Source organism: Gymnodraco acuticeps, unplaced genomic scaffold, assembly GCF_902827175.1.
Source record: "Gymnodraco acuticeps unplaced genomic scaffold, fGymAcu1.1, whole genome shotgun sequence".
Taxonomy (NCBI): domain Eukaryota; kingdom Metazoa; phylum Chordata; class Actinopteri; order Perciformes; family Bathydraconidae; genus Gymnodraco; species Gymnodraco acuticeps.
The window spans coordinates 659,712-878,584 of NW_022990346.1; the positions used below are offsets into that span (position 1 = coordinate 659,712).

At 39.8% G+C, this 218,873-nt stretch overlaps 16 protein-coding genes and 3 long non-coding RNA genes across 32 annotated transcripts in view; 11 read left to right on the forward strand and 8 right to left on the reverse strand.

The window, feature by feature from the left end:
• The window catches only part of apof (apolipoprotein F), a 2,780-nt gene extending 1,917 nt beyond the window's left edge, over positions 1-863 (reverse strand). The window contains 2 exon segments of the mRNA XM_034223672.1: positions 1-259; positions 840-863. The exon segment at positions 1-259 is cut by the window's left edge and continues 917 nt beyond it. Of these exon segments, the coding sequence (XP_034079563.1) occupies positions 1-259; positions 840-860 (280 nt within the window). The 5' untranslated portion in view covers positions 861-863.
• Positions 864-16,154: 15,291 nt separating this feature from the next.
• On the reverse strand, positions 16,155-21,019 carry c1galt1b (core 1 synthase, glycoprotein-N-acetylgalactosamine 3-beta-galactosyltransferase, 1b). The gene is made up of 4 exons (XM_034223712.1): positions 20,495-21,019; positions 19,937-20,199; positions 18,756-19,420; positions 16,155-16,961 (listed from the first exon to the last, which is right to left on the reverse strand). The coding sequence occupies exons 2-4, from the start codon at positions 20,154-20,156 to the stop codon at positions 16,650-16,652; spliced, it is 1,197 nt and encodes a 398-aa protein (XP_034079603.1). The 5' UTR covers positions 20,157-20,199; positions 20,495-21,019; the 3' UTR covers positions 16,155-16,649.
• A 754-nt stretch (positions 21,020-21,773) lies between these two features.
• On the reverse strand, positions 21,774-33,984 carry os9 (OS9 endoplasmic reticulum lectin). Of its 2 annotated transcripts, XM_034223710.1 has the most exons (15): positions 33,735-33,984; positions 33,160-33,342; positions 30,562-30,625; positions 30,409-30,485; positions 28,255-28,353; positions 27,400-27,601; positions 26,938-27,093; positions 26,683-26,795; positions 26,272-26,332; positions 25,906-25,988; positions 24,667-24,858; positions 24,330-24,531; positions 23,755-23,922; positions 23,154-23,263; positions 21,774-22,963 (listed from the first exon to the last, which is right to left on the reverse strand). In XM_034223710.1, the coding sequence occupies exons 1-15, from the start codon at positions 33,900-33,902 to the stop codon at positions 22,826-22,828; spliced, it is 2,016 nt and encodes a 671-aa protein (XP_034079601.1). In that variant the 5' UTR covers positions 33,903-33,984; the 3' UTR covers positions 21,774-22,825. The 2 variants fall into 2 exon arrangements, with proteins under 2 accessions (XP_034079601.1, XP_034079602.1); XM_034223711.1 differs by lacking the exon at positions 23,755-23,922.
• Positions 33,985-50,297: 16,313 nt separating this feature from the next.
• Positions 50,298-62,487, forward strand: b4galnt1b (beta-1,4-N-acetyl-galactosaminyl transferase 1b). 2 transcript variants are annotated; one of them, XM_034223729.1, is made up of 12 exons: positions 50,298-50,548; positions 52,611-52,712; positions 54,292-54,514; positions 54,653-54,829; positions 55,503-55,609; positions 56,321-56,358; positions 56,443-56,623; positions 57,815-57,907; positions 58,033-58,220; positions 58,892-59,032; positions 59,160-59,397; positions 60,639-62,487. In XM_034223729.1, the coding sequence occupies exons 2-12, from the start codon at positions 52,709-52,711 to the stop codon at positions 60,854-60,856; spliced, it is 1,608 nt and encodes a 535-aa protein (XP_034079620.1). In that variant the 5' UTR covers positions 50,298-50,548; positions 52,611-52,708; the 3' UTR covers positions 60,857-62,487. The 2 variants fall into 2 exon arrangements, with proteins under 2 accessions (XP_034079620.1, XP_034079621.1); XM_034223730.1 differs by having other exon boundaries at positions 50,339-50,548; positions 52,652-52,712.
• Positions 62,488-64,226: 1,739 nt separating this feature from the next.
• Positions 64,227-98,711, reverse strand: arhgef25b (Rho guanine nucleotide exchange factor (GEF) 25b). Of its 8 annotated transcripts, none has more exons than XM_034223722.1 (17): positions 98,565-98,711; positions 94,974-95,049; positions 79,908-80,227; positions 79,716-79,820; positions 73,383-73,510; positions 72,893-72,959; positions 72,695-72,798; positions 72,466-72,535; positions 70,983-71,072; positions 70,796-70,888; positions 70,502-70,552; positions 68,739-68,816; positions 68,454-68,645; positions 68,197-68,377; positions 67,237-67,442; positions 66,329-66,469; positions 64,227-65,065 (listed from the first exon to the last, which is right to left on the reverse strand). In XM_034223722.1, exons 1-17 carry the CDS (start codon positions 98,607-98,609, stop codon positions 64,979-64,981), a joined length of 2,034 nt encoding a protein of 677 aa, XP_034079613.1. In that variant the 5' UTR covers positions 98,610-98,711; the 3' UTR covers positions 64,227-64,978. The 8 variants fall into 8 exon arrangements, with proteins under 8 accessions (XP_034079613.1, XP_034079616.1, XP_034079612.1 ...); XM_034223725.1 differs by lacking the exon at positions 98,565-98,711 and adding an exon at positions 95,793-96,162 and having other exon boundaries at positions 66,389-66,469; XM_034223721.1 differs by lacking the exon at positions 98,565-98,711 and adding an exon at positions 95,793-96,161 and having other exon boundaries at positions 79,908-80,224.
• On the forward strand, positions 98,635-102,093 carry ankrd33ab (ankyrin repeat domain 33Ab). Its single transcript, XM_034223701.1, has 6 exons — positions 98,635-98,644; positions 98,701-98,843; positions 98,949-99,078; positions 99,670-99,810; positions 101,188-101,948; positions 102,085-102,093. Exons 1-6 carry the CDS (start codon positions 98,635-98,637, stop codon positions 102,091-102,093), a joined length of 1,194 nt encoding a protein of 397 aa, XP_034079592.1.
• A 1,324-nt stretch (positions 102,094-103,417) lies between these two features.
• Positions 103,418-113,969, forward strand: LOC117551054 (activin receptor type-1B-like). Its single transcript, XM_034223731.1, has 9 exons — positions 103,418-103,570; positions 105,504-105,749; positions 106,960-107,226; positions 107,864-108,094; positions 108,238-108,405; positions 109,920-110,076; positions 110,198-110,322; positions 110,441-110,571; positions 111,453-113,969. Exons 1-9 carry the CDS (start codon positions 103,504-103,506, stop codon positions 111,576-111,578), a joined length of 1,518 nt encoding a protein of 505 aa, XP_034079622.1. The 5' UTR covers positions 103,418-103,503; the 3' UTR covers positions 111,579-113,969.
• A 376-nt stretch (positions 113,970-114,345) lies between these two features.
• prkag1 (protein kinase, AMP-activated, gamma 1 non-catalytic subunit) lies at positions 114,346-122,800 on the reverse strand. The gene is made up of 13 exons (XM_034223732.1): positions 122,496-122,800; positions 121,408-121,459; positions 121,210-121,310; positions 121,041-121,122; positions 120,891-120,949; positions 120,296-120,341; positions 120,141-120,195; positions 119,436-119,562; positions 118,056-118,221; positions 117,915-117,952; positions 117,412-117,558; positions 116,942-117,041; positions 114,346-116,551 (listed from the first exon to the last, which is right to left on the reverse strand). Exons 1-13 carry the CDS (start codon positions 122,502-122,504, stop codon positions 116,541-116,543), a joined length of 993 nt encoding a protein of 330 aa, XP_034079623.1. The 5' UTR covers positions 122,505-122,800; the 3' UTR covers positions 114,346-116,540.
• Positions 122,801-123,346: 546 nt separating this feature from the next.
• rhebl1 (Ras homolog, mTORC1 binding like 1) lies at positions 123,347-128,154 on the reverse strand. Its single transcript, XM_034223905.1, has 8 exons — positions 127,737-128,154; positions 126,813-126,884; positions 126,640-126,707; positions 125,923-126,005; positions 125,552-125,608; positions 125,399-125,446; positions 125,122-125,203; positions 123,347-125,000 (listed from the first exon to the last, which is right to left on the reverse strand). Exons 1-8 carry the CDS (start codon positions 127,786-127,788, stop codon positions 124,908-124,910), a joined length of 555 nt encoding a protein of 184 aa, XP_034079796.1. The 5' UTR covers positions 127,789-128,154; the 3' UTR covers positions 123,347-124,907.
• A 1,534-nt stretch (positions 128,155-129,688) lies between these two features.
• LOC117551127 (zinc finger protein Eos-like) lies at positions 129,689-137,970 on the forward strand. Of its 3 annotated transcripts, XM_034223855.1 has the most exons (8): positions 129,689-129,810; positions 130,891-130,948; positions 131,062-131,166; positions 131,475-131,729; positions 132,283-132,450; positions 132,557-132,706; positions 132,994-133,125; positions 133,665-137,970. In XM_034223855.1, the coding sequence occupies exons 2-8, from the start codon at positions 130,909-130,911 to the stop codon at positions 134,504-134,506; spliced, it is 1,692 nt and encodes a 563-aa protein (XP_034079746.1). In that variant the 5' UTR covers positions 129,689-129,810; positions 130,891-130,908; the 3' UTR covers positions 134,507-137,970. The 3 variants fall into 3 exon arrangements, with proteins under 3 accessions (XP_034079746.1, XP_034079747.1, XP_034079748.1); XM_034223856.1 differs by lacking the exon at positions 132,994-133,125; XM_034223857.1 differs by lacking the exon at positions 132,283-132,450.
• A 434-nt stretch (positions 137,971-138,404) lies between these two features.
• LOC117551129 (40S ribosomal protein S26) lies at positions 138,405-140,301 on the reverse strand. Its single transcript, XM_034223858.1, has 4 exons — positions 140,179-140,301; positions 138,945-139,122; positions 138,733-138,863; positions 138,405-138,499 (listed from the first exon to the last, which is right to left on the reverse strand). Exons 1-4 carry the CDS (start codon positions 140,179-140,181, stop codon positions 138,464-138,466), a joined length of 348 nt encoding a protein of 115 aa, XP_034079749.1. The 5' UTR covers positions 140,182-140,301; the 3' UTR covers positions 138,405-138,463.
• A 1,209-nt stretch (positions 140,302-141,510) lies between these two features.
• On the reverse strand, positions 141,511-143,640 carry fkbp11 (FKBP prolyl isomerase 11). The gene is made up of 6 exons (XM_034223836.1): positions 143,315-143,640; positions 143,169-143,231; positions 142,385-142,472; positions 142,222-142,255; positions 142,041-142,111; positions 141,511-141,761 (listed from the first exon to the last, which is right to left on the reverse strand). The coding sequence occupies exons 1-6, from the start codon at positions 143,438-143,440 to the stop codon at positions 141,553-141,555; spliced, it is 591 nt and encodes a 196-aa protein (XP_034079727.1). The 5' UTR covers positions 143,441-143,640; the 3' UTR covers positions 141,511-141,552.
• Positions 143,641-150,035: 6,395 nt separating this feature from the next.
• LOC117551126 (ADP-ribosylation factor 3-like) lies at positions 150,036-154,256 on the forward strand. The gene is made up of 5 exons (XM_034223854.1): positions 150,036-150,123; positions 151,973-152,225; positions 152,327-152,437; positions 152,521-152,645; positions 153,175-154,256. Exons 2-5 carry the CDS (start codon positions 152,078-152,080, stop codon positions 153,334-153,336), a joined length of 546 nt encoding a protein of 181 aa, XP_034079745.1. The 5' UTR covers positions 150,036-150,123; positions 151,973-152,077; the 3' UTR covers positions 153,337-154,256.
• A 4,773-nt stretch (positions 154,257-159,029) lies between these two features.
• Positions 159,030-181,803, forward strand: erbb3a (erb-b2 receptor tyrosine kinase 3a). 2 transcript variants are annotated; one of them, XM_034223889.1, is made up of 29 exons: positions 159,030-159,415; positions 166,202-166,359; positions 167,740-167,926; positions 169,507-169,632; positions 170,107-170,172; positions 170,475-170,593; positions 171,474-171,615; positions 172,059-172,172; positions 172,482-172,599; positions 172,728-172,801; positions 172,889-172,979; positions 173,151-173,165; positions 173,713-173,924; positions 174,739-174,871; positions 175,035-175,128; positions 176,099-176,253; positions 176,338-176,391; positions 176,485-176,626; positions 176,958-177,077; positions 177,168-177,266; positions 177,519-177,704; positions 177,814-177,969; positions 178,136-178,211; positions 178,529-178,675; positions 178,980-179,077; positions 179,216-179,410; positions 179,518-179,586; positions 179,973-180,234; positions 180,614-181,803. In XM_034223889.1, the coding sequence occupies exons 1-29, from the start codon at positions 159,325-159,327 to the stop codon at positions 181,414-181,416; spliced, it is 4,302 nt and encodes a 1,433-aa protein (XP_034079780.1). In that variant the 5' UTR covers positions 159,030-159,324; the 3' UTR covers positions 181,417-181,803. The 2 variants fall into 2 exon arrangements, with proteins under 2 accessions (XP_034079780.1, XP_034079781.1); XM_034223890.1 differs by lacking the exon at positions 166,202-166,359 and having other exon boundaries at positions 159,121-159,415.
• Positions 181,804-182,582: 779 nt separating this feature from the next.
• On the forward strand, positions 182,583-190,662 carry pa2g4a (proliferation-associated 2G4, a). The gene is made up of 13 exons (XM_034223932.1): positions 182,583-182,772; positions 184,036-184,164; positions 184,327-184,432; positions 185,157-185,226; positions 185,337-185,429; positions 186,346-186,409; positions 186,582-186,660; positions 186,793-186,871; positions 186,984-187,117; positions 189,381-189,475; positions 189,565-189,692; positions 189,812-189,865; positions 189,956-190,662. Exons 1-13 carry the CDS (start codon positions 182,691-182,693, stop codon positions 190,016-190,018), a joined length of 1,176 nt encoding a protein of 391 aa, XP_034079823.1. The 5' UTR covers positions 182,583-182,690; the 3' UTR covers positions 190,019-190,662.
• Positions 190,663-191,484: 822 nt separating this feature from the next.
• LOC117551167 lies at positions 191,485-194,495 on the forward strand. The gene is made up of 5 exons (XR_004569753.1): positions 191,485-191,499; positions 192,718-192,826; positions 192,927-192,953; positions 193,436-193,458; positions 194,182-194,495. It is a non-coding gene; the product is annotated as an uncharacterized LOC117551167 (long non-coding RNA).
• A 1,047-nt stretch (positions 194,496-195,542) lies between these two features.
• Positions 195,543-198,624, forward strand: LOC117551168. Its single transcript, XR_004569754.1, has 3 exons — positions 195,543-195,673; positions 196,155-196,177; positions 198,362-198,624. It is a non-coding gene; the product is annotated as an uncharacterized LOC117551168 (long non-coding RNA).
• Positions 198,625-199,737: 1,113 nt separating this feature from the next.
• LOC117551122 lies at positions 199,738-201,391 on the forward strand. Its single transcript, XR_004569751.1, has 3 exons — positions 199,738-199,853; positions 200,335-200,357; positions 201,078-201,391. It is a non-coding gene; the product is annotated as an uncharacterized LOC117551122 (long non-coding RNA).
• Positions 201,392-203,314: 1,923 nt separating this feature from the next.
• crbn (cereblon) lies at positions 203,315-214,244 on the forward strand. Of its 2 annotated transcripts, none has more exons than XM_034223918.1 (11): positions 203,315-203,422; positions 204,007-204,131; positions 204,271-204,473; positions 206,020-206,172; positions 207,688-207,850; positions 208,647-208,709; positions 208,815-208,899; positions 209,034-209,149; positions 210,429-210,493; positions 211,320-211,451; positions 212,882-214,244. In XM_034223918.1, the coding sequence occupies exons 1-11, from the start codon at positions 203,350-203,352 to the stop codon at positions 213,063-213,065; spliced, it is 1,362 nt and encodes a 453-aa protein (XP_034079809.1). In that variant the 5' UTR covers positions 203,315-203,349; the 3' UTR covers positions 213,066-214,244. The 2 variants fall into 2 exon arrangements, with proteins under 2 accessions (XP_034079809.1, XP_034079810.1); XM_034223919.1 differs by having other exon boundaries at positions 206,023-206,172.
• Positions 214,245-218,873: the final 4,629 nt, after the last annotated feature.

Below are 218,873 nucleotides of genomic sequence, written 5' to 3' on the forward strand. Positions count from 1 at the left end.
GTTCGACCTCTAATGCAGGATCATGTTTTTTTGCAGATGGGACATCAAGTTGGGATTCAAGGAGAGATGGATGTTCCTGTTTGGCTGTCTCCTCTCCCGCCTCATTGAAATCTGCTTCTGGAAGAGGAGTGTTTCTAAGTGCCAGAGGAGGAGGGACCCTACACAAAGCCTGTTCATTCAGCAAGAGCTGGATCACAATCAGCCACTTCAACTTTGAGGACATCATGCCAGTCTTGTTACAGATTGTTCTCCTCCAAGGCTACTACATTAAACACAAGAGGGACAAAAAGAAAAACAACCAAATGAGTCATCTTTGTTCTCTTATTTCTGCAATTAAGTGTGTTTGTCTCTTACACTCATGCAGAGATTAACTGGATGTATGCTAGGAGGTTTTGTGGCTGCACCTGTACTACACACAGTACTACATACTACACACTAAGAAAATCTCTCATTATGTAATATTTCTAGTGTAAAAATGATTGTGTATAATTTATGATTTCAGAATTGTAATGCAGTCCTCCTGCAAAAAAATCTCATTAAAAGTGAATTAGTTTATTAGTCTACAAGAAGAGAAATCATAATATCTTTATCAGGAAGATTGATGAAAAACAGTTTTGCTTTATAATTTGTGAGTGAAAATGTTTTCCAGTGTCGAGATTCTCACATTCTGCCATAGTGCAACCACACATTTCAAACACAAATAAAAACGACATTTTAAAATGTTTTAAAACATTCTTTAACAATGCAACACATCCCAACTTGAAGCCTCGACATTGAGTTTGTCTTTTTTTCCCCTGAACAAACGGCAACTAAAAATAGAAATGTTGTTTTATCCAAACCTTCATCATTTTGTATTTCATCTTTGTATCCATTGGCAGCTATGTGTCCAGCACTTACCTTAAAACTCTAGGATGTGGAGTCCAGAGTGCAGCAGCGCAACAAAGATGGTTTCAGCGTGTAGGATGCTTTTAGTTTTTTCCCTTTTCTCTCAAAACATGCATAGCGATGTTCTTTCTCTTTGCCTCCAATGAGAATCTCCTTCTTTACACCTGACATCCCACAGCCCTCCCTCTGTCTCATCTGTCTTTCAGCTCCCTCGTCTCTGCGGCCTCATTGCTCAACAGGGAGATCGGGGCTTGAATATTGATTCACGTGGGGAAAGTCCATGTGTTCTTAAGCAGTTTTGTTTGTCTGCCCTGCTATCTTCTCATCCCTCCCCCAGCGCTCTGCTCTCTCTCAGTCGCTATGTTTTGTTTCTGACCCAAATACTTGAAATACATTTCCCCTCATGCCGTGAGCACATTTATCTCTTACACAGTCAAGACAGGGGAGGAAAACAGGGGGCTATCTGAGGTTAAGACTGACATTTAACTAATAAAATAGGTTTTAAAATATAAACAAAACTCCACTTCATAATGGATGTATTTTTGTTACTGCAGAATTTCTTACTGTCCATACATATATATATTTTTTAAATCTTAACACATAACTTTCCTGTTCTTACTTCCTTTAGAAAAAGGTTTCCTTTATGTTGTGAAGCCCCATTCACTCGCACTAAGACTTGGCTCCCAGAATAGCAGGACTTTACCCTGGAGCAGGCTGTTGCTGTCATGTGAAAAAAGTGTATCTCGAAAAAATTAAGGTTTAAAAAGAGCATATTTTCAGATAATTCTATTTTCTTTCACATTAGCTCAAGAAGTAGGACAATCTTGAACATGAGAACACTCCTAAATCAAATTCCAAAAATGTAGATATGATTTTTTTTGGATAGCAATGATGCATCATTATACATTATAAATATACATCTCTGTTAAAAGTGGATTTGATGATTATATGCACAATAGAATAAACAATGTGAGAGTACAGCAGGCTAATTCAAGAACAAATGCTCATAGGTAGCCAAAAACAAAGACAGCAGCACAGAAACCTGTGTCAGAGGTAACTTAATCCAGGTTATCAGTCGTACCCCCTTAATGCTCTTGCTACTCTGTGAACTGTGGCTACTGATTTTGTTGTTGTTATTGTTGTGATTTTGTGGCTGCTTGCCCATTAGTGGAGGCTTTTTCACAGGCCATAGTCATAGATCTTTTGGTTGTATAATCACTACAACATTTCGTCCTATGTGCAGTATCTCTGACTGGACCGGCAAATACATGAAGCAGAAGTTAGATCTGTTTAAATATTGCCATGTATAGTTCGGTCTGCCCTGACAATGGCTTTAGACACAGGAAGAACAATCTACTGTTATACAAAGATGGATGTCACTGACATCATGTCATGACATTTTTGTAATGGCTTCCTAGGTTTGTCATGTCATGCTGTTCCAAAATGATATACACATTGTAAATCATTCTGCTACCTCAAACTGCTTGAGAAACTGCATAAAGAAACTGAACATTACAACTTCTAAATGGATCAATTCTGTCTTATTATTTAAATTATCTTCTTTTCTTCCCTTGGTTTCTCCAAAATTTGAAATGAAAAAGATCTGACAGCTGGCAGGTGTGTGTTGATGGTTTACACAGTTTTTTCTGTAGGGAACGTTGCAGAAGTGACAATAGTTAACAAATAGGAATGTACTCATTTACTAATAAGAATGATAAAGACGTGCAATGTCCCGCCCTCACAGGTTAAATCAGGGCCGCCCCTGGCCAACTTGGGGCCCCAAGCAACATTGTGAGATGAGGCCCCCCCCCCACAACCGACAGGAGTGAAACATTTTTTTTTGGAAACAAAGTAGGCTGCTTTGCAAATATAATTCCTGTTTATTATTATTATCAACGCAGTTACTTTTTTATACAGTGAGGTAAATGGTTGTGCATGTATGTCGTTCAGTATGCGTTTACAGGTGAATACGTCTGCATTTCCTGCCAAATACTAGCCTCAAAAAGATTACAATATAATTAATGCAAATAAACTACTTCTACTAATAATAATAATCATAATCAATTCAATAATATAAATACTATATTATTATTATTATAATATAGTTGTAATATAGTCAAGACAAAACATGCTTATGACATGCTCAAAAACTGATATTTCTTAAATCTGTATTCTAGTTCCCTCTGTCAGCAATGTATCAACAACTACACACACATTTCTATCAGTATTTCTCTGTGTTGTGGTTGACATGATGATGACTGTTAGGAGTTAAGGGGAGAGGCTGAGCATCACCATGAAATGTGCAAATTGACATACAAATGAATAAAAGGGGGGAAAATGCTCCATGTTTTTTAGGCTGTAAACTTTAACTGTTATGTAAGCCAACTAGACAGACAGTTTATCACGCTTCCTCCTGTACACTAGCAGATAAAAGGCATCACATACTTGAATGAATGTTAAATAAAGAATGCTGGCAATAACTGCATCTCTATTAGCATATGCTCTGCAGAGACTGCCTTCTTCATGTCGTGAATTGCAGCTGATGTTTTAATATGGCAATTGGCAACATGACATTTGACTTATACAACATTAGCAAGTTGTACATTTCCCTAATACAATAACCCACCTTCGAGTGATGCTCTAGTTTCTTCATGTTTTTTTTCTTTCCCTCTTACATACGCCGGACTGAAACTGTCTTTTCGCCGACATCTCTTCACCTGCACTCAGGGCCGCCCCTGGCCAACTTGGGGCCCCAAGCGACATTGTGAGATGAGGCCCCCCCCCCAACCGACAGTTGTTTTTGGAAACAAAGTAGGCTACTTTAAAAATATAATTCCTGTTTATTATTATTATTATCAACAGTTACTTTTTTATACAGTGAGGTAAATGGTAAATGTATGTCGTTCAGTATGCGTTTACAGGTGAATTTTGCATTTCCTGCCAAATACTAGCCTCAAAAAGATTAAAATATAATTAATGCAAATAAACTACTTCTACTAATAATAATAATAATCAATTCAATAATATAAATATATTGTTTTATTATAATATAGTTGTAATATAGTCAAGACAAAACATGCTTATGACATGCTCAAAAACTGATATTTCTTAAATCTGTATTCTAGTTCCCTCTGTCAGCAATGCATCAACAACTACACACACATTTCTATCAGTGTTTCTCTGTGTTGTGGTTGACATGATGATGACTGTTAGGAGTTAAGGGGAGAGGCTGAGCGTCACCATGATGATGACTGCTAGGAGTAAAAGTTTACTTTTTATTCATATATTTTTTCTTTTAATGCTTCTTTTATTATCTTTTACTGTTTTTAAATGCCTTTGTCTGAATGTCTTTCATTTTTGTAAAGCACCTTGAATTGCCTTGTGTTGAAAGGTGCTGTATAAATAAACTTGCCTTGCCTTAAGGGGAGAGGCTGAGTGTCACCATGATGATGACTGTTAGGAGTTAAGGGGAGAGGCTGAGCGTCACCATGAAATGTGCAAATTGACATAAAAATGAATAAAAGGGGAAAAAAATGCTCCATGTTTTTTAGGCTGTAAACTTTAACTGTTATGTAAGCCAACTAGACAGACAGTGTATCACGCTTCCTCCTGTACACTAGCAGATAAAAGGCATCACATACTTGAATGAATGTTAAATAAAGAATGCTGGCAATAACTGCATCTCTATTAGCATATGCTCTGCAGAGACTGCCTTCTTCATGTCGTGAATTGCAGCTGATGTTTTAATATGGCAATTGGCAACATGACATTTGACTTATACAACATTAGCAAGTTGTACATTTCCCTAATACAATAACCCACCTTCGAGTGATGCTCTAGTTTCTTCATGTTTTTTTTCTTTCCCTCTTACATACGCCGGACTGAAACTGTCTTTTCGCCGACAGCTCTTCACCTGCACTCAGGGCCGCCCCTGGCCAACTTGGGGCCCCAAGCGACATTGTGAGATGAGGCCCCCCCCCCAACCGACAGTTGTTTTTGGAAACAAAGTAGGCTACTTTGCAAATATAATTCCTGTTTATTATTATTATTATTATCAACAGTTACTTTTTTATACAGTGAGGTAAATGGTAAATGTATGTCGTTCAGTATGCGTTTACAGGTGAATTTTGCATTTCCTGCCAAATACTAGCCTCAAAAAGATTAAAATATAATTAATGCAAATAAACTACTTCTACTAATAATAATAATAATCAATTCAATAATATAAATATATTGTTTTATTATAATATAGTTGTAATATAGTCAAGACAAAACATGCTTATGACATGCTCAAAAACTGATATTTCTTAAATCTGTATTCTAGTTCCCTCTGTCAGCAATGCATCAACAACTACACACACATTTCTATCAGTGTTTCTCTGTGTTGTGGTTGACATGATGATGACTGTTAGGAGTTAAGGGGAGAGGCTGAGCGTCACCATGATGATGACTGCTAGGAGTAAAAGTTTACTTTTTATTCATATATTTTTTCTTTTAATGTTTCTTTTATTATCTTTTACTGTTTTTAAATGCCTTTGTCTGAATGTCTTTCATTTTTGTAAAGCACCTTGAATTGCCTTGTGTTGAAAGGTGCTGTATAAATAAACTTGCCTTGCCTTAAGGGGAGAGGCTGAGTGTCACCATGATGATGACTGTTAGGAGTTAAGGGGAGAGGCTGAGCGTCACCATGAAATGTGCAAATTGACATAAAAATGAATAAAAGGGGAAAAAAATGCTCCATGTTTTTTAGGCTGTAAACTTTAACTGTTATGTAAGCCAACTAGACAGACAGTGTATCACTCTTCCTCCTGTACATTAGCAGATCAAAGGCATAACATACTTGAATGAATGGTAAATAAAGAATGCTGGAAATAACTGCATCTCCATTAGCCTGTATGCTCTGCAGAGACTGCCTTCTTCATGTTGTGAATTGCAGCTGATGTTTTAAGATGGCAATTGGCAATTTGACTTATACAACATTCGTAAGTTGTACATTTGACTCATACAATAACCCACCTTCGAGTGATGCTCTAGTTTCTTCATGTTTTGTTTTTTGCGCCGGACTGAAACTGTCTTTTCACCGACATCTCTTCACCTGCACTAGTGGCCGTATCAAAGCCGTGATTGGTCAGATGTCGATTCATTGCAACGGTGTCGGGTTACACACGTGCTCCCATTGTCTCACCTCTCACTCTCGCGGGGGGTGCGCGGAGAACTGAGCGGAGAACTGCGCAAAGCAGCTGAGGCCCTCTGGGCGGGGCCCCCTGCGCAAGGCGGGGCCCCATGCAGCCTGCGTGATTGGCCTGTAGGGAGGGGCGGCCCTGCCTGCACTAGTGGCCGTATCAAAGCCGTGATTGGTCAGATGTCGATTCATTGCAACGGTGTCGGGTTACAGACGTGCTCCCCTTGTCACATCTCACTCTCACTCTCGCGGGGGGTGCGCGGAGAACTGAGCGGAGAACTGCGCACAGCAGCTGAGGCCCTCTGGGCGGGGCTCCCTGCGCAAGGCGGGGCCCCATGCAGCCTGCGTGATTGGCCTGTAGGGAGGGGCGGCCCTGGGTGAAATTAACTGACAGAGTTATCAATCAGGAAGTCATATCCACAAATAATCCTCCTGAAATGCAATATATTTGGAAAGTCATGAACTGTTTAAATTAAATTCTCCCTTTAGCCTTCTCAATTTTGAGGGACTGAAATGTATTTAAGCGCACTTACTGAGTTGTTTTTCGTAGCTTTATTTTTACATTATTTGATTAGTAAATATGGTATAGGACAGAAGCTAAAACTCCCCCACATGCATAGTGTGTATTGTCAACATGGACATTAAATCCTTAAAGTGATCATAAAAAGCAAAGTGTGTCTTCAGTTTCCTGAGGTTAAATGTGAGCTCCAGAAGAGCCACTGAGTAAACCCTGTGGTGAGATTGTTCAGTCTCACCAAACATAGTATTTGTACTATGTTGTTACGTTCCCTTGTAGAGCTAGGGGTACCAAGGGAAGTAGCGACACACAAGATAGCCGGACGAGAGAAAAAGGAGAGGAAACTGAATGCTGAAGGAGTTTAAGTGAGGTTTTAATTAGTTAAGAAGTAAGGCGGCTCACCAGCCCAATTACAAAACAAACTTACAGTAAACAACACACAACTATGCTGGGTCTCACACAGAGACATGCTGCACACATGCAGCCAGATGAGAAGGAGAGAGAAAGCAGCAACCTTCCTCCTGTCATATGGAGGCCCGGATTGAGGATTGGGAGCACCTGGGGAGAGGCTGCACCTGGGGACAATCAAGGCTGCACCTGGGGAGTCAGAGGGAGAGAGAGAAAAACACCCACACGACCACACAAACACTACGGCACGTAACATATGTAAACACACACACACACTCTTCTGCAATCTAGGATACTCCCTTACAGTTGTCTCAAGGTAATCCTGTAATTGTTGCCAGGGAGGTTGTAATGTTGAGGTCCAGACCAGAGGTGGGAAGAACTCGAGTATTTCAATGTTTTGCTACTTTGGTGTACTTTTATTCCACTACATTTATTCAGTACCTTTAGTTACTGTGCAGATTAAGATACATAATGGGAAATAAAAACAATACTTAAATAAGACGTTAGTTACACCTGGAGAGAATACTCCAACATACAAAGTAATTCAAACTAGCTGTACCTTTACCAGTTTTGATAAACACATTAATGCATATAATTATAATCCAAAAATATGATCACTGCACCAATCAGCAGAATGACTACTTTTAGTTTTGGTACTTTAAGTATATTTTGATGCCAATACCTTTGTACTTTTACTTGAGTAACATTTTGAATGCAGGACTTTGACTTGTAACAGAGTTCTCTTACACTCTTACTTCTAATTTGACTGACGTACAAGATCTAAGTACTCCTCCCACCTCTGGAGAGAACTGGCAACAGTTTTTCAAGTTTGTCCTGAGTGACGAGCAAAGCATGCATTACAGTCTCCTGTGGTTAAAAGACACGAGTACATACGCGCACACGCACACGCACACACACACACACACACACACACACCCACACACACACACACACACACACACACTTTGGCTCCTCTTATAACCTGTAATAGCCATCTGTCATTATTATAGTCAAGATAAAGCCATGGAAGTGTGTCAATAAACCAAGATGAGTGCAGTGCCATAAAGAGAGGCAGTTTTATCTGTGTCTAAATCCTTCTCACAGGATCTCTTACATGGCCAGGTTAAGTTTGCATTGCTGCTCCCAAAGAACACTACAGCCAAAGCTGGTCTGTAATTGTATTATAAAAAGTCAATGAGGCCATCTTAAATGTAGTGTTTCAGTGTACTTTAAATGGTAACAAAAATGAATGTTGGTAAAGAAAATGACACATGGTCAGATATATGTGTCAGGGGCGGCTGTGGCTCAGTGGATAGAGTGCTAGATTTCGAGCAAGTTCGAGTCCCACTGCAGTCAGCATGTCGTTGTGTCCCTGGGAAAGATACTTCACCCCAAATTGCTCCTGTGGGGATTGCCCACAGTACTGAATGTATGTAAGTCACTTTGGTTACAAGTAACATGTAATGTAATATAGTTGTAGGTCAAGTTACAGTTCTGTGGGACAGGGTGATTTTTTTCTGTTCAAATATGACCTAATAAATTCCAGTGGTTGTGATCAAACTTTTGGAGTATTTGAATGTGGAAGGAGAGGGTCAGCCAGAGGCTTTCTGCTTGTCCTTTCATTGATCCACAGAGCGTGGGAGTTTTCTCGGCTCTCTGCTCTTATTAACCAGTCATTGATGGTGAAGACAGGATGGCAATATCCGCCTGCAGGGCGTACGCTGTTTACACGTCCAGTCCACACACACAGGCACATAATGGTCAATTAATCCAGGGACAAACACACACACACTGTTAGAGATTTAGAGGGATAACTGGTCCGCTTTTCAAATCTCCGCGCGTTCCTATGAAGCTGGTTATAATACAGGAAGGAATCCATATCTACAAAGTAACCGTTAACAATAATCTACTTTAATGGCAATATGACAATGCAATACAATCATTACAATACAACATGATATATTACAGTTATATTGTAATGCTTAAGGAGTAATACCGGCTTACTCCTGCACTCGTTCGCATACTGCAGAGCTACTTTCACCCGAGGGCAGCATGTGAAGAAGAGGCCGAACGCCAGGGATCCTCCGGATATATACCAGAGTAAGAAGGAGGGGTTTGGTGTTAGGTCAGCTGGTCATCTTTTCAGGTCATCTCATTGGGAGACGCAACGCTGGCCAGCAGGAAACCAAACAGGCTCACCTTACAACCAAAGGTCTCAAGGCCTGCATACCTACACCTCCCCCACAGAGCAATAAAACCCTGTTTACTCCAAGCAGCCCAGAATGTTTATAGCCATTTGTAGTCCTTACATTTATGAAAGGATAAAACAGAGAAATCAATATAAAACACAAACACAGGTATTATTTGAACAGTATTCACTTAACTGCTACTATTGATAAGCACCAGAGAAACCCAAGGGACCTCTCTTAATATTACAACCACTGTAGCTTGTTCTAAGTTGAATGCAAATCAGGACATGCTCTCACCTTCCCCCATCTTCCTTTGTCCTCAAAAACACATGTCAACAGGCCCCAAATGCAGCTCACAGTTTTACCCAAATTATTCTCATTTTAAGCTTATCCATAGTTTGATAACATGAATAAATACAAATATAACTCTACAACACACACACACACATACACACACACACACATACACACACACACACACACACACACACACACATACACACACAAAGCCTAATCCGAATGCGTTTACAGGGGAGACACTAAACGTCGACCCAGGGAGTCTGAAAACTCGATACACACACCGAATTGAATCAGTAATAAATCATGAGATAGAGATCAAATTTCCAATTGAACATAAAAACATAAGAACATAAAAACCTCATAAAAACCTCATAATATGGTAATGACAAGAAAACACAGTATTATGACAATAAATACGAAAAGGAAACAGTATGAAAGCTTATAAAGACATTATTTGTAAAATCTAGATGTATAATATTAATTGGCAATTTTACAAGATGAAAGAATTACAGAATGATATAGTTAATATGTTACTATCTATCGTATACTGCACATAATCATTGTTTTGCTTGTTATAACTGTGTGTGTGTGTGTGTGTGTGTGTGTGTGTGTGTGTGTGTGTGTGTGTGTGTGTGTGTGTGTGTGTGTGTGTGTGTGTGTGTGTACATATAGGGGTGGAATGGGGGTTTGGTCGGAGCAATAATTAGATTACAAATGAGCTCAAGTCCTATAATAATTGAGAAAGAAGCTACTGAGCGGTCAGACGTATTTTGAGTCAAAGAGGAAATCACTGCTTTTCCTGTTGGGTCAGATCAAGACTTCCTACACTGCTACCAGGTGAGGATTTCATGTTGTTTTCTTTCATTTGCACTAAATAATTGTGATAAAGGAGCTTAACATTTAGAGATTCAACTATTGTTATGAAGATATACATATTAGAATACTTTTTGATTGAATGCGTTGATCTTATATTTGTCCTATAACACTTGTATAATTTATTGAATTATACAATTTTACCAGAATGTATGGACGCAGTGTTATCAAATGTATGTTTATACAGTTAAATACATATTTTAAATCAGTTGGGGACACCCTTTGATGTTGAGCCTGAATGTGAGTGTAGCCTACAAAAACCTTTTATATTATATAGTGTGCTAATATCTTCTCAATGAAATTCACAATGAGCAGTGACCATTACAAGGCACACAGTGGAAGCAGGCTATCACAACATCCTTCAAATTCATCTCGACGTGTTTGTATTAATGTAAAGTAAATATCTAGTGATAAAAAAGCTAAGACACACTGTTGAACAAACAGGCTGTGCTTGTTACGAGGAGTCATACTGATTGCAAGGAGTTTTAATTATAACATTGGGGGAGAGAGTATAGTATCTGTGAACCTAATAGATACAAATACCATGCAAAATACAACATTATAAACTTTAATTATATAAAAAGCATTAAACTTGTAAAATAAAAGTGTGGACAGAGGAATTCTATTTTGGAGAACCATTGGTAGAATATGTTTTGAATGTGCAGAAAGTTTCAAAAAGTCTCAAAGGAGTAGTGAAGAGTGAATCGTGTCTGTATGCTGACTTAGCAGGGATGTGTACTGAGTAATATGAACACATAAGTCTGAGAGCCTTTTTGCATTATATTCCATTATATTTTCATGTTTTGAATTGTCATAATTAATTACATAACTAAAGAAATGTCCACGATACAAAACCTACACCATGGTAAAAACCTTTAGTTGAGGTTTGTCAGAGAACATTTGTACATACAAAGTGTAGGAAAACTAACTCTCAGCCTAGATTTATGTGCAGCCTTTGGATCTGATTTTCATTTCAGAGTGATGGAGAAATCCCCAAACTGCCGCTGCTCTCTCACCTCGCTGGTTGCTTTAATCGTCCTGGTCTTATTTCCTCTGATGTCTGAATGTAAGGTGGACACCTACACATCACTGAAAGAGGTAAGACGAGATACATTGATACTCACAAAGTACGGTGAGTTATGACCTAATGCTTCATGTAAATGTACTTAACCTTACATTCTGTTTCTTTCACCTGCTCTATTTTATTAAAATGTATCATACTCTGTTTCATTTGAACTATTTTTATTTTTGTATTATTATTATTGTTATCTCATGTCCTTTATATAATATGTTGCACTGTTGGAGGAGCTCGGGACCTAAGATTTTCATTGCCTTAACTACACTGTAGCTACTGTGCACATGATGATAAAACCTTTGAATCTTGAGTCTTGCAATGTTTTGTATTTTAGGCTAAAGACGTGGACTATGGCAGCTTTGTGGGTCTGATGGGGCGGAGAAGTGCTGCTCACCCAAACAGTGAGTTATGTTTAGCAGGAAACACCTCTCTTAGTTTCTCACGGACACTGTATTTATTTTGGCAGGTGACATAAACACCTTGATGCCAACAGTTCACATTATTAACCAGAAGGAAAAATGTGTCTGTAATGACCTCAAACTTTAGCGATTTGAATGAATGTTATATCACCTTTTTTGTTTTACTCCGTATTTTTGTTATGTGTTTAGTTGTCGGTTTTACAACTTTTTGTTGGTCACGACTCTTTTTAAGATGCTATGTATTATTATTATTATTATTATTATTATTATTATAATCATTATTATATTTACCTCATTAATATTATTATAATTGGTCTTTTCCTTATCTAATGCAGGACGCATGGCGCACACTCTCGCTGATCTGGTGAATCACTGGTGAGTGGCACCTGAACATTAGTATCCTGTATATCAGGTTGTTCACTGCTGACAGCACTCTGAATGTATGACTTCTAAGGTGCTGATAACATTTAAATGTAGGGTATAATCCAATCGTATGAGTCTTATTCAAGTTTAAATCAAGGAAATCTACTTTCCTAAATCTCCAACATTATTAAATCATCATGTTCATCACATGGAAGGACTGATCCGAATCTGAAGCCAAAGGAGTCTGCTTCACGGCTGCTGATCTCTGGTCTGCGCTGTGCTACGCTTCCTGGCCAGATTAAACATACACAGTATAAACTCAGTTTCCAGTTTTTAATTCCGTGCCTACAAAGATCAAAGCCAGACACACAAGTTTTAACTGTTGTCCCACACCCTGTCACCGCTGAGTGACGTTCAGGCACTGTTTAGTTTAAAGCAGGGGTCGGTAACCTTTTTGATATCAAGTGCTATTTAAAAAAAAGCAGAGCACACATGTTATAATTATCATGCAGAGTGAGATGAGATCGCAGTCCCTTTGAGAGAGAGAGAGAGAGAGAGAGAGAGAGAGAGAGAGAGAGAGAGAGAGAGAGAGAGAGAGAGAGAGAGAGAGAGAGAGAGAGAGAGAGAGAGAGAGAGAGGTGGCTTGTGTGTGTTTGTGGATGGTAGAGCGACAGTGAGGGAACGTGTGTTTGTACAGAACAGCTAAATAAATGCAACGGCCTCCCAAGCAGAGCTCGCCTCTATCCAGTGGGTTATTGAACCTGAAGCTTGTTGCTTCTGCCCTCCTCGACTACGGTCTGGGAGCCGACAGGAAAGTTCAACACACAGATGGCCAGTCCGCCCCTTTGTAGCATATTATTTCGATGAGAGATCGCCACTGGGCTTTCAACTAAATACCAAATACACAGCCACGCAAAAACTGCGGCATTTGTACAGCTCCTTATGGGTACTGCAATTAGCGAAGTGCTTTCCTCCGTGGTGAAACGATCAGCACTGCACACGGAGGAAAGCGGCAGAAAGTCACCTGTAAAGAGAGCGGGGCTGCGTTGCGTGCATGGCTTCCTTCTGCAGGTAACGGGGAGACGCGCTCTGGCGGCGGTCTCGTTCAGGATCCGAAAATACAATTTAAATATTTGTGCACACTTATTCCACTTATTCCTATTGTGCCACCGCGGACCAATGCTGGCACGCGTGCCAGGGGTTGCCGACCCCTGGTTTAAAGGCTATAAGAGTTATCTGTGTTTGACAAAGAGTGACACATTTCTGTTCTTCGTGTACAAAAGGAAAAGCGTTTCCGTGTTCCAAGGAGTATTTACAGATAAGGAGCGGTAAACAGTTCAACTCTCTACTATAGGCTGAGGTAAGCGCCTGTTTAACACTTTCCATTCAGATAAATGAGAAAAACAAATGTATTGCTGAACCTTTTTCTGATCTCGCTCTCTCTCAGGTGTCAACGCTTTCTGCAGTGCGACATGTAACGCCACCTTGAAAGTCCTATATTAACCATGCAAGAATTCATTTCTACCGTCACTGGAAAATGATCTGAGATGTAATATCATGTAGAGAATATAATACAGAACAAATGTACAATAAAATATGCATTTATTTATAGTGATTAAAGTACCATTGATTGAAAATGATACCGCACACTGATCTCATGTGCTGACACTCTCACAAAATCATTTACACACTAAACTGTGTCGACTCAATTAAGACTCCAATAGCAACATAAATACTTTTCAAATATAAATACAGTAATGTACACCTTTCCCTTGGATACAATTTAGATGTAGTAGATTGTCAAGGACTGAATGTGTTGTATCACTAGCATCAGAAACCAGAGGTGGAGGTTTGGGCACCAATCTCAAATTCTTTTTAAAGGGAGCCATTTTGAATACCATGTTGATTTGGTTTAAACTGGACAGGTCCATTTAAAATAAAGAAAACTGAACATGCTGTGTGCTCATATCCAGAAGGTGTGTAAACAAACAAAAGGCATTTTGATAGGCATTAAATACCTCATACATCTTAATATGTGAAGGACTACACGAAGTTTAAGTGGTTAAAAACACTATTATAAACACTCAAAAGTGCATTTAATTTTCTCATAAATTGACAAGTTGTTCTGTTCGAATCATCGCTGCATCCTGCCTGATTCCTGAAGCCAGTTTCTGTATTTGGTAGTTGCTTTATCACACACCCAATTTAATTAATTGTTTGGTTACAAAGTAGTAAAGAACCTGGTAAAAATAGTGTTAAATATACATAATGTACTAACTAAAAAAAAACAAAGCTGATCCACCCAAAATTGGAAAAGAAATTCACAACATTGATGAAATTAAAACATTAAAATTGTCCCTTCCAAAAAGCGGCGTCATGAACAGTAATCGCTGGCTTGCACAAAGGCCATGCTCATTACATTGGAAGGATTCAGGAAAACTATCGTCCATCTGAAAGCATCACTCTCATCATGGTAAAGTCACAGTGCTGCTGACGGCTCATACAATCCCACATTTACAAGGCACAAGCTGATGAGTCCTTTTGGGGGAGATGAAGGGAACTGTGAAGTGTGTGTGTGTGTGTGTCTGTCTGTCTGTGTATCCACTGACGGCTTCATGGAGCACGGGTAGATAAGCGTGCAACATGGGGTTTCATTCCATAAAAGAAAGACATTTGACAAACTGCTTCCTTGTGCTGTGAAGGAGATCCAATCACCACAGATGGAATTTACGTCAAACTAACACAAGGTCGGGAACAGACACACATCATGAACGTTTACAATCAAATGAACATACAGTTAGAAACAAACAAGAAGCACCCGGATTCGTTACTTCCTTATTACTCATAATGACACCTACATTCTGACCAGCCTGCCTTCAGTCTGACATCATCCCTCTTTGAGAAATCTTTGGCTGGCCTGTTTACATTTCGTCCTGTGGACCATTCATTTAAAACATCATGGTCACATCATGTATGTTAATTAGCCATTGAGAAATAGGAAGTAAACTGCTCATCTGTTGAAGTTAACTTTATGTCTATAGTTTGTGGGGTTTTGGGACGGGTGTCATGTGTTTTCTTGTTCCTTTGCTATAACACTTGAATGCAGCGTGAAACAAGTTTGGGGGGCAACAAATTGTGACTGTTCTGTTCCAAAGAAACTCCTTAACCTAAAGTCAAAACATTTGTTTGAATGATTGTACAAGGTGAGGCACTTGGATTTAAATGTAATTGAATATGTATGACAAAAGCTGTCTTGTTAGCTTAAGACATATAATTGGGTCTCATTGTCTTCGAAGGCAGATAGTTATCAATGAAGTCAAACAACTCCAAACCAATGTCTTGCTGCAGAGAGTGGCAGAACAGGTTGTCTTCCGGGGTTGCAATAGTCAAGGGTAAAACAATAGGCGCATTCACACCGCAGTACTTTTCCCACAAAGGTTCATGAGAACTCTTTAGTTCTCATGAACTAAGTACAGATCGCGTTCACACCGGAATAAGTCCCTGGGGGAGGATTAGGCAAATGAAGCCGCTGACGTCACTTCTTCTTCTTCTTCTGCTTTGGGTTTACTGGCAGGCCGCAAACCACTTCACGGCGTATACTGCCGCCCAAAGTCCCCGGCCGGAAGTCCCCGGAGTTGGGGAAGGCTTCAGTAGAAGCTGCTGGGACTCCCAGGAGCTTCTACTGAAGCCTTCCGAGTAAATCGCCAGAACGCCGACACCTCCTCATCTCCACCGCTCCCATGTTTTATTTTGTGTTGCCATAAGTTAGTCTCTCTGCGTTTCTGCGCTGGGCTAATGCTAATAATGCTAATGCGAGGATAATAAAATGGCGGCTTCACAAAACTTTTTGGGAGTTTGACGGGGCGTGGTTTGCAATCCGCCCAGCCAATCAGACATAGGAACCTTTTTCTCCCACGAAAGTCCCTGCTCTCTAGCGGGGACGGAAAAGGGGGTGAAAAGGTTCTCATGAACTAATTTTAGTTCCGGCTCTTTTTGGTGTGAACGCAACATTTCGGAACTATATCGGAACTAAAGTGGGAAAAGTACTGCGGTGTGAACGCGCCTATTGGGAACAATTTGAATGAACTGGTTTTGTGAAATACTTGGTTCCCATTCCAGGTTCCCGTGGTTTCAAAAAGTGCTTTTTTTCCAAATAAAAGCAGTTTAAAGAAAGCTATTCCAAATTTAAAAAGAAAACCTTAAAAAACACCTAAAAAAACAGAAAACTAAACTAAAAGACATAAATCACCTCGTATCCCTAAGACCAGTCTTTTGTGCACAATTCACATTAGAGCAGTCCATCAGCGACGCATTCGTATGTGGGGACATTTAAAATCTAAATGGACTGTTTTTCTACCTTCGTATTAACCAGAAACATTCAGAACCCACGTCGGCCTACCTGAAAAGATCAGTTCCTTTCATGCACACATTCAAACTGTTATTTTGCTGCTGGAGCAGCAGGAGCGACTTCCACAGCGGCAGGAGGAGGATCTGCATCCTGTTTCTTGTCAGTATCGGACGGATCGCCCCCCTCCACCATTACTTTCTCCCTGGAAATGAGTTCTTCTTTACTTTCTGCAGCACCCAGCAAACTTGACTCTGAAAAACTGTATCCTAGCGGGACAGGGGGCTGGTAACGGTATCTGTAGCCATAGGCACGCAGGTGATATGTGTAGTACTCCATTAAATACATATGTAATGCATTTACATAGTGGAATGACACGGACACATCCGAGCAGCAGTTTGGACCCTGAGGAGGAAACAGAGAATGTGGTTATGAAAGATTATGGAGACAAATCACCACATTTATGAGCGGTGTTACCTGAAGTAAAGTACCTGTCAACACAATTGGTAAATATCACATTGCATATCGTTTCCACACCTTCTTGAACATCAGATGTTCAAGCACTTTTGTTACGCCCCACAAAATGGCCAAATTCCCAGAAATACAAGTACCCTGTATGTCTTGGTATGAGAGACACACCCAAAGTTAATTAATGTTACAACACTGAGAACTTTAAATGATTTCAAAGCCTTGTGGTCAGGGCCGGCCTTCGGCATAGGCAGTATAGGCGAATGCTAAGGGCGCATCAACCCATAGGGGGCGCCGAAAATTGGGGAGAACAAAAAAAAAAAAATTAGAAATAAAAAAAAAATTATTTATTATTTCATAACAACACCATTTCCCAATTTTGGATCAACAAAGTACATCTTATTATCTTATAGTAACAGAACTACGCCTATATTGCGTACAGCGCCCATAAACTACCCCCCCACCAAATCAAGTTGAACTGCCCCAGTAAAAACCATAGGTTTATGTGAAATTGTTCTTTTTTTTAAATAATGGTTTTAGTGTGCAATTATAGGTTTTAATTTTGTATTTGTGTTAATTTAAAAATAAATCTAACTCCCAAAATACGTACACAGCTTCTGTGTGCTTTTATTAACATTGGAATTTACTATGTAAGCGGCCGCGGGGGGAGAGCTTTAGAGAGCTCTCTCCTGAAAGACTGAGCGGCTCTGATAACCTCAGCTCAGTGAGGTTAAGGCACACCTTTATATGATCATTATAGTTATAAAAAAATAAGAGAATAGGTGAAAAACAGGTATAAAATACTATATGACAGTACAAAAAAGTTGTTATTAATAAACAAGAATACAGTTTGAAAGGGGAGTGATTTGTAAAATATCCATAAAGAAAAAGAAAATCTGCTTAGAGTTCTGTTTCATCTGGGTGTTGAGAGATGTATCCATAGATCTCCTAATGTTGCTCTCAAAGTACACCAGATTGATGCTTTTAACTTCAATATTAAAAAAAAAAGTCTTCCCGGGGGTGCATGCCCCCGGACCCCCCTAGAGGAGGTGAGGTCCCCCCCCCCCCCCCACTTAAATCATGTTCAAATGGATAGGAAACTAGATACAGTTACAGTCTTTCTGTTTTGGTGGTCATGCCACAACCGTGCACGCGCGAGTCATAGTAAGTGTAAGTGTCTGCATTTGGGGGGGGGGGGGGGGGGGGGCGCCAGCTAAAATCTTGCCTAGGGCAGCAAATTGGTCAGGGCCGGCCCTGCTTGTGGTGACTGTGTGGCTTTCATTGTTACTGTGGCTCAGACAGTTTGACCACAGAATATGCTAAGGTCAAAACTCTCTATGACAGCATGTTTTATCCAGATATTTCCAGTTAGAGTAAGAACAAAAAAATAAATAATCCTAGTGCTGGACGGTGAATCTCCAAAATGTCATAACACTTCACTTCAAGCAGCCACCTTTCCTCTAAAAGAACTGACAGCAGTAGCAGGAAGAGGGAAAACATAATCTGATCTCAATGTGGACAAACTAGATAAACTGTACACATTAATACAGAGGTGTTAATGTTGTCAGGTTAAGTCATATCCAAATACAATATGGATACAAGAGGGACTCTAATGCCAGATATAAGTGGGGCCAGTATCCTTTCAAACATTAGTAGAACTGAAGTTGCATCATACAAGTATGATACCAGGTAAACAGAAAGGAGAAATTATGCAATGTTTGCTGCACTTGCCTCAGCGATGGGGTAGTAGCAGTAGCTCCAATACCAGAAGCTCTTAGGAAACTTGGCGGTGAGGTGCTGCTCTGGGACAAATGGGTGAAATGTCTCCCTGTGTGACGAGTCTCTGGAGTCCCCTGCCAGCACCCCGACTTTCTCCAAGCACTGCCCCATTGCCAGGTCCTCTACAGGGGTAGTGTGAGTGCACACTTTGCTTTTAAATCCTTCGACATATCGCCGCAGAGCCTCTCTGCTCAACACATAGCCCGCTCCTCCACTCATGTAGCCCTGCTTTGTGTAGGGCTTGAATCTTCGGCCAAAGTAAATTGGCTCTTCTGGCGTGTGGTTCGCAAGAATCCACCGCAGGTTGTCTACAACTACGTAGGTGTCATCATCTGCCTTGAGGAACCAATCCGCCTCGTGGGCATGATGCTCATAGGCATAATGGAAGGCCTTGATCGTTTTCCAGTACAGTTGGTCCCGACCCTCCTTTGTATTTAAGCCCACTGTGGGGAAGTCCGGGTCATCTACAGAGCTCATGAAGATCAAAATATTGCAGTGTCGACTCCACGTGGACTTCACATGACGAGTCTTCTTTTCCAGGTTCGTGGGTCCAGTCATCACCCAGCAAAGAATACGCACCTTTTTGTATAGCTCATCGGCCATGCTGCTGTCCTCACCTAGGAAGGACATATACACATTAATATGCAGTTGGGGAGCTTATTTGTGAGGGGTTCTTATTACTTTAACAAAAATATTGGAGAATTCTGTCAAGATACTTTCAATCTTTAATTTCTATACAATAACAAATGGATATACAAATCAGCTTAGAAGTTTTGCTACAAGTTAAACTAGTATGTTTGTTACAGGAGTGCAGATTAGAGTATTAGTAGACTTTTTTTGATAACTTTAGCTGCTTCCAAAGTGCATAAACAAGAAAAATAGCAGGCCTTGTAAAACATATATTGGGTAAAATACTTTGTAGCTAGACTTTACAATAATATCGTTCTTTACTTTAGAATAATTCAGTTTTGTAATACAGAACAACTGGACAGAATGTACAGAGCAGGCTACTATAGGCATACAGGCTGAGAACAAGGAAGCTCAAACCTGATAAAGTGAGTCAATATGGTTTGGCTAAAAAAAAAAAAAAAGTCGTTGCATTATTGTACACATACAACGTCCATGTGGCGTACCTGTATGATGAGGGTGTTTCAGGTTGAAAAGAGCAGACCTCTCCTTCTTCCATACTTTCGTATCTTCGTCATTTAACTGTTGCTGGTTGTCAAGGAATTTATCAGATTGCTGTGTTGACAACGTTTTCTCCAACCACACCTGCCGCAGAAACACGTACAGAGTGAGGGTTCCCACCGCGAAACCCGCGCAGAAGGACAGTCTGGACCCGATGGCCTTCATGCTGCACCGGTGTCTCTCTGTCAGTCGTTCAACTCGGCAGGTGCTGGGTGAGATAATGATGGAGAAAGACTTATACACGTCACGAGTTTCACTACAATGGCCCAACGTTGGTGACAAGTATCAGGCGCCACTCCCACTTGTATTATTTGTACAACTTTTGTCCTTGAGACTGCCATGTGAATATCCAAATGTCTGTGTTCTCGTGTTTGTAAAGAACTATCTTTTTGTTTCCTCATATTCAGCTCCTCTTGTGCTGTTACCTGAATATTCTGTATATATTGTCAAGACATGTTCGACAGACAAACTTAAAAGAAACAAACAGTTAAAAAGAAACTCACCAGTGGTATTGCAGACACCATAGCAGCTGGGTGATCTCGCAGTTACTTCATTTCAACAGGAAACATCAACTTTGAAAAGCGAAAACTCAGCCAGGTTTTGCCTTGACGTTTTTGTATCTCTCTCCGCTCAGCTAGCCACACCAAAATGCTGCTAACAATTATCGCAGCAAGACTACCACAACGCCATATCAATAATCTTCTGGATATAAAAAAAAACACGACTGATAACAGCAGTTATGGCCTTCAGTTCCTGGCCTTGGTGTTATCGTTAGCTAGCTGGCTAGTCTGTTAATTGTCTCGACACGCCTAACTTCATTGCTAATCCTCCCTGTCGTGTCAACATAGCGGCTAAACGTAACGGAGTTATTCAGCTCACCGCGAAAACTGAAACGACTGTTAACTGGATTATCTCAGCAGTGTAAATAAACAGCCTTCAGACTAATACCAATATAAAAGTGCTCCAAAACGCTGCATAAACTACATCTAACTTATCTGACTGACTGCTGTCTAACGTCCAGTAAAAAAAAGAGCTTCCGGTCTAGTCGCGTTATTTCAAAATAAAAACGTTTCCTCCAGAGAAAATCAATCAACAGCTTCGATTCATTTGTCCACATTCAATATCTTGAATATTCACCATTAAGATCACACACTTTGATAGCTTTTAACCAAACTATGACCTATAGCCAGTGATATAATAACTACAAGTCAGTATGTTAATATTCCTGTACTCTATACTTCTACTCTATTACATTTCCAAAGGAAGTATTTTATATTCTTCTTCACCGCATTTTTGTGACATGTGTACTGAATGTACTGGTGGTTGGTCTCTTTTCTTTTTGGTACTATATATCCACCAAGCAGTATACCATTCGGCTCCATGTTGACACATGTTAAATAATTGCATTTAACATGCAGCACATTTATAATTGTACCAAACTATGAAAACATGGGGTTCCTTATAGTAATATAGTATAAATCTTTGTTTGTTAGGGACAAGTTGAAGGGTTTTAAACCATTGATATTTCTGTTTACCTTTAAGTTGCATGAAGGAACTGGATCCTGCATCCCACTCTTGAACAAAGTCTGGCTGGTTGTTTTTTACTTGGCAATAACATGCAAGAGCAATCTACATGATCTGATAAGACAAATAGTCGGTTAAGAAAAGCCAATCTACTCTTGACGCTGGTTCCCTACGGATCAAATGCCTTATTTGTGTTTGATAACGTTTGTATTGACTTAGTTACATAGTGACCTTGAGTTTCATAAAGGAGACGCACAGTCACAAATTTGAACACAATTTACTCTGATAACTCAAGCCCCACTTCATTTGTGTTAATATACAACAAATCAAATATCATCAAAAGATCTATTCACGCAATAATTATGTACATGTTGAATTACAAGTTATCACAATTATTCACAAATTATACAAAGTCAGCCCTTAAGTACACCTTTGAAGGATCCATAGAAAAGTTTTGTGTGGATTTATTATTTTTGATACGCTGAAACTGATTGAAATAGTTTTCGTTTGCTAAATAACATTCTCATCAGAAATTAAAGTACACACTTGAAAGATCTGACCATCCTAGACTGCTTTTTCTTTTGAATACCTTCAACAACCCAGGACAAATGAAAAGAAACATTTTCATTAAAGAACCTTGTTCTAGGGTTATGAAGTGACACAGCACTGTACAGACACTTGTAATCTACAGTGGTGTTTAACCTAATCCCCCAAATGCAGCAACTGAAAGTAGGAAATTAACCGTGAACTCTTTAGTATTTTTTCGCTTTTTCCATATCCAGACACGATCAGTAAACACTGAAATGAACAACCTGTGCATACACTCCTCCAGTTTGTTGAGGCATGCGCAAATCCCCCTACCTGTGTCCATTAAAGGTAAGGACTTCTTTGTCAATAGCAACCTAAAAAACTAATGTAAATTATAATTCAACTTTAAACAGTGATAACTTCAGATGGAAATGCTAACATTCAGTACAAATTAACTGAAATATAAAAAAAATATGTAGATACTGTACATCGCCATCTATCAAAACTGAATCCCATCAGAAAGGGGAATAACTTCATTCAGTTGCACAGAACAGCTGAGATGTTGCAGTTTTATCGTGCAACATTAAAATGGTGCCTACAACAGAACATATTGCCTAATCAAGACACAAGGACACATTTTCTGAATGTGCAAATAGGTGAGTTGACATTATCCACCAGGTTTAATAGCAGTAATTGAATCCTTTGGGTGGCTGCGCTTCAGAGTCCCCCTCCCTGTAGTTCTCCACAAGAGTTCACCTTCACAAAAGGTGCACTGAATGATCTCATATGTCCAGGTCGTCTGAGTCAGTGGTGCTGGATGACTGGGACTCCTCCTGGGACTCTCCCCACACAAACCTATAGTTGTTCTCCAACTCCTGCTGCCTCTTCTGCTCTTTGTAAACCTCTTCTGTGCCTCCAGTCTGGAAGATGGGTGGAAAACATGTTTTTAAAAACAACCACAGCCCTACCGACTGAATGCTGAAAATAATTACCTAGCTTACTCTAAAGCACATAACTGCTGTTACAGTAAACACAGAATTTCAGAGCATAATTCTCTAAAATAAGGTTTTAAATTAACACCAAAAAAGTAATTATCACTTCTTAAATTACCAGGAGATTTATGAGGAGCTCCCTGAAGGACTTAGTATCTTCTTCAGTCAGCCACTGATCACCTGCGTCCTCTGCATTTTTTCGTGTCAAGATCTTCACCTCAATTTTACCTGATAGAAAAACAAGGGGGAAGGTAGGCTTTCCAGTCAAACAAACGTACTTATAAGTGGCTCAAATCTGTGAAAAAAAACAATAAATCATAATGAAGAATGGCACAAACACAACAGTGGATGAAAAAGAAAGGACACAGATGGACCCAACTTTGTATTTCCCTTTGTCTCTAAGATAAGCTACAGCTATTTCCCGCTACTACGAACTTTAATGTTGCTGTTCTTAAATTAAGAACCTCTAGTGTTCACATCTTTTATCATGATCTTCATAAAAGCATGCGTTTGCTGCCAGCATAAACAATTAAGGACCCCTTTCAGGTTTTAAGCATGAAGTTAAGCATCTTCTTAACAGCTTAACTTTGTAAAAACATAGATCTGACAATTGTTGTTTTTTAAAGAATAGAAAAGTACAGAAATACCATGTGCTCAAGATAACAGATGGAAGAGAGAAAAGGCTGTGAGTGTTTCGGGCTCTCCCCCCCCCCCCATACCTTCTGCCTTGAGTCCTGCTTTCTCTAGCTGTTCTTTAACCACGTCCTTTATGTGCTGCCACTGCGGGTCTCCTTCGCCCATCTCCTGAACTTTGACCTCCCCATCAGGGCTGCTGCCCGTCTTATACTTAGTAATTTTGATCTTAACATGGTCGTCATCCGCTTGGTCTGGGTTGACGAGACAGAAAGAGGGACAAACAACACAGTTCACCGCAAAATCCCATCAGCAGGGCCACAGGATGGAGGAGGTAAGAGCCAAGAATGTGTAATCTAAACATTTTTGAACCGTCATAGATTTATAATTCTGTGATAGTTTATCAATTTGGATGTAATCACTGATTGAAATCACCCACATATACATCAATGGCAGCAGAGAAAAGACCACTAACTATGCTAAAAAATAATAATCTGACAACATAAATTCTCTGTGAATCATACTAACTCCATATGTGCGTATATTTTTGGATGGAAGATCACAACAAACAACTACAGTACATGTGAATGAAACATGAGGAGGATGGAGACAGTGTGTACAGATGTGAACATGAGCCAATAAGGGCAGGAGGCCGGGTTACCTGGCTGTTTTGGGGCCAGGCTGGGGCTTCCCCTGGTGGGGTCGCTGGCTCTTTGACCTCCAGCTGTTTGCTGCTCTGGATCCTGCACCTCTTTCTCTTCCAAATTGTCAAGTAACTTGTCCAGCGTCGTCTCCAGTGTCTGTGTAGCTTGAGTTCGATCAAATTCCCCTTTAAGACCTTCTGTCTCTAATTCCTGCTGAGCCTATAACACAGTAGAAAGCCAATCATGTCAGAGTATTGGTAAGTCGTGGTGGCAGATCTGGCTTATAACATGTTAATATTGTTCTCTTAACATCAATCTTGGTGTTAACATTTCATATTGTCTCTAGCGGGAAACCTCATTAATGATGTTGTCAAAATCCTTCTGCATTTCCTCCTTTATCTCTTCAATCTTTTCAGAGGGCACTGAGAGGTCCGCAATCTCATCCTCGAAGTCCTGTAGCAAGTGTTCATCCTCGCCCAGCTTCTCGGTTACTCTGCTGCTCTCTGCCGGGTTCTCTCCTTGACTTTTGGCTTGATGTTGTGCTTTCTAAAAAGAAGAAAATTATTGATTTGAAAAACCCGTGATCAGGGGCCTCATTTATAAAGCTTTGCATAGGATTCACGTGGGAAGGTTGCTTACGTAGGACAAAGAAAATAAATACGCACAAAAATATTCCGATTTATAAAACAATGCGCACGCACGTCCTACGCCGGTTTCCCTTTATAAATCACAATCAACTCGAAATGCGGCGCAGTTTTTGCGGGCTTCACGTAACGCCCATATTTGCCTATAAATAGTCAAAGAAACGCCCCATATTAATATTCATTTTGACTGACTGCATGAAGATCGCAGGAAATGTAATGTAATAAAATGACGACAGAACAACAGAGTCAGATTTTGGTTCTTTTGGGGAGGTGGAGACAAATCATATTGTTTGGTGGATGCAGTTTGAACCAGCATGGAGGTCGGATCGTTACCAAGATAAATAAATAAATAAATAAGTGGTCCGAAATAAGTTAATGACAAAATACACATAACCTTCCTCAGGCAGTGTGTCAGTGTTTGTACCGGGGACAGGAGACACCCCCCATGATGAGAAACTGTAAGAAATGATCGGGGAATCTCTCTCCGGAGTGGAGTCATGACGACTGGATCTACATTTGTATTTTTTATTTGGTGGTTTGTGTTCCAGCTGTCGATCAGCTGTGCGCAGCGTCTCCACTGCAGCCTGTGCATCTCAACCCAGGCATTTTTTTAATCATTTTAAGATTGGCTTTAATCAATTTGTGAAAATGAATTCTTCATATGATAAATGAGAGGTAACATTCTATTTATGGTATTATTCCCACATATTTCTCTCCATTCTTCCTTCTGCCAACGGTGTCGCAGTTTCTCGTCTCTCCCGTTTTTTTGCGTACCACGTACGGATGGGTCAGAGTTTGCGTGGAGGACCGCACATTTTCCCGTCAAGTTTGTTTTTTATAAATCGCAAAGATTGCTTAGAAACTGGCGTATGCCATCTTTTGAGCGTACGCACCGTTTATAAATGAGGCCTCGGTGAGTAGTGATGTTTTAATCTGGGTACGTACTGACCTTCTTGTTACTCTCTTTGAGATGTTGGACAAATTTCATCAGGTCTGCTGGGTCAGTAATGATTTTAAAGTTGAATTTTTCGACTGAAAGAGACAAAAGTGAAGAGAGAAAAGTCAAACACTGAAAAACCACACACAGAAGAAGTGTTATTCAAAAGAACTTCATTTGGACTTCTGATCATTCTGAAATAAAAGACTCATCAAACACATTCTAATATATTTTAGTTTAAAGCTCTCAAAAGCAATGACTAGTTATCACTAATGGCATTGATCTGCTGTGTGTGTGTGTGTGTGTGCGTGTGCGTGTGTGTGTGTGTGTATTTGTGCATATAATAGAGAAGTAGAGACCAAAAAATTTAAGTAGCACCTTCATCACCCTCATCTATGACTTCATTGTCTGTAAATGAGTTATAGCCGTCATCTGCTGCCTGTGTGTAGAAAACAAAAATAAATGGGGTTAGAGTTATGGAGTGGGGAGATGAAGTGACCTACACCCTCTAGTGGTTGAGCTCAGGTTGGAGGAAAAATGACCTGTAAATTAAAGAAAAATATCATGTCAACCACGTTAAGTGGATTCACACATCATTCATTGAAAATGCATCAACTATGTGTCAATTTTAAACATTTACTCCAACAAAATTAGATTTAAAAATATCCTGAGGATTATCCATAGAAGATAAGCAGTGTTTTGACATTGTGAACAGGATAAGGCTAGCCAGCTCTTTTATTAAGCATCATTAAAAAAAGGACTACTGACTCTAAAGCTGTATTTCTTTACCTTGTCCTGTTGGGACTCTGTTGTTTTTGAACTCCCAGGCTTTGAAACTCCCTCCCAGAAGTCAGAATCTTCTGCCTCCTCTGACCCGTCCTTCTCAGATAAACCAGCAGTATCTGTTTCAATATAAAAGCACACACAAGGTTTACATTTCTCAAGACAGAAATACAAATGCAGTGCTTATTTTTCTGTTGTTAATTTACATAATACTAAAATACTTTTGATTGTATTTTGCCTCTTGTGTAAAAGAAAAGAAACCTGTATTGTCTGACGGGCCCAGGTCATCACTTGGTGCAGGTGATGTCTCCTCTGCTGTTACCTCCACTGCTCCATCTGCCCCTTCATTAGCAGCTAACATCTCATCGATAGTCCTCAGCTCCTCTGAGATCTGCTCCACTTTACGCTTTGTGTCCGCTGGGAACCGACAGAGGGAAAGAGGAAGGAGGAGAAGAAAGAGCAATCATGTCACACATTTTTTATAGTTTTAAAATTAGACAGTTGAAGAAATTGATATAGAAAACTATATCAAACACCTTTTATCCACAAATGTAAGTTGAACATCTTATAACTTATATTCCTTATTTCTATATCACACCAGCATCACACTGTTAAATACTCCTTTCCCACATTATATCCTGCTCCAACACATTAAAGAATGAAAGCAAAATGTTCTCTTCTCTATATGCTGCGTCACTGGCCCCCTCATTTTTGTCAACTCACAGACTTGAGCCTTGACGTAGTCCATGTACTGCTGGGCGCTCAGAGCTGGCTGGCACACAATGCCCTGGGGCTTGGCAGTGGACGGAGGCCGCAGGAACGGATGCTGGCAGGTACGACTGGTGTGAACTGTCAGAACATAGCGGCACGACTGAGGCTCGTCCACTCGGGCGATGTAGTCATTAGAGCCTTCTTCACACACAAACTGGGAAAAATTAAGTCAAATGAATGAGTTGTGTTTAAGAAGATCACTTGGTACAACATGAATCATTTTCAATGGGGTTAGAGTTTCTGTGAATCTTGTGTGTGGACTTCTACCTCATTTATACTTTATGATCACCCAAAAGTTCTTAGAAACAAATTAATTAAGTATATCCAGAATTTTGTTTTTTTGCCATCGCTCAATCTTAAAAAGTCTATATTAAAACACGTGTGATTTTATTACAGAAACATTGATGAGCTTTGGAGGAATGTGTTTGGTGTCCTGAAAAATAATACACAGAAAGATCATTCATGTGTACACAATTGATCTTAATAATTATCATAGCCTAATTCTATACCAAATAGTCACAGTAAATGGCAACCAGGCTTTAATTACTTTAGCTATTGGTTCAGAAAGTAAAAACAATGAATACTGGAGTAACAGATACATTTTCTGAGTTTCTGAGATTATTTGTTCTGCTTCATAACATGTTGCTTTTTGTTTATATTATGTACTTGTGATTTTTCTCTTAAATTAGTTGATAAATAATTATCCATACTCATGTCAGTGTCATATCAGCCTTATGCACACAACTTCAAATACAGTTTTAGCCAAAGAAGAAGGGTACAAATCTATCCTGGATTCAAAAGTCTCACCCGGACTTCAGTCTCTCTTGGAATTCCAATGAGGTCACACTTTGAGCCATTTCTATAGGACTGGCTGTGGTAGCGCTTCAGCCTGTGCTGTTTCGAGACCTGGGAAACAGAAATTATCATGATAAGACAAAATGTGATGCTTTTGATGTTCTTGCACTTCCAATGATTCACAGAAAGTCATCATTACTGAAACCTGTTAAGCCCCAAGGACCCCCTCGGCGGGTACTTTTTTTTCTTTTTTTCACGACACTGTGTCTCAGGGAACTCAATATTTAAGAACCTATTAATGTGTTTTACCAGATTAACGGGAATAATCTCAGCTAACTGACGATACAAACCATTTTTACCAAAACGATGGCGATGTGAGGGTCTAAGGATAGAGGGTGTCGTTTTTTTCTCATACTGATATTCTGAACAATCTGTGCTGTTGTATTTGCTGTAAAGTGTCTCTACTGTAGGCTATTTTTTTTATATGTACAGCACTTTGGCTCGACCAAAAATCGTTTTTAAATGTGCTATATATTAAAACTTGATTTGATTTGAAAACAAAACACAAGTCTCATAAGAAGCATCTAAATGACCCCTGAGCGAAAAATGCTAACGCACTTTGGCACAGAACTCAAGATAAAAGATACCCTTATTACTTATCGTAGCTGCACATACAAGATATCCGATGAAAGCTGAGGTTCCACAGATTATTTAGGTATATATATCATCACTGAGTGATCCGAACTTGCGACAGGGGAAGCAAACACAGACATCACAACACGTACCTTTACGTACCTTTTACGGGAGATCGGCTCACCTTAGCTGTCAATCTGATCAAAAGACTTGTTCAATGGCATTAAAACGAGAAAAACGCAGATGAATCGGTTAATCCATAGCTTGATAATGTTTCTATGGAATATTTTTTTTTAATTTATAATCCATAATTCAATTTGTATGTAAAAATCGGAGAGTAAAAGTTAGCTGCTAATGGTAGCCACCAGAGTTATCGCAGCTTCCGGTTTTGGCTATGCGTCAGTCTCACACACACACACATTACCAAATAAGGAGTATGTGGGGAGTTCCCCTCGATTCCATTGGCTCTGACGGTTAGAAAGAGATGTCCAATCAGCAAAATCGAGCAAGGGGGGCCAGAGATAGGTCAAATCCACCCAAATGACCCCAGAAGTGTTTTTTTTTGTGCTAAATCTCTCTAAAAAGGTCAAATTTCACTTGTTTTGCATCAATCTTGATACAGGGTACTTATTATATGTTGTAGTTTGGATTCCTAAAGCTTTTAGTCTACCATCCCATCATTCAAGGGTGGTTTCACTACAAGTAAAAAAAAAAATTGGACGGACACAATCATTTACTGTGTTCAATCTGAATTTACTTTAAAATAAAAACATCTATATTGATTCTGACACTTCTACATCTAACTCACAGGTGTAACCTTGCTTTGAGAAAAAGGATTATTAATTTAACCCTTTTAGAAGGGAAGATATGGTCATTTGTTCTGGGAATGTCATTTTCAAGCCTGAGACCTGAAAAACAGACTCGGGGCTTAACAGGTTTAATCACCTAACACATTATTTGAAGAGCATGCTTGGGTTGCACCTGCAGCTCTTTGCATAACAAATCACCAGCAGAAGATAAACACTCCTTAGACATGCAAATGTTTAGCAAATACAATAGTGATCTCATATGTTTGTCTGTAGCTTAAAGATGGAGGATGATGAGTAATTACCATGTATTTGGTTGGAAAACAGAGAAAAACTTTCTATCAAAAGAGGTCAGGGACTCATCCATTATGTGATGGGAAAATGTTAAATGAACACCCGAGACAGTTGCATGTGGCGGTTTCCAGTAACCACCACCACATAGGGTTCAACTAATATCATGTAGGGCTATCCTTGACCTTAGAAATTCTTATTCAACTTAAAATACGATAGTTGATCAATTGATAAGTGTCCCCGTAAAAAAATCCTCTAAAGCACAACTTTAAACCTGTGTTCACCAGAGAGGTGCTTATAGGTCAACTGAAATAAGTAATTTAGCATGAATTTCCTAATTAACCCAAAATAACTTTAGCCTAAAAAGCTGAAGGCCATTTAATCATGCATCTGCTATTTAAATGTAAAAACCACCACAACATTAAGGCAACTTCACCTTTGCCGTGTCATTGCTCCAATCAAATTCAGATTCATAATGACCCAGGAAGAGAATGTCCCCTTTGATTTCTGTGTCTGAGGAGAGAAGAACAACAGCCGTCAAAGCGATTCTTGATAAACACAGATAAAAAACATCAAGGTGGGCTCTTACCTTCAAGGTGGTACTGTCTGATATGCCGACCATGGCAGAACTCATACGTCCACCAGTCCTTCGTCTGCGGCAAAACAAAGACAGCAACGGTTTAATAAACATTGATTAACGGACATATTTTCCTTTTCATTTATAGTACTTGCCCAGTGTCATCTACAGTATAATCGTTAATTCTATAACAATTTGACATACTCTAACAACTTGTACTGGTGTTTACAACATACTTTCTAAATGTGTTGACTTGTAAGCTAAGTCAATTTGTATTGCTGATACAAATGTATATGTCAGGATGGACGAGGACTATTAAGCTAGTGTGTGTTTGTGTTGAAATGATAAAGTCAAGTTGTATGTTGAAAATACTTACAAAATACTGTATCCTCTCAATGCAAGCGCACTAGACAGCTATTTTATATCAACAACTGTACTGTTTAAACAATTACAGGCTGTATTAAGTTCCTGTTGTATTGATACATCAGGGTTTCCCAAGGGGGAAGAGTCAGCAGATGCATATAGCCTGATCAGCACTTTAGTCATAACAACATCAGCCACAGTTGTAAACAAAACAATAAAGGGTTTTGGTATGTGAAACATCAACTCTTGTTTTTTTCATGACATCTATTATTTTAGCTTATTACTTAAAATGAGGCTCTAAATGATATACTGTCTCCAACACAATCACAGTCATAATGGCATGGGTAGTAACAGTAGTGGCTTGTTTTAACGCAGCCAGACACAAGTATCTAATGAGGTGTTAAGGACAGTATGTTATTGGGAAGTGGTTTGAGGAACTAATTAATATCCTGCCAGCAACCTGCTTTTTTTAAGCCGAATTTGTTTTGGAACAAAGACTTGGTTCCCTACAGTCACACTAGACAGGAAGGCTTGTTAACAAAAAACAGACAGTTTAATTTCCAGCGCTCAATACCCATGAGTAAAGGAATCAGTGACGCCCTTCTCAAGAACTAAACACAGTTGTGTAATCTTCAATTTCCATTTTGTTCCAACAGCAGGATCTCTGTGGTAGGAACCTTAACTAAACTCTAGAAATTAAACAGTGAAAACATTAATCAGCACTAGATAAACTTACTTGTGTAGCTGATAATGATTTATAAATCCAATCCAACTTTATTTATAAAGCACTTTAAAACGTCCAGACCAAAGTGCTGTACAGAGAGATACATAAAATATAAAATCACACAGCTCAGCTCACAAAACATGAAAATAAGTATAAAATCACATAAAAGATACGAAACACAAAAACAAACAAGAATAAACGTAACAATTACAAAATAAAAACAAAAACAACCATATAGTACAAACAATAGACCACTGAAAGCAACAATCTACTTGGTCGTTCCACAGTTTAGGGGCAGCAGCAGAGAAAGCACAGTCCCCTCTGCGCTTAGATTTTGTTTTTGGCACCCTCAGGAGCAACTGATCAGTTGACCTGAGAGTGCGAGTGGGCATGTAGCTGTGTAACAGCTCAGCGAGGTAGGGCGGGGCCAAGCCATTGAGGGCTTTAAAAGTAAATAAAAGAGTTTTAAACTGAATCCTCGAAAGAACGGGCAGCCAGTGGAGTGAAGATATAAATCAAGTTAATTGTGTAAAAGGTGCCATACAGAGAAGCAACTCAGTGCAATGAGTAAGAGGAATGTGGTTGTCCTGGAAAGACCACATGTATGAATATGACTCAGTTTTAGTGGCTATGCTCAGACTTTGTATCCAGATATATCAGGATTGTGTTAACAGCAAATCCAATTGTGACTGGTTGATGTCAACATCAATTGCATTATCCAGAGGAAACTACAAGCACTTAACAGATTTATGTTCTGCCATACACTTGGATATAAGGACTGTGTTTTCTCAATGTTATCTTGAGTTCAGTATTGACGGAAAAACCCAGTTGGAATTGTATGGCATGTATTTTCCTTGTATGTTGAATTACATGCTGAAAGTTGACAGAGGTTGTAATAAAAAGGTTTATCTGGTGTACAGTATATATGGGTTGATGGTTTTTATTGTCAAAATTCAGTGTACAGACTCTACCTTTTTATGCTGTATGCTTCTTTGTTCTTGCAGAAAGTTGTGAATGGATGTGCACAATATCCACTTTCTTTACACCAGGACAGCTACATTTATTTGTTTAAAATAAATCTGCTGGTTATCTTTTAGATTAATTGTTGGTTGCTCATAAAATGTCAGAACAAAGTTACCAAATTGATGTCTTTAAAAATTACATGTTTTCAAAAATATTGGTCCTTATTTTCTGTCATCGAATAGTTGACCAATTGTTTAAATTCTTATACAAACAAACTAGTTTCATACTGCAAAGAATATACTACACATACACAATTTACACCATCAACTATGGATTGAGTGATCAAAATTGTGTGGAAGGGTTTTGGCTCAGTCACACATTTATTTACACAAGTATGCTTCCTTAAAAAGCCAACATACATAATAGTGAAAGTCGTAGTCAGTGTCTTACAGTTTACATCAAAGACAGCTCTATCTCGGATGGATACAAGTTTGAATTAGTTTCTAAACAGCATATGCATTTGATTATTGGATCCCCCAGATAAGCAGTAGAGAACTAACCTTCACCAGACACTGGGCACTGTGCATTGGACTGAGTAGTTCCGGGATGTCCGGTCCAGTGTACCCCTGTGATTCCGGCTCAGAGGCTGAGTCCTGGTGGAACCGGACGGCCTGGGCTGGAAGTCGACACTCATACAGCTGCTTGTACTTACTGGACACCATCATCACCTCCTCTGCCTTGGTCTGAAGGAGAAACACTGTCAGCTGCAGCTTCGTCAAGTCTGGCAATGGCATACATTTGCACCTTATCCTCTTAACTACCTTGTTTTGAGACTGTCTTCGTGGTTAGTCTTTCATAATGTAAAGCAGTTGCAACTAGCTGAGTGTGTGGGGATGTTGTGTTGTGACAGCTGTCAACAATGGTTGCTGCGTAGCTCTCATAGAAATACCTTCAGAATGTACGTGTTCTCCTACATTTAATGTGTACAACTTAAATACAACTACTCAACTAGCTAAGACAGAGGTTATTCAATACTCGCACTAGTAACATTAAAGGAAGATATTGTACGAGAGCTAACCTACTTTATGGCTAGCAAGCTAACGGTTGGTTACCTTCCCCAAGTACCCTCACTCACCTGCCCCAACATGACGGGATCGGGAAGAATTTGAATCCCATATTTCATCTCATTCAGCTCTTCTAGATTCAAGAAGGCTGGGACACAGAGTGGACAAATCAACAAGAAAACATACAATCTGTTTAGCCACCGTACCAAGGAAGCAGCCATGATAGACTCTCTCATCATGCCCCCATTAGTCTGACAGAAACAAAACACAGAACGCCTGACTTGGTAGCTGCTGATTGGTCGAGATGAGACGTGCTGCTCTGCCATTGGATAGTTTGCATGTCAGTCAATAGTTGAGTGTCTAGGGGTGAGCTTAGTTTACAACACCGGTACAGAGTGAAACGTTTGTCTTTTCACAATAAACTCACACATTGGTACAGTCTAGCCACCATTGGTCATCCGTTGGCCTAATGACGCATCGTGAGCCAATTTGGCTAAATTACATTTATGCGGATTATTTTTTTATAGTAACAACACTCTACTGTATTCTAATATTTAAAAACGAAAAAGTAACTTTGGATATACATATATATGAAATGAAATGTAATGTATTATATTAATAATAACTAAAAACTCATTCACCACATTTTATTACCTTGATATTTGAACTCAAGCTTTGCTACTTTTTTGCATAATAGCCAATATGTATGGGATTAGTTTTGTATCATAAAGATAAAGCAACACTTTCTCAGAATAAAGCAAAACTATGAGTTTAAAAGAAGAAAAAAACTGAGTCAAACAAAATAAAATAAATTTCAAAAATAAAAGTTGCAAACAAATAATTTGTGTAATCATGTAAACTATAAGTCTTTTTTCTTTGTTTTAACATAGGTTTTTGTTTGCAGTTCTTGTTTCTTCTTTCTCAATGATCAGACTTTTGCTCTCGCTGCAGCTTTCTCATTTGCGCTCCTTCACTTTTTGTTTGAGATTCTGACACAAACGTCCCAGGTGGGCGGGACTTTCAGGGGTGCGTCCCCATTGGCTACTCAGTTTTTGAGTTACAGCCCAGTCCTCCAGCGATCGTAACAGTGCAGGCAGCTGCGGTGCGGTAGCTGAGCGTGGATAGAACACCCGCAGAAGAACCAGCATTTCAACTATTATAATACTACAAGTGAAAATATATGTAAGTATTGATCATTTGTGTTGTTTGTGCTGTACTATACGGTCTGTTTCTTTATTGTGTTAAGTGAGAAGTAAAGAAAAGCTGTGCTATGAAAGTTAGCTTGTGCTAACTTTAGATCCATAACAATGCAAGCTAAGTAGCCTAATAGCAGGGACAGTTAGCAACAAAGCGAGCAGTGAGTATGGAGTCAGATTTGGGTCAATATTCTAGCACGTAAAACAAGCTACTCACGAGCGGAAAATGTGCTTTTACACGCGCATAAAATGACTGGCGCGCAGATTAAACCGCGAGAGAGACAGCCCTCTTGCTCCCTCGCGGGAGTGTCAGCCTCACTCGCTCGCGGAGTCTGTCTACGCGTGCGTGAAAAGTTTCTGACACTTTGGGGCGGAGCCACTGGACTTTGATTGACAGCTGCCAGGAACCCCGGAGTTGCCAGGTTTGATAAATGCCTGAACTACCAAGAGCCGAGGAGTGACAGCTGCAAGATCAGTTGGACGAGATTGAATGGTAAAGTTGTCCATAAAAAACTATTATATTCGTAAAGTGTACAGCTAATATATATATTAATATATATCAATTAATTTGATATAAAAAAATGACATTAATTCTAGGAGTGCAATACTTTTACAAACACTATAGTAATAATATGCATTCATTATGACAATATCATGCTATTAGGAGTGTTCTATAGTGTGTTTAAAACACAACTACAGAAACACTATATATTATACTATAGTTATACTATTTAGAAATAATATAGGAATACTACAAAGATCTAGATACAGAGTATTACTATTGAAATATTATAGGGCTACTATAGCTAATAAAATGGCACTACAGAAAAAACTATAGTAATACAATAGCTGGTGAAAAATACTACAGACTACAAACTAGGACACTATACAACTCTTATAATATACTATAGTAATACTATAGTTCATTTCGTAAGGGAGGTGCATACAGCAGACAGTAGCTAGCAGTTTTCGACAGATACAGCCCACTCAAAAATATATTGTTTTATATCAAATTAATTAAACACATTTACCATTCAATCTCGTCCAACTGATCTTGCAGCTGTCACTCCTCGGCTCTTGGTAGTTCAGGCATTTATCAAACCTGGCAACTCCGGGCTTCCTGGCAGCTGTCAATCAAAGTCCAGTGGCTCCGCCCCAAAATGCCAGAAACTTTTCACGCGCGCGTAGACAGACTCCGCGAGCGAGTGAGGCTGACACTCCCGCGAGGGAGCAAGAGGGCTGTCTCTCTCGCGAGCGAGCGCATAGCCGCTCGCGGGGGGTTAATCTGCGCACGAGTCATTTTATGCGCGTGTAAAAGCACATTTTCCGCTCGTGAGTAGCTTGTTTTGCGCACTAGAATATTGACCCAAATCTGACTCCATAAGTGAGTGAGCGTTCAGACACCGACGCACACACTCAAACGGACTCGTGTGCCTGACTCTACCAACAGGCTTCATGATTCTGTTTAGATATGCAAGTATAGGCCATGATAGCTTATTTTATTAACACGCTAATTTGATATGAAAATCAATGGAGGCTGAGTTAACTTTGTAGGAAAACCTACCATCCATGACTGCCCCTGAGCTGTGTTTTATTTGTTAACTTCATATTTTTCATTTCCTAAAACATTTATTTTCCTCTCATATTAACAGTGTGGATTATAGAGACAGCGTGGCGTCCAGAGGTCTTATCCCGTTTTCCCACTTCCTCTGATACCTCATTCACACCAACGCAACTCCGGTTCAAGCTCCGTGCTAGAGCTTTTGAGATTCAGAACCAGTTCTTCGGTTTAGCTCTGGCTCTTTTCACACCGCCCAGAGTCCGACTGGTAATGCGTCGTTGCGTCATCGTTTGCGTCATGACGTAACCGTTTACGTGCCTGCTTCATAAAGCCAAACCGCGCGGATGAAATCAGTTGCATTCATTTCTTATGGCTCTATCTGCAGCTTTTCCGGAGTCATTCCTGTGGTTTAGTTATATTCTTATAAACAAGTGTACTCGTGTCAATAAAGTTTTTTTCCGAGGTCGGTCTTATTTCTTAAGGTGGACTGAACCATGAGTGTGGAGTAACGTTGTATCTTTCATTTAAATTAACTGTAACCTTCACCCAGGTATGTAACTGCTGTTCTCAAATGAACACGTGAAGTAAAGTTTAATATTTATAGTTTTATAGATTTATAATGAGAGGTGATCAACGTGAATGCTCAGGTTCTACCTGAGACCAAATTGGACAATTCCATTACAGATTCAGAGATTGAAATTGAAGATTATCTTGTAGTGAGAAGGGACAGGAACGTGAATGGAGGTGGTGTCTGCATGTACATACATAAAGACACCAATTTCAAAAACCGTACTGACCTGCATCATGAAAATATTGAATCTGTGTGGGTTGAAATTCTTTTTGACAATGCTAAATCTGTAATAGTCGGGACAATCTATAGACCACCGGAACAGAGGGACTTTTATGATACATTAGATGGGTGTTTGGCTGATGTGGGGGATGTAGAGACAATTATTATTGGAGACTGGAACACGGATATGCAACGTAAAGACACGTCCGTCTTCAAGTCCTTCAGTAGGATTTGTGATCTGCACGGCTTCAGCCAGCTAATCACCCAACCCACCCGGGTATGTGAAACAACACAAACTACCATTGATCTCATTCTGACCTCTGACAAGTCCAGGATCTCCAGTAAAGGGGTTATAGCATGCGGGTTAAGTGATCATTATATGATATTCTGTACCCGCAAAAAGCTAAAACAAAGGGCCGGCTGTCACAAAACAGTCATATCTAGAGACCTCAAAAACTACTCTAGCGAGGCCTTTAACCTAGAACTGGAGAGCCTGGACTGGTCAGATGAGCTCAGTGGTACATGTAGAGGAAACTTCTGTGTAGCTATGCAGTGGGAGTCACCGACTCAGGAAGGAGACACGGGAAGAGCAGTAGCTTTGATGTCAAACACATGATGGTTTATTTGGAGTTAACGGCCGGAGGATTCACATCACAAGTCCAAGAGTCAGAGGTTCTGACTTCACGGTAGAGTTGCCACATCAATTCTGGAGAGCCTCTCTCTTGCCAGCCCATCTAACTGGTTTCGCAGAGAGTAAACAACATATTTGAGAAGATAGCCTAAACAGTGTGGGAACACTGAGCTACTTGCCTCGGACACCTATGACCTCGAAGATTTCACCTTGGAGTCCACAAATACAGAGAAGGAAGTGTCCCAGTGTACCCACAACACAGACCATCTGTGACCCAGTATTGACCGGTCACAGAATGGGAACAATAACATTATTGGCTAAGCAGCCTGTGTCCTTAAAGAAGGTAAACAGACATCAATGTTTGTCCTGTATGTCACATCTTGGCGTCTATGACAATTATTTCCATAACAGTACACAAGTTGAAGAAACATGGCTTGGTTTCAAAAACAAATTCTCTGCAATACTCAATGATTTGGCCCCCCTAAGAACAACCAGGGTAAAAAATCGCGCTGAGCCGTGGATGCACTCCGGCATACTGACCGCCATGAAAACCAGAGACAAAAAATGCTCTGAGTTTCATAAAAGTCAGTCAATGCTTTCCAAAAGCACGAGCAGTGAACTCCAGGCCCACGTGACTGAACTCAAAATTGAAAGAAACAGACTAAGAAATGACGTAAGCTCCATGATCAAAACTGCCAAAAAGAATTTCATCAATGTCAAAACTGAGGAAAACAAAAATAAACCCTGTGAACTTTGGAAATTACTCAATAACCAGCTTGGCTGCAGTAAAAAACTCAAAACGAGATTTTCTAACTTAAACATAAAGACAGATAACAGGCTCATCACAGACAAACTGGATGTGGCCAAGTACTTGAACATTTTTTTCACAAACATAGCCACAACTCTTGTAAATAAATTACCCTCCCACTCAGGGCTTTTTGGAGTAGATCACATCATGACCTACTACAAAAACCTAGGGGTACGCAAAGATGATTTCAGTCTAGCAAGGGTAACAACAGCAGAGGTACTCATTAAACTGAGCGCCCTCCAACCTAACAAGGCCACTGGCCACGACAATATCCCCTCCAAATTCCTCAGAGACACAGCAACCGCCATCTCACCAGTCATAGCTCACATAATTAACCTCTCCATAAAACAGGGAAAAGTACCCAAAGACTTCAAAATTGCAAGAGTAACCCCCCTGCACAAAAAGGGCAGCAAATTGGACCCAGGCAACTACCGCCCTGTTTCTATACTTACCTCCATCTCGAAAGTCATGGAAAAAATAGTATATGAACAGGTCGAAAAGTACCTCTCGGAAAAGAAACTAATCTATGAATTTCAATCTGGCTTTAGAACATCCCACTCCACTGACACATGCCTTCTTTATTTGAGCGACCACATCAAACAAGAGGTGGACGAGGGCAAGTACTGCGGCATGGTGATGCTGGACCTACAAAAGGCTTTCGACACTGTCAATCACCCCATTCTGATTGACAAGCTAAAAGCAATTGGTTTTGATAAACTATCGGTGAGCTGGATGCAATCCTACCTGGAGGGGAGAGAACAGATGGTGGAGGTAAACGGTACTCTGTCCCCCCCCCCTCCCAGTGAGCTGTGGTGTTCCACAAGGAAGCATATTAGGTCCGTTACTGTTCCTAATTTATGTAAATGACATGTCATCAGCATGTGACTGCAACTTGTTCCTGTTTGCGGACGACTCAGCCCTGCTGGTCTCTGACAGGAACAGGTTGCAGGTTGAAAAAACCCTCAGCTCCGAGCTCGGCAGAATCTGCACCTGGCTCGCCGATAATAAATTATCATTACACCTGGGTAAAACAGAGTCCATTCTCTTCGGTTCGAAACATAATCTCAGCAAATCCGACGACTTCTCAGTTGCAGTGGGCGACATTATTGTCACAAGTAAGAAGGAAATTACATACCTAGGATCTATTCTTGAGGCAAACCTCTCCTGTGACAAAATGGCATCCAATGTAATAAAAAAAGTCAATCAAAGAACTAGATTCCTATACCGGATCTCCTCTCTGGTAAACAAAAACACCCTGAAAACTCTGGCAGGAGCACTCATTCAAGGGTACTATGACTATGCTTGCACCTCATGGTACCATAGTGTAGAGGAAACTTCTGTGTAGCAATGCAGTGGGAGTCACCGACTCAGGAAGGAGACACGGGAAGAGCAGTAGCTTTGATGTCAAACACATGATGGTTTATTTGGAGTTACGGCCGGAGGATTCACATCACAAGTCCAAGAGTCAGAGGTTCTGACTTCACGGTAGAGTTGCCACGTCAATTCTGAAGAACTCTACCCCAGACCCATGTATTTAGCTAGTTCAGAGAGCATCATCAACATGCTGCATAACAAGATAGAATGATAACACCTCTATCAGCTGACGCCAACAGGCAGGAACAGGGAGACAAAACACTGAGAGCACAGCAGCCAAGGTTACAGGTGCCTGTGCTCAGTCAGGACAGTTTGAACTGATACACTGGGTCAAAGTTATGGGCCTTGGAAAATATTTCCACAACAGTTTCTTCCTTTTTATCAATTTTGATAATCTAAAGTTTCTTTCTTTTTATCAATTTTGATAATCTAAAACCCTTAGTCTAATAATATTTAGTTCAATACTTAAATCAATGGGAATCTTCAGATTTGAGTGTGGACTTACACAACATCAATTACATCAATAACAATCACATTAAGATTGAAACATTCAATCACAATGATTGATACAGCCAATCATAATAGGAAAAATCATCTCTCATCAGTGTTTGATCATCTTTTGTCAAAAGCATAATAATGAACACACATAAAACACAGGTGCACAATGGCTAAATATTTGTTTTTAAACTAATATATTTTATCATTTACCATTAGTTAATTTCATTCATCAAACTATAAAATCAAAACCAGCTTGCCGCTTTAAAGATTTACTTCAAGGCAATCACTAGTCAAAAGCATTTTAAAACTCAGGATCGTAAGAGATCCAGCTACAAATGTACAGTTAGAGTATAGAATTCACACTGGTGATTTGATCAATCTGTAATCTGCAAAAGTGCAGTGTCCTCAATTTTAGGATTACTTTTACGTTTACTTAAATACGCTTTAGTCAAGAGTAAGGCATTTAGTGAAATCAATACATTCATTTTAGTCAAGTACATTGTTCAAAATCTGAAAAGGAAAAGTTAGGCAAATATTCAAAGACTTTTGTAAAAACCTGGAAAGGAAGGATTAAACATTTTTAAACCTTGAATTATTACATTTGTAAATGCTACCACTGATCTGTACCAAATTAAGTTTATCAAGTATTCCTATTAGCCATACTTACCTGAGCTACTTATGGTACTTGGAAAGGATTCTTCTGTGTTTATCTAATGTTGAGAATATCAATTTCTTTAAATTATACTTCTCTAATTTGAGGATCAAATATGCTACATAATTGTTATATGAAATATTATAAATATTTGTTTTGGGCCAAAACTGAAATTAATCCAGTACTTGAAACATCATTGTAGGTCTTTCTATGCATGGATAATACATTAAAGAGTAGTGTTGTTAAGCCTGATTGCTGGATTCAAATCCACTAGAGTGCATGTACCTATCCAGAGGGGAGCCAGAACTTGATAGAGCTTGTCGCCGCACAACCAAACGTAATCTTGTGGCGAGCTAAACCCCACATCACTGGGCCAGGCCAGTTGTATTGCTCACGGTTGCGTTGTCGTTTTCCCAGGCGAGCCGTCATCACGAGGTGGGAATGCTCCATGGGGTGTGTGTGTGTATTCCTTCGGTCGATTTTGTGACACGGACAGTCAGACTCCGCACACCGGTAACACAAACGAGGAACCAGAGGGCATATGGAACCGCTCAGCTGGCACTCGCTCGTGATACCTTGTGTGTAGTGTGTTTTGGTGTATGTAGTGCAAGTGTGGTGCAAGTTGGTGATTAGGACACATCACTTGTTGTCATCTACTTCTGTTGGTGATTAGGACACATCACTTGTTGTCATCTACTTTTGTTGGTGACTAGGACCTTGCAGTGGCTGGCGTGGACCCACGTAGCTCTCTCTCTGACCCTTGGCCTTCAGAGCTGTCCTAGTTATTGGGTTAACACTTGATAGGGATGTTTTCCTGAGTGCAGACAACTCAAGGTAATGGATTAGCACATTATCATTTAAATACAAAAATAGGATAGGCCCCTCAGAATTATTTGGGAGCCTTCCTGAGACATGCACATGCATAAATGTAAGGTTTGTGTTAGTCATTTAACATGCAAGAATCATAAACTCATCAGTCCAAAGTAGAGAAATGTTATTGTAATTTAAAGGTGAGCTAGTCCCTGCAGATATCACCCCTTCTCAATGATTCTAAATGTTATATTAATTCACCATTTACCGTTTGATAACATATTAGTTTATCAGAAATATTTTCCTCTTCCATAAAACAGGTTTGAGAAATAAATGTTCCAATATAAAATCAATTACTCAATATAATTGACTCTTCCCTCCCTTTTCTTACATATGTCTCATATGAAATAATAACTTAGGAGTCTATTTAAGCATGGTGTAATCTATTAATCGAGAAGACTCAGTATCACCTGTGTGCAGCTTACAAAAAAACAAACAATTGTGAGAAACATATATTATGCAGGAACTGTATACCTTTGTTAAAAAAACAAAGCATATCTGATTTGGGAGGAAAAGCTTCTTCCCCCTTAACATCTGAGTTACCACTGAAGGCATGAATGATAGTGGGTGTCTGAGGGTGTCATTACTGAGAAATGTCAAACACATTCAAAACCTTACATTTGAAAACAGGTTTGCATTCCTTCTCTTAAAATGACGTTATCATTGGAAACAATAAAAGCTAATTGTTTTGATGTAGAATCTATCAATTGAATCGTTAGAGCAGAACAGAATGGTCGTATTGTAGCCTGAGTACCGTGCAGCCTTCAGTTTCACCAGGTGGAAACATTGTCCATATAATGTGAATACATGTAGAACTAGACATTAAGAGGCTCCTGACATTTAGGCCTATTTAAAAAAATAGTAGGGGCTTTTAACAGCTTGCCAACCTACAGGCATCCTCTGCATAGTAGTATGAATAGCCTTAAAAAAACAACCCACTCTGCGGTAACGAGAGTCATATTTCTGAACCAAATGCCCTAAGTTAAGCCGTTAGTCCCATCTGACTGACCCAAGGGTTGGTGCTGGTGTGACCGGGAGGCTTCCAGGTGTTCAAAGCAGATGTCAAGCTTTCAGTTCATGGCTTGGTGGGGGGAGTGGCCCACGTGAGACAGTATTGTTCAGTTTGAGGAGCGTCATTGTCTCTGGAAGCAGGTAATGGTGTCCATTCTCAGACCAGACCATTAATGTAATTTCATGTAGAGCAGCCATAGCATCTCTGTGACTGCACTCAGCCGGACTGTCAGAACTGGGTGATTCTTAGTGAAGCCGTCCAAGGCCATAGACAGAATGGAACCACGTACCAACAAAAGGGACACAAGGTCATCAATGTCTCTCTTTACCATTGGCCTAGTTGCACAACAATTTAGTGGGGAAAATGTGGAGCACTAATCCATCATCATGTGAAATGTTGAGTTAATCTAAATAATTCCTTATGGGTTGAAATCAAATTAACATTAGAACTAAAGTCAGTCAAAATTGGACTTTGCACGGATCCGAATCTAAGCAATACACCATTTCCCCAGCTCTGTAATGAAAAGGATAAGAAGATTAGGTACATCACAGGAGTGTTCAACACCCAAACATGCACACTTATCTTATTCTAGTAGAGATTAGAGGACAAGGTCTAATGTTGTGAACAAAATGATCAAGTCAAAGTTATTTTATTTATTGTTATGTACCTAATTTAATTAATAATTAATCTTTAATTACTAATAACTTTAAAAAGGCAACAATTTACAATTTGGATGAAGTGATTACTCATCCAAAGTGTGTGTGTGTGTGTGTGTGTGTGTGTGTGTGTGTGGTGTGTGTGTGTGGTGTGTGTGTGTGTGTGTGTGTGTGTGTGTGTGTGTGTGTGTGTGTGTGTGTGTGTGTGTGTGTGTGCTTATCTGCCCAAGGTTTAAAACATTTGGGACAGCACAGCAGTGAGAATGTTATGAGAACCAATCTGTTGTTTATACTAAACTCGAAGGAAGCTAGACTGGAACATTTTAAATAAATCAAAACACTTGCACATTAATTAAATACATTTGACATTTAGCTCGAGCTGGGTTCAATACTTTTCTTTATGGTATTTAAAATTGGGCTCGAGTAGAACCCCTGGATTTGGCTTGCAACACAAAGTGATACTGATCTCTGTAGGACTTGGAAGTGTCATGATTCAAAGTGCCTGTGAAAGAGAGGCTCTTGGAAAACAACACCTATTTTGTAACTGTAATTACTTATTTTAAAGAAATTGCAACATTATACTTTTAAAGAATTGCTCAATTAATTTAACACATTTATTATGCACACAATAAAAACTTCAACAAATATATTGATCCTGGCTTAACCAGCAACCTTTACTCTGTTGTTCATAAGCTCGGTTTCAGAAAACTTGTCAGTAGTTTAACAACTATTTTAATTTTAGTAATGTCTATGAAGACCAATTGGTTGATACTAGAAATAATTTGGAGCAGTTTAATAAAGAATGTTAAACTATTTTTAAAACTGTAATTGAACTTCAACTTATATTAATTACCTGATTCCAGTGGCCAGTTGGAACAGAATAATTAACACAGTTTCCATTTTGCTGCAACAGCGCAAAAGGTTTCAACAACAATTAGTATTATGTCTGAGTCTTGTTCTGCTTATCTGCTTTGTTTCGGAATGTGTTCAATACATTACGTTTTTATTCATTATTACTATACAATACATAGATTACGAATAAATGAAACAAATAATACAACATTGACCTACAAAAACAGATTTTGCAACCCTGATCTCCTCAGGCAAGTCTCTGAGGGTCTCGGGGCGCAGGACGGGCATAGGGTTTATACAAGGTCACAAAGATATCTTAACATACCAGCAATACCATTTAAGAATGGATTATTAAAGCAATATAATCTTATTTTCTTCTTACACCTAGCGCTCACCCTGAACAGTGTGCTTCTTGTTTACATTTTCCCCTGCACTCAGAGGCAGGACATAAAAACACTTTTTATTTTTCTCAGGTCATTTACTTTTGGTGAGATAATTAAAGTTTAGTTCATTTTACCCTGTCTATGGACTGATTCATTATTGTTACAAAACATACACAAGACGGCGGGACAAACCAATATAGACCCCCATACAAACAATCAGACAAACAAAACATGAACTCGTAATAAACACCAGCGCGACAGCAAAGCTCATCCAGCTCAATTTAGTCCGGATTTTAGAGATCTTAGAGGGGGTGGGGAATTATAGAAATGGAGCACCTACTCGCGCGTCCACCCTTGTACAAGTGATTTATCGGTGCCTGAAAGCCGTCCAAGAGCGATAACTAGCTTATCCTCTTGCGACAACCACTAGGCTATCTGTTTCTAGTGGCGCTGTGCCCCCCCGATCAGAGCCCACAGACTTTTCCCCTGCCCTTTCTCTCCAAACAACAGCTCAGTTGACTGTAGTCCGTACGACCAGCCTATATATACTTGCTATCGAGTTCACCTCAAGGTGAAACACAGTTTGCCTATGCTTGCTTGCCACTACACACCTCTGATCAATTAGCCTATAATTGTATGTATGCACTCCTGACCGCCACCTGCTCCAGAGAGCCGTAGCGCATCGGGTGATGCACGCACTTCGCGCTGGCCCGTCTAACCATGAGAAAAGCGGTCCTAAACAACGAGTGCTTTTAGACTGTCCCGTTTGAAGGACGGCGGTGCCGTGAGTTAAAGCCTATAGGCAATAAGCTGTGATTTTCTTCCTCTCAGCCTGCACTGCTCCAGCCCCACACACACACGGTGAGGTTTTACACACACACGCAAGACTGCAGCTGGAGCCGTGTTTTTACAGAGAGGTGATAGCAGTAAATATCTCTGGCTGCTTATTTTCAACTGCTATGTTTGGCCGCTAAGACCCTCAAAATCCGGCGATTTGTCCAATACAAATCTTTTACATTGCTTTCAATTCACACAGAAGCTCCACTTCACTGATGCCCTTTCTTTAAGGTATCTCTAAACATGAGCTGTGCATGCTTGTATGGCACTTCCGTCCCGAGCAGCATACACAGAGGAAATAAGCCAGGACTGAGTCCCCAGACACTGATCTCCTGGGTTTATCATCCCCAAATGTTCATTAACCAAAAGGAAACGCAGCCGATCAGTTTCACAGGTAATTTTAGGATACCGTCAATCACAGATTCTGGTAAGGCAATGTCCAAATGTAGATTTGAAAATCACACTTACCAGCTCTGTAGATTTATTGGCATCCTGCCGACAACGCCAATTTGTAGAGGAAACTTCTGTGTAGCTATGCAGTGGGAGTCACCGACTCAGGAAGGAGACACGGGAAGAGCAGTAGCTTTGATGTCAAACACATGATGGTTTATTTGGAGTTACGGCCGGAGGATTCACATCACAAGTCCAAGAGTCAGAGGTTCTGACTTCACGGTAGAGTTGCCACGTCAATTCTGAAGAACTCTACCTCAGACCCATGTATTTAGCTAGTTCAGAGAGCATCATCAACATGCTGCATAACAAGATAGAATGATAACACCTCTATCAGCTGACGCCAACAGGCAGGAACAGGGAGACAAAACACTGAGAGCACAGCAGCCAAGGTTACAGGTGCCTGTGCTCAGTCAGGACAGTTTGAACTGATACACTGGGTCAAAGTTATGGGCCTTGGAAAATATTTCCACAACACATAGCACCTCCAAGGCGCTAAAAATAAAACTTCAAACATCGCAAATAAACTGGTCAGACTACTGCTTGACCTTTCATCTAGAACCCACCTCACCTCTGCCCACTTTGACAACCTAGGATGGCTTAGAGTAGACGACAGAGTACAGCTACTTGCAATGGGCCTGGTCTACAAGATCCACTACACCTCTATGGTACCCATGTACATGTCAAAATTCTTCCCAAAGGTCAAGGAATACCATGATCATAACACCAGAGGGAGCTTCACAAATCATGTGAAACCCAGATTTGGCACAAAAAAGGGGGAATACACGTTTCGCAATTATGCCACATCAAGGTGGAACGCTCTTCCCACAACTGTAAAGGAAAGTAAAACTATACTTACCTTCAAAACCTCTCTTAAAGAGCACCTTCGGGGGAGAGCATTGCAAAACTGGCCCCGGTAATGGAACAAATCTCAACCTGTCGTTCAATGGACAGCTTCCCCCCCCCCCCCCCATCTATGTCTATACTCGCATTTTAGACTCTGTTACTAACTGTATATCTGTAGACTTGGTATGTCTTAAATGTCCGGTTAGGATGTATTAGAACGAAATCTAAAATGAAAATTGTAAACAAGCAATCTGTATCTAAAAAAACCACCTGTATGTAAATTGTAAATAAGCCATCTGTATGTCAAATATGTCTTAAATGACATGATGAATTGGAAATGGGGGACCCTGATGTAAACAAGACGAAAGTCTTTCTCTGGTCTGCATCCCCTTAACAATTGTATGTTTTGAGCTGTACTGTACTGTACCCAATATACAAGCTGTTAATAAACTTTTCAATCAATCAATCAATAACACGCAGACACGTTGCTTCACCATGAGCAGAAACCTTTATATATACAGTCTATGGCAGAAACACTGAAACTCGATCTTGTTAAGTTTCTCCATCGTTGTGTACAAACTGGATAAAACGCGGGCTTCTTGTTGTTGTTCAGGAGTTGATCTGTCTCTGCCCCCGCCTCGACGTAAGCGTGACATATGTGGTGCTTTTGCTCTGGCCGGACAATTTGTTGGTGCTTGAAACGAACCGGATTCCGGAGCTAAGAGGCTGCTCCGCTGCGGTGTGAAGAGGAAAACCCGGTGCTTTTCAAGCTCCAGCTCCGAACCGGCCCCGAAACACCGTTGGTGTGAATGAGGTATTTTACCTCATTCACACCGCGTTTTATCCAGCTTGTACACAACGATGGAGAAACTTAACAAGCAGCAGTGGTCCACTGAAGAGACCAGCTACCTACTGGGAATCTGGTCTTCCGAAGAGGTACAGAGGAAGCTGGAGCACAATCGGCCATTGTTGTTGTTGTCGGTGTCAGCTGTGAGGGGTTTCCGCGCGGTTTGGCTTTATGAAGCAGGCACGCAAACGGTTACGTCATGACGCAAACGATGACGCAATGACGCAGCACCAGTCGGACTCTGGGCGGTGTGAAAAGAGCCTCCGCTAAACCGAAGAACCGGTTCTGAACCTGAAAAGCTCTAGCACGGAGCTTGAACCGGAGTTGCGTTGGTGTGAATGAGGTGTATGTGTGAGGCTGCTCCGCTGCGGTGTGAAGAGGAAAACCCGGTGCTTTTCAAGCTCCAGCTCCGAACCGGCCCTGAAACACCGTTGGTGTGAATGAGGTATGAGGGGACAGCATTAGATCCTAGGAGGGGGGGCATGAAGAAAGACCTGCACCATCTTCATCCACGCTGGGCGTTGCTGTTACTTATCACTGGCTCAGTGTCAAATATCTTTACATATACATTTAATAGATGTTATTATTATCCACCTTTTTGTTTTATGTCCTTTTATTTAAAACATTCTTTGAGACTTCATCTTCTGGTTCAAATTTCAATAAATGTAATTTGTATAATCACTCTTTTGTCTTTATTCTACATGAAAATGTTAGAGATTACATTCAAATCTGTTGATTATTCATATCTTCCTCAGGCTAGGAATAGTAGTTTTTAATGCTAAATGTATATAATTTTCTCACAGGATATAGAATGAGACAACACAGTTTGTATCCATTGTGTATGAATGCTTCAGCTCTTCAGACCAACATAGTAAGATGTGAGCATGTTCCTAATTGTGTTGGTATGCAGCCTAGGTCTGGTCTGTTTCATAAAGCAAATCTGCCACTTTTATATTGTAGAATTTGTCAAATTAAAGCAGTCTTTAATTGTTTGTCCTAAACATAGCAACATATGCTTTTGAAATGTAACATGTCTTTGAAAAAAAAAAATAGTATACAGTTTATATTGTGCATCACCTTTAGCTTGAAAATACATAGATGTGTTTTTATTTTATCTATTAAATAAATAAATAGACAAACACTTTATCAATCCCAGATTGGGAAGTTAATTAACAGCAGCAGTGTGTTCATGTATTAAAATATTTAAAGTTGGAATAAAGTATAAACTACACAACACAAGTATAATGCACAGCAATCCATAAGAGAAGTCCGATATGTTCATGAAAACTCGTGGCCGAGTGGACTCCGGAGTTTGCTGCATGAGTTGCACTGTATGATCTGTGGTGTAGTGGGCTGTCACTCAAAAACTGAGTAGCCAATGAGGACACACCCCTGAAAGTCCCGCCCACCTGGGATGTTTGTGTCAAAATCTCAAACAAAAAATGAGGGAGCGCAAACGAGAAAAGCTGCAGCTAGAGCAAAAGTCTGATCATTGAGAAAGAAGAAACAAGAACTGCCAAGAAAAACCTATGTTAAAACAAAGAAAAAATACTTATAGTTTACATGATTACACAAATTATTTGTTTGCAATTTATAGTTTTATTTTTGAAATGTATTTTATTTTGCTTGACTCAGTTTTTTTTCCTTTTAAACTCATAGTTTTGCTTTATTCTGAGAAAGTGTTGCTTTATCTTTATGATACAAAACTAATCCCATAATAAATATGGAGCCAGGCTGTCAAAAACATGCACTCACACATACTCACACATTCCCACACATTATACCAGAAATACAAAGACAAACATTACATTACATTTCATTTAGCTGACGCTTTTATCCAAAGCGATTTACAATAAGTGCATTCGACCAAGAAGATACAAACTTGAAGAAAACAGAATCATATAAGTACATCAGGTTTCATAGAGCAAAACCATTTTAAGTGCTACTCAATGGCTTTAGATAAGTCAGTCTTTGTTATATATATATATATATATATATATATATATATATATATATATATATATATATATATATATATATATATATATATATATATATATATATATAAGTGCTTTGTTAGTATGTAAGTGCTTGGTTACTACTAGTATCTAAGTGCTTTTTATTTTGTTTGTTTATTCCATTTTATTGCTCGAATTGGAGTCGAAAGAGATGAGTTTTCAGTCAAACACACTAAACATAGGCCTTTATTCACGACACCCACACCCACATGTACACTATTGTTGAATTGTTGAGCTGGTCTACTTTTGGAACATATTTCCAAAATAGCATGCATGACTTTGCTGAGACTGTGCATGATTGTATACACAGTGTGTGGAGTGTGGTCGTGTATGTTGCGGTCACATGTCGGACCATGATGAAGCTGCTGCTCGCTGATTGACCGTGTTGAGGTGCGCCGCTCCGCCGCGCTGCTTCTGCTGCTGCTGCAGGGGAGCGTCCGTCCACAGCCTGTAGTGCTGCGATGTGCGGTCGCATTATTTATCTCCTGGCTGCTCCATTTTACCACATCTAATCACATTTTCCAGACCACAGAGATACACGTTCACAGGGACGACCTCCGTGCAGACTGGAGGAGAAACTAACACGTTGCGTCGTTGAACTGAGGTGAGCTCCATGTTCTCAGGATTTGACCGGAATAACGGTAATTGGCCTATATGGCTGTTTTCGACACGTTATTTTTGTCGGCATTTCCGTCTCGGTGACTGTTTCTATACAAGGCAAAAACATGAGAAGGAAAGAAAACCGTGAACAATTGCATGAAAGCAATGTGATCTGCGTTTTGGAGGAGATATGATTTAGCACACAAAGGAATGTAATCGAAAGACACATCAAGGAACCTTAAGTGCACGGTTTTTTCCCTGCCGTCGTATTCACGGTAAGGCAGGATAATAGGCCTGTCTGAAAGATCGTATGATATCATGCAGTAATTTATTAATGCAGGACAGATCATCGCATCACTTTGACATTTCTTCTTATATGTAAGAATGCAGGTCAATAAGGGGATGTTGATCATGCAGAATACAATGCGGTGATGTAATATTCAGAATCTGAATGTGGCAACACATCTGTCACGCGCGTTTTGGGAGGGACCCCCAGAGCTCTGAGCTCGAGCATGTCACAGCTGTCCTCAGAGGCTCGTTTTTAGGTTAATTAAAAGCAGCACTGCCACTAATGTACGTTTATTCTGATCGGCCTCTGGACATTTCCTCGTGACTTATATCATGGCTCACCTCCCTTGATCGTCCGGTTACCGAATGTTAAGGGTGTTTTCTTAACAGCCAGTCAGTCATCAGCTGTGCTAGTTAATGCCAGTAAGAGCTACATGTGCGTGGTTATATTTAGCTTCACAGAAAATAGATCAAGGTTAACGTTGAAAAAAAAACGATTGCTGATGATGCTTCTTTAATCATTCCCTCAAATGCTTCCTTTTATTCTATGGTTGAGTTTCTTTATGAATTGTATGGTCTGATTGTGATCATGTATATCTTCTTACACCAATCAGCATTTGAATGGTTTGTTTTAAGCACTCACTTATTACATTTTGCACATTTGAGGATTTACAGTATGTGAAGCATATTTGTGGATTTCTATGGTTTCAACTAATTATTTTTATTTCATGTTCATGTACAGTTCTCTGTTTAATGTGTTGGCTAAGATAATAAGACATCACTATACTGTAGCATGCAATGTATCTAGGCAAGAGAAGGAATCCTGAGTCTAATAGTCTGATTACATAGTGAATAATAGTACTCTATAATCCTATGCTATTGAATGAACATTTCCACTTTAAGACATCCTTTATAGAAATACATGAAAAGATCCACATGCAAATTGCTGCCTGAAGTACCACATGTCTAAATGTCACCCTTTTCCGAGTCGACCCGGTGAGAGAAGTGGCAGTAGTTAGTTAGTTTAATATAAGAAACTAGGTTATCCAAGGCCAACATGGTGTATCCTCCATCAACAATACAACAGGAAGAAACATTTTAAAAGGACTTGAAGATTAAACATTTCCTCTGAGGGATAAGAGCACAGGGCCACAGCAGCAGGCTGTTTGGCTTCTTCTTGTGATCATATCGTATTGATTTGACCTACAACAAACCTAAAACAGTCGACCCCCAAACCCTGCTGAATTTCCCCTGAGGGCTGAAGGACCACTCAACTAGCTAATGAAGCACCAGCCTGGGTTTCTAAGTGACTATGAAATTGCCTCATGCAGTTTTCATACAATGCTTACTTGTCAGTCCCATTATTGTCAACCGGATAACTCAGGAGAGAATTTCTTGAGATGTGCCACAAATGCCTTCCCTTCCACTATCTGTGATATCTATTTCTGTGTCTTTGCTTAGTCCTCCCAAAGACGATGTGAATGATAATAAAATGTGTGTGCCAGAGTGATTATGGGTGCAGGACTGTGGAGATTGGTCTGGCTAAGAATGAACTGATACAAACTTGGTGTTAAAAGGTCACTATGACCTCACATCTGTCCCCTTTCTGTGACAGGATATTTCAGGAGCACCATGAGGGAATTTCTTCAAATTGGCACAAGACTCAGTTATGAACTGATCAAGGTCACTGGGAGGTTTTTGGCCATAAGTCAAGAACGAATGGGCTACTGATGATTCGCTATACTGTATATTCTAATAATGTTTCCTTTTGTTTTCAGATGGGGAAGGTGCTAACTAATTTCTGTGACTATTTACATAGTTTCTGGAGATGCAGGTTCCTACGGAGGATGCCCTTTCACTGACTGGATAGAGGCTGATGGGTAAATATTCATATTTATTAAAACACACATGCTGGGCTGAAGGGAAGAGAAGTTAAGTAATAGGGCGGCTGTGGCTCAGTTCATAGAGTGCTGGACTTCGAATCAGGGGGTACCAAGTTCGAGTCCCACTGCAGTCAGCATGTCGTTGTGTCCCTGGGCAAGACACTTCACCACAAATTGCTCCTGTGGGGATTGTCCACAGTACTGAATACTAAGTAAGTCGCTTTGGATAAAAGTGTCTATCAAATGACATGTAATATACTAACTCTGTATATTATATTTTTGGTCCACAAATGGTGCTGTATACAAATTAAAATGTTTAAACACTTGTTTCAGGTGTTTACAGTAAGTTGTACCCTCAAACAGTTAACAAGAAATTGTCTCTGTGGAGTTTGCAAAGAGCAATTTAGGTCACGCATAGAGAAAGCATTATACAGGATCTTTCTGAGCTGCGATTGTCATTATGTTAATGTCCAGCAAAACACACCCACACACACACACACACACACACACACACACACACACACACACACACACCACACACACACACACACACACACACACACACACACACACACACACACACACACACACACACACACACAGGAAACACCCCCAGGGGATCTGACACACGAATAACCATGATGAACCATTTGAAATACATACAGAGCGGAAATATAATTTTTGTTCATCACATCTGGATCATATTAAAAAAGCACATTGTGTTCTGGTAAGTAAGCAGACACGGCCAGGGATAGAGGACCTTGTGAATGTAAATGTATTTTTTGTTTGTTTTAACTATCTATCACTATAAAATGTTAACTCTAGTGTACTGTAACGTATGCTAGCTGGCTAATCTTCATTTAGAAGCTAAATCATCAATCGATCTGATTGTTGGTTCTCGTTCTGACCGCACTTTAGATGCCAGAAGGTTTTATGACACCACAGAGCCACACTGATAGATACCAGCTAGTGCAGTGCTTTTGTTAATGCATGCTTCAAAATCCTTTTCCCATTCACCCCCAAGTGGCTCTATGAATCTATGAATGTAACCACACAGAATCTGAGGCATGCTCTGTGTTTCTGGAGCCAGAGCTGCACTGTTCCAGTCTGTCTGGCTTTCTTCAAACAGTATTAAAGATGGGGGACAAAATCAAGATTATTTGTTTGTTATCTCTTCCTGTTTCCCCACACAGTCTTTATGTGCTGAGATGACTTACTTTGGAAGATATCTACTTGATTTAAAATGACGCTACTTGCTTACTTACAACATTTTCTGCAACATTTAGCTTATTTCTTTTTTTTTACATTACTTGCACAATTGATCCTGCAACATAATCTTGCACTATTTTTTTTCTGTTTCTCCTTGCAATATTTTAGTTGTTTTTTAAATTTGTTTTATTGTTTTATGTCTTAGATATATTTATGTTGCATTGTTGGAGGAGCCTGGGACTTAAGATGTCTGTGCATATGACAATAAAGCCTTTGAATCTTTGGAGCCTCACATTACCTGAACTATAATAAAGTAGATATGTTTGTGTGCGCAGGAGGAATTTAAACATGCACATTTCTGCTTCAGGTTTCAGGATGCGCTCCCTGAGAAAGACGGTGTTGCTCGCTATCCTGGTGTCTGTGGTGCTGGTGCTGGCCCTCATTCATTCGTGGCCCACTCGGGCTTATACCACTGTGGATGTGTGGCAGCGATCGGGGTCAATTTTGGAGAGGCATCTAGAGGAGAGGCTCCCAGAACTAGACCACCGACTAGGCAACATCCCCTTTCACGTGAGGGACAATGTGGCAAGGTAATTCATTTTTTTCAATTCTATCTATCTATCTATCTATCTATCCTGTTATTTGTTCCTTATTCAAACTCCTGAGCACAACAGAGGTCAGCTAAACATGATTTCCTCACATGCATGTATCTCCAATGATCCATCCAGCTTGTTGGCACGTAACGGATGCATATGTGAGGGTGAGAGTGGAGGAGTGAACCTGCCCTTCGCCCAGCTCTTGTTCCCGCGGGTGTCGGCTCACCCGCTGCACACCGCCTTCGAAGCCTCTGACCTGGAGGAGATGAAGAGGAGACGGGCCAAAGAGTACAAGAGTTTCCAGAAGAGGTAATCAGAGATGTCAAATATTGTTGATGAACAAGCAGGATAATGATGGAGAATCATCTTATTGGGGTAGTTATTGCGAGCAGTATTTCAGAAAGAAAGCAACCTACTCAAAATGTTCTCTTTCTACTTAACTAGTAGTTTGGTATCATTACAATCTGTATAATTAAGCTTTTCAAAGAGGGGTGTGTTCATATACCATTATATTTTTGTTAGTGTCTGTTTGCCGTATTTCTTGATTCATGACGTGATACAAAGAGATATAAAAGAAACCTCCCGGTAAAAATATTTGACTCTAATATGCCCACAAAAGGAAACAACTATTTTGAACCTGGCTTTAGCCATTGTTCAGATATCTGTACGGAAAAAGTATGAAAATGAGTACATATTTAATAGGCTGTTGACTCATTGCATATTTAAACATAAAATCTTGTTATGTTATTGTCTTAAATGTAATTAAACTAACCAGGGAAGGTGTCATAGTAATGTATTTTAGTTATTTCAACAGAGAATAATCCCAAGTTGTTCAGAAGCTGCTATTGAATTCTCTCTTCACTGTGTTTTCGTAGAGCAAACAACACTCACTGCATTTTGAGCGTAGTTGTTCCATGCTTGCTCATGTTAGTTGTGTGTGTGCTGCAGGGAGCATCCTGGTGATGATCTTTTCTCCCCTTAGGTCTCAGACACCTGCAGATGTTCTCATTATTGCAGAGGCTAACAATCCCTTACAGTATCCAACGCAGGGGGTGGAGCTTCGTCCCCTAAGAACAATTATCATCCCAGGTAAGACTTCAGACAGACCTGAGAGTGGGACACACATTTGAACATGACTATTTGGTCAACTAGATTGCTGTTCAACAGTTAAAACAGATGGTTTTAGATTAGATTATTTAAAGGTCCCCCACTACACTCTTTTTCAACAATATAGTATAGGTCTCAGAAATATACAAAACATGTCTCTGAAGCATCCCATAAACCCCTCTGTTTCAACCCTGTTTCAAAAGTGCTGATTCTGATTCTAAATTCTAATGAACTGAAAATGTGATCAGCTCATTTTCGTAAAAGTTTTTATATAAATGGATCAGGACAAAAAGAAAGAGAATCTTATTTCCTGAAACTTTCCAAATCACTTAACACAGAGGGAACACACATTGATGTACAAAAGACAGGAACAAGTGGATTTAGCATAATAGGTGACCTTTAATTGAGGCATTGGTCACTAAGCTACTACAGCTAAACATATCTAAACCTGGAGATGGCTCATGTGTGACTTATACTGTACCAGTGCTGTGTGCAAAAATAGATTGGATATGGATTCCACTTATCTGCATAACATAAGAAGCATCGTTAACAGGTTTAGCACAAATAGAACAGTTCGTTTTTAGTATTAGGAAACACACAGAGCCTATTTTAAATTCTGCTGACAGTTTGTGCATTTAGTGTCTTAAAGGCTGTAGTAACATAGCCTGTCAATTTTTATTATAATGCTTTCAGGCTTGGCCTTACACGACCTTCCCCGAGACCACTACTCGGTAGGTATTTCTATTTTTACTTTGACATACTTTAGATATCTGCTTTGCTTTTAATCCACTCACCATTTTTCCATCTCGCTGCAGATAAACTTCACTGCCATGCTCGGAACGCTAAATGTGGCAGCAGAGGTGGACGGGGTGAAAATCAAAGGTGATAGCGAGATGCATATGACTCTGTCCAGCAGCCTGCTGCCAAACCTGAACCGACAACTGCAGTTTGTCACCTACACAAACACACTGTTCAACCCCAGCACGGCAGACACAGGTGAGAACAAACGTTCAGTATTTCAGTGCTTTTTTCCCCGCAATATTTGCCTTAACCTCCTTTTAGACTATTGCTTCGCATATGTAAAAGCTCCCCAAAACAACCTTTTAGATGATTAGAAGACTTGATATTCTCTTGTCAGTACATGTCAGCTAGTTGGCTTAGCTTAGCATCAACAAGATGTTCCAACAAGAACCCTTAAATCCTCCACTGCCCTGCTTCAGAAATTCCAAGGGTATCACACAAGAGATCTCCCCATGGATGTTAGAACAGCAAACTCCCATGAAATGTTTAAAAGCAAATTAAAAACCTATATTTTTTAATATGGCTTTTAATTTGGGTTAACTTTCAATTCTCACTGGAATCAGTCCATGTTTTACTGTATTTTTTCTGTTTTGCTTTTATTTTACACTTAATTTAATTTATTTTTATTTTAACCTATTTGAATTTCTTATCAGCTTTAGTTCAAGAGAATTTCATTAGGATCACAGTAGATGTTTTATCTTGTTCTGAATTTATTTTAATATTGTTGTTATTTTTTCTTTAATAAAGCACTTTGGGCTGCTTTGTGCATGAAAGGTGCCATACAAATAACATTTATTATTATTATCAAGACTGAAAAGAGGGGGGGGAAGCTTGCCTTACTTTGTCCAAATCTCTATATCTATGGTTGTAAGGTAACAAAATCTCACAAATGAACATGTTGAAAATCCTTACAAAGTGACCAGAAAGCAATGTTATCTTCTAACTCTCAGCCAAAAAGCCAATGAGCATATTTCCCATGATGTCCCACTATTGATTAAAAGGTCAAATATAGATTTAAAGGAATAAAGGGGAGTTTGGACACAGTGTTTCTTCAGTAGGACAGAATGGACATACTACACACTGGCTCTAGAGATGGCCTTTCAGGTTTTAGGTTTCCTGAAGGCCACCTTAATATCTGGGATTAAACGTTGACCCTGACCATCAAATCAGGAGGCAGACTTATATAATAATACAGCCTGTTTGTGTTAATAGAGATTCACCAATGGTCACCAGGGACAAAGCCTGAGGACATGCTGGACCAAAGTGGATAATTAAATGCATTCAGCATTTTGAATGAACAGCCCTACTCCATTAACAAATGCAGAGCGGTTCGCCCCAGAAAGATCCTATCACACAAATGAAATGTGTTTTTGTTGTGTCTATTAGTTCAGTTGGAGACGGAGGGGCATCAAGCCAGCTTCAGTATCAAGATTCAACACGGGGTGACTCCCAAACTGTATAACACAGGATCCAAAGGAGGTAAAACACAACGCCTTTATCGAACCACTGAATAATAAGCCTTACAGTAATAACATATCTTCATTTACTAAAAAATAAAAAAGCTAAATTTCCTCTAACGATTGTTTCATCTTCCTTCTCTGCAGAGTACAACGTCAGTGCCCTTGTTACCATAGCTACGAAGACTTTCCTGCGGTATGAAAAGCTTCAAAATCTCATCGACAGCGTGAGGAGATACTATCCTACCGTCACCATAGTGATCGCTGATGACAGCGAAAACCCCCAAACAATTTCTGGGCCTTACATCGAACATTACATCATGCCTTTTGGAAAGGTAGGGAGACTCATAGTGAAGGCTTGTAACCATGGATGTGTAACCCTTGTCCTGCGCTAAGGACATATGGGGGATTTGAATTAGTAGCCATCAATCACATTAGATGTGCATATGACAAATGTGACAAAGAAATGGGAAAAAAGGGTGTGAGAAGGATTTTGTTTATTTACATTTCTGAATATCTTTCTGAGCTCCTATATTAGCTAACTCACAGACACTCATTTAGGACAGAATTGTTCTATTGAAACCCAATAACATGTTATTTTATCGGCTTCCAACAGGGACATTGCTGCTGTATTATGTATTTTATGCAATGGATTAATATCTTCAAGAATCAAGAAAAGATTCCCCTAGAATTTAGTTTACAGAAGAATACTGTGTGTAAAACCAACTGGCACTTTAAAGTGTCAACTTTATCTGACCCTAACAAAATACAATAATCAATGCTGCTTATCATTGTCATAAGGTTACTGTTTCATAATAGTGTAAAATAACTAGTATTTAAAGGGTTACATTTAGAAAATTACAATTTGGATGGAAGTTATATAAATAATTTAACTCAGTAATAAGGTCAAATTATATTAATATATAACTCTCCTTCAAGGAGCAACTTTTTAAAAAAGTGTTCACTGATCCTTTTTGGTATTCACGCTCTGCGTCGTGTGCCACAGGGTTGGTTTGCTGGACGAAACCTGGCCGTCTCTCAGGTGACCACGAAGTACGTGCTGTGGGTGGACGACGACTTCATCTTCACATCCAACACCAAGCTGGAGAAACTGGTGGACGTCTTAGAGAGAACCACTCTGGATCTGGTGAGAAAACAAAAAGCTTTTGTTTAAAATGACTGTGGCAGCAGGCTTGTGTTCCTGATTCAGTGACATCAATGTGTGTGTGTGTGTGTGTGTGTGTGTGTGTGTGTTCGTGTTTGTGTGTGTCCAGGTGGGCGGTGCAGTGCGGGAGGCCACAGGTTACACTGCCACCTATAGACAGACCATCTCCATTGAGTCAGGGGAGGAGGATGGAGACTGTTTACACTTGAGGAGAGGGTTTCATCACGTCATCCAAGGCTTCCCTAACTGCGTGGTGACTGACGGGGTCATTAACTTCTTCCTGGCCCGCACCGACAAAGTGCAGCAGGTCGGTTTCGACCCGCGTCTCGCCAGGGTCGCTCACCTGGGTGAGTACAGGGGAAGAATAATGTTCATATCAAACAGTGAAGAGTGTTATTTGACTATTCAAATGTACAATAACATTGTTGTAATGGCAATTTCGTTCCAATATCCTATATCCTTTTTGCCATTACTTTCACAGGAGAATGGGTGATCCAGACTGAGTACAGTTTAGAATGATGTTTATTGATCGTTTATATTACCAATTAATCACTGAGTGAATGGTTGTATCTTGAGCATCTGCCGGGCTGGTTGAATCGGTATGCTCTTCCTCCTGTGTCCTCGCTCTTCCGGTCCCCTACTGTATGACCCTTTTTATACACCCGCAATACTATTTTGAACACCAAGTGTTCAAAATAGTATTGCACTATAAATATAAATTAAATAAACTGACATGCCAACAACACCCATACAATGGCTCCTACAACAGTCATTTATCAGAGCAGGGTGTGAAAAAAGAAGTATCAATGTGCTGGCCCTTATTTCCATTTGTTTGCAGCTAATCTGGGGCCATATTTTCCATTAAAAACACATTTAAAAAATCAAGTAAAGGAATGCTGTAAACATCTGCAAACATGTTAAATGTGTGGTTTAACTTGTGCATACTCAAGCAACCCAGCAAGGGTTAGTTACGTACAGTGGTGTGAAATCAAGACAATCTGAATGTGAACTTGGCGCACACAAGAAACAAAGGGAGAGCCTGCAGTACCGTTCTGATTAAAGATAAATTATCGAATTAACTGTTGCAAAGAAATTAAAGTGTGAAATGTTTAATCCGCTCAAGTCAACATCTCTAAATCAGTACTCTGCTATAATTTAATTAAACGAAATGCATTAAATACAATTGAATTACATTTGTATTTAGTCCTCTAATATACCGTTTTCCACTTCTCCCTTATTAACGTTTGAGGATGTTGAAATAAAGTAAACATACTTACATTGCATTATATGATTGTACTGCATAATAAGGAATAGATGTTAAAAGCCAAATATGCCATTATGCAAATATCACAATGATGTATTACCATGATCCTTGCAAAAAAAAGTGCTTTTTATTGCGTGATGATTATTGCTATAAACCTTATATATGTGTTACTATACGTATTAGAAAATACAGTGATAAGCAGGTAATAATGCACTATGGATTGAGCATCATATAAAGTGTTAGGGATAATTCAATTAGGCAGAATCAAATGAGTTGAATGTTTTAAATGCATGTGGCTGAATCATTTCTGTTTTCTTTTCTCAGAGTTTTTCATCGATGGCCTGGGATCTCTCCACGTGGGCTCTTGTGATGATGTCATTGTCAATCATGCCACCAAAATCAAACTTCCCTGGACGAGCCAATCAGAGAGCGACAAGACTTACGCCAAGTTTCGCTACCCGCCGGCCTCCTCTGACGCCACACACACGAAAAACGGCCTGCTGTTCTTCAAGAACCGATTTCAGTGTTTGACTCATAATTAGTGTCTCTGTTCTTCAGCCTGAGGGCTCCTCTGCTCTTCATGAGTTGCCAAAGAAGTTCTCCTCCCCCGCCACGCCCCGACAGACAAGATTTAGACACACTTTTGGTTTGCTTTTTACTTGACAACCTTTATTAGAGGTGTCAGGATTCAACATAGAGAAACAGTCAGTGCTAAAATATCCTCATCCACAGTATATATTAAAGACACAGATATCAAAGGCTGTCTCGACAGTCACCTGTAGAAACAAACGTAATCATCTTGTTTTCCCAGACTCAGTTCATCATCTTATTTAATTTGATTTGGCTTTACATTCTCGAGCTGTTCCGACACAGAGACCGAGCTTTGGGGAAACCTGACAGGTAACAAATTCCCAGACGGAATCCCTTCATTGTCATTCTAGGCTAATGAGCAGAGCAGAACTACGTGTCCTCCTTCAATTTGCACTATCATCAAAAAAAAGACTGAGCTTGAGAAAAGCAATAGACGTTTGAGGATGACAGCAAAGGGACACTTGCCAGAAAGTGACAATCCTGTAGACACAGCACATACTGTAGGTATCCTTTCCACCAACGCCACATGAAGAATGCATTCAGAACTTCTCCGCCTGTGGTTTCTGCGCTCTGTCACTGACGGGTCCTGCCAAAGGTTGGGCTGCTGGCTTGCGGGTGTTTTTACCTCATTGTGTTATAGTTTTGCTAACCCCCCTTTACCCAGAATCCTATGTGTCATTTGTGAGCGATTCATTGCGTCTGAGGAGGAGAAACTTTCAGTCCCATCACCTATGGTGTCAGCTGATCTGCGAGCAGCCTTCTGTTGTGTTGTTTTGTCTTCTGCTGTCTGACACTCTCGACTAACATCTAAAGAAGAGGAGCGCTTCTGTCCGATGCACGTTGCTGAACGGCAAAGAAAGGAAATGCATCTTTACACGCTGCCTACAAGAAAAAGTGCATGTTTATTTTTTCTTATTATAAGTGAAGAAAAGAGAAAAAAACAGCACATTGAGACAGAATTAATCAGCGTTTGGTGATAAATTAACATCTTGAAAGTATGTAGTCGGAGCATGAAAGTGAGACAAAGTCAAGGCGAGACGGAGAAGCTTGAAAATCCTGTTTTTATACTGACTCTTTGGAGAGTTACTGTTTGCCTCATGCCTGAAGGGATGTTGTTTTATACCATGGCCTTTAGATGGTGCCCTAGTATCACCGTATTGTTTCATAAGACCAATTTGTTTCGAAAAGTTATTTGTTATTAACAAAGAGGTGCCAGAGAATTATGCCTGATGTTTTTTTTTATCTGAAGATGAATATTTTAAAACAATTTTGATTGATATTTATTTATTATTGATTTTTGTTTCTGAAGTTAGCTGTGTGTATGGGGAATCAAAGTGAAACTTCATCAGTGACAGTATTATTAAAGGTTTTTGTGTAATTGTGTGTTCAAAGATTTGTAATTGTCGGCAGATCTATAGCTGAGCTGAAAGCATTTTTTTGTGTGATATTAATTGTGTGAACACAGAAATGTAACTTGCCTGCTTCACCCAAAAAACACTGGTTGATTTGTCTGGTCACGCCATTATGAGCATTTTTAAATTGATTTCAACTGTTGACATATTAAAATGTCTGTGGAAACGCCTCTTTTATTGCCCTAAATTATGTTAAGGGGTTGAGATGGGGGTCTACATTAAAGTCATAGGTTCGCTAAGGCATCCTTGTCCATCTCCAAATGTAGACACTTATTACTAAACCAAAACAAAAGCATTGATTGTTGTATTCCTGCCATCACCGTTCATCCTCTAATTGTTGGACTGGGACATATTTACAGGACTCAGTTAATATTCTACGTTTGTGATTTAAGTAAAAAGTAATATAGTGTGTGTCTAACAGCTATACAGCAGTTGGCTCCTGCATCGTTTAGTCCTTCGTTTATATATTTGTTCATCACAGTCATTATTTTGTGAATATTTTTATAGAAAAGAGGAAGACAACTAAAGCAGAGGAAGCCGCTAAAGGGTCAGTAAAAAATAAGAACAGGGTCAACGTTTAAATGTTGGTTGTTGTGAGGGAAACATCTGAAAACACTGAGCCCAAATGGTGCTACTTGATACCTTTATACATACAGTTGTTTGATACACAAGGATAGATGCCTCACAGGCAGAGGATATGGGACCCAATGAGGTGAGGCGAAATGACTGAAACAAGTGGCAAACATCCCCAAAGAAATACATTCAAAACAATCAAAAACAAAGGTTTGGAGGCCACTTACATCTCTGTGCCCTGCCCATTGTCCAGCCATGGTCCGTCTCTATGTTGACCCACTGTATAATATAAAACACATTTAAATGATATGAGAATTTAAGAAAAGAGGACGGAACATGAGTCGTGCACAGAAGAGAGCAGACAAGACGGAGGTGTTAAGAAAGGCAGTGTGCATGTGAAGCACTTACACTGCTCCAAAGCACAGTGTGAAGACTGAGCCTTTGGGACGTGAGGTGTCATACAGTCAGACCACCAACCGCCACCGTGTGACCATAACACTTTGTTTGTCATCACAACTGTCATTTCAACTGTCAAACAAACATTCATGATATAAAAGAGGATGATGATGATAGATTAAAGAGTAACTCATTTATAGAAAAAAGCATGAGCATCTTCAATCTCTCCACTAGAGGACGCTTTAGCAACAGTTTGCTGTTCTTAATCTGATAATGTGCAAATCTTTGATTATACCTTGTATGTTGGAATAAAGAGTCCTTTGTAAAAAAAAGAATTGGAAATTCAAAAAATAGATCAGCAGGCTCTAATCTCTATGTGATTACTCTTTTTAAATACAAATCATGGCTTCCTGCAGAATATTCCACAACAGTCACATCGCAGTAGAATTCATTTCCCCCAAAATGCATTTTCATGCATCCTGAACCAGAGCCTCTATTTGAGGCAATCTCTTATTGAAAAGTCAATAATAATAAAAAAAACATAACATAACCAGACAGAGAAAAAAGAGACCATAAAACGATGCAGAATGATTACAAAGAAATGCAAAACAACACAAGACACAAAATGTTGCACGACTACAACACATTTTTAGACGGCTACCAAGAGAACCAAGAGATGCACAATGACCACACAGCGAAATGTAATTACAAAAAAAACATAAAAGATGCAAAACAACCGAATATATAAGAGAAGTTACTTCAAAATACGTACCACAGTCTGGGGGTCTTGCTCCCATGTGCTGACAGAGGGTTGGGGGTCCTCTAACATGTCTGAGCCCAGGGGCCAGTGGTCTCATTGTCTCAGTCATCCATGACTGTGTGACAAAGTGTTACTCTGAAATATCTTAACGTTTTTATAAAAATGATGGTGACAACAGCATTTCTCTTTCATCCCCTGTGTGTTGGGACAGTACAGAGGATCTTTATTGATACGATCCCACATGAGATTATTTACATTCATGATGACAGTGACAGGTGAGCACCTCTGTTTTATCTTTGTTCCCCTTTTCCTCTTTCTGCTCGATTAGGACGGGTGCTTTGTGTAAGTTTGCAAATGTGTTTCGTTCAGATAACAGTTTAACAATGGCAGGGTTAAAATAGCCCACCAACGGGGAAAAAACAGCTATTTGCTAATCTGCAGGGAACCACAGGGATACAGACCTGATTCAGACCCCCGAGTGAAACCAGTCTCTCAGTCACTTCAGGATGCAGAGTATGACAGAGTGAAGGGTTTTAAACTCTCAGGGGGAATTTTGTGGAATTGGTCCCTTGTGAAAATATTACAATGAAATCCACCCATTAATTTTCAATGGAAAAAGTTAGAAATGTCTACATATACAATATGAAATACAGTCTCTGTAATGCTTCAAAACCATATTTTAACATCTCATCTGTTATCATCGCCTGTGCATGTGTGTCCATGCAGAGTAAATACACGATCACACCAACGTGTTATAGAAGAAGAAATCCAGGATAGCCAAAACCATGGTGGAGAAGAAAAATCGGAGAGTAATTGGGGATCAAATATGAGGAAGAGAAACAGTGAGACAAGCGTGAATCCAACGATGCTGCCTCAGCCGAGGGGCTCCTGCTCCAGAAAGGTGAAGTGAGTCTATGTGTCACCGCAGGTCATCACTGCTCGCTCTCTGTCAGCTGACCCAGGTTGTTTGGTTGAGCACCCTCATTTAATGTAGCTGCCTGGACCCTGGCAGTCACACCCTGAGAGAAAACAAACAACCAATTAAACAGCAGTTGCATTTTATTGTGCATATTCTTTGTTAAAATGTGTGACACATTAGGATGGAAACCTGGCTTATAAGTGACCCTATCACATTACATCTAGCAATTGAATTGGTTTGTAGAAAAATATTGATTATTGCAGCTTATAAAAGATGTATAAGTTATACAAATGACTATTTTTGTGCTTCTCAAATGCTAATATAATACTAGTGGTTCACTAGACGAACTTCCAAGGTTTTGCTTGAATATAATTTGCACAGAAATACAATTTTGGAGTTGTCACATCCATATGGGTGGTTGTAGAATAGGCTTAATGAGAAACCTGTCTTTAAACTTGCTCTTAGAGCAGGATGGAAACAGCCTGAACACAAAGAGGACAAGAGCCAGATAAGCAATATGTGATCAAACCATTTCCTCCTCCTGCTGGAAGTCTGACTGAATAAGATAAAACAGCAGGTCAGTCAGTTTTCCATAAAGTGTATGACTGAATGACATTGGCTTAAGATTAGATGGACCTGGTTTGTAAAACCTTGCAGAAACAACAACAGGATATTTGACAAAGGCAACCGGAGAGTAATTTCCCCTCATCATTAGTGATTTATTTTATTTATTTAATCGTTTATTTGGCAGGGACAATGCACAGTGATGAACACTTACAACATAAAAAATGTGTCAAGAGTAACAGTGCCAGATTTAGCTTTGAGCTCATTTCCATCCGCAGTCCCTCACATAAAACATTTAAGAAGTTTACATTTTACAAACAAAATACATGATATGCAAAAGGTGCAAAAGAGCAAGAGCAGCATACACAAGTATTTATGACATGGTAATACAATATAGCAGCAACGACATGTAAAGTGCAAGAGCAGATACAAGTGCTACAAAAAGTGCAAGAGGAGATACCCCTGTGTTAAAGTGCATTTAGCGGTGATTGCACGGATGTTTGTTTCTCAACCATTCTTTGAGGTGACCTTTGAAGCTATTGAGAGTGGGACAATCCTGTAACTCAGTTGGGAGGCTATTCCACAATGAGCTGCCTTTAATGGAGAGGACATTTTGTCCAAAAGTGGTCCGTCTACGGTGGACTTCACAGTCTCCTCTGGTTTCTGACCTAGTGCAGCGTCCAGTGTGTTTTCTGTGGATGAATTCCCCTGATCATGACAAACTGCCTTATGCCGCTGACATAGACAAATCAGCTCTATCTGGTCCAAACCTTTGTGTTCTGTGGATTATAAAGTGTACCTGCATGCTGTGCTGGCTGCAGGGTGTCAGGCCATTGAACGTCCCATGGTCGAGGCTCACCTCTGTGCACAAACTGAGCTGCTGGTGGGAGCGAAGAGGAGGGAGAGCTGATCGATGGGTTGAAGCACAGGGACTAGAAAACTTAAGAGAGAATCAGAAATCAGAAAGAAAGTGGATGGCAGAGGAGGAGAAATGTATTAAAGGCTCTAGGGCAGGGGTGTCAAACTCAAGGCCCCTGCAAGCTCTTGCCGGCAGGAATTTGGCCCGCGACTTCATTTTATGTCTTACGAGCTTGCAAAGAATATAATGAGTTTATTATACAGTTACATGCCACTTTACAGAAGCACGTTGTCCATAAACTACATTGGACACAATGCATCTCATTTTGTGACATGCGCACTGAAGAGACTTGCAATTATTTGCCCTAGACTTCTGCTTCAGACGTAGTTAGTTATGAAGTTATTAACCTATTCGATAATAATCCAATGAGGCAATAATGTAATATAATACATTATTTGATATATATTATATATTCATATAGTCTTAAAGTTACAACCAGCCCTTTGAGTTCAACCATAATGCGAATGTGATCCGTGATGAAATTGAGTTTGACACCCCTGCTCTAGGGTGTGAAAAGTGAGATTTAATGTCTTTTTCAATGTATCCTCATACAATGGTTCATACGTTATCTGAAAAGTTTTTCATGCGGTATCCTGTGAAAGTCCACAACAGTGTAATTAAAACTGAGCATTAATACAGGTATTATCAGACAGACTGCGTGAGGAAATAATGTGTTTTTAACAATTTAAGCATGTAAACATCTTTTGTATGTATGAACCTGAAGATGAGTATGATATGTCCCCTTTAATGTACATAAATGCTCCAGGGAAGCGTAGCAGCACACTCACCACCTTGGAGGCCGGGCTGTGGTGGGGGCGGTGCAGAGAGGGCAGGGAGGTGTTGTGGGTCAGCAGGCAGGGCAGCCGCCGGCGGTCCATGGACGCAGAGGAGTGAGGTCGCAGGCCGGGGGCTGAAGCAGTCGGAGACCTCATGTTCCTGCCGAGGCTGTTCGACTTGCTCTCCCTGCGCTGGTACTCGATTGGAGACTGAAGGGCTGCAGGAAGAGATGTCACATTAAAGGTCTCCTATTATACTGTTTTTAGGCATATATTATAGGTCTCAGATATGTACAAATATGTGTGTTAAGTGTTATGCTCAAAATACCAAACAGATCACGCATTCTAGCCCTGCCTCATACCCCTCTAATTCAGCCTTGTTAGAGAAGGGCTGATTCTGGGTCTAAAGCTTTAAAAAAAAAAAAAAGAAGGGGGGGTGGGAGCTCATGCAGGAGAATTCTACCCAGATACTCAGCTAAATGCTGCCGTGATCAAACGCCATATCGTGTTCAAAACCACATCAAGGATTATTTCTGAAACAGTATGGAGCTCAAATGCTTCTTCTCTTGCAGGTTTACCACAAGGTGAGTTCCTTTTTATATTTCCTGCTTTTTTACACATACTCTCTCCAGTACAGGTTAGCTCTGAGTGTTAGCATGCTCGCTAATGTAAACAAAGACCATATTACTTCCAAAACACGTCGGGCATTGTTTCTAATAGCGACGTTTCTGATCCGTGGGTGTAAAGCCAGCCCACATTTCTGATATTACGTTGTAGCCCCGTTTTTAGAGATTTGGGTACGGAGGAAAAGAGAGAGGGTTTTGTTTTCTGACACTTTGTGAGTTCCCGTACACACCGGGGACACATATTCATGTGTAAAAGACGTCAAAAAGTGCATTTTGCATGATAGGACACCTTTAAGGAAAACTCTTTAATCTCTAGTTTTATTGAAGGATCACTGAGCTCTGGTACCATTAAGGAAGTTCCTCTGAGTCTCTAAGATCTGAACCACGTCATCGAGCCAAGCTTGCTTTATTTCCAGAGATGATGCCTGCATGATGAAGCGCGTCACACTGCCGTCAGTCCCGCGGGAGGTCAGCACCAGGGAGCACGGATCATTATCAGAGCAATCCTCTATGCCCAAACAGCTGACCTGAAGCACACAGGAGACTCTTTACACATGGATACTAAACTATGGATGAATTGAGGATGTTTTAAAACACACGCACCTTGATGCTGTTTTTAAAAGTGTACCCAGGCAAAGACAAGCCCTTTTTCTTATCGATGGGCTCACTGAAGATGACCAGCTGCTCAAACAGGAAGACCCTCCTCTCCTTCCCTTTGGACGGGAAGGGGCTCTCTGGCTCGCTGACAGAGAACGTGTCCTGCTGGAGCAGCTTCCCCTGAGCCGTGATCTTCCCCTGGAACAGTGAGTTGGTCACTAACAGACCTTGGATCAGCCTGCATGTGTTTCATCTGTGATGATGGACAGGAAATAACTAATCTGGTCTCACCTCAAAACCTTGGAGCCTGCCAACGTTCATCATATCATTACAGCGCTTTGGCACGACGCACATCACCTCCACGGCACTCTGATGGAAGAAATGGAGGGGAATTAGTAAGTGAGAATACTATTTTGTGATTTGCAGACTGAGTATATTATCTTACACATGCAGCCAGTTTATTAAGCACATCTAGCTAAAGCTAATGTGGTTTATTTTGTCAGCCTTGCAATAAACTCTATAGTGGACTATATCAGTGTTTCTAATTGCTTCAAAACTTTTACTGTTAGATTAGAAGAAATGTATATGCACTTAAACTTTTGATCAGTTTATGAGTGTTAATGAAAGCCTCATGAATTTCTAATAATTGTTCATAATAGCATTACAATCAATGTTTAACTACTATATATTATCAGATTTTTAAACCTTTGCTAAACCTTTTTGTCTCTTTTATTCAAATTGATTTATACTTAAAATGCATTCATTAGCCTAATAAAGGCTTTATTAACTCTAACACTGCATTATTTCTCACTTAAGATCCAGTAGATTAAAAAGTTCATTAACTGCTAAAACATGCAAATTAAAGTTTGTATTCATAGTTATAAAGAAACAAAAGCTTGAAGGTTTTACAATTACATCATGCTTCACTTAGTTAAACTAATGACATGTGTTTATGATGCTATTATTAACACCATCATATACACTGAACAAAAATATAAACGCAACACTTTTGTTTTTGCTCCCATTTTTCATGAGATGAACTCAAAGATCTAAAACATTTTCTATATACACAAAATAACCATTTATCTCAAATATTGTTCACAAATCTGAAAAATCTGTGATAGTGAGCACTTCTCCTTTGCCGAGATAATCCATCCCACCTCACAGGTGTGGCATATCAAGATGCTGATTAGACAGCATGATTATTGCACAGGTGTGCCTTAGGCTGGCCACAATAAAAGGCCACTCTGAAACGTGCAGTTTTGCTTTATTGGGGGGGGTCTGGGGGGGGTCCGAAAACCAGTCAGTATCTGGTGTGAGGGTTAGGGTTAGGGTAATGTTGTGAATCGAGTGGCCTGTGTTCGTCGTCCATAACATACGCCTGCCCATACCCTAACCCCACCACCACCATGGGCCACTCGATTCACAACATTACCCTAACCCTAACCCTCACACCAGATACTGACTGGTTTTCAGACCCCCCCAGACCCCCCCAATAAAGCAAAAATGCACGTTTCAGAGTGGCATTTTATTGTGGCCAGCCTAAGGCACACCTGTGCAATAATCATGCTGTCTAATCAGCATCTTGATATGCCACACCTGTGAGGTGGGATGGATTATCTCTGCAAAGGAGAAGTGCTCACTATGACAGATTTTTTTCAGATTTGTGAACAATATTTGAGAGAAATGGTTATTTTGTGTATATAGAACATGTTTTAGATCTTTGAGTTCATCTCATGAAAAATGGGAGCAAAAACAAAAGTGTTGCGTTTATATTTGTGTTCAGTGTATAACAACATAACTTGTAAGAATTGATAAGGGTCTCGTTATCTATTAATTAATAATTATTACAAGCCCCTTATAATAACATGTTATCAATCCTTCCTTTATAAAGGTTGTAATGTATAGTTGTTGTTGAAAGACAGGTGTTCAGTTCAACAAACTGAACCAAATTGGCATGAAGGTAGGATTTATTGCAGGTCTCCTATTGCATATTAGGTTTAAGCTAGATGTGCATGAGGTAACTGTATTCACGTTCTGTAATGATCTCTTACCTCCAGCTCCTCAACATCCCGTCCTGCTTTGCTGTAGTACTTCAGGAAGTCCTGGGTGAGAGAGTTTATTTAGAGTTTTTGTTATTTTCAAGAAAGTAAAAAGTGCCCTTATAATAAAACCCAAAGCAGGAAAGGCTACTTGGCGTTGTAAAGCTCCGTTATTGTAGTGGCTACAAAATAGGACAAAGTGTATTGACTGCCACCAGGTCAGGTTCCTCAGAGTTCCTGGGAAGACCTTTGTATATCTTGTTGTTGGTGTGCCATGCATGCAGCAGGTCATGTTAAACATCAAACCTTCAGCAGTAGCTGATATTTCATGATCCTCTGAACGGGTTTGATGAGCAGATCGTTGAGCTGCAGCCTGTGACCCAACTGCTGCCGGAGATCCTGTCAGGTGACCACAAAGATAGATAAGGTTTAAAGTAAAAAGTTCCCAAAGAGTTCCAGTAAAACTGACTGTGGTATATACAAGTAAACTCACCTCAAAGAAGTTCTCAATGTACTCGGAGACAACGTGCTCTGATTTGGGTTTGTTCTGACAGTAAACCACATACATGTGAAGACGCCGTTCCTGAAAGGTAAACAATTAAGAGAGAAAGAGCTCATATGGTGCAGCGAGAGAGTACACATTTGAGGTACTTTTATACATCTACTTCACTACATCTCAGAGGGATATGTCCTTCATTTTGATCTATGTGCATTTATCTGGCAGCTTTAGATACTTTACAGATTACCGATTTGCTTCCCCTTCTTGTCCACTGAAAACATACTGTGTTGGTTCTGGGTGTTAAAAAACCTGAAGGAGGAAGTGTACCTTTATGGGTTAAGGACATTTTCCAACTTCTTAGGCTAGATAACATTTTTAAAAACCCTCTCTGACCGGCTGGAAAATGCATCATCACAAAGCTGAAAAAGGGCTGTTATCTGCCCACATCAAAAATAAGAGAAATACGTTCTCTCAAACGGCGACACAAAAAAACACATCCAATTAATCCAAACACACCCTATATTCATTTTGTAAAGTTTACTGCACAGGTGATACTTTGAGAAAATATTTGAGTTTGTTTGCAGATTGTACTTACCTAGTTTAAGGTTTTGAATGTAGGACTTTACTTCTAGTGACGTATTTTAAAAGTGTGGCATTACTACTTTTAAGTTAAGGATCAAAATACTTGGTCCAACACAGGTGAGAAACAGATATAGAAAGAATAATCCTGTGCGCTGCTTGGACTCCTCTCAGTTTTGTTGTACTCCAAATCGGCTTAAGAGTTTTCTTGGAGTTTTGTTAAACCAGTGCAGGACCTTTGCCTCATTAAATAGTTCCAGTGACTGAGGAAGAAAGGTTTGATTTGCTGTGGCTTAATTCTGCGTGCCACACTACGCTGCTTGAAGCGGAAAGAGAAGCTGAGCCAAATCAAAATATTTCCCCCATTATTCTCCAGAAGGAGATTTTTCTTTTGTAACAATACTGTTGCCTGGTACTGTTATGTACTACCCTAGAGGTTGTTCATGGTTTCTGCATTGAACCCATGTGTTCAGTGTCTTTGAATTCAGCAGAGATTCTGTGTTGATGTTTGTAATTCCGTTGGAAATTCCATTTGCGGAGATCTGTTTCCACTGTGATATGAAATAGTAGGTTACAATATGGAAAACAATGAGGTGGTTGTGAATATTTGTATAGAGCTCTGAGATCTGTAATTCCAGCTCATTTTCACAAAAGGAGCCGTCTCTGAGGAGCATCTTTAACACTGAGGGCTTTGAGAGCTGATGAGACTGTTTATTCTGCAGCTGCACCTGCACACAGACTGATCGGCGGGATGAACACACATCTGGATGGTCGGGGGCCAAGGCTTCACACACAGCCAGATCTCTGATCTAAGCGATGGCCTTCAGCCAAATTGAAAACACACCGAGAAATGAAATGTTTCATCCACACACACTAACACACTGATCTGTAAACTCACATGTTTGATGAAGAGCTTGGCCAGGCTGTCGGGATCACACACACATTTCTCCAGCTCTCCCAGGAAATAACTGTGTGACACAAAGCAGAGAGGGTGGAATCATCATCCACACACACTCACACAACCACCATGAAACATGAGGAGCTCAGGAGAAATGTGTTAACTCTAAGTGATTGTACACATTCAAACAAACTAACAAGGGAGGGCAGAAGAGATGTCTCTGACTCACTCTTTATGCCACTCGTAGATCTGATGGATGTTTCCAAACACAATCCGTTCCTTCCCTTTCAGGTCCTCAGGGACTCCCTGTTTAGACATGCTGCCCATGTAGCCCTGTACACAAACACACACACGGACACTTTTAAATTGAATGAATTTTGTAAAAATGTTGGACACAGATTATTTGACAGCTGGTGGAGAGACACACCTGCACGATGAGCCCAAGATCTTCCACATACAGCCTTTCTGTCTCTATCAGCTCTGTCAGCACATATCTGAGGGATAGATTATGAAACAGCAAATACACCACAATAAGAAAAAAGTACATTTTGGTTAAGAAAAATTGTATTTGTCCAACATTTTGATAAATACGCTTATACAGTATGCTTTCTTTCTGATAAGGTTGATACCATTGTCAGGTCTGAATTAAAAATATAAACTATAGCAATGAGACAGTTAGTTAAGCTTAGCATTAAGACTGGTTACGGGTCAAACAACTGGCCTGGCTTTTCCTACTAAATTCAAATATGCCTACTACTACTATATGATGTTGTCAGTCTACCCTGAAATTAGTTTAGTGCTTTGTTCAAGAAATGTAAACACACCTTCAGCATACAGTTATACATATGATGCTTTTCGTAAGGAAACACATAAGTGTAAAATGGTGGAGCTACTCCCTTAAAGTAGAGGTCACCTACATGCTCTTCTCTAAGGCAATGTTTCTCTCCTCCTCGCTGTCCACTGCAGCCGACCACTGGCTGGACGAGTCGTCTGTCACAGTGCCGCCGTCTTCCCCGTGGAGAGAGTTCATGCTGGATCTTTGACTCTAAAACACACAAACATGACAGCACAGATTTGTAAGCATCACAGTAACCCCCGTATAGGAATTTGAAAGCAAATGTATATTTGAATATTCGCCCCCCAAAAAAACGGTTAACCGATAAACCGAAATGTACATATCCTATAAAAAAAATAAAAATGTCGAAAAAAAAAAAAGAAGAAATATATATTATACACTGAACAAAAATATAAACGCAACACTTTTGTTTTTGCTCCCATTTTTCATGAGATGAACTCAAAGATCTAAAACATTTTCTATATACACAAAATAACCATTTCTCTCAAATATTGTTCACAAATCTGAAAACATCTGTGATAGTGAGCACTTCTCCTTTGCCGAGATAATCCATCCCACCTCACAGGTGTGGCATATCAAGATGCTGATTAGACAGCATGATTATTGCACAGGTGTGCCTTAGGCTGGCCACCATAAAAGGCCACTCTGAAACGTGCAGTTTTGCTTTATTGGGGGGGTCTGGGGGGGTCCGAAAACCAGTCAGTATCTGGTGTGACCACCATTTGCCTCACGCAGTGCAACACATCTCCTTCGCATAGAGTTGATCAGGTTGTTGATTGTGGCCTGTGGAATGTTGGTCCACTCCTCTTCAATGGCTGTGCGAAGTTGCTGGATATTGACAGGAACTGGAACACGCTGTCGTATACGCCGATCCAGAGCATCCCAAACATGCTCAATGGGTGACATGTCCGGTGAGTATGCTGGCCATGCAAGAACTGGGATGTTTTCAGCCTCCAGGAATTGTGTACAGATCCTTGCAACATGGGGCCGTGCATTATCATGCTGCAACATGAGGTGATGGTCATGGATGAATGGCACAACAATGGGCCTCAGGATCTCGTCACGGTATCTCTGTGCATTCACAATGCCATCAATAAAATGCACCTGTGTTCATCGTCCATAACATACACCTGCCCATACCATAACCCCACCACCACCATGGGCCACTCGATTCACAACATTGACATCAGAAAACCGCTCACCCACACAACGCCACACACGCTGTCTGCCCTGAACAGTGAAAACCGGGATTCATCCGTGAAGAAAACACCTCTCCAACGTGCCAGACGCCATCGAATGTGAGCATTTGCCCACTCAAGTCGGTTACGACGACGAACCAGATTCAGGTCGAGACCCCGATGAGGATGACGAGCATGCAGATGAGCTTCCCTGAGACGGTTTCTGACAGTTTGTGCAGAAATTCTTTGGTTATGCAAACCGATTGTTGCAGCAGCTGTCCGAGTGGCTGGTCTCAGACGATCTTGGAGGTGAACATGCTGGATGTGGAGGTCCTGGGCTGGTGTGGTTACACGTGGTCTGCGGTTGTGAGGCCGGTTGGATGTACTGCCAAATTCTCTGAAACGCCTTTGGAGGCGGCTTATGGTAGAGAAATGAACATTCAATTCATGGGCAACAGCTCTGGTGGACATTCCTGCTGTCAGCATGCCAATTGCACGCTCCCTCAAAACTTGCGACATCTGTGGCATTGTGCTGTGTGATAAAACTGAACATTTTAGAGTGGCCTTTTATTGTGGCCAGCCTAACGGTACACACACAGGCATGAAAAAAATCTTTCAAAGCTTCGCCCATTCACTTGAATGGGGTGACGTAGAAGATTTAGAATCTTCGCCGAACTGCATTGTGGGGAGCGGAGCATGGCTTTGCAAGCATCGTGAGCATCAAAAGTTGAGCAATGTTCAACTTTTGATGCTCCCGATGCTTTCGAAGCTGGCATCAGCCAATCAAATCCCGTTTATGCAAATCCCGCCAGTACAAGCGCTAGCCAATCAAACCGCGTGCAAGCTGGGAGAGCCAGACTGCAGTTAATTACCTCATATTCCAAACGAGAAATTACGGTAGCAAATCACCCGGTTCTTTACGACCAGAACTATTTACCGGGATACAAACCGGAGGAACCAGGCATGGAGGGAGGTGGCAGAGACAGTGGGTGAAACTGGTAGGTTTTCGCCTGTTTGGGGAGTTTATATCCAGTTTACTTCGTTTTAACATTGCTATTGCTTTGTATGTCGGAGGCGGGAGATTCGTGTGATTGGTTGTTGGTCGCAAAAAATCGCCAAGCTTCAGACACGCCCAGCATCAAGATTTTTCAAGATTTTGTTCATGCCTGTGTGTGGATGGGCCGTAAGGCACACCTGTGCAATAATTATGCTGTCTAATCAGGATCTTGATATGCCACACCTGTGAGGTGGGATGGATTATCTCGGCAAAGGAGAAGTGCTCACTATCACAGATTTTTTCAGATTTGTGAACAATATGAGAGAAATGGTTATTTTGTGTATATAGAAAATGTTTTAGATCTTTGAGTTCATCTCATGAAAAATGGGAGCAAAAACAAAAGTGTTGCGTTTATATTTTTGTTCAGTGTATAACAACATAACTCGTAAGAATTGATAAGGGTCTCGTTATCTATTAATTAATAATTATTACAAGCCCCTTATAATAACATGTTATCAATCCTTCCTTTATAAAGGTTGTAATATGCATTTATATTTTTGTTCAGTGTATATTAAAGGTGGGGTAGGTCATTTTGGAGAAACCAGCTCGAGTGCGCTAGAACTTGAAAATACACAACCGGAAAAAAATCTGCCACTTCCTTACAGAGCCCCTCCTCCAACACACACGAACGTGCACATGACCAATGAGGGCACGAGATAAGTTTGTGCACAGATGGAAGGCTGACAGGCAGGTAGGCCATCCAGTTATTTAGCCGGGCCTGCTAAAATGATTGGTCGTGCTTTTTACAGTACTACGGCTTCCACAGATGAAATTTCTTTATGGATTTTTTGTCAAAGCACTTAAGATATTCATTGCTATCGGGATGTTAAGAGCATTCCATGGAATATAACAAAAAGTGTATCTCTTTCCGGTTTCTCAAACTTACCTACCCTACCTTTAATTTGGAAAAATAAATAAATACATGTTCAAATAAGTATAGGAACCAAGTCGACTTTGTCAAATGTATTGAACTGGTGATCACATTTTGAACAGTTGACAGCTATAGGCCTACAGCTTTCATGCTTAAAACATAACTTGGTTTTTAAATTAAAGAGGGTTCATACACGAACAACATAACCGGTTAGGTTAACGTAACCCTATTACAACAGAGAACAACAACCTATAACAGGGCCTATGCACAGAATGCAGCTATTCAATAATACTCATTCTTGTTTAAGAATATGAGCATGTCTACATGCTCAGGGGAGAGGCGGGTGCGGAGGCGATTCACAATCAGGCCAGCTGTAGAGAAGACCCTCTCAGCTGGTGAGGTGAGGTTTGAGTCAGCGTGATCTGTGTGTACGGAGGGGCAGCAGCCATATCATTAGCTATAATTAGCTATATCTGATGGATTTGGACATAAACGCGAGTGAAGTATAACCGGACGTGAGAGAGAGAGATCAGCATCTGCAGCTCTGCCCGCTGTGAGGGACCGTGAGCGGAGCAAAACACACCTTTAGACCTAACACACTTAGCTATGGCACTGTCGTATACATTGAATTATTCCATTTGATCATATGTAATCAACTTAGGCACCCCTCCCAAAAAAAATACAATAAAGATATTCATAACTCATATTCTCATATTCGAATACCTGAAAAACTTTGAATATTCGATTCATCGTTCCCATCCCTAAACCCCAGAGGGAAGAACATTCCCAAGTATTCTGCTTAAGTAAAACTTTGAGGTACTTAACTTGAGTGTTTTCATTTATTACTCTACAATTATTTGATAATTCCTTTTTAAATTGAGCTTTTTGACAGTACACATGATATCATAAACTTATGAAATACAGTTAAATGCTAAAGATTGAATCAGGGGATCCTTAAATTGGCCTTTTAGTTCATGCTGGTTCGAACTATTGAGCCTCCTTGTTTTTATATTGTTACTACACTATGTTTTGGCTGAGAGTCAGTAAGCCACAATGCATCCTGGTACAGTTAGCCACTGCCTGTAAAGCCTTATCCTTGGGAACTCAGCTTTGACAGTAAATATATCAAGCACCGGGTAACGTATTTCTTCCATGAACTACATTTACCATCAACACTGATTCTACATTTACATAAAAAGGTTTTGAATTTGTCCTTTACATTTAGCTGAAAAACTTCTGTACTAAGCAGGATTTTAGATACAGGACTTTAGCTTTCAATGGAGTATCCTGCAATTGTTTAAAGGACCTTAAAGTACTAGCGGTATGTCTGACCACTTGGCAACAACCAAACAAACATAAATCATTAAGCTTCGTCTACAGAGGCTAACCCAGGCGGCACACATCTGGAAAAATATATAAAGATGAGAGGGTCCTAATGGGAAACACATTAGTAGCACAATGCTATGCTTCCTTTTGGAAAGTCATGCCACCCCCTAAATCCTAAGTAACCTGAGAGCTATAATCATTTTTGAATGTCTCTCCTAAGGGGACTGTTGGGCAGGGACATTTGGAAAACAGTATTAGGACTGAGAGATGAAGGTTGATAATAAGCAACATTTGTGAAATGTGTCCAGTCAGATAATAACGTTTGGGAAAACCGACCACAGTATGGAGAGTTATTACATCAAAAGTTTACCTCCTCACCTAATAGCAGAATCATTTTTTATGTGAATTTGACTTTTGGCAAACTGTAGCCTCACCACATGTTATGCTCTGCCATGATGCACTACTAGATCAATGGTCTTCAATAGGGGTCCGTGGCCCCATTTTCTTTTTTAATATGTATGAAAATACACATTACAGTAATACGAAAATAACATAATATTAGCAATGATACATTGAGCATTTAATTTACACAAAACCGTTAACTGGTAACTAATTATTACCTATGAATCCCCATGCAATATAGCTATAGCTAGCCAATGCTAAATCTGTGTGGCATCTACAGTATCAACTGCTACATATTATCATTTAAAAAACGTAGCAATGTATATAAAAGAAAGCCAGGATAGTTTCCTTTTTCTGAGCTAAGCTAACAGACATATATTCCCAACATTTGGTTTTAATTAAAAACATTTAGAGATGATAACGCATACCTTGCACAGCATTTAAGGGTTGAGAATCCAAGGTAAATATAATGCTGAAGGTGTCTATGGACTCAAAATGCTATTGGACTGAGAGAGGCCGAAAGGGAGGACAGTCATTAATCAAGCAGAACAATGTCAAACAATGCAACAGGAACTGGAACAGTCGACAGCAAAGAAAGGAAGGAGACCGAGAACATGCTAAGCAGGAAGTGGAGGTAAACCCATTGCTTCACCTGTGCAACCGCCACAGTCAGAATTGATGTTGACATACAGCTGGCGAGATTAGAGCTCCCCTAGCTAAATGGATTCTTATTGCTCTTATTTGCTTTGGTGTTGTGACATGTACACTCCTCACCCCCAACGCTTACGTTGATTCAGCCCGCCACACGCTGCTTTGCTAGTGATTACTTCCAGATATCGTCTGGAAAAGCCCAGAGGATTGATTCCAGTCCAAATGGTCTTTCAAAGAGTATTCACTGGTGTATAGTTACCAGAAATTACTCATATGTGCTGTTGTGTGTGTGTGCGCATCTACAAAATATGCAGAAAATGTTGCCGCAAGTGTTGGAAGCCAAATGATGTGGGCAAATAAAAAGCCTGATAAAACTGAACAGGCCGTATAGCGACATGTAAGTTTACAATTCATAGTTTCGTTAATTGAAGCGTATGTGTTTCCATTATTTATGACTTGCATTACCTGAGGGTTCGATAATGAGAGAGGCTCCAATGAAATGATCACAACAACTGGGAAGGGAGTGAATAAACTGTTGAGAGCACTTGTGACTTGTATAGTTTCCATTCATCATTGTACATTTGTTTCTCTAAAAACCCTCCCATCTTTTTTGTACTGCTAACTACTTTTATATCTTCTTGTGGACAGACCCAGCAGCTTTCTCTGTTTCTATGATCCAGTTTCCCAGTTCTTTAGATCTTGTATTATCATATATCTTTATCATTGAATGCCTGCCTCCAGCTTGCTAAAGGCTGGCGGACTGTTCAAACATCATGGACGATTTATTGATCTTCAATCGAGATATCTATTAATCTCAGACAACTTCACAGCTTTCCATACAACTGCAGTTTGCTGAGACAGACCTTTAAATAGAACAGGAGTAGAATATTATAATAATAGAGACATTACTGGAGTCTGTGTGTCTCTGCCTTGCAGGAGGTCAGACAGACAGCTCGGACAGGGCGGCTCTGCAGGAGAAGGAGCTGCTGGACTCAACAGGCCATCTTTCCACACCTGTACAACACAAACACCACAACCATTACCAACAAGAACGTATTTCCTCAGGAGAAATGAATGCAGCCATCTGTTATTAAGCCTCACCAGTGTGTCTGCAGACGGGAGGATGGTGTAGCTGTCGTGCGGTTCCAGAGGCCTCTGCTGAGCTTCACTGTGGGAAAGCAGTGACTGCGGCGGCCGGCTGTCTGACCTGAACATCTGCTTCTCAACTTTCCCCGCTCCTGCTCTGGCATCAGAGCTCAGCTTGCGGACGGGATTGGTGAGCCATTTCTTCAGGGCGCTGACAGGGTGCCGAGATGCTGCAGACGGGGAGTGTGAGCAGGGGCTGGAGCTGCCTGAGACCTGCAGGGGCACCGGGCCCCCTGATGGGGTGATACTGCCGCCCGCCACAGAGTAGGACTCTGCTGCAGAGAGAGAGAGGAAGAGGGAAAATGATTGGGTTAATACACATCGGCTAATTGTGGGGAACATCCTCTCAGGTCAGATGCTGCAGACAGATTTCAGCACAAAAATGTTGGTCAATTTCCTGTGATAATCCCCAACTGTAACTTTAGAAGCTGCCGTTACTGTACCTACCAGTACTACATTATTATAAACTAGGGCTGTCAGTCGATTAAAATATTTAATCGCGATTAATCGCATGATTGTCCATAGTTAATCGCGATTAATCGCAAATTAATCGCACATTTTTGATCTGTTCTAAATGTACCTTAGAGGAATATTTTTCAAGTTTTTAATACTGTTATCAACATATGAGTGGACAAATATGCTTTATGCTAATGTTTATTATCATTTGAACAATGACAAATATTCTCATGAATATTAAACACAACAACCTGTGTGTGTGTGTGTGTGTGTGTGTGTGTGTGTGTGTGTGTGTGTGTGTGTGTGTGTGTGTGTGTGTGTGTGTGTGTGTGTGTGTGTGTGTGTGTGTGTGTGTGTGTGTGTGTGTGTGTGTGTGTGATGGATGGATCGTTGGAGCTTTGTGCAACTCAAGGCATATGCTCGAACGGGAGCTGCCTGGACGCTGCAATCATGTTGCGCACTATCCGTGCTGAGTGTGCTGACTTTTCGTACAATGTCCCACTGTCTGGCTTCCTGCATAAAGTCAAGTGCTCGGCGCAGTTGTGGCGAAATGTCGCTCCTCTGTTTTCATTTAAACAGCTCCATATCCGTTAGCGCAGCTAGCTAGCACCAGATGCTAACAACAACAATGCACGTAAGGTCTCTCTCTCGCTCCCTCGGGCCACACATACACACACCCTCCCGGTCCTCCCAAAAGCCAGTCGGTGCCTGCCGGTGAGCGTGGAAGTGTGGTCTGCCACAAGCGGGCGGCAGGAGCGGGGCTGTCAGCATCAGCTTGTAGATGGTATTTTAAACTCGATGCGCTCTGAAACTACGGGGCGACCGAGGACAAAAAATACACAATCGCGTTAAAATAATTAGTGGCGTTAATTTTTTTTTGCGTTAACGCGTTATTAACGCGTTATCTTGACAGCCCTATTATAAACACATCTGTTCTCACGAGGAAGTTTAAATGGAGATTATATAATGCAGTTTGACTGGATTCATTTGTTAGACATTGTACTCATCAGTTGACTTACTGACCAATGGAGAGTAGTTCAAGGTTCATTAAATTATAATAGTAGGTTTGTTAAGGAATTGTCAAATACTCTGTATAGATAATCTGTTAAACCTGTACATACAGAGTTAAACAGTTGTGTGTAAATATTTAGACATAATAACATATAAATATAGATATAGATATATAGTAGTCTGCAAAGGGGACTATCCAAATAAAGTGTTTTCAAACCAGAAAAGTGGTTTCATCTACAAAAAGGTTAATCACTGTTTGGTGTAAAGTCTTTGAAGCAGATTTACTCACTATATAAACAATGATGGAGTAAAGAGGCAGAGGCAGAACTGAACATTTTCAAGTTTCTTTGTGATGCACTGAGACAAACATTATCTGCATTTATAGAAGAGGCGCACTTCAAAGCAAAGCCGTGAATCTAATTAGGAAATTAAAGCTGGAACACCAATCCAACAATATTAAGTCCATCATGTCTTCAGATAAGTGCTCCCTCATTCAATAACTCAGGCTAGACCAACACTGAAGCTGACACTCTTTTTATGCCACAGCTGAATTCTGTTTCCAGCTTTAAGACGATGGAAACTGGTACCACACTGTTTTAATCAAGCAACCTAACATTAACATTTCCCTCTGTTCTGCTGATCGTAGCAAAGTGGAATCTTTCAGGAGTCTCATTTTGGACTTTTCCCAGAAGCCACTATTACCCGTCAGCACATTTATGTAAGCTGTAATCATAATAACAAGCTTTCAAGAAGCCAGTGGAAATCTAGGTCAGCCATTTGCCAAAAACGGCCAGATACTGCCATTAACCCTCTGGAGTATAAGGGTATTTTCTCGATTTTTAGATGTTTTCTTAAATCACCTTTTAAATTTATTTCTTCTAAAATGGCACCCATGTGTTACATATCAAAATGTTCAGGGCAATCTCTAGTATTGCTATATATGCAAATTACTCACCTTAGAGCACTGTTTGATGAGATAAGTAGCTCAAAAGCTTAAAATTTGACATCCGATTTTCGGAAAATCTTCAAAACTCTTGTGAAAACACAAATTTACTCATGTGATCGAATTGTTTTGGTGTTTTAGATTTGGTTACCAAAGTCTTAGGATTACAAAAGTAGTGAAATATTTGAATTACACTGTATATAAATGTGTTATTCATGTCTAAAATGAAATTGTATAAATTCGAATTCTGAGTAAAACAGCTGTCAATCACTCTACTTTCACCACAGCAGGGACTGAGATATATCAGGACTGAATAATGACTTCATAATACATAACAAGGTTGATGTGATGTGTAAAAAAAAAGAATTGAGCATTAGAACTTTTTTTTTCAACCAACAATTTATTATAATACCAACAATGTATATAAATATAACTGCAAAATCTCATTATTTACAATATTGAACATCAGAACTTTTTTTCCTTCAACCAACTATTCATTATACACTGACAAAATGATCCTTCCTCCAGTAGTCCAATACATTGTCCAGTTTCAGCAGCCCCATGTATTTATAGAAATCCTCTACAGTCAAGTCAGTCCATTTGTAGGTTTTACCCTTTCCCATCTCCTGTGCAGCCCACTTGTTTGTGTTGGTACAGAGTGTCTGTACTGTTAGTGCACTGAAGAACAGCTTGAACAGGTCAAGGGGTTTGTTTGATACTGTTGAGCTGAGCTGTGGCCCGGGTGTGCGAGCAGGTTGAAACCTGGAGACAGGGGGAGCAGTGTCAGGGTCTTCGCCTGTCTTCCAAGACAGTGGAGCTGGCTGCTGTGCAGGTGGGGGTGATGGTGCATGGGCAGCTGGTGGCTGTGTGGGAGGTACGTGTGCTCTACGAGACCTCTTTGCTGTCCGGGTTGATGCTGTGGCTGTGGTGGAGCTGAGGTATATCTTGACCTCGTCGCAGGCAGAGATGGAGGCAGCTGTCGTGATGCTGGTCCGCTAGTCCTTGGTGGGGATGGCAGTGGTGAAGGCCCTTGATCCATGGTAGATCTCAACATGGTGGCAGGCACAGCTGGAGGCTCCTAGATGAATGTCATCTGTGGGCCGCCAGGCCCAGGCAGCTGTGAAACCTCTCTGTAAAACAAATACAAATTGTGGGACAATAATTATTACGAAGTTCCCCACACACACGTATTGTACTCCCCATTACTACATAGCACTCCCCACAAATGGCAGGCACACATATAAATAAATTAAATGTCTCCGTTGTGGGACAAATAAAGGATTATCTCATGCATCTACACATGTAACCTTACTTATACACACCAAAATAACGTTTACACATAAAGTTTATCACAGACACACATGTAAATAAGTCTATGATAAAGTCTCATCTGTACAGAACAGTATGATCAAATAAAATACATGTCTATAAATGTCTCCGTTGTGGGACGAATAAAGGATTATTTTTATTCATCTACACATGTAACCCTACTTATACATGCCAAAATAACGTTTACACATAAATAACATTTACACAGAGTAAACGTTTACTAATCAAGAGTCTATTTTGTCCCGAGAAAAAGTTCATGAGGGGAAAATAAAAAGGTTGATAAATCCATTGTTCATTTTCGCGGTACTCCTCACAAAATGGCAAATGCACTACAAGTTATATTTACACGTACCCATCCTCAAATGGATCCCTGCTGTCCCTGTATTCTTCTTCTTCAGAAGAGTCGAAGCCTTCAGGTTCTAATGAGCCATCTTCTTCACTGCCGCTCGCGAAAATAAAATCCAACGCGTCCGCAACGGTAAAGTTCCTTCGAGACATTTTCTCTATCTTCTTCACAGACTAAAAGACTGAAAGTTTACTGATGGGAGACACCTGTTATATGTTTTTTTATTGGTGGGTAGGTCCTTAGATTTCTAGAGTGTCCATTGGTCATTTCAGACCGAAGATCTCGGCCGGCCGGCAGCCATGTCCTTGACTGACACACAAATCCACCAATCACACACAGTGTAACGCCGAATCAAGCTGCTTTGAGCGGCAATATTGGCTGCTGTGCCCTGGGTACAGTCTCACAGGAGATACTCTTGAAAAGCTACGATTCTAGCGATTCCGTAGATATCTGAATCATATTTCTACTCCTTACAAGCGAAAATCTATGATTAAATACGTAAATAAATGTGCACTTGGACTCCAGAGGGTTAAACACAACGCCATAATGACATTAAAATACTCAATAATAGCATCATTTCAGTTCTCCTTTTATTTCACAATGTCCTGCAAAATCTTGCCTAAAAAAAGATGCTAAGACTACTGTTCATTACATTGGTGATGATCAATTGTGATGATTTGATAAGTATATTTGTCTTGCTAATATGCTCACTGTCATTCAAAAGTTGAGTTTCCTACAAAAATAAGCAGACACCGTGTGTGTGTGTGTGTGTGTGTGTGTGTGTGTGTGTGTGTGTGTGTGTGTGTGTGTGTGTGTGTTGAGGTTTGAACCAATGAGAAAGTGTGCTTTTATTCTACACCAATAATATCAAAAGTCGTGCAGACCAGTTTTGATTTTTGATATATATTTATTAATTATTTATGGGGTTTTTTTACAATAAAAATTGTTTTGTTTGGTATATTTTCACTTTTATATTTATTCTTTTATCAATACCCTTTAATATTTTTCACATTTAGTGTCTTATTCTTTTACATCTATGTTGTTTTCTATCCCTATATGACTCCATAATAGAGGAACATAACAACCACTCTACCATCTGTTGAATTGATACAAAAGGTACTGCAGGTTTTTCAGCGAACACATCAGCCTTTTCTATTAACTGACGTTAATGGTGTGTAATGGTCATTGTGACGTCCAAACCACTGCTGAGCTAAGCGACTCGGCTCTTCATGTTTGTTTGAGATGCTTATGTAATGTGTCATTTTCCCACACAGCGCAACAGCTGGAACACCATCTGGACAGCAGGGAGTCAGCAGTAAGCCTGCAAGCATGAACACTGTGAATGCATCCTCACATGGACACTTCATGGACATTAGTAATATTATAAATGTTTCATTATTTATTGAAAGTTATTTCTCTCCTTATTCATTTATTCAAAAATGTGTGCATTTGTTTTTTTAGTACTTTTTAAGTCAGTAGTTTTTCTTTAGCAGGGATGAAGGAAAGTAATCTAGCTTTACTTTGTTAATCGCTCTAATTTCCAACTTTCCACTTGGGAGAAATACATGTTCTCACTTTTCTATTAATATGGTTAATTTACTGACCAATAATAAAAGCAGCGAATGAGCTTGTGGTGCAGGAACTCACTTCTGACACATCTGTTCTAGAAATGCATGTGTGGAGAAATGTTCTATTTTTTAACATATCTGGTGAAACAATTAAAGCTTCTTGAAGTTATCAAAAATAGTTCCAAAAAAAAATAGTTCCTTCTTTCTTGAAAACTGACTAAGTATGATCTCCTCTCTGATTAAATCTTCTTGATAACTGTAGCATCAGTGAAGTTATCATCTGATTAGTAAAACAATGTATTAGGACTAGTAGTCCATTATCCACAGACCATATGACTTGGTGTCATGGTATTATTAAATGGGCCCTACTATGCTAATGTTGTCGTTTCATAATTGTATTTTGATCCTCTACTGCAGGGGTATTCAACTAAAATTCAACGAGGTCCAGTTAGAGAAAATCTCCCCATGCAAAGGTCCGGAACATCAAAATGTCTAAGTTGCTTCATGAATTAGTGTGATATATATTGAAGTAGCTGTAGCTTTATCAACGTCTGCATGTAATCAACTACTGACTACTACTATCAAATAAAGAAAGTACAATTCAAAAACAACAATATTTATTGTCCATTAACATTGAACTATACTGATATACAGTAAAATACTGTGGATATGTGTAATGTTCCTATCTGGCTGCATTTCATAAATAAATAAAATAGCTTTTGAAAATGTGTGCATCTCAAAAGTGCTTAATTTTAGATAAATAAAATAAAGTGTAGCAGCAGCTTGAGTTTCCCTTTTTCTTTGTTAACCGTTTCACATCATGACTTAACAGTTTCAGCCGATTATAGAACAATATTAGTCTTTACACATCATAACAATTGAACAGTTTTAAAGTTTATCTTTCTTTCCCTCTTATATTGCAGTCCCTCACTCGCTTTTTTTTAATTCAGTGCGAGAATTGAACTTGAGCTTGTCCTGCCAGGAGTTTAAATCTGGGCTGAAATTGTGTCAGGGCCATTCTCATACACATATGCAGGTGCTCATTGGTTAGCCTCGGTTAGCCTGCGCTGGAACGATATTTAGTTCTAATTTTGATCCTGGTCGACTGATCATATTGGGCTCTGAGACTGCTTTTTTGTGACCTCAGTTCTGACTTCAGAGGGAATGTTTGGTCAAACACTTTGTGTTTTGTCTCATAGTGGAGTTTTGGCACTTTTAATGAGCGCCACGGTATCTGAACAAATGAGACACACCGGTGTTGTGCTCCCAGTGGGCAGGATGAACATGAATGAGTCCGTCCACTCAGGGTTAAAAGCTCTGTTCTCACTGTCCACTTTCCTCTTCTTGGAGAGCGCCATGTGTAATTATTTGTCTCTCCCTGTCTGCGGCTAACACGCCAGTTCACTCTCCTCTCCGCTTCTATCCATGTATCGCTAATTATTCTCTTTACTCACTTTCCTCTCCGCTTCTCTCTGCCGCGCTCTCATCTCTTCTTCTGTGTTTCTCTCCCTGCATCGCTCACTCGTCTCTTTCGCCCCCTGTCGGCGGCGGTTAAAATAGAATCGCCCCGTCAAAATTGAAATCCCCTATTAAGTATTGATTATAGGTCCGGGTCCGTATATGTCGGCGTCTGGGTCCGGATCCGGACCGCCTGTGGCCGACCCCTGCTCTACTGTGACATGTTTACATGCTTTAATGAACAAAAAGCTCTTTATTTCTCTCACACTGCCTGTGCTGCAGCACCTCTTTTCACCTGAAACCACCAGAGCCCAGTCTGCTCTGATTGGTTAGCCGGCCGGCTCTGTTTGGATTGGTCATCCGTTCAGAGATGTCCAGCCCCTTAGTCTATCACGTACAATGTGTTGGAGCGCTAGCCAATAGAAGTGGGAGTGTTATGAAGTGATGTCACTATGATATGGAAGTAAACAAGGGAGTCCAATGGAGGTGTTTCAGGCGGAGGGGTGCGTTGGATAGACACTTTTAGCCACTGCAGACCGTTTACATGCCCGATAACCTATATGACACTACAGTAAAGGGAATACCCCACAAAGCACAATAGGGCTGCTTTAAAACCAAGCTGGTATATTTACAAGCACAGTTAAGAGAAAAGTTAAATATCTCCATATTTATAAATAGCAAGAGAAGGATATTCAAATGGTCATGGTATGTTAATTATGAACTCATATTACATTTGAAAAATAATAATCAATGTATTGTTTACCAAATGTACACCCTGGAAGTCTATCTCCCTCTCTCTGTTAAAGCAGACTCTTCACTTCATCTGAACCCCATACATGGTCATGGTCAGCAGCAGCAGGAGAAATTGAGGGCTTTAAACAGGAAGATGACACTTCACAAAGTGTAAGCATCACTAAAGCCTTACATGTTCAAATGTTTGGGTATGGGCTCTTATTCTGTGCATGCTGATGCTGTATGAAACTAGCATTAATGCAAAAAAGCCACATATTTCTTTTGGAAAGCTTGCTTCACTTAATGTTGAAATACTGCCAAGGAAAACACTTCTCAGTCCACACCGACACAGCTAAATCAGCCACTTTCTTGTGGTCTGCATCCACTCACTCAGTTTATCAATCTAGGAGAGTGACAGATTAAAAAATGCATACACACACACACACACACACACACACACACACACACACACACACACACACACACACACACACACACACACACACACACACACACACACACACACACACACACACACACACACACACACACACACACACACACACACACACACACACACACACACACACACACACACACACACACACACACACACACACACACACACACACACACACACACACACACACACACACCACACACACACACACACACACACACCTACTTTGCTCCACATTAAACTAATGAGTGAATTCATCCCCAAACACGAAAGAGGACCTTCAAAAAGGTACAATGTAACATTTCTGCATTAAAATATCTTTAAACGTTTTTTCCGTCTAAATAAGTCAAGTGTTGTATTTACATTATCCCAAACATTTCCAAAAAAAATGTCAAGCCTAGAGAATTCTGTAATTTTAAACATGGTTACGGCTGTTTCATTTGGTCCCCTGTGATGGAACGTATACCCTACGACGTGCATGTGTCAGGGTTGTCTGCCAGAATCTGTCATAACTTGATGTTTATCCAGTTTTAAGTTACATTTTAACAACAATTACATCAGAGAAACAAGCTGAGCAAACAATAGCTGCAGCCGCATTTTTTAAAGATTATTTTTGGGCCACAAGCGCCTTTTATTATAGAGACCGATTTGAAAGGGGAGGGGAAGGGATGACACAGAATCAAACCGGGGTCCTGTACTGAGTACATGGGCGGCCATCTCTTTAAGATTTAGAGGAGTCGCCTTCGTGAGTCCTAAAACATGTGTTTTTTAAACATGAAACTGCTTTATTCAGTATTTTCACTTGTACAGCACTGTGTCAGTTTGGATTGTATTGAGGAGGAGGAGACGTCTGCCTATGGTTTGTTTCCTGGTAAAAAAAGATGAACTCTGAAAGAAAGCTAACTGGAAGAAGGTGAATGCAATGACAAACTCCCGTGATCCCACGCTAGTACACAAAACTATAAGACCTAGTTTTGTTGTTAATCTTTTAAAAGGAAGAATACTGGGTTAAACCAGGATCAGAACATCTAATGTCCCTGTTTACCGAGTCACCCAAACAGAGTACACTGTATGTATCTCATCCCACACATCAAATGCTGCTGCCAACAGGGTATACCTGCACCTATATTGTTTTTTTTACTTTAAAATAGTAGTGCTTACAACCAATGTTGTTGCTGCTAACTGCTACTGATTAGGCTACCTGCTACACACTGGCCAGCCGCAACAAATGCATCACAAAATGGTTCAGTAAGTAAACTCTCTGCACTTAACTAACATCCCATCATTTATGTTGCCATATGTGTACAGGTATCAACACAAGTGTCTGCTGTGGTTTGTTTACTCTTTTGACTCTTAGCATCTGTGACCTGGGCCATTAAGAGGTAGATTGCATTTGCTGTCAATTATGATAAGAATATTTATGATAAATGTTGCTTCACATTACGTACATACATCCTGCTTGAAGACCCAGTAACAGTTTTCACAGAGTGGCAGGATATCTACCCCTCATGACATCACTTCCTTTTCCCCAAAGCACTGCGGGCTGTTGATTGTGTTCATCCCTCAATGTTGTTGTTTGCTGCTAAAAAAAATTCTCAGCCCACTCCATGTCCCCCCACTGAAGGTCATGTTAAGGTCAGAAGAAGAGGAAGAAGAGAATGATACATATTAAGAAGACAACCCTTACATGTAAGTATTCATTACATCTATTTTTGTTATTCAAAAATAAATAAATAGAATATGGTTTAGACACTCATCATTTTGCACATACATATCGGCCTATATTGTGTTTATTTCTTTGTTTTATCAATTTAATTCTTATTCTAATTTGCATTTTAATTGAATTAAATCTATATTTCCTGTCTGTATTATGTTCAGCCATTTGTCTGTCCTTTGGGATCATGGGAGTTTGTGATTGGATTCTGCTTCTCTTGGTTCATTGGTTCAGGAGATCTTAACCAGATGCCATTGTATCCACAGAGGTATCCTCATTTCCAAAATGAACAGACCTGGTAATTGAAACAATGAAAATAATAAATGAAGCAGGTTCAAGTTAGAAATCAGTGTCTCTGTTTACGCTGTTTGGCTGAATCTTAACAGATGTCTTTAGGTTTGAAACAGATATTGAAAGGAGACACTTCAACAAAATATACAACATTGGTCTAGTTGTTATTAGACATTTTAATGTGGAAATGTAACATTTAACACCACTTAATGCAAATCGGGTTCAAATGTAGATCAGGCAAGCAACAAATATTCCAGCAAACCACCTCATTTGAGCTTGCCTTCCAGATAAGCCTCTGTTTATGAAGGAGCTCTGAGGTACTAAACACTTTTGTTCCTGTTAGTCATCATGTTTACTTCTTCACATACTGGCAGCGATGACTTCACACACACTGCTGGACTAATGGATGTTAGTCATGGAAGTTCCTGAGCCACAGTGATGTATGTGGAATGAGACAGTCAGATTGTTTTGGCAGGACTACATTTCCAAACAAGTTCCCTTAAACATACTTTATCTGGAGGTGGTTCTCTGCCTTTATAAATAGCTGTTGGACATTGTGCCAAATTCAATGAAGACATCACAGCATGAAGGAGGAGACGTTTTTAGGGGGGTGGAGGGAGATTAGAAAGCCATAAAAAAACATAGCCCCCAAAGCGCATTAAAAATAACACTTGAAAATGAAAGAAAAAAGAGCTCTCCAAGAGAGGCGGTGCAATCCTGACCGTAACTGCTTAGCTTCTTTAAACAAAAGCAGAGTCAAATGTGAAGAAAACACCTGACACCACATTGTGGCCCAAATTAAAGTATGTCAAATGTTCTGTTAAGCATTTTGAAAAAAAGAAAAGCAAGGCGTCTTGAGTCATTTTTAAATATTCAACACGTCTATTTTGCAGGGTCGGTCAGAGCAGCTCAGACAAGAGTGTAATCAGACTGTGTAATCACCAACAACTGGACCAACAGAGGATTTAAGGGACAGGCAGTAATAGGACGTGTTTGTGTCTATGTGTGTGTGTGTGTGTGTGTATGTGTGTGTGTGTGTGTGTGTGTGTGTGTGTGTGTGTGTGTGTGTGTGTGTGTGTGTGTGTGTGTGTGTGTGTGTGTGTGTGTGTGTGTGTGTGTGTGTGTGTGTGTGTGTGTGTGTACAACTGCCTTTACCCTGAAGCAGAGTCAGAGTATTGTAAGGAAACAGATCATGAAAAATACATTGCTGTTTTTACATGCAGTCAAAAATGCATCCGAAATTAAAACAGCAACTAACACTACGTGGGACAACAAAAGGGAAAAGATAAAAGCCTTATAAACGAATGTATTCCTCTTATTGTATGATTTTTACATATAAGTCCAAGCTAACTGGCTTTAGAACCTGTTAAAAGAATAATCCTACAGTAGTAAGAAGCATGAATGATTCATATAAAAGCAGAAACAAAACAGAAATGTGAATGCTTTCATCTGATACAATCTATTATAGCTTTCAGTGATGCGGATAGAGATCTATTTCTGGGTCTCATAAATCTCCATCCAGAGATGATATTTGTGTGTGTGTGTGTGTGTGTGTGTGTGTGTGTGTGTGTGTGTGTGTGTGTGTGTGTGTGTGTGTGTGTGTGTGTGTCGTCTCTGAGTCTTTTGTTAGGGAGTGGGATATCGAGACAGTGACTCATTGATTCCTGTGTTTCAGAGGATCAGTGATCAGAAGCATATTCATAGACTGCAGCGGTCCAGATGTGACCCTTTCACTGATTTCTGTTCAAACATGAATCAATGTTTGTGTCTGTTTTACATCAACAGAGTAAATCAGATGATTTACTGTCAAATTTGTTTTGACGAAGAAATGAATGACTGTCGCTGCCTTGTTTTCAGTCAATACTGCCACTTGAAGCTCACTATTTAAAGTATCTTTTGGTGTTTCATGGAGTTTATTTTGAGAAGGATACCCATTGCTCAGCCCTTTCTCGTTTCTGCTGGAGACATGATCAACATTTCAAATGTAGCGTTTCACAAAAAACACTCAAAACAGTGGTCTAGCCATTGTGCATAAATGTCACAATGATAATGCTACTTTCATGTCCATATGATCTCTGACAAGCTAACCATTTTTACAACCACTAAACAAATACAACCATAATAGTGCATACATTAAGATGCTAATATTAGCCTGGACCCTTAGGAAGACTAGAAACCACATCTGGAAGCTAATGTGAGCTTAGCTAAGGGATGAATCCATTGTGTATGGAAAGGGTAGTAGTAATGTTTAACAGCTGATACAGAGTGTATATTTAAGCTTTTTTTGCATCTACAGTGTAAATGCAAAACATTAATGACTGGTTTATCGGCCCCAATTCAGTCATTTAAGTCATTCTTTAAAAAGCATGATCTCCACCCAAGCACTTGTTTGTTATTTGTTCCGTTTGTGTCCCTTTATACATCCTGTACAGTGAACAATTGTTTTTATTCTGCTTTATTTTGTCCTGAATAATGCTGTGATCATGAAGGACACACAGCAGGAAGTATGTTTTATTCCCATAATTAGTTTTTTCTATATATTTAATGTTACTGACCTCTCATTCTGACATGCACAATGACAATAATCATGCATTAAAATAAGTTTGCAAAAAACTAAAGATTCTTTGGATTTCACAATGACTCAGAGAAACTTCAGCTGATACATAACAACCAAGTTAATATTCCAACACAATAACCCCATAAAAACTCTACTCCACAGTCAGAGAACAACTACAGTAGAATCCCTCGTGAAGAGCCTGAACGTACCTCTCACTCGAACAAAGCAGCAGCCACATTTGCCGAGCAGTTTCCTGAACAGATGCTGACACCCACACCCTCGCTGGTGCTGACCCCCTCTCATGATGATCCACTGCTGCCGCTGCACTCAAGACTATCAGAAGCAGGCATCATGCTGGACGGACACACACACACAAGACCACATACACACAACTATTCCTGTGGTAATACCCGGAGGAGATGAGAGGAAAAGTATTCCACAGTCATAATCCAAATCTGAGTAATCCCCTGAGACAAAAACAAAAAAAGGCTGTTTTATGTCCCATGATTTAAGAAATAACAGGGGCGAAATCCAGAGAGACGTTCTCCTCTCGAGCCTCTCTGTGTGGGCAGATTACGAGAGGGTCCCAACGTAAGAGAGGGAGCGACAGAGGCAGTGAATGGGAGGGGCTGTGATGAGAGGGGGGGGCGGGTTGGCTAACATGCTGTACTGCTGTGAGAGCATCTGTTTCCAGCCCCACCTCCTCTCAGTCCTCTCCCCTTCGGATCCCTCTCTCTCTTCAGCCTCTCTTCTCAGCGATCGCCCTGTGGCGTTAAGATCTTTAGTGTTATTGCAATCTTTGGAGTTTTTCCGTGTCTCTTTTGTAAAAGATGCATGTTGTGTGTGTTTCCAATATGAGTCGTGTTTTTTTAATATGTTTTTAGCTTTATTGAGGTTGTATTGTCATGCCATCTTGCTGAGTTTCCATGTGTATTTTTGTTTAACTCTTATACATAAATAAAACACATTTAAAAGAAATGTCCTTGTGTGCTTTAGGGACTGTACATATTGTTCCAAGCAAGGAAATGTAGAAGTATGTAAAGTTAAATCTGAGGGGTTCGCTTGGATGATCCCTCTTTAGTCGAGCTAGCCATCAACAATCCACACTGAGGAGTTACCAGTAGTCATAAACTCGTTTTAGAGGAATTTTAAAAACCTCTCTGTGAAATTGACTTGACCTCTACTCTTTCGCAAAAATGTTAGACAACCAAATCAGGTATGTGTGCACAAAAACCATGCCACTGTCCGTATGGAACTGACTGTGTACCACTTTTCACTAAAACTAAAAGCGGCCCCAGTTATGCAGATGATATTGTACTTGCACTACAATTATGAATCAAATCGGATCAACAAAGATAATCTTTCATCCATGCTTTTTTCAGCTGGTAAAGAACTTCCCTCTCTCATCAAGAAGGCAGGAGTCTGCTCTTCTTCGTCACTACAGGTACCAAAACATTTCCTCTGCTGTAGAAATACCAAGGTGCATATATCCCACACGCAGCAAACTGAGCTGGCAGGATGGAGGCAGACCGGTTTAATCTCAAAACCAAGATTAAGCATTCACCGCTAGATGATCTTCTGAGCGCAGCTGTCCAAGCTCGTGGCAGCCGCTTTGATTCAAGCAGATTTCACCATAAACTCATACGAACCCAAACACAAACAATAACAGTAAAGAGCAAAATATAAATGATAGGAAGAGAAGAATCTGACTATTACAGAGCTGCTGTTTCTATAAGGCACAAGTTTATTAAACAGCTCCACACACACAGCATCAATCTGCGTCACAGATCGACCAACACAACCCTGGAATCTCAATCCACTGAGCACAGATTACAGCTACAAAAATATCAAAATGCTCTTGCTCTCTTTGCCATCGTGTTAAGCCTTTAAAAACTCTGCTGGCATGATGATCCATGTGAGCTGAAAAGCACTGATCTCTCCACAATGTCAGATTACTGTATGTTCATGCATGTGTAGTGGGTGGGCACGCACTTAGTTATGTCTTTTTTGTTCTTTTTGTGTTTTGTGTTGCTTTTAAAAGTTAAAAATGTATATTTATCTGTGATGTTTTGTCTGCAGAGTGTTTTGAAGTCTTATTTGATTGCGTGATGTGTGACATACGAGATGCACATAGTGTTTAACTGTTATGGTTTTACCTCTGCCTGCAGCAGCCGGCGTCTTGATGTCTGGATTTTCATCTGACAAGAGTTTCTCCCGGCTGGTGTCTGAAACCTTAAACAAAAGACAGATTCACCACATTTTAATAAAAAAACACCTTCCCCCATTATAAAACCTTCTTTTTAGCTGTGTTAAATTAGTTTGACAAATGAAGGATAAGTTCAATCGAACAGAAAGAGGGTTTGAGCTATATAATTATACCAGTTAACCTCTCTCTCCACCCCTCTCCTATTTTCTCCGAGTGGTTTCTTATCTTATCTGAGGAATGTCTCTGAGAGGACTAAACTGACGACATCAAATCACTGTCTGACGCAGTTTTAAGAATAGCGTTGTTTTTTTGTTTTTTCTCCTGGTTACCACCACAGAAACACATTTCTCAAATATGTGTATATTAGAAAAGATTCTGAAGCTTGTTTGATTTTGATGGACTAAACTATTCTGCACCTTGTTGTTATTAAAAGAGAAGCACATGAACTGAATGAAAACTTAAACTCAAATTATAGTTTCGGATAGCATTTCTTATTTAAAAACAAACGAAAAGTTTAGACATTATTCATATTTAATTAACAGGTCTACATTTTTCTAATCTGCATAGCGGGAAATATTTGACCAAAGCAAGGTTAAGATCATTTTACACAAACAAATGCAGGTAGAAGTTTAAGCATGCAAACAATAATCTTACTTTCTCTTGTTTTGTGTTATTAAACATGGGTCTTACTGCGTGTCACACAATTTCCTTTTATGTAAAAATAATTGTGTAGCCCCCAAGAATTGAGGTGTTTCCATCAGACACTCACTTTATCAACCCTGTATCCTAGAAGTTGTTCAGTCCTCCCTTGCACTTTTGCCAATGTCTTCATTTTGCTTCTGTATCCTTTCTGTTTGTCCTTCCCGGTTTTTTTGTTCAGTTTTCTTGACTAATTTAAGCATGCATGCCTGATCCTTTAGTTTAATCACAAAAAGTCAGACAGAGGTTAAGAAGCTCTATAAGAAGGATCTCTGTCGAACTGCTTGACGTCCAACAGAAGAGAAGTCAAAGCTAACCTCTGCTCTGCACCAGGTTCTCCTGCGGGCAGATGAGGACAGCTGTTCAGCTGCACTGGGATCTGTCCTCAGGCCCTTCTGGATATAAGGAGGGGTCAATCAGTCCCAACAGGTCCAGCCACGTCCCACAGGTCCCATGGGCTAATTTCAGTCTGCGACTATTCCCAAAGCAGGAGTTTGAACTACCTCTCAAAACTTGAAATAGAGCAGCTCGGACTGCCTCCTATATGATTGCCTTGATTTATTTGTCATTTATAGAAATAGAAACAGAAATTGATTATTTGTTATCAGTTCCTTTCATTTTTATTTGACATCCTACACTCAACCAATGATGCACTAAACGTCCTAAAACCAGAAATATATTTAAATCTTTTAAACCTCACTACATGGAACGGGACACATTTTTATATTTAAATCTATGCAGTTTGTACATTTCTGATATTCAAGACGCATGTATAACGGCTCATTAGTTTCACTCTATTAGGACCAAACTTTAAAGTCTGAGATCAGAGGCGTGTGAATTGTGTGAGAGACCCCCCCCTGTGGTAAATCAGAGAAACATCATGTTTTTAACTTTTGAGTCTGTAATCCGGCCATCTGTTCACCTCTGAAGGATTTCATTGTCTGCTAATCAGTCTTAATTAAATAGATTCCTCAGATCCAAGTAGTTTACAGTTAACATGTTATACATTTACACTTGTATTAAATAAAGAATAATTACTAAAAACTGTTTGTGGTTTCTGTTTTGAACAGAACAGAAAAGGACAGATTTTTGTCCACGTAAATATATTATTATTATAAATATTTTTCCACATTAGAAGTGTAACAGTTCATAGACTAGTCGATTAGTTGAATATATTTGGGTTTTGGACTTAAAAAATGCATCTAAAGTACTCACATTATCAGATTACGTGATTAATCAGCAGATTAATAGATTTTTTGCCAGCCTATCTCATATTTGATAGACAATAATGTGGGGTTGATAATTACATTACATTACATATCATTGTAATTGATTGTTATTCCTCCTCCTCATCAGTTTAACACATTAGAATTAACTTGTTTTTCAAATGCATCAAACAAAGTGAGGTAAGATGTCATGGAACCTCAGGAATCTCTCTTTAGTTTAACCAATGAAACAAACAGGTGTACAGGTTGAAGACACACTGGTGTTGTGCTGAAAAGATGTATACTGCCATGAGCACAAAGCAATCCTCTGCATTAAGCTGTTGTAAGTGGGATGAGCTGAGCACAGGAGAACAAACTGCATCTCAAAGACTTCTCCTCTCCGTTATGTCAACACGTCAACATGTGGGATGGAAATTGGTAAAGGAGCTCTATTTACAGGCCGAAAAAGAAACTGTGACTTCTCGGCTGAGCTGAAAACATAGTGGGAGTTTTGGAGGAAGTCAGAAGTCACAGTGTTGTGACAGACACCGAGGAAACTGATCTTCTTTTACAGCTGATTGATGACCCTTTATGGTGAGTTTGTATTACTTGTATTCATATACCAGTTTATTTGATCATAGTGAATGTCAGAAACATCTTGACTGATGGAAATTAACATTGGTCTATGAAATAAAACATTTGAGCTGCAACAAGAAATTAATCGGCAAAGAATTTAGAAATTAGATTAAATGTCAAAACTCATTTTAAGCAAAATTGGTAGAAAAAGCTTTTTTCAGCATCTCAAATATGTTCCTGCTGTTCACTGTTCTTATTTATTTGAATATTAACCTAAAGATTAAAAAGTACATTAATCGATGATGAAAATAATTGTGAGTTTTAGCCCTATTGACATCTCAACATGTTCCTGTACAACATGGCTGATGTGTGTTTCATGTCAGTATCTGGAAAGCCACTGTCAGTGATGCTCTTTATACATTTGGAATTTTACCAAATCATAATTGTGTTAGTTTGTTTTCAGTGTCATAAAAAAAACGTGTGTAGTGGAAACACTTGCATGTGACATACACTTACATAAATATGAACTGCATTACAGTTGTCATAGTTTTAACAGTTATGTTGCCTTCAGAACTCAGTAACATAAAAACACGAGTCGAGCAGGACCACATGTGACTGAAGTTATTCTGAGGTGGGCTGTTCCTCATTTAGCCCCCCTGTGTTCAGCAGGGCTTTTAGATGCTGATCCCGTTACTCAACACTGAGGCACACTGAGCTCATACAACCACACCCACTCCGTGATACACACATAACACACTCCTAATCCCTGACTGACAGACTCATGCTTTCACTTCTTCAATATAATAAGCAGAGTTTTGACAGATCTGGATCCTTTCAGAAACATCATGTTGTGTTTCGCCAATTACTTCACGTCTACAATAAGGAGAGGATTTAAACTAGTTATTATGTGTAATCTTCAGGGTGAAAATCATTTGAGTTTCCTATCTCTAGCAACTGATTTTACTTGAGCTGCTAAAGACAATTTCAAGTACTTTGTGCATGACTCATTTCTGATTTCTACTTTCTTGTAGATGTAGTCAAAGGAAACACTCTAGTCTCACCTCTCCTGCTCTTGGAAGATGGCCACTGCAGCGCACGACCCCCATCTGGGCTCTGACCCAGATGAGGACGATGAGTCTCTGTTGGGGAGTGAGTCAGACTCAGACAGCATCCTCTCTGACGACTCGGTGCTCCCAGATTACACACTGCAGAGGACGGACAGCCGCGGGGAGCCGACACTATATCGAGCATGCGCCCGCAACGAACCCTTAGCTCTGAGAAGAATTCTGGAGAGAGGGGTCACAAAAGAGGATGCCTCAGAGCTGGACATCAATGGCTGGGTGAGAGTCTCACTCATTGTGTATATTCAGAATCTGTAAATGTAGCTCACATTGTCTTGAACACAAACACTGTCATTTATCATTATCGTTGTCAATCCCCAACAGAATGGCTTGATGTTGGCTTGCTGCAAAGGTTTCGTTGATATTGTGTATGGACTCTACGCCTGTCCCTATATAGATGTAAATCAGCAGGACAACGAAGGCAACACTGCTCTGATGATCGCATCCCAAGCAGGTAGGTCCTCCCTACACACACATTAACAAAACAAAGTTTAAGTTCAGAGGGATAAACATGGAAAGTACAACATAATTAAGGTGTAACTTGACATCCCATATACAACATCATGTGAATTTTAAGACTTAAAAAATACAATTAAAAGCCTTAGGTCCAGTGTGTAGGATTTAGTGGCAGCTTATATAATAAACTTACATCCATTTTAAACTTTTAATCATACAGATGTGTTATGTATATGACTACTTTTGAAAAATGACATCTCCAAAAAAATGATGAATTGGCAATATTAAAAGAAATCAAATTAACTCCAATATTTAGCAAACCCAAAAGGTTTTTGTTTTGCAATTATTCTTTCCTTACGATTAAGTTTGACTTTGTGCTGTTATTTGTTTTAAAATGTAATATTCACTGCAACTTTTATAGCTAAAAACTAGATTATTTTGTAATGAATGCACTCACTGCAAATGGATGTGTCTAAATCCACAAACTGGACCAAATACTGAATTTGATCCAGCCAGCATTATTTCAAAAGTCATACATTTTCTGACTCACTGCTGAACAGATCTCTGAATTCTGTGTTTTTCCCTGCAGGTCATATCAACACCGTCATGTTTCTTCTAAACTACTATTCTGGCATAGACACTGAAGTAAGGGATTGTCGAGGTTTCACAGCACTCATCAAAGCGGCTATGACCGGCCGCACTGAGGTAGTGGCTGCCCTCGTCATGGCTGGTAAGTGTTTTGGATAAAATCCTATTTATTTTCATAAGAGCCTTGAGAAACTTGATAGATGTTTTTCATTATGTCTTCAAACTTACAGGAAAATATAGGAATTGCTGGCATCATACCAATACTTTTATTTTAATTAGACATTAAGAGGTGATTTTATATTGCATATTCATAGATTTATAAATGATGCAACTCAGACACTTCTGGACATTTAAAAAATAATATTTAGACACTTAAGGCACAACTTTTTTAAACACTATTTTTCTCTGATCTTCGTCAATCAATAAAAACAATGTTTGACTTTTGACAAGGTTGCACTTTCCAAAGAGGTGCTATATATATATATATATATATATATATATATATATATATATATATATATATATATATATATATATATATATATATATATGATGTTATTGGATCTCCTTTTTAATACCCTGACATTAGCTGATTAACCAGGGCCCTTACAACCTTAAATAACAGTTATAGCTCTGCAGGTGAGAATAGCTGAGCGCACGGTTTATCTGTTTATCCATTTGTGTATTTGGAGCCAGATAATTTTCAGCGAGTGAGTGTGGCAGTGACACTGAGCGGCTTAAAGGATCCTTCTGAGGACATTATCACATCTTAACATATCCTCCAGTAACCACTGATTTACAAGTCTTCAGGCTGGTTGTAGATTAACCCCATGCAGAGCTATTTGTAGACTGCACATGTCTCCTAAAATCTCTGCCATTCATAATTTACTGTTAACATTCCAGTAGGACTGCAAGTTATGAATGTTTACTTTATTGATTAATCTACTGTTTATTTGCATGATTAAATAATGAATCTTCTAGTATGTTTAATGTAAAAGAGAACTTCAAAAATGTCATTCATTCAACATGTTAGAGTGGGTAGAGCAAAGCTGTCAATCATAACCTTAATAAAAACTGAATTCCATGTATGACCTTTAGTTTCAAGGTCCTGCCAGGACTTTGCCCGGTAATTAAAAATGGTGACAGATTGAGTTGGTCCCTAGTTAATGTTATCTGTACCACATGTCCTTTTCCCACTGTAACAAGTCAAATGTTTTCTGTAAAGAAGGCCTATACAGTATGGTTATGTTAATAAGCCTTTTAAATCATTTTAAATGGCTGCATTCAATTAAGTGTTTCCATGTTAGGGTACTGGGTTTGTGCATTCTAGCTTACTGGTATGATCTGAAATAGAGCTATCATTAATTAATAGCACCTGCTTTGACAAGCCAAAATGTCCGCCATAAAGAAGGTGGTATTTGCAGTTCAGAATAGCACTAAAAATGAATAGATTTTTTCTTTTCAGAATTAAATGAACCCTTGACTTTGTAATTCATTAAGTCCACCTTCTATATTGCAGGTGCTGACATAGATGCAGTAGACTCCACAAGAGGAAAAAGCTCTCAGGACTGGGCACTGAAAACAGGGCGCTCTGAGACCCTGCAGCGTCTCCGGCGCCTTACTATGCGACCAAAAGCTGTGCAGTTCTGTGAGACTTATATCCCTGAGTGGCCTGAGCTCAACGAGAGGGTAGCCAAGGCCAAAATGGGAAAAAGTACCAGGGAGAAAATCACCAAGCGGATCAAAAACCCATTCGGACTCAGAATACCTCGTGACCCCGAGGACAACGGGGCCTTGGACAACATGGTGCTCATGACCACCTGTGTTCACAGTCCACTCATTTCCACTGGATGCCGTCCACTCTGCCCTACAAGCCCTCCTGAGCTGGGGAAGAGACGCCTAGCTGTGCCAGAGCTGGTGAAGAAACACCCAGATAAGGAATTAGAAGAGAGATCAGTGTGCCACAGCAACGGCTCAGTATCACACATCAATCCCACAATCCAATCTGCTGAGTCCTCCTTAATGACGTGCTGTGCTGAGGGCGACCGGCGGGGCAGCGTGTTCGCAACAAAAGTCACTACAACATTTATTCCCCGCAGTATGGCAAGAAAAAACAGCGTGTTCCCGTCTGGATGCGTCCCAAAGATCGACATCGTCAGGCCTTCAAATGCAACACCAAAGAAAGAAAAGAAGAAAAAGAAGAAAGAAAAAGGTTTCCTGGAACTTCCCAAGTGGAGATACAAGGAGATCAAGGATGAGAAAAAGAAGGAGAAGAAGAAAGCTGAAAAAGAAAAGGCAGAGAAACAGAAAAATAAAGAGAAAGACGACAAGAATGGCACAAAATAAGAGTTACAAAAAAGAGCTGTTCCCTTTTTAGAACAATATTTCAATTTTCAAGGGCTTTTGCCTTTTTTAGTATAGCTGAAGATACACAGGAGAGAGAGAGGGGACGGCATGCAGCAAAGGGCCACAGGTAGGATTCAAACCCAGGCCACTGCTGAAAGGACTCAACGAGCCCACATTATTTAAATATTTAGTGTTAACCCAGGGAATTAGATTTTCAAACCAAATGTGTTGGAAACGACTACAAAATATATAACCTATAAACCAAAGGGGAAACAAAGAGAGACGTTCTCTTCCTATGACTGAATGACCTCAAACAAGCACAGCTGAGTCTCTTTGGGAGGGGTTAGAAGCTTTTAGACTCTAATGTTTAAGGGTTGAGACAAATATTACATATTTGTTTAGTAAGGATAGAAAAGGTGATCCATGAGTATAAGCTATTGAAAATGTAGAAAATCCAAAAGGACTGAAAGGATGTTTTTTTAATGTTTACAATGCAATGCAATATTTACTTTATTTGCGCATTTACGATGTCTACCTCATCATTCACATAAAATACAGGCAGAAGGTCACATACTGTACACCTGCATATCCAGACCTATGTAAGATGTAAATACAGAAATGTGCAATAGCTCATGTGTGCTTTAAGCACAATTGTTTTATGTATTGTATATTTTGTAAATAGCTAGACTAAAATAAATTGTAAATACTGTACAATATTGTAGCAAATATTTATCAAAATGGTGGTTTTGTTTAATGTGTTATTGCCACTTTTCATACATTGCAAATGCCATATTCATATGAAATCTCCTGTGTTTATTAACTCTGTGAGAAATAAAGAAAACATTGATTCCTTGATGTTTAATGCTTACCTCAATATGTTCTCTTTGGTTCAAATGACTATGTGTAATGTGAAATGTCTTTCTGGCAGTGATCAACTGCACAAGGAGTTAGTTTCCTCTTATCTGTATCTATCATGAGGCAACTGCTTAATAATAAGAGCTACATTTATGAATGAGTGGATGGCTGGATGGACTTAATTAATAGTAAAGTATATGTCAGTAAGTAAGTAAAGAAGTAAGTAAGTAAAGAAGTAACTAGGTGATAAAGTGAGTAAGTAGGTAATTATGTATCACAATTGTTCATCTATTAATGAGTAGCCTACTTCATAGTTGAGTAGAAGTACAAAGTAGCAAAAGGTATAGTGCAAGTCTCCAAAATTGTACTTTAGTAGGCCTACAGTACTTGAGTAAATCTACTTAGTTAAATTACACTACACTACAGACAGACAGACAGACAGACAGACAGACAGATAGATAGATAGATAGGATTGCCCACCTCTGTAACCCCAGTGTGTCTGTGCTGCTGCCTGCTGGTGGAGCATGTTAGTAAACTGTGCACTGGCAGCCTGGTTAGCTGTCATCATCAAGTCTCGCCACATAACGCTAGCTAACTTAATGTCTTAATGCCATGAACCGGGAATATATTGATCATGGCCAACCTACGGATTGCTTTAGCCGTCGTGGTTGTTCAGGCCGTCTTGTACAGAAGCTGCGAGGGTGAGTGATTTATTGTTTGTTGTCTTCCTAAACTGCTGCTTCTGCTGCTGTTATGATCGAGGCGAACGGCTGTGCAGTTAGCTGTTAGCTAACGTTAGCTAGGTCAGCTAGCCTAGCCGGACGACAGATTCAACTGACACCGGTCAACATTCATTTAAATTAACTTGGGTGTTATTCATTAAACAGCTTTCATGTGTATGTGACTATTACACGATATCTCACCGTCTTGCTGTCGCTGTCGAGCTTGTTAGGTTAGTCTGAAACAGCAGCAGTTAAAGTCTGTGGCTCAGCGGCTGTAAGCTGGGTTAGCTTTGCTCTCTGTAGTTCTTTACCCGCTGTGAACAACATTATATACCTTCCATGTAGTGAGCGTTTAACTGCCTCTCTGCATCACATTAATAATATCATAATGCTTAAATAATCTTAATGATCTCTCTCATGCTGCTAATGATGGCACGTCATACATACAATATTTACACTTTTCAAATCTCTAACGTTACAGGGTTTATTCTGGAAATGATGTTGTGCTTTTATTGTTTATAATATTATTATTATTATTATTATTATAAAGCATAGCTGTTAATACTAATAACAATAGTAATAGTTTGATAGGTAGTCCTATCATAATGTACACTACCTTGTATATTGTGTATTAAATATACTTTATACTTGTACTTTATTTTCTTCTGCTGATATGTGTATATGTATTTTATTTTTATTATGTATTCATGTGCAATGTATTATCTAAATGCTGCTGTTATGAAAAAGTGTGCCAAATGTGTATCAATAAAGTATATTTGATCTTATTTATGAATTTATAGAGCACTTTTCATACAACAAATATAGCTCATGGAATGTGAGAGCTTGTGAAGTATTAAAACGCCTGCTGATTACAGAGCCTGAAATGTTAATGAAAGTACAAATCAGATAATATCTGAAGGGGGCAGGCATCCAGTTTTCCTAAAAGTAAAACCGTCTATATTAAGATCAACTTTTATTATAGTAACGCACAACTTGTTTACCAATGCATTTTTTAAATCACAATTTAACGGCACCTGCCAGTATCTTGGATGGATTCCTTCGATAAGGTGTTTTTTACAATCATCCCAATGTGGATTAGAGTTATGACATTTATAGCCATCTAAAGTCTGAAATGTCACTCTCATTTAATGTTTAGTCAGCGTTTATCTCCATTATCTTCTTTGGTTGTTTTGACCAACAGCATCTGCCAAGTAGGTGTTGGCATTATATGAGTCAACACCACAGAAGATGTTGTAACACATTAACTCTACTTTCTCCTGTTTCACGTAGATGACACTTCATTTCAGGTGTATATGTGTGGGTTTTCTAGCAAACATTCAGTTTATATGCTGAAATTCTGAAAGTCACATAATGTCTGTGTCTTAATATTATTACTTAATATCATATATTAAGAAGGATCAGTGTCTTGTTTGTCAAATGACAGTCACATCTGGTCATTTCATCTCTACTTGTGCATGTCATCATAAACTCCCCACCCACCCACCCACCTTTCCAAAGCCCATGCCAGCCTAACACACCCACCTCTAACACTTCCTGACCTCCCCACAATCCTCCGTCTCTCAGTCCTCACCTCTCTAATTCATATTTGCAATACATCACTCCCTGCTAACTATTTCTAGTTTTACTGGTTATTGTCATATATTGATTCGGCTCAAAAAATTAAAAAAGATATTTGTGCATACATTTGACTGTTTTAGAGCCAGAATTATTAGTCGCCTAATCTAATAATCGATTGAGAGAAACAATCTGCAACTATGTTAATCATTTAATTGTTAAAGTCATTTGTTATGCTGAGGTTACAGAAAATTCAGTTTTCAACTTCTCAAATATATGAAAATGCATTTCTAATTTGCACACTGTGTTGATTCTTCTGCCACTTTCGTCCCTGCAGCTCTGCGGTGTAACTGCACCACTCCGCAGTGTGAGAGGAATGGCTTCCAGTGTGAGACTGATGGGGCCTGCATGGCCTCCACTTCCTTCATCGAAGGCCAAGAGCAGAGCATCCGTATCTGCATAACACGGGACAACCTTGTGCCCCCTGGACAACCGTTCTACTGTCTCAGTGCAGAGGGCTTGCTCAACATCCACTGCTGCTACACAGACTACTGCAACAGCATTGACCTCAAAGTACCCACAGGTGAGAACTGTGTATCATGTTGTATATACAGTACGACTGGAAACACTTCTTGCACTTGAGAGTGTTCATGAGCTTGAAATCTTCATGCTAACATGGTAAAAAGAAGATTGTATTTTAGTGTTTAGTGTTCAAACTGCCAGCCGACAGATGTTTTGGAGTTGTTATTACGACTTGAAGAGCTTTCACATGAATGTTCAACCGTTCGGAAACAATTTTTCCTTTTATTCCGACACCACATGAATGCAGCACGAAGGCCTTATCTTTCATGTAAATGAGGTTAAACATATTCCGCCTTCTAATTTGGATTATTTTCCAAATGGATTAGGTTCTTCCTTGGTCCATGTTACACTCTTCTACCAAGTTTCATGATAATCAGGATTTGTTCAGAGAGACTAACTGAGCTGAAATCATTATCTCCCTCTTGTGTGTTTTCACCTTGAGTTCCACACATCTAACGTCCGCTCATACATACAGTGTGAGTCAAGCACAGGCAAGAACATGTTTCCTGTTTTCTACACAGTCTGTGACTCATGGTTCCTGAGAAGATACAGGTTTCCTCTGGTTTTGTACAGTGTCCAAAAATATTAATCAGTGTGTATAGAGAGAAGAATGTGACTATGGAAACATTGTGACAGGAAATTGTCGACAGTACTCATCCGAAGCATGCACAAAAACACAAGTTCATATAAAGCTTTTAACTAAAAAGCAGCACTTCATAGACTGGTACAGTATAAATAATGGGACTAATATTTTTAAAATACCTTGTTCACTTCCACAGTAAGTGATTCACGTATTTCACGTTGGATAATTATTGAATAATAATGGTACTAGACTAGTACAGTCTGAACAAAGTTAGGAATGCTTCAAAATATGAGAAAGGTCAACAAAAGGAATAAGCAGACTAATCAAATGACAGTTCTAGAATGTTGAATTAAAATTCTAGAATGTTGGACACAAATTCTAAAATGTTGAATATGAATTATAGAATGTTGGATACAAATTCTAGAATGTTGAATTTAAATTCTAGAATGTTGAATACAAATTATAGAATATAAAATGACAATTCTAGAATGTTCAATGAATTAAACATTAAATGTTCATTTCATTGTAATTCAACATTCTAACACTCACTGTAAGGTAACATTCTAGAATGGTAATATGTACTGAGTGCCAGATATTGCATTTCATTCTCGACTTTTGTGTCTTTCAGTCACCACTCAGGCAGGACCCGGGGGAGGCTACGGCCCAGATGGGACGTGGGGGCTGGTGGAACTAGTGGCTGTGGTGGCAGGGCCGCTGTTCTTGCTGTGTCTGCTGCTTCTGACCTTTATGTTCCTGTATCAGTACCACCAGAGGGCCTACAGCCACAGGCAAAGGTTAGAGGTGGAGGACCCCTCCTGTGATCATCTCTACATGACCAAAGACAGTACCCTGCAGGACCTCATTTACGATCTGTCCACGTCTGGTTCAGGCTCCGGTCAGTGCACAACGTCATAATGTACACTGATCAAAGATGTAAATGCAACACTTTTTATTTCATTCCCATTTTCACGAGTTTGAAAAAAAGAGATTCCAAGTTTTTCTGTGCAAAAGGCTTATTTCTCCCATTGTTTTTGCACCAATTAGCCAAAATCCTCATTAGTGGCTACTCCTAATTTGCCAAGATAATTCCTCCACCTGACATACTGTATATATACATGTAGTGATTTAATACTATAATTATTACAGATATGTGCTATGCAGTTTAAGGGCAACAGCTCTGGGACGATGGCACGCTCCCTGAACTTGCAACATCTGTAGAGTTGGGTTTTGTGATAAAAATGCCAATTATAGAGTGGCCTTTTATTGGACTAGCCGAAGGTACACCTGTGTAATAATCCTTTTTTGTTTAATCAATATCTTGATATGCCACACCTGTCAGACAAGAAATGCTCATTTACACGGATTTTAACAAATTCAAATGAAAGTTTTAAAGAAATACGCTTGCTGCATGCAGTCTTTTATTCTTCATTTGAACTTAAGAAGAATTCAAGCAAAAGTGTTTTTACTTTTGCATAGTGTAGCACAAGAATATGAAAAGACTGCTGATAACTGTTCTTATATTTTCTAAGCAGGCCTGCCTCTATTTGTCCAGCGGACTGTTGCCAGAACAATTGTCCTCCAGGACATCATTGGTAAAGGGCGTTTCGGGGAAGTGTGGCGAGGACGTTGGAGGGGAGGTGACGTGGCGGTGAAGATCTTCTCTTCCAGGGAGGAGCGCTCCTGGTTCCGTGAGGCTGAAATCTATCAGACTATCATGCTGCGCCATGAAAACATCCTGGGCTTTATAGCTGCTGACAACAAAGGTGCAAACCTGTTAAATGTTGTATAATGGGACAATAATTCACAGCTCAGGGTGAAGTGTGTTGTCTTTTTTATGTAATCATTCATAATTTTCAATTACATTTATAATGTTTTGTATATGTCTATATTCCCATCTCCTGCCCAGACAATGGCACATGGACCCAGCTGTGGTTGGTGTCAGACTACCACGAGCACGGCTCCCTGTTTGACTACCTGAACCGCTACCCTGTCACCACTGAAGGGATGATCAAACTTGCACTGTCAGCTGCCAGTGGCCTGGCACATCTGCACATGGAGATACTGGGAACACAAGGTGACTGCTTCATTTATAATGCAACACATAAAGTGCTCCTGTTATTCATTTCTCTTTTGTCTCTTTCCTCTCCCAGCAAGGCCTCCTATTTTGACAAATTATCTTAAAGGTCCCATGTCATGGCCATTTCTACTGATCATAATTCCATTGTTGAGGTCTACTAGAATAGATTTATATTGTGCAATTTTCCAAACTCACATTGGGTTTTCTCATACAGCATCTCTCTGTATAGTATGTGTATTCACTCTCTGTCCTAAACGGCTTGCTGGAGCTCCTGCCCCCCCCTCCCTATTAGCCCACTGTGCTCTGATTGGTCAGCTCGCCCACTCTGTTCTGATGAGTCCACCACCGTTACAGCGGAACATCAGTGATTATGTTTTACAATAGCGTTTGTTAGCAACCAGAAAATGACACCAGTAATGACAAACAGATGAGAATGCTGCGTGGGGTCTGGGTGCCGTGTTGGCGGGACGTTGCGGGGCTCGCTGCTCCTCCCTTTGAGGCTCGAGGAGCGGACAGTGTGAGCTGGATTACTGGTGTCGTTTCCTGGTTGCTGCGTGGGGTCTGCGAGACAGCGAGACACAGCCTGAGCTCACAGCCAGGCTGTGAGTGTGTGTGTGTGTGTGTGTGTGTGTGTGTGTGTGTGTGTGTGTGTGTGTGTGTGTGTGTGTGTGTGTGTGTGTGTGTGTGTGTGTGTGTGTGTGTGTGTGTGTGTGTGTGTGTGTGTGTGTGTGTGTGTGTGTGTGTGTGTGTGTGTGTGTGTGTGTGTGTGTGTGTGTGTGTGTGTGTGTGTGTGTGTGTGTGTGTGTGTGTGTGTGTGTGTGTGTGTGTGTGTGTGTGTGTGTGTGTGTGTGTGTGTGTGTGTGTGTGTGTGTGTGTGTGTGTGTGTGTGTGTGTGTGCGGAGATCCGCGGAGCCGCGACTGAGGAAAGATAAGGGTGAGTGTGTGTGTGCAGAGCCGTTACGTCACTATGAACAGGAGTGAACAGGAAAAATTAAAATCTCCAACGAGGCATTCTGTGGCAGCATAGACAGGTCTTTTCTGTGTCTTTTACATGCATACAAAGCTACATAACGCACAAGGAAAACCGTGACATGGGACCTTTAAAACAAATGTTTTTTATTTAAAATAAATAATTTAGCTTAAAGAATTATAATAAAAATTGACTGAACAAATCTTAGTTCACTTTGCCCAAAACAACCAGAGCGAAAAGTTTTAACTCCAATTATGTACTTTATACATTTGTTGTGGCCAATATAAATAGTTTCCCTTGTCTTTGTCATCTGAGTTATTTTAGGAAACAATTCACTCTACCCATATGGAGATTAAAGTAAAGTCAATTTGTTGCTCAAATTGGGGGGTGTTTTTCTATTTTTATTTACCAAACTGATGGCCAAAAAGAATGTTATAGTTTCTAGTTTCTCAATAAAGAGAATTGACATTGACCTTAGCAAAAAAACAATTTAGGGATAAGAGTTCACAATTGTCTGTCATGTACACTTCTGCTTTGGTAGGAAAACCAGGTATCGCCCACAGAGACCTGAAGTCCAAGAACATCCTGGTGAAGAAGAACTGCACCTGTGCCATCGCTGACCTGGGCTTGGCTGTCCGTCATGACTCTGCCTCCGACACCATCGACATTGCACCCAACCAGAGGGTGGGCACCAAGAGGTCAGTGTCAACACCCGCACCTGCAGCTGCTGAGTGTGCTTCTCACAGATATCTTTGACATCTTTTCCAGAAAACACTTTGACACGTATTTACAGACTGAGATTGTTCTTACATCTCTCAGGTACATGGCTCCAGAGGTTTTGGACGAGACGATCAACATGAGACACTTTGACTCATTCAAATGTGCTGATATCTACGCTTTGGGGCTGGTCTACTGGGAGATTGCACGCCGCTGTAATACTGGAGGTCAGACTTGTTTGTTTTTACTCTGGATACTCAACCTGTGGTGTTTTGATATTTGTATCCATGTTAACTACTGAGATCACAGCACTGATCTGACGCCGCCTTTGTCCCGTGTTATCAGGTATCCATGAGGAGTACCAGCTGCCCTACTACGACCTAGTACCGTCTGACCCTTCCATAGAGGAGATGAGAAAGTTGGTCTGTGACCAAAAGCTTCGACCTAACATTCCTAATTGGTGGCAGAGCTACGAGGTATTAAAATAATCTATTAAAGCAATATGTTTTCACTTTTCAAGATCTGACTTATACCAGATTGGTAATTACAGTTTATTACAAGTTCAAGTTCATTGCTAGGATCTAGAAATGCTTGGTAATCACTAAAGGAAGTCCAAGAGGTTATTAGGTTAAACCCCAATGTTAAATTACTCTAAAGGTAATAATATCTACAAATTATATTTGTTGAGTGGTTTACTTACATTATAGCAAATGTTTCCAATATTGAAACTTAGAGAAATCCATCACTTTAATCAAAGTACCAGTCCATCCTGCAATGATAAACTCCCAAGTCCTACTTTTTCTGTTAAATGTTTGGATTGGGTGCTCCCAGTGGCAGAAAAGTGACATAGCGTGCCTTTTAATATGGTCATAATTTTTCTCCCAGAAATATTTGTCAAACTGTTTACAGGCTCTCTGCTCTTGTGTGTTTTCATGTGCCAAGGGAGATGCACATTATGGCTGCGCTTGCTCTCCGTTAATCTTACTTAATCTGGCTTTTTTACAACTAGAGCCAGATATATCTGCCAGTATTACTAGATGAAGTGATACACCAGTACAGGTCATTAGATACTGGTGCACAGAAATGCCAAACGTATATCTTTGTGTCATCTAGTTGCTAGAAATGACAGCACCTAACGATGCAATGAAGTGAGTTATCCTATAATGCTCTTTTAGAATGCAATTGAATTGAATTTTTTAAGCCAAATGAGTGTTTTGACACAGGAAACACAAAACTCTTTTAAACAAACTTTGAACATTATGCATGGACTTCTTGAGCTACATTTGTGTCATCATAGCTATGTATACTGTATTACGAGCTATTAATCCTTATCTGCCCCTTCTCCATGTTGTCACAGGCCTTACGGGTAATGGGCAAGATCATGAGGGAGTGTTGGTACTCGAATGGAGCCGCCCGCCTGACGGCCCTGCGCATCAAGAAGAGCCTCTCCCAGCTCAGCATTCAAGAGGACATTAAAGTGTGAGCTCAGAGAACGAGCACTGAGCACTACCCGACTCCAGACTTTTGAAAACTGAGCACTTTGTAAAATATTTCTCCATTGACACTCCTGCCAGTTTTGAAGCCACTTGATTTCTGACCAACCCTACCTCGCTTACCCAGCCAAACTACCAAGAACACCTTTCCTGTCTTGTCCTCAGCTACTGCTGCCCTTTTTGTCCCTCTCTACACTCCGTACTAACAAGGATCCTTGGGTTTCCTGTGTACTTGTATGCAATCGATTGCAGGACATGTATTTAACCATTTAACATTCTGAAAATCAGTTGCTGATATCTCCTCAAGGTCTCTTCGATCACAGTCGCTTAATAGTTAACACATTTGCTCTTCTTGTGTTTGAAAGGGTGCAAACTGGGAGTGTTTTTAACTTATTTTTACTTATTCTGTTATTCAGATGACTAGATCTTGTTAATATATGGGGTGTTTGTGAGGCTATTGTTCAGGTTTCTCCTACAACATACAGGCACATATCACTAACTGCTTAGAAATCCTTCAAAGAGAGCTCCATCTGGTTCTGCTACCACTGTGTTGTTTGCTTGTATGCTGATTACAATGTAAGCATGTACAAAGCACTTAGGGCAGTTTGTGTTTTAAAACTTCAAAGTCATAGGAGCTTGGCAACTTGCCAAACATGATTTAGCCTTTGGACCCCTTGCCTGGAGCCCTTTCCCACAAGCTGTTGTAAACCTCAGGTTTTCTTTATGCTATCCAATCAACTCGTTGTTTTGGCTCTTCATCTTAAGCAACATACAGACATAGGAATCAAGCAAAATGTATTAAAGTAGGATGGGGGGTTGAATGTAGAGCAACAGCTGCCAGGGTCTGTGTGTTGTATTTGTTGGATCTTCTTAGCTGAGACACTGGCTTCGGATTGGGACACTTCTTACATAACACATGTAGAATATTTAAATGGTTGTATCTATCTAAAACCGCTGTGTTTGATCAACCCCACAGAACATAACCTGCCATGAGAGTAAGCTCAGATAAGCCGGTGTGCACGACACTCAGATAAACCTTACGTTCTTTGCAGCAGCGAATCCTATTCACACTGTACTATAAAACACGGGATTTTTTTTACGTTGAATCCCTTTTTAAATACACTAACCCTGAATCTGAATCATAGCTTGTTTTTATTGTACATTTTTAATATATTGTCAGAGCATGTCCAATGTTCCTTTCCCTGCAGGGCATATATTTCCTGGCCAAGTATAAATACTGCACATAAACTAGCTGTTTAGGATGATACTAGTGTAAATAAGAGGGTTCAATTGGATTTTATGTCATGTTTGAAATGGTTGAATCTTTTTATTGGTTTTTTTTGTTGTTGGAAGGGAAAAACTACCTTACTAACTTGTGTTTTGTTTTTGATGACGATCTACTGTTTGACCTCTGAAATGACATTTGTGTGTGTCACAGCTCTAATGTTGACTTTTCTCTAATAGCCGTCTATAACTGCACAGCAGCGTTTGATTTTTCCCTTCAAAGCTCCTTTTGTTCACCGTACAATACCTCCTGAGTGTGCAAATTGTATGTGGATTTTTTCCATCAATCTAACTTAGTCAGAAATCACTGTCGAAATGTTTTGTTTTCAGGAAATAGGTGCACTTTTGTCTTTAGCTGTATGCAAATTCAACAGGTACTTTGTGTGTGTGTGTGTGTGTGTAATCTTTCCCGTGTTATTTATATTTGTATGCTGTGAGTCCCTACGCAAGGCTGAAGGCCACGTGTGCACTACTACTGACCTCACAGCATTAAAACCAAATGTTCTCAGAATTATCTCTGGTCATGTCCTCAAGTGTTTATTTAAGATCACTCCACTGAAAATGAGAATGTTTATACAAATCACGCCAACCAGTTGCAGAACTCTGCTGACTAGAGACTGTAAGGACGATCTGACTTTGTCTTTGGGAGAAGAAATGTAACTAAATACTACTGAAATGTCTGAATTGCTGTCTCAAAAATGTGTTTGACCAATACTTTTATTTTAAAAATCACTCTTTCCCTGAATTTTTAAGTCTTTCAGGATGTATGTAAGAACAAAGAGACTGCCCGTGAGACTGTCGCTTGTGGCTGGGAAAAAATGTGTAGATCTACTGTTTGATAAGTGGTTGAGTGTCAACCATGACATACACACTAAAGGGGAATGTCTGTCTTGTCCAATAGTACCTGCCTTACAATGTATAAAATGCATAGTGTATTTAAGGTTGAAATACCTTGCTCTAAGTGTCACCAAGAAAGAAAGAAATTGGTTGTTATTCTGCAGGCAGTGAAAGAGACGACTGCATCCATGTAAAAACCCCTTCAGGACTTCAATCATGTACCTTCTAATATAGAGTAATAAATGCAATTGTTTTCATAATTGGTGTGTATTTATTTTACTTTCTTTCATCTCGACCAACCAGACTTTAAGTGAAAAAAGGTACTAATGACATGTATCTAACCTATCCTAAAGTATGACTAGGAATTATATTTGTATGAAATGTATAACTTGATGACATAAATGACAATTTTTCATTTTAAACAAACAAACAATAACTTCAGTCAGTATTAATTGCGTAACATCCTATCACTTAAACAAATACTGATTCCAATCACAACGCCATTACATGTGTGCGGTCAGATACTGGTTAAAGTTACACACTTGTATTGCTCTGTATCTAATATTCAATCTGAAAATATAAAAGTATCTCAGACAAGTAACTCAAGTCATAATGTCTCCATTCAAGTCACAAGTATTTAGTATCATGTCATTTATTTTCTGTAAAAATAATCATCAAAACAGTACATTTAGCCGACTCAAGTCCAAGTTACAATCACATGGGTCAATATCTCTATGACCAACTCATATAATAAAGTACAAACCTCAAATTTGTATTTAAAAAGGTTGCCATATGGAGGTGATGATGTTATTTTGTTATGTGCTTTTTTCCACTATCTAAAACTGGACAAATGACTTAATGCTGGTTCACCGAACAGTTTAATGTTGCGGTGTGAATCAATTTTATATCAGCTACCTGGTTACATCTTTAGATTAAGGTTATATCTGGTCATATAAAACATTTAACAATAATACCAATCTCTTTAAGAACCTTTTATTGCTCATCCTTCCAATGTTAATCTCAATGCATATCTGTGCGTTTACAATTTACATATGTAGAAACAGGAAGTGTGACAGGTTCCTGGCCCATCCTCTTTTGAAAATGGAAAAGGGAAATGCTGGTATTGAGTGATTTTGATAAAGTCCCCTAAATACAATTAACATGAAATGTTTAACTGAACGCAGCAGACATCACACATCATCACTGACTGTGACTGACACCAACAGAACACACTAAAAAGGTAGAAATCATAAAGCAATCAATGCCACAGACATGTTCATTTGACCATTTGTTTTTAGGTGGACCAAACTTTCAAAAACTAAAGCTCATTTGTAGCAATAGTTAAGTCCCTTTAACGATAATAATGCCAAAAACCCAAAGTGTGATTAACAAAACGGGCAGAGAAAAAATGTCTTTCTAAAGTCAAATATACAATCCACTAAACATGTTGTCACACATGAAAAACAGACAAAATGGCAAAACACAGAATCCATATATCCAGAGCATTTAATGGTCATCTCCTCCAGGATTCATTGATACTCTTCTGAATTGCACCAATGACCTTCTCTTGACAGCCTAATATTATTAAACTCTTCTAAGGCTAGAGTTGTAACGATGAGTAGGCGAGTCTGTTTTGAATAATGGATTAGTCATTATAGAAAGGCTTTTTCAGCCTCTTCAATATGGACATTTCCTGCTTCTCTCTGTTTGTGGATCATGTGAAATTGATTATTTTGGGGTTTGAACCGACAAAACATGACATCTAAAGACATCACCTTGGACATAGAGAAACTGAGTTTTCTGACATTTTATAGATAGAACAAAACAGATCCATTCTCTCAGCTACATTGTTGTCTGGCTTCACAACTAATTTGATCCAGAGTCCTTATATTCTTCGCACCTTTAACATGTAATCAATTGATTTAATAGTTGAAACAATTCCTGGCTTATTTCAAATGTAGTCAGACCGTGACCGGGGCTTTTTCGTTTTACCTGTGAAATCATATTCTAACACAAATGACCAGTGCAGACGACTAGCCGTCTCCTTCAAAGTCTAGAGTTTGTATGATTAATTGAGCTAAACAAAGTGTAGCATTAAGCTAGAGTATAAGAGACACACATACAGATACATACTTCTGCAACCATATAACCTTCAAAATTAAGTTTTAGATTTTTCTAGGTAACATTTTTACGAATCCTCCAACCACGTCTAAATAATAAAACCAATTGGAAAAACAAGATCATTTTGTCAAGAAAAAACAAATCATTTATGTACAAAGTACAGGACACAGGCTAAAGTTGGAACTTCCCAGAACAACAATGCACACCAAATATTAATCTGAAAAATAAACAGTGTTTAAAAGTCTTTGACATAGGCTTGCCTTTTGTGCATTGATATTCCAGCTGTATTAAAGAAATGTAATTCTGCCATCAAAAGGCATTACAGGTAAATCCGTTTTTATTTAGCTAGTGACCGATTATATAATTTAAACTGATGTGAAGGAATTTGTGATAAGAGCCATAATGACTGGCCTAAGATCATGGAGCACAGCGGTGGGAATGATGCCTGCTCAGAGAAGACGGCTCCTCATCCAGAGGTCTTCACATCTCTCCTTGCTTGGAATTTGAGCTTCTGTATGTCTTATGCTACTACCATTTTATCTTGCTGTGTTGCTAAAGCTTTATATTTTAGCAGAGAAGGCGAAGTATTCACGTGTTAATATAGGAAGTCTGGGTACAGGAGATAGGTGATGGTACTTCAATATACACATGCCTGTTCTCTCTCCATTTGCTCTTAAAATTGTGTAGCCTTTCTTGTTTCAGAAACATCCTCAAGCTGTGCCTGTGGACAGAAAATAAAAATCATTACTTAGTTCATCATAAACACATTTAGTAGAGATCACTGAATGCAATTTTCTGGGCCGATTCCAATTATCTTTTATCTGACATGTTTCCATATTTTTTATAAAAAACAAAATTAAAAGTATACACAAAAAATGTGTTGTAACTTTTCTGTAAAGGAAAATTAAACTGTAAAATCCTACAGAGATGAATCAGAGAAAGTATATACTGTGTAAGTTGGCCAATAAACTGTGAGATTTGATAGTAACATTTATATATTCAGGAAACATGTGAATGATTACTTCTTTTTATGGTGTGTATTTATATTATGCTGTTGCTTTTACTTAAAATGAGTCTATTCAAAGAAGCTACACAACTGTACTGTACTTACACTCTTCCCCATCGGTTAGGACTAATGCCTGGAGAATATCTGAAAGGGAGACTATTCCCTTCACCACTTCCTGCTCGTCCACCACCACCAGTCTGTGCACCTGAGGGAAACACCACAATCAACGTCACTCTCACCTCTGGAAAACTGTATTTCTACAAAGCCAGAAGAATTTATACAGAAACTGATAGAGGACATGCCAGGTGTCAGTAGTTGTGTTGATAACAAAGTGTCTTCAAGTGTTTTGTTTGAGTTTCTATTTAATGCAAAACCAGAGAAAAGCTACTTGTAGCCTAAGGTACTTTCACATGTGTTTAGTCTCCCACTTAGTACTTTCATTTTAAAACAAATGGAGGAACATTTCTGACACGGTTTATCACAGGGCATTTAAACTCTGGACAGTTATAGCAAAAAGCAACAGGGCCATCAGCCACAAGGCTACTCTGTGACACATGATGAAATCCAACGCTCACCTCGGCCTCCACAAGTCTGTTGATGATGGCCTCCAGGGTCTCGTGCCTGTTGCAGGTCAGCACTCCTTCAAAGTACTGAGAACGGTGCTGCAAGGCTTTTGTCACCGTCAGGTCCAGGTTGTTGTACGTCTTCTCTGCAGCCAGATTCTGCAGCAACACAGGTCTTTAGGTTAAATATGTTACGTTTCACAAAAAAGTTTGAAAGAAATACAGTGGCAATTTTAGCCTCGCATTTCAAAATCCTTGTATATATATATATATATATATATATATATATATATATATATATATATATTCACATCTCAAGTAAGCCGGAGTAATATGAAGAAATCCTCTAAAATACTATATGAAATATTGCTGAAATTAATTTGTAAACTGAACATTTTGGACTGTTGGGCAAATCAAGCAAACATTTGTATGCGTTATTCTGGGCATTTGGAAATTATACAAGCATCTTTGTGCATGTAAAATAAAAACATGATATAAGATTAATAACAACTTACTATAACATCAAATTTGGAGTATATATCCACCACATGACCTGCATGAGAAGCACCATATTAGTTCACAAACAAACACAATTAAAGAGGTCTTTGTCATTGATGCAAAATCAACCAGGGTGTCATTACAAACTGCCCTCATACCTTTGTCATCCACGACGGGGAGCGCTGACACTCGCTGTTCAACAAACATACCCAGCGCCGTGTACAGCGGTGTGTCTGTGCGGACCACTGCTATGTTTTTGAACGTTCCGATGTTCAGGTCCTCTAAGGTTTGTCCCAGGAAAGAGGGTTTTGGCATCTCTGATATCTGGAAACAATAACAAGAGATTGTGCACGCTTTATCAAAACTGAGGGAGATTGGATGTCTCTGTAAATATTGTTAGAATTATAACTTTTTCCTTAACTGTAGCAAATAGTCTTTACTCTATACTCATCATCTGCCATTATATTGAATGTATTCAATTAGGGCTGCAAAAAACGACTAATTAGAAAATCGATTAATGAAACGATTAATCGACTATTCGGACTATTACTGTATGCCTTGCACAATTTCTCAAACGCTCTTATTTAGCCATCAACTTTTAGATTTAGCTTGAGGTTGTTTTAGGCATGTGGAAACTAACAATGAAGACAATAAAGATGAATACTTGATTCAAAAATACATATATTATTAAATTAACTAAACAAAATGAACATTGCTTTTTATTTAAATTAAATAAATAATATTTCTCATCAGAAGAAACAACAATGTTTTAACAAATCATATTAAATTATGTGATGACAGAACTGTAAACAGAATAGCTGAAACTTTAACAAAATAAATAACTCAGTTTCCTCTAATCATTAACCCATGTTTGTATAATTGAGTTAACTCCGTGTGTTGCTGCTAGCATACATAACACCTGACGTGGAAACGTTACTCGTGGATGGAGCTACAGAGCTGCTAGAAAGACAGTCGAACCCGGTGCATTTCTCCGTCTGAATGTGGAGCACTTTTGCTAAATGTTTAGATAAATTGCTCGTGTTACCGCCCTCACATGCTAAACACTCTTGGCAAGGAGCATTGTCCACCTCAAGACGGGTAACATTTAACCACACCGCCATCTCCTCCGTGTGTTGCTGCTTGTAGCTGCCGCGTGTGTAAAATGCCCCGCCCACTCGCACACAGACGGGGGAGAGAGATCTCGTCTGGATTGGAAAGATAGAAAATACACCGAACATAGACGCATTTTTTTTGTCTTTTTGCATGTTAGAAACGAGATCTAACAATAAGACACTAAGACTGCGATATAATGTTTTTGTAGCAATAATACATGACATATATTTTTAAATGTCTCCAGTACCGATAAAAAGACCGATAACGCTGGACCTTAACGGCGCGGAAAACACACGTGATGACGTGACCAATGAATCGACGACTGAATTAGTTGGCAACTAATTTGGTCATCGATTTTAATAGATTAGTTGTTGCACCCCTATATTCACTGCAGTACTGGTACGGAGCGTATAGAGATAACTTACAAAAAGCTTGAGGAACTTGAGAATCCTCTTGTGAGTGAGAATATAGAGTGTGTTCCCGGACAGGGGGTCGATGACAGGCAGTCTGTGGATCTTATTCTTCAGCAGGGATGATACTGCATCATACAAACTGAGACACAGAGAAGATTAAAGAGGACTAAGTCAATCAAGGTGTTTTGGACAAAGCATGTTGTAAGATGAAAAAAGTGAAAGGAAAACAATCTAAAGAATAGCAAATAATGTTAGCTTTTCAATTATTGGTAAAATAGTGAGAAAAGTCATCTTTACAAGTTAAATACTAACAGAACTTCAAATCTCCCAGCATCTTTATTTAGATTTAGAAAACTTTGAAACTATTGGAGATATTGATTACTTCATGAAGTTAATATGAATTCTACTATCAATCACATAATTGTAGAAAAGCTGCTTGTAGCCTCATCTTATTGTCAGGTAGTGTTTGAACTCTAAAAACAGAGACCTTGGCCAAACCAAAAAGTCGTGAAGGAAAATGTCAGACAGCTACATTTGTACAATCTCAAAGACATCTGCTGTGAGTCAGGCAACTTTAAGGAGAGACTCTCACAGGCTAAACTATCAGATGCCTCCGTGTGCATCATCTGTGTGTCCAGATAAGAGAACTCAAAACAAAATGTAAATGCCTTGAAGTACTTCTGTACAACAAAAGATGAATACAAAAAAAACACTCACCTCGCATTGGGAGAAATGCTAACCAAGGGTTTAAAAGAGTCTTGCAGGTACAACTCTATTACAAAAAAGAACAGAAAATACAGTCAAGACTTTCAAAATTCCACAAGTTAATTTAAAGAAGTATATATATATCATTACATATTAAACTAAATCACCTCGCCACGTTTCAATTTTGTGTTCTTCCAACTCGTATATCTGGACCTAAAGGATAACAAGGAGAGAAAGGGTTGACTTATTCAAGAAGATCTGAGAAAGGGCTGCAACCAAAGATCTTGGTAGATGAAGCTGTAGATACATTTAGAAATTGATAGATTAATTGTTTGGTCTATAAAATGATAGACAACAAGGAAAAAGGTCCATCCCAGATTAGGAAAAGTCCATGGAGATGTATGCAAGTCCATGGAGATGTTTAAAAGTCTTGCTTTGTCAGTCCAAAAAAACAAAGACGTTTAGAATGAAAAAGAGAGGAGCAGGAAATCTCAACATTTGAGAGCCTAAAAACAGCCATTTCTGACATGTTTTCATGCATTACTTGAATCTGTTATCAGAGTAGAGTGATACATTTTCTGTTCTGACTAATCATTAAGTCAACTGATAATTGCAGCTCTAGAATCAAACAAGCTTAAAAAGTTCTAAGGTCACATTCCTATTAGATAAAACACAGCCTGACAAATTCATCTTCGAGTTGTAAAATGTTATACCTCATTATATCATTCTAGGTCAGTAACCATTTAGTGTCCACAATCTTACCAATGGAGATTTGTAGTAGCGATGAAGGATGTTAATAAAGTCTGTGATGGTCAACATACCTGTGGAGATGCATGAAGAGAATCAAGTCAAACCTTTATTCCATTTTGTCTTACACAGAGTGAAAGTGTACCAAAGGAAAATTGTCCTTACCGACGAAGCACTGCTTCTTGCTGTCCCACAGAGGCGCTGCTCTTACCCCATTAGAAACAAGAGCAAAAAAGGCTTTCTTCACCTGTGAAATAATTACAGCAAATAGTTCAGTCTCCATTAGCCAATGACAGATAGATTTCATTTATAAAATCTAAAGTTTATGTTTTACCTGAAGTGATGTATCGAACACAACAAGTTTGGAGCTGGTAGGTACGAGGTCATAACACCGATGGGACTTCATAAACCTGGTGTACACATTGTGCTCTGGGTCTGAAGGAATGAGAGAGACAATTCAGGACAATTATTTGCTGTTTTTAAACATGACTGTTTCTGACTTTGGTATCAATGTATTTCTACATTAGTTTACCTTCTATGACAGGGTCCTTTTTGCCCTCAAGATCATCAATAGCCACTGGAATCTGAAATAAAGAGATAAAGGTCTTTAACATTCAGTTGTCTGTGTGAACTGTGAAGTGAATGTGTAAACTTTAATTATTTAGAAGCCTGCATAATATGGCTAAATAATCCTCAGCTAAGCTAATGTAATGATCCAAAACTGTGCAGCAACACTTAGGCTAAGCATGTGGTTTAACATGTTTATGATTTGAGCTTAGGTGCAACACTAAACATTGTTACGTTTACGTATAATGTTGTTATAAGCTAACTTTGGAGTAGGGTTAATAAATGGGCAGCTGGGTTAACGTAGGGTTAACGTAGAGTGGATCGTGTAGGTAACAATGTGTATGTTGTATGCTTCCATGGGTCAAACCTAACGTTATGTATTAGGTTGTTGTCAAGGTGCATTTATCAAGGTCTCACTAACATTTGGTTCACAACATTATTACCCATTATACGCACTGACTCGTTGATTAAAACTGATTATAGCTAATTAGTTGCAGCTACGGTGTCTGCTATCAATACGTTTAACAACTTGAGCTAAGCACAACCCTTTACCTGCTTTAGAAATGTGATCCATGGCTATAGTTGTATCCGCAGGTGTAAACGATTAATTTGGCAGTAGTGTTATAAAATAAGCTGAACCTTTTTGGCAAACCAACGGAGAGTGTCCTCGTTGTTGAAGTTATGTGTAAAACTGAATAAACTCCACTTGTAAACATTATTAAAAGATTAGCATTAAGCATTAGCAACAAGCTAGCTACTAGTCTGTTGACATTAAGGAGCCAGTCGAGGTGACTTAATTCGGCTGTGGCTTTTACTTCGGTGGCACTAGTAAGGTTTTATTGTACACTATGTATTGATTATTTTATATGATAACTCTACAACGATACCGGGGGAAAGTAAGTAAGATTGAGAACTACTCTGCCAAGAATGAGCTAATTTACTTAGCTGCTAACATTAGCGTACTTCTGAAAGTCAGGTTATAACTAAGGTGAAAAGGGATTAATTACAAAACCGTACAATCTATCCACGCTTAAGTAGGCTAGATACACTTACACACTCCATATTCCATTCACGGTTTCTCCTTCCTGTAGCCGGGTTCGTTTACAGCCGGTGGGATCTTGCAGTCAGGACCACGCAGGTCTTCCGCTACACCTCGCAACGAGAAACTTGAATGGCTGGCATTCGTTACCGTAGTTCATGTAGTGTTATCGCACCAACATGTAATATCTGAAGACCATGAATTAATTAACCCCACATACTATAATCCTGTGTCTATGCCTACCTAGATGCCTTAAAATAATACTGTGGTCAAATCAGCCTCCACTTCGGAAAACACAGTCAAGACAGCCCCACGTTGTATTTGCGGTGCGCGAATATCCTATGCATTACGGTAGAGGCCTGGACAAACTGCCTTCAAAATAAAAGCGTTTACTCAGTCAATAACAAATATACCTAAAAAACATACCAAACATATTCATATATACTGGAGCTTAAATTAAGAAATGTGTACTATATAATATGATCAATAATAATTTAAAACAAACTACGAATAACTACCATATTATAACTGAGTAAATGTAAAACATTCACTCAGTTATAATGTGGTAGTTATACGTAGTTTGTTTTAAATTATTATTGATCATATTATATAGTACATATTTCTTAATTTAAGCTCCAGTATATATGAATATGTTTGGTATGTTTTTTAGGTATATTTGTTATTGACTGAGTAAACGCTTTTATTTTGAAGGCAGTTTTTCCATGCCTCTACCGTAATGCATAGGATGTTCACGCACCGCAATACAACGTGCGGGCTGGCTTGACTGTGTTTTCCGAAGTGGAGGCTGGCTTGACCGCAGTTCTAAATAGGCGACCCCTACTGTAATCCAGCTCAAAGACACATCAAATGAGTAACAGATTTATTTATATACAAAACTGTTTACAGCAAGATTTCTGAATTATCATTGACCCACAAGGGGATATTGGTGTCCAGGTGCACAACACCACCTGCACCGTGGTATCAAGTCAACAGAAGGAAACAAACTAACCCTTTAAGAGCACCTTGAGTCATGAAGGGAAGATGAGGGAGTTTGAGGAACTGTAAGGCACAGGACACAGCATCACCAGCTAAATTCAATCATCATTATCAATCAACTACTCAGCAAAGCACTTTTAAAAAAAAAAGGAAGTTACAATTACCCACTACAGGTTTAACATGAGGATTATGGGGGGAAATCCATGTTTTGCCAGGCTACAAAATCTAAGGAAAAACACGTATTAAGGATATCAAGCATCTAACAGTGATCATGCAAGTCCAACATGTGAATTAAATGGACTGCATGCCATTCTGGCTTGGTTTAATCAAGCCAGTTTAAACCATCATATCAAAACCATGAGATCAAGGATAACTGAACTAAATGTGTCGCCTTGAGACACTCGAATAGTCTTACGCAGTGTTAAAATGTAATTTGAAAAATGCAACTCAATAATGCAAACAACAAACCTGCACCACTCAAAATAACCAATAGTATCAAACCAATGACTAAGATTCTATTGATATTGTATAAAAAGGCCATAACTGGTAAATACCAAAAATCTATTCCAACCTAAACTAAAATTATTTGAGGGTTGCCCATGACATCTTTATTACAGTCAGTAAGGAGACATTAAACTGTATAAACAACTGAAGAGGACTAATATGCTTAGCGGAAGAGCTTAAAATGTGAGTTTTTAGATATACAAATAGATTCCTCCATCATGAAGACAAAGTTCAAGAGTCCATTGGCAAAAGGTACCTGAAGATAAGTTGAAAAATTACAGTGAGAAAAACTGTGAAACAAGTTATATTTCTTATGTTCAATTTCCTTCAGGGTCTTTAAGGAACTCCATTTGTAAGAGATACTGACATTTTAACACCACATTTAAAGCAATGTGAACTGTGACTCTCAATCACTGTCAGAAATAATACCAGTCCTTAAAGAATGTTATTTACCAGCCCTACCTTTACATTAACTCAACTAATCAAAGAGTTAGAAGATATAAGCCAATGATGTCTCAAACATCATCTTTAGAAGTAATTGCCATAATACACTTAAAGAATTTGATGCAATTAATTGGGACTAATATGTCTGGAAATATGTTTTTGTTTTCTGGGCATTTGAATAGATGTTATGCCCAGTTTACGATTACATTTCAGTATTTAAAGAAAGTATTTACTGTCAGTAATTCTTTGTCTAAAACAAAGATGAATCTTGCTCTTAGAAAGTTTTCCTTGCGGTTACAATATGTGGGATGGTTTTATCGACTGTTGACAGTTGGCTTGCTATGTAAATCAATCAAGCATCACAATGGAGCAGAAAAGTTCCACTGCAGTGTCTTGGTGTCGGTGAGGTCACGATTGGCCAGCTGGTGAAGTTGTGCCTCTTGTCTTCAGCAAATGAGCTTGCTGATGTCCTGGATACACTTTCACATCACAGCGCACTTTTTCTCCTCTGGAGGTCCATTTCCATCAGCTTTCTCCATCTCCAAAATGATCCGCTTAAAAACCTCCACAGCAGTCTGCATTGCAAGAATGTTGTAATCAGTGTGATGAAACATATTGAAATGAAATTCATTTTGTGAATCTTTGTCAGAATGAGTATGTGGACTGCATCGATTAATTGGAAATATCTGTCATTACCTCATTTTCCTTGGCTGAGGACTCTATGAATGCAGCTCCCCAGGAATCAGCAAGTTTCTTTCCCTCCTCTGGCTTGATAACCCTGGCAAAATAGAAATGTAAACTTCAGTTACGGAAAATTCCTTTAGTATTTGGATAAACAGGTACTAGGTTAACATAATCCATTTTTAGTTCTTCCGTTTTCATGAAAAATGTCTGACTGTATTATTAATTGTATTTTCAATGACAGTAACATCATGCAGTTTAGATTCTAAATATGTTCAATAATCTTGATTACCTTTCCATGTGGAGATCTTTTTTGTTCCCTACAAGAACAGTTGGGACCCTTTAAAAAATAAAAATAAAAACTTGTTGGAAAACAAAAAACACTTACAAAATAAAAAAAGACCATTTTGGAAACATTGTATTTTAAAGATCAAACTAAACTTACTGAATCTTCCCAACCATGTCTAGCAGCTTGTCGTGTAGAACCTGTACAACTTCAAAACTGAGCAGGGACAGAAATCAAAGTACTGTTAGAAAAAAATATATACTTATGAACATTTGTTTAAAGAAATGGGCAAACAGGCACCCAATGATTTTGAATACAGCACTGAAATAGATAAAACTGTGGGTTATCACAATAGTAGTTTTAACCATTTTAAATATTTTTGGTCTAGCAATAAAGTATCAACAAAAGTTAATTCTGTATATGTTTGAACACATTCCTATCATTAATTGTGAGACACAATATAGAATGTTTTAAGACTAGTAACAGTGTGTTCTTATTCATACAGATATGAAAAAGAAACATCCACTCACCTTTTATTGGAAGTCACTGCGTAGACAAGGACATACCCATGGATGTCCATTGAGTGGGATTGGTGAAAAATGGAGTACTCATCCTACAGACAGAAGGGAAAAAAAGGTATTATAATCTCATTGGGCATTAAAGTTACCAAACACAACACATCACTAAATGGAGTCGCACATACAGGATTACCACTTTCAATTGTACATCCACATCTGAATACTACGCAGTTTAGGTTAAGCTCTTTTTGCATTTCTATTCATACTGTTTAAAATGTGTGTTTATGCATAGATGCTGATAAAGATTAGGGTACACTCCTTATATTCATATTTTACTATTTGTAAAATTAGATTCCCATTGTGGGTTGCGTATGAATTGTTCTGATGTGTGTGGTCCAAACATTTCCAATAACTCTAAAGCCTTGTTCAAGTACAAAACCAAAATGTATTGTAAAAATATATAATTAATAATTTCCAGATTTCAAATCAAGCTTTTTATCTAAATAAATATTCTTGTTGTTGTTGTTGAGCCTTTCCCTTTCCTGCTTGCTGCACAAAAAGGGAGGAAAACACAGTTCTACCAGTAGGCCAGTCTAGCTTTTTAATCAACAAAATAACAACAAATATATATATATATTTTTTTTTTAAAGGGTGACAGTGTCATAAGAATTAGGAAAAAAACAAGAGCTAAGTGCTTGTGTCAGATATGTTGGTAGATGAAGAACTTACTTGTCCAGCTGTATCAACCAGCTGAAGATTGAAGTCTTGACCATTCACGTTGACCAATTTGTTAAAGGCTGGGGAGAGGGATTAACAAAGATTTTTTTTTATTAGATCAAGCCCTATATATCAATACTTTCTTAGTGGCAATATCTTACGCACAATCTATTAATGACACATACTGTTTTCGATGGTGGGGTCATAGGAGTCAACAAATTGTCCTTCCACAAACTGTATTGTAAGAGACGACTTTCCTGTGAAGGGCAAAGAAACATAACATGGTTGTTGTTGTTGTTGTTGGGGACACAAATACTGTGTCAGTGTAGTAGCTTTCTGAAATATGTCATGTTTGTGTACGGAAAGACTATTGTATTAAAAACTCTCAGATTACGTGTACAAACCGATAATAAAGACTACATTAATTGTATTATTATTATTAAATAATTGACAGATATTAACTATTGGTGAAGTGATAGTGCTCTTAAAATACACAACCGGTTCTGCTACCACAGCTATCAAAATGTGTAATCCTATGTTCATCTGTGGGGTCATTTCTCTTCTTTACTGCTATAAAGACTTGTGAATGCTTTTGATGCAACATTATTGGTAATGTCTTCTTTAAATATTATAAATACCGTGATAAAACATGATAAATAAACGGTTAACTCAGAATATGATTAGTCATTAGTGTGGCGCAATATCAGACACAAACATATTTTTAGAATATAAACGACTGATGTTAACTTGCTATGTCTATTATGGTTAGAGGCTGATTTTCTTAATTTCTCGACATTACATACTTGCTAGACTTCAACCCCCACTACTAGTCTCCATACTAGGATGTCACCGGCTGAGCTAACTTTGTTTTCACACAACACGTTACAAAATAGTAACAGATGGCTTTAGGTATACCATCGGATAATGTTAATTGTTAGTGTGGTTTTGTTATCAACTTGCTGGGTAAACACACGGAGCACAAATAACATGGACGAATGTTATCTAGCGTGTGTGGTGTAATTACACATTAAGAGGAAAACAAAGCGTTAGCCTGTTAGCTAGCTAGCTTACTAACATTAGCTGCTCACCAGCTCGTGTGCTTTACTCACCTACAGACCTGTACCCTATAACAGCAATCTTTCGATGCTTTGGTTGAGGCATTTTGGTGAAAAAAGGAGTTCAAAAGGTTTTAATAACGTAGTACGCCACCTAGTTTTACTATCTAAACAAACTTTTATCGCCACATTCGTCTCGCATCACGTGACAACAACAAACTTTTCGGAGCTGCCGCTCGAGCTCTCTGCTGGGCCTCGAGCTGGAAGTTCAGAGTTTAAGTACACAAAGTACAACTCCTATTTATTCAAAAAATCTCTCTCTCTGTGTGTAAAATGTAACTCGACATCGAGCGTTAGTTTGAAATGTTGAAATTGTTGTCCCAACTGAAACTGAAATCGAAAAAAAAGTCTCGCTCAACGCGGTTACGATTAGCGAGTCGAGCTGACGGAAACTGTCATTGTGTAAGCACACCGTCGTAAAAACAGCCAATACGTCATAACTGACACATCTTGTACAGTAGAGGTCACTGTGCGCCCCAGACAAAGCAGATTTCTGACAGACAGCCTGTTCAGACTTGTTCAGTCTGTCCTTCAAGCTCAATCACCGATTAAAATGTGTAGTAGCAGTAAAGGTAGAAAAGTACTTAGATCCCCTAGTAAGAACAAGTTATTATAATAATAATAATACTTTTTATTTTTAGGCGCCTTTCATGAAGGACACCGTAGGACACCGTACAATTTGTTATTTGTTATAGGCTACTACATAGGCTAGTGAAAATAACAGCAACAAATTTAAGGATCAAGATATAAGTAGTGTACACACAAATAAAAGTATATACTTAATCGGCAAAAAGTAAGATTTCAGGATAGGTTAATGTATATCTGTAAATCTGGATTATTGAAATATTGATGCATTCATGTGTTTATGATTTGAATGTTGCGGCTAAAGGAAGGGGTTATTTTTATTGAGTTATGTTATTCTTTATATACTACCAGGTAGCAAATTGTGAATTATTTCAAGGGATCAAAATAGTTTTATTTTTCCATATACATGTCAATAATAATAACAATTGGACTGCGGCCTACAACATTTTGTTATTTATGGGGTTCTTTTATTAAATCTCTGAAACTGCTATCATGTTGTATCACCAGAAACGAATGACATCTGATAAAGCTTAAAGTACAGAGATTAACAGAGACTTGCCACTAATGTATATTAACTTTAAGAGCTGCACATAGGAGAATAAGCTGTTTTTTTTTACAACTGATGATGAGGAGACATGCCAAATCAATTTCAGAATGCAACTGCACCAAAGCAATACATTTTAAGAGTATTTACAAAATGAATATATTACCTGATTTAAGACAGCATTTCAGCGCTGCAATATACATTATTATTGGCATCGCCAGCTGAAAATATATTGGTCCAATTTATTCATTGACATGTCAAAATATAGGGTCTGGTAATGCAGATGAAGCAGGTGTCCCTCAACCTGTGGCTTCATGCCATTCTTTAGTACAGAACACATTTTGAAAAAAGTATTATCATTGTTTTAAACGTACCAACTGTTATCTGATCTGATTTACATACATTAGAATACCTTACATATATTACATAAATACATCAAATGAATATGTGTTGTATCCTACCTGGTGTCTCTGTATCTTAAATATTATTATTACTGCACATTGTAACCTGTTTTGTCTGTATGAATCTGAGCTGTTGTTTTTGGTTAGTTTACATCAATTGTTTAATCTTTTTATTTAATTTGTTTCTCTCCTGTGGAGATCCATAATGTAGACATGTTCTATTATATTCTATTCATTCAAAAATAACTACTAATAAATATAACGGTAATGTAAAACAACACACATATCGTGTTAGCCGTGTTTGCTTGTGCTAAATAAATAATTAAAGACATGTTGTAAGTTCATTTCACAGTTTCTCGTAAAACATATTCGTGGTTCAAGTGAGGCCATTCACTGTTGCTTTTTGAGAGGCAGAGGTTTGGCATCTGACCGGAAATTGTTTGGATCTGGAGGTAAACGCTGCCGGGGGATGCTGCCGTCATAAACAGGCAGATGAAAATACAGAATAATCTCACTGAAACGGCCCTGACAGGGACAGGTAATGCGACAGTTACTGCGATAACCGTACCACTTCAAAAGTACTTTCTATGATTGACTATCTCCGCTGTACGGTGTTGTAAAAGTCGGCTTCAGTGCTTCAGGGAGAGCTAGCTCGATAGCTCAACACTGGCTGGTTAGCAATTGCATTTGGGAGGGGGTGGGTGCCATAGCAACCGTTTAGGAAACATTGACAGTGGCTAGCTAATGACTAACGTTGGTTTGTATTGCTAGCGATAAACACAACCTCGTAAAGACTTGGGTGTCCAATTTAGTGCCATTAAAACTATTAATGTCACAAGTCAACGTTATATCCCTTGCGTCATCTCCCACATTACTTAGCTTTAACTTTGGGACATTCTTTTCAATAAACTACCGAGGATGGCAGACTGTTGTAGTGTGAAGTTTAGCTAATTTAGCTAACGGTAATTTCACATGCTAACGTTAGCCACATAGGCCGACCCATAGATTTAGGTCACCTCAAATCCACCGTTATGTAAACGTCAAAGTAAAGGCTATCTTTCTTGATCACGATGTGTTTATCAGACATGTCTCAAATGAGCACAATGTTAGATTAGCCTGAACATTAGCCTACTTTATTAACGTTGTCATTGGTCAATGAGCTGATCTGTGGCTGCTAAGGTTTGAGTTGACGCTAATTTAGCTGCTAGTTAACTGTTGTCTGGTTCGATTACTTAACTAATCTTCAGCTCATATATTTTAAGTGCTAGTAGCTAATGTTGCAGTTAACATTGGTGCAGTTCACGATGTATTTCTTGAGTCAAGTTGCACTGACAAGTTTGTAGTTAGCTGACATTCATGTGTGATATCACAATATCTTTGTATTATAATCCTAAACTTCTCTGAATTAAGTTTTCATGCCTTGTCCAAATGAATTTATAAGTGTATCAGGGGTTATATTTTACCCATGTGATGTCAAGTTTGACCTAGGCCTGTAACTACTGAATGTTTACCTGTTGTATTAATGGGGGTTGCACAACACACGTTGGGCTAGATGTGAGTTTTTTTATAGAGATAATTCAGATTGATTTTTTAACATTTTGCACAACTGTCATTTCAGTATTCAGCTTGAACTAGTATGGATGTTGAAGACTGCAATGTCCCGTCTTGCATTTCAGGTAAGACTCCTATCTTTCTCTTAATTCAATTTGTATTAACAGTTGTACATACTTGCATTAATTAGCACGTGGTTCAAATGACAGATCTAGCTTGTTCCACTTCTCTATTGCAGCTAGTGGAGACTCTTCAATGGAAAGAGAGTTTTCTGGGGCTCTTGGAGGAGCAACAGTGAGCACCCCAAACAGCAAGGATACCTCCCCTAGTCGCTCACTCAGTGGTAAGTGAGTAATGGTTATTCACCTCTTTTTAAGTTCCAATGAGTTCAAATGTTTTTAAATGTCATCCTATTTTTTTGCACTGTGAAACCAAACCATGATAAATAGAAAGCCAACCAAAAGTATCAGCTTCTCTCAGATGTATACTAGCTGAACAGACTACGGCTTGTGAAAGTATACTAAGGTGTCCCTACTTTTATCACATAAGTAATGACAAATAAGCACACTGTTGTCTGTTTCTCTTAAATCTGGCGATATGCTGGTTAAAAGTATTGAACAACTTCTTTGTGTTTGCTCTTTTCCTCTGTAGCCAACTCCATTAAAGTGGAGCTGTACAGTGATGAAGACCCAGGCCGCAGTACTGAAGATGAAAGAGGGGAGCGGCTAGAAGAAGGGGGTCCTGATCTGGGATCTGAGGCTGTTGGAGGCTACAGGGAGCTCACCAATCCTGAATCCATGCAAGCTGGAGCCACCAGACTTCCAAATGGAAAGCTCAAGTGTGACATCTGTGGAATGATCTGCATTGGCCCTAATGTTCTCATGGTGCACAAACGCAGCCATACAGGTAACTGATCAGTTCAGTTCAGATAAGTCATCTCTGTGAGAAAACATTTGCTTTATGTGAAGGATATAAGGTCAGACACATGTCCAAATACATAGCATGGATGTTGAAAAGAAATATTGTGTTTTTCTTATACACATAACCTTCTACACACATTGCTGTGTTGTTGCCATTCTTTACTGAAGTACTGAACAAATAATAATAATTTGTGTTCTTTGCCAAAGTTACTTAACTATTTACTGGAAGAACTTGTCTTAAAGCCATTGTTTCAGCTTGATGAACAGCACATGGAAGTTTGTGATATTACCCTGAAATGCCAGAAATAAGGTTACTGTTCCACTCCATTTGTGGGTGAGATTATTTTTACAAGAAATCAAAGAGTGATGGGAATGAAGAGGGAATTATTAACATGAAGAAGGATGCTTTCCAACCTCTTTCTAACGCCAACAATTATATGAGTATGGGTCAAGGGGATTTAGTCATGGAAGGAAATTAGACACACATTATTTTAGATGTAATCCGACCATTTGGATTGATGGGTTCGATCTATCCCCAGGTGAGCGACCTTTCCAGTGTAATCAGTGTGGCGCCTCCTTCACTCAAAAGGGTAACCTACTCCGCCACATCAAGCTGCACTCAGGGGAGAAGCCCTTTAAATGCCCCTTCTGCAGCTATGCCTGTAGAAGAAGAGACGCGCTCACTGGCCACCTTCGCACTCATGCCGGTAGGACGGGTTCAAGGCTGATAACAGTTTTTCTTTTCTTTATGATAGCATACAATATTGTGACACTAATTTGCCTTTAATTTTTTTCTTTATACTCTCTTCCCAGTATCCTCTCCAACTGTAGGGAAGCCTTATAAGTGCAGTTATTGTGGCCGCAGTTACAAGCAGCAGAGCACCCTGGAGGAGCACCGCGAGCGCTGCCACAGCTACTTACAGAGTCTGGAGTCACAGCAGCCCTCCAGTGCGCATAATACAGGTACAGTTTAATTGAATTCACGTAGGTGACATGTCACAGGTAAACAACATTTCCACAGATAAGATAGTAACCAAAATCTAAACATAGTGTTGTAAACATTTTCAAAACGGATGTAAATCTAGTGAAATGTAGTCTACAGTACCTCCTAAACAGAGCAATGAACACAACCTCTCACTTAATTGCTTTTTTATCCAAAAACCATCATACAACTTAAACATTTGAGATAAATGCTGTCTGGGTAATAAGACACCCCCCAAATAACATTAAAGTTTGTTTGTACTCTGCAGGAGAGGAGATGAGAGAGCTAGAGTTTATACCAGACGCTCTACTGAAACCCTCCTCAGACAAGATGGCATTTATCGATCGTCTTGCCAACAGCATCACCAAACGCAAGAGATCCACACCTCAAAAATGTGTAGGTGAGCATTTGGTCTCAGAGTGGACAGGTTGAGGAAACTAAAAGTCGCATTAATTGGTTGAATTGGAAACACATACAATAGTACTGATCTTTTTCTTCAAGTGATTTCTTTTTGTATGTGCCCAAGCTGCATGATTGGCTGTTGATTCAAACCAAACTACAATGTGAATCAGAAAGATATGCACGATGAATTGATGCACATCTTGTGCAGGAGATCTCTGGGTTTTACACAGGAAATACAGACTCTGAAAAACAACATATTAAATGCTTAACAGGAACATGTATTATTTAAAATCTTATACAAAGCACCATCATTTAGAAGCTTTTTAATCACATTGACTCTAGATGGCACATTCTGAACTTAATTATATTAAAAACATTTTGGGAGGAAATACAGAATTTGAGTTAGAATTAGAACCTCCAAACTAATCATGGCATAAAGAATGTTACCAAATAACTTGGCAGGCTGTTCATTTACCTGGACAAGCTTTTGGACGTATTCCACAGATTTCCACAGTACATTCTGTTTCTCTTTTGCAGGACAGAAGCTCATACACCTCAACCTTGCAGATGCACCTTATGAGCTCGGCACTGGTTTGGATAAAGACGGGGAGATGCATGCGGAGGACTACGAAACCAGACACTTTACTCATCTGGGAGGAGAATATGCAGGTGTAGAAGGTAATGGAGGAGGAGGGGTGTCGGACACACTGAGGCCTCTACACCTTCCCACCACTCACCCCTCATGTTTAACAGAACTCAGGCCGCTCCACAGCTCCGTGGCTCTGGGCGCCAGGCTGGACTGCACAGGGACTGGAGCCGGGCTGAGAGCTGCGGGGGTCGGGGGTCGGGAGGCAGCAGAGGGTCACGAAGACCTGCCTGCGGGTCGAAGTCATGCAGCCTCACCTAGCAACGGTTGCCATGACTCTACAGACACAGAGAGCATGCCAGACGAGCCCTGCAACAGTACCGCTCCGGCCCTGCACAGCAACAATGGCCATCATCTCCCTCACTCCAAAAACCACCACCCAGCGCCTCCTCTGGTTCCACATCGCAGGAGCCGGGACAGTCCCAGCCGCGCCAAAGACCGGGAGGACGGAGCTCTCCCACTTCCTGCCCTCGCTCCAACCCCAAGCTCCCCCACCGCGCCGTCCTCCACCTCTACAGAGGCGTTTCGAGTTGTAGACGGGGAGGGAAGAGCTGTGCGCTCTTTTCGTTGCACGCACTGCCGTGTGCTTTTCCTGGACCATGTCATGTTCACCATCCACATGGGCTGCCACGGTTTTCGCCAGCCTTTCGAGTGTAACATCTGTGGACACCGCAGCCAGGACCGCTATGAATTTTCTTCACACATCGTCCGAGGGGAGCACATTCTTGACTGAGGATGGTCAGCCTGCTTCATCTAGAGATATTTTTACACTGAGACAAGGACCTGGCTGGGTTTGGTCTGCACACGGGTTAAAGGAGACGCTAAATACATGAAACTAGGTGCTGGTACTCAAACGCATATCCCAGGATTAATGGTCAGCTCATATGTGTGTTTTCTAACACTATAAGCGTGGTCCTTTGTACTTTTAAATGCACTTTGATCAATTAATCAATTAAAAAAGCACTTTTAATTCCTTGTAGATAATGAGACAATGCACTTTTTCATCCGCAGATGTGCCTTGCTCCAAAGTTCAGGATTCAAACCTGATGCACAAATTACAATATACCAATCTGGCTTTTGTCCATAACCTGAAAAGTCCCTTCTTGTGCACTTTAACAGCTCAATGAGAAGTGAATAGGCTCACCTACAATATCATCTGTAGAAAGGTCAATGCCTTGTACTAAAAGCACTTATTTATTTAAATGATTCCCTTACAAATGTTAAGTTCTACAGAGTTTTTACAACTTGGGGTTGCCTCATGAAATGCTTTTTATAATGTAAAAAAGTGCAGACCAAACTCAAAAACCAGGTCCAAGTCGAATAGAGGATTTTGAGGGGTTGTCCGTGAATAAGAAATGCACTTTTGTTTTTAACAGGGTGGGACAGATGGAACTGTGTGTGTTTGTGTGTGTGTTTGTGTGTGTGTTTTTGAGATGGTGATATGACAGAACCTGTGTGTTATGGAAGTTAATTGAATGAGTAAGGTAGAAAAGGAAGGCCTTTGTGTGAATGCCGTGTGGCACAATGTACGAAATGTTTGTTTTTCTCTCTTCTATTACTGCTTTTGTTGCACTGATACCTGCCAGAATACTTTAATTATATTAAACTATTTTATTGAATACATTAATGACCTGCACATTTCTCTAAATGAGAAAAAAAGGTTTTCCCCCCTCTGGGAAAAGAGTACGAGTATCACTGCCACAATTGTAGAGATTACTGAATAGGTTAGGGTCTTAACAAGCCTTTAACATTTGCTCTTACATCAAACTGCACACCAACACAAATCTATTTATATTTTCTAATTATTTTTGATGTTTTTATCTTATTGTATTGTGCCTTTCTTCACCTTGATCATATCTTGTTGACCAGAATCATGTCAGATCATTGTTGGTGATTTTAAATAACTTAAGTTACAAAATAAAATTCCTTATTCAAGTTTTTCCCGACAATAGTCCACATCTTATAGCTTTGCACAATATTTATATTCTCCCACTCTTCACTCCCTCACGCTGATTTTCATTCATGTGAAAAAAACAGTTTTACTCATTTATCAAAGACTAACGTGCAAGGCTTTTGCTGCTATGACATGAATAAGTGCAGTGGCAGTTTAATATGTCCTCACAGGAAAAACGTTTAGATATTAGATTTTCTTTGAACACATTTTAGTCCACAGTGAAAAGGGTTTTTCTTTCAAAATGCTGGTTGTGATCTATGATATAACCTGTAATATTGTTAATAAGGTGCAGAAATTAAATGTACGTTAACCCTTATGTTGTGTTCGGGTCTCCCGTGACCCGTTTCAAGTTAAAGATGATATAATAACTACGCTCTAGTTTTTTTGATCGGAACAAGGCTTCATGATATCCTCCACAACAGCTATATGAACACTACAAAACTGATTTGAGCCAAGTCTGAAGGTCTCTAAAAGTGTATCATTTGGTGTTCGGGTCTGGGGAGACCCAGCAGCATTGTTGTGGGTCACTGGGTCAAATGTTGCCCAATCAAAATGAATCTTTGACTTTAGACACCTCACCCCCTTCATCCACTGTAATAATAATTGTATGCAACATGCACCTGGTCTCCCATCCCTCTGGCCCCCCTCCCCCCACGGGAACTCCACCTTTCTCAAAGAATATGTACACTAACACTTGAACCTAAACTCACACATGCACGTGGGCAATATGTGGTGTAATGTGTTTTGGGCCATCAAATAAAATTACAACAAGATTGTACGGTTACGAATGCATAAGTAATAATTGTTTTTGTGTTTTGGACTGAGATAAATCATGGGTCAAAATTGACCCGCGAACACCATGAACGTTAACAGCTTTCGAACACAACACAAGGGTTAAGAAAGATGTTTCACTTTTAGCTCTTGATTCTGTTTTGACTGTTTAAATGGTAAAACAATAGAGATAGTGGTCTAGAACTCCTTGTTTATATTTCAGATTCATCTCCATGTTCTCAATCTAAATAGTCACTCAAATAACTTTAGGACAAACTGAGACATATTTTTCAGAGACCCACTGATATCTAGATTTCTAAATTTGTATATATTCCCCAAGAGCACCTTTGCAGGTTGAACAAAATCCTCTGACCACTCAAGGCTTGAAGTGTATACTTCGGGATCATTTCTAGTGTTATGAATGATTCCATGGATTTCTCATAGGATGACATGTCTCTTTATCTTCTAATCTCAACCAAAGAACCACTTCTTTCTACTTTGAAAATGACAGTTGCAAAAGGGGGAAAAAATGCATCGAGTAGGAATAAGAAAGAAACGGCAAGGTAATATTTCTGTTTGTATTGCTCCTTTATTTAAACCTTGTAGATGTTCCAGGAGGTATCTCCACTTAGCTTTACAGAAGACATCTAGAAAAGATCATTTGGAGATTCCTTTTCAAAATAAATAAACTAAGTTTACCCTATATGTTCTTTTGCTTTAACAAATTATGAAGTGGAGTTGTACTTGTTTTGATTAATGGTTAGAAATCTTATTACACAATACTGTATGAGATTTTAAAGGGAGCGTCAGGTGTTGACACAAAGCCCTGTGGGCTTCTCCCCATTACAGAAACACATTTAAATAGGTGGACAAATATTTCACTTCTAAAGTTGTAGTTTTATTTAATATTCAAATTAACTTGCCTTAATATAAAAATATAGACTGAGGTCATGTCAGGAGAGAAGTCTGCATTAAGTCAAACATGGCAGTGAAGCTTGAGATGTAGTTTGCTGCAACCTTACTTAGAAAACCATTGACATCACTAATTTAGATGGTCAACACCAAAGTGGTCACTGAACTTGACATCAGTTTTACTTGGACAAGAGCTTAGACCTATTGACTGGATCCAACTTCACTGTATATTGGGATTTAGGCCAAGGCTTGTAGTTAAACAAGGCCCAGGTGTAATTATTCTGTTGGTGTGTTTTGTTTAGTTGACTTGGCTATTGTGCCTTATGTATTCTTTTGCCCCCTGCTCATTACAAAAGATCACATTGTTTTGCCATCTTTGACCTGAACAAAGATATTTATTAAATGCATTATGCATAAGGGTTTTGGGAACGCAGACTACTAGGAGACAAAGAACCAACTAGAAACAATGTGTGGAACATTCTGAATTTTCAGCTGTTTTGTCGACCTCAAGTGTGACTGATCTTGTACAGAAATAGCAAACTACTTGGCTAGCTCTCAAAACTGTTCATTTTGTTCTCCAAAAATAAGCAACCTCGTTAGAAAATTATCTGCAGAAAAATTTAAAGTTAGAAGTTCTTCTTCATGTGCAACACTAGACAAACCTGATGCATGCGAAACAAATGCTGTTCGCTCCCCAACCTTTTACTTTTAGACACAAGGATCACCAAATAAATCCATTTATAGACTGTACTACTAGAAACTAGTTATGTGTTCAATTTCCTTTGTTGAATCATTTCTTCCCTTGAGTTTTACCATATTTGTTAACCATCCCGTTAATGGTTTGATATTGCTTTAAATAACTGCAGAGCCTTTTCAATTCCTGTAAGTTTTGTACTGTAAAAAGGTTTATTCCAAATAAAATACTTGACAGGCTTGTCTTTCCTGAAACTATCCACAATTGTGAGTTGAGAATAATTGACACCACACATTCAAGTTTTTGTAAAGAATTTTTTGAATTTATTCTTCAGATGTACAGCATCATCCAATTCTGCTTTACATGGGCTTAGGAGGGGCTCTTGGTGCACCGGCCTGTAAAGAAAAAAAGGGAACATTTAGACTTCTCATATAGACCCTTCTCACAGTGGACAATGTGACTTGTCAAACGAAAAGAAATCCCCATATCTGCATTCATTCAGCTGTGCCAGTTTCAACACCTGCGCTAGACCTCCTATTATTGGTCATAATATCTACTGTGACTAGGACTAAGTGTAGTTTAGCAGATCCAACAGTTAACGCAACACAGACTAGTAGAAAGTACTTACAGCGGGCCTGAATCTGGGAGGTGGGGTGCGGTCTTTCCTTGCCTCACAAGAGCGGTTCCTCACCACCTTACTGTGGATGGCACAGCTGACACAGTAGTGGAGCTTCACGTAGAGTTTGGGCAAAACGTAAGCTGCAGGGTGAAAGATTCAGATTAGGACAAGCCACAAGAATCAAAAAGACAATTTATGATGCAAACGGCATGTTCACTTACAGTCAAAGACACTGGCCTCTGAGATGTCTCTCACTGCCGCGGCCTCCACGATGTTCCTAATGACAAACTTCTTGATGGCCTTATCCTTGGGCACACAGCGGGCACAGTTGGTGCAGCGGATGGGCTGCACATGGCCACGACCCTTCTTGGCACGACCGTTATTCCTCCTTTTCTTTGTCTGTAAAACAAAGAGAAGAGTCAGAGACATACAACCTAAAACAGCGCAATAGCTATGCTTCTATTTAACAAAACAACTTAAGTACCTACAATTGGCATCAAAGTCAAGGCAAAGGTCTGCTTATGTTTAACATTTAAGAATTTCCTCTTTTAAATAAAAATAATTTGTCTCCAAGTGAATTGCAAAAAGTATTGATTTTTACCCAATACAACTTTAATCCTACCGTATACAAATGTAAGTACCATTTGTAAACGTTTTTAAATATCTTGCATCGCAAGTGTAATTTGACAACTGTTGGCATGCTGAATACAATGTTTTTTGGTTACCGTTTTTGCCTTTTTATTTAATTTCCTAGCAATATGTCATTTGCATGCACAATACACGAAGTAAAATGATATTCAAATGAAGACCTATATGGCAATTGACCTTTCTTTTAATACAGCCCCAACAGTCCCTAATCCCGGGATTGGTCAATCAATTGCCAGTCTCCCAATACATTTTTTTCCAACAGGCTTTGAGCAAGGTAATACGTCAACATTATCTGAGAATAGACCATAAACTTAACTAATTATAAACGCAATGCAAATATAAGATGGTGGGGGGAATTAACCATAATCGTGTATCTCTCCTAAACCGGGCTTTGTATATGCATGTGATGGCAGCGGTGCCTCAAACCCGGCAGCCATTGCACCACACGTAAAACAATAATAATTTGAAGCTTTTGAATGATGTCTAACTGACACATTGGTTCACATCGTCGGCATAAAATAAGATATATAATGAATCCACGCCACTTTGTGGTGTATTTCCATATATTAACATCATCCTTCGCTGTTTCACAGGAACACATGCACAAAACGGTTAGCATGCTAACAGCTAGCATAAGGCCCCAACTATTTTTATTAATACATTCGAGTGACATTTGTGGACTTTTTTTACACATCGTTGTATAGCTATGTCTTTAAATGGGAATAATACTCAATTACGTGTGATAATTCGAATACAATGACAGTAAATTCAGTTTTTGCCACACGGCCGCCGCTGAAACACACTCACCATGTTGCACGGGAAGCTGGAAAGAGGACCGGAAGAGGTTGTACCGCCAGAAGTAGGGCCATCCGCTCCGCCCTCAAGATATTTATTTCAAAAATACAATCTTGTAGATGCCCTATGTTGTTTATCTTTTCTACAGAATAGTGTGTTCGAATTGAGTGTCTAAACTAAATAAAAAAATGCACAAAATATCTTAAGAAAAATAACCTCATTCTTATTTTAATCGCGGAGGGATATCAGTGTAGTCAACGTTTCTTACCAGCGTAACGCGAGTGAGCGGAGTTCATGGGTGGAGGCCACAGTCTATGGTGGAGGCACACTGGCAGTGCCGTCGAGCACCGCCGTATAGTAAAACAAGCCCACCTATGTTCCTTACTCTACTGAGAGTGCGTTAAAATATTATTTATTTCATATCATAAAGATAAAGTGAGTTTCACACTCATTTTGCGATTGAAATTCACCAGACTACTGTGTTTTACTGGCCAAATATCTTTCACAGCAATGTGAAAATAGCAGACGATTACTTACATGCTTTTCACTATTTCATTGCAATGCTAGTGGCTCATTCTGTAGGAACTTGATCTTGGAACCGAAGGGTCGCCGGTTCACGTCTCGATCGGAGTGAACTGGTAGCTGGAGAGGTGCCAGTTCACCGCCAGGTGCCCTTGATTGAGCAAGGCACCTAACCTCGAAATAACTCCCTTGGCACTGGGTACCTGGCAGCCTCTCTGCTCTGTCACCTCTCCTATCTGCATGTGGTTGTGTGTGTGTGTGCATGTATATCCTCCCCTGTGTGTGTAATGTGTGGGGAAATACATTTCCCTGTATGGGATTCATAAAGTGTATCTTCTTCTTCTATAAATGTATAGCCAATCATTTCATAGTACATTCTGCAATGTTCGATATTTAAGGATGCCTGATTATTTGTTCGACTTCAAAAATGACAATTGAATTCCAGACTTGAGTCAGGTTACTTGTTGAAAGTGAGGTTACTATGTGGCAATGCAGTGATCACAGAAGTCTGCACTACATTTCCATACAGAAATAATTATCTTTAATAATGTAACTTTAAGGAAAACATAATCTTTATGAATATATGTTACCTATCTCAAGATGGAAGGCTTATTGTGCATGCTGTGTGAAAGGTTGATAGAGAGACAAACTGTAAAGCTTTGGTTAATAGCTTCTCTGGTAAGAGAAGTTTCAGACCATTATAACTTACCCAGGATTAAAAGACAGTGAATTTATACATAATTACAACATTTCCTATCTTAATTCCCAGAATGGTTTATACACAAAGCCAATTCAGATTAAATAAAAATAAAGAACACTAAATACAATTAAAAAACTTTATTTAAATAGTTTTGTGGCTTGTCCTTATTTCTTCTTGATCTTCTTATCCTTTGACTTCTTTTTGCTTGGCTTCTCTGCATTGGCCTTGTTGTAGAGGTAAAGGCCCACCAGGCCCAGCAGAGTGGGCACCAGAGCCAGACACACGAGGGGGAGCACGTCCGTCACCATTTTCTGCCATGGCGTCTGCTGTGTCAGAGAAACAACCTCCACCTCGAACTCAAGGACAGCGTCACCTAGGAGAGATCCAACTCACGTTTAATGTGTTTTACTTTTTTTGTTTTACAAATGAAAATGAAAAGTGAAAAAGAGATGAGACTTTATTAGTCAGCAGGTGAAAAATTAATTATTTAATTGTTTGCACTTCAGTGTGCGTACATTCGGTTCACAAATAGGAACATATACATATATAAATAAACAACTAATGAGGCTTATTCTTTTTTGTTCATGATTGTACATTTTCACCAAGCCTTTTGCTCATATGTCTGTGTGATTTGTCTGCATGGGTTCAGTACCTGGAATTGTAGGAGGGTAACCTTTTTTTCCATATGCGAGGTGAGATGGAATAGTGGCTTTAATTTTTTGCCTAAACGAGAAAAAGAGAACATAGTTTTTGCAATGGCTTAAGGCTGCATGCAGACAAGTAAATCAATTGATAGGCTCTTTCTTTCAAATGGACCTTCACATTTTACTTACCCTTCACACACGCCAACCAAGCTTTGTTCAAGACCTGATAAGAAAATCACACAGAGAAATTCAATCAGCAAAGCGAGCACATTCCCCGGCACACTCAACATGTTGCAGAACTCTCAAAAGTGCCACTGATTGAGCAACACACAATGATTTACTGTTAATTTACCAGCAATAACTGTCCTCTTCCCCAGCTCTACCACAAGCGGGTCCACGGATAGTGACGAGTCGATCACCTTTCCATCCAACAGTTTACCCTGGATAGTGAAATATACATGGTAACGTGTGAGATGGTGACAGGAAAGAACAACACTAAGATTGGAATGATTGATTTGTTTAAATGTATCAACTCCTGAGAAGTTTGAGCATGCAGCCTTTTAGGAGGTATACTTGACTACGTTATTCTTCAAAGAAAATATAACATATATAATGGATTCTTAATATTGTTATAATTTTATCTACCGAACGATTAATTAGTCGATTCATCTATAAAATATGTGTCTGATTAATCACTGATGACAAATAACATTTAGACTGTGAGTTTTCTATTTCCTAAAGATCAACATGTGTGAGCCTCCAATAGAGAGCCTCCTGTAGGCCTACTATAAGAATGCCTGGATGAAGTGGTTGGGCTTTATTGCTGACGTGTTGCACCGCCCCATCACTCCATAGTAATAGCAGAGGACAGATAAAGGCACACGAGACAATCCCAAATCAAACGTAGGCCTACTGCTTGACAATAAACCACAATCTGCCCCATTTTAATTTCGAAAATGCAGTTCTGACAGCTGCTGAACCCAGATCTGTCTGTAATACATAAACACAGCGGGTTCCCATGGTTCATGCAGACGGTGCCACATATACAACAACTGCTTTCGTCAGCAGCTGGGTCCGCTTCCCTACGATTTATTACAAAACGCAGACATAACGGATTGTTGTGTCCTTTGTCTTACCGTGTAGTGGATTTTCAACGTATCTCCCATTCTGGAAAGTACAGAGCAAGTTTCGGGTTGCACCTTTGGGTCAGAAGAGTTAACTGTTAACACTGTTATATTTGGCAGTGGGTGTTATTGCTGCATTGTTACTGTGTCTGGCTCACCAGGGTCTCCACCTGCACCTCCTCGACATCATTTTCGTTTCCCTGCGAGAGTCCACAGGTGAGAACTGCCAGGAGCAGCAGGAAAACGGTGCTCTTCATCGTGAACTTCTGGAAAACAGCTGCCATCCAAACCAACAACTTCCGTGTTCAGGCTTCTTCTGCATACAGCGGCGGGGGGAGAGCGTGCTCCTGTGTGTCCAAAATGGCTCAGCCCCGAGTAATGCTGATGTGTTATTATGCTGTAGTGATAAGGACTCGGGGCCCGTGGACCAACACCTGGGCCTCCTTACAGAGTCCGCCTCGATCATTCCGCCAGCATCCCGTCAACCGCCGGGGGGGAGGGGGGTTGCAGCGGTAGCTCCGCAGAGGCGCTGGGGGGCAGTGCTCTGCAGCAGACTGTCAGCTCCTTTGCCTGTGAGTTATCTGTGTTATTGTTTGAAGCCCCTCACTAACACACTGATACTGACTTCAGAAGAGGACATCAGACAATGTCAAATGAGGTGAAAGCCCATAATAACAAAAATAGTATTTCTCTGTCATATTAAATGTGTATGGATAATAAGGGAACAATAACTTCAAGGAGGAAAAAGAAAGCAGACATACAAATTGTAAATTATCATTATTATCATAATTATTATTATTACTATTATTATTATTAGACATTTTATTATTATTATAATGTTTTTTACAGCTTTCAGGTCACCCAAGTACACTTTACAAAACCAGACAAGAGATTATACATAGTAAGAAAACATAATGTGCAAATTAAATAAAACACACATTGCGTGGTCATTTACAAAGTTGACAAATTAGATGATCTCAAACATGTCCACTACGTTGAGACCTATTTTCTTCCCCTATATTTAATGATTCATCACCCTCTTTTTAGTTTGAGTGTAATGTATGAGTGCTGTCATGACTCCTGTCAAACAGAACATCTCGATGACTTACTAACAAGATCATTAAATGTCAGCAACTCAAGTAGAGTAGTGATTAATCAACCTATAAGAATAGCTTGATTAACAAAGATTGGAAATGTATAAACACTATTTATTCAAATGTCTGAACTACAACTCTGTTACTCTTAAAAAACTCAAAAAGCCAAACTAGTACCTGCAAATTGAGATATCATTTTTGCAGAGTCTGTGCTCATTCCATCTTGTCAACTGTGTTGTTTTCATCTATAAATGACTTCCACTCCCCCTCGCTTTATTTGCAATAATGACCTGCAAAGCAGCAGATGTATTAGATAAACAATACCTTTTTATGACAAACGTTAGTATAATCTCTATGATATGGTGCCAGCTAAATAAACCTAGTCTGCTCAGTGCTAGGCGAAATGCCATGATGTTGCTTGCTCAAGCATTGTGCTGCTCTTTATTTCTGTCCACTGAATCCTGGTGAGCAACAGTGTAGCACAGTGTGTCAAAGCATTGTAAATGTGTGGTGAATGTTTACTTAAATGTCTGAAATAGCAGTGAAATACAGATTCCCTCTTTACAAATAGGAGTAGGATCAAGTACATTAAAATGCAAAACATCACAGTGCAGCACACAATGTAAACTAATGACTCATCTTTTTGTGCAAAATACAAATAAAGCCTGCTTCCCCCTCAGATAACAGAACTATGCATACAGCATAGCAGCATATTTATACTTTGCTGGTAAAACAAACAGTAAGTCATTTTACGTTACATACAATAAGTGCAATAAACCGTGACGATACAAAATCTCTGGGGAACCAGCACCTTACCGTGGTAGAGAGGTTTGTGTGCCCTGATGAACCTGGGGGCTGTGTTGTCTGGAACCTTGTGTTCCTGGTAGGGTCTCCCATGGCAAATTGGTCTCAGGCAAGGGGCCAGACTAAGATTGGTTCAAAAGACCTCATGAAAGACGACACAAGAAGTGAGGATACCCGGCCCGGAGGAAGCCCGGGGTCCCCTTCTGGAGCCAGGCCCAGAAGGAGGACTCGTCGGCGAGCGTCTGGTGGCCGGGCTTGCCACGGAACCCGGCCGGGCCCAGCCCGAAAAGGCAACGTGGGCAACACCTCCGCTTCTCCGTCCCGCGGGCCCACCACCTACGGGAAACATCGATGGGGTCGGGTGCGCTGCCAGAAGGGTGGCAGTGAAAGCGGCGGGGTCTCGACGGACCAGACCCGGGCGACAGAAGCTGGCTTTGGGGACGTGGAACGTCACCTCTCTGGGGGGGAAGGAGCCGGAGCTTGTGCGGGAGGTGGAGCGTTACCAGTTGGATCTGGTTGGGCTCACCTCTACGCACAGCGTCGGCTCAGGAACCTTACTTCTGGATAGGGGTTGGACTCTATTCTTCTCCGGAGTTGCTCAAGGTGTGAGGCGCCGGGCGGGTGTGGGGATACTCACAAGTCCCCGGTTAGGTGCTTCGTTGTTGGAGTTTACCCCAGTGGACGAGAGGGTCGCCTCCCTACGCCTGCGGGTTATGGGGGGGAAAACTCTGACTGTTGTGTGTGCTTATGCACCCAACAGCAGTTCAGAGTATACAGCCTTCTTGGAGACCCTGGAAAGAGTCCTGTATGGGGCTCCTGAAGGGGACTCTTTAATCTTGCTGGGAGACTTCAACGCACATGTGGGCAATGATGGAGACACTTGGAGGGGCGTGATTGGGAGAAAAGGCCCCCCCTTGATCTGAACCGGAGTGGTGCTTTGTTACTGGACTTCTGTGCTAGTCATGGATTGGCCATAACAAACACCATGTTCGAACATAAGGATGCTCATAAGTGTACGTGGTACCAGAGCACCCTAGGCAGAAGGTCCATGATCGATTTCGTTATCGTATCATCGGACCTGAGGCCGTATGTTTTGGACACTCGGGTAAAGAGAGGGGCGGAGTTGTCAACTGATCACCATCTGGTGGTGAGTTGGGTCGAGTGGCGGGGGAAGCCTCTGGATAGACCTGGTAAGCCCAAACGTGTAGTTCGGGTGAACTGGGAACATCTGGAGGAGGCCCAAGTTCAGGAGGCCTTCAACTCACACCTCCGGCGGAGCTTTTCGGGCATTCCTGTGGAGGTTGGGGACATTGAACCAGAGTGGTCGGTGTTCAAAGCCTCTATTGCCGAAGCCGCGGCGGGGAGCTGTGGTCTCAAGGTCCTAGGTGCCTCAAGGGGCGGTAACCCTCGAACCTCCTGGTGGACACCGGTGGTCAGGGAAGCCGTCCGACTGAAGAAGGAGGCCTTCAGGGATTTGTTATCCCGGGGGACTCCCGAGGCAGTTGCAAGGTACCGACAGGCCCGAAGGGCAGCAGCCTCATCCGTGGCCGAGGCAAAGCAGCGGGTGTGGGAGAAGTTCGGAGAAGACATGGAGAAGGACTTTCGGGCGGCACCAAAGTTGTTCTGGAAAACTGTCCGACACCTCAGGAGGGGGAAGCAGGGAACCATCCAAGCTGTGTACAGTAAGGATGGGACGTTGTTGACCTCAACTGATGGAGTGTTAGGGCGTTGGAAGGAACACTTTGAGGAACTCCTGAACCCGACAACTCCGCGAGGCAGAGCTGGAGTATGACGGGGGATCAACACCAATCTCCCGGGGGGAGGTCACTGAGGTGGTCAAACAACTCCACAGTGGCAAAGCCCCGGGGGTGGATGAGATCCGCCCGGAAATGCTGAAGGCTCTGGGTGTTGAGGGACTGTCATGGTTGACACGTCTCATCAACGTTGCGTGGAAGTCGGAAACAGTACCGAAGGAGTGGCAGACTGGGGTGGTGGTTCCCCTTTTTAAAAAGGGGGATCAGAGGGTGTGTGCCAATTACAGAGGCATCACACTACTCAGCCTCCCCGGGAAAGTTTACTCTAAGGTACTCGAAAGGAGGGTCAGGCCGATTGTCGAACCTCAGATTGAGGAGGAACAATGCGGATTCCGTCCTGGTCGTGGAACGACGGATCAGCTTTTTACTCTCGCAAGGATCCTGGAGGGGGCCTGGGAGTACGCTTATCCGGTCTACATGTGTTTTGTAGACTTGGAGAAGGCGTATGACCGAGTTCCCAGGGAGTTACTGTGGGAGGTGCTGCGGGAGTATGGGGTGAGGGGGTCTCTACTCAGGGCCATCCAATCTCTGTACTCCCAAAGCGAGAGCTGTGTCCGGGTCCTCGGCAGTAAGTCGGACACATTTCCGGTGAGGGTTGGCCTCCGCCAGGGCTGCGCTTTGTCACCAATCCTGTTTGTAATATACATGGATCGGATTTCGAGGCGTAGTCGTGGGGGAGGGGGTCTGCAGTTCGGTGGACTAAGGATTGCACCACTGCTTTTTGCAGATGATGTGGTTCTAATGGCTTCATCGGTCTGCGACCTTCAGCACTCACTGGATCGGTTCGCAACCGAGTGTGAAGCGGCTGGGATGAGGATCAGCACCTCCAAATCTGAGGCCATGGTTCTCAGCAGGAAACCGATGGACTGTCCACTTCAAATAGGGAATGAGTCCTTACCCCAAGTGAAGGAGTTCAAGTATCTCGGGGTCTTGTTCTCGAGTGAGGGAACAATGGAGCGTGAGATGGGCCGGAGAATCGGAGCAGCGGGAACGGTACTGCAGTCGCTTTACCGCACCGTTGTGACGAAAAGGGAGCTGAGCCAGAAGGCAAAGCTCTCTGTCTACCGGGCCATTTTCGTTCCTACCCTCACCTATGGTCATGAAGGATGGGTCATGACCGAAAGAACGAGATCGCGGATACAAGCGGCCGAGATGTTGAGCCGCTCCTCCTTCGCGTCGAAAGGAGCCAGTTGAGGTGGTTCGGGCACCTAGTTAGGATGCCACCTGGGCGCCTCCCTAGGGAGGTGTTCCAGGCACGTCCAGCTGGGAAGAGACCAAGGGGTAGACCTAGGACCAGGTGGAGGGATTATATCTCTTCGCTGGCCTGGGAGCGCCTTGGGATCCCCCAGTCAGAGCTGGTTGATGTCGCCAGGGAAAAGAAAGTTTGGGGCTCTCTGCTGGAACTGCTACCCCAGCGACCCGACCACGGATAAGCGGGAGAAGATGGATGGATGGATACAAAATCAAAACACATCCTTGTAGTGTCATAAAGATACATTTGTATTTGTTTTCACGTACCTTGTTTACCCCCATTGCCACATTTACCTAATGTGTTAGGTAAATGTGGCAATGGGGGTAAACTCTCTTTTTCATATAGGCGACTATAAGATTTTCTGTGGTTTAAAAATAGTATAGTCTATATCACCTAATTATTTACATTAAGGATTGCATGATTATTTCTATTCAGAAACTTTTATTTTGTTCCCCATTTGTGGATAAAAATATTGCACTTTATGCAATTCTGAAGATAATTTCCTGAAGACCAACTTAATTTAACTAAACGTACTTGATTTCACACAAAAAACAGGAACTCTATACAATAGGATGTCAAGCTCAGTAGCAATTCAAATCAGCACATACATGACAATGATCATTTCGACTGAACTTGATGCTAAGTGGCATACAGCTAATTAAAATGCACTCTGGTCATCTCTTGGAAAACCTCCTGTGTGTGTTCAAGTGGAAGCTGGTGATGCTTCTCAGCATTTTGAATTGAAATTGATGCCCTCAATGCAATTATACTTTATTTAATTTTAAAATACAATATATTACACAACATTGCAAAATGTGTATATTTTTTTCCTTTTTTGTTATGACATGGGCAATAATTAAAACATTTTTTTATTTTATTTAAAAAGAAGTCGAGAAGAATGACCACACCATTTTGTGTATAGGTGTCTGTGACTAATCAGACAAATTAAGGAAGTAGTATTTGAGTCTTGGGTGGTTACAAACATGGCCCATTGAAAACAGAGAAACGAATATAACTGTTATGTGTTTGGAGAAAGAACACATTTTTCACCAGAGGTAATTTATTGGCACTACTTATTGTTAACTTTTTGTTAAAGTTATGTGAAGAGTGATATTTATGTTATTGAAATTGAACTAAAAAATAACTGAAGCTTTAGCAGCATGTTGTGTTTAACCTCATCTTTTATTTCATTGTTGTATAAGTGAAAAACCAAAACACTTACAAATCAGAAGTGAAGTGACAATGTTCCAAAATAATTTTTAAATGTGGCAAATCTTTATCAAACCCAAATACAATCCTGCTTGTAAAAAAAGACAGTCAACCAGAGATGGAATCTTATGTACCTATATAAAAGTAGAAGTACCAGAGTGTAGTAATACTCTGTTAAGTAAAAGTCCTGCAGTTAAAATGTTACTTAAGTAAAAGTACAAAAATATTGTCACCTAAATAAACTTAAAGTAGGCCACCAAAATTAAAAGTACTCATCATGCAGATTGGTATATTTCAGAATAAGATATATTATATGTTTTGATTATAATTATTGATGCATTAATGTGTTTAGCAAAGCTGGTAAAGGTGCAGCTAGTTTTAATGACTTTGTATACTGCAGCGTGTAGCTTGTGAATTTTCTCCAGGTGTAGTTAAAGACTTATTTAAGTGATGATTCCCACATCATTAATCAAAATCTGTAAAAGCAACTAAAGGTATGGAATAATTGTAGAAGAGTAAAAGTACACTATTCACATCTGAATTGTTGTGGAGTAGAAGTACTCATAAGTAGCATAAAAGGGAAATATGCAAGTAAAGGACAAGTATCTCAAAATTGTACTTAAGTACAGTACTTGAGTATATGTACTTCCCCACCTCTGCAGTCAACCTATACTATGCAGGGTACACAATCAAGGTTTGGCTTTGACATCAAATCTCGCGAGATCTGGTTCAATGCTGAGTTCGTCTCCCGGAAAATACCGTGAGACATAGCAGCAGAGGAAAACTCGGCTAAGGTAAGTAAGGATACTGGCACCATGCACCCAGATAACACACACGCATGTACCACCAGGTGATTCAATATCGTTGTGTTTAATGGTTGCCTTGTGGCGGCTGTGTAGCCTCGGTGCTGTCCGCTCTGTGGCTGCGGTGGGCGGCTCTCTGGCAGCAGGATGCCCGCTGAGGAGGGGATATAATCGGATGGATGAATGGGGTGGATCGGGTAGTTAGCTAGCGCATCGATACAGCGATTAAAGTTAAACTGGTAAAGAGTTTACATTATTTTAGATAATGAGGAGGTCGTTAAACTTGGTAGCTGAGATTAAGTGTGCTTATTCGCAAACTGAAGCAGTGGGATGGACGGCTAGCCATAACGTAACCGTGTAGCATCCTGCTGCAGTAACCTGAGTCCCCCGGAGCTGAATGAACATGATCAGGCCGGTATATCGTGCAGTAATCACATGTATATGAGCTCACACTCATACCTGTGAACGCACCTGAGAGGAGAGGATCTGGTGTCAGGCAGTGACAGGTGTGGTGGTCCTCTTCAGCACCATGGACAGGGCTGAAGCTAGTCTCAGTTCTTCTGGAGACTTTATTTATTTGTATTTTATCCTCTGTGTGTTAGCTCAATATGAGTCTGTTGATAATCTGAGTCCTTAACTGGCGTTGTAGGATGAACATGAAATATAACTTCTACACATACTGTTAAATGTAGAGCATTTGCAATTTGTAGATATGCCAGAATGTCAAAACATATTACATTACATTTACATTTAGAAAACATTAGTTGGGAACATTAAATATAACCTATAACACAACCCTCTGCATTAGTTACAGGTACATTCCATCTGTGAAAAACATTTGCTGTGTTGAAAGGCAACATACACATGTAAACTACCAGATAAATACATTAATACATTGAAATCAAATCAATCTGATAATCAGGCTTATAGCTAGTAAGAGGACTTTTTCGCTTTGATAATTGTGTGCAGTTCTACAGTCCAATGTTTTTGGACTCTGGATTGAAGCTTTGCAGTATATTACATCGTATACAGATATCGTGTTTTGCAACTACATATCGTCTTATCTTTTGCATATCTATAAGAGTCGTCTTGAATGTTGCATGTAAAGGGAAATTACTAGACTGTTTTTGGTGTTGTAGTGTTTTTGTTTACCTACTTATTTCAACATCACTGATGTACAAAGAGATCATTACATTTTATTTTCTCCACATCACCCAGCCCTTTATATAAAAGCATTTTACTCCTAAACTCTGTTGACACATAAATATGCACAAATGTTTGTTGCCGATACAATAATCAGAATGTTGGACAAAGCTGCAGACGTGTTGTTCTGTCCGTGTTTTAGTCCAGGTGGTTTTGTGGTTGGGGATCAACTGAATGGTTTCAAGCCAGGCCTGTAATGTAGGACATTTTGAATGTGCTCTGAGGGCTTGGCATTGTTGCAAGATCACATTTGAAGGAGAAAGAAAACAACGAGAAGGGTCCGAACAGATTGTGCTGCAGCCTGGAGTCTGACTGAAGGCAATTAGCATAGCTTGCACCTGTCTTAGTGTGGTGCGTGTAGAAATCAGAGATCCTTTATTTGTCCCACAGCGAGGACATTTACATAAAAAGGTGACAGTTTCTGTCATGACTCATGGTAGTGCAGTGCTTTCAGATCATTAAAAGAGCAGGAGTGTGTCCTTCTTTGTAATTTAACAAAGGCCTTAAAGAGCGTGTAACTTATTACTAATCATCTCTTTATTCCAACATGTTTGTGAGAATCATTCATCTGATTTCACAATGCAATATTGCATTAAACATAAAAGTAATAATGTGTATTTGTTCTGTTTCTTTTCAGCCCCCCTTTTTAATCAAACCTTGCTGGACAAGTACACATTTGTGAAAAATCATCTTTGATCAAGGTTGTAGCCACACACTGAAGTTTCAGAACCTCATCTGAATCATGGGGAACCTTTTTGGGAATTTGCTGAAAAGCCTCATAGGGAAGAAGGAGATGAGGATCTTGATGGTGGGCCTCGATGCTGCAGGAAAAACTACAATCCTCTACAAACTCAAACTGGGGGAAATAGTCACCACCATCCCAACCATCGGTAGGTGCTCAGTCAAAAATAATATCTGTTGCTAATTATTGTCATATAAATGGACCGCCATTTTTGTTTTACATGTTGTATCACCCCACTCTTATTTCCAGGGTTTAACGTGGAGACAGTGGAGTACAAGAACATCAGCTTCACTGTGTGGGATGTGGGCGGGCAGGACAAGATCCGCCCCCTGTGGAGACACTACTTTCAGAACACACAGGGTGAGAAGAGCTAATCAAACGCTACTTTCTTGTTCTTCCTCAGAAATAATTAGGATGACGTTTTTTATGTTTGGCTGTTTCAGGTCTAATCTTCGTGGTGGACAGTAACGACAGAGAGCGTGTGAATGAAGCACGGGAGGAGCTGATGAGGATGTTAGCTGAGGACGAACTGAGGGATGCAGTCCTCCTTGTGTTTGCCAACAAACAGGCAAGAAACTATAAACTGTTCGGCATACGGTATATACACACTTATTGTACATATTGCATATAAATTGACACAAAAAAGTGTTGTAGTGGAAGATCAGTCCATATCAACAAACCTCTTAGTATCTTCAAAATAGAATTCTACTGCTATAATCATTATTGTCTAAATTAAAAGATGATAATAAGCAAATCCCTCGTATGTGTAAACTTGGTAATAAAATCGATTCTGATCTGAAATACCTTAGTTGAATGATGAAAAGCTTACAACCCTCTGGAAGTCTTTGATGGAAAAGAATATATATACATAGTTTCGTTTGTGACCTTCTATCCTTTATATCAATTTATCACGTTTGCAATATCAGTCAATATCACCATAATTAGATCTGTTTCAAACCAAAACCATACACACACATCTGCAGAAAAAACAATACTTGCAATTTTAACCTAAACTAAAATGGAAGATATTTGCTTTCTAGTCACACAAAGCCAGATGACTGACCCTTGACTTCTCTCACCCTCTCGTCTCTGAACAGGACTTACCGAACGCCATGAATTCCGCTGAGATCACAGACAAGTTGGGCTTACACTCCCTGCGTCACCGTAACTGGTACATCCAGGCCACCTGCGCCACCAGCGGAGACGGCCTCTACGAGGGTCTTGATTGGCTGGCCAATCAACTCAAGAACAAAAAATAAACAGGAACAAGCAGCCGTCCAACTTTCTATTTGTTCCTGGAATGGGGGCTTCGGTTAGGTACGGGAGATTTGATCAATAGGTGAAAAGCAAGATTCATGATTTAAGGGATATTTTAGGCTTTCATTTTCAGTCTGTTGAGCTCTAAGTAGTTAACCTGTTAAGCCCCATAGCCCCTGCCCGAAACTGTGTTTTAGGGCTTTTTAACATTTAACACCTATTAATGTGTCATACCCACTTAACGGGAAGAAACTCAGCTAACTGGCGATATGAATTTTTTTTACCAAAACAAAACACAACTCTAACACCGAGCGTCTGAATTAGCACTAAGCGAAAGAGTGCTAACGCACTTAGCACATAACTCACGGTAGAAATATGTTATACTTCATCGGATCTGCACAAACAAGACAAAAAACTTGCGGCAGCGAAGGCAAAACCAGACAACACACAACTTAGCTTTACGTAGAAAAAACCGGCAAATACATCGTACCTTTGCTGTTTCTGATCAAAAGTTGTGATCAATGGCATTAAAACGCATAAAAACGCTGCTGAAGGTTAATCTAATGTCTCTGTGTCACATCATAACATTTCTGTCAAAAACTGAGTTTTCATACAAAGTGTATGAGAGCTGTAACCCAGCTTCCGGTTTTGGGCATGCTGGCTGCACATCATTCCCTTCACCAATGGTAATGTTTAGATGGATTTTTAGGAACTTCCCTCTCGATTCTATTGGCTCTCACGGTTCAAAAGTGGTGTCAATCACCAAAATTCGACCAATGGGTTCCAGAGATATCACAAATCCACCCAAATGACCCCAGAAGTTGGTTCTTTCTAAACCTATCTAAAAAGGTCAAATGTAACTTATTTGGCATCAATCTTGATACAGGGTACTTATGTTTTAGTTTGGATTCCTAAAGCTTTTAGTCTACTATCCCATCATTCAAGAGTGTGTTTCACTATAAGTAATGTTTTTTATTTGGACAGACATTTTTTTACTATGTTCAATCTGAATTTATACTTTAAAATAAAAACATCTATATTGATTCTGACTTTTCTACATCCAACTCACAGATGTAACCTTGCTTTGAGAAAAAAGATGATTAATTTACCCCTTTTACAAGTGAAGATATAGTCTTGTTCATTTGTTCTGGGCATGTCATTTTCGAGCCTGAGACCTGAAAAACAGGCTTGGGGCTTAACAGGTTAACAGTGCTTATTAGAAATTGATTCTCATGTACTTCATATAATCGCACACATACATAATGGACATTAATCACAAGCAATCACAGCACACACTTGCTTTTCCTGTGTCCACCTCTTGTCCTTAGGTGCAGTGTACTGTATGTTTGTCTCTAGGTGCTGTACCAAGTCTCCACTGAGTCAGCAGTGAGTCAAATATGACTTCTTGTTGATGTATTTTGGTTTCATCTGTCAGCTGTCCATACAAAGAACTGTTTTCTGTCAGTTGCACTTCCTGTTTTTTTATGTTTTTCTAACAGAGCCATGTTTGGGAACAATCACAGCTGATGCATGTCACCCTAATTCTACATTTCAATTTGTGAGCAATGCTGAGGCACTTCGATACTCAGATAAAGTGTGTAAATGTATGCGAGTGTGCAGACATTCTGTGTGTGTTTGTGCCAGCGGTCAGTATTATTCGAGAACAAATTCAACAGGAGAGGAGTTTTGCCTGTCCCTCTTACTGCTTCATTTGTGAAATGTTTCAATATCTGTGTCGTGATTTTACTACCAATGTTTCTGAAGTGTCAAAGTCGCCCTTTTAAAATATTTTTAAACGCACAAGTCATTCTCAACCGCCTGCATGCGTACTGATAGATCTTGCTGACATTGTTGCTAACCTTTACATCCTGGGAACTGCATGCACGTCGATGCTGCTTGTGCTTATCTGCCTCTGTGGGTACTCAATCTGCGTCAGGTTGCTCTCTGTGTTTTTGTCTCAGAATTGCATATCGGGGGGGTAATAACTCACTGTTACTGAATGTGAATATTGTTGATGAATCTATAAATGGCTGTAATATTTATTTGACATGCATATTGCTTTAGTTCAGTGATTATTATGTGAAAGAAAGCAGGGTAATCAGAACACATCCACGACGTGTGTCACAACTGTAATCAGCAGAACCCACAGACCTACGTCAGTAAAAAAACTTCTTGTGTGCCATACATGGGTACTACTACTCGTATACCAGTGACAGTGCAAGATACTGTAAATCCACCCGAACATTGTGCATCTTTTGCATCTATGTTAAATCAAGAGTTTAATCATTTGGGTTTTGTCCTTATATGTAGAATTGACTTCTATTTCCTTTCATCTTAATCGGTTCTGATTTGGAGTCACATATATTTATCTATAAAGACTGATTTAATGTATTTCTTAATTCCCTCATATGGTGGGTTTTATATCATCATTTTAAATTATTAGGTTTTTGTCTTTTGTTTTATCAGTTTACTTGATTCTTACTCAGTGGTAGATTTATTTGGTTTTATTTGGGGTGTAAGGACGTAGACTGTCTGTGAAACAATGATAATCAGTGCAAACAAAAACATTAAAATGATTCATTCTGTACCGTTATAGTTACACAAGTAGATATACAAACGGTAAATAACGTGTTTCAATGCTGAGTGCAAGGAGACATCTGTATGTGATGTAAGACCAGAAGAAAAGTCCTGCTGTATTACAAATAAACCACTTTTCTGTACGACCTGTCTCATCAACTCAGTGTTACTGATTAATTTCCCATAAATATATTCATACCTCATATTTTACATTTATGTTTACAAGTGACTGAAAAGAGAATATCTGTGACACGCTTCCACCAGAAGAGGGCAGTCTGGTTCAAAGCATAAAGACAGCATGTCTACATTTTACAAATCAAAGTTGCATGTAGCTTTTTTAAACCTAATTCTTCTGATTAGCCCTCTTTAACAGCTCAAAAAACATACTCAACTTTGTTTTATAGCCTACTTCATGACTTTCCTTTGCAACCCAAACTGTAAAACTTGGATCTATACAATTGAATTTCCACAGCACGAGGCTGCTCTCTTAAAACAATTGAAAATGTAAATGTTTAATTTGTGATTATTGTTAATATTTTGTACTTATGCACCAGGGCAGTCTGTGGGACCCTAAACAATGAGGACAAATAAAGCCACTATCGACAAACTCTAGAATTAAAGGGGAAATACCATTATTTCAGACTCGCTGTTTCCTTGCGTAGTGTGAAATGTTTAGTCCAGAAAATCAATTTTGTTGAACAGAATGTATTATTGGCAGGGTGGAGTATCCACTTGAAGCCAAGGTTTAGAGCAACTAGGGGATTTAAAACACCTTCTCAAAATAAGGTTACAACTGTTTAAAATAGAGCATGTAAAAATATCAAATTAATTTGTGGTACATTCTGATTGATGAGTTGATATTAAGGCAATTAAGAAAGGACAATAAAGTGGCTTTATGTCAGATTCCTGTGTCTTTTGTTGAGGACTGTGCAAAGTTTTGCAAAAAGTGCCATGTTGGACTGCTTGGGTCAAAACAGAAAATATGTTCTGAGTATTGGAGACTCAAGCTGATTTATTGTTTTAGCAATTGTTTGTGATTTGGATTAAAGCGTCTAACAAGTAACATGTAATGTAACTGAATTTTATTTCTGGGTAAAGTTCCTTACATTTATGACCTCAGCATCTTCACTATATATGTAATGCACTGTCTGTCTATTCTTTATAAACATTTGGCATGGTAAGGACAGAGAACAGCGGCATCTTTATGTGTTTCCCTGAACTTAAACAGGCTGTTTTGTGAGAAAATACTTCTGAAAATGACTTCCTGGTAGTGGTGAAATATTAACCTTTTGTTTTGAGAACTCTGTTCTACCTTTCAAATGACACTGACTGGAAACAATTTAAAAGACTGTTTTATTTAATAGGCATTTTTTGTCAGATGTATAATTCTATGTAATTTAACCTGCTTGGGTGAGAAACGATACGTCTGAAATGTTAAGTGTGTGTGTGTGTGTGTGTGTGTGTGTGCGTGTGCGCGTGCGTGCGTGCGTGCGTGTGTGTGTGTGTGTGTGTGTGTGTGTGTGATAGACTTGAGCAGCAGGCATAGTCAGTTTCTACAGAGCAGTTGAGCTGGCTCGCCCACTCTTACAGACAGACGATGTTTGCCTAAAGCTTGAGTGACAAACTAACAAGATGTCGAGAGATAAGATTTTCAGACCAAACCACGTATTTCCTGCTGTGCAACTTGTATATAATAATACTTGTGCGTCAAGTAATTAGCTGACGCTGTTTTGCACAACTCATACACACATAAGTCCGAAGTACATCAGTCAAATCACGGTGCAATAAAATGATTCAGCAATCAAACAATCTTACCTTACCTAGGGCTCCAGAAAGAAGGAGTGGAGGGGTCAAAGCCCAATTGTTAAGATAACAGATGTAAGAAAGCTTCCTTTTGTGTGACACACAGAAGGGAACTGATTTCATTTTTTGGGAAGGTGCATGTGTTGTTGTTTTTAGAGGAAAATTAGAGGGGATGTGATTTAGTTTTTTGCTTCATTTATTTGATGAAGGTCATTGGCAGAGAAGGAGGGTGTATTTGCCTTTTCACAGTGATTGAGCAAGTACATTTACTGAATGCAAGTTGTTATTTACTTTGATGTATTTCCATTTCCTGCTACTGTAAACTTCTGCACCACAATTATCGTACTTTTACTACATTACATTTACTCAACAACTTTGGAATTTCAGATCAAGATGTTAGTAATTTGTCTTTTAGGATATGCCGATTAAGATAAGTTTGTCAACATATTGAATTAATCACACTCAGTCTCTTTACGTCATGTTACCAAAAATCACACACATGGTTTCTAGATGCCTTTATCCTGTCATCCCCGTCGCCGTCGCCTTGAAGTCACACATGGTCTTGGTCACACATGCAGAGCACACAGCAGGATCTGCTCTGCATTTCTGCACCAGGAGTCTAGTACAAGGAGCAGTGGGCAGCTATTGTACAGCGCCCGGGGAGCAACAGGAGTGGGGGGTGAAGGGGGGTGTCACCACGGCAGGGCCCAGGAGTTGAACTGGGACCTCTCCAAGTAGAAGTCCACACTCCATATTTAGGTCTGTTCGGGGACTTGAACCGGCGACCCTACAGCTCACAGTCCATGCCCCCATACTGACTGTGCCACTGCCGGATATATATTATATATATTACTGTTTCTTTAAATGTTAATCCTGGGTTTTAATGCGTTGCCATTTCTTTGCGGTATGCGCTTTCTGTTTAATATGGAATGCTTTTACTTTGAAAGTATAGTGCTTTTTGATAATATTACTACTGTAAATTACAAACCCCCTCTGCACTAACATCCAAAGCCTTCTGATTCCAAACTTTGAGGGCTTGCATAAAGAATGAATGACATATAAAACATAAAATAAACAACATATTTAAAATGATTGATTATTGACACATAAGTTATAACCCTGAATCAACAACATGAAACACTTTTTGTTAGGACTGTTGTGACTCAATGTGTCTTAAAGGTGTGCATCGTGTGTCCAGCTGTCGTTGGTGTTGCGGCTGCTGACAGGCCCTCCCAGTTAAATCAGTGCCAGAGAAACAGACGCTCCGGCTGCTGATTGGCTGAGCTCTGGCTCCAATCACTGAGCTGTAGTGATTCCTCTCACACGGGCCGGAATAGGCGGCTTGTAAAGTTACGGCTCAGTTTCATGTCAAACCGAGAAAACAGAAAACAGGTTTTCACTACGGAGTGAAGTTACCTTTTTAATAAGAACAAAGCGAAGGAAAGGAAGAAAAAAGACAATTTGGATTAACTAAACAACCTGCTGTTTTTAAATGGACTGTCTCGGAATAAAACGATCGATTTTGTAATGAGAAAGATCCAAACTTTTTATCATCGATGAGATGGACATTTTTATTTAAAACGTCGCCGGTTTGGATAATCTGAGTGAGGATGACTGCCCTGATGAAGAGGAAGCTGCAGCAGGTGTTGTGCGTCCTGCTGCCGTGTGCTCTCACACTCTGCAGCGCGCAGACAGAAGGAGGTGGGCAAACACACACACACACACACACACACACACACACACACACACACACACACACACACACACACACACACACACACACACACACACACACACACACGAATCCTCTTTTGTTTCCAAAACCATCACTTTGTACACTGAAGTATCCCAGAATAAATGTTAAATCCCAGCGAACACCTGGATTAGAGCTGTTCAGTATGCAGGGGGTTAGAAAACACCTGTCCTTCCTCTGCCACCGCAGACACGAGAACCTGTTCCGCAAACGTAGAGCTTGTTTGCTGTGAGTCACCTGCACCTCTCCCACGACTGTGTGCTTTCTCGCGTTTGTCTCATTGTTACGTCGGTGTAAGGTTGGGACAGACGAGCCCAACCTTACACCGACTGTTGACTGACAACCACAGTCAGCCCAAAAGATCTTAAAACTTTACCTTTGATTTGTCATTTTCTCAGTATAATGAGATTTTAAAGAAATAGTCAGATGTATTAGCTAAGTAAAAGGAGCAATACCACAATGTGAAATGATAAATACTTAATCCTGCTTTAAGTTGTAAAAGTGCATAATGTATTAGCGATTATACTCATTGGAAAAATGCATCAAATCCTCCTGATAGTGTGCTAATTGGAAATCTTTTGTATATTTTCTTTATAATGATAAACAGATAATCAACACAGTTGCAGATTCGTTTTAGCTTCATATTTTAGTCAATAGAAATTAATGGAATGAAGTAACGAGTGCAATACTTCACTCTAAAATATAATGTATAGTCAAATAAAATCTTCAAGTAGCCATAACAATTGTTGTCGAGCGCAGCACTCAAGTAATTGTAGTCAGTTACTTTCCACCACTGAGGGTGGTGACATGTTAGAGGCAGAGTTGTTGTGATTTGAATCTCAGCTAGACTCTGTCCCCTGGCTGCAGGTGAAACAAATGACACAGTGAGTTTGAGAGAAACAATGTGAACACCAGATCATTCATCTTTAGGCAGATGATACTTAATACTTAATACTAAAATCACAAAAACACAGTGAATAAATAATCATGATCACATGAGAAGGAACATTTGATTGAATAGATTGTACAAAGTTTCTATTGCAGTTAATATTCTCTTTAATCCATTACAAAATAAACCCTGTTTGCTTGATGACTACTTAATGTCTTTCTAATAAAGAATTGGGAATTTCCAAAGTATGAAAGTGACATTTTCTGTCATCGGTCCTTCTCCTTAATGAACTGCATTTGTTGTTATGTTGGTGCAGGACGGTGGACCTGTATACCAACCAATGTTACCTGCAGCCATAATAAAATAATTCAGGATAATTTTTTTAGTTCAGTGTATCTCGTCAAACTTCAAAGCCAGTTGTCATTTTAGATGCTTACTGCACTTTCATGAAAGAAGCAATTGGAGAAAACTATTTTACATATAAGAAGCATGATTTCACCCTGCAAACAAACAACACTTGTATCACTTTTATTTTCAAAGTTTTCAGTTTTCAGTTTTGCCAACAAGGAGGATAGGTTTTTTCCACATATGTCATCATGACTTTAAGAGTCAAGTTGATGTCTCAGATGTGAGATATTGTATGTATCAGATAGGGCTTTGCTTTACAAGTGTACGATGCCTCAGTGTAAAATTTGATTTACCATCAAGAAAAACAACATTGGGTGGAGCCTGTTTGATTTGCTTCTGTACATTTACAGGACATCCAAATAACAGATGCGTCAAAAAGCAAATATGCTGCCGTTCCTGCTGCCAAAGAATAATGTTAAGCAACTCTCAGTCGGCGTCATTCTGATCACTGCATGCTGTGAACACACTAACAACTCTTACTGGTTATTTTTGCACAACCATTGTAAACCAGTGAATGCTCTGCAACATGGAATAGTTCATGTGCTCAGGTGTCTGTGTTTGTGAGCGTGCGTGTGTGTGCGCTCTCTTGTGAGGTATGCAGTAATCTCTGGCACAGCCTGTGCCAAGTTTCTGTTTACTGCAGTCATCGTCTCAACCGCTTTATTCAGCTTGTTTATCTCCTCCTCCCTCCTTTCTTTTCTTTCTCTGCCTTTTTGAAACCCTGTTAGCAGCGAAGGAACATAACAGCCTAACCTGATCTGTGTTATGTTTCGTCATGTGCTATGTGACACTTTAGTGCCAAGGACAATGAGGCCATTTATGCCCTGAGTTTATGTGCTGTGAATAATATTTAGCGAATGGAATAAGTAGGAAAGTGGACTCCATGGTGAGACATAGATAGATGGGTCGCACGTCTTGATTCACATACTACACTAGTTTTGCAGTCTTTCAAAATAGGGCCATTGTTTGCATGTGTGTTTATTGACTCTAAACCCTCTACCCCATTCCCTTTTTCTCCATCATCCATCTGCCAACATTGAAAGTCCTCCTTTGACAGAAAAACCCACTCAGCCTGTTGAGATGTTCGGCCTCCACAGCTGCAGCCTGTGCATTGTCTGCATGGCTGACATACCATTTTGTCTCAAACATGTGTGCATACCGGTTTGTCCCTTCTAGTGGGTTGTGCTTCAACTGTATGCATACTGTATGCATACTGTATTGGTGGAAGGTTCTTGAACATACGTGTGCAGGTGTTCATGAGTATTTCCCAACAGGCAATTCAAGCAGTGTAGAGTCAACAATTCGTCCACTGATAGATTAACTAAGGTGGGGTAGATAAAGGGCTTCACCCTTGAGCAGCTCATAAACTGTCATCATTCCAACTGAATGGCTTTTAATGAAGAATGAGACGTTTCTGAAGCATGTTAGTCATTGCAACTTGATGTGATAACCCTGACTTGTCCCGTGCTACAGCGTGCAGAAGTATAAATGTTAAAGAGTTCATGTGCTGGTTTCTTAAGGAGGGCTCCCGGGATTTCAATTGCATGAAGTTGATCGATATGCAAGAAACAGATTTAAAAACATGGTGAAACTCGATACAGCAGAGGCCTAGATATTCCAGTATGTGTGGTTCAAGCTGTACAAGAACATGACTTGAAGATACTCATTAGGGTCTCTGTTATGCTGCATATATGTTAAATTGTAAAGACCAGAGTTATTTCAGAAAATCATACATTGGTAAAAGGAACAAATAATATAACTAGTGCAACATTTCAGCAAAAGCAACCATTTTTGGTACATTAAGTATCTTTTAAAGATATTTCGTCTCATTAAACCCAGATTAACCCTATGGTGTAGGCCTTTTTAACTTAGTATAAGCTCCCTTCTTAAACAAACTGCAGGCTCCTGTTGACTAAACTGAGTGTGTGAAATCATCAGAGATCTATGGGCTCAGAACAGTCTCATAATACACACATGCGCACAGAAGGATTCACACTTGTATTTCATGATCTGCAAAAGGATTCACACTTGTATTTCCGGATCCACACTTGTGTTTTTCAATGCACACACAAATGTATTCCGTTTCATATACATGTAAATAAAATCCAAATACAGAAAAAAGTTTTACATGTGTATTTTTGATCCTCACATATTTGTTTTCCGTTTAAAACCTCTGAACCTGCAAACACAAACAGCTTTCTGTGCACGGATCGCTGTGCATTCGTGTGTGGGTTTTTTGAGACTCCCCTGACGGTCAGCCGATTCGTACTTGTAATTATTTCTATCTATAGCCAATCAGATGTCTCCTCAATTCTAAGCCAATCACATGAGCGCGCCCCCACGAGGGTAGATTTCTTGCGTTCATGACGTAGCGCTGCATGTACGCATTTTGCGCAGTCCGGAGCTGACAGCTCCATGGAGCCTGCCTGCAGGCGCTAATCTCAGGACACCCTCCACTCTCAGCGCCACTTTCCGAACAGGAAATGCACGCAAATACAAGCCTTTATATTATTAAGGTACAGCGCCACTTTCCGAACCATTGATGAATGCTTGTGTACACAAAAACGGCAGGCAAACCCGTTTTAAATGAGTGTTTCCTGTATGGCGAATACAGCTGCTTTATTTATGTCTGTATGAAGTTGTTGTGAGTGTGGAGGGAGCAGCTACAGGTTAGCTTAGCCTAATCGATCAGTGCACTACGAAGCCAGTGCTAGACAGTGACCTGTTAACGGGGGGGAGCCCCGCCGGTCATTATCGGCCGATATTCACTCTTAATAGTTTGATCGGTGCTCTCTATAAAGGCCGATCAGGAGAGCTGGATCTGATCGATATGGACATAAACGCGAGTGAAGTATAACCGGACGCGAGAGAGAGATCAGATCAGCTGCTGAGTGAGTCTGATGGAGACACGCTGCTCTGCATGATCACCTGATGCTCCGCCCTCTGTTTAGCGAGCTGACCGGACTGCGCAAAATGCGTATATGAAGTAATCTTACCCTCGTGGGGGTGCGCTCATGTGATTGGCTTAGAATGAAGGAGACATCTGATTGGCTATAGATAGAAAAACTTACAAGTACGAATCGGCTGACCGTCAGGGGAGTCTCAAAAAACCCACACACGAATGCAAAGCGATCCGTGCACAGAAAGCTGTTTGTGTTTGCAGGTTCAGGGGATTTAAACGGGAAACTAATAAGTGAGGATCAAAAATACATATATAAAACTTTTTTCTGTATTTGGATTTTATTTACATGTATATGAAACGGAATACATTTGTGTGTGCATTGAAAAACACAAGTATGGATCCGGAAATACAAGTTTGAATCCTTCTGTGTGCATGTGTGTATTATGAGACTGTTCTGAGCCCATAGAGATCATCTTTAAAGGGTTAATTCACCCAAATAACAACAACATATTTATTCCACTTCCCACAAACTGACACAAATCATGGACACACTATTAAAATACCTCCCTTTGGGTCTCCTGCCTCCACTCCAAAAACGCTGAAACATGAATTTGGGCTTGTGCTGCTTAACGTCTCACAATGTCCCTAGAGTAGGAAGTTATTTCTGGAAAGACAGTGGGGGGGGGTATGTGCTTTTGTGATTTGAGAGAAACCATCCTTGAATATGTTTTTTGGTGCAAAGCCAGTGCTTGTAAACCCGATGTTCTCAGGAAAACAATAAAGCGACTCTTATCAGGACTTTATGGACATAGGACACGCTCGTTGCACCGTCTCTCCCTTAAACACACACACACACACACACACACACACACACACACACACACACACACACACACACACACACACACACACACACACACACACACACACACACACACACACACACACACACACACACACACACACACACACACACACACACACACACACACTCAGTGCTGTAGGTTAATAATGATTAGCTTTTGTATGCCCTTGTTGGTCCTGTTGTTCTTCTGAGCTCTGTATCGACTCTGATGACAGTTGGAGGAATGTGTTTGTGAGTGTGTCGACTTTACTTCATGTGTGTGACCTGTGAGTAAGTGTGGTTAAAAAAACATTCCTCACATCTTTACTCAACAGTACAACAGAATAACAAGTTAACAACACTGACTGATGCATGATGCTTGGACTAAGGTTATAGACTAAGTTAAAACAAATAACGAAAAAGCAACAAAACTAGAGAGCGTGTCGGGATGGGATCACACCAGTTGAAACCCCAAATCGAGCCACGGGCATTAAGTTGGGAGGCTAAGACCCTTTCCCTTTTCTTTCGACCCTTCATTTTGATTTCAACTACACACAATTTTGCAACTGAATGGTAAAAATCTCTTTACGGGCATGCAGATACTTTTAGTTTAATTTGCTCAGGTTTTTAGGCTAGATTGGTCTCTGAGATTCATGCCATCATACCAAGCGCTAACATAATGACACTAAACATGTTGAGGAAATATATAAAAAAACAATATTTTCTGGAACTTAGGTCAAACTTAAGTAAAACTAGCAAACACATTGTGAAACAAACTGAACTGAACCGAAATTCAGTCAAAACGTAAAAAAAGCGGACATATTATGATTGTTTGTCACGACGTGTACATTACACATGTAGGCTTAATTGTTAGTATTCTCAGGCAAAGTATTGACATTTAGATTCACAGTCATCTTTAATGCTCTGCCCTCCTCTTTTCTCTGCGCTGCTTCTCTGCTGTCTGACATTTGAATAGCAAAGCAGCCTTCCAGTGACGCTGCATGGCTGAACTCCCACAGCTCGTAAACAAGGCCTTGTATGTTTCTCTCACAGAAAACGGCCCTGTGTACAATCCCCAGCTTGTTTCAAACTGTTACAGTACACTCATTGATAGTGTGCATGAACACAGTGGTGTGTAGTAAGGCATAAAACAGTCTTTATAGGGGCTTAATCTAGTCCTTGATTTAACAAAATATCCATAGTTACTTTAGTGTGTACACATATGGAGAATTTTCTCCGGTATTTTGTTGTTTTCAATGTATCACAACAAAGCTGAATAAATATACGGGCTATTAAATGTATCTGTAAGCCTATATAAATATAAATAAATAAAACATACTGAAATGTGATCATTATTGTAGTGTTAACAAGTTTTTGGTAGAATAATGTGTTACTATGCCTTCATCAGCCATAATATACTGTAGCTCGTTGGTAATTTATTCACAGACATGTCCATTCATTTTATTTTTATTTAAATGTCCATGTTGGAAAAACAGAAACAGACTCCAGTCATTGTCTCTCCAGTTAAATGTGTGTTGTATGTATTTACCCTCACAAATCTGTTTTTCTGCCAATTCATTTTGTTTTTTAATTTTAATTAGATTATGTATACATCACCAGGTTTATCTTTCAAATGTGTTTCTAATCCAAACATATTGACATTAACAAGAGTTAATTATTCACTTTTACAGTGAAGGTTTGTTCTGGCACCCAAAATGGTCTGAGCACGACGGGAAATTCAGAGATCCAGTACAAGCTGATGAAGGATATTTACAACGGCTGTGAGATAGTGATGGGCAACCTGGAGATTACCATGATGGAGCACACCAGAAACGTCTCCTTCCTGCAGGTGAGGCTTTCAACTAGTGGTACACAGTGCCATCGACTTGGGCTGAATAATGCCATTTTGAGGTCATCTGCTTTATTTACTGTATTTCTTTTTAAAACAAACCAAACCAACAATAGGAAACTACACTAACACTTAGTATTTATGTAAGTTTACCAATGTCCATTTTCTCTCAGAAACAAGGAGAAAATAATATATTTCTTTGCTACATAAAAACAACAACAAGAAATGGGATTTTTAGAAGGCCATTAGCTCTTGTTATATAATTGGTCCTAGGAACCGGAACCAATTGTGTGTGTGCTCGTGTTCTCCGCGGAAAGGTAAACAGTTGTATAACCATGCCTCACACATGTGACGTTGCTAAATGGAGTTTGATTGGAAACGCTGTTGGAGTTTAATGGAAAATAATCCAACTAACTAATAAACGGAATCAGAGGCCAAATGTGAACTTTTGTATCAAGGCATCTTGTATCAGCGGCTGTCGATTAATACTATGAGGCATCACCGCACGTTTACAGACTTTCACAGATGTGTCACTGAGAAAAACTGCATGGTAACCACTAACCAGTCTGGACAGGGATATGGATTAACGTGATGCCAAAATACTTCCCACATCTGAGTTGTTTATCTCCGTCCACAGGGGATGATGTCTTCGTCTCAAATGAACAATGAGCTCATTTATGTCCCCTTCCAAGTCCTTTTCTATTAATCTCTTTGAATAATCGCTGCACCACCGTCATGGTGACTGACAACACAAGAAAAACACACCTCTGCTGCCAAGTCGTGACTCTGATAACAATCACCATGACTAACAATCAGAGCAAAGGTGTTTGTTCTTCTCTTCTTTCTATTATAGTGTTTATAATTTACGCATCCTTAAATAGCAATTTCTGAAAACAATTACATTTATGATTTATTTTTGTTGAGTTGAAAACGTATTATTCCCAATCATTCCAACATTGTTAGAGAAATCCATTATTTGATTCAAGGTAAAGGTCTGTTTAATTTGCTGTATGTATCCCTCTCTCAAGCCTCATGTTTACAATACATCTATTTTAAAATGTTGGCTGTTTTAACTGACTGAATGATGTTAGTCATCAGACATATATGTCTTAGCAAACACAAGGGGCACTCAAACAGCATCATAGAACGCTTTCCGTTTCTTCTCTCTGTGATTTCACTGTGATTTTACTCGTTTTAACCACTGCGTATGCTTGATTTGGAGAGGAGACATCTGTACAACCCTTCTGATTTATAAATATTCCTAGCAGAAGCTGACTGCAATGTGTGCCACCAAACTCTGCCTTACTTGTTGTTTTAATAGAGGAAAGGTCCAAATTGTGTGTTTAATTGATCTTTCTTCATATTTGTTCCTCCCTGCAGTCTATCAGGGAAGTGACGGGCTACATCCTGTTCGCGGTCAATGAGTTCAGCCGCGTGCCTCTGAACCAGCTGCGGGTCATCAGAGGCAACACGCTGTACGAGGGGAAATACGCCTTGGCTGTGATGGTGAACTACCAGAAGGATGGGCAGCACGGCCTGCAGGAGCTGGGCCTGACTCACCTCACAGGTACATAGGAAGTCACTCGGTGTGTGTGTTTAGGTGTCCGAGGCCATTAATTCGGCCATCAGTGTGTGAGTGTGGGTAAACAAAAACATGTCTCACTGAGTTCAGAAAAAACAAAGAGTGCACTGATTCATGATGACTGATGTTAAATGGTCAGGTTAACCAAAAAACACTGTTGCCTCTGGTATCCAACATTGCTTGCAGGTTTGGAAACATTAGTCTTGTCCACTGTCCCAAAGAAATTGAGATGAATGGAATTGTGTTACGGAGCGTCCACACTACAGCTTCAAAAAAAGCTTGGAGCTGGGCGTGTCTGAAGCTTGGGGATTTTATTCGAGCAACGCGACCAACAACCAATCACATGAATCTCCTGCCCCCGACATACAAAGCAAAAAAACCGGGGATTTTATGCGAGCAATATATATAAACTCCCCAAACAGGCGAAAACCTACCAGTTTCACCCACTGTCTCTGCCACCTCCCTCCATGACTGGTTCTTCCGGTTTGTATCCCGGTAGGTGAAGAGGGTCTGGTCATACAAAACCGGGTGATTTGCTACGGCGATAAATAGTTTCTCCTCCATCTTTTTTTGAAATATAGAAATCAACGGCGGGATGTCTCTCCCAGCTTAGACGCGGTTTGATTGGCTAGCGCTTGAGCTGTCAGATTTTCAGAAACGGGATTTGATTGGCTGGCGCTGGCTACTCCGGCGTCTCCGGCGTCAGAAGTTGAACAATGTTCAATGAACAATGTTCAACTTCTGACGCTTCCGACGCCGGAGACGGCGGAGACGGACCGCTATGCTACCCACAATTCAGTTCGGCGAAAAGCGAGGCAACGTGACGTCACCCCATTCAAAGAGAATGGGCAGACGCGTTGGAAACTGTTTTTGAAGCTGTCGACGCTGTAGTGTGGACGCAGCGTAGTGATGCTCAAAGATTTTTAAAAATAACATCTGACAAAAACTAAACAGCGTCCTCACTACTATGTTAATCCGCATATCTCGCTGCAAACACCTTACACATTTGAATCATTTTGTAAGCATTTTCTAGATAAAATATTATTTGAATGAAAATGGTTAACACTGCATTATGTTTATCATTCTCGACCAGGACACACAATAACAGATTATCGTGACCAAATAGCAATATTATCGTGGTATATCTCGAAAGTTTGGGAAATAAAAAAAGATAATTGAATACAAATATCATTCAAATATCAAATTCATCATGCACACAAAACACAAGTATAGATGAATAAAAGCAAAATGATCAACATTTTGGGAAGTAAAAATATATGTTGGTGTGTTTAAGTGTGGGTGCATGCAGGAGTTGAGATAAGGAGGAATTCCTGGTGACTGTTGGAGCTCACACACCTACACACTGCAGCCACACCTTCAGGAGGGCGGGGGGGCTGCAGCAGCGGTGTGTGTAGGTGATGTGAAGTCCCAGGAATGTCTCAACTGCCACTGTAACATGAGTGCATTTCATGTATGAACTGTAGTAAGGGATGAGTCATGGGCTCGCCCGAGCTTGCTCTGCTAATTGTCTTTTTTCCATTTAAATGTTTGTGTTCCGCCCACAGAGATACTGGAGGGAGGAGTCAAAATCATCCAGAACAAGTACCTGAGCTACGTCAAGCAGGTCAACTGGCTAGACATCGTGAAGGATGCAAAAGCTGAGATTATGATCAAGGACAACGGGCCTAAAAGTGAGTAGAAAGGGTGACAATAAGACATATTACCTTACATTTTTATGTTTTATGTCTAGGAGTTACGCTTTGGTCTGCTTTACAATGTTAACATGCATCTACTGCAGAAAGGCTGTCACAAGGAAGAGGCTAAAATGAGAGCCACACACTACTGATGATAGATAGTAATAACATAAGAAATATTGATTATAGAAAGGTCATTACTTTACCCCAAAGTCTGACAGAATAGATAAAATAATTGAGTGAGAATATAATGTTATTTAAAAAAATGTTATCCCATCTCACAGCTCACTCATTATTCCTTTTTGATTTGTTTTAATATCTAAGATGAAAGTTTCCCAGGTTAAATTGTAAATAATTAAAGCCTCTTATTGACCCAGACTATAAAACATGTATTTTTGTTGCATAATGCTTTATTAATCTTCTTGCAGAAATACTGAAACTGATGAATGTGCTACATTTGTTTTTTCTTAGAGCCTTGCAACGCGGCATGTGGAGACCTTCCATGTTGGGATGCAAGAAATGACACATGCCAGATCTGTGAGTGAAATCATCATCACTTTATTTCCCAAGCAACAAGCAGTTCTGTAGTGTGGGGGTTTTCAAGCATTTCAATCAACTTCATGTTTATTGAATCAAGAGAGAATAATAAATACACACTGGAATCCCCTTGTTTAAAACCATGTTGAATAGAAATGTGTTAGATATTTTGTGTAAGGAAAATAGATTTCTTTATGCACTGGGCATTTTTGAGATTTCGGAGGAAAGAAAATATTAAAATAAAAAAGAATGTAACCACTGCTGCAATAAATTAACAAATGCTCGTACACTCTCTGTTTCAGTGACCAAGACCGTGTGTGCGCCTCAGTGTAACGGCCGATGCTTTGGTATTAACCCGAGCGAATGCTGTCACATCGAGTGTGCGGGAGGCTGCACAGGATCTCTGGATACAGAGTGCTTTGTGAGTCTGCTGCTTAAAGGCCTTTTTACAAAGGGCACATATCGACATGTCACAATAAGAAAAAGAAGATCTCATGATTTGACCTTAAGGGGTATACTGTATATGAGGTCCTAAAGCAACTGCTCCATTATCTTTATCAAATGCACACATCGATGCCACCAAATGAAACAATAAAAATACTACAAATAAACTGGAATTAATATATATAAATATAAATTATTAATATATACACAAAAAAAGATAAGGTACATATATACAACCTTCAAATTGCTTTTTTAAATCAACATTGCTCTGCACACTTACTAAAGAACATTTGTGTGGACATCTCAGTTCATTTGTAGTGCTGCGCGAGTATGACCAAAAGTATGTGAGTAAATCTCACTAAACTATTTAATCATCACCAAACTCGGTGTCATTGTGACCGATCATAACTCAGCTTTATGCACACACATACATTTAGCATGGTTTAAGAAATGGGCTCGGTGTTACAAGACGGGTCGAGGGGGTTGGCGGCACCGCTGCAGACTCTCTGCACGGAGGAGCAGCGGAGGAGCCCGGGCGGTGCTGCCGCTCCTGATCGGAGCAGAGACACACGTTCACTAAGCTGAAAAACTATATCTGTAACAGAGATTTGCTATTTTAAAGTAAAGTCAACACATATCGACCCTAAATATAGTCTATATTAAGAACGAGAAAAGTTTTTAACATATATATAGTTTTTTGTAAACATATGACAAATGTGCGAGGGTGATCACGTCAGAGCATCGTCCTATGTGCCGGGGCTGAGCCCCGGACAGCCCCGGCCCAATTTAACCCCTGGACATAAGCACCTGGAGTATGAGCTGTGTTGCTGACTTTGCTGTCTGTGTGACGTTTGCAGGCCTGCAGGAACTTCAACAACTCGGGTGCCTGCGTGCCTCTCTGTCCGCAGACCCTCATCTACAACAAGCACACATTCAAACTGGAGCCCAACCCCAATGCCAAGTACCAGTACGGCTCCATCTGCGTGGCCCAGTGCCCCCGTGAGTCCACACACTCATAGTCATACACACTCGCAGGTCAAAGTTGATGGTTCCCCAGATGCTGTTGTATACATATTTTATTAGTTAAAGAAAATGTGTTAAGATTTGTTTACAGTTTTTGAAATGGCAGGTAATCTGTTTCCCCAGTAGATTATGGATGATGATTGATTCTTCTTTTTCTTAAGTATTCACATATTATATATAGAATAAGCCTGTCATTGGCAGACCATCTATTTGTATTGTCTATATATGTTTTGAGTTAGGTCCTGCTAAATAATAATTTCTTTCTACCCTTGCTGCCACTTTCCTGCCCTTTAATGTTTAAATAGAGTTGTATTTTGACTGTGAACAATTATAAAACAAATGAAATACTACTTGTATATTACCCTGGTCATATATGTTTAAGTCACTTATTTGAGACTTACCTTGTTTCTTTTTCACAGTTAACTTCGTGGTGGATGAAAGCTCATGTGTGAGCAGTTGCCCTTCTGATAAAATGGAGGTGGAGAAAAACGGATTTAAAAGATGTGAATCCTGCGGAGGCCTCTGTCCAAAAGGTGTTTAAGACAACTGAACAGTCCATTTTCAATACATGGATTAAATAATATATATATATATATATATTTGCAAGTAAAAACTCTACAGTAATATAAATTATTATGTGTAAGCAGCATGTCTAGCTGCTAAATGTTGAGCTGATTTGAGCTACTTTACTGTGCAGTTGGCTAGTTAAAGCTGCAAAAAGATTCATCAGATTTGTTTGTTGCTCATGTATTTTGTGTGTAATATCTTTAACATTAAATAGTAGTAAATTGAATATCTGCTGGTGGTTTCTCACTGACATTGCTTCTTTATCCTCCTCTCAGCTTGCATTGGCACTGGCAAAGAAAAGATGCAGACGGTAGATGCTCAGAACATCGACAGCTTCATAAACTGCACCAAGATCCAGGGCAGCCTTCACTTCCTGGTGACTGGGATCGAAGGGTAAACTTACTTCTCATTCGTTTTTCTAAAATAAAACAAAGCTTTAGAGGTATTTAGTAGGTAAAAACTATTTTTGTTCCTTCTTTGTTGCTGCCTTTGCAATCATTTTCTCAACTTTCTTTCTATAGTGATGCATATAACGATGTACCAGCCCTCGATCCAGAGAAACTGAAGATCTTCAACACTGTGAGGGAGATCACAGGTGTGTGTGTTTAAACTGTCACTGTATTTTTACATTATGTCACGCCACAGTGTTTGCAATCTGGAACAACACTGTTTTTATTTTCAGACATCCTCAGTATCCAGTCGTGGCCTGAAAGCATGTCTGACCTGTCTGTCTTCTCCAACCTACAATCCATTCAGGGCAGAAATCTTTTCAAGTGAGCCTGTTGTTTTTATTATAGTTCTAACAATGGTTTTTCTTTGTGAGTCATGTTACTATTTTGTTGTTGTATTTCTCATTGCATTGCAGACTCAACGTTCACTGGCATACATCTGATTGTCTTGTATTTATTTGTTTTCTTGTTGTGCCTCTGTTTTACCGCGTGTAGAGGAGTGAGCAAAAGGTACAGTTATTATTTCACATGCCTGCCTCTAGCCATGCGCAATATTTCTATTTAAAATTACTTTTCTTGGTTTAAGAAATTATTAAACCATAATATTCATGAGCATTTTTGGTACTGGGTATCAGGTGGTGGGGACAACTCTTCAAATGTTCTCCTGGTTTTCACGCATGCTCTTTCTTTTGAAAATCATCTGGTGTTTGGCTGGAAAATGTGGGTGTGCTGGTTGTATTCTATGGAGTCAAAGAAAGCCCTAACAATTGGAACCTTTTAAGCAACTGAACACGTTATTGCTATGCTTAATAACTTTTATGTTTAAGCATTTCAATATTTTATTCTAGAACAAATAGCTTAAACAATTAGCAATTTAAACACAATGATTGTGTCCATAATGATTCATAATACTCGTATTATTGTTATAATAATTATAGAAAAACGGCTTATTCGAATTCAAAATCTGTTTCTATGCTTCCATAGTTTTTAAAGCAATATAAAAACATTGGCATTATTATTCTCTTACCCAGCATTTATTCACTCCTCACTTTTTCAGGGGCTACTCTCTCCTGGTGATGAAGATCGGCTCTTTGACCTCCCTGGGGTTACGTTCGCTGCAAATAATAAACGACGGCGGCGTCTACATCACAGGAAACACGCAGCTCTGCTATCACCACACCGTTAACTGGACGCGTATCTTGAACAGCGGCTCTCGCCAACGGAATAAACAAATCGACATCAAGGAGAACAGACTGAGAAATCAGTGTGGTGAGTGAGGAGGGATCTTTTCATACCCAAAAAGGTGTATTTGTTTTAAAGTACACAGTGTCATTAATATGATATGGTGTATTATGGAGGTGTGTGGCGTAGCGGATTGTCCGTAGGTGTTCGGATCACGGGGTCACAGGTTCAAACCCCACTGCAGTCTTTGTGTCTCTGGACAAGACACTTCACCCCAAATTGCTCCTGTGGGGATTGCCCACAGTATTGAGTATGTTAGTCGCTTTGGATAAAAGCGTCTAACAAGTAACATGTAATGTAATATTTACATATTAATTTCTGTAAATAACAACAAAACATATTGTAAATATTATATAAATTATTAAATAGATACATTTAAAATATAATGAATTGAAAATGAGAACACAATAATAACCAAAGGGAAACAAGTGAGCAATGATTTATATCATCTCTTTTTGAGATGAATGTTTTTTTTAATTAATATTCTGACTATAGAAGAGTAGAGTATGCGATACATGTTGATCAAATGTCTGATAGTCTTCAGGTTGAATACCAAAGATAGTTGAGCGGGGTTTGAATTCAATATGGTTTTCAAGTATTTGAGTAAAAACACTGAATATGAATCTCGAGCTTTGGAACGGGGTGAATCGGTTTCAGTTTTTGTTAGAGAATATTATTTATTTGTATATGCTTTTAAAACAACCAACATCATATCACATAGTGAAACACACAAAACATAGGAAACTACTTAAACTATTAAATACAATTAGAAAAGAATAGTTGACACCAGTTACTTTGTCAGTGTTAACGATGATACTCTCCTTTTTGTTGTTGTCTGTAGTGAGTGAGGGCCATGTGTGCGACCCCCTGTGCTCCTCTGATGGCTGCTGGGCCCCGGGGCCAAACCAGTGTCTGTCCTGCAAGAAGTACAGCCGGGGAGGAACGTGCGTGCCAGATTGCATGTTCCTGACTGGGTGAGTCTTTAAAGAATAATTAATCAAATGAATAATAAAAGCCATAGTGTTTGTCTTAATGTGAGTAATGTTTGCTGTGGCGGAGCCGTCCCAGGTGTTTCAATCTTATCTGCAGTCCGCTGAAAGAATTACAAAGTGATTGACTGTTTCGCTTTGATTGCAGAGAGAGGAGGGAGTTTGCCTCTCAGTCAGGAGAGTGTATGCCCTGCCACCCTGAGTGTAAGGTCCAGGAGGGGAAGCAGACCTGCGTTGGCCCGGTATGATTTCATCTCCTCACTGACTAACAACTTTAAACAAGAGGCTGAATAGCTGCGCTGCTTAACACTGATATTCCCAATACAAGTTCTTGAAGATCAAGAATTGTGTTATAAAAGCTTGTTGCTGCCCCCTAGTGACCTCATACTCCATATTGCCACTGACTTTGAAACATTTTCGTCCACTTGGCTTCACTTGCCACTTACAATTATTTGTATCGTCAATTCATCTGCCTATTATTTTCAAGATTTTTTATTTGGTCTTTAAATTGTCAGAAAATGTTTAAACATTTCTCAAAGTCTAAGGTGATGTCCTTAAATGTCTCTTTTTGTTGGTCCAAATCCCAAATATCTTACCTGTTTAATATGATATAACACAAACCGTTTCTACAGTATAAACATCAAAATGTACCTCAAGAACCAAAACTAAAAGTACTTATTCTGCAGAGCAGCCAATTTCAGAAAGATATGTTATATTATTGGATTATAAATATGAATCCTTTAGTGTGTTTATTACTTTAATGTTGCAGCTGGTAAAGAGACTTTTTGTAATACTGTATAGCCTGTGGATTTATCCAGGAATGTAACTATGATAATACAAGATACATCATTTGTTACAACATTTAATATCATTAATCTCAATTTTCAAAGTAGCTAATGTTATCAAATCAATGTAGTGGAAGGAAACTACAATAATTGCCTCTGAAATGTAACGTATAATATATATATACCTAAGTTTATAAGTGATAGTGGATAAGTATGAAGTCGTAGAAAATGGAAATACTCAAGTAAATGACCTTGCCTAACAATTGTTCTACTGAACAGTACTTGAGTAAATGTATTTAAATTCTTTACATCAATGAAAATAGTTACCGATTATTTATCTGCTGATCAGCTCATTGATTAGTCATCAAAATGTTGCATTGCTACTTTTCTTTTGTCTGTCAAATAAAGCCTCCTTTCTCCTCTTCAGGGCGCAGATCAGTGTGTAGCGTGTGCCCGCTTGCAGGACGGCCCGCACTGCGTGTCTTCGTGTCCCGAGGGCGTGATGGGAGGAGAGGAAGTCATCTTCAAATATGCCAACAAGAAAGGCAGCTGTGAATCGTGCCACAAAAACTGCACCCTAGGGTAAAAATGAGTAGAGCTTCTTTCTCTGTTTTCATTTCGAAGCTCAGATTGTGTTTATTTCAATTTGACCTCTTTTCTGTTTAGGTGCTACGGCCCAGGAATTGGAGAATGTCTCGGGACAGAGCGCTTTATTTCTGGGTAAGTTGCTCCTCTCTAACTAACATGTTTTTATTTGTATTTTAATTTATTATAAAGTAATGAGTCATCCTTTCTCCCTTTTCACCTCATCAGACAATCGACCACAGCCATCGTACTGGGAGTGATTGCCCTGCTCTTCGCTTCATTCTCGATTTTCGTGCTGACCGTTTTGTACCGCAGAGGTCTCGCCATCCGTCGTAAGCGAGCCATGAGGAGATACATGGAGAGTGGACAGGTCAGTCAGAGTCTGAGGTCATCTAGTGCAACACTAAGCCATTCATACAGAATAGGGACAGCTATAAACAGGAAATCGGTCAACCAAAAATTAAGAGTTCAATCACTCCCACCACGATTATACACTCGCCTACCAAGCATTTCTGTTATTCTTGATTTTAAGAAAGGACATAAATGGTGGGCATATCTTTTTTAAATTGTGTCAGTTCATCATTCAAGATTAAACCAAATCTCTATAGGTGCAATGTATTAGTTATTCCTGTTCTGAACAGCTTCACTGGAGCTTCACTTTGTTTGCATAGTTTGACTAAAGGTGTTTTTTCTTCCTGCAGAGTTTTGAGCCTTTGGATCCGGGAGAGAAAGGAGCTCGGGTCCACTCTCGGATCCTGAAGCCGACCGAGCTGAAAAAGATCAAGCTGCTGGGTAACGGAGTGTTTGGAGCCGTCCATAAGGTACTGGGGATTGTGGAAATAGTATTTTCAATCCATGCACAATTGATTTTCATCAGGTAATTAACACATCTATTTTTATTTACCTCACAGGGCATTTGGATCCCTGAAGGTGATACAGTGAAGCTTCCTGTGGCCATCAAGACGATTAACGACCGCACCGGACGACAGACTTTCTATGAGCTGACAGACGTAAGAGAAAACATGAATTATATCTCCTGTATCTAAAACTCACTGATGGTAGGCCCAAAATGTGGCTCCCAAAGGTTGTATAGCTGGCTACTCTGAGGAGTCAATTTGCGTTCAGAAGTTTGGTTCATTTTGTTATCACTTATAGATTGTAGTGGATTGTATCAATAGACGTCTGAAGATTTGCAGTGGAAAACCTGAATTGACAGTGGATATTTCTGACCTGTATTGATTTTCTCTGACTGTCCCCTGCAGCACATGATGACCATTGGGAGCATTGACCACATTAACGTGGTCAGGACTCTGGGGATCTGTCCCGGGGCCAGCCTGCAGCTCGTCACGCCGCTCAGCGCTCAGGGCTCGCTGCTGGAGCACGTCAGGAACAGCAAGAACAAACTGAGCCCACAGAGGCTGCTCAACTGGTGTGTTCAAATCGCAAAGGTAAAGGACCAACCCTTTCATTGTTTGTGTGTGTACTTGTTTTTAACCACAGCTTGGTTCATTCCCCTGATACCAGGAGCACTTAAAGACGTTTGTCCTTTCTCATCAGGGTATGTATTACCTGGAGGAAAACAGGATGGTGCACAGGAACCTGGCCGCCAGAAATGTTCTCCTGAAGAATAATTACACCGCCCAGATCTCAGATTACGGCGTTGCAGACCTGCTTTACCCCGATGACAAGAAGTACTTTTTCAATGAGGTCAAGGTGTGTAGCCCAACAGAAAAGATATGATACTCAGTAATTTGACCAAAGTTCATCAAAGAGACTTTGACATGGATTTATATTGCCCTCTGCTCCTGTTTACTCATATAAGACTCATATGTTTTCACTGGAGTAATCAATATAGACAATTCTCTGTTTATGTCTTTAGACTCCAATCAAATGGATGTCTTTAGAGAGCATCTTGTTCCGCAGATACACACATCAGAGCGATGTCTGGAGCTACGGTGAGTTTTTAAACCAGGTAGTCCCAAGTTAAAGTAATATTAAGTGTTTATGAAAACCTTTATTTATGTTTAATGCCACACTAAATATTTCAGCTTGCATTTTGTTATTGCTATAAATAGTGTATCTTGTTTGTAATAGTTTGTCACCACCTCTATATAATTGGGAACTTTTAATATAATGTATGTGAAGGCTTAAATAAGCCCTGTGCGGGTACTTTTTGCACTGTATTATTATTTGTTATATCTTGTGTTTATGTAGTTTATTTTTTAAATGTGCAAATAAACTTTAGCTAAACAAAACGTAATCCTTCATGTAGGTGTGACAGTTTGGGAGATGATGTCCAATGGTGTAGAGCCGTACACTACGATGCGTCCTCAGGATGTTCCTGATCTGCTGGAGAAGGGCGAGCGTCTGTCCCAGCCTCAAATTTGCACCATTGATGTCTACATGGTCATGGTCAAGTGTGAGTGTCTTCTTCTATTCTTCTTGTACATCTGGTCTGATCTACTAATTAACCGAAGCAACATTATGCCTTTTAGCCATGCTAGCAGCAGGATCTAGGGGGAGCAATATTGGACTGTTGGTCAATTCACCACTTTGATCTCAACAACTATTTATCAGAGTTCCATAATATTTGTTACATTCATTATCCCTGCAAGATGAATCCTAATGACTTAGGTGGCTTAGCGACTTTTCATATTGCGCCACAATTATTTCATTTTCGTGAAATGTCCTGACTAAATTGTGTTCTTATTTTTTATTTACAGGTTGGATGATTGATGAGAATGTCCGTCCAACATTTAAAGAGCTGGCAAATGAATTTACGAGAATGGCAAGAGATCCGCCTCGCTACCTGGTGATCAAAGTAAGAACGCTGTTTGTTTATCAGTAACCATGCAGTTTGTATGTCAGTTGTTTTCTAAGTTTGGTTTCTTTTTACTGTGGTGACTCAGTGAGAGTGTAGATGCAATATGCTAATTAAAGTCTCACCTCTTTTCACCAGGAGGACTGCACCCTGCAGGACCCGCCCCCGGATGAAATCGCCCAGCGAAGCGCAGACCTGGACGACCTGGATGATCTGGGCATTGAGCTGGTGGAGGAGGAGGAGGAGGAGGAGGTGGATGGTTTGACTCCGGCCACCCACTCCCTTTCTCAGTCTAGGAGCCTCAGTCGCCTCTCAAGGATGGACACTCACAGAGTAAGAGTTGTTCTTACTGTTGAATTTATGTCCAGTTTATATCTAGAAATGTGTTTTCTGTCAACACTCTAGAGACTGACATCTTACTTCTGTCTTTTTTTGTAAAGGTGATTATTACATCATCAAACATGGCTGGATACCTGCCTATGACTCCAGGATTTGACAACCCAGGACAGGTAAAACCGGCTTTTGAGGTGTTGAAATATAATATGTAAACTTTCTGCATAAAAATATAGAAGAAACTGACTAAGGTGGTGGTGAAGACAACAACCTCCTTGATCTCACGCCTACTTCATAACATCACTAAAATCCATTGTTTGTTATTGTTTTAATTGGGAGTCCTCTAGAGGCAAAACATTACATATTTTGTGTCAGGCAGGTGATATTCGTCTGCACACACTTACAAAAATAGCGACATATCCCCTTAAGTCCCTTTGTATGTAAACTGTTTTTAATTTTTTAATGTACATAAGCCAAACATTTTTAAAGCTGTTATCAACATCATCCAATTGTCCTTCCTGTTGCCATTTTAGTGATGCTTGTGTGTTTGTGTCTTGTGTAGGCCATGTGGCAGTCGCGCTCTCGACTAAACTCAGCCCGCACTGTGTCTGAGAGCTCGGAGGGCTGCGGCCCGACAGTGGAGCTGGAGATTAATGAAGACTTTTCTATGACCGGGAGCCTGAAGAGACGACGTCAGCGTGAGGACAGCGCCTACGTCTCACAGAGGGACAGCTTTTCCGCCGGGCCTCCAGAGACACCATCACCAGAGATGGACGAAGAGGACCAGAACGGATATGTGCTTCCTGGAGACAGCCCAGGCAGAGGTGATAGCACTAATCAAATTTGTTCTCTATTCAAATTATATTGTCAACCATCTTACATGGAAAATTGCTCTATATGTCACATCCAACTAAAGGACTTAATAATTCACGTGTAGGGTATTTAATCTTATGTGTTAATCAAGCCCATATTGCCTAGCCATAATAAAACAGAACTTATTCTAGGCATCTCAGCAAAAAAACTTTATTTTTAAAACACTGACTTGGAGACAAGTCAACAGGGAGGGCAGAAATGCTGACTAATTTCACATTTGTATTAAAAGGCTTGTCTTGTAAAAAAAAGACAGTGTATCCTCATTATGTGTTAACTTCCTTACACAATATTCTAATGCGAACCTTAATTTATAATTGTTTCCCTTCTCAGATACATTACTTTCCTCGTCTCGAGCTGCTCCTGGCAGGATGAGCAAGTCTCATTCAGCGAGCCTCCTGGACGACCCAGATGAAGAAGACTATGAGTATATGAACAAGCGGACGTGTCTAACAGCTCCTTCACCCAGGCACAGCAGCCATTTACTAAAGCCCAACAAGAAGCGCACCTCCTCCGTGTCGTCACAAGCGACAGCGTGCTCAGCTGACACCACATCCTCAGTGGAGGTCAGGGGGGCTCACACAAGAAGCAATTACGACTCTGATTCAGAGCTGCAGGGATCTGATGATGTAGAATATGAATACATGGACATCAGGGGTAGTGAAAAAGATGCAAGCCCTCCAACGCCTGAGCCTCCTCCTCTTCCTCCTCCACCTCCTCCTCCTCCTGCACCAGCAAGTATGGTCAGAGAGGTGGAGGGTGAGGCGGGGGAAAAGGAGGATGAATATGTGGAGGACAGTAACTATCATTACACAAACAGACAGCCGAAGCTGCGTCAAGCTCTTCAGGACAGGAAGGAGCTGAATGTAGAGGGAAGGGATGAGGCGTATGAGTATGAAGACATGGACTCCTTTGCTGCCCTGCTGTCTGGAGACGCTGTGGTGTACCACAACCTGCAGAGGGAGGGGGAGGGAGCAGTAGGGGGCACAGAGGCACATAGATCGGGGTTTGAACCCAATGTCAAGGTGCGAGCTGGAGTCGGGGTCGGGGAAACAGCAGCCGCCGACAGATCTTTTGACAATCCTGACTACTGGCACAGCAGGCTGTTTCTGAAGTCCAAATCAGTGCCTACATGAAGAACGTTTTTAATCTCATGAACTTCACTTTGAGATATTTTCATGAAGGACCCAACATACAATCAAAAGCCATTATCAATGTAGCCTATGACACATTTTCAAAAACCCAACATGTATGACTTTTTCACAGCTTGTATTTTTTTCTCAGACCAATGTTTTAGGGCATTTTCCAAAACTAATAGCACTGAGTGTTGAAAACTTTACAGGAACAGATTACAAGCTATTTTTTTCTGTTTACATTTTTAAACGAACAAAGATTTTTCTGGAGAACAAATGTGTTTGTTTGGAGTTTGGACTTTTTTGTTTCGAGACCTCTTTTAATGATGATATATGCAATGCATTTTCTACTCATTAAACATATTTTGAATAACTATTATGATGCACAAACTTTTTATTTTTTAATTTACCTATATAACATTAACATGTGTATACTATGTGAATTGTAGGTGCGTTTCCTCAGTCAGGTCTAATAATAGACCATGAAAGGTAATTCTGGACCTTTTCAGCAGCAATGTCACAGTGATTTTAGGGGGAAGTTGTTACTATGGTTGTTAGGTCACAATGTCCATGTTTGCAGGACCCAACATCATGCTTTTGAATTCAATGTTATTTGTCTTCCCATTGAAACTATAGTTGGATCAGAATTTGCTATGTGTTTTGCAGTGTGTTGACCTTGATTTATTTTCTCTGTTTTAACTTAGATTGTCATGCTCAAATTGTATGCTTTGACTGAGATATACTGTTGCTCACACAGATTTCCCCTCCAGACCATCTGTGTGAAAAAACATGGGCTGCTACAAATGATCTATTGAATGCTGAGGCTGAGAACAAGTTGGTAACTGTTTACTAATATATTTACGAAGAGTGAATGAAACAGATTATTATCAGATTATTCTCACATAACAGGAAATGCCTGTGGGTCAGTGACCTTTCTGTATCGTTGTATTCAGCCTAATGCCTACAAATTTGATGTTGAATTAATCTGAGTGTCATTAAGAAGCTGAAGCTACATTTTTGTAAAAAGAACAAAACATTGAAAGGTAACCTATGTATCATCTCCAAACAGCCAATGCCACATGATATTTTTAGCATAACTGCTCATTTAAAAAGGGATGATACATAATATACATCCGTTTTTGGCGGGTCGGCATCGCTGTGACGTAGAAGGGGGCGCGGCTTGGCGGGCAGCGGGAGGCCGTGGTTAGCAGGATCCGTCAGATCAGTGGCGCGGGGAACCTTCACTTTGCACGAGCGACTGAAACTTCACTGCCAAGATGTCTGACGACGAGAAAGAGCAGACCATAGCAGAGGACCTGGTTGTCACCAAGTACAAGATGGGTGGTGACATCGCCAACCGTGAGTACAGTTAAAGGAGTAGCCGTTGATGCTGCTCTCTCCGGCCTGCAGACAGCTAACGTTAGTTTCCCCACAGCAGCAGCCATGTGGTTAACATGCGAGCCATACACATGCTGTCCTCACTGGCTACCAAACAGGCACAGCTGCTTTACTCTTAGCTAATGCTAGGTCCCCTTTCACTGTTCATCAATGTTGGCGTTTTAGGCTTTACTGGAGGGAACTGCCTGTCTTTAGACTAAAGTGAGATGCTAACTAGCTAACCAGCTAGCTCAGCCTGTTGCCCAGTGCTGTCAGCTTAACATTAAGATAAGCAGGCAGCAACTCTAACATTACTTTTATGTGCAGTTTTCCTCTTGACATCACCAGTATGAACTCTTTATTTTCTTTGACAGCTCATTAGTTTACATTTAACTAACAAGCTGATGTATCTGCTGCACTAATAATAGTTTCACTTGGCATGTTATTGTAACGTTATTCATGGTAGATTATCGTAAGCCGGGCGTTTGACTTTTCTAGATCATCATTCAATGCACATACAAATAATGCCTTGTTTATTTATGATTTGGAGTGGTAGATATGATAAAATAAAAGTCTCTACAAAATATTTACAAAATTATATTTTGAAAGATGCATCAACAGTGATATGGATATAAAGATTGATTTATTAATAGAACATCTTGAACCATCTGGTTGATTCGGGAAATTACTTTACTAATGCAGCCTTTATAAAAAATTAAAAAACACTTGAGCCATATTAAAAGTGGGGAGGTAATTTTGGAGCAACCAGAAACCAGCTCGAGTGCGCTAGAATTTGAAAATACACAGCCGGAAGAAATCGGCTACTTCCGTACAGAGCCCCTCCTCCAACACACACGAACGCGCACATGACCAATGAGGGCACGAGATAAGTTTGTGCCCCGATGGAAGGCTGACAGGCAGGTAGGCCATCCAGTTATTTTAGCCTGGCCGGCTAAAAATGATTGGTCGTGCTTTTTACAGTATTACGGCTTCCACAGATTACATTTTTATGGATTTTTTGTCAAAGCACTTAAGATATTCATTGCTATCGGGATGTTAAGAGCATTCCATGGAATATAACAAAAAGTGTTTCTCAAGCCGGTTTCTCAAACTTACCTCCCCCACCTTTAAGATAATAGAAACATAAGACTTGTTTAATTCTCATCTTATATTTCAACATCTCATTACTGCTCCACGTGGTTCCTATTCTGAATCTCATATCAATTTTCTCTGTGTGTCACCCAGAGGCTCTTCGCCTGGTTGTGGAAACAGCCCTGCCCGGGGTCTTGGTGCTCAGCCTCTGTGAGAAGGGGGATGCCTATATCATGGCTGAGACTGGAAAGGTCTTCAAGAAGGAAAAGGAAATGAAAAAAGGTGAGCCAAAATTGAAACTAGTAGTAAGGCTGTTTTAATTCTGGTGAACTGAGGTGGACCCAGAAAGAGGATTCCAATTGTTGATTCTCAGCCCTGTTTTCATGCTAAACTTGTGGATGATTTCCAAATGAAGACATGGTGGTTTTCTTTTCCCTCTTCTAGGCATTGCGTTTCCCACCAGCGTCTCAGTCAATAACTGTGTTTGCCACTTCTCTCCCCTGAAGAGTGACCCTGACTTCACACTTAAAGATGGGGATCTGGTCAAAATGTAGGCACCACTCTCGGCAAAAATGTCCACCCTGTTCTTCCCGTTGTGTCTTGAGTCTGCCAGTGTGTTGTCCTCCCTTCTTTCTATGTGCCATCTTGGCTTGTATGTGGGGGTTTTCTCTTGGCTGTTGCCTGTCTGCTTCATCAGTAAGCGCTCGTCTTCCTGTCTGTCCTGTGTGGCAAACGACAAGTAAGGTTGGGAATTTTTAGAACGGGGGTTTTTCTGCAGTTTTTTAAATGGTATGTTTTTATGCCCATCCAACTGCTCGATTCCAGTTATCACATTTTTATAAATGTTTTGCTTTGAAAAGTCAGCTCAACTTATTTGTTGTATTGCCACTTGTGTTTTCGTCCTTTTGTATCGTTGTTTGTACTTCGTGTGTATTTGCAAGGTTGTAAATATGTTTGTTGTTGTTGCCTGTGGTGATGTGGTCATACAATATGTTTGTATGTTTCGCAGTAGTCACACACTCATAGCCTAACCTTCTGTCTGTTCAATTTATTACAGTCTCTAGTGCTACTACCTTGAATTCACAATAAATCCTTCAATATATTCCAGCTGATGTACAGGCAAAACGGAATTCACCTTTCAGTATATCTAACATTTAATGGCCTTAACAGATTAAATTGTTATTTGATATATTTTGTTTTTATATCTTCCTGCATCAACATACGTTGTCTACACAGCTGGACAGCTCTCATCTTTTCTTCTTTTCTTTGTGTAGAGATCTAGGGGTTCATGTCGATGGCTTCATTGCCAATGTTGCCCACAGCTTTGTGGTGGGAGCCAGTAAGGTGAGCTCCTGGTTTAGAAAAAAGAAAGGCAACTGTTTTAGATACACCTTTAGTGTTTTATAGATAAAGACATCTTTAATTCCCCTTCTCTCTGTGTCTCATTCCTGCAGGAGAACCCCATCACAGGCAAGAAAGCTGATGTAATCAAAGCAGCCCATCTGTGTGCAGAAGCAGCTCTTCGCCTTGTTAAACCTGGAAGCCAGGTACGTGGAACAACTTCTTCACAGGCTCTTCTCCATATCAGAGTCCTGCATCGGGTACCCGACTGGTGATCCGCAAAAAAAGTGATTAGCGGGTGGTATTTTTAAAAAAAAAATCTGGGTTCGGTTCTGGGTAAAACAAAGAAGATGCGGGTCGAATCGCGGGTGTTGCATAATACATATATAAAAATAATAATAATTTAATGTTTAAATCATCAGACCTCTCCCTCTCGGGACCGCGCATAATCTGCACTGCATCAATCTGCTGCTGAGCGCGCCACGTTCGAAATGGCTGAGGTGAAGCTCTCTAGCGGAGGATACAGCATTGTCAATATCTCTTCCTCAAGAGCGAAATCCAACGTCTGGGAGGCTTTTGGTGTCATCCTAGATGGAGAAAATAACCAACATCCCACGCTTTTTGAGCCAAATACGCAACTGACGGGTCAGGTCGGTTTGCGGAACAAATTGGCAATATGTGCGGATGGCGGGGCGGGTTCGGAAAATCAGATGCAGGACTCTGCTCCATATCAGGACTCTGCTCCATATCAGCCATAATGATGAGTTACCCTCTCTAGCTGTCATACAGCTGGTCATTTTTCTATGTGTAAGGCAACATCAGGTAGGGCTGCTCGATTATGGCAAAAATCATAATCTCGATTATTTGGGTCAATAATTTATATCACGATTATTAAAAAACAATTATCCATTTACTTTGAAAACATACATTTATTGGGAAAAAAAGATTTGACAGTATGTTTTTAACAGTTAATTACCCTGAACTTTAAGTATAATTCAACTGAAAAACCAATACAAAAATAATAATAATCGTTTGGATTTTCTCTGATGCTTTTCCCTCATTTTTAATTGCAGTGCTACACTGTTTTTTACGTAAAATGTAATATGCATTTTTCTGTCTCAGAACTCAAAAGTGACAGAAGCCTGGAACAAGATCGCCAAGTCGTTCAAATGCACACCAATAGAGGGTGAGTGTCTTTACAGCGTCTGTGTCTCAAGTGTTCACATTTACATGATCGTGGTTCTTTTTGTATCTCTTTACAGAACAATGACTTTTAGGAGTTCTTAACATGCAAGTGGGGGATTTTCTTTTAATCTTGTTTTAATATGCGTTTTTTCTTCCCGGCCTTTTGTTTAAAGGTATGCTGTCTCATCAGCTAAAGCAACACATCATCGATGGAGAGAAGACCATCATTCAGAACCCGTCAGACCAGCAAAGGTACATTTAGTAATTGTTTTGTACAAAAAGAGATCTGAGGCTGTGAATCATCCTAAATATTAATTAACCGTACCAATCTTGAGTATGAATGTACAAAACCATTTGTTTTCACTGGCTGCTGTTTATTTTCAGGAAGGACCATGAGAAGGCGGAGTTCGAGGTACATGAAGTCTATGCTGTGGACGTCTTGATTAGCACCGGAGAAGGGAAGGTCAGTGTGCTCTGTGGTTACTTAACCCATATCTGCAGAACGTGTATCTAAAAACTCTTCTTGTGTTCAAAACAGATACTTATAATGTTCACCTTCTGTCATTTAAAATTAGGCCAGAGATGCAGGTCTAAGGACCACCATTTATAAGAGGGACCCCAGTAAGCAGTACGGCTTGAAGATGAAAACTTCCCGTATGGTCTTCAGCGAGGTGGAACGACGCTTTGATGCCATGCCTTTTACTCTCCGGTATGAATCCAATTCTGTTTGTAACTACAAATATACAGTTGCAAGAAAAAGTATGTGAACCCTTTGGAATTACCTGGATTTCTGCATAAGTTGGTCATAAAATGTGTTCTGATCTTCATCTAGGTCACAACAATAGACAAACACAGTCTGCTTAAACTAATACCACACAAATAATTATATGTTTTCATGCACACACCATGTAAACATTCACAGTGCAGGGTGGACCCCTAGGCTAAAGACTTCTTCAAGAGCTAATTGGAGTCAGGAGTCAGCCAACCTGGAGTCCAATCAATGAGACGAGATTGGAGGTGTTGGTTAAAGCTGCCCTGCCCTATAAAAAACACACACCAGTTTTGAATTTGCTATTCTTAAGAAGCATTGCCAGATGTGAACCATGCCTCGCACAAAAGAGCTCTCAGAAGACCTACGATTAAGAATTGTTGACTTGCATAAAGCTGGAAAGGGTTACAAAAGTATCTCTAAAAGCCTTGATGTTCATCAGTCCGGTAAGACACATTGTCTATAAATGGAGAAAGTTCGGCACTGTTGCTACTCTCCCTAGTAGTGACCGTCCTGTAAAGATGACTGCAAGAGCACAGCGCAGAATGCTCAATGAGGTGAAGAAGAATCCTAGAGTGTCAGCTAGAGACTTAAAGAAATCTCTGGCACATGCTAACATCTCTGTTGACGAATCTACGATACGTAAAACACTGAACAAGAATGGAGTTCATGGGAGGACACCACGGAGAAACCACCAGAAAAAACATTGCTGCACGTTTGAAGTTTGCAAAAGAGCACCTGGATGTTCCACAGCACTACTGGCAAAATATTCTGTGGACAGATGAAACCAAAGTTGAGTTGTTTGGAAGGAACACACAACGCTATGTGTGGAGAATCCAAAGGGTTCACATACTTCTTCTTGCAACTGTACATGGGCAACCACCTGCTCATATTTTAAAAGGGATTGAAGTTGAGTATTAACCCTCTGAGCCCTTAAGCACACCAGCAGGTTTGAGAAGCATTTTTTCTTCAGAAATCTGACGAAATGATACCTATTCACACCCATAAACAGACAGATCATGCTATCCTCACATTATTATGAATAACTCATTAAAATGTTGCCAACAAATAAACAATTTGCGCCAACCAGCCTAGTGCTACTTGGTTGTCTTGATTGACTTGGCTGAGAGGTATTAACAGGGTTCCCGCGGGGTCTTAAAAAGTCGTACATTTGATAATCAGAATTTAAGGCCTTAAAAAGTCTTAAATATGATCAAAAAAATAAGAAATGTCTTAAATATGATTTAGTAGGTCTTAAAAATGATCGGATTTGAAAGGTACTTCTGTGTTGCGATCACGTCTAACTGTGTTTTGGGGGAAATGTCCGGGCTGCAAAGTAACCAGTATGGTAATAGCCTTTCAATTCCCCCCAACAATTTGTATTGAAATAAATCAACATGGAACCAGTAATCACTAACTTTGCATCCCCCCCGACCCCTTATCGGAGAACACCCAGCTAGTAACTTAGCAACCAAGCTTCAGCTAGCGAGAGACCGCTCGTGCACCGGTGTTATGCATGCCCGCCGAGATATGCATGCACTTCGCGGGAGCGCACACAGCGTAAAGCAAAAACACACTTTCACAGTTAGGAAGTTCTTTTTTTTCCTGGCACACAGTTCTGTGTGCTGTTATGTTCAGTTATCGTTCTTATGTTTAACGTGAATACATTTACTTTGAAATAATTATGGGACGTATTTCTTCTTTCATAGCAATTTTCCTTCATACTTTCTTGCTGTGAAATAGGTCTTAAATGCTATTCAAAGTTGTCTTACATTTGAGTTGGTGAACCCTGCAGGAACCCTGATTTAAAGATGTTCATATTGGTTAATGACTTTATCCTGTGGAGCCCTTTTTTTAAAAAAAAAACTAATATTAGTAACACTTGGAAAAAATATCTTGTGTAATCCATATATTCAACATTTTTGTTAAATAAATTATGAAAGAAATCCAACTAGAGTATTTTTGATAAATAAAAATGATTATGAATCTGTTGAACTGACATTTTGGGTTTGTGTTCTACTTCTAACAATGATTCAGCTGTTTCTAGAGGTGCAGGACTAATGTTGCAATATTGAAAACAATAGGCCAATATAAGTAAAACATTTTCCAGGAACAATAAAAGCCGTGAGACCGCGTGGGGTTCAGAGGGTCAAATATTTTTTGGCTTGAGCACTTTCTTTATTCCACCATTATTGTCAATCAGGGCGTTTGAGGATGAGGCCAAAGCTCGACTGGGTGTGGTGGAGTGTACCAAACACGAACTGCTTCAGCCCTTCGGTGTGCTACACGAGAAAGAGGGTGAGTGTTCACCTCTTATAATGCTTTTGTTTTTTTTGACAGCTTTACTTTTTATTTACGTCTCCTTCCTTCTGTGTCTTTGTTCTTAGGAGAGTGTGTAGCTCAGTTTAAGTTCACAGTGCTGCTGATGGCCAACGGGCCTCACAGAATCACCAACGGGCTCTTCGATCCGGAGCTCTATAAGTCAGAGCATGAGGTGCAGGACGCAGAGCTGAGGGTGAGATAGTTAACTCACTTCTATATGGCATACTTACAAGTTTCTTTGTCACACAGAAACTGCGTGCACTGAAGATCATATTTATTTTTATACTAAAATGTCTCTGTCCTTTCCACCAGACTTTGTTAGAGAGTTCTGCAAGCCGTAAAACACAGAAGAAGAAGAAAAAGAAGGTAAATTATTTTTCTAACAAGGAACCCTCACCCCATTGACCTCGCTGTCTTTTTGCGTCCCCTCACTGATCTCTCTTTCACCCTATACAGGCCTCAAAGACAGCAGAAACCGCAACTGGACAGCCAGCCGAGGAAACGGAAGCCGTAGAATAAATAAATACTGCCTTTCCATACACGGAGGACCCCAAAGAGAAGCAGGAGAAAACAACAAATTGCCCCAAACTCTCTGCCCGTTACACACCAACTATATTATGCAGTAAAGGGTTAAATTATCAATTAAAACAAAACCATATCGACACTTGACAGTGAATTCATCAACTGTAACTGAAAAGTTGGCTTTTGTGTATGTAGTCAGGGTTAGTCTTCCATCATAGGCCTTACAACTTCTTTGGTTAAATCTACAATGTTTCAACCACTTGACTCTTAACACAAAGTATTACCTGAGCACAAGACTGTGTAAACAAGCAAAAAACATACCGTATCAGTTTGACGTTGGCGATCAAAACTGCTATATTTACTGCCATCCCCTTGAAAAAATATATACGTTCTAGTTTTGAAAACGTTTTTTCTATTGATGACATCTGCTAATTTCTTTACTATGTCATAAGCCTTGTGAAGAGTGAAAACTGAAGTGGGCCAACTTCGAAGGTTTTATGGGTCTCTTCAGTGGACCATTAAGATCCTTAAGGTCTGAGTTTGATTTCGAGGTCTGGGTCTTGAAAGAAAGTCAAATCCTGCATTGTAGCTCAATCAGTGGGCAATGAACATCTAAGGAAATAAAAACATTTTCATACATTTCTGTTGGGTTTTTGCTGTGTTTTGTCAAACTTCAGTATTGGAAAAAGGATTAGCCCCTTATATATAAGATGTACTAATCTATTTGGGATAGAATTTGTAACATCTCAGTATGTATTAGGCCATGTTGGGTGATTATGGTAACATTATATATACATTTGATTTGACTTAACAAAAACACTGACATTCCTGTCTTTTTATATGATTGATTTTCCAACTAATGTACCAAAGAATGATCGCTAATGATATCACACCTCTGCTTAGCATTATGTTAGTGTTTTGCATACAATATAAGCATAGAAAACATTTAGCTGATAATACAATGATGACAGTGTACTTTATTCTTAACATTACAAATAAAAAGCACAGAGTAAGTCAATCGTACATTGAAAAATAAACAGAACAATTATAGGAAGCTGTAGATCAGCTGATGAGCCTTCACATGTGATTAAAAGGAAGATAATAGTCTGGCACCTTGAAATAATAGTAGCATGAAAAGATCAAGAATAAACCTGGGTTGCATTCCAATAGTCAATTTAGCTTAGGAACCTTCCTAACGGAGTGAAATGACCCGGAAGTACGTCACTGGCAGCCATGATAAGTGCCGTTCCAATTCTCCAAATGAAAGGAAAGGAGGTTTCAAACTTCCTTTATAACCTCCTTTAGCTTATGAACCACTGGACCTCCCTAACCGAAAGGAGAGGAGAAAATGCTGCCCCACAATGCATTGCAGCCGCAGCATTTGCCGTCACTCAACAGTCGGCCGTTCACGGACACAAACGATTATGACCGAGAAATGATATCATGAAAGTTACGGTGCTTATTAAGCATTTTAAAACGTATGTGGTAAGTTGCCAAAGTGCTTTTTTCTGAACGTTCATCAGTATTATAATCAAAAAGAGAAATATGAACGTTAGTTTTTACTGAAACGATCAAATAAAGTCAACATCTCACAGTCTTTACTGAGCTGTGTGGAGTTTGTTCAACTTTTAAAAGATGTTTGAATGGTGATATGCAGTGATAGATGTTAAGGACTAACGTTTATAATAAATACATTTGTATTGATTTTAAGATATTTTCATAGTTCATACAATCATACGTATTGGGATCATTTGTATTCATGTGGACCGGAGGGAGAGGGTGCGAGCATAAGTTTCACTTTCCTTTTTTATTTAAATTCCAACTTTGGTCATGAAGAATATGTTTCTCTGTTGTCCACGTTCATAAAGCATAAAGCAACAGCATCAGAGCACGGTGCAGAGTCTCTAGATGAGTTTACAGTAGTCCCTCGTTCTTATTAAACATCCATGTTGTAGTCCGCTGAATAGAAAACTGTAGTTTCCCCACAGCAGCAGACGCACATTCATGACGTCCGCTGGCGCATCATAAACACGTCGGATAGTGAAAGTGCATTCGGATTCTCTAAAGTACCGCAGTCTCTTCTCCTAAGTCCTTTTGAATTCTCCTATCCACTATCCCTTAACCCCGTGACGTTTCACTCAGAGGTCAAGGAATAGGAAATAGGGTTAGAATTTAGGAGCTGATTTTTGGATTATCGGAACGCAACCCTGATCTAATTTCTAAAGATTTTTATGTCATTATTTAGAAAATAACATAAAACGTACAGGCATAACCAATGTTCAAGGCTTTTATTAGTCATAGGTACATACAGTGAGTTATGAGGATGAAAATCTTAGGTCCCAGGTCAGCGCAGTTATTGCTGTCTGTATAATAATAATAATAATAATAATAGTTATTATTATTATAATAATAGTTATGAGTAATATTACTATAATTATAAGTAGAAGTATTTTAAAAATAAATTAACAATTATAATTATGAGTGAATTCTCTAGTTAAAGATAGAGTGCTTGTGCTTTCAAAACAAAGCACAAGGTCTATTGATTCCAAAAATATTATACTTGCTTTTGTTAAAGGTCCTGAAAGCTGTTCCTAGTTTCAGTATATCGTTTTGAAAAAAACAAAACTATTTTTATTTAAACTGGGCGCCATATCCTAATTAAACTACATTGGTCGTTCCTTGACTACATTTCCCAGCGATTGTAGGAAAAACAACAGTTGGCGGTTGAGCATGACGTCATTTTGTGTATAAAAACCGCCCTCGCTCTTCGTCACATCCTCTTTCCATTGCTCTTCTCGCGCTGAGGTACGTTGAACATTTTAACTGCCATCTGAATCCAAACTAATCTTTATGTTTTACAAGTCATCCGCAGTTACTAATAATTGTATATGTATTGTTTTCACAGAACCTTCTCCTCACGATGAGAGCCAAGGTGAGTTGACCTACCTGTGTTGGTATATTAGTGTTGATCTTCTTCCTGTCCTAGACAATGCTGCTAGCTAGCAGATTAGCACTGCCTGTGCTGCTTTTTCTTGAATTAATAACTGAAAACGTTTTGCTAGACAAAGCTGTTTCTTCTGTAGTTATTCTAACAATAGCTTATCTTCAGCTTTTACTTCTAATTGTGTTGAAAGATGTGTGAAGGCTTTTGGTGCAGGAAGGCCCGCATCATTGCATGCTAAAATTCTAGCTGGGGAAGCTCTCCTTGATATCCTGTCTGTTAATGAAAGGAAGACGTAGTTTGGTGACTGACTTTTCCGCTTTAATATGTTCATCACCTTTATAGTCAGCACTGCAGTATGTGGTTGCATTAGTATTATGAGAAGCATGCAGTCAATAAGTGGGAGGAAACACATGGCCCAGTGAATGCACTTGCTGTGATGTTGAGCTAATAAATATTTCTCTTTCTTCCAGTGGAGGAAGAAGCGTATGCGCAGGTAAGCAATGATTCAATGGATTTAATACAAAAAAGTTGCTAGTAAATGTTTCATATGATTTTTATGCATGCACTATTGAAAATCTGAGTTGTGGGGCTAAACAAATTCAGTGAAATTATCACAGTAGGTGCAACATTTGTTATAAAAGTGTTAAAGATACTCAATTGGTAATATGGTGTAGTGAGAAAATCCAGACTTACTAAAGGTTCCAGTTCTTTAAAAAAAAAAAAAGACATGCACCATTATATGGCAAAAAATCAGTCACATTGCTTTCACAACAGATTATTTTCAATGTCTGTATTAACAGCCTATTCCACAGACATGGCTCTTGGATACACTAAATGATTCATGTTGTAGATTGATCCAAATGGGGATCTAAGTAATTACTTTAATTGTGCACCTTTTTCAATTAAAGTTACGACTCAATACTTTGAAAAGGCCTTATGCACTGTAAAGCAGTCGGCCTCATGACTTTGAAATGTAAGCATTCATTAGCTTTAATGAGCTGTCAAAAACAGGTGGCATTTCTAAAAACCATTTTCCTTTGGGCTGACTTAAACATTGATAAGGGATATTATACCTTCCCCTAAATGTAGTGTTGTAACATGATTGAATTGGCAATTAAACCTATAAGGTCACTAAGATGTCAAGTGTATTCTTAAATGGCTATTGTGCATTAAATTGAATATTTATTGACCTGCTGTATTTTGTTTCTTCTAACAGACTGAAGCGTAAAAGGAGAAAGATGAGGCAGAGGTCGAAGTAGGCCCTCTTCTTCTTCAGCTGTATTCCCATCGGAGCCTCCCCTGATGACTGAAGCGTGCGGCTGAAGTGAAGCCTCCATCAGTGGATCGAAGGCCTACACCTGATTTCTGCTGACTGTGCGCCTCATGGAGCCGGCTGTGAACGTCTGACTGGACGAGGCTAAGATGCTGGACGACCTCCCGACATCAGAATTACAGCTGCGTTGTTAATGGACCAGAATACAACTGTCATGTGGTGTATTTAACAATAAATGGAACACTGTTAAAAATTGAGCCACGGTTTCAGTCCGTTTTGTTCTCAGTTCTTTTAGCTGCTATTCCAAGGTCTCAGTAGCTTGGTCTGAAACATGGCTCTGGCATGTGTCAGTCATGTTACTAGAGTCTCTTTGGGTGTGTGAACTAAATGCAGCCTGCTAAGAGTCTGGAACCAAGTGTTAAAAACACGAGTTTACAATTACTGTAATTAGTGAGACTTGTGGTACAGCTCCATAAGTGGAAACTCTAAAGGCTGAGATAAAGCCCAATACATGTGTTTAGTCAGTTACTGTTAGAGCCAGTGTTTTACTAAACACAAGCGGCTATATATCCATTTAGCTGCAGTATATGGTCGGATTAATTTGGCTGAAATGCAATAATCCAGGAGAACTCTTAGTCTTGGCCTAGCAAATTATACTTGTATTGCTGTAATCCCTTTTAACAGATAGTTGGCATATTATTTTGCTCCAGCAGCAGTGTCAAGCATTACACAAAATGTGCAATAAGGTACAAATATAATAAACCTTCCACCTCCAATTTAAACACTATACTCCTTGTGGAGTGAGCACTTAGGTGTGTTCACATCAAGGACTTTCTGTGAAACATCAGATTGTGTCTCACTTGAGTTTGATTACTGTCAAAAGGAGCACTGGATGCCACTTCAGACTTTAAATGTTCTAGTAATGTGTTATGTATAACCTCTTTAGTAAAAACACATTTAACATCAGCATTATCCAGGGGTTTACAAACAAGGAGGGATCAAGAGTTACTGAAGGTGGAGCATTTCAATATATTATATTTCTTTGAAATGCATGATATGAAATACACCTTTATAACGTGTATGTATACATATGTCGCCTGAATTGGGGATTGGGAGGGTGTACATTGGTAAAGTAAAATGTAACAACCAAATCATTGGCAGGGTTTCATATTGTAAGATCATTATTGATTTCATAACACCAATGAAAAGTAAGAATACTGACAAAGAAACAATGTAAGGAAATTAACATCACAGTCATCTTAATAGCCAATAAACTCAAAATAAATTCTGATTCAATTATACAAAAAGTAGTTAGGGTTAGGGTTATATTCATTTTTTGTATAAATACCGCCCTCACTCTTCGGCACATCCTCTTTCCACTGCTCTTCTCCCACTGAGGTTCTCACAGAACCTTCTCCTCACGATGAGAGGCAAGGTGAGTTGACCTACCTGTGTTGGTATATTAGTGTTGATCTTCTTCCTGTCCTAGACAATGCTGCTGCTAGCTAGCATCTCATTAGCACTGCCTGTGCTGCTTTTTCTTGACTTAATAACTGAAAACGTTTTGCTAGACAAAGCTGTTTCTTCTGTAGTTGTTAGAACAATAGCTAATCTTCAGTTTTTACTTCTAATTGTGTTGAAAGATGTGTGAAGGCTTTTGGTGCAGGAAGGCCCGCATCAGTGCATGCTAAAATGCTAGCGAGGGAAGCTCTCCTTGATATCCTGTCTGTTAATGAAAGGAAGAAGTAGTTTGGTGACTGACTTTAATGTGTTCATCACCTTTATAGTCAGCACTGCAGTATGTGGTTGCATTAGTATTATGAGAAGCATGCAGTCAATAAGTGGGAGGAAACACATGGCCCAGTGAATGCACTTGCTGTGATGTTGAGCTAATAAATATGTCTCTTGTCTTCCAGTGGAAGAAGAAGCGTATGCGCAGGTAAGCAATGATTCAATTTATTTAATACAAAAACCAGGGTTGCCAACTCTCACGCATCTGGCGTGTGACACACGATTTCACTCTCAATCTCACGCTGCCCAAACTATTCTCACGCCAAAAACAAGAATACCGAAGACTAGAAACGGTTTTGAAAACTTTTGTCAGGTAGCCTAGTGATCGTCTTTCAATAGAACATCTTTGATAATGTCTTCTGGCCAATCAGAATCAAGATAACGGCGTGGTGTTGTTGCAGGAAGTCCCCACGGAGAATACTTTTATCAACACGTAATGAAATAAGACTCCACGGTTTGATGATTGATAGGTGTGTGGGCTCTCTTTCATTTTGACACACAGAACAATGGGGGCTATCCACAATGTAAAGTAATTCACACAGCCCCTTCCCTCTTCTCTCTGTGAGGAGCAGCAGGTTCAGCTTTCAGAACAAAGTAACAAAAAACAAAAATGGCATTCATTTTTTTTTTAAATATGTCGTGTAGTAATAAATGTATTTATTTTTCTTCTCAAGAGAGTACCAGAATGTGTATTTTATGTTGGTATTTAAAAAAATCTCCTGGGGGATAATCCACCCAGACCCCCCTGCAGGGGTTGGGTTTTCAACATGTCAACTCTTTCACCTGTGGGGAAGTTGCAGGATTGGCTCCAGGTCGCCCTTTTTATTTACTACAAGACAAATGTGACTTTTTATTTCATACAGTTCCATTTGGATTGAGACAGGGAAATAATCTAAACCTCACACGTGGAGTTTCACTGTCAAGGGGAGCGTGTATGTAATTACATTGCAAATACTGACTTGAGCCCCACCACTGTATGGGTTAGCCCTACCATAGATTACCCAACACAAATACTCTCTCGCAACTGCCGACACGTATTGCGCAAGCGCAGATCTAAGATCCAGTAGAAATGATAAAAAAGTAAAAGTCTGCTGCTTATTGTTGTCAAAGAGTATGTGAGAGTGTGTTAATTAATATGTTTGGAGTAAGTCTGTAGATTTGTGTGTGTGTTTCATGTATAGGCCTCTCACGATAATTCATTTTCCCGGAAATTATTGCGATAAACGATGATATTGTCGGCACCGTTGTATGACCATTTTAGACCACTGACATAATGATAATATATAATAATTCAAGTACATCCTTTCAAACTGCTAGTCACATCCTCATGTAAATGGGGAAGTTATCGAGTTCATTTTTATTTATCATACGATAAGTCAATTTATTGCTTATCGCGACAGGCACACAATAAAACAGTGGAAACAAACATGTGTTTGACTTTCATTAATGAATGAAACTGTGTCCTTTATAGTCTGTGTCCAATATTGTGTATTTGTATATATATCCTATATATATATATATGCTAAGGTCCCGCTGCTGACACGATAGCAGTCATTTAGTGCGCATATGTGTAAATTAAACCCATGATATCAAAATCTCACTCCAGCCAGGTACCCCAAGTTGGCAACCCTGTAAAAACTAAGTTACTAGTAAATGTTTCATATGATTTTGATACATGCACTATTGAAAATCTGAGTTGTGGGGCTAAACAAATCGAGTCGACTGTATCACAGTAGGTGCAAAATGTGTTAAATCTACTGACTTAGTTGTATGATGATCAGAAAAATCAAGACTTCCAAAAGGATCCAGTTCTTTAAAAGACGTTGTACTTTATGTCAATGAATATATTTATGGGGAAAAAATCAATAGTCGCTTTGCTTTTACAACCGACAACTTTATTTCAATATCTGTATTAACAGCCTATTCCACAGACATGGCCCTTGGATACACTAACTAAATGATTCATATTGTAGATATTTCCAAATGTGGATCTTAGTAATTGTGCACATTTTGACTCAACCTTACAACTCAATACTTTAAAATGGCCTTATGCACTGTAAAGCAGTCGGCCTCATGACTTTGAAATGTAAGCATTCATTAGCTTTAATGAGCTGTCAAAACAGAGGTGGCATTTTTAAAAGCCATTTTCCTTTGGGCTGACTTAAACATTGATAAGGGATATTATACCTTCCCCTAAATGTAGAGTTGTAACTTGATTGAATTGGCAATTAAACCTATAAGGTCACTAAGATGTCAAGTGTATTCTTAAATGGCTATTGTGCATTAACTTGAATATTTATTCGCCTGCTGTATTTTTTGTTTCTTCTAACAGACTGAAGCGTAAAAGGAGAAAGATGAGGCAGAGGTCGAAGTAGGCCCTCTTCTTCTTCAGCTGCATTCCCATCGGAGCCTCCCCTGATGACTGAAGCGTGCGGCTGAAGTGAAGCCTCCATCAGTGGATCGAAGGCCTACACCTGATTTCTGCTGACTGTGCGCCTCATGGAGCCGGCTGTGAACGTCTGACTGGACGAGGCTAAGATGCTGGACGACCTCCCGACATCAGAATTACAGCTGCGGTGTTAATGGACCAGAATACAACTGTCATGTGGTGTATTTAACAATAAATGGAACACTGTTAAAAATTGAGCCATGGTTTCAGTTCGTTTTGTTCTCAGTTCTTTTAGCTGCTATTCCAAGGTCTCAGTAGCTTGGTCTGAAACATGGCTCTGGCATGTGTCAGTCATGTTACTAGAGTCTCTTTGGGTGTGTGAACTAAATGCAGCCTGCTAAGAGTCTGGAACCAAGTGTTAAAAACACGAGTTTACAATTACTGTAATTAGTGAGACTTGTGGTACAGCTCCATAAGTGGAAACTCTAAAGGCTGAGATAAAGCCCAATACATGTGTTTAGTCAGTTACTGTTAGAGCCAGCGTTTTACTAAACACAAGCGGCTATATATCCATTTAGCTGCAGTATATGGTCGGATTAATTTGGCTGAAATGCAATAATCCAGGAGAACTCTTAGTCTTGGCCTAGCAAATTATACTTGTATTGCTGTAATCCCTTTTAACAGATAGTTGGCATATTATTTTGCTCCAGCAGCAGTGTCAAGCATTACACAAAATGTGCAATAAGGTACAAATATAATAAACCTTCCACCTCCAATTTAAACACTATACTCCTTGTGGAGTGAGCACTTAGGTGTGTTCACATCAAGGACTTTCTGTGAAACATCAGATTGTGTCTCACTTGAGTTTGATTACTGTCAAAAGGAGCACTGGATGCCACTTCAGACTTTAAATGTTCTAGTAATGTGTTATGTATAACCTCTTTAGTAAAAACACATTTAACATCAGCATTATCCAGGGGTTTACAAACAAGGAGGGATCAAGAGTTACTGAAGGTGGAGCATTTCAATATATTATATTTCTTTGAAATGCATGATATGAAATACACCTTTATAACGTGTATGTATACATATGTCGCCTGAATTGGGGATTGGGAGGGTGTACATTGGTAAAGTAAAATGTAACAACCAAATAATTGGCAGGGTTTCATATTGTAAGATCATTATTGATTTCATAACACCAATGAAAAGTAAGAATACTGACAAAGAAACAATGTAAGGAAATTAACATCACAGTCATCTTAATAGCCAATAAACTCAAAATAAATTCTGATTCAATTATACAAAAAGTAGTTAGGGTTAGGGTTATATTCATTTTTTGTATAAATACCGCCCTCACTCTTCGGCACATCCTCTTTCCACTGCTCTTCTCCCACTGAGGTTCTCACAGAACCTTCTCCTCACGATGAGAGGCAAGGTGAGTTGACCTACCTGTGTTGGTATATTAGTGTTGATCTTCTTCCTGTCCTAGACAATGCTGCTGCTAGCTAGCATCTCATTAGCACTGCCTGTGCTGCTTTTTCTTGACTTAATAACTGAAAACGTTTTGCTAGACAAAGCTGTTTCTTCTGTAGTTGTTAGAACAATAGCTAATCTTCAGTTTTTACTTCTAATTGTGTTGAAAGATGTGTGAAGGCTTTTGGTGCAGGAAGGCCCGCATCAGTGCATGCTAAAATGCTAGCTAGGGAAGCTCTCCTTGATATCCTGTCTGTTAATGAAAGGAAGACGTAGTTTGGTGACTGACTTTAATGTGTTCATCACCTTTATAGTCAGCACTGCAGTATGTGGTTGCATTAGTATTATGAGAAGCATGCAGTCAATAAGTGGGAGGAAACACATGGCCCAGTGAATGCACTTGCTGTGATGTTGAGCTAATAAATATGTCTCTTGTCTTCCAGTGGAAGAAGAAGCGTATGCGCAGGTAAGCAATGATTCAATTTATTTAATACAAAAACTAAGTTACTAGTAAATGTTTCATATGATTTTGATACATGCACTATTGCAAATCTGAGTTGTGGGGCTAAACAAATCGAGTCGACTGTATCACAGTAGGTGCAACATGTGTTAAATCTACTGACTTAGTTGTATGATGATGAGAAATCAAGACTTCCAAAAGGATCCAATTCTTTAAAAGACATTGTACTTTATGTCGATGAATATATTTATGGGGAAAAAATCAATAGTCGCTTTGCTTTTACAACAGACAACTTTATTTCAATGTCTGTATTAACAGCCTATTCCACAGACATGGCCCTTGGATACACTAACTAAATGATTCATGTTGTAGATTCCAAATGTGGATCTTAGTAATTGTGCACATTTTGACTCAACCTTACAACTCAATACTTTAAAATGGCCTTATGCACTGTAAAGCAGTCGGCCTCATGACTTTGAAATGTAAGCATTCATTAGCTTTAATGAGCTGTCAAAACAGAGGTGGCATTTCTAAAAACCATTTTCCTTTGGGCTGACTTAAACATTGATAAGGGATATTATACCTTCCCCTAAATGTAGTGTTGTAACTTGATTGAATTGGCAATTAAACCTATAAGGTCACTAAGATGTCAAGTGTATTCTTAAATGGCTATTGTGCATTAAATTGAATATTTATTGACCTGCTGTATTTTGTTTCTTCTAACAGACTGAAGCGTAAAAGGAGAAAGATGAGGCAGAGGTCGAAGTAGGCCCTCTTCTTCTTCAGCTGTATTCCCATCGGAGCCTCCCCTGATGACTGAAGCGTGCGGCTGAAGTGAAGCCTCCATCAGTGGATCGAAGGCCTACACCTGATTTCTGCTGACTGTGCGCCTCATGGAGCCGCCTGTGAACGTCTGACTGGACGAGGCTAAGATGCTGGACGACCTCCCGACATCAGAATTACAGCTGCGTTGTTAATGGACCAGAATACAACTGTCATGTGGTGTATTTAACAATAAATGGAACACTGTTAAAAATTGAGCCACGGTTTCAGTCAGTTTTGTGCTCAGTTCTTTTAGCTGCTATTCCGAGGCCTCAGTAGCTTGGTCTGAAACATGGCTCTGGCATGTGTCAGTCATGTTACTTACTAGTCTCTTTGGGTCTGTGAAGCACATGATCTAAATGCAGCCTAAGAGTCTGGAACCAAGTGTTAAAAACATGAGTTTCCAATTACCTTAAATTAGTGAGACTTGTGCTACAGTTCCATAAGTGAAAACTCTAAAGGCTGAGATAAAGCCCAATACATGTGTTTAGTCAGTTGCTGGTAGAGCCAGTGTTTTACTAAACACAAGCGGCTATATATCCATTTAGCTGCAGTCTATGGTCGGAAATATGAGAGTATTCCAGGAAAAAACTCTTGGCCTAGCAAATTATAACTTGCATTGCTGAAATTCCTCTTAGATAGTTAGGATATTTTGTTCCAGCAGCAGTGTCAAGCATTAAACTAAATGCTTTTAAAATTGTGCAATAAGGTACAAATATAATAAATCAACATTAGCGGCAAGAAAGGAGAGTAAGAATAAAAAGTGACATTAATTTGCAGCTTGAATTGTGCTAACCTTCCACCTCCAATTTAATACACTAAACAACTTGTCCTTGTGGAGTGAGCACTTAGGTGTGTTCACATCAAGGACTTTCTGTGAAACATCAGATTGTGTCTCACTTGAGTTTGATTACTGTCAAAAGGAGCACTGGATGCCACTTCAGACTTTAAATGTTCTAGTAATGTGTTATGTATAACCTCTTTAGTAAAACACATTTTTCTTTAACATTTGCATTGGGTTTACAAACTGGCACGGATGAAGACTTACTGAAAGTGGAGAACCACAAAATTAAATATATATTTTTTATTTTCTTGAAATGTATGATATGAAATACACCTTTACAACGTGAATGTATGTCGCCGGGATTGGGAGGGTGTACATTGGTAAAGTAAAATGTAACAACCAAATAATCAGCAGGGTTTGATATTGTAAGATCATTATTGATTTCATAACACCAATGACAAATTAACAATACTGACAAAGAAACCATGTCACAATTAATATCATAATCATTTTAATAGCCAATAAACTCAAAAATAAATTCAGATTACATTATACAAAAAGTGTTTTGAGCTCCTGTAACTCTGAAAAAAGTTTTCACTTTAGACTAGATCAGATCCTTTTGGATTTTACCTGAAAGAAACTGTGTCTCGGTTTTGGCATCCTACAGCTGGTTAAATATCAGAACTGGCAATCATTACAAGATCAATGAGATCTAGAACAAGGTACTCAGAGTAATACTCATCTAAATTAATCATACCAAAAGGTATAAATGTTGTGCTACAAGTTAAAGTTCTATATATAAAATAAGACAACTATGAATAACACTAGTATATACATATTAGCCTTCATCAGCCCCCTGTTCTTCAGCACAAAAAGTACCCATCGTGCACAACGGAAAAATAGTGTATGTTATTATTGGATTATAAATAGTGATGTATTCATGTTTTTTTTATTCGACTAATTACGCAGTTGGGTGGCTTTTAAACGTCACCAAGGGATTAATACAGTTTATCTTGAAGTATTATTACCCATGATACATATTTTTGTTACATCTTGAACCTCAAATGTTACATTTTCAGAGTATCAAAAACTGTCTGATAAGTAGTCGTACTTGTAAGTATTAGAACCTCAACATTGTAATTAAATGCAGTACTTGAATATAGCACATAGTTACTTTCCGCTGTGATATATTCTGGCTTGTGTAGTTGTTTTATATACTAAGCAACTGTTTCTTTCATTAGGCTTTTTCAATGAAAAGGAGCCTGATAGTTGCATCCAGTTTTAAGGAACGTCACACATCGCGAGGGGGCGCTCGAGCTTTTCCTTAATGTTGTACATCGAAGAAGAAGAAGAAGAAGAAGAAGAGTCAGCATTGTAAACACAGGGAGGGATATGGCTGACGAGAGGGCTGCAGAAGAAGACAACCTTAACGACATTATGGGGAACCAGCTGCAGCTTTTACCAGGTAACGGTGCCCCTCAGCGGGGGACAGGGTTACCTGCCGGGTTCTCATTGGGGCAGCGTCCGTCTCCCCGTGCTGCTAACTGCGAGCTAACTCTTCCTCAACAGGCCACCGTCACACATCACACCCTCACTGACTCATTTTATAGACCTCACACTTTGTTTCGTTTTACCATCAGCGTGGCTTATTAAGAGGATAACGAGCAAAAATAAGCTCTCCAAAGTTGTTAGTGATTTGAAAGCCACACAAACAATTTACGATATATTTGACAGTGTTGCAATCAACAAGGCTAAACACAAACATAGCTAACAATATCTATAAGAGGTATTTTATTACTTAAGCCATAAAGGCATTGCACTGAAAATGATGAGGGAACGCTTGCTTTTTTTAATCAAATGTCCTTCCTTAATTGTATAATTTACCGCTCCTACATGCCCATTTGCACTATTGTATATATGTTTTAATGGTGTGTGTAGACACATATCCATTCAGGTGCACAATAAAGTAGATCTAATCTAAACTACTCTAATGTATCTAAAGTTGCAGCTGCACACTAGACTCACCACTGTGCTTGTGTGCTATGACAGATAATGAGGAAGAGGAGGAGGGAGATGACATAGAAGATGACATGGAGACTGAAGAACGAGACAGTGAGGGGACAGAGAAGCACACCACCATCAACTTTGATCCCAGTCTTCCCACATCACATTCTGTGAGTCATGCCACTTTTATTTCTACAGATAATGGCCCAAATGGAGATTTTTTACCATCAATTACTAATTGATCATTCAGAAGTAAGGTAGTAGCAGCTGTTGTGGTCTGGTGGTGTTGACTGTTTGTTGTGCTGGCAGTACCTGGGCTTAGACATGGAGGAGTTCCACGGCCGTACGGTCCACGATGAGGACAGCTGTCAGACCATCCCTGTGCTGCCTCACACGGCTGTGATGCTGGTGCCCGGCCAGACGCTGCCTCTGCAGCTCTTCAGGCCGCAGGAGGTCAGCATGATGCGGAGCATCATCCAGAGAGACCGCACCTTTGCAGTCCTCTCACACAGGTCAGTAGAAGTACACACTGCACTATTGGCAGATAAGGCTTTAAAATGAAATGTCCCGGCCAGTAATGAACATTTCCTCTGATGTTACATTTAAATCAATATACCATGTTTTTCATATAACCTTAGTTTTAAATAGCTTTCTTATTTTGCCCAGTCAATGTTTTTGCAATGTCTGCATCTACCAGTAAGCCATCACATGAACATGTGGCACTTTGATACCGATTGTTAGCTCCATTTCAGCTTAAAACTGGAAGTTATCTGCAACTAGGTGAAAAAAATATATATGCGTATATCGGCAATTGGCCAAAATTAGTTTGAAAATATCGGCATATCTGAATAAAAAAATCAATATCATGCTTTCCTATTTTATTGACAATACAAATAACTATGTAGCTATTGGAAACCAAGGTCTGATAAATAGAGAGCCTTTCTTAGTATGGCGTTTCATATGAAGGGTTTATTACATATGAGCAGTGGTGTTTTTATATGTACAAAACTGGTGGGGCACGAACAACTTAGATGTGTATATATAAGCTTCTGGTGCTTTTTTAAACACGTTAAAAAATAGCTGTAGGCTACCCAATATCCGACAGAGAGAGGGGGGAGTGTCAAATGACATACTGTCGGAAGCCGCGAATGAAGAACACGGAGCAACACTGTCAGCACATACATTTACGTACACAGCGTGGGGATGTCATATTGTAATGCACCTTAATACATGGAGTAAAGGGCACCATCACAAAGCAATACTTAACAATATCAACACCCGTAATGCTTCAGCATTAAAACACCATAGACTGTAAATATAAGGAAAACACAGACACTCATCACAGAGGTCACAATATCAATCGATCCAGCAGAGCAATAGCCTAATAGGCAAAACATAGAAGATCAACAACATATAATGACATAAAATGAACTTACCAAAGCTGAAGTAGATGGTCAACTTCATTCATTTTCTTTCCGTTTTACTGATTTTAATTGCTATAAGCTGCTCTCTCTCGTCTCCTCTTCACAACTACACTTTTCGCGGCACACGTACTTACAGCCAATCAGCTCTGAATTATGAGATGACGTTTTGGTGGGGGTTCCAACACTTTGCCCCACTGGTGATTTTGTTTTGCCGCACACATTGAATAGAAAAATACTCTGAGCATGCGCAGTGTAGTTTTCACAGCACCCATTCATTTTGACAGCAGAGAGAGGGGCTTGCCCCACATCTCTGTACACGGCTCAATAGGCACACTGTAGACACTAATTACAAGAACACAGACTAAACAGCAATGTACAGACAAATTAGATGACTAAACATGATCTTAAAATATATTTTAAGATATATTTATTTTGTATATTTTTTAAATTATTATTTTAATTACTTTCTGCTAAATAAACTAATGACGAGTACCACTGCATATGAGGAGAACTATTTAGCTTAACTGTCTAAGAACCTCAATCTCATAGAAGTAAAACACTTAATGACTCGGGTATCCTTTTAAAAATATTCTTGTAGTGTCATTGTAAAAGGTTTATTTGGTATCTGTTTCAGCAGCGATGCAGGTGAGCCGGACGCAGAGTTTGGGACGACAGCTGAAATCTATGCATACCGAGAAGAGCAGGAGTATGGCATTGAAACTGTGAAAGTGAAAGCTGTGGGAAGGCAGAGGTTTAAGGTCCATGAGATAAGAACTCAAGCAGACGGGTAAGTTTCATTGCGTCTTAAACCATTGCAGCAAAGGTTAGGACTAAATACATGTGCACATTTGAATGAGAGCTTGAATATATAAATAAAAATGTTAACATTATGTTGTGGTCTTCATGTTGTGAGCCTGTGGCTGTCTGCAGGAATCTGAGCCCTGCAGGTATTCATCATCTAGGCATGGACTGATTTTAGACAGAACACCAGCAGCTGTTTAGACTAGGACTCCAAATCAGTGGATCCTCTACGTATATATGAGTGTGCCTCTACATTCATTTCTTCAAATTGAAAATATTCAATCTCTTCATTTGTTCTATAAAAACAATTAAGATTAACTTTGAAGTGTCAGTTTCTTACATACTGTACGTGATGCGTATTTACTCCGCAAAGTCGGGACTTTTTTCAATGCGACTCAGTTGGTGCTCTTATAGTTCACACAGCTAGAGGGCAGACTAACTATTCACAGTCATCTTCAAAAAGTAAAGAGAATAACATTCAAACTATTTGTTTGTGGAGTTACTTCTTTACATTTAAAGATTCCGTTTTTTCTACAATAATAATTTGTTGTGCCTTGTTGTTCATTCTGTTTGTTGAGTTATCCTGCTTCATGCTCTCGAGAGGGTTTAGTTTATTTGTAATCATCTGTGTGGTTTTTAAGTTGAGTCCTCTTGTTGGAGGGTACAGTAAACAACGGAAGCATCTATGGAGAAAAGCTGCATATTAAACCACTGTGGTTGTGCTATATATCATGATTACTTACATCCTCCACCGTTCAGGAAATCATTGAGCTTTAAAGCCCATTAAACTTGATCTCCATACAGACATATTTCCCTCTGTCTTTAGTTGCTGTTGTGTAATGCGCATAATCCTGTTGACCTTGTGTTGTGACCCCAGCAACCATAGAATTGAAGTTATTGCCCACTTACAGGGGATCTGCTGTTTTGCGCTCTGTGTTCTGTACATAGCCTTCTCTACCTCTCTGCCTCTCAAACATTTCTGAATGTGCAACCTTTGGATGTTGGATCCCTGAATAAAAAGCAAAAAACAAACATTTAAAAATACCTTTCTACTGCCATCATATTGTGGCAGTGTTGTGGATTTATTTGCCGTTATTCATACATAAGAAAGAAAATGAACATTGTATTTGTGCATGATTGAAGTGAATGATGTTGTATGGGTTTATCCTTGTACATGGTTACACCTGAAGATTTGTATTTTGTTTCTCTTGTGATGTTGCTTAGTGAACGTTTGTTTGTCTGAGCTCCACAGTGTGTGTTTGGTGAAGTATTTCTTATGGCTGACAGAGAAATTGTACAGACGGCACCTTTTTATGATCATCTACCCATTACAAACATCCTGTCATACACCTGATAGCATTTAGCCATCACACCATTTGTTTATTCTGCTGCTATTCATCTGCTCTGTTTCACTGGCTCTGTTGCTCTCTTTCACATTTCTCTCCCTGCTTGTCTTTCTTTCCCTAACTTATGTTTTTGTCTCCCTTGTATATTACATCAGGATCAGACAAGCCAAAGTACAGATCCTTCCAGAACGAATCCTTCCAGATCCCCTCTCTGCCGTGCAGATTGCACCCCTCACCAGGCTCAACATGCACCCCTCCTGCAAACCCCCGACTCAGACCTGCAAGCAGGCCCAGCGCTGGTGGAATAACTACCAGCAGGTCAGACACAAAAACACTTGCAGTACACATGTGCCGCAGTAACATGCAGATTCTTTTGCCATTACATACTTTACAATAACTTCATTCTCCATCACAAGGAAATGGAAATGGGACATGACAGCTCTGGTTACACCAACTGATAATATTTAAAGGGGCCCTATCATGCACATTTCAGGTTCAGATTTGTATTTGAATCTTCTACTGTGAGATATTTACTTGCTTTAATGTTCAAAAAGCTCTTTATTTTTCTCAAACTGCCTGTGCTGGTGCACCTCTTTTCACCCTCTGTCTGAAACCAGAGCCCAGTCTGCTCTGATTGGTTAGCTGACCGGCTCTGTTGTGATTGGTCAACCTCTTAGAGATATCCCACCCCTTAGCCTATCATGTACAATGTGTTGTAGCACCAGCCAATAGAAGTACACATGTTACGTAGTGATGTCACTAATGTAACTGAAGTCAGCAAAGGACTACAATGGAGGCGTTACAGAGGGGGGAGGGGGATTTTAGCCTTTGCAGACTATTTACATTGACAAAAACGTACATAACCACAGGGAATAACACTTAAAGGGAGACCCAATAAAGCATAAAAGGGCCTCTTTAAATAGTTTTGGGCTTTTAACCTGTGGAAGCCTGGGATTTTCAACATGTAACTCTTGACACAGGAACATTGTCGTGGGTGTGATGTTTGAAAGTCCACATACTTTTAACCATTACGTGTATTAACAATGTGGATAGCAGAGGGAAACTGTCAAATTAAGATAAAGTTGGGTAATGTGTCGTCTGTTGTTCCTCACAGAGGAAGTTTCACTGTGCCAGCCTGACGCCATGGCCACCCTGGGTCTACGCACTCTACGACTCTGTGAGTGCTGCGGCCCGTGTGCACTGGAATTTTCTCCATAGATAAACATAACATAGGAGTGAATGTAAACCATGTTCTCTCTACCTCCTGTGTACCACCGCACAGGAGTCGCTCATGAACAGAGTAAAGAAACAGCTCCATGAATGGGACGAGAACCTGAAGGATGACTCCCTCCCTACGAACGCCGTAGGTCAGCCTCTGTTCTATGTGTTACAGATGGATAGCAGACGCGTTCGCACATGCGTACGTACGTCTCTTTTTTTGTGCTCCTGTCCTTTCCTTCCTTTCATCCCTGTCTCTGCCTTTCTGTCTGGTTTGTGTCAGACTTTTCCTACAGAGTAGCGGCCTGTCTGCCCATAGACGACGCTCTGCGGCTCCAACTGCTGAAGATCGGCAGTGCCATCCAGAGACTTCGCTGTGAGCTGGATATCATGGACCGGGTAAGGAAGGGTCACCACCAACCCCTCACTACTGCCCCTTCCTCCTCTGGCTGTGCAGCCATCCTCTCCCTCACTGTGTGATAAGATCGGCTGTTCCTACTGTACTTCTTTCCCTTTTTCCTCTGGTGTTCTTTGGTATATCAACTATGCCTGTCGGGGGATGTTTTGCTGCGATATTTCAGTCTAAACTTGGCCATCACAATGTAAACTGTTCATAAACAATTTAGAGTAAGTAAAGATTAATTGAATCACTAGTAACAGAACAGATCTCTAATAAACAAGCAGTATACATGATCTGTTTGTCACTTTGAGCATGGTGATGATGATTCAACTTATTGTCATTATGCACAGGTACTATGCAACGAAACGGTTTCTCTGCATTTGACCCATCCTAGTGTTAGGAGCAGTGGGCTGCCATTATGTACGGCGCCCGGGGAGCAGTGTGGGGAACGGTGCCTTGCTCAGGGACACCTCGGTAGCACTTGGTCTTTCCGGGACTTGAACTGGTGACCTTCCAGTTGCCAAGCCAAGTCCCTATGGACTTCGCCACCACCGCCCGATTTTAACTAACCAAAAATATCATCATGTCATTCACACAGCAGAACAACGTTAATGTATATTTAAGATGCTTATTTCCTCAGCACCAGGACCTACATGTTTTCTATTACCTGTAATAAAAGTGTCATCATGTCACCAAGCAAGCTATTACCAGATTAAGATGACTAAACAACAATTTAAAAAGAAGATCACAAACCAATTTTAGTTTTTGATGTGCTGAAAACAGCACTTTCTGACCTTTTTGTATAACGATTTACCGACATAAAATATATTTGGTGATTTCAAATAAAACTCAATTTTGTCAGATACCTGAAATAAATGTAGAAATATTGTCTCACTGCAGATTTCGAAGGAATAATTCAGCATCATAATCATTAATTAAATCTACCAATCAATTAATCATTGCAGCCCTAATCCCTTTAGCTTTAGGTCAATGTGCATTTTAATGTTATAAAGACAGGAAGCACTTAGTACTGCTGTAAAGCTGTTGCCGGACGTTTGAATTGCTTCTTTAAAGTGCCTGCTTATTATCTGCTCTTTCCATGCCGTCTGATTGCGGGTAATATCCTCCTTTTCTCTTTACACTCTTACTGGACACACAATTTATACCTGACGTTGTGTCAGCCAGCTCTTGGTTCTTGTGGAAGCATAAAGGATGGATTATTATAGCATCGTCAGTGAGAACAGTGACTTTTGACACTTCATTATCTCTCCTCCTCAGTGCACATCACTGTGCTGTAAGCAGTGCCAGGACACAGAAATCACCACGAAGACTGAGATCTTCAGGTGAGGACATCTTGTGCATGTTGTATTCATCTATTCAAATTGTTTTAAGAGACGGTTGACACATTTAAAGAGAGAAAACTAGCAGCCTGAATTTATTTTTTCTGTTTTGTTTTTACCTTCATCACAATAATAACTGCACATAAAAGTTTCATTTAAGATTGGAGTTACAAAAACATAATTGGTCCTTCACACTCTAATTTGTGCAACAACACTCACACACTGTTATGTAATGTAATTTCTTAAGTGTCTATGACGTGTTATGGTTAATGTGTTTGTCCAAGAGTCAAACACAGTGGCTCTAACGCCGATGAAGCTGTCCAGGCCCTAGCTCTACGTTTATAGGAAGAGTGCATTAACTGTTTTGTCTGAGCACATCCAGATAATCAGAGTAAATGAATGATTATGTGTTTAATATGATTTCTAAGTATAGAGACTAACAGGACTGCATACCTAGCTAATGCATTTTCAATTAGGGACCAAACCAGAAGTGCAGTAAATTGCTGCATAATAAAGTGACTTAAAATGTGTCTTTTCATGTGGTTTTAATCTTGCCAAGTACCTGTAAGATTAAATAATCACCTTGTTGAATACTGAAAACAACATTTCCAAATCTCAAGTCTTAGCTTTTAGTTTAGTTTAGTATTTTCATAATTAAAACACTTTAAATGCATGATTTATTTTAAGGAGGTTTGGTTCCATTTATTTCTTTTTTATGGAGTCTCTAATCAGCTTCTGGCTGTTTCATTCCTTCATCTAAAGGTTCATTCGGGTGTTTTTGCGTCAAAATCACTGATGAAATATTCCACCTGCTGTCCTTTCTCTGCAGCTTGTCTCTGAACGGCCCCATGGCTGCATACGTCAACCCTCACGGTTACGTCCATGAAACGTTGACCGTCTACAAAACCAACAACCTCAACCTGGTGGGCCGGCCATCCACGCTGCACAGCTGGTTTCCAGGGTAACTTTGCAACACTCATGGCATTAAGCTCACACTCCTCCCTCGGACTCTCTAATAATGTAACACCTAACGCACAGTGAATGGACTTAATCAGACCTCTCACTGTGCCTTTCAGGGCTTTTAAAATGCATTTTCATAAATGTGAGACAAACCTCTGACCCATTGCACTGGGGGTCTCAAATAAGCTTTAATTCCATATTTCCCTAACTGTGTGGTGACATAAAGTGAATAGTCTACATTGTCTTAAATCAGAAGCCTTTGGCCTTTCAGTGTTGCATCAATATCAAAAGTTTAATTTCTTATCAATAGGACATCACTTTTTAGTGACCTGAGTTCATTGTATGATGCCAGTCTTGTGTAGAGAGCAGCAGGGGAAAGATATATCCTCCAGGCTCTTTTTTTCTCATCATAAAACACACACCAATACACAGATCTGAGAAGATACTGTGAACTTGTGTCAATAATATTGACAGTGAGATATTTGATTTATGCTTAAAGAATAAAACTGAACTGAATTGTGTAGTATTTAACGTTGTCTAGATCAAGTGCTGCAGATATGTCTGCTACATTTAGTTGTTTGGTTTGTAAGAGTTTTTGAAATCATGGTACACTTTGCCATAGGTTTCTTATTGCATTTAGAAAAAAACATTAGAAGACAGCATTAAGTATTTGCAATGAATAAAGTATATAGATACAGCTTTCAGTTGTAGGTATTTATTAGTGTATAAATGATTGTTTCTGAATGACACATACTAAGTAAGTGCAAGTATGAATTGTGTATAATGGGTTGCATTTAATTAATGGGAAAAAAAGTCCTTTTTAAAGGGATATTTAACAGAAAATATATGTTTTAACAATCATTACTCAGGGACCAATTTTTAAAAAATAAATAAATAAATAAAAATGATTGCATGACCATTTAACCTGTGGAATCATGCAACAAAAACCGATGTAATTCCCATTGCAAAGACAAAATGGAAACACACCTCTGACTGCACTGCCAAACATTAGCATGCCATTTGCACATCTTATACATCATTTTGTGCAACATTAGCCCCTTTCTTTGTAACTGTGTCTCCCAAACTCTCAACGCTGTTTCAGAATTTTCTAAGGACATCTTGATGCTTGAGGATCAGCCGTGACTGCTCAAACGAGCCACAATATTAACCCTTTTAAAGACTAAAACATTACAATTTAAGCCCCCCTAAATTAAAAAAATAGTTTTGCCCACTGTTTGAGTTTCACTGTGCGGACTGATGCATGAGTAGTTTTACTCTAAAAGGCCGGTTTAAAATAAAGTTTGTAAGCCATTTGCGTCTAAAATGCCACAGGTGTTACGAGCAAACTTATACTTTTTAATAAGGTATAAGAAATATAATAATGTTATATATCTTGTCTTTAATAAATATTGTGCTCTTCTTTGCTCTCAGCTACGCCTGGACCATTGCTCAGTGTCGCACCTGTGGGTCTCACATGGGTTGGAGGTTCACCGCCACCAAGAAGCACTTGTCTCCGCCTCGCTTCTGGGGTCTGACCCGGTCGGCCTTGCTCCCCCGCATCCCCCTTGGCGAGGTGGAGGAGGGGAGAGAGGGCTCTCGCCTCTTCTGCCTCTGACGACGCACCATCATGTATCGTCAATAAACAACAACAAAAACCCTACAGACCCCCAAAGCCAAAATCTCCATGCACTCTCTCACTACAATTACTGTCACTAATCAACACAGCACCTGTCACCCATGGCAGTAAATCCATCATATTAGTGGAAAAGTCAGTTAGCCTTTAAATGGCACTCAATTTAGACCAGGAGGGAACTATTGTCCTTAAAAGCTATTGAGAAGTGGAGGCAGCAGTTAGACAACTGCAAAATTGCATTGAGAGAAAATGAGGGGGAAAAAACAGAGCAACAACAGATTGGTCCATAACACATTTTAGAAACGTAGCTTGGAGCTGGCTGATCTGCACCGCTGTCCATCTGATTCCATGGTAGCTGCAGACGTACACAACAACAAAAGCTATGCTTAATGCCTCATTTCCCTTCCACTCATTTCCTCTGTATGATGGAGAGGTTTTCTGCATGCAGTTGAGATAGAGATATCTGGCTGATATGTTTCTGATTTGAGCTGCTGTGGGTCAGTGGAGGAGATGAAAGGGGACTTGTTTCTGTAAGGGTATATTTTGAATCTAGGAATCATATAGGATGTATTTTTATATGCCAGAAGATTGGAAAGTTGCTATTATCACAAAAAACGAGATGACAATGTGTGAAGTCCCTGAGATAATCAGCTCCGATTTTGGGCCCATTGTCCTGTCAGATGATGTGCTCTGGAACAAACAAGAAAACATTAGAGAAAACCTGGAGTCTAATGGACTGTTTTTATAAAAAGGTTAAAGCTTAACACAGAGAGTGAGAGGAGCATTTTTATTTAGTTTGTTCATGTTGTATGGCATGTTAAAAATGTTGTGCCTACGCGCCAGAGTCTTTTGATAAGTTTAATGATTCAATGAGCCACAGAGGAATGAAATATTGTAACTGATGAAAGGTGTTATTTGTTGTGTAGTGTTGCTGTTTTCAGGATTTTACATCTTGCGATTTTTGTTGCAAGGCGCTGGCTCATGTTTGTATAAATATATCTGTAAATGAGAGGCCGTTAGCATAGCATTTGTTTGTTGTGTTATTTAACTGTTGTTCTACTGTTTGTAGAATTGGATTCTTAAATCGCACATATCTACATGTCTTAGAGAACAGAGGGGAAAAAAACCTTGATTGCAATAAAAAAAAAATCTAAAAGTGAAGATGTTGGTTTATCTAATTGTTTTTGGATGTTTTCTCAAAGGAATACATTTTGTCAAGGGGAGTCATAACTACTCTTAAAAAGGTGGTAGCTGTCAATACAAAAAATATATGATGTAAACCTTATTGCCTAAGCTAAGCCGTATGTCACACGGGTGTACATTCCTGAGTTTTGTTGACACTCAGTGAGGGAAATATCGACTCTAATGATAAAGGATAAGGACTCGGTGGTTTCATGCAGGGACTTTTTCGGATTCATATTTTAATTAATCATTGTTTTGTTATCTTTCCTTAAAAACATATTTCACGTTGCACCCCTATAACACTGGGACTCACAGGAGCAGGAGATATTCATTATTTTTAGTCTGGACATTCTTCTTGCTTCTACCTGCTGCCTACATTACCCATAGTGCAACTCAGCCTCTCGCAATTTAGTCATTTTCAGTTGTGTTAGCCATGGTGACTTACCTGAGGCAATTTATTAGATTTTGTGCAGCTCTATCAGCAGCCAGAAAAAGCTTCATCTAACTTTTATTTTAAAAAATGCCATTGAGAAGACCTGGAAATTGACTTTAATGGACCTCTTTAATTTTTGTATTTCCTATTGTACCCTTCAGCAGTTGCATATCGATGTGTTTCATGAAGAAAGATAAACAGGTATAATCTAAAAAGTTAATGTCTCTTTTTGGTTATATTCTCTGTAATACTGCTTATTCAATGTTCACCAGGCTGTCAGACTTTCATTCACCTCAAACAATGAAATGTACGCTTCACAGAATAATTGAATTACCCGTTTCCAAAGAAAGCTGTTTCTCCCTTTTCCATGACAATCGGTGTATAAAAGAGTAAACATAAATATGCAGTTCTCCTCCTGTGTATGTTTACTGTGTTATATGTTCAAGAGGCATCAATTTCAAATAATTCAGATAACGTGTGTGTGTCTTTGTGTGTGTGAGAACATAGAGACCTTGTTGAGGTGATGAATGGAGCTTGACAACATGGGAATAATAGTCCTCTGAGAATTTGTAAATCTTCACATATATGCTTTTTTGTGTGCTTTCTCCAAATAATGAGTTTGCGGTGTTTTCATCATTTTGTGCAGATAACGTGGGCAGCAGATCATTGTGTGCCGGCAGTGATAGTCTAATGAGTCTCCGAGTGGGAACATCTGCACATGTGAGGGTCCTTTAGAGAAGAGCATAATGACATGAATATTGTTTAGGACATGCAACCAGGGGCGCCGTAAGGGGGTGAAAAGTTAGGACGATTCTAAGGACCCGTGACTGACAGGGGCCCAAACAATTTTAGAACATTAAGAAAAAAATGTTTAAGTAACCAATGTGATATCTTTTCATGGGGCCCAAAATCCCTGGCGGCGCCCCTGCATGCAACATGTGACTTCTCAATATTTATTATCTAAAATGCTAAATACTTTTTTCCGTGGCATTTCAAGTTATGTTTTGGAATTTAATAGAGTTTCTTTTTTCATTCAAAGTGTTACATGAAGAATGAAGAATATGTCAGCATAAATGAGGCCACTCCACCCAGCCATATCAATACTCATATTGCCCGAGGCACAGGCCAAGGAGGTGGAGTTGCAGCCATCTTTGACTCAAATGTATTTATCAATGCTAAACCAAAATAAAATTATATCTCCTTTGAAAGTCTCGTTTTTAGTCTTATGCATCCGACCTGGAAAACTGTGCAGCCAATCTTATTTGTTACAGTGTACCGTGCACCAGGTCTTTATTCAGAATTCTTATCAGAATTCTCTGAGTTTTTATCAACTTTTTACATTACATTACATTACATTGCATTTAGCTGACGCTTTTATCCAAAGCGACTTACAATAAGTGCGTTCGACCAACAAAATACATACTTGAAGAAAACAGAATCATATAAGTACATCAGGTTTCATAGAGCCAAACATTTCAAGTGCTACTCAACTGGCTTTAGATAAGCCAGTCCTTTATTAGTATAAAAGTGCTTTGTTAATAGTTCTATCGCTCGAAGTGGAGTCGAAAGAGATGAGTTTTCAGTTTGCGCCGGAAGATGTGCAAGCTATCTGCCGTCCTGATGTCAATGGGGAGCTCATTCCACCATCCTGGAGCCAGGACAGCAAACCCACGTGTTTTCGCCGATGGGAACTTGGGTCCCCCTCGCAGCGAGGGTGCAGCGAGTCGTTTGGCTGATGCAGAGCGTAGTGCATGCGCTGGGGTGTACGGTTTAACCATGTCCTGGATGTACGAAGGGCCAGATCCATTCGCAGCATGGTAAGCAAGTACCAGTGTCTTGAAGTGGATTCTAGCAGTTACCGGAAACCAGTGAAGGGAGCGGAGGAGCGGAGTGGTGTGGGAAAATTTAGGAAGGTTGAAGACCAGACGAGCCGCTGCATTCTGGATGAGCTGCAGAGGTCGGATGGCACATGCAGGTAGACCAGCCAGGAGGGAGTTGCAGTAGTCTAGGCGTGAGATGACGAGAGCCTGGACCAGAACCTGAGTCGCTTTCTGTGTCAGCTGGGGACGTATCTTCCTGATGTTGTAAAGCGTGTATCTGCAGCAACGGGTTGTAGCAGCGATGTTTGCAGTGAAGGACAGGTTGTTATCTAGGGTCACACCCAGATTCCTTGCAGTCTGAGTCGGGGAAACAACTGAGGTGCCGATGTTGATTGTTAGGTCAAGAGTGGGACAATCTTTTCCTGGAAGGAAGAGCAGCTCAGTCTTGTCAAGGTTGAGCTTGAGGTGATGAGCAGACATCCACTGAGTGATGTCAGCTAGACAAGCAGAGATGCGTGCGACGACCTGGGTCTCTGAGCGGGGAAAGGACAGAATTAATTGGGTGTCGTCAGCGTAGCAGTGGTAAGAAAAACCATGCGGGCTAATGACTGATCCGAGCGAGTTTGTGTACAGGGAGAAGAGGAGGGGACCAAGAACAGAGCCTTGAGGGACCCCTGTAGTTAATTGACAAGGGTCGGACTCAGACCCTCTCCAAGTCACCCTGTAGGTACGGTCTTTCAGGTATGAGGTGAGGAGGGAAAGTGCAGAGCCTGAAACTCCAAGTTTTTTGAGAGTGCGAAGGAGGATCTGATGATTCACCGTGTCGAATGCAGCAGACAGGTCCAACAGGATGATGACAGAGGAGAGGGATGCAGTTTTGGCAGTGTGCAGTTCCTCCGTGACAGCAATGAGAGCAGTTTCTGTGGAGTGACCTGCCTTGAAACCAGACTGGTGCGGATCCAGAAGGTTGTTCTGATTGAGATAACAGGAGAGTTGTTTAAAGACAGCGCGTTCAAGTGATTTAGACAGGAACGGGAGGAGAGAGACAGGCCTGTAGTTTATAACATCAGACGGGTTGAGAGTGGGTTTCTTTAGGAGAGGGTTTACTCTTGCCTTGACTGTTTGGAAAGTGACCAGAAGTTAGAGAAGTGTTGATGAAATGGGTGAGAAACGGTAGAATATCAGGAGCGATAGTCTGAAGGAGGTTTGAAGGGATAGGGTCCAGAGGACAGGTGGTAGGGCGGGCAGAGGTAATGAGGGTAAGAACCTCACTTGGAGAGAGAAGGGAAAAGGAGGTTAGTGTGTTGGTGGAAGGAGGGTCTGGTGACCCAGCGGTGAGTAAAGGTGAGTCAGAAAAAGAAGAGCGAATATCATCAACCTTTTTTTCAAAGTGGGTAACAAAGTCGCTTGACAGAAGTGAGGAGGGGGAGGGGCTTTTGGAGGGTCCAAGAGGGTGGAGAAGATGGAAAATAGTTGTTTAGGATTGGAATAGGAAGATTGGATCTTATCTTGAAAGAAAGTGCTTTTTGCCTGAGAGATCGAAGCAGAGAAAGAGGAGAGGAGAGCCTGATAGGTTAGGAGGTCGTCACGGTGTTTGGATTTCCACCGTTTCCGCTCTGCTGCCCTAAGGACGGTTCTATTAGCACGCAGTGCATCATTTAGCCAGGGAGCAGGAGGGGACTGACGAGCCTGCCGAGATGTGAGAGGACAGAGAGAGTCCAGAGTGGATGAGAGAGTAGAGAGGAGAGTTTCTGCAGCAGAGTTTGGAGGCAGGAGTTGGAACGAGTCAGAGGAAGGGAGGGCTGAGAGCACCGATGAGGCAAAGGTAGAGGGGGAGAGGGAGCGAAGTTTACGGCGGACAAGTGCAGGATGAGAAGAGATTAGTTTGTTATGTTTGGAAAGGGGTAGAGAGAATTAAATGAAGAAGTGATCGGATGTGTGGAGCGGGTTTACAGAGAGGTTAGAAGTAGCGCAGTTCCTTGAGAATATGAGATCAAGGACATTGCCAGCTTTATGAGTCGGTGGGGACGGAGACAGTGAGAAAGCAAAGGCAGTTAACAGAGATGTTAGTTCGTCTATCTTCCCTGTCTGGAGGTTGAAGTCTCCGAGAAGTACAGCGGGAGGGCCAGTTTCAGGGATGTGTGAGAGGAGATTATCTAATTCCTCCAAGAAGTCCCCCAAGGCGCCTGGTGGACGGTAGAGAACAGCAATGGTTAACTGTATAGGATGGGTTACTGTGACGGCATGGAATTCAAAGGTGGAAGGGGTGAAGTTAGGTAGTTTGAAGAGGGAAAAGCTCCATTTGGGAGAGAGCAGGAGACCAGTGCCACCTCCTCTGCCAGTTGGTCTGGGTGT

Excerpts from the sequence above, each read along its gene's own strand:
- b4galnt1b (XM_034223729.1), top strand. Across the intron at positions 57,908-58,032 it reads TAACACAGGATCCAAAGGAG|AGTACAACGTCAGTGCCCTT; the intron begins GTAAAACACAAC and ends CCTTCTCTGCAG. Across the intron at positions 59,398-60,638 it reads CGCCAGGGTCGCTCACCTGG|AGTTTTTCATCGATGGCCTG; the intron begins GTGAGTACAGGG and ends TTCTTTTCTCAG.
- LOC117551127 (XM_034223855.1), top strand. The coding sequence starts at position 130,909 with ATGGATGTTGAAGACTGCAATGTCCCGTCTTGCATTTCAG. Across the intron at positions 130,949-131,061 it reads TGTCCCGTCTTGCATTTCAG|CTAGTGGAGACTCTTCAATG; the intron begins GTAAGACTCCTA and ends TCTCTATTGCAG. Across the intron at positions 132,707-132,993 it reads CTCCAGTGCGCATAATACAG|GAGAGGAGATGAGAGAGCTA; the intron begins GTACAGTTTAAT and ends TGTACTCTGCAG.
- rhebl1 (XM_034223905.1), bottom strand. The coding sequence starts at position 127,788 with ATGCCTCAACCAAAGCATCGAAAGATTGCTGTTATAGGGTACAGGTCT. Across the intron at positions 126,006-126,639 it reads TGGTTGATACAGCTGGACAA|GATGAGTACTCCATTTTTCA; the intron begins GTAAGTTCTTCA and ends TTCTGTCTGTAG. Across the intron at positions 125,001-125,121 it reads CCTCAGCCAAGGAAAATGAG|ACTGCTGTGGAGGTTTTTAA; the intron begins GTAATGACAGAT and ends CTTGCAATGCAG.
- os9 (XM_034223710.1), bottom strand. The coding sequence starts at position 33,902 with ATGATGAGAGAGTCTATCATGGCTGCTTCCTTGGTACGGTGGCTAAAC. Across the intron at positions 27,094-27,399 it reads CTACGTCAAGGCTCAAGTCT|CGGACACAAAGCGTAAAGTG; the intron begins GTGAGTTGACAA and ends GTCGGTTCCCAG. Across the intron at positions 23,923-24,329 it reads CCTGGCCCCAAAACAGCCAG|ACCAAGCGGATGACGACCAT; the intron begins GTAACCCGGCCT and ends TCGTCAACCCAG.
- LOC117551129 (XM_034223858.1), bottom strand. Across the intron at positions 138,864-138,944 it reads AGAGGCCAGTGTCTTTGACT|CTTACGTTTTGCCCAAACTC; the intron begins GTAAGTGAACAT and ends TTCACCCTGCAG. Across the intron at positions 138,500-138,732 it reads CTCCCAGATTCAGGCCCGCT|GCCGGTGCACCAAGAGCCCC; the intron begins GTAAGTACTTTC and ends TTTTCTTTACAG.
- c1galt1b (XM_034223712.1), bottom strand. The coding sequence starts at position 20,156 with ATGAAGGCCATCGGGTCCAGACTGTCCTTCTGCGCGGGTTTCGCGGTG. Across the intron at positions 19,421-19,936 it reads GAAACACCCTCATCATACAG|GTGAGGACAGCAGCATGGCC; the intron begins GTACGCCACATG and ends TGTCCTTCCTAG. Across the intron at positions 16,962-18,755 it reads GCTACTACCCCATCGCTGAG|GGTCCAAACTGCTGCTCGGA; the intron begins GCAAGTGCAGCA and ends TTTCCTCCTCAG.
- arhgef25b (XM_034223720.1), bottom strand. The coding sequence starts at position 95,855 with ATGAAGACATTGGCAAAAGTGCAAGGGAGGACTGAACAACTTCTAGGA. Across the intron at positions 71,073-72,465 it reads CCAAGCTCTTCATCAAACAT|GAACGGCGTCTTCACATGTA; the intron begins GTGAGTTTACAG and ends TTTACCTTTCAG. Across the intron at positions 70,553-70,795 it reads AATATCAGCTACTGCTGAAG|GACTTCCTGAAGTACTACAG; the intron begins GTTTGATGTTTA and ends TCTCTCACCCAG.
- LOC117551054 (XM_034223731.1), top strand. The coding sequence starts at position 103,504 with ATGGCCAACCTACGGATTGCTTTAGCCGTCGTGGTTGTTCAGGCCGTC. Across the intron at positions 103,571-105,503 it reads CTTGTACAGAAGCTGCGAGG|CTCTGCGGTGTAACTGCACC; the intron begins GTGAGTGATTTA and ends TCGTCCCTGCAG. Across the intron at positions 107,227-107,863 it reads CACGTCTGGTTCAGGCTCCG|GCCTGCCTCTATTTGTCCAG; the intron begins GTCAGTGCACAA and ends TTTTCTAAGCAG.
- erbb3a (XM_034223889.1), top strand. The coding sequence starts at position 159,325 with ATGACTGCCCTGATGAAGAGGAAGCTGCAGCAGGTGTTGTGCGTCCTG. Across the intron at positions 170,594-171,473 it reads CTCTGGATACAGAGTGCTTT|GCCTGCAGGAACTTCAACAA; the intron begins GTGAGTCTGCTG and ends TGACGTTTGCAG. Across the intron at positions 173,925-174,738 it reads CAGACTGAGAAATCAGTGTG|TGAGTGAGGGCCATGTGTGC; the intron begins GTGAGTGAGGAG and ends TGTTGTCTGTAG.
- ankrd33ab (XM_034223701.1), top strand. Across the intron at positions 99,079-99,669 it reads GATGATCGCATCCCAAGCAG|GTCATATCAACACCGTCATG; the intron begins GTAGGTCCTCCC and ends TTTTCCCTGCAG. Across the intron at positions 99,811-101,187 it reads GGCTGCCCTCGTCATGGCTG|GTGCTGACATAGATGCAGTA; the intron begins GTAAGTGTTTTG and ends TCTATATTGCAG.
- pa2g4a (XM_034223932.1), top strand. The coding sequence starts at position 182,691 with ATGTCTGACGACGAGAAAGAGCAGACCATAGCAGAGGACCTGGTTGTC. Across the intron at positions 189,476-189,564 it reads TGTGCTACACGAGAAAGAGG|GAGAGTGTGTAGCTCAGTTT; the intron begins GTGAGTGTTCAC and ends CTTTGTTCTTAG. Across the intron at positions 189,693-189,811 it reads TGCAGGACGCAGAGCTGAGG|ACTTTGTTAGAGAGTTCTGC; the intron begins GTGAGATAGTTA and ends CCTTTCCACCAG.
- LOC117551126 (XM_034223854.1), top strand. The coding sequence starts at position 152,078 with ATGGGGAACCTTTTTGGGAATTTGCTGAAAAGCCTCATAGGGAAGAAG. Across the intron at positions 152,226-152,326 it reads CACCACCATCCCAACCATCG|GGTTTAACGTGGAGACAGTG; the intron begins GTAGGTGCTCAG and ends TCTTATTTCCAG. Across the intron at positions 152,438-152,520 it reads CTACTTTCAGAACACACAGG|GTCTAATCTTCGTGGTGGAC; the intron begins GTGAGAAGAGCT and ends TGGCTGTTTCAG.
- fkbp11 (XM_034223836.1), bottom strand. The coding sequence starts at position 143,440 with ATGGCAGCTGTTTTCCAGAAGTTCACGATGAAGAGCACCGTTTTCCTG. Across the intron at positions 142,112-142,221 it reads TTGGTTGGCGTGTGTGAAGG|GCAAAAAATTAAAGCCACTA; the intron begins GTAAGTAAAATG and ends TTTCTCGTTTAG. Across the intron at positions 141,762-142,040 it reads TTACCCTCCTACAATTCCAG|GTGACGCTGTCCTTGAGTTC; the intron begins GTACTGAACCCA and ends GATCTCTCCTAG.
- crbn (XM_034223918.1), top strand. The coding sequence starts at position 203,350 with ATGGCTGACGAGAGGGCTGCAGAAGAAGACAACCTTAACGACATTATG. Across the intron at positions 204,132-204,270 it reads GTCTTCCCACATCACATTCT|TACCTGGGCTTAGACATGGA; the intron begins GTGAGTCATGCC and ends TTGTGCTGGCAG. Across the intron at positions 209,150-210,428 it reads AGCTGGATATCATGGACCGG|TGCACATCACTGTGCTGTAA; the intron begins GTAAGGAAGGGT and ends TCTCCTCCTCAG.
- prkag1 (XM_034223732.1), bottom strand. Across the intron at positions 120,950-121,040 it reads CAAGAAGCAGTGCTTCGTCG|GTATGTTGACCATCACAGAC; the intron begins GTAAGGACAATT and ends GCATCTCCACAG. Across the intron at positions 117,042-117,411 it reads ACAGACTTGTGGAGGCCGAG|GTGCACAGACTGGTGGTGGT; the intron begins GTGAGCGTTGGA and ends TGTTTCCCTCAG.